The sequence below is a fragment of the Mustela putorius genome, unplaced genomic scaffold (assembly GCF_011764305.1).
Source record: "Mustela putorius furo isolate JIRA1106 unplaced genomic scaffold, ASM1176430v1.1 tig00003853_pilon_pilon_pilon, whole genome shotgun sequence".
NCBI classification, from domain to species: domain Eukaryota; kingdom Metazoa; phylum Chordata; class Mammalia; order Carnivora; family Mustelidae; genus Mustela; species Mustela putorius.
Window position 1 is genome coordinate 85547020 of NW_025422005.1, and position 288358 is coordinate 85835377.

The 288358-nt window shown below is 37.7% G+C and overlaps 3 protein-coding genes across 7 annotated transcripts; 1 reads left to right on the top strand and 2 right to left on the bottom strand.

Annotated features, from left to right (window-relative positions):
• Nucleotides 1-27079: 27079 nt before the first annotated feature.
• Nucleotides 27080-46686, bottom strand: EXTL2 (exostosin like glycosyltransferase 2). Of its 2 annotated transcripts, XM_004775174.3 has the most exons (5): nucleotides 46307-46686; nucleotides 43988-44066; nucleotides 32193-32620; nucleotides 31476-31546; nucleotides 27080-29125 (listed from the first exon to the last, which is right to left on the bottom strand). In XM_004775174.3, exons 2-5 carry the CDS (start codon nucleotides 43990-43992, stop codon nucleotides 28637-28639), a joined length of 993 nt encoding a protein of 330 aa, XP_004775231.1. In that variant the 5' UTR covers nucleotides 43993-44066; nucleotides 46307-46686; the 3' UTR covers nucleotides 27080-28636. The 2 variants fall into 2 exon arrangements, with proteins under 2 accessions (XP_004775231.1, XP_012902636.1); XM_013047182.2 differs by lacking the exon at nucleotides 43988-44066.
• Nucleotides 46687-47601: 915 nt separating this feature from the next.
• On the top strand, nucleotides 47602-132075 carry SLC30A7 (solute carrier family 30 member 7). Of its 3 annotated transcripts, XM_004775173.3 has the most exons (12): nucleotides 47605-47859; nucleotides 48078-48179; nucleotides 62594-62707; nucleotides 66824-66911; nucleotides 67592-67718; nucleotides 75782-75925; nucleotides 79601-79651; nucleotides 83279-83414; nucleotides 113594-113684; nucleotides 119892-120041; nucleotides 128392-128482; nucleotides 131851-132075. In XM_004775173.3, exons 1-11 carry the CDS (start codon nucleotides 47780-47782, stop codon nucleotides 128437-128439), a joined length of 1131 nt encoding a protein of 376 aa, XP_004775230.1. In that variant the 5' UTR covers nucleotides 47605-47779; the 3' UTR covers nucleotides 128440-128482; nucleotides 131851-132075. The 3 variants fall into 3 exon arrangements, with proteins under 3 accessions (XP_044920848.1, XP_004775230.1, XP_044920847.1); XM_045064912.1 differs by having other exon boundaries at nucleotides 47606-47859; nucleotides 128392-132075; XM_045064913.1 differs by lacking the exons at nucleotides 113594-113684; nucleotides 119892-120041; nucleotides 128392-128482; nucleotides 131851-132075 and adding an exon at nucleotides 94474-95279 and having other exon boundaries at nucleotides 47602-47859.
• Nucleotides 132076-147760: 15685 nt separating this feature from the next.
• DPH5 (diphthamide biosynthesis 5) lies at nucleotides 147761-183481 on the bottom strand. Of its 2 annotated transcripts, XM_004775170.2 has the most exons (8): nucleotides 183332-183481; nucleotides 182944-183101; nucleotides 175417-175541; nucleotides 167008-167116; nucleotides 155457-155577; nucleotides 152676-152715; nucleotides 150373-150476; nucleotides 147761-148114 (listed from the first exon to the last, which is right to left on the bottom strand). In XM_004775170.2, the coding sequence occupies exons 2-8, from the start codon at nucleotides 183076-183078 to the stop codon at nucleotides 147906-147908; spliced, it is 843 nt and encodes a 280-aa protein (XP_004775227.1). In that variant the 5' UTR covers nucleotides 183079-183101; nucleotides 183332-183481; the 3' UTR covers nucleotides 147761-147905. The 2 variants fall into 2 exon arrangements, with proteins under 2 accessions (XP_004775227.1, XP_012902634.1); XM_013047180.1 differs by lacking the exons at nucleotides 150373-150476; nucleotides 152676-152715.
• Between the last annotated feature and the right edge of the window lie 104877 nt (nucleotides 183482-288358).

Below are 288358 nucleotides of genomic sequence, written 5' to 3' on the forward strand. Positions count from 1 at the left end.
TGGCATTACTCTCCAGACTTTGTGGCATGTCCAGCAGAGAAGTATGCTTGACCAGAGGATATGTCTTCAGATATGGACAGACTTGATTATTCCAGTCTCCCATGTAAATGCTGGCTCACCCTCTCTCGATGATGGTGCATATATGGTACCTCATTTATAATGTATTCAAAGCAACTTTTCATTGAATTATGGTTACCTGGGAATAGCCTTACAGTTTTCTGTGTCAGATATGAGCTTGGTGTTTGGGCATAGGCATGGCCACTGCTCAGAATTTCCTAGGCGATGAAGGAGAAGGAAGAGAAAGGAGGATGAGGAGGAAGATGAGGAAGAGTTGAGGAGGAGGAGAGGTGGGCGAGGAGAAAATTTACATTTACTGTGCTTTTTCTAAGCATCAGGGACTACGCTTAAAATGTAACACTTATTATTTTGTAATGTTCTCTATAAGGCATGTATGCAGTTATATCCAGTTTACAGATGAGTAGGCAGAGGTTGGAGAGCTAAAGAAACCTGCTGAAGGTGACTCATGAATTATTATGGAACAGACTCAAACACAAGTAGCCGGATTCCAAAACCTGTTCTCTTGGACATTAATCTTTTCAATATTGAGAGTTAAAAAATTAAGTAAAAATGTAGGTTGATATAACAAATACTTATATGTCAGCAACCTAAAATGAACATGCGTTACTTCATTGCTTTTGGTAAATCTTAGACCACTCCTGCCTCAGACATTTTTGTGTGTCCCCTTGGCTTTGTCCTCCCTTTCTGGGTCTCCAGTTGCACGTATGTTATACCATATGCTTTGTTCATTTTCTAAAATCATTTTTGTCTGTCTTCCTTGGTTTAGATAATTTCTGTTAACTTATTCTTGCACAAAGTTATTTCACATCCAGTTGCATCTTAACTGCAACTCCTCAGAAAGTTTCCTCACACCACAATCTTCAAAAGCCACTCCCAATTCTCTTGGTTGGAATTTGAGATTAAATCCATTTGTCATCTCAGACACTTGTCTGCTAATTTTGACTACAACTCCGAACATTTCGGAGACGCTGAAGTCAATAGGTACCAAAAACTTCTCAAATTATGTTATATCAGAGAACCTGATTGTTTATTTGCACATGTCCAATCTTGTTGAAGGAATGTAAGCTATTAATAGAGTAGTAGTAAAAGCTCCTATTTATCAAAATTATGGATCAGGCACTCTACAAGCTTCTTTACTTATCTTAAAATTTATATAATCCTTATAATAATCTTGTTTTAGAATCATTACAACCACTTTTTACAGATTTCAGCTAACTTTTTTAAGGTCACCCAGACCTCAAATTTTAACTTCAGTCCATTTTAACTATCATGATGTTCTAGCTTCTGAAAACTTAGGATACATGGTGGTGATTTTCCACATCATTTCTTTAGGGCTTACACACTCTTCTTCCATCTGCCAGAACAATCAGTTACTGATGGCTTATAACTGTCTCTTTCTCTGGTACTGTGTTGCTCAGGGATCTGCCCTTCAAGGAGTGGCCAAAGGCCAATGACTACCCCCTTGCCTTAATTCACTACATCTCTGGAGTGTTATCCCAGCTCCATAGGTCCTCATAAATTTGGCTGAGGCCTCTGTTCAACTCCATTGCTGGTCATTTTTTTCCTTCTGCTGAGTCCTGACTCTTCTCTGCCTTGTAAGTATATCTCCAGTGAGCACTCCCCAAAAGGCCCTCTGCACATGTCTGTTACGGACTGAATGTTTGTGTACCTCCAAAATTCATACTTTAAGGTCTAACCCCCAATATGATGGTATCTGAAGATGGGACCTGGGAGATAATTAGAATTAGATGAGGTCATAAAGAGCGGGACCCTCATCATGGGATTAGTGCCTTATAAAGTGAGACCTAAAAAGCGTGCGTGCTGTTCTCTCTCTCTCTCTCTCTTTCTCTTTCACTCTCTTTTACTCTCTTTCCCCATGGGAGGACATAGTGGAAAAGCAACCAACTGAAAGCCAGGGAGAAAGCTCCCACCAGAACCCAATTATGCTTTCACCCTGATCTCAAACTTCCAGCCTCCAGAATTGTGAGATAATTCATTTATGTTGCTTAAACCAAAGTCTATGGTATTTTGGTATGGCAGCCCAAGATGACTAATAAAGGGTCTGTTTCCAGACAGTGCTGTCTAGGATATAGCCACTTGGTAATATAAGCTTGCTTTTCTAAATAGAATAAACTATTAAAAACAGTAACAAAAATAATTATACCTTATACAAAGTAAAATAGCAATTTAAAGGAACAATAAAAGTCTTCCTTAGCCATTTTATAATTGCATGGGTTAACTTTCTTGTTCCATACCCTGCCCTCTTGCTCTTTTTTAAATATATATATATATTTTAAGTATATATATACACAAACACATATATACATACACACACATATATATGTATATATATATTTTTGAAATTCATAAAAGTGGCATATCAAACTGTACAAGTCATTATCACCAGTATGTAGCTCCATGAGAAAAAGGACATTGGTCTGTTTTTCTCACTGGTATATCACAAGTAGCCACAACAGGGCCAGGCACAAGGTAGAAGCTCAACAAGTATTTATTGACTGAACAAACAACTGACTCTTCTGAATCATGTCTGTCCTTCTCTTCCTATCTGAAGCTTGACAGTTTAGTTCAGTTGTTGAATGGCTTGGGTGCTGCTTGTCAGATGTAAGTTTAGTAGCTTACTGTCCTCCCTCAATATAGATGTTTCAGTGGCCAGTGCATGACGTTAGCTGTTGTAAAGAAACCCATTTCAGTAAATGTGATTTTCTTCCTGCTTATCTCTCCCATTTCATTATAATTAGCCTGAGCCAGAAATAATTCTTCAGTGCAATGAATTTTGCCCTAGTCACTGAAGTTTTCAGGATAAGACAAAAATACGGGTTTCCTTCCTTCTGCTGCTAAATCTCAGATTCTCCTATGCAAGAAAACCTTTTTAACCCAACACCTCCGTGGTTCAGAGAGGTGACCAAATTTTAAAATTAAAAGGGTCTTGTAATATATATGCTGTATTTTGATGTGCCATCATTGGCATACTTTGTGCATCTTTTATGTAATGTACACTGCATAATTTCCTTGAGTCCCATTTTTACTTACACAGATATCTCTTTTTTGTTTGTTTGTTTATATGTATTTCCTATGTTTACTTTTCTTTATTTGTTTATTATACATTTAACTTTTCTTCCCTTTTACTGGCATGAAGCCTTTCCTGGAAGTTCTGTGTGATGAAACTTTCCACATAAGAAATGTTACCAACGTTTGCAACGGCATTTAACTCTAAAGACATTTGGATACCATGGAAAGTTGTTTCCTGAGAGAATTGTGCAGTGGAAGAGAAAGGCAGTTTCTTGATTATAGCAGGGTTTTTAGTTTTGTTGTTGTTGTTTTGGGTTTTTTTAACTGAAACAAGGGAAAGACTCTCTGGTGTTTTTGTAGTGTTGTCATGGACTTCTATTCACTGGTAAGGTATTTTAGTACACTGTGCTTTGCAAAACTGGAAATTCCCTGAGGAATCTCCAGGAAAGCTAAATGCCATCTAAAGGAGGGGGAAAAGCCCCTAAAACCAGGGGGCATAATACGTTGGAAAAGAACTTTGCAGAATAGAACTGTGCCATTTTCTAAAGGTCACATGCGTTTGAAATATATAACAATGTTAGTTCTTGGACATAAACATACATGTTGTTTGTTCTCAGTGTTGCTTTTTCTTAGTCTATAATCAATGAGCCAGTATCTGTTGAATACTCATATTCACTTAACACTGCTTGAGATACTGGGGTGTTATTCTAAAGAATAGTCAGTATAGGCACTGCCCTTCGAGAGCCTACAACTGAGTAGGAGGAATAAAATCAATACACTGAAGCCATAAAGGAAATCAAGAGAGTACTTAATTACTTTAAGTGCTAAATTATGAGGTACTGACTATTAGTACTGTTGAATTGGGTGGGCAGAGACACATGGGAGCAAGGGGCAGGCTCTCAGTATATTCCAGTATTTTCCAGTAATAGTCTCTTTCCCATCTGAGTGGTGATCTCCTGGGTGTTCTCTTTACAAGCATTTGTTAAACTGTACACATAAGTTTTATTTACTTTTGCTAGCCATTCACGATAAAAATGATAAAGGAGAGAAAGGGAAGGAGATGAATAGAGCCTGGAATCACTGGAACAAAAATTTGTGAAAGAAATAGGACTTAGGGTGGGCTTAAGAACAGAGGCCCACAAGACAGAGAAGATCATAGAAATGCAAATGTAGCATGGTTGTGGGTGGGTGGGTGCAGATACATGGCAGGAAGGGAGGGTGTCCACTGTAGAGGACCTGGAGTCTGGGGTGGGGAGTGGTTAGGAGACGCAGTGGCTAAAATAAAGCTGTACAGTGTGAGAGTAGGGGGGTAGAGGGTTAGAGAAAAGGAGGAGACAGAGGAGGTTAGCCTCTGGTGCAGCAGGACATCCATATGTCGTGGGTTTTAAATCAGGTGACAGACCGATGACAGAAGAATTCAAGACACACCTAGTATGGCTGTGGCTTGCCTTTTGGATGAAAATGGGATGGAAGCTGGAGTGAGGAAGGGAAGCAGAAGTTGAATCACACCAAGGGTGAGCGCCACCGGTCAGTCTCACTGGGGAGGCGGAAGTGGATGTGAGAAGCACAGCAGGGGAGGCATGGCCACGATTGGGCAGCTGACAGGATGAGGGGACGGGCAGGATAAGCAGACCTCGTATTTTACAAAGCCAGGGAAATGACGGTGCCAATGATAGGGTAGTTGGTAGAAGTAGCTGGTTAAGAAGAGAAGGTCATTTTAGGCTTTCATCGAACATAGAATCTGAGGTGAGAATGACAGCTAGGCAGTACGGATCTGGGGAGTATCTAGAGAAATTCTGGTGAGCATTTTCTAGTATAAGATACCACAACAACCAGAAATGAATCCACATCTTGTGTTATATAATCTATCACAAAGCACCTAAGAAATGCTTCTCTCGCATCGAAGCTGATTTCCCCTTCTTGACTATAATAGCCATGCCCACCAGTATTTCTGTCCTTTTCCATTTCTGACATTTCTATGACTAGTCCAAAAGCAAGACTTGTGTATTTTATTGGAGGAAAAAAAGTAGATATTCCAGCTGATGGTGATTTCTGTTATCAAAGAGGAACTGTTGTTACCACCTTCTGAATGTTTTTGATTATGTGTGTTTTGAACAAATTTGGAAAATTATACTATAGAAGTTCAAATCTACAAAACTCCGAAGGGCAGCTAGAAACAGAGGCAGATTTTGATTCAATTAAAAAAAAGCACTTTCTAAAAATGTGAACTACCCATAAAAGGAAAAAGCTAATTATATTCCCTCTTCTGGAAATATTTTAGCAAAAGCCGAACTCTTTAGAGATTCTATATATAGGATTCTTACTTTGAGTAAGATGATTGGACTAAAAGACCTCTACAACACTTCTTATACTTATTCCTTTCCTCTCATATATTGAGGATAGATGAGAAAAGTTTTAAATAATACCAATGAATTTGTTCACTTATTCATTTAAGCAGTTGCTGTACTCTTAGTATGGGCCAGGCACTAGGCTAGGCCCTAGGGATGCAACAGTGAAATAGACACTGAACAGGGCTTCAGTGAGTCGTCTGTTAAGGGATATGGCAAACAGAGTGTTAAATGCTACCTTAGAAATAATACTTGGAACTCTGGAAGTATAAAGTTTCCTCTTGATGCGTCAAAGAAGACTTTCGGACTAAATAACTAAAAAATTAAAAATATCAAATATTACACTGAACCAGATTGTTGAAAATGGAAGAGTCTTAAGTTCCTTTCCATGAGTATACTTGTCCAGTATGCACTATCTGGACACAAAAATTCTGCAGCTAAGTCTATTGTCAGAAATCAAAGCCTACTAGAAGATCTTTTCATATGAAAATGTAAACTACAGTCTCACACATGTGTTTTGGGTTCGCAGAAAACCTAAATCCAACGGAGACTGAAATACTTAAAAATCTAGATAAAATCCTTATTTGGGGGATGATGTTGTGTGGGATTAATTGTTTTTCCTCCATGTTACCTTCACCCTTCATCTCTTCTCTGCAGGCTGCTAGACCGGATTTTTCCACTGCCCCCAAAGAGAGGGGCAAGGAAGAAGGAAGGGGAGGGAGTTGTGGCACAACTAGAGAATAAGGACATCAAATTCTTGGCAGGCTAACTAGCAGAGGTGGTTGTCTAAATGGAGAAGAGCAGTTACAGCCTGAGATCGTCCTCCTAAGGGAATTTTTGCAACAGAAACGAAGTTGCTACAGGAAAATAAAATTATTTTCCTAAAATTTCAGATTTGTAATCTGAGAACTTCACACGTAGCCCTCAATATGTATGAGAAATTTGATGGTTAATGCCCCTAAATAATAATTTAAGTGAAAATTACAACCACCAATAAATTGCAGGTTTATTTTATTATAAAGTTCTGTATTTCATATACGCCCTCACCCACTCCTTAAAAGACGTTGGAGGATTCAAAACTACTTCGGTTCTTGTGGAAAATGAAAATTTGAAATCCTGTGAAAAAGATGTGGGATAACATCAATTAAGAATTTTATCTCCACCCCTTAGAGAAATAAATTACTACAGAAAAATATGAAATGAGGGAAATCAGTTTATGGAGGGAAAGAACTAATAGATTTTGATCACCCACTATGTGCCAAGCATAAATCAGTTTATGGAGGGAAGGACTAATAGATTTTGATCACCCACTATGTGCCAAGCATCCTAATAGGAACACAACATATAATCACCCTAACCCTCTCAACAACCCTGTAAAATAGATTAAATTATCCTCTTGTTGCCAATGAGCAAAAAAAGACTGAGATTCAGTGGCGGAGCCAAGATTTAAATTCAGGCGTATCTGATGACAGAGCCAAGATTTTCTTGTAAATGAAGATGAAAGATCCAAAGAATAATAGACATCTTGAGATCAAAGTTGCAGGATTACCAATGCCAAAAAGTTATTCACAATACGATAATAGTAAGAGCAGCTGTCAGAAAGAGACATGAAGCAAAGGACATGAAAGATAAGGAAGAAAAGAGAGAAAGCAAGGTGGTATTATTGATGTCTACTATGTGTCAGGAACTGATCTAGAGTCATAATATTCATCTAGCCCTCACAGCAGAAAGAATCTCATTGACCAGTTGCTCTGTGCAGATCATTCTGGAGTAACAGTTTTAGAAAATATGTATATGCAAAGTATTAAAAGGGAAGTGCTCTGCTTTGGCATATCTATTCTGAGTGATAACAGCTAAGACTAACTGAAAGCTTATTATGTGTTGGGTACTATCTTGAATACTTACACGTATGGATTCATTTAAATGAATCACAAAAATCCACAGTGAGGGGGATCTAATTATTATGCACAGTGAATGACTGAGAATCTGGGGCTCAGAGAGTTTTATCATTTGCTCAAAGTCACACAGCTAAGAAGTAATGGAGTCAGAATGTGACTGCAAGCAACTGGTTTCAGAGTCATGGGAACATTACTGATACCCTCAGCCCCTCTTACTATTCATCCAAGCATAATGTGACTACCGTATTCATTTGTCTGCATTATGCCCTCTGAGGCACAGAGAAAAGCACAAGATGTAGTCTCTACCCCAGCTTACAAATTAAACCATCTGGTTTAATCTACCTTTAAAGTGTGTGTGTGTGTGTGTGTGTGTAATTATTCTGATGTCTCAAAATATCATTACTGTGATTACCTAAGACCATCTTAGTGGTGTTCATGAAATAAGGCCAGTGAAGTTCCTAGCACAAGACTGAATAGATCAGTTATAGCAATAGAGATCCATTAAATTTATTTTGGAGCTATTTAATATGGTCTTCTAAAAAGAATTGTGTCAATCATAATAAATAGTTAAATTTATTTACCTATACTCAACCAAACGTGTTAGCAAAAAAAAGACACTTGAAAAATAATAACTATTTTCCAAATATTATAAAATAATAGCAAGTAAAATAATTGGAATGTAGTCAGTTTCACCAGTCTAGCTGCTCTAAATTATAATATATAAAGGGACTTTGTGTGCCTATTTTCTAATCCATTTAAAATGGGTTTTGAAGATTCACCAAGAACTGGGGATTATCCAGATGACTAAAAACACTAGGATAGCTTCCTAAAAAAGAAAGAAACACCTTTAGTAACTACTTTTCTTCTATGGATGATATTAGGGATATGTCATTTGAAACAACAAATACATGCAACTAACTGGGAATGAAAACAAACAATGTAAGAAAGATCTTTTTTTTTTTTTAAAGATTTTTTATTTATTTACTTGACAGTGTACCTCTCAGTACACTGAGAGGCAGGCAGAGAGAGAGAGAAGGAAGCAGGCTCCCCACTGAGCAGAGATCCCAATGCGGGACTCGATCCCAGGACCCCGAGATCATGACCTGAGCCGAAGGCAGCGGCCTAACCCACTGAGCCACCCAGGCGCCCCTCTTTTTTTTTTTTTTTTTTTTTTAAAGATTATTTATTTATTTGTTTGCGAGAGACAGGGAGAGGGGAGCAGAGGGAGAGGTAGAAATAGGACCCTCCGCCACCCCAAGTAGGGAAGCAGGCTCTATCCCAGGACCCCAGGATCATTACCTGAGCTTTAAGGCAGATGCCTAACAGACTGAGCCACCCACGTGCCCCAGAAGGTAAATCTTTTAAAGCACAGCTCTAATGATGGTCTAATGGCTTCAGTATTTTCTACGAAGAAGAAAGAGAATTTCTTTTCTGTTAGTGAATGGAGAAGAAATAAACTAAAGTCTTGAGCAGAAAAAATGAAGCTTCTAGACAGTTGCTGAAGAAGAAAGAGAAATACAGCTAACCTTAGTTCCAACAAGGAATAGTTTGGTAAGCAGTATGTAATGCCCAGCAAATTTTGAAAAACTAAAATTACAGAGGGATAATTGTATGATTGGGAAACTTTTTTTCTTTAGAATTTAGCTGACTGAATAGAATAGCAGCAAAAGTATTTTTTAGGGTTTCCAGCCTTGGGGCTTTCTCAGGTAGGGTGGGTCCCTGGCAAAGAGGCAGAAGAGTTGCATAAGTTATTAAGATAAGTTATAAATCATTAATGATAAAATCTAGGCTGAGTATGAAAGGTCAAGAGGTAATAGAATACAATGCAGGGAGTCTTAAAACCTGGAAGATTCCATGAAGTCAAACACAAATTCTCTTCCCTTTCATCCTTCCCACAGTTCGAACATAGAGGTCATGGAAGTTCCCTCTTGTACAAAAACCCAGCAATGATTTTTGATATCAAACCAAATTCCTACCACAAATTACTATAATTTGTGGAGGATGCCAAATGAGAATTTATTTATATAAAAGTATTTATTTATATAAAATTCAATGAAAAAACTTTGGTAGATCGATAGAGTGTCCAGCAAAATTGAAAAAATCATCTGGCTAAGGTCCCAATACAAAAATATTTAACCAAGAAAAATGAAACTATATGTAAGAAAGAAAGAAACTATTTTGTACTATCTGTACTGAATTTCTGTAACTATCAAGAAAAATGTCTCAGTCCACTACTTCTTTTTCCAAATCTGGCAGAAAAAGACTGATCTTTAAAGGCAGATATTTTGGGAACAGTGACCATGAACCAGTGTCTTTAATTCTCTAAGAGACAGGTTCATGCTTGCAGGGCACTTTGCCCAGTGCCTGTCCTATGTTAGGCTCAATAAATATTTCAGTAAATTCCTACATAAATCTGGCAAAAGAAACTTGATCATAGACTATTCTAGTGATTTTTTTTAAAAAAACACAGGTCATGTTCCAGAAGTAACAATTTCTTTTTATATTTTAAAATTAAATTGCAAAATAAAAGAATGGAGCAGATGTTGATTACCAAACTTAGTAATAAAATAATGCCTTTCAAAAGTTTCTTGTAGGGGCGTCTGGGTGGCTCAGTGGGTTAAAAGCCTCTCTGCCTTCGGCTCAGGTCATTATCTCAGGTGCCTGAGATCAAGCCCCCAATCGGGCTCTCTGCTTGGCAGGGAGCCTGCTTCCCTTCTCTCTCTCTGCCTGCCTCTCTGCCTACTTGTGATCTCTGTCTGTCAAATGAATAAATAAAATCTAAAAAAAAAAAAAAAAAGTTTCTTATAAAGTTTGTGTGAATTTGGATAGAAATCTCACAATAAGAGAAAATAAAGCTATATCCAGGGGCACACTTATGATATGAAACATGATGTTTTGAAGAACAAAACTCAGATGTGGGAGACTAATTTGCTTTCATTTTTAACTACTTCATTCTGCCAGGTGTTTCAAAACAAAACAAAACAAAACAAAAAACAGTTTAGCCAGAGCCAGGCAAATTTAGGAACTTTGGGTTTAAATTCAAACAACTTTTTTTTTTCTTTCCCAATTATTCCTTGGGATAACTTCAAATTTCCAAGAGACAATTTATAGGATATACCTGCTTTAATTAATTCTTCTGATGAATAACATCTAGAGTTTTTCTAAAGTTGTATCAGCCTTGCATTTCTTGAGATAATCTAACTTGATCATGATGTATCATGATTCTTACCCTGTATATTTCCAGTTTTAGTTTACTAATTTTGTGTAGGATTCTTCAATATACATTAAGTAGAATTAGCCTGTAATTTTCTTTTCTCATACAGTCCTTGTTTGGTTGTTATCAAGGTTATATGGAACTCACAGAATACAGTAGGGAATGTTCCTTCTTTTTTTATTTTCTCAAAGAGTTTGCAAAAGATAGAATAAATTTTGCCTTGAAAATCTGGTATAACATTCCAATAAAATCATCTGAGATTGCTGCTTTCTTTAGGGAGATGCACAATTATTTTGTTAGTGCTTCTAATGGTTATTGAACTATTGATAAAGGGTTATATATTTTTCTAAATTTTCAGCTTATTAGCATAAATCAACTGAAGTATCATTATCTTTAAAAAATTTTCCAGGATATGAATTTATCTTCATTTTCTGTTGCAAACCTTATTATGTATTTGTGCCAACTTTAGTTTCCTTTATCAATCTTTCTAGAGGTTTGTCTATTTTAATAGTTTCTTTAAGAACCAACTTTGACTTTGTAGATCCTAGTTACTATATCTTATGTTTTCTTTCTTTTTTTTTTTTAAGATTTTATTTATTTATTTGACAGAGCGATCACAAGTAGGCAGAGAGGCAGGCAGAGAGAGAGGAGGAAGCAAGCTCCCTGCCAAGCAGAGAGCCCGATGCGGGGCTCGATCCCAGGACCCTGGGATCATGACCTGAGCCAAAGGCAGAGGTTTTAACCCACTGAGCCACCCAGGCGCCCCTATCTTATGTTTTCTAAACCATACATTTTTTCCTTAGCTTTATTATATTCTTTCTTCAAATGTTTGTTTTTCTTCTGTTCTTCTTTTTCTTTTTAGGTTGTATGTACAGCTTGTTTATGCTTTCTTTTTTTTTTTTTTAAGATTTTATTTATTTATTTGACAGAGAAAGATCACAAGTAGGCAGAGAGGCAGGCAGAGAGAGAGGAAGGGAAGCAGGCTCCCTGCTGAGCAGAGAGCCCGATGCGGGACTCGATTCCAGGACCCTGAGATCATGACCTGAGCTGAAGGCAGCGGCTTAACCCACTGAGCCACCCAGGCGCCCTTGTTTATGCTATCTTAATGTGAGCATATAAAGCTGTATCTTTTTTTCTAAAAATTACTTTTTCTGGCCTCTTATATTCTGATATGGAATATTTTTATTATTTTTAGTTATAAATACTTTTGATACACATCTTAATTTCTCCTTTCCAAGTATATAAGAATTTTTTTGCTTGTCTTTTATGGTTGACTTTTTTTTCCCATTTTATTTTATTTTTAGTGTTCCAAAATTCATTGTTATGGTTGACTTTTAATTTAGTTAAGTTGTATCCAGTAAATATGTTTTGAAAATAATTTGAAATATGTCAACTTTTGCTTCAAGGCCTAGATAATAGTCAATTTTTGAAACTGATCATTGATAGATACTTAAATAGATATGTCTAGCAAATTCCAAATTACAAAAGTTACCTTACCTTCTAGCGAAGGAAGACAAGAGCTAGATAAAGAGATAGATAAAACATAGGGTATATCACCTAACAGTGTCCTAAGCAGAACCATGAAGCAGAATAAGGGGTAGCAGGAAGAGGATGGCCTCACTGGAAAGGAAACGTGAGCAGAGCCCTGAGCAGCTGGAAGATGCCCACCACACCAGTACCTGAGAGAAGAAGAGCCTTCCTAGGAGAAGCAACAGCCCAAGTCGGAGATGGCAGTCGGCTTTGCGTGTTCAAGGAATAGCCCAGAACCCATGTGGCTGAGGTAGGGTTAGTGGGACATGGGATGGTAGGTTATGAGGCGAGGCAGAGAGGGCAGGACCAGGTCATTGAGGGACTTATAAGACACCCAGAGGATTTTGCCTTTAATTCTTGAGTGAGTCAGAAAAACTTCTGGAAACTGTAAGAAGAATCGTGATATATATCTGATTTTAACATTTTTTAAAAGATTTTATTTATTTGAGAGAGAGAGTGCAAGAGAGTGTGGGCACACACAGAGGTAGAGGGAGAAGGAGGCACCTCGCTGAGCAGGGAGCCCAGTGCAGGACTCTCCCGCCCCAGGACCCTGGGATCATGACCTGAGCCGAACGCAGACATTTAAGCGACTGAGCTACCCAGGCATCCCCATCTGACTTAACATTTTTAAACTCCTTCTGTTGGGGCACCTGGGAGGCTCAGTCAGTTAAGTGTCAGACTCTTAATTTTGGCTCAGATCATGGTCTGAGGGTCATAGGCCATGTTGGGCTCCATGTGCTGGTCATGGAACCTGCTTAAATTTCTCTCTCTCCAGTAAGGAGGAAGTGTGAAATGATGAACACTGGGGTATTACATAAGACTGATGAATCACAGGCCTGTATCTCTGAAACCAAAATACATTATATGTTAATTAAAAAAAAAAAAAAAAGTTGCTCTCCCTCTCCCCCTGCCCCTACCTCTGCTTATGTTCTATGTCTTTCTAAAAAATAAGTAAATAAAGAAATAAAAATAAAATAGAAGCTCCCTCTGTTGAGATCATGGCTAGAGGCTTGATGAGAGAAAGGTGAGAGTGTGGCATTTCATTCAATTAGTTTTATTTATCTCATTTAGTACGTAATTAGTGGGTGTTAGGAACTATGCTAGTTACTTTGCTTTCATTATTTCCTTTAATTTTCAATGACAATTGAAGGAGATGATAATAATAATAACCATAATAGTAATAGCTAACGTTTATTGACCAGTTATAATATGCCTGCCACTGTTCTAGGCACTTTAATCATTTACTCCACCCCAGGACCAATGACATAGGTAAAATTATTGTCCCCTATCACGCATTTGGAGAGCTGAGGAATGGAGAGGTGAAATCACTCGCCCAGGGTCAGCTGGCTGGGAGTCCAGGCAGCCTAGCAGCAGAGCTTTACCTCGCAGACACTACACAATATTGCCTCCCTTGTGATAAGATTTACTTTGAAAATACAGGAATTTGGGCTCACTGAGGTTAACAAACTTGCCACCTTCACATCCTACTGAGTGCTGGATACGTAACTTTAACGCGGGTCTATCTGACTCCTGAACCCAGGTTCCCTGATGGTAAATGGTACCAGCCCATCGCCTCTCTGCAAAGCCCTGTTGGTCATGAAGCATCAGAGTGAGAAACGGTCAGTGGCATCACCTTAGGACAGAAAGGTTAGAACATTATGTAAGTTGTGTGTTTTTTCTTTTGGTTTCCCTCTATCCCTCTAGTAAAGCTCCCTGTACTCTGTCACACTTGATATTGTTGTCTTTTCCCATTCCTTAAGAACAGTATACATTTCTTCTCCTCTTTTGGATCTCAAACATATGACACAGTGCTAGGCAGAAGGGGGTTAACAAATTTTGTAGAATGGTACATGATTTCTTAAAGTCTTTCCTGGAGAAGAAAAACCAAATACATAGGGGCTTAACCTGCTGTGTGTAAAAGAGAGATGCTGTCTCACCAGTGTCAAATGCAGTGCCTGTCCTAGTCAACATATTTCATAATCACTGTGGTGAACATAGACAAATTACTCAAAACAAGGCTCAGAGAAAAAAACAAATAAGTTGCTCTTAAATGCTGAGAATTGCTGATCTTTCATACATGTTTTTTAAAGATTTACTTATTTATTTGAGAGAGAGAGAAAGAGAGTGTGGGCCCACACAAGTGTGGGAAGAGCAGAGGGAGAGAATCTTCAAGCAGAACTGGGTGTGAAGTCCCACACAGGGAGACCATGACCTAGGCTGAAATCAAGAGTCAGATAGATGTTTAACCAACTGAGCCATCCAGGAGCCTCGATCTTTCATTAAGTATTTAAACAAAGGTGTCAGGAAAGTTGGAAGGGTTTTTTGTTGTTGTTGCTGTTTGTTTGTTTTTAAATAGCTTTTTAATAATAGAGCAGCATTAGGTGATTAATGGCAAGTGGTAGGTAAATATTACTGAAACTGATCCAGAACAAACACAATTTTCCACGTGATATACAGTCGTATCAGCAATGCTGTATGGAAATTAATCAGATCTGGAGGTTGTCCAGTCCTTGTCCTCTTCTACGCAGTATCCTCACTAAAAAAGGACAGGAAACAGAAGAAAATCCACAGACCCTAAATTTTTTTTAATTGTTGGAGGGAGGACAGTCAAGAATATGGCTGACAGCTCTTTTAAATGACAGACCCTCAATGGAACGTTTTGCTGCAGTGGGTCCGACTCGAAGGAACTGTCACATTTGCATGTAGTCTGAAACTGGAAGTCCTGTTGTGAACCGCACTGCTGCCAAGAATGGTAGTGCGCGGCACGTGCGGTCAGGGTCAAATTACAAAGGGAAATCTGCATTCTTTTCAGATAATCTCTTGAGGTCCTCAATAAACTCTCAACCCTCACATCTCCTTTGCGACCAGAGTGGGAGGTGGGGGAAGTAGAATGTTACTTCTTGTTAGAAGTAATTTCGTCCCTTTTCAGAACTCCAGACTGTCCCACTGGGGGTTGGAGGCTGAGGCCAAATCACATGCTGTACCCTGTTCCCTTTCCAGTCTGTTTATCCCTCTGCAGGCCCTCCCTCGACCATTTGGATAAACAGGTAAAACTGGATTTAAGTAAGCCTCAAGGAGGATCTTGAAAGAGAAAAATCACAAACGAACAAATTATACCAGTCAATCTTATGCATTTTTAATGAACCTCAGGTGATTTTTTTCCCCTAACATTATCTCCATTAATCCCACAACTCTTCTGAGAATTGCTGACATCTTTGGCCTACTGAAAAGAATAGGGAAATTACAGAGCCCTGCACAGGACAGTGTTTTTCTGAGGAGGAGAGAAAACACTCGTTAAGGATATGAGCTTTGGAGTCCACTGACCCAGCTCTCTGAATATTGTCCTTTTATTGTGCGGCTTTGAAGAAATTACTTAATCTCTCTGAGTCCTAGTTTCTTTCTCAGTTAATTAAGGATAATAATGCCTATCATGTAAGGTTGTTTGAGAATAATAAAATATATATAAAGAGTGTTCTGTAAAAGATGATGCATGCTCTATTGTAAGTGGTCAAGAAATGGTAGCTGTTAATATTATTGTTACTGTGACATTTTATTCATTCAAGAGAAGTTATTAATTTTTAATCTAGAAGTTGTACTGACTGTACTCACTTTAAAATTTGTGACTGTGAATTTCAAGTGGTTCAAAACACTATTAGGCCATTCTAGCTCGTTTCCACGCTGACTTCTTACTCCCCTCCAAGTTAGCTGTTTCATAATATCCTCTCTTCTCACATCTCTAGTATCTAGTATCTCTCTCTATCTCTCTCTCACACACACACGCACAAACTCACACTCACACCCAACTGGCACTCATACCCTGACCTCAGTTCATAGCGATGACAGAGCAATCAGGTGGTAACTGCTTTCCTTTCCACTACGAAATCCACTTGCTTGCCTACATCTCTGTTCATGGACTTGCCTTCCCTCCTTTTTCAGTAGAAGAAATGCCCCTGCTCCTCAGGCCCCCCTCCCCTGAACTTGGCACACAACCTATCCGGCCTTCCTAAGGACCTCACACTTCCCTGTGTGTTGGCTCTGTCTCCTCTCACAGGATCCTAATCCCGCTGTGACCCATGGTTCCACCAGGCCCTTCTACTCTCTCTGTTTACATGATCCCCCTGGGTGATTTCGCCCAGCCGCATAGCTTTAAATATCACCTGTGCTTTGATGACTCATCCCCAGTGTTCCTCATCACAGTTCCTCATCACTCCCAAATCTAGGAGTTAACAAGTCCTGTACAGCTTACAGCAATCTCCAGATGCATCTTAATTTAAGGCTAACTAACTTCTCACAACCTCAATTGCTATCACCCAATCAAACCACCATCGTTTCTCTCTTTATCAGGGTTTCTTAACCTTGGCACTATCAACACGTTGACCAGATAATTCTTTGTCATGAGGGTATGTCCTGTGCGTGGAAGGATGTTTAATAGCATCCCTGACCTCTAGCCACTATATGCCCACTCCAAAGTTGTAACAACCGACTGTGCCAAATGTTCTCCAGGGGCCCAAGGGTGCAAAAGCACTCTTGATTGAGAACCACTGATCTAAGTCATGGCCAGCAATTTCTCCACAGGTCTCCCAGCTGCACCCTTGCCCTTTTAAAACCTGCACCCTAGAGCAATATTACTAAGGATACAAATCATAACGTCTCCAGCCCCAGCCTGAATTTTCAGTGGCTTCCTCTGCTCTTAGAACACAGTTCAAGCGTCTGACCTTCTGTCCTTCTACTCTCACCATCTGTCGCTGCCCTCTACACGCTCTGGCATTCTTCTTGTCTCTCGGACTTGCCAGGCTCATTCCCATTTCACAGCCTGTGCCTCTGATGTTTCCTTCTGCTTGAAGTTCTTCTCTTCCCATAGGTCACACATAGTTACATTTCCTCATTCAAGTAGCATCTCAAATGTCTCCTTCCAGCTTTCCCTGGACCCCCAGCCAAAGAAGTCCCCTAAAGCAGCTCCCCATCACTTACCTATTTTATTTTCTTCATCAGTACTAAATTTCTACTTTTATATTTTTGTTTGTTTGTTGTTTTTACCTATTTATTGTTTGCCTGCTAAAATGCCAACTCCATGAGAGGAGTTGTTCGTCTTGTTCACCACCATATCCTTCACTTGTTGAAAAGTCCCTGACCAGAATAAGCTTCTGGAAATTATTAACTAACAAATTGTGAACTGACTGATTGGTTGGTTAAATGCTGATATGATCCTCCTACTGGGTTTTGGGCTGCAGCTAGAAAAAATGAATACTGAGGTGTGTTCTGCCCTCAAGGTGCTGGGTGGGGGATGGGGGGGGCTTCAAGAAGTGAAAAAGTAATTACAATACAGAATGGTAAATGCTATCGTAGAGAAGCCTAGGGGCAGTAACAGTATTAATGGCAGAGGCCCTTAAGTCAGACCTGCGGTAGCCAGAGAAGACTTCCCAGAGTGGGGGGTACAAATGAATGAGTCAAGAGATGTAAATTGGAGTTAGCTGGGTGAGTGGGTGTTAGGGGCTGAATTGTGTCTTCTCCTTAGTTTATGGGGCACAGCCCCCTAACCTCCAGGACCTCAGAATGTGACTCTATTTGGAGTTAGGGCCTTTCAAGAGGTGTTTAAGTTAAAAATGAGGCCTTTAGGGTGGCCCTAATCCATTCTGTCTGGTGTTATATGAAAGAAGTTTGGACACACAGAGAGACAGCCCGGATGCGTTGCGCACAGAGAGACCATGTGAGGAGGATGCGGCCATCTGCAAGACAAGGAGAAAAGCCTCAGAAGGAACAACCCTGCTGACACCTTGAATTTCAGACTTCTAGCCTCCAGAACTGTGAGAAAGTCCGTTTCTGTTGTTTAAGACGCCCCGTGTGTACTTGGAGTACTTGTACTTGGTTGAGGCAGCCTGAGCAGACTGGTAGAGTTGGGTAGAAGAAGGAAGTGTGCTGAAGGAATGAAAAGCAGCCAGGTGTAGAGTGCGAGCTGGGTGGCAAGAGAGGAAGCTGGAGAGGTAAGCAGGGGTGAATTCAGGAAGCCCAGTGGAGGAGTCTCAGGAACACTGCAAAAGTACAGGCAGTCAGATTTGCCTGTGATTGAAAGAACTTCAGTGGTACCATAATGAATGGATTTCAGGAAGGCAATCCCAGAGACCTTGAGGGCAACAAGGAGGCTCACAGGTTTTGGAGTCCAATGGACCAACACTCTGATCCTGACTCTGCTACTTAAAAGCCCTATAACCTTGGGCTATTCTTTCCCTCCCTTTGCTACTATCTCCCCATTTGTTACTTTAGGCATAGTAGTTTTTACCCCAGGGGGTGATTTGAGGATTAAAAAAAACAGTGTATGTAAAACACTTGGCATAGTATTTGACACATCATAAGCAATGATTGATTGGTAGCTATCAAAATGTCTAAGGAGGTTATGGTAGACCTAGGAAAAAAATGAGCAAGCTTGAGAGATCTTAAAATAGATAATCTGGAAAATTTGGCATTTAATTTTATATCTGGGAGTAAGGGAAAAGATGAAATCAAAAAGTTTCCAGACTTTCGACCAGCTTTGCCTTACAGTGTCAATTCACCCAAACAGGGAACACAGGAAGGAGATGAGGGTGAGTTTAATTTTGGATGTATAGTGTTTGAGGGATGTCCTGGTACATTTAAGAAGAGTTGTGTCATAGATAGATGGATATAGGGTCTTAGGTTCAAGAAAGAGGTTTGTCCTAAAGATGTAGTCTAGATTGATGAGGGAGTATGCAGAGTGAGAAGAGGAGCAGAAGGTAGATAGGACCCCCAGGACATAGCCACAGGCCGGAGAGGAGATGGATAGGAGGGTTGAAAAAAAAAAAAAAAAAAAAAAACCCAAAGAGGTACAAGAAAAACAGAGTCAAGACAAAAGAGGAAAGAAGTTTTATAAGACTTAGTCAACAGTACAAAAGCCACAGAGAAATCAGACAAGGTGAGGATCAAGACATACCCGTGGGACTGTATTCTGTCTACACATCAGGCAAGAAACAGGAAAGGCTGGTTTCATGAAAAGACAGAGATAGAACCCTGCTGTGATGGGGCAAAGAGTAAATGAGAGGTGAGGAAGTGAGTACTGTGAACTTCACGAAGGAAAAGAGAAGACTACTAGTAGAAGGAAAATCCCTTTGCTCCTTCAGATTTCATAACTCCGAAATTTCTGCCATTTTAATTTCCTTTGATTCAGGGGTTCTTAACTTTTGGTCCATAGCCCCCCCCTCAAGTGGTTCATGAATAGAATTTAAGGGGTCTGTGCATTTAGAAGGGAGGAAGAAGTACAACTTTAATTTTGCTAGCCTGAAATTTAGCATTTTTATCAATTATAAATGTAGGCAAAACTGCAAAGGATTAGCAGTACCTCTGACTGTCAAAAACATATTTTCATATCATATTACAGTTGTCACAGATGTCTGAAAATATCATTTACACTCATCACTTTTATGAAAATATGGTAGTTATCAAACCTACTGCTAGATCTCATTAACAAATCATTTAAACATATTTTGAAAACTGTATTTAAATGTAATTAGTTTTCTTTGTAATCTTAGGTATTTTACTTTGTCTTTTAAAAGCATGTCTTTTAAAAAACATCAAGAAGGGCGCCTGGGTGGCTTAGTGGGTTAAAGCCTCTGCCATTGGCTTAGGTCATGATCCCAGGGTCCTGGGATCAAGCCTCACATCAGGCTCTCTGCTTAGCAGGGTGCCTGCTTCCTGCACTCTCTCTCTCTGCCTACTTGTGATCTCGATCTGTCAAATAAATAAATAAAATCTTTAAAAAAAAATCAAGAAGGTATCCTTAGGCTTGCCCAGATGTTAAAAGGGTCTTTGGCACAAAAAGGTTAAGACTTCTGCTGGTCCATTACATAGCCATGCACCAACTCCATTATCCCAAATTTTTTATTTCTATATGACACTGCTCTTATTTTGTTTGATAAGCTACAATTGTCCCAAATACTTCTCCAGGGAAAATAGCCATGTGTGTCTCTACACATTTTTGTTGATCTGACCACCTGTCAGCCCTCTCTTTTTTCACAGGGTCATCAAAAAACCACTCGTTTGGGAGAAGGTAGAATTGGTTCAAGCGTTGGCTCACGTCTTCACTTACACTGACAAACATTACTGAGCACAAGCTACTATGCTACGTACTTGAGGATGCAGCACAAGAACCTCCTAGGAATTTATAGTTTGAGGAGTGGCCAAAAAAGAAGACACAGACCTATGCATAAAGAGTTACTAGAGAATGTATCAGTTGCTTTATTTGGATACATAGAGATAATGGTATGTGATTTGCCAGGAGAAGGCTTCATGCTGGAGATGACACTGAAAGTGAAGGAAATACCATTAAAGGGCTGAGTGTGCCAAGACTGGATAAGCAATGTTCAAGAGCCACTACTCTGTTTTTTAAAAATCTTGGAACATTAACATAATGGAGTAAGAGATTTCCATCTTGGTATACAGATTTAATTGCCATATTTTATTAGAACAGAGAAAAAGATCGAATCTATAGGACATTTCCCTTCCTCTACGCATTTGTACAGAGAAACAGCATTCATAATCACCCCAGATAAAAATATTAGGGAAACATTAATCTGAAAAGCATCTCGATATGAAGACTTGTCAGTTTTTCCTAGATGAGTGCATGACACCTGCTGGCCAAATTATAAAATTTCCCTCTCCAAAGGAATGGTGAGTAATAGAGCTAATTTTATTAATTCTGTTTCTCTACCAAAGGAATTACATATTAGACCTGGGTTTTCCTTTAATGACCAGTGAGGGGCAGTTTTTTTTTTTCCAAATGGCAAATAGGATCCTTGTTTTGTTTTTCTAGCTTGAGAAGTTCAAGACGGTCAAAGAGTTCAAATATTTATTGCAATTTCTTTACCAGTGAGTTACCTAAGATTTGGAGAGAAGTCATGCTTCGCTCAAGGTCACAAGCAAGTGGGCTGGCCATTTGATATGAGAATCCTGGTTTCTGTCTCCTGCGTTTCCAGATTAGGCAAGATCTTCCAGGACAAATGTTTAATTTGTTAACTTCTCTTCTATCTCTTGTTATTGGACTCAACTTTTCATAAGTTTTTACTGCTAATGACATTGCTAATGTTTTATATGAGTCTTTTATTTCTTCTTCTTGACTAATTGCTGTGGTTAGGACTTCCAATATTATGTTGAATAAAAGTGGGGAGAGTGGGCATCCTTTTCTTATTTCTCATCTTAGAGGAAAAGCTTTAAACTTTTCACCACTGAGTATGATGTTAGCTGTGGCCTTGTCATCCATGGCCTGAGGTACATTCCCTCTATGTACACTTTGTTGAATTTTTATCATAAATGGATGTTGAATTTTGTCAAATGTCGTTTACTTAAAAAAAAAAAAAAAAAAAAAAGCCTGGTTTATTGAGGCAAAATTTACATGAAGTAAAGTTCACCAATTTTAAGGGTATGGTTTTATGAGGGTTTTTTCCTTAAAGAGTTTATCCATGTATTTGACACAGAGAGAGAAAGCACAAGCCCTTCTATAGTTTTGCCTTTTCCAGAAGGTCGTATACATGGAATCTTCTGTGACTGTCGTCTTTCACTTGGCTTAACTGATTTGAGATTCAGTCCTATGGTTGCGTGTATCAGTAGTCTGTTTGTTCCTTTTCATTGCTAAAAAGCATTCTAATGTATAGATAAACCAAATTATGTTTATCCTTTAACTAGTTATTGGAAATTTGAGTTCTTTTCTGCTTTTGATGGCTATGAATAAAGTTTCAGTAGACATTTGTCTGCAGGCCTTTGTGTGGATATAAATTTTCATATCTCTCAGGTAAATACCCAGGCATGGGATTGCGAGGTTATATGGAAAATACATACTTAACTTTACAAGAAACTGGCTTTTGCTTTTTAATAGTAATTTTACACATACTTCTTTATTCTATCCATATTTTAGACTAATTCTAATTGCGTCCCATATCATTGTTATAGAAGTCTTTTGGGCGAAATAAAGCTTTAACTCCAAGTGTGATGAGAAAGCAACAATTAAAGGCTATTTCACGAGCCTCTTTAAAATAAGCCCAATACTCTTACCTTCTGAGAGGTAAGAGTAGTGCATTAAGAGAAGAGTATAGCCTTGGAATCAACTGCAGTCTGTCATTTTGACTTGCTGTGCCACCTTTATTTATTAGGCAAATTACCTAACCTCCCTGAATGTCAATTACTAAATCCTCAAATGTGCGTGATCCTGGTATCTGCACTGCAGGCTTGTTACAAAAGGATCATGTCAGTGCGTGTTCCTCACATAATAGGTGCTGCTGGTACTGCATTGGATTAACAACTTTTGCTAAAAGCTAAAGTCTACATTCTCCAAAACAAATGCGATCACACTAGAGATATTTCAGGATTCATTAGGGATTAATGTGTTTCTTCAAAGGTTGTAAATATGTTTCATAGAGACAAATGAGTTTTGTTCGGCCCTAGTGTCTATGATGTGTGGGTTTTAAAAATACTGTTATTCTTACACTTTATCACAGATTAGCTTTTGTACTTAATTAAGATCATGTTTTTTATGGGTCATGGAGAAATGCTGTTGTTACATAAACTATGATGATAATAATACCATGTGTTACAATTTATGTAATACGATGTACCTAGACCAGGACCCACTTAGCTAAGTAACTTCTTGAAAGACCGATATTATCCTATAACTCCCCTGAAGAAGATATTCTTAATCAAAAACATTGACAGTTGGTTTTTTACTTTGCTATTTTAGGACTCTTTTTCACTCAGTTTACTGGCAGGTAATTGAGCTGCTAAAAATGTTCATTAGGTTGCACTGACATCTGCTGGCAACACAGTAAATTCCATAAAAGTAGTTTTATAAATTTCAATGGAATCACACAGTTCAGTCTTTCAAAAAATTTTTTTTTGTTTTCAAAACTTGTATTTGCATTCTGGTTTTATCAAATTAAGGGCTGTACCCGATTATTTCTGATTCAGAGTTCAATTTGATTCAAGTGGCTTGTTACCCTGTTGTGTATCTCTTTGGGATCTTCTCAAAGGCCAGGGCAACAGAAGCTTGGTTGAGTAGTAACACGCCTTTTAAGTAAATCATAATCTCTTCTAGTCGGCGTTTACCACTAACTGATGGCATCATCTTCTTCCTCATCGTTGTCACGTCATAATCATTATGTCTTTTGGTTCAAAAACAGTACAACGGTAATGATGTATATTGGTTGAATTCATATTAATTGAATTATTACTGAATTGGTATTCACTTTGAAAAAGTATTCCTGGGGAGATAGGCAGAGGGTGTAGGGAAGATACTAAGCTCCAACAGAGCTAAATTCTAAGGGATTATTTTTTCTTGTCAGAAAGTGTAACCTGGTTCTTTTACTTATTTATTAATTAAAAATTTATTTATTTGAGAGAGAGAGAGAGTACATGTAGCATGGAGGCCGGCTCAGGGCTTGATCCCACCACCCTGAGACGGTGACCTGAATGGAAACGAAGAGTTGGATACTTAACTGACTGAGCCACTCAATGCCCCTAACCTCATCCCTTTAAAACCTACCAATTCAACACTGATTTAGGGTCACCACATTTTATAGCTGTTAAGAAATTTACTTATCATTTAGTTCATTTCCCTCTTTTGTAGATGTGAAAACTGAGACCCAGTTAAATTTACATAACCTAAATCGTTACCTAGCTGATAGGAGAAAAATGTTTCCGAATTCTCCCATTGCATCATTCTTTCCTGTATAAATTGTCTTCCCCAGCTGTTTATTAAGTTTATTGCTTAAACCAAAAATACCTTAACACTCAAATATGATAATTTGAGAATTTATATTTAGCTTAGATTAAGTCAGTCGTCCTGACTTTCTCTAAATAGAGATGTGTTATTAAAATACACACTGTATTATGTAATATTGCTCAGTAGTGATTCAGAAATACGTATCTATCCTAGGTCCTTCCCAGAAACTGAAGCTCTATTTCTTCAGATGTGAAAATAAAGACATACAGATTTGGGGGCTGGGGAGAGAAAGAAAAAAAAAATTTAGGAATAAACCTTAACTAGAAAAATTTCTGACTCTCTGAACAGATTTGGTGTAACAGAATTATGCACCAGATTTCTTATCAGTAATATATATACATTCCCTGCCCCTTTAGTCTTCTGTCCCATATAATAGGAACTGTTATATGGGATAAAACTTCAGCAGTGCAACTTACATTGCGGTAAAGTATGTGCTATATAGATAAATTACCAACCATATATTCTATAATATAACGTCAAGCATGTTTTTCCTCAACTTCAGCACTAGTGACATTTTGGGATGCTTGTTTCTTTGTGTTGGGGGGCTGCTCTATTCTAAGCCAGTAGCATGCCCCCAATTGTAATAACCAAAATGTCTCCAGACCTTGCCGTGTGAACCCTGAGGGTAGAATCAGCCCAAGTTAAAAACCACTGCTGTAAATTAAAGCTGTTTCCTTCAGGTTTATTTTTGTAAACTACTTAAAATATTCTGACAGAGAATTTAATTCTTTTTCTTTTTAAATAAAATATTGACATATAAAAAGAGAAGAAGCCTTGAGTCATCTCTAGTTTAGATAAACACTTAATTTGAATATTCCGTTCTGAGCCAGAGTTAATAAAGTGGGTTCCTTAAATTGTTTTTAGTACTTGCATATTCATTCTTGCTTCTTTATGCTCCAAGGTATAATTTTGACACAGCTCCTAACTCACGACCAAGTTTCTTTAACTCTTGGCCAAGCTGCGCTTTCTTTATCTGTAATGGCTTTGAAAAAAACTGTGTGCTTTCCTGATGCTACAAAGTTCTCTCTACACATTATGCTCTTTGAAACGGAAAGCAACCAGGGAAGTTTTCAGGCAGCAGGTATTTTCATCCCCATTCTCCAGAGAAGGAAATTAAGTGGAGCCGGGACTCAGTGCATGTCTCCAATGTATGAAATGTTCTTTTTATTTCATCTAGAGTAAGTGTATTTTTGGGTCTTATATTGAGAGGACCTTCATGTAAGAAGAAAAGGAGGAATAGGAAGTGAGGAGGAAGGGAGTAGAGAGAGAGAGAGTGCAAAGTTGGGAGATCCCTAGCAGGACACTAAATACTGGTTTATGACATAGCATGGGGTAAGGGATGATCACATCTCACCACTGAAGCCCTAGCAGCCAGTGAGACTTGGCACCTCCCCAACCTTCCCCCATCATAGCATAGCCCTTCACTCCAACTCCTCCTCCTGACTTCTACTTCCTGTCCTCCCCTATATCCCATAGAGCATGTAAGCACACAAGAAGTAGGCACACCCATCTTTGAGTCAGTCTTGGGTCTTTCCAAGAGGAATGAATATGAACATTTTTTCCCCAGATCTATGTATTTATTGGGGGGTAGGGGTGCAGGGCAGAGGGAGAGAAGAAAGAATCCCAAGCAGGCTCTGCTGAGCATGGAGCCCCACAGGTGACTCAATCCCATAATCTATGAGATCATGACCTGAGTGGAAACCAAGAGTTGAACGCTTAACCGACTGAGCCAGCCAGGCGCCCCCTGCCCCCCAGTTTTGTTGTTGCTGGGACAAGCAAAGGGTCAGCAGTCCCTTGCCTATATTTCAAGCCTGGGAACAAAGAGTTTCTAGAAGCACTTCAAAAGCTTCCTAAAGCTTACAGGGCCTTTGAATCTTTTGACAGCTGGGCTTCCTGTTTTTCAGCCTTCTTAACAGAGTTCTCGACACAGCCAAAGTCCTTCCAGATCCTGCCACCTTTGCGAATTTTATACATGGTAAAAGGAAAGAAAACTTTAAATATACAATGTTGGGAAGTCCGATGGGAAACAGGTGCCCTCAGATGTGATACTAATAGTGCAGCTAAGGAATGCTTCTGGAGGCATATAGCAATATGTATCAAAAACTCTAAAAACACACATACTACTACATAGGTCCAGGTATTGAAGTTCTTGGTCTTACTATAAAGGAATCATTATAGATGTGCTCAAAGGCAAGGAAGGGCACTTACCCAAATGTCCTGATAGTAAGAAATCCAACAAAATGGTAGTAGGATTAACTATATAAATCAGAGTTTATCTATCCAATGAAATACCAAATAAATCATTCTATTGAAATATATGCCTTGGAAAGTCAGGAGGAATAGATACAGATGTGCTTAGCTATTATTAGTGTGGTGAGGTGCTTCTCATTTTTTCTTTATGCTGTTCTGAATAAGCCAAAATTGCTACGGTTTTAAGAATAAGAAGAGGGGCATTTGAAATAAAGAAAATGACCTGAAAATTGCCGTGGTTCTCTGCCCATTGTTATACAGGAATAATTTCTTGAATATCTCACCTGGTGGGCCTAGGGGCTTTCTAATACCTAGGTGCTGAGTTGTAGAATTGACTGCACTTATTAGCAAAACTTACCCCAAAGGCCTTAATTTATTGGCCATTAAAATGGGCAAGGCATTGTGCTACGTTGAAATAAGTTATTCCCTTTACTTCTTAAAGCAAACCCCTACATAGAGAGGACTCGCATTTTTTTGCAGATGAGGAAACCAATACTCCAAGAAGTTAAGTAAATGTGAGATCTAGGAAGGATTTGAGTCCAGATACTCCCCTGGCACACCTAGCCTCTAAGCTACATTGCTTTCCTTGTGCAGTTTCATACCTGAGCATCATCTCTTCTCCCAATCACTTGGAGCAAGAATAAGAGGCATGCAGAGGAAGATTTTCAGTAGAATCAAAGCCACAATGCAAAGTCCTCTATATCATAGAGTGAACTTCAATTTGTGATCATATTTGCTCTATGTCTGAAAACATGATATGATTAACTTTCGTGGTGCTTAAGACAAGTTTGAGAATACAAAATGGGAAATAAAATCCAGGAATATTTTCCCACTGGAGAATTTCCCCCTGGGGAATGTAGCCAATGCCTCTGCTTTACCCCGAGCAATAGATTATTTAAAAATTTTTAAAAATACGGACAACAAAAATGTGAGTCTGCTTAATTAAGAGAACATCTGCATGGTAGAAGTTTATTTTATTTATCTCCCAGGTGAATTCCAAGAGGCAAAAAATCACTACCAAGGTTGGCCAAAGCAGATAGTGAACATTATAGGTTTTTAGTGAGGTTCTGGGTTCTACTGGCTTTATCTGACTGCATTAAGACACATACACATGCCAACGTAAAGAAACAACATATACTACACTAACTGCACAGAGACCTCGAGACCTCATTGTTGGAACATTAACCATGATTATTATAATATTTTCACAGCTTTGCAAATGTGATAATACAATGACATTATAGGAGGACGAGAGGGAACAGGAAGAGGAGAAAGTAGAAGATGGGCTTAATTAAGTATTCCTTGCTACTGGTGTGAACAAGGACGAAACGCAGACACCATGTGCAACACAGATACTAATTCACAGAGTGAGCGAGTTAATTTACCGACACAGACTCCCTGTAAAATTCCTCTGTTACGATTCAGTTATTTCTTTCCTGTATGTAATCAAAATATCATCATGATGAATGCCTTGAGTCTTTTTGGGGGGGAAAAAAAAGCAGCAGTAGCTCTGAATACGAGAGATTACCTTTGTGTATAATACACATAACTCTTTAGTATCCATGAGGTAACCTATGCCTAACAATAAAGATCTTTTGATACTATGGATTGTAACTTTCGTCAGTTCCTAATAACCGTTCTTTTGGAAGATTTTAAGTTTCTTAAACAACACACAGTTTTTGTGAAATATAAGAATTAACGTACACTCTCATGGTCAGATTCAGGGACACAATGCACTACCTGAATCTGGAAACACATTTGCTCCTTGCTGCATAGAAGTTGCACATAAGAAACACAGGCTGCATTTTTTTGTGATCCATGCGGTAAATATTCACAAAAATCAAGCAAACAGCTAGACATCCTTCAGCTACTAAAATGAACTCTCCCAGTCACAATGGACTTATCAACGAAATCAAAGCCCTGATGGTTGCATCAAAACCATGCTGGCAGAGTTAGTGCTGAAAAGGGCTGCTTGCGAAGACCACAATGAAAGCACTGGGATTCATGGGTTTTCCACTTGTTTTTCTAAGAGATGGAGACTATTCTACCTTCACATGGCTTTTCTCTACACTGATGCATTTCAGGCTTCAAATGAAAACAATCATCCTTCAGGGGAAAGTGGAGAAATGCTTTTCTGGAGTTTCTGATCCTGGAGACAACTTGCTATGGGTCCTTAAGGCAAATGCCAGGAGTCAAAGAAATTGGAGAACAGTCTCAGAATGTAAACAATAAAATTGCTGACCAAGGAGTTCTATCCGGGGATGAAAATTCCTTGCAAAAAGATCTATCTTGAGAGTACCAGCTTCTTGGTTTTTGAAGTTCCTGGGAATTTTATGTCCTAGAAGCACGGTACATTTTTTTCCTTTGCAGAGACTTTCTGTAGTGGATAAAATTTCATGATGTTGCTTAAAACAAAACAAAACAAAACAACACCCCCCCCAACAAAACAAAACACCAATCCAGCAAAGAGAAGCTACTCAAATACTAAGCAGTTTGGAGGTTTGTTTAAGTTTCATATTTTACTTTTGTGGTTGGCATAGGGAAAACCAAACTGAGAAATCATGATGTTGGAGTATTTTAAGGGCATGCTGTCGTAGATACTAACAAGCTTATTTATACAGTAAGACCGCTGCAGAAAGTGCTCAGCTCGATGCCACATTCCAGGATAGCCACCGTTAGACTCTTTTTCTAAATTGCCCATGTTTACAGGTTTCACAAATACCCCTGAAGTCTTCCCGGTGTTCTTGGCAATGATAAAATTCATGGCAATATCATCACAGTTCTGGATTTCATCTATCAAGGCATGGACAGCAGCCGGTTGCCTCTGAAACAGGTCAAGGTATTTGCTATTGAAGAAGGAGGCTCCAATCAGCACCATAGAGTACTGGTCGCCATTTCCAAACCCTGGTGTTTGCAGTTCAAACCCTCCATAACTGTAGACACCTGATGATGTAGATACATGCTTTCTAGGAACAAATCCTACAATTTGATCAGGAAATTGCTGAAAAGGTGGAAAAAGAACAATTAAGGGTGGCATTTCTTGAGAGCAGACATGGTGAGAAAGGCAATGATTTATTACAGAGATAATTAAACTGACATACCAACTTTATTTTATTCTTGACTTCTACATCTCAATTTCATATAACTCTGGGGACTTCATAAACCTATGCCCTGATACATTTGCAGGTCAAAATTCCATCGCAACCCAAATTGCTAACAAAATTTCTAACCTTACAAATGTTCTCTAAATTCAAACGTTCTCTGACATTAATAAAATCTAGTCACCAAAGAGTCTGGTTCTTCTAAATTTGCTTCAAAAGAAGCTGACTGTATGAATGCTATTTAATATGGGAGATAAGAAGATAAATTATTTTGAAAAGCTGTTTCAATCTCTTAGGAGCATATAAAATTGTGACTCTACGGGTAGGGTTCTACTGTTTTTCCATGTTGATTTCAATATTCCTGAAAGTCACTGTTGATCTTAAACAACGTTATATTTTTCTCTCTTCTCAGCTTGGGTGTTTCCTTTTTAAAGATACCAGTAAAATATATATATATATATATACATATATATATATATATAATGACACATCAGAATCTTTGAAGAAAGGATAGTAGCAAAACCATAAAATTAAGATGAGAGTAACTAAAACTGAAACAAAACCCAGTAAACAAGAGAAAACCAGTGAATCACAGAAAAGAAGAATTTATAGAGTTAATTTAGTTCAATCTCATAAGTAATTTGTGTTTCACTCATTTCCTGAACAGACATTAAACTAGGGACACACACACACACACCAGGCTGGGTTAAATCCCTTTCCAAACAAGTCATCATCTGGGGAGGGTATGATCCAGCTGTGTGGATAAGGAATTCCATAGTGTGAGATGGTTGTATGCACAGTTGGGTGAGCCTGTTGGAAGCACTGAGGACAGGGTGACAGCTGTGTTGCTGGGAGGCAAAGGGAATGGGCAGGGAGTCAAGGATAAAGTGTGGGGGGCTTCAGAGAGGAAGTGCCATTGACATCATCTAGGAGGGTGAATCTGGTTCCACAGGTCCAAAGGAGGAAAAGTCATAGCACGATTCAGTGGTAACCAGTGAGCACAAAGCCACGCTAGATGTCCACTCCAGCCTTGCCTGCCTCTATTCCCTGAATCACTCCACTATGTCACGTACTGATGGGACTGAACTTTAGGAATCAGGTTACCTTGGGCAATGGATTGAAACTGTTCTTGTTTATTCTTCTATGAACCCCAAAATCATATTTATCCATATTACTTGGATTTTCTAATGAAACACAGTTCTTTTATTCCCCCACCCTGCCCATCCCTGACATTTAAGGTAAATTGATTTTTTTTTACCTGAAATAGAAATTTCACAGCTGGAATGTTATGTTAGAATTTTTTTGCTTAAGAAGCTTTATTTACAGGGCTGGAAATACTGCTGTTGGGGGAAAAAAAGGTTTTGATCTTGGCATAAAGTCAGAAACTGAAGTTTTGAGAGTGCTGATATCTGCTGAGTACCATGACCACTTACCATTAATATCTAACGTTCTTATATAGCATGTAACTAATTAAGGAGGGTTACTGTAGCGCAAATTAGACCATTTATTGGGTAGCACAGTGTTTAATTCTTTGACATATCTTCAGAAAACTGGTGTTCAGTCCTGGTTTCTGCAACTTGTAAAAGCCAACTACTATTAGACATAACAGTAGTTCGCTTTGAAGTAGTTTGGCACCTTGAAAACATACACATACTCAGTAGCAAAGAATTGTGTTCACAGAATAGTGAACAATTTATGCCTGTTTATCCTAGCTAGGATTTAGGGGGAAAAAACAAAATAAATAAATAAATAAATAAATAAAACTACCACCACAATGATGCATGTGGAATTATTACTATCACTAATTCCTAAAAAGTTGTCCCAGCAATAGGATTAAATTTTGTGGGTGTAATAAACGCTTTCATTTAAAGGAAGTTATATATAATATTAATACTTCTGTATAGAAATATACTTCTCATTTGAGACACAGATCTGTGGCCTTAAAGAAAAATATCTCTAGACTCTAGTCTTTGCTATACCAGATCATTTCCTCATTGTTCTCTGGAAGGTAGTTCTAGCTCTTCTCCCCCATATCAAATATAAATCGAATATAGATAAAAGATACCACAACTTGCAGGCTGGCTTAAATGAACACGAGACATGTTGATTACCATGCAACAAATGTATCTGTCTCTAAGATAAATCCTGTCTACACTGATTGAGATGACTCCCACAATAAACCACGCTGCCCGACTAAACCCTAGAGAAAACTTTATACTGATGAAGTCATAAAGGACAGAGCAACATTACCTGCCAAACTGAGAAAGCAAAGACAAGGTCTTGGGCACTAATTAGCGTGTCATCGTCTACCATTAACACCGCTGCAACAAAAGGAAAAAAAATTTATACACAACAGTTTGGAACTGAAAACAAAACTAGTAATGAACAACGGTGCCTAGATAGATTTATTCAAATGAATAATTTCCTGAACAAAATTGGTAAACAAGAAATGTATTTCTGGAGAGATTTGTCTAGCAGAAAAAGTGCTTATTTGAATTGTAATTGATATTAATAATTGTCTGAGGAGAAAACTATCATGCAACTCTCATCCATTACCCTAGAAACAAATGAACCTATAAACAAATAAAACTGAGCATCTTTTAAGCAAATTACCATGCTTCTGAAACTGCTCTAGATGGAAGGAAAAGGGAGGTAGCAAAAATAATACATGAAGTGTAAGCTGAATGGCATTTTACTACTTTCTGTGAAACAGTAATAATGTAATTAGATCTCATTCACATTAACCTCTTTGTCACCATTGCAAGACGTCTGTGATTTCTTCCCTATGAAACTGCTGCTTGGCACCTTGAAAACTGTCCCTTAAGTTTTCCAGAGTGCTTTCTTTTGATTTCCTCTCCCTGCTTTCTCCACATGGTCAGGACAAGCAGAAGGCCAGAAAGCCACACATCTGCCCCCCTGCTCTGGGGAGCACAGCCCAGGCTGGCTAGGACCCCAGCAGCAACTCACCAGTGGTCTCCAGTTCAGGAAAGACTTGGAGTCGATTTCTCATCCTGTTTGTTGTCTGCAGTTTGAAGATCACAGGGACAGGGTGAGGCCCTAGAGAGTTCCATAACTCATCTGGTCCCTTCTCCCCAACGTTGTTCCATACCACGATCACTTTATGCAGATATGGCACGGCCTGATAGTGATTTAAGAGTCTCAGCAAGAGATCTGTTCTGTTGTACGTCTGCATTATTAGAGTAAAGGAATCCGGGGCAGACTTGCCCTGGGATTTTATTTCCCTGCGCAACGTGAGCATCTTGTCTTCCTTGATATTTGGAAGTAAACTGGTCAAAGCCCCGGCTACAAGCAGCAGCACGAGGATGACGACCAAAGAGAAGCGAAGCACGCGAATGCCCATCACTCGCCCGGGAAGTTTGCAGATGTGGCAACACCTGGAATAGAAACCGCAATAAAATGCAGTATTAGTGCTCTCCCTAGTTACCACGTTTTTGGTTTTGCTTTTTCAAGGAGCATGGAGGTAAATCTTATTTGAGTTGATTTGAATTCAGTTCTCCCTGCCTCTTTGGTAGGGCGACTAGGCCTAAGGGAAAAATGAAAAGTGGCCGTGACTAGACCTGCCCTTCTGGGCCTGCTTGCTTTCGCGGTTGTGGACTGAAGCTCATCTACACACAAGCCAGAAGAATTGGCCGTGTATTTCTAAAATCTGCCCTCATTTTCGCATGAAGAATTTGGACTGAGGACAATCTTTTTAAATTGGGTTACCTTTCTCTTAGTACTGCACTAATCCTTTAAACTGCTTTACTATCAGTGATGTAAGAATGGTGTCTATTTAAAGTGTACAACCTGATGTTCTGATACACATCTACAGCAGGACTTTGAACAGCACAGGTTTGAACTGCATGGGCCCACTTAATATGTGGATTTTTTTCAGTAAATCAAGCCCAGGACCATCAGTGAATTTTTCTCTTATGATTTTCTTAACAACATTTCCACTTTTCTGACTTACTTTATTGTAAGAATATAGTATATAATACACATAGAAAATAAGTGTTCATCAACTATGTTATAGGTAAGGGTTCTGGTCAATGGTAGGCTATTAGTTGTTAAGTTTTGGGAGAGTCACAAGTTGTATGTGGATTTTCGACTGTGTGGGGCATTGGCCTCACATTGTTCAAAGGTCAGTTACACTCTAATGTGCAAAATTTAAAAGTACTTTTTGGTAGCAAACTTCTTCCCAAATGAAATCATAGGCAGAAGCCAAATGATAATAATGGTAGCAGCACCAGCAACAAACAATTATAGTGGGTTTACTACTTATCAGGCCGTCTACTATATGCTTCACATATCATGGTATGTACTTATTCACTCAGTAAAAGAAACAAATAGTTATGAGTGCTTACGGTACCAGGCACTGTTCTAGGATCTGTGAATTGAGCAATGAATAAGTTAAAGTCTCTGCTATTAGACCCAGAGGAAATAGTAGAGAGAGGCAGATGAAAAGTAAGCTCAAAGATAAGTTAGTGTAGTGGTAACAAAGAGAATACATCAGAGTAAGGGCCAGATGACCAGGGATCTTGTCAGCCAAATAGGGAGTATCGATTTTATTCTAATTGAGATGGGAAGCCATTAGAAGGTTTTGATCAGGGCAGGAACAGGATCTAGTTTATCTTTTACTACAGCCTGGATACTTGGGTTAACTATCTTATGAAGCCACTAAGAAATGGATCTGAACTCTATACCCAAGAAAATCTGCTGCCAGGGCCAGGCTGTTCCTCATTATGGGCTAAGGAATGTACTGCTTGATATAAATTCAGGCTGAATGGATGGAGGACTCTGGAGCTTCCGAATCACCCTCTCTCACAGTCCAGGAGGCTCAGAAGGTACTGTAAGCAGCTACATACTCTCCTATTCCTCACTATACCTAAAGGATCCACCTGCAAAGGTCACAGAACAGTAGGTGAACATCTGATGAACGTTGTCTGGACATTCACTGGTCACACGTTCCTGGCTGATCAGACCTCTCAGTCACGTATGTAAGAAAAGACAGAATCGACTAGGCGGTTTTACAGAGACCCAGAAGCTCTGATTCCCTAGCCTCCAACACAGTTTACTATCATCCCTGCTGCCTTCTTCTGAGCACTATCAACTTCCACTGTTACTCGGGTTTACTGCTATCATTACTATTCTGCTAGTTCTGCTTCTGATTTGACTTTACTTGCTCCTCCACAGGCCTCCATAAGCCTTCTAGGTGAGTCCTTATTGTGTATTTTGGCAGCTGAGCCTTCTTACACATCTCAGCATATATATCCTAGAGCTATTCAACTGTTCTGTTCAAGTACAAAAGCCAGAAATGAGGAGCAAGAATATTCAAAGATACCCATAAAAAGACAGAAAACAAAAATCATTTAGAAAAACCTTTAAGGGCACCTGGGTGGCTCAGTGGGTTAAAGCCTCTACCTCTTAAAAATAAACAAACAAACAAACAAACAAAAACCTCTAAGAAAAAAATAGATCTTAGAAGTGGAAAGAATGAAATACTATTCTTGATGACTTTAATGGATCCATCATTTACACTCTCTTATTTTTTTTAAAGATTTTATTTATTTATTTGACAGAAAGAGATCACAAGTAGGCAGAGAGGCAGGCAGAGAGAGAGGAAGGGAAGCAGGCTCCCCACTGAGCAGAGAGCCCAATGCCGGGCTCTATCCCAGGATCCTGGGATCATGAACTGAGCCGAAGGCAGAGGCTTTAACCCACTGAGTCACCCAGGCACCCTTCTCTTATTATTTTTAATACAATTTCTCTTCTTAGGGGGGCCTGGGTTAAGCAATTTAAGTCAGTTAAGCAACTGCCTTAGGCTCAGATCAGGATCCCAGGGTCCTGGGATCAAGCCCCCCATTGGGCTCCCTACTCAGTAGGGTATCTGCCTCTTCCTCTGCCTCTTCCCCAGCTTGTGCTCTCTCTCAAATAAATAAATTCTAAAAATCTTTAAAAATTTTCTCTTCTTAGATGATATAATAAAAGAATACTCTCATTTATTCCACAATGTAGACAAATGTGATAAAGCTGGAGGAAACTACTTACTGCTCCCTCCCAGCAGCGGTATGCCAATGGCACCAAGCCACCCTCTCTGTTTTGCATACCACTGCCTCTGTACAGTTTAGTTTTGGTTGTTGCCGTCTCCTTAGAAAAGGTCGTTGTGTGTGGATGCCTATGCTCTTGACTCCACATTCTGTCATTTAACTGGGCGCGTGCAGCCAGACCGCCGTACCGCAGCCAATCCTAAAACTGTAATCTAAATCTTCCCATCTCCAGATTAGATTCCCAGTGAAATCTCACTTTAATTTCCAAATGATGTTCAGCCAGCCTTTTGTTTTTCATGGAGGAGATTTAGCCGTGGTGGAATTCAAGTGACAATCCCACTCCCGTGATCATGTTTCATGTGGTAAGGAGTGTTTTGCAATTGTAGAAATGGTTTCTCCATATACAGTTCAGCAAGGACATAGAGAGACCATATGGACCATGCCTTTAACATCTCCATTTGAAGTGTATGAGAATGGGGAATGGAGAATTATGACAGGGCTAGGGGCATTGGCTCCAAGATTGGAGAGTGCATTGAGGCCTGTGCAAGCAAAGAAAAGCTTATGTATAAGATCAAGGGGATGGTCATTGTCATTCAGCAGCTCTCACTTGGCAATAGTCCAGATTTGGAAAGCAATGTTACCTTGTAGTAACCTTTTCAGAGTTTTCAAAGAATATTCTCCCCTGGACTTTCTCTGCGGCATGTTCTGTTAAGAAAAGCAATTTTATGTTTCTCCTTTTATCATGGCCTCACTCAAGATATGAATAAAATGAATTATATTTGAAGTAACCTCAGCTTATTATGATTATTTTTCAAGGACAGTAATTTAATGCTGTAGAATACTATGTTTTTCATTGCATATACCCTCTTACTAAAACAACACATACTGTTAATCTAATCAACCAAGGAAAACCCATTATGAATTAATAATCTTGGTTCAAAGGCCTTGAAAATTCTTCTAATATATTGAATCAAAAGCAGGTCTCATAAAACACATTTTTCAGTTCTGCATAAAAATGGCTAGCTATAAACACTCAGAGGAAAGAATCACCCAAAAATTGCATTAAAATATGCCCTGATTAAGATCTTTGTGTTCATTTTCTATAGCCGAGTAGGAATAGCCTATTGCAAAACTTACACCAAGGTGTTTCTAGTTTCTAAAGCAGATATGGGTAACTATCTGGCAACATTAGTGTAGAAAAAGTAATGAAATTAATTACTATAGTCTACTATAAATATAATTATGTAATTATATTTATATATAATTATGTAATTATATACCCTACTATAGCTATTGTTGAAGACACACACGAGTATTTTACTTTAACCTATACTTTTAAGTAGGATTTAGCCCCATGACCATCATAGAAATTTCCTCCTTCAGATAACTCCTAATCCCTGTTTTACCTGTATCAAAAAATGTGTTGGGAGATGTGAATAATTTATCTTTAGAAACACAGCATAAATATTTCTTATGGTATTTACTAAATAATGCAACCCAATACAATCATGTAAATTTTTAGTCTGTACAGAAAAGCAAGAAGAACAAGAATTTCAGAGACTGCAGGGCAAGCAGCAAGTCTATACTTTGAGAACAGGTGAAGTTTGGAACTCCACGGTAAGCCCTCTAGAAACAGTTTCAGATCAGTCTGGAGAATAACGATGACTCCACTGGCTATCTGGATTTCAGGTTCTAGCTTTCTTCTATTCTTTTTCCAGAGAAAGAACTTACCACCAAATTCACAGCTTTGAGCTTTGAACAGGAGATACAAGAAAGAACACATCTAGGATAGTCTACATCTTACATGGAAAGAACCAGAAGTAAATGGAGGCTCCTCCCAGTTCTTTTGCCCTCAACTCCTATGCCCTCTTCTTAAGACTTTTATTCTTTTTTTTTTTTTTGAGATTTTATTTATTTATTCACGAGAGACAGAGAGAGAGAGGGAGAAGCAGGCTCTCCACTGAGCAGGAAGCCCGATGCGGGACTCAAACCAGGACCCTGGGATCATGACCTCAGCAGAAGGCAGATGCTTAACCATCTGAGCCACCCAGGCATCCTTGGTTTGTTTGTTTGTTTGTTTTTAATGTCTGTATATATTTACTGACACCCTGTCTCATTCTAAAAAGGATCTGACAGCTTAACTAATCCTTCTCTGCCTTTCTCCAATCCATGACTACCATAGATTAAATGTGACTTTAATAAATACAGTAAATGGCAGCAAAACAAAACAAAATGTCTTCCTTCCTCTTCTCCTGATCATCTGAATCAAAGACCTCCCCAATGATATTTTTTGCATATACGTTAACTTACTAGTTCTTCATAGGTAGAGAGCATATCCTTTTAGTTATTTTCATATTGTTATTCTAGAATCTTCTACACCAGGAGTTTTCAATGGGGGGATGACTCTATCCTCTGGGTGACACATAGCAAAGACTGGAGCCAATTTCGATTGTCAGGACTGAAGTAGAGATGCTATTGAGTGGGCAGACATCAGAGTAGCTGCTAAAATCCTGCAATGGACAGGACACCCCTCCAAAGGGAAGAATTATCCAGCTTCACATGCTAGTAATGTTGAGGTTGAAAACCCTGCTCTACAACTACTTTACATAACACGATGTACCTGAACATGATCAGGGAAGGACTGCTAGCCAGGTGGCCTCTGAACACCTTACCACCCTGGTTCTACTCAAACAATAAGGGGTAAAGCCACTGATCCAAAACTGCCCCAGTATTTATACACTTTACTGTACAAACATATAAGCCAAAAGACAGCTCAGAGCTCTAAGTCACTTCCTTACTTCAGAAAGAACTCAAGGTCCAGGCATGAGAAACTAGCCTTGGCTCACACACCCAGCACACCAGCAGCAGACCCAGCACACCAGCAGCAGACCCAGCACAAGAATCCAGATCTCCTGATGGCATCGTCCAGAACTCTTCCCCCTGTGTTATGGTAAATTCTGCAATGGTGTAGCAAAGTATCACCACACAAGACTGTCACTATCTGTACAATAATATAAATATTTATGCTTGGTATGCTGGAGTGTTTTTTACAACTCTGTTAAGATTTATTTAATATACCCTAAATCTCACACACTTAAAGTACAGTTGACTCTTGAATAACACAGGTATTAGGGACACCAACTACTCTACTCGGCACAATCAAAACCCACATATAACTTTTAACTCCCCCAAGACTTAACTACTAGTAGCCTACTGTTGACCAGAAGCCTTAGTGTAACACAAAAATTGGATTAACACAGTTTGTATGTTATGCGTATTATAGACTGCATACTTACAATAAAGTAAGCAAGAGAAAAGGCAATGTTATTAAGAAAATCATAAGGAAAATAAAGTCCATTTATAGCACTGTACTGTATTTATTAAAAAATACCTGCACATAAGGGACATGCACAGTTCAAACCCATGTTGTTTGAGGGTCAACTAAACACTTCGATGGCTTTCACTGTATTCACGGGATTGTGCAACCAGCACCACACTCTAATTTTAACACATTTTCTACATCCCCAAGAGAAGCCTCAGACCCATTCATTAGCAGTCATTCCCCCCCACACCCTGTTCTCATCTCCCCCAACCTCGCCCTTCCCCACCACCAGGCAATTGCTAGTCTACTTCCTGTCTCCATAGATTTGCCTATTCTGAACATTGCATATAAATGGAATCAGATGTGTGGTTGTTGTGACCAGCTTTCTTCCCTTAGCAGAATGTCTTCAAGGTTCATCCATGTCCTCATATATATATGAAAGTACCTCGCTCATGTTTTTTTATTGCCACGTAGCATTCCATTCCCACATAGATAGAACACATTTTGTTTATCTATCAGTAGCTGGACATTTGGGTTGTTTCCCCATTTTGCTATTATGAGTAATGCTGCTTATGAACATTCATGGACAAGTTTTTTATGTGACCATGTTTTCATTTCTCTTAGGTATGTACTTGGGAGTGGAACTGTGGGGTCACCATGTCAGAAATTTTTTAACATCTGAGAGTTGAATAGCTTTTGGAAGAGCATTATTTGAGATGCTAAAAAAAATGTCTTAAATGTGGGTATAAAAGTAAGAAAGTAAATAATGCATAGTCTATAAAGTGACAGTTGCAATTCTCTAATGGGTGTCTCTAAATGGACCAAGCAATCTGAATTTTCAAAGACCCACTAGTCACTTATTTACTTACATCATCTATCCAAACTCCCTAGAAGGAAAGCTTTTGAATGAATAATCCTTTCCTCGGGGTTAGTACCTTCAGACTGAAAAAGCAACAATTATCCATACTGAAGCTGAAAACAAATATGCCAGAGCATAGTATGAACAAAGATTAGTTATGTCCTCTGACTCATAAAAGCAGAAAAGCAGCTAGCAGTCTGACGTCGTACATTGAGAAGCTGTCATTTTCATTTTGATGCCACAGATGGCAGAGGAACGATAACTATTCTGCCATTTCACTACTAGATTTGTCTCATGTCGTACAGATTGTTTTCTCCTCTGGTTCCTCCTGCAAAATATGTACTTGTTGAAAAACTGATGATTATAGAATAGAGATGCTCAGAAAAGGGCCTTCAGCTGCCAAGACGTAAAATCATCTCCGCAGTGGAATGCAGAGGCCAATTCAGAACCTGGGCTTTCCTTCTGTGAACGTGCACGAGTTGTAAGAGACAGCTATGCAACTAATGAGCAGTTTCTGACCAGGTTTATGGCATGCAGATGACACATACCACTCAATCCACAGCAAAGGGACACATGGTGCCAAATTCCAGGACTTGGCTCTTAACGATACCAACAGCCAGTGTGCCAGCCTAGGACTCCCATGTGCTGGTACATGTTATTTTCCCCACCTACAAAGCCCTTTCCTGTCCCCACCTGACGAACTCACACTCCCAGGTCCCTCCCAAGTCTCTTTCAAACATCCTCTCCCCTGCAAACACTGCTCACGCTCTCCATCCTCAGTGCTCCTGGGATCTCAGAACATGGTGCCACTAGGCTTTGTTCCCAGGTATCACAACCATTGACTATGCCCCTTTTTGAATCTGACTGTATCTGGAAGGCAGTTTCCATTAGTCTTTGTCATCCAGGACAGCACCAGGCCCATTTTTTGAGTGAGTGCTGTCAACTCTGTGGTTAAATGGGGTGAGGGACTCTGTTTAAACCATCTTCAACTCCACAATGGATAAGAAATGCTTGAAACTAACAGAAAAGACTTAAATTAAATGTGAATGAAGGCCCAGTTAAGACTAGGTAGTAACCAAGAAACCAACATCTATGCAAAAGACCTGAGTTATCCCCCATTTGGTGACTAGCCAGCCAGTCAGAAATGTGGTCTCAAGCACGAGCCATGTTTCTACTTTCAGTTTTGTGGCCAAGCTACTTGATAAATAAAAACCTCCCAGAACTCTCATTTTTTTTTAATCTTTTCAAAGATATTCTGCATTAAAATACCTTTGCACGTCCTTATTTTTATGGAAGCTCTTGGGAGAATGAGCTGATTTGCCTTGGGGGAAAATCATCACTTCCTAGATAATATTGTCCTTGTGAATTTCCCCAAACTTCAAGGAGCTAACAAAAATTAGAAGCTAGATGACTTAATCTGGCAGGCAGCATACAGGATTTAAACCAACAGAAAATAAAATATAACCTAGTTGAGAAATTTTAGATTGGGTCCAGACACTGACCAAAAAAACTCCTTAGACTTCAAGACAATTGGCAGAGAAAGAAAACTGAGAACACTGCTGCCAAATGTCATTCACTATTGCCCATAGTAAGCCTCTTCCATTAAAATTTCAAGCCACATACACTAAGAATTTACTTCCCGGCAAAACACAGAATGCCAGAAATAGCACATGAAAGGTCACTTTTCTTTACAAGTCTTTGCCAGGTGCTATCCAGCATTCTGAGAAGAGCTTTGCCTTTAGTATTTTCTACATATTCAAGAAATTCATTCTTTTCACTGTTATTTTAGAAGTGCCATGCCACTTTTCTCATCCTTTACCAACTGCTATCTTCTGCTTCCTAAATGATTTTTCCCTCACTCTTCCTCCTGGGGAACCCATCTGTTCTTACAAGGCTCTTCCTAACTCCCATCACTTTCTTCACAGGTCTAAACACATCAAAATAAGTTAACTGATTTTGTGTTACCAATAAATATTCTTTATTATTCGTATTTAGGAATAGGAAATTATTTAGGATAGGAAAACCAAGAGTAGGGACAGACTTACAGTAATAAATAATAATAGTGTCCATACTGTGGGATTCAACTTGTGATTTTGCTGTACTTAGGATCGATTGTATAGTGTTCAGAATGGATCATTTAGGTGACCACAATCTGGACCAAATGAGTCATGGATTGGCTGTTCGGATCAATACAATTCGTCTTTTCTGGTCACAGTAAAACTGGCTACATATATAAGATCACTGACAGCCAGTTTAAAGCCTGTCCTTTAGAAGGCTTAGTTCTGGCCCTCACTGCATTTTGAAATTGTAGTTCTGCAACAGTATTGCTAAAGCAGATGGATAAAGAGCTACATGTACTGCAATATCGCATTTGACTAGATAGATGCTGTGACAGGTCATTTCTCACTTCAGGCTGTAAGGAAAGAATTTCCGTACTGGGTACACGAAAGATCACGTTCTCCTGTTGGCAGCCAGGCAGAGTGAGCCATTCCTTTATAGGTAAATCAAGTCTGAATGAACACCAAGGGTAGCATTTAAAGCAGGGATAGCGGACAGTAAGTACCTGTGTTTCCACTTCTCTCTTCATTCCCACCCCTTGATTCATAGCAAAAGCTGCCCACAGTCCTGGCTTTTTTTTTTTTTTTTTTTTTTTTAAGCTCCTAAGCCTGTAAAAAGCATCAGATTCCTTTTCTATACTTTCTCAGACAGCTACTACCTATTAACTGGATTTGCTTCATTATCACTGATTTAAGAGGAAATAACACATAAGTATTATAAGGAACTTTTTTTTTTTAAGTACCTCCTCCTTTAATCCAGCCATTTGTTACTGAGAGAGACAGCAAGGTCCTCTCTACCCTCAAAGCGCCCAGCTTATGTTACATAAAACTATGCAAGATGAGAGTTCATTTTAGCCTTGGATCTTTCTCCTGGAATGGCCAATTAATTGCAGCTATGATGAAGATAATGGTGACGATGATGTTTGGAGAGGACCAATTCCAGGGACATGTATTAGGGCAGGAGTAGGAAAGGCCTTATTTCTAAGAGGAACATCCATGACTTGTAAGGATCCAAGGAGTCAATGCATCCTTAGAAGAAAGCCTAGAAATAGAAAAGCATTTTTAGCTCAGTACAGTGCCATGCAAAATTAGTTCCAGAAATGGGTCAAAAGAAACCAAGTACATCTGCAAATATATTACTTTTACCATTCTAGCATAATAGAGTTTTTCATCTGAACTTCTGTTTCAGTCACAGGAAAACGGAGAGAAGGCAAGATTGTTAGGCAATGGATCTCTGGAATATTCTATGGAAACTTCTCTTTTAGAAAACAGTGGTGTTCAGCAATAAACTCACATTCCAAAATTGCTAAGAGAAACAGATTTCATACGTATGAGTTATAATTTATAAATAGTTTCAGATATCATACCTACATCAAAGCAATCCTGGCTCATACAAGCTTTCTAACTATTAGAGGAAGGTCCGAATCCCCATGGCAAATATCCACCAGTCAACAAACATTTAGAGGTACTTACCCCGTGCCCAGCACTGTCAGGCACTAGGGATGGTGACGCAAAGAGAACCCAGTTCCTGCCCTCACAGAGCTTAGCAATAGTAATGAAAACTGTCAGACCTCTGCCACCTGTGTGTTATATAATATCTCAAATCATTAAGGTTTCAAATCTTAAGAGACAAGGAAATTAAAATATATCCACCCCATTTTAGAGATGGGATGGCGGAGATTGAGACTATGAAGTGATTCTCCCTGAGCCACAGAAAGAGTGGTTGGTCACACCAAACTCCACACTTTTGCCACTTTGTATTTTCAGTGTCTTGTGTAGTCTCTTATCTTCACCTTTGTTCTAGTCTACAAGAATATTTCAACTTTATGGGTATTGGCTTTATTCCATACGCTGAACTATTTCAATGGGTAAGACTAAAGGAGGCCTTAAAGAGTTTTCTAACAGACCCTGGCTCAAGTTTTCCAAGGACACAAGAGTATCTCTAGAGGAAATAATTTTTCTTAGAGAAAAATATTGGTAGTACACTCATGTGCACAGCAGCATTGTTCGCAAGAGCCAAAACATGGAAGCAATCCAATATCCATTAACAGAAGAATGGCTAAGCAAAGTGTGGTATATAAGTACAATGAAATAGTCTTTAGCCTTTAAAAGGAAGAAAATTCTACCACATGCTATACCATGGATGAACCTCGAGGCTATTATGCTAAGTGAAATAAACCAGTCACAAAAAGACAAACTGATATGAGGCATCTAGAGATTCACAAGAGACAAAAAGTAGAATGGTGGTTGCCAGGGGCTGGGGGGAGGGGGAAATGGTGAGTTGGTTGATGAGTGTAGCATTTCCGTTCTGCCAAATGAAAAAGTTCTGGAGAATGGCTGCTCAGCAATGTAAATATTCTGAATACTCTGAAACTACACACTTAAAAATGGTTAAGATAGCAAATACTATGTTATGTGTATTTTACCCCAATTTTTAAAAAACAAACAAACAAACAAAATCCCATACTGGTACTTACCTCATTATGATAAAGTTTTAACTTTTTAAAAAATTTTCTTAATGGCTTCTGTAATTGATAGGAACAGGATCTCTTGGTGCTATTAGGGGAAATCAAAGATTTTTCTGTGATGTTTTTGTCAACCATCAGGAAATTTTTAAAAATGCTTTCAATGCCATGGCCTATACGCTTCAGATTATTTTTAGAAATTAAAATGAGTTACTCTGTGTTCTAAAAATTACAGTTAGGCAGTGAGATAGGTAAAGTCTTCCTGTGAGCCTGGAGCTAACCTTGCTATGTTTTGTGTTCACCTCTGGGAAGTATACAGAAGCAGAATAAACTCATATCATCCCACCTGTCTGATGTGTTTTTACATTTGAAAACTATATGCCATATATATGTACCATGGAGGAAAACCTTGGAATGCATTAGCAATTTACCCTGACACTCGATTTCTAGATTTTTAAGAATCTGTAGTTTTATCCACCATCACAGCTTCTTTATTCAGTCAAGGTTCACAGGGCATTCAATTTGAAGCATCCAAAAAATCATGGGGTCTAAAATAGGGCTGCAGTTAAATACCAGGGTTGATTACTAAGGAATGACAGATGGCATCCTTCCTATTCCTTACTGATGACTGCCTGAAAGGAGCTGGAACCCTAACTGGAGATAAGCGTCTGCCCCTTCATCCGCTCTGCATTCATTTCTCACAGTCCTCAATCACATGTTTTAGAAGCTGGGTTTTTTTCCATCGTATAGTCTGCCTAGTTAATGTAATGCAGTTAACTAGTAGAAAATGATCTAAGCAAATATTTCAAAGTTCAGGGTAGAAATCCATTTATTAATTTTAAAATGTTTATTACAATATCTATTTTTATGACCTAAGAAACCCCTTTTAATCTTTTAAGACAAGAAAGAATTAAGAATTATGATTGGAATCTTTCAAAATCCTGCATCTGTGATGACCATCTGAATTGAGCTGAAGAATCCTTTTCGATTTTCCAAAATAATGTTCTTTCATGAAACAAGTTATCTGAAGGGGCAACAAGATGGCTGGGACAAAAGGCTTGGTATATTATCAAGACTCACTGAGTGACAGTTCTCTCCCTGTGATACACCAAGGGCTTACCTAGTGCACATCTGAAACATCACACAATTCTAAAATCCTAGACTGATTTGCCTGTCACCCCGTCTCCTCACATCAGCTGCTTCTTCCCATAAAATTCTTCCAGGGAAAGAATTTGGACTTAACTGGCTTTATAATTATTTTCCTCCTCCCACCCTGTACCAGCACAGAGCATAGCAGATAGTAGAAACTCATTAAATGACTCCTGAATGAAACAAACTAACTTTAACTTTGATATGACAATATATATATTGGTCAACATATATGGACGAAATATTTCAGAATGAAAAAAGAAGTGAAATGCAAACATTTCCCACTTGTAGAACTTTTCCTCACTAACTAGTGTTCAATTTGTTTCCAAAAAAATGCCTTTAGTATCAAAGTCACTAATTATGTCATCTAAGACTGAAAGATGTGAAGTGCCATCATCACTTTTTGAAAGGAGAAGACCCTCACGGGAATATCTATATCTCTGAGGGTGGGGTGTGGGGCAATTTGGGAGTCCCAGGAAACCAATATAACTGAAATTAAACTTCAATTTCTCCAACTTATTTCAAAAGTATTTGAAAGGAGTAATGGGGTAATGCAGATTTCTCCATAAACCAGCTGAGCAATTTCTCATTCATAGCAATATGGAATAAAATGCAGAATTCATTTTCAGAGGTGGAATGCAAAAATACAGGCTCAAACTGCAGCTGACCTTGATGAATTAAGAAAATACGGAAAATCAGTTACTGAAATTTGGCTATTTCTCTAGATCTCCCACCCCTCCCCAGTTACATCATATTGAAATAAAGCTGTTTTGGAGAAAAACCCAATTACCATGGAAATATTTATCTTTAACCTAGTTTGCACCTACTTAATATTTCCCCAGCAGTGCAGGAGAGTAAAATTCAAAGTCTATGGCTCATATAAAAGCCTCCTAAAAAAAAAATAAGTAAATTCTACTAATTGAAAATAGTTCTATGTTTAAAATAATAAAACCTAGGCCAAGAAAGGCAAAAATACTCTTCACAGAACTTAATTTCTGGAATCTAGCTGTTTTACACAGCAGTTTTCGTTAACATGAACACTGAAAAAAATTACATTTTCCCAAAAATAAAGACAACGAATCACTACCCCATTCACACAAAGTTCCAAGAACGAGAGTAAAACATGTATAGATCCTCACTGCAAAACATTTTTTAACACGAGGGCATTTGCTATATCCCTACCTCGAGTGCAGAAGATTGCAGCGGGGCCAGCCGATTTATTTGCTTGCAGCCTGGTGCTCATAGAACGGAAGGGGCGTCTCGCTCGCTCATTTTCTGTTTGTTTGTTTTTGTTGTTGTTGTTTGTTTGTTTTCTAAACCCAGCCGCGTGCAAACCGCCCTGCCTCACGCGCTGAGCGGTTAACCTGAAAAACACACCGCCCGCAAAGTGAGCGCCTGAAGCAGGGGACAGTCCCCCGGTGGCCGCCCCTCCCTCCCGGTGACGCTACACTTCCTGTTAGACTAAAAGGCAGTTCCCAAGAAGCTCGGTTTTGTAGTTTCCAGCCCACTTCCAAAAAAGCCAGTCCTCCTTCTCCCCCATTTCTTCCCCAAGGTAACAACTTTTAATCATTCACGTGACGGGCCACCTGACCTAATCCCAACAATTTTCCGGAAAGGCGCCCGCAGGAACGTTCCAACGACTGTGGGTTCCCGGGACAAGCCCGAGAGCTCGCCTCTCTGCGCCCCGCGCATCCTCGCGCCCCACCGGCGGGTCTGCTCCCTCAGCACCTCCCTCAAAGGCGCAGGGAGGGTCTGACAAGAATTACAGCCGCGGCTGCGGCCCCCGGGATGACCTGGAAGTGAAGGGGACCTGCACGAACTCGAGAGTTTTGAGGGGCTCGCGGATTGAGACTGTCCGGGAGGCGATGCCTTACCCAAACCTCAATTCCAACGCGGTCTCTCTGAGGGGTTTCCTTTAAAGGGCTTCTCCTGGATTCATTTAACATTGTTTCGGAAGGCATGTATTGATTGCCTCACACTTGGCCGTAAGGGAAGGCCAGGCTCTGTTTTCGGGGGACTGGCGTACCAGGACTTGGGTGCACCCCGAGTTCCCCCGGCAAAACCATCACTTGCGCTTCCTGCAGACTGGCGGCTGCAGTACAGGTTGCCGCCTGGGTTCTAAAGCATTGCCATCTCGGACCCCGGGATTTAAAAATGCCAATAGGGGGAAATGGCGAAAGGGCAGGCGCTGGACGCCCGCGCATCCGGGAATATCAGTGGTAGGCGGTCAGGGTGGGCGAGAGCGGGCCTTCAGCCTCCCAGCCATCCCAGTCTGTGGGCCGCCACCTTTGGATTTTATTCGTGTCTGCATCGCAGGGGGGGCTCACGAACTACCCAGCAGTTGCCACCTTTTTCTGCCCCGTTACCTCTTAGCAGCTCCCACCCCGCCCCCGCCGTAAGCCCCGCCTCCCCCGCCGCGCTGGCTCCGCCCCCGGCCCCGCCTCTCCCTTTCGCGTCCCAGGACGCGTTGCGCGGCCCGGGCCGGAAGTCGGCGAGTTCCCGGGTGTGTGTCTGTGTCTGTCTGTGTCTCGAAGCGGCGCGCGGCCCGGGACAAACGCTGGGGAATCCCGTCTGAGGCGTCACCACTGTCACTGCCATCACCCACGGATCCACTTCTAGAGGGGAGTAGACCCGGCCTTTCGCCGGGCGGAGAAGATGTTGCCCCTGTCCATCAAGGACGATGAATACAAACCACCCAAGTTCAATCTGTTCGGCAAGATTTCGGGCTGGTTTAGGTGCGGGGTGCTCTTTTTGCGGGAAGGGGGTATCCGGTCGAAGGGGAGAAGGCCCAGACCTAAGGATGGCCCGAGGTCCAGGGCGGGAGCGTCAGGGACAGCTTCCTTCGCTGTGAGGAAAGGAGCGTTTGGACTGGGAGGGTCTTGAAAGGGCACCCAACCTCCGGGTCCTGGCACCGCTTTGACTCCCGCCTCTTCTCCACTTTTATCACTCCCAGGTCTATCCTGTCGGACAAGACGTCCCGGAACCTGTTTTTCTTCCTGTGCCTGAACCTCTCTTTCGCTTTTGTTGAACTACTCTACGGCATCTGGAGCAACTGGTAACCAAAAGGGAAAAGCAGGGCGGAAGCAGGGGGTGGGGGAGACGAAGCCCTGTTTGCTTAGTGCCACGTAGCTCCTCACCAGGAGGTTCAGGTCTTGCCTTTGCCATTCAGCTCTGCTGCTGAGTGGCTTTCTCAATTCCACACCAATCTGGAAAGGCTACGTTGAAGATCCGGGGCCCATCGAGTGCAGTAGCATTAAGATTTGGGTCCCGCCCTCCCACCCCTCCCGTCAAACAGCAGTGACAAGTCTCCTTCATTTTGGCTGATAGTCCTCCTTGACTACAAACCTTAGCTTTGCTCACTTTCTTGAAATCGGGAGAAACCTGTTTCCTGCCTCTTTGGGGGTGGGAGTGTTCCTTGCTTCCCTCGTGGGGGAGTGGCATTTGGTTTTCACCCTTAAGATTCCGAGAGGGAATATCTGAGATGTTCAGCTTAATTTATTAGGTCTTGGGGTGGGAAAGGGCTTTATAAAGGGTATACCCAGAGAAATATGTTACAACTGTCTCGTGATTTTCCTCTTGATTTTGACTGCAGTAGAAAATCCCATATAGTTTTCTACAAACTTACATCTCTTGAATTGATGGGTTTGTATGTGCCATCTTTGGGTTTGTTTGGTTTTGAAACTTCTTTAGGAAGAGTAAAATTCAGGGATTCTGTAAGTGAAGCACTGTTTGGGTATTTGTTGTTGAATAACGTAGGGGCTTGTAAAATTCTTCAGCTAACAATAAGGTCATTACACTTCTAAGTGTGCTGAGTGCTCTTTAAATCTCACACTCATATGAGAATCTGATAAAAACCAACACTTAAAATTTTATATAAAATTTCAGGGTGATACTGTGTTCCTTGAAATACCTCTTGAACCGCAGCTTAAGAACCCATGCCATTTATGCTTTATTTTCTGTTAATTAGAGTTAGTCTTTTTTCCTTAGTCCATTTTCAGAGAGACTTTCTGTCCTTGATCTTAATCTCTATTAAGAATGAACAATGACATTAAATAAGATCACCATTTTTTGTGACATTTACATTTTTGTGTGGAAAAAGTGGACTTCTTTTCAGTTCAGATGTCAACTCAATTTTATAAAAAATACTCAGTACATTATGAAGGTTATTGATTTAGTCACCTCTTTAAAAGGCACATTGAAAGATAATAAAATCTTAGTATACATAATAACCACTTTAAATTTTTGGGGAAGCTGATATAGGTATCCTATAATAGGACTGTCCTTCGATATATTGTGTATAGTAAAAGCACTATGATGTATTGTAAATCAAACTTTATTATAAATATACAGTATTTATAATTTATTTTTCTCTTCTTAAATTATGCCAAATCGTGGCATATGTACTAACTGTATCAAGACTATAACTTGGTTTGCATATGTACACTTTAGCTACAGTTACTTTATATTATAATACACTGTGGCCTTCCATGCATAAATTACTGTGTGAAATGTCTTGATCAAGGAAATAATATTTGAAGTGCCTAAACCACTTGTTTCATGGAAAGTTAAGTGTAAAGTGAATTTTTTATCTGTAGAGGTCTATTGAGGAAATTATAGTTGACCTTTGAACAACATGGGGATTGGAGCATGAACCTTGTGCAGTCAGAAATCTGTGTATAATTTTTGACTCCCCCCAGAACTTAACTTCAAATAGCCTACTATCAGCCATAAGCCTTAGCGATAACATGAACAGTTGATTAATATGTATTTTGTATGTTATATGTATTATGCATTGTATTCTTAAAATAAAGTAGGCTAAAGAAATCTTATTAAGAAAATAATAAGGAAGAGAAAATACATTTATGGTACTATAATGTATGGAAAAATATCTGCGTACAAGTGGACTCCAGCAGTTCAAGCATGTGTTGTGCATAGATCAACTGTACTAAAAACCATTGTTTTCCAAGTCATTTGTCTACATGCATCGGTACACAAGAAAAACATCAGTGGTACATGACTTTTTCTTCTGCCCTTTAGTGGCTTGTTCTCCTGACCTTAGGATCTCTTTTCCTCCAGTTTACTCTCTCTGATTATGTTGTTTTATCTTCCACATTTGAAATCTAGCTCTGAACTAGTATTTGTCATACCTAAATCATTTAGTAGGTATTCATCATTATGTTAACTTCCATATCCATAACCACTTATTACCTAATACTAATTTTTTTTTAAGGATTTTATTTATTTGATAGACAGAGATCACAGGTATGCAGAGAGGCAGGCAGAGAGAGAGGAAGGGAAGCAGGCTGCCTGCTGAGCAGGGAGCCTGATGCAGGGCTCGATCCCAGGACCCTGGGATCACAACCTGAGCCCAAGACAGAGGCTTTAAACCACTGAGCCACCCAGGCGCCCCCTAATACTAATTTTTATCAGAGGATTGAGAGTCCAATACGTAGCTGTTGAAGCGTTGGCATATTTATAAATTGCTTGGGCCTTTTCATAATCTGGATTTCTATGTCTTATTCAGATATTACAGTTTTTAGTCCCTTCTGTTGACTAATCAACAGTTTCTTTATTTGACTAGATTATCTCTGTTCCTGAAGTTTCAATTACATTTTAAGTTACTTGAAAAACCTCACCAAAATTTATTTTATCGTAGTCATTTTTGTGTTCATTTTCATTCTATAAAAATTAAGCTTCAAGATGTGAACATGAAATGTCAGTTTTTTTCTATTATGGAATTAAAAGATGGATAAAACATGCTCTCTCTTCACAAATAAAGTTTTTAGAGACTTTTTTTTTTAATTATTTTTTTTCAGTGTTCCAAAATTCATTGTTTATGCACCACACCCAGTGCTCCATGTAATACGTGCCCTCCATAGTACCCACCACCAGTCTCACCGCACCCTCCACCCTGCCCCCTCCAAAACCCTCAGTTTGTTTCTGAGTCTACAGTCTCTTCTGGAGACTTTATTATTTAAAGGAAGAACTTAGGCCATTTGGTTAGGTGTCTCATTCAGTTAGGCGTCTGCCTTTGGCTCAGGTCCCCTGACCTCAGGGTCCTAGCATCAGGCTCCCTGTTCAGTGGGAAGTCTGCTTTTCTTTCTCCCTCTGTGTGCATGCGTTTTTTTTCCTCTCTCTCTCCCAAATAAATAAATTAATCTTAAAAAAAAAAAAAAGAAGAAGAAGAACTTATGGTTGGTTTATATTTTTGATGGTGGGAATGTGTCATCAGTGGAAGAATAGCTAAGCCCTTTGTGTATTTTTCCACCATTAAATATCCACTGCTTTTTATTTTTCCACTAGAATGTAAAATTTATTAAAGTATCGATCTTTTCTGTCTTACTCAGGCACCTCCGTACATGGCACATAGTGTGCTTAATACATATTTGCTGAATGAAGAAGGAGGGAATAATGAATATATGGAATTAATCTACCTACACTAAATATACTAACTAGCCCTAGTAGAGGGGAGAAATCATTAAACTCCTCTTTTCTCTTATTCTTTGAAGTTGGTAGGAAAATAGTAGGAGTACCATATGTGATTTTTTCATTCTGTAGAGTTCTCTTTCCTTCTAGCATTTTCATTGCTATTTATTGTTGAGTAACTACTAAATCTCAAATTAATATAGTATAAGTATGTTTTTTTTTTAATTTTATTTATTTGTTTTACAGAGAGAGTAAAATAGGGAGAGAGGGAATATAAGCAGGGGAAGTGGGAGAGGGAGAATCAGGCTTACTACTGAGCAGGGAGTACAGGGACTCTGGGATCATGACCTGAGCCAAAGGCAGATGCTTAACGACTGAGCCATCCAGGTGCCCCAAGTATGTGGTTTTGTACAAAGATTAAATTCTTTCTGAAATTACAGAAAAATCTCCAAATAATGATTTCTTAAATAAGACAAAACTTTATTTCCAGGATGGCTATTAGAGTTCCAGCCATTCCTAGCAGCAGATTGTTCAGAATGGAGAGAAAAACTGGTAAAAAGTGTATATAGTGTCTTTTAAGGTGATTTATCTGGACAGACGTAGAGCACTTTGACTTATATTTCAGTGGCTAAACCTTTATCAATTTGGTCATGCCTGGTTGCAAATGTCTTTGTTCCAGTCAAACAGGTATTCTGCTGAAAGTCAAAGATTCTTTGCTAGGAAAGATACTGTAGGCTCAGCAAGTGGGACTAGAAAGAGATAAGCTAGTTTGACTTCTTTTATAGATAGAAAACTGAGGCCCAGAGTTTTTTTCCCCTAGAGTAACAAGAGAGCCTAGAAGCACCTCTCATTGTTTTTGTTTTCATTTTTTTTTTTTTCCACTACACCACGATTTTTTTTTCTAGTATCTCAGTATAGTTTCCTTTGTTCTTACTCTGTTTTATTTTATGTGTACTTCACTGTCTGTTAGAAAATTTAATTTCAGTAATATTTTTTACCAAGGCTATTACAATCATTTTCCCTTTAGACATAAAGGGAAATCATACAACTCTAAAGATAAATGTCTTTGTATTACCAAAGTAAATATTTGTTCAGGAAATGTTTTAGGCCATACCGGACATAGATTTGTTCCTATTTCTGTATAATATGTTATAGCATATGCTTGTAAAGTAACTCCTCAGTAAAGAAAACACCATTAATTGCATTTTTCAATAGAATTAAAACATGTGTATCTTAATCTTCTATCAGCTTGTCTCTCAAAAAACAACATTGCTTCCCAGTCCATGGTCATGACTTTTATTTTCCTACAGTTTTACTTTTCATCTTAAAAATGCAGATAAATATTCCATTTTGCTGAGAATTTTTTTAAGTAAGGGATTATATAATGGAATGTAGTGGAGTTGAGGGTTTTTTGTTGTCACTGTCATTAGTTTAACAATTTATACAAATGTCAGGATTCTGATTTCTTGGTAATAAATTGAGAGTTAGGTGTTTCTTTTCTCCGTTCCATCTAAGGAAAATCTATCTTGATTATTCCCTATATTCAATTTTTAATTAATCTTTAACAACTACTGTAAATATACTGTAGCTTGGTTACCAATAGACCTTTTTTAAAATTTTTTAGTATGGAAAATTTTAAACATAAGTGAAAGTAGAGAGTTTAATGAACCTCATGTCCCTTCCCATCACCCAGATTTAACATTTGTCAATGTAACTTATTCCATTTCCTCTTGCCTTTACCTTCCTTATGCTTTTACGTGTCCTACCACTGGATTATTTTAACACAGGTACCAACTGTAATTTCTTTCAAAAGAAATACTAATGCTTCAGAATGAGTGTCTAAAAAATAAGAGCCCACCCCCTTTTTAAAAAATATTACTCAATGCCATTCTCATCTTTAAAAATTGGCAACATTAGGGTGCCTGGGTGGCTCAGTGGGTTAAGCCGCTGCCTTCGGCTCAGGTCATGATCTCAGGGTCCTTGGATCGAGTCCCGCATCGGGCTCTCTGCTCAGCGGGGAGCCTGCTTCCTCCTCTCTCTCTCTGCCTGCCTCTCTGCCTACTTGTGATCTCCCTCTGTCAAATAAATAAATAAAATCTTTAAAAAAAAATTGGCAACATTAAAAAATTAGCAATTTATTAATATCAGTTGTCTAGTTAAAAGTGTTCAGATGACCCTTATTATCTCATAATTTCTTTTTATAGTTGTTGTAATAAATCAGAATCCAAACATGATCTAATCCCAACAAGATCTATAGTATTTGGTGGATATGTGTCTTAAGTCTTAATTTATGGGCTTTTTTCTTCCTTCCCTTGTTTTTGCCTCTAGTAGACCTTAAAATCTTTTTCGAAAGTTTCTTTTGCTAAATGTTCTATTTACATTTATTATATTTTGCTTCAACGATCAGGTTTCTCTTTTGTATCCTAAGAAGTTTTCATTATTAAAATATCTTTAGAAAGTAGTCACCTTAAAAAAGTTAAAAAATCATAGAGAAACTGACAATTTTTAAAGATGAGCAGCACAAGAGTGCTGCTTTTAGCAACTAATTTTTCTTCATCAGGTTACATTTGGTATATATATCAGATACTGTGAAATACTCTCTGTGCTGTCTTCATTTATAAGGAAATTTATGCCATGTATTTTTTTTTTAAGATTTTTATTTATTTATATGACAGACAGAGATCACAAGTAGGCAGAGAGGCAGGCAGAGAGAGAGGAGGAAGCAGGATCCCTGCTGAGCAGAGAGCCCAATGCGGGACTCGATTCCAGGATCCTGGGATCATGACCTGAGCCGAAGGCAGAGGCTTTAACCCACTGAGCCACCCAGGTGCCCCTATGCCATGTAGTTTAAATTAAATGATAATTCAAAATAGGAAACATTTGCTAATCCTGAAGAGGAACAATTAAATTGACCTTCCTAAGGAGTAGTATTTTGATACATGATAGGTGAATAGAGAACTAGAAATATACTTTTTCATATGAGTTTGCCCACAGAGTTGCCGCTGAGTATTTTCAAATCATGATACCAGGTTTAAATAAAAAGACCATTTGCAATGCTTTAAGAACATGATATTCTTCCACTTTAGAAGAGAGAATGGTTTTTCAGGTAGACTCATATTTTACAGTATACTGAAAATGAAATAACATTTTAATGAAAATTAAAGTTACTTAAAATTTAAATAAAATTAAAATCTCATTTTGATGAGTATTAAAATTCCCAAGCTATATTTAAAACTCTTGAAAAGGGAACCTAATTGGTGTAGTATACAGAAGACATTCACCATCTTTCCCCTCTTAGGGCAATGTGTGATGTCCACTAAATATATTTAAAATAAATTTGTCATAAAAAAAGATAGTGTGTATTAATTTGCTAGGGCCACTGTAACAAAGTACCACAATTTCTGGTTCTGAAGACTCGAATTCTAAGATCAAGGAATTGGCCATGCTAGTTCCTTCTGAGGTCGGCCAGGAAGAATCTGTTTATGCTTTCTTTCCCTTAGCTTCAGTTGCTTTGCTGGCAATCTTTCACATTCCTTGGCTTGTAGAAGTTTCATCTGATACTTTATCTTGACTCAGTGGTCTCTGTGGGTGCTGTCTGTCTCCGGGTTTCCCCTTGTTCTAAGGACAATAGTCATTGGATCTGGGCCCACCTTACTGACCTAATCTTAATGAATTACGTCTGCAGTGACCCTGTTTCCAAACTGGCTCACATTCTTAGGTACTGGAGATGTAGGACTTAAAATTAAGAATTTGGAAGAGGACACAATTCAACCCATACCAGGTTTTACTAAATATATGCATACATTTGTATATCAGTAAATATTTTTTAATTTATATTTATTTAGAATGAATACCCTGAACCTTCTACAACTAATTTATGGCCATTTAAAATAGAAATCACATATATAATAAAATCCTTAAATTAAGAAAGAAAACTGTTAAGAACTATTTATAGGGTGAAAAAAATAAGCCTACTAAATATGTAAATTAAGGTAGTTACTAAAATTGACTTTTAAATCTAGTTGTAAAATTCCATAAAGTTAAGGGAGGATGGGTAAAAATTTTCATTGTCTGGTTTTACTACAAAACGACTACTTTGTTTTATCAGTATAGATCATTTTCTGAAACCAAATTTTGAAAGTAACTTACCATATTAGTCCTTTGTCACAGCATAGAAAAAAAAATCACAAGCAATGTCTTTACTAGTGGTTTTATAATACAGTACAGAGATATTCATCAAATGGGTCTTTCATATTTGAAAATATAATAAAGTTATTATTTTCAGTGTTACATGACTATTAAGGTTCAAGTATTATAAGGTTCAAGTAGTATTATAGAGATCCAATTATTCAAGGAAAGTTTTTTAAAATAACAGATCTGAGGGGCACCTGGATGGCTCAGTGTGTTAAAGCCTCTGCCTTTAGCTCAGGTCATGATCCCAGGGTCCTGGGGGCCTGCTTCCCTTCCTCTCTCTCTGCCTGCCTCTTTGAGTACTTGTGATCTCTATCTGTCAAATAAATAAATAAATAATCTTAAAAAAAATAATAATAAAATAACAGATCCGAGAGAATTGAACCTTTACTGTGTCCTCCTCAGGCATCAGTTTTCTTATTTAGTCTTTATTTATTCCTTTATTCTCATTCTGCTTTGAGTTGGGTATTAAATGAGTACAAACAGTGCTTAAACTGTATTATGCATCTATATTTGAATAAAGTATACAAAGTTTAAGATAAAATTTAAGACATTTTCCAAAATACTTCTTGATGACTTGAAAGAGATTTACAAGTTATTGTATTTTGGGGGGCATCTGGGTGGCTCAGTCAGTTAAGCCCCTGACCCTTGGTTTTGACTGAGGTCCTGATTTCAGGACCTAAGATTGAGCCCTGAGGTGGGGCTCCATGCTCAGTGTGGAGTCAGTTTGTCTCTGCCCCTCTGTTCCTCCCCGCTGCCTGCCCTCGCTCGCTCGCTCCTTGTGTCTCTCTAGAATAAATAAATCTTTTTAAAAAAAATATTGTATTTTTTAATGTATTGTATTGTTTTACTTCATTTTCTAATTTTATAATTATTCCAGATTATGAGAACATTTTAAAACTACTTTTTCTACTTAGGTGAGGAATGGTTTTCACTTTAGTTTGTAGCACTTATAACTGAAGGCTCTGGTGTCTGGCCAAATTGTCAAGAGCTATAGGTCATGGGGGGAACACTAGGTATTATGAGATATTAGTAATTAATATAGGCATTTAATAATAATGGTAATAATAGGAATATTAATATAGCTTAATTGTGGCAAGCACTGTGATAAATGTTTCACAGATACTAATTCAATCATTATAACATTTATGACATTTTTATTTTTTTTATTTTTATTTTTTTAAAGATTTTATTTATTTATTTGACAGACATTTTTATTATTATCCTGTTTAAGTGAGGGCAAAATTGAGGTGCAAAGTAGTTAAGCAATTTGAGATTGTCAGAACTAGTAAGTCGTGGAACTGGGATTTGAACCCAGGTACTCTGACTTCAGAAGTAGTGCTCCTAACCACTCTGATACACCTTAGTTTTAAATATTGAGCTGTTGATATGCTTGCTTTCAGAACATTTCTATTGAGCTATCTTCAAGTTCACTGAATTATTTCTTTAGCTGTGTCCAGTCTTCTCATAAACCAGTTGGAAGAATTATTCAGCACTGATACCTTGTTTTTTATTTCTCCCATTTCCATTTAATTTTCATTTTTTATTTTTCAAAATTTTTTTCTTATAAGTATTTTATTTGAGAGAGAATGTGTGCATGCATGCATGTGGAAGCAGGGGAAGGGGCAGAGGGAAAGAGAGAATCCCCAGCAGACTCCTCACTGAGCACAGAGCTCCTCATGGTGGCTGGATCCATGACCATGAGATCATGACCTGAGCTGAAATGAGGAGCTGGATACTCAAACAACTGGTGCCCTTCTATTTACTTTTTTTTAAAAAATATTTCATGGGCACCTGGGTGGCTCAGTGGGTTAAAGCCTCTGCCTTCGGCTCAGGTCATGATCCCAAGGTCCTCGGATCAAGCCCCGCATCTGGCTCTCTGCTCAGTAGGGAGCCTGCTTCCTCCTCTCTCTCTCTCTGCCTACTTGTGATCTGTCTGTCAAATAAATAAATAAAATCTAAAAAAAAAATTTTTTTTCAGGGTCTCCCGGATGACACAGTTGTTGAGCAGGAGACTCTTGGTTTTGGCTCAGGTCATGATCTCAAGGTTGTGAGATGGAGCCCCATGTCAGGCTCCCTGCTCAGCTTAGTGTCTGCTTGGAATTCTCTCCCACTCCCTCTGCCCATCCCATTCATGTTTTCTCTCTCTCTCTCTCTCTCTCTCTTGCATTAATAAATCTTTTTTTAAAAATCTCATATTTTTCTGCTGGAATTCCCCAGTAATTCATACATTTTGTTCACCTTTTCCCATAGATCCTTTAACATATTAATTATAGTGATGATAGTTCCAGTATCTGAGCCAGTATCTTGGTCTGGTTCTGGTGACTGCTTTATTCGCATTGAGTTCTTTCTCGTACTCTTTATCTTGAAATTTTTGATCAAAGGCTGGACATAGTGAATAAAAAGCTGTGGTTATTAAGATAATAGTATTTATAAACTAGAAATAGATATGCATCTTCTGTCAAGGCATTATTTGGTTAGGTTTTTGCATGTGTCACAGAAGCTTTCTCTTCATATTCATGGCATTCGCACCCTCCCTGTTAGCACTCCCCCCAAGCTGTAGGCTGCTGTTTCTTATTACTTAGAGCTAGGTTTTTAGCGACAGCAGGGAGCATTCATAATTTAACCCTGTCTCAGTCTTAGGCAGGCCCTGTGAACCTGGCCTTGGGAGTAAGTTTTGTGTTGTTTTCAACATTTTTGCCCCTCTTGTGAAAGCAAAACTCTGCTGTGTACATGTGGATAGTCTCTGGTGAGAGTGAGTTTCCTGCTCTTTTTTCAGTGGTAGCAGAACATCTGCTTTGTGTTGGTGCAGAATTCTGTGTCCCTCCTTTAGTGACTTTTTTTAGTGGTTGCTTTAGTGTGCATAATAGGGATTTTTAACTTCCCACAAGTATGTTTATCTTTTTTAAAAAACTTCTATTTTCTACTGTCCTAAGCGCTTATTGCCATTCATTTCACTTTTATGCGTTGAAACTCCATAATACAGTGCACCTGTGTTGCTTTATATCAGGAGTTAGCAAACTTTCTCTAAACAGCAGATGGTGAATATTTTAGGCTTCAAGGGCCATAAGGTCTCTCACAACTTCTCTATTCTACTGTTACAGCACAGAAGCAACGGTTGACAGTATATAAATGGATGAGTTTAACTGTGTTCCAGTAAAACTTTATTTACAAAAATAGGTGGTGATCTGGGCCATAGCTTGCTGATCTCTGCCTTAAATAGTTATCATTTTTTAAAAAGGGCTTTATTGAGATAATTCATATACCATACAATTCACTGATTAAGGTATATAATTAAATGGCTTTTAATATCCTGTAGCCATTGCCCTCTAATTCCCTTATCCCCTGATTTGCCCTAATTCTAGGCAACCACTAATCTACTTTCTGTCTGTATATATTAGCCTACTCTGGCCTTTCATATAAATGGAATCATAATGTATGGTCCTTTGTGACAGGTTTGTTGTACTTAGCATGATGTTTTCAAGGGTCATCCATATTCTGCATGTGTGAGCATTCATTTATTTTTATTGCCAAATAATATTCCAGCAGTGTGGGAGAATTCTGGTTTCTCTACATCCTCACCAACACTTCTTACTGATTTTTTTTTTTTTATTTAGTTATCAAAGTGTGGGTATGAAGGTGTTTCTCATTGTTTTGAATTGCAATTCCCTGAAAGGTAGTTAATGATGTTTAGTATCTTTTATGTGTTTATTGGCCATTTGTGGTTTTTTTTTGGAGAAATGTTTACTCAGGTTCTTTGTTCATTTAAAAAATAAGATGATTTATCTTGGGGCTTCTGGATGACATAGTTGTTTAAGTGACACCTTGGTTTTGGCTCAGGTTGTGATCTCAGGGTCATGAGATCTGGCACTGCATCAGGCTCCACACTCAGTGCAGAGACTGCTTAAGAGTCTCTCTCCTTCTACCCCTCCCTCTGGAGCTCGCTCGCTCTCTTTCAAATGAATACATGAATCTTTAAAAAAAAGAAAGGAAGAGAGAAATAAAATGGGTTATTTTTTTTTTTTTGAAGTGTTTTAAGAGTTTTTCCTCCCTAGCTCAGACGGTGGAGCCCGCAACTGTTTATCTTACGGTTGTGAGTTCGAGGCCCCTGTTGGGTGTAGAGATTACTTAAAAACATATTTTAAGGGGCACCTGGGTGGCTCAGCGGGTTAAAGCTTCTGCATTCGGCTCAGGTCATGATCTCAGGGTCCTGGGATCGAGCCCCGCATTGGGCTCTCTGCTTAGCAGGGAGATTGCTTCCTCCTCTCTCTCTGCCTGCCTCTCTGCCTGCTTGTGGTTTCTGTCTGTCAAATAAATAAATAAGATCTTAAAAAAATTTTTTTTTTTAAACAGAAAAAGAGTTCTTCCTATACTCTGGATACAAGCCCCTTGTTAAATATATGATTGGCAGATACTTCCTCACACACATGCATTATCTTTTAACTTAGTTATTATTGTCCTTGGAGGAATATAAATTTTAAAATTCCAGTGATGTCCAGTCTGTGTTTTCTGTTTTTGCTGTTACTTGTGCTTTTGATGTCTTATTTATATAAGAAACTGTTGCCCAATCCAACGTGGTGAATATTTTAGATTTTATGCGTAGGTCTTTGATCTATTTTGGGTCAATTTTTGTGTATGGTATGAAGTAAGGGCAAAAACCATTTTTTGCATGTGGGTATCCAGGTGTAACAGTGCATTTGTTGAAAACACTGTTCTTTGCATCTTGGCATCCTTGTCAGAAGTCAGTTGACCATAAATGTAAGGATTTGTTTCTAGATTCTAAATTCTGTTCCATTGCTCTATAGGTTTACTTTTGTGCCGGCACCACACTGTTTTGATTACTGTAACTCTGTAGTAAACTTTGAAATTGGGAAGTTTGAGTCCTCCACCTTTGCTTTTCTGTATGAATTTTAAGAATATCACTTTTTTCAAAGAAGTCAGCTGGGATTTTGATAGGAGTGAGTTGTATCTGTAGATCAATTGGGGAAGTATTGGCATTATAACAGTATTGTTTTCTGATCCATAAATATGGATGTCTTCCCATTTATTTAGGTCTTTTTAATTTTTTCATCAGTATTCTATAGTTTTAGAGTATAAATTTTATACTTTTTTGTTAAATGTGTATTTTTTTTATGCTATTGCAAGTGGAAATTTTATTTTATTTTTTATATCATTCCTATATAGGAATACAGTTCATTTTTGTATGTTGATAACTGTGTCCTGCACCCTTGCCAAACTTATTTATTTTAATAGGTTTTTAGTGGAGTCCTTAAGATTTTATATATATAAGATCCTGTCATCTGCAAATAGTGATAGTTTTATTCCTTCACTTCCAGTCTGGGTGTCGTTTATTTCCTCCTAACTTCCCTTGTTAGATCCTCCAGTATAATGTTAAATAGAAGTAGTGAGAGGGGACAGCCTTATCTTATACCTGATCTTAGGGGGAAACATTCAGTCATTAGCCATTAATTGTGCTGTGGGGTTTTCGTAGATGCCAGTTAAGAATTGAGGAAGTTCTTTCTATTCCAAGTGTGTTGAGTGTTTTTGTTATGAAGGGGAATGTTAAATTTTGTCCAACTCTTTTGGCACCTGTTGAGATGATCTTGTGGTTTTTGTCTTTTATCCTATTGATATAATGTGTTTGATTGATTGATTTTCATATATCGAACCAACCTTCCATTGTTGGGATTAATCCCACTTGGTCACGGTGTATACTTTTAAAAATATATATTCTTAGATTCCATTTGCTAGTATTTGTTGAAGATTTTTTATGTATATTTGAGAAAGATTAGTCTCTTTCATTTCTTGCAGTGTCTTTTGTCTCATTTTGGTATGCATTTTGGTCTGAGAGTAATACTGCTTTTATACAGTGAATTGGGAAGCATTTCTTCATGATCTGTTTTTTTGGAAGAGTTTGTAAGGGATTGGTATTTATTGTTCTTTAAATGTTTGGTAAAATTTATGTTTAAAAAAATAATAGGGACCAAGGTTAATAGTATTGATGCCCAGAAATGTGCACACCTATTACTTTGTCAGGCCATTAGTGTGGGGGTTTTGAGTCTCTGATCAATAGTTAACTAGCAACCAGCCACTGACTTCAGATTTTTTGAGTGGCTTCTGTTTAGGGTAGGGCTTGGGGTCCTGGAGGATTTTTTCAGTGTTCTTGCTCCACTCTCAGTTTTCAGCAAGCCCTGCACACCTTGCCCCAGGGGAGTCTGCCCTTGCTCAGCTCTCGCAGATAGATTGCTATTGTTTTGTACTCTAGTCAAGGCTTTGGTTGCAGGGGAGAGAGAATTTGGTTCTCGTGCTGGAGCCTTATTTTTAGGCAGTCCCTTCATACTTAGAGCCAGAGTGGGTATTATTAATGTTCCTGCCCCTTTTCCCACCTCTCCCCACAGCCTTTTATCAAAAGAAGAAACCGTTGTCTTACCCTCTTCCAACAGCAGCAGACCTTTGCTTTTTATCAATGTAAGATCTTGGCCCAATGTGGCTTCAGACTTTCCCCCAGCAGTAGATGGCTGGGTTTTTCTCTCTCTCTCTTTCAGTGGCAGCTGACCTCTACCAGTGACCAGGGGGTGGACAAATTCCTGCCCCTTCTCCAGTAGCAGCTAGCTTTGTTTTTACCCCTCTTTCAGTAGAAGCTGTTTTTTTTCCCCCTTGAGCAAGGGTAGTTAGGATTTCCTTCTTAGGTGTTTAAAATTTGTCCTTAATATTTTTCTATATATGGTATTTCAAGGTTGTCTTTTTAGAAGATTAGTTCCTGGTAAGCAGAAGGACATTGAGAGAATTTAGAGAAGGATGCTTACTATTTGGTTACTATTATAATATGCCAATATGTCTGTTCTTTTACAGCTTAGGCTTGATTTCCGACTCTTTTCACATGTTTTTCGATAGCACTGCCATTTTGGCTGGATTGGCAGCATCTGTTATTTCAAAATGGAGAGATAATGATGCTTTCTCTTATGGGTAAGACTTTTTAAAAACCTTTTAATTAAAGCATAAGAAATACATAAAAAATACAAATCTTAAGCACATGAATCTTCACAAATTGAACACATTTGTGTAACTTGAGCCCTTAACCCGCCTGCCCCCCATCGCCTCCTTCTGGGTCCTTCCTGTGCAGTACTCCCTAACTCAGTGGATTCGTTTCACCTGTTTTGGAACGGTGTTTAATTGGAATCTAGAGCATGTACTTTTTTTTTGCATCTAAATTCTTTTGCGTTCTTTTGCTTAGAGATAGGACATCTTGGTTTTACCAAAAATTTTTAAGTGAAATTTTTTGCTTAACCTATTTTGGGGGGATGGGGGAGAAGAAGAAACTTTCAGTATATAAAAATGGTCATGTTTCTTTTTTAGACGGATATTTTGTTACTGACTTATTTAAAGTTATCATTTCCTGATATGATTTTATATTATTTACCCTCTTCAAGCTATGCTTTTATGAAAAATGTTTCTTTTCGTACTCTTGCTCAATTTGGATAATTAGTCAAATATTGGAGAGTGTTTTTATGCTGGAGAGACTATATTGGAACATCTGGTCTCACTTCTGAGCCTAGTACTATTTAGAGGCAGAGTTTGCCTTTTGCCATCTCTGATTGGGAGAAGCAGTGGAGTGTCCAGTGTTTGATTGACTCTGCCTGAATGTTTTCTTTTTCAAGTTCATAGAGTATTTTGCAGTGTAATTATATTTATGTGTAAGCAGCACTTAGGGGTAATACCTTCCTTCTCTGTCTCTCCACCTTCTTTCTCTTTCCTGTTCCCCTCTCTCACCTCTTACTTGTTGACTCTTTCTCTTCTGTCCCCCTCCCTTGTGAGTGCTTTCTCACATTATCTCCTTTCTTCACTCTTACCTGTTTTCTCTTTCACTCTCATCCCATCCTCATCTTCTCTGCCATCTGTCCTGAACTCCCGCCTCCCTTCTCTTGTTTTTTTTTTCCAGTTCCTTGTGCCTCTGCTCATGATCTCTCCCTGTTCCTCGGCCTTTCACACCCCTTCCTCTCTTTCTCTCTCCCACACATCTTTTATCTTTCTTTTCTCCTGTTTTTTTTTTTTTTTCTCTCTCTCTCTACCCTCGGCCACTGTCTCTCTCAGGCTCTTATTCCTCCTCCCTCTTAACTTCTTAGCCCTAGTTCTTTCTTCTCTTCCTTCCCCAGTCTCTTTCCTTTTTTCACTAATCCTCCTTCCGGAAGGTTCCCTTTCCTTTATAGTGTCTCTCCTTCTGTCCTACCTGCTCACATCCACAGTCTTATGCACACTGTTTCCTGTTCTCTCTTTTACTCTTGTTCCCTCACTACTTCTTCTTTCTCTCCACCATCGCTTTTGTTCTCAAGCCAGAATGCATGCACTTTCTCTTTTATGTGCTCTTGTTCTCTTCAGATATTTATCGAGGGCCCATATGAGTCTGGCTCTTTGCTACTTTTAAAGATGAATAAAACATGGCTTCTGCCTTGGAGGAACTTGTGCTCTAATGAGGAAACAATGCTGTAAAAAATACCATAAAAACTGTACATTGTGACAAGTGCCAAAAGAAAGATAGATGAAAAAAAAAAGGAAAGATGAAATTCTGTGACAGAACTTGCTGATTTGGGGTATAACCAAAGTGATGTGGCTATTTGTAAGATTATTAAAGTGAGACAAAAAACACTAATATACTGTTTCTATTGAGTACAGTGAGGGATCTCTATATCTATAAATCCAAATAGCTCAGAAGAGAACATTTTCCATGGCATTATGCAATCAAAAGATTCCCAAGTGTATTTTGGATCATTAAAGAAAGATTGCATGTAAAGTTCTAATCCTATGTTGGAAAATTAGTAATTCATATGTACTATAAATAAAAAATCTGATTAGAATATTTTACTTAACAATTTTTCAGAAAAAAATTTTAAAAAGTATTCAGGATAAACAGTAGGTGACAATTAAAATTATCAGTACCTTAAATCTTAGGGTACTTGTTGTTTTCTATTTATAAAGCACAGTGTCCCATTCTAAGATGGTTTTTAGGAACAGCTTTGAATACCTCAGTATCATAGCTTTTAACTATTCAACTCTAGTTAATATAGGAGAGTGATATTCTTGCCACCTTTTTATTTCTTGTTTTGTCTTCTTGTTTGCTTTTTCTTTTGAGAAGGGAAAAATTAGTAAAATCTAATGCAGCATTTGAAACTATTAATAGTTGCTATAGTAGTGAGTAGCAGCAGTAGTAAAATGTAGGTACCAGTACATCAAAGTGACACCGAATAGGCTAAGCCTGGGGATGAATCCCTAACCGACCAGTTCAGTATGATCATGGCAGCAGACTGACTGGTAGAAGAGTAACAGGAGGAATATGAGAAGCAGAAGACTTTTCAGTATTTCTTTACAGAAAAGTCATCTTCCTGTCTGGTCACATTCCTGTTTTTGAAATAGCAATGCCAGCATAAAAGAATATATGTCTGAAAGGTAGATAAATGCACCTGTATATGTCTTTATATGTATGTACGTATCATTGAATCTTTTGTTGCCTTGGCTAAAGAATTCAGATACCGTCATACTTCATTAGGCAATAGCACTTTCATGAATGTGCTGTTTTCATTCCAAGACTCACTGTATTCAAGTAAATGTAGTCATTTGTAAAGGCAAGTATGTCTGGTTTTCACTTCAATCCTGCAACCAAGTTTAGCAAATATATTAAGCTTAATTAAGTCACTTTAGCCCAGCAGTTTATCAGAATTTATGGAGCACCTATTAAGCTAGGCTTTAGAGACAAAAAGACACCTGGATAACATTCCTACCTTTGATCTTGAAATTTAATGGAACTCAAGGACAAAAGGCTTTCCATCAGGTATTAGCTATGGGAGTAGAAGAGTGGGCTAAAAGAAAGTGCTTTTCATTTTGAGGTTAGTAACCCTGCTGATATATTAGATCAATTCCTCAGTGTTTACTATGAAAAGCCAGCTGAATTTAATGAAAGTTCTCCTGAAAAATAAAAAGGCATATGCTTTGACAAATATTATGTAAATTTAATTTATTCGTATGTGTTAGAAGGTAGAAGTATGCATTATTTCTGAGTGGAGAAATATGTACTATGGTGGAATGGACTGACAGAGCAAACTCCCAACAGGACTGAATAGAATGCTTTTTAAATAGTTTGTTCTCCTTTCTTTAAACATAGTTCTTATAGTAAAAATTGTATTACCTAGAAATTGACATAGAAAGCTAGAAGAAGCAGTGTTTCTGATTCTCCTATTATATTGTTTAAGGACCAGAGTGATTAACTGCTGTCAGCACCCTTTGAATAATGTTAGGACGTGTAAAACTGCCAAGTTAAAGTTGTTTCTGATGACTTTAACTAAGCCAAATAGTACCTTATGGAAAAAATAAAATCTTTCCCCAATGCTTCACGCAGGTAGGAAGCAGAAAGCTTCAGAAGCCCATGGAGAAAAAGACAGGTATTTTTAACATAGTTTAATTAGTATTATGTGAAGCTAGAATGATTCTAAAAATAGGTAATTGAAACGTTTTTGTTTAATATATTTATCTTAGAAAAGAGTGATAGAAATATAAATCTCAAGTTATCTCTGGGGTAATTCAGAAATAATTTTATTTTCCTCCAGATCAAAGCTCCATTTTCCAAATATTTGAGCAGAAAGTTAGAAAACAAAAAAATGTAAGGAATTCTTAGAAAAAAGCAACCAGTAAGTTAGAAAAACCCCTCTTTCAAGTCCTTTTCTTCTCCTTTTTATCTTTAGATCCTTCCTTTGCCAACTTGTCTAGTCTAGTTTTTCCTTCTCCAGGGGCAACTTGAGATTTACATTTCTGTGAAAGGTCTTTCTAAATCTGCTTATTCTAAGAAGGTCTTTATTGGCTTGTAGAAATGGATGTATTTTGCAGTATTGTGCTATTATACATAGTTCATTATAATTAAATTCATTTCCTCATTTCTACAATATATGTAGAATAAAACACATTCTACTATAATACTAGGACTTTGCTGGCTGCTTATAACCATATAAATATGGTTTAGAAGCTCTGAATATGTATAAATTTATTATTTAATTTTTAAGAAATAATAATTCAGTTGTTTGCTTTGCTCTTCTTTAGGTATGTTAGAGCGGAAGTTCTGGCTGGCTTTGTCAATGGCCTATTTTTGATCTTCACTGCTTTTTTTATTTTCTCAGAAGGAGTTGAGGTATTGTAAATAATGATTAGACTCACTAAATTACATTTCTATAATGAAAATGTTTATGAACTAAAAATACATGTTACAGAGCTCTTTCACGCTATTAAATATTGAGGACAGTCTCAGGTTAGGTAAAATATTATGTAAAAGGAGCTTATAAAATAGTTGAAAAAATTAAGTATATGTGAAACTACTTGAAATTGAAAACAACTAAATGATAGTGCTTTATAGGCTATGGATGAAGTGTTTACTCTATGAAAAATAAAAGCACAATCTGGGTAGTGAGGTCTGTTGGAAAGAGTTCTTAAAAAAAACCTGAGAGTTTTGCCGGTGAATCTTTAATATTTGGTACAATTAAAAAAAAGGAAAGAGAAAATTGAAAGATCAGTGAACTTAAAATGAATGACAATATTATTTAAGATACCAAAGAGAGATAGGTTTTAGACGAAATAGTCATGCTTTTAAATATCTGGGTTTTTTATTTATTTAAATATTATAATATTTAAAAATAGTAATTATTACCTTGTCTACAGTAAGTGAGCACTGTTGTTTTTGTTTTTGTTTTTTCTCTATAAACTGTCTTGATTAATTTTGAAAATAATAAATTTTTAAAGAATGCTTTTTGTTTTTACCAGTTGATTAATCAGAAATTATATCAATGCTCTTTGTTTGTATTATGTGTTTTCTAGAGAGCATTAGCCCCTCCCGATGTACACCATGAGAGACTGCTTCTTGTTTCAGTTCTTGGGTTTGTGGTAAACCTAGTAGGAATATTTGTTTTCAAGCATGGAGGTCATGGACATTCTCATGGCTCTGGTATGATGGTTAGAACACTACGCTTCTTCATTTTTCTCTTTTCCCTCATAATTGTCATTTTTGAAAATTGATAAATTTTAAAGTTAAAGCCTATGTTGATTTTTAATGAAAAAAAATGTTAATAGACTTTTATTAATGTCTTCCTGAACCATCACTCCCCCTTCTCCATGTTCTTTCCTCTGAGTGCCATCTCAAGATTACACATGTTCTCAGCTTGGTGTGGATTCTTCCAGAACCCTGCAGCTGATCTGTTTAGTATGACAACATTTATATGAAACAAACAAATAAACATAAAAACCACAAAACAAATCTAGTTCCTAAAAATTAGAGTGTATGTGGGTATGATTCATTATACCCTCTGTCTTTGAGATCTTTCTATTTGATATACATTAGTCTGCCTTCTCTTGTTAACATAAAACTCCATGGTGTGGGATACGATGGCTTTTTTAAACTGGTCTTCTGTATATAGACTTTAAAGTTCTTTCCACATGAAGCATATCCTTGTGAACATGTGCAAGTGTTTTTCGAAAGCTGTATTGACCCATTTGGTAGCCATTAGTCACATGTGGCTATTTAAATTTAAATTATGGTTAATTAAATTTAATAAAATTAAAAATTCATTTCTTCAATTAGGCTAGTGATGTTTCAAGTGCTCTGGAGCCACATAGGGCTATCATATTGGATAGCAGATGTGGAACAGGTCTATCACCACACAAAGTTCTTTGCATTGCAATGTGCTGGAATATACATAGAGTTGCTGGAACACAGGAAACACAGTTTTTTAGTTTCAATAGACAATGGCAAATTGCCCTCCAAAATGACTCATCCACATTTACCCCAGCAATGAATGCCAGTACTGATTTCATCCCATTCACATCAAAACTTACTATTATGGCTTTAACACTGTTTTGTTATCACTTTGATAAAAATGTTATCTCATTTTATTTATTATTTCCCTGATTAGTAGTGAGGTTGAAAATCTTTCTGTGTTTTTAGGCCACTCAAGTTTTTCTTCTCCTAGAATTGTCTGTTTATTTTTACTTGTTTTTCTATGGTCTTCCTGTTAATCCATTTATAATAATTTTTATATATTTTGTATACTAATCATTTGTTTTTTGTGTTGCAAACATCTTTTCCCAATCTATGGTTTATCTTTAAATTTTTATATAGGGTTTCTTAATTTGGATGTAGGCTTAGTGTTTCTGTCTTACTTTTTTTCTGGTATGTTTTCTACTTTGTTTGAGAAGTTTCCTATTCCCAAGTCATAAACATATACTCATATTTTAATACTGTTAAAATGTCAGGGTTTTTTTCTTCATCCATTTTGTTCCTTCATCTGTATGTAATTTGTTTTCATAATGGGGTGAGTTACGACTTAACTTTGTTTTTTTTTCAGTGTGAATAAGCAGTTTTCCAAGCACCAATTATTAACCTGCCTTTTACCCCATTGAGGTAAAAGAACACTTTTAGCCTATATTAAATTACCTTTCAAAGTTGTTTGGGCTTATCTTGCTCAACTAGTTTTTTCATCAGCTTGTCAAGTTGTATGAGAAATCTTTTGGGGATTTTGACTGGGAATGCATAAAAGAATTTTTATGTCTTTTACTAAATTGTCTTAGCTATTTCGATAAAGATCTTTGTATTTTTTGGTCAGTTCATTTTTAGGTAATTGAATGTTTTTATTGCTATTAGGAGTAAAAACTATTATTCCTGCTTGTCTTAATGCATAAGTAGGACCTCTAGCACAGTGTTGATTAGATATACTTGGTGTGTATCCTTGTGTCCCTGAATGATCACCCAAGTAATTTAAAAAAATGCTGATGCCCAGGTTTATCCCAAAACATTTTTGTTAGAATCTCTGGAGGATGCCCCAAACATCAGCATGTTTTAATGCTCTCCAGATGACTTTAATGTGCATTCTTCTTAAGTCAATGAAGAATGTTACTGACATTTTACCATTTGGTCTGATGTTTATGGTCTGTTTCTAATGAAACTATTTTATCAAGTTAAGGATATTACTTTTTCTTCCTGCATCTAAAGTAATCATTTTTTCTCTTTAGTTAATTTAAAATTTGTAATTACATTGATAGTTTTAAGAAACTATCCTTAAGTTTTATCGTTAAAATATATCCATTTAGGTCTGCATTTAAGTGTGTGATGCATTTTCAGTCACTTTTTATATATGGTGTGAGGTATGGGACCAATATCATTTTCTTATATATAGATTTCTGGTTGTCTCAGCACCATTTGTTAAAGATTATCCCTCCCCACCCCACTGAATTGTCTTGGCATTCTTGTCAACAATCAGTTGATCATGAATGTGAGAGTTTATTCCGAATTCTCAAGTCTATTTCATTGATCCTATATGTTTATCCTTATGCTAGTATTCTACTGTCTTGTTTATGTACCTTTGAGGTAGATTTCAAATTGGAACATAGGAGTTATCCAACTTTATTCTTCTAAGATAATTTTACCTATTCCTTACTAATTTAAGATTATTTTACTTACATATATTTCCATATAGGGGCTTTTGGATGGTGCATCTGGCTAAGCATCCAACTCTTGGTTTAGGCTCAGGTGATGATCTCAGTTGGGATCATGAGATCAAGCCCCGCGCTCTGCTCGGCACAGAGTCTGCTTAAATTTCTCTCTTCCTCTTCCTCCACTCACTCCCTCTGCTCATTCCCATGTGTGCATGTGTACTCTCTCTCTAAAGTAAATCTTTAAAAAATTGTTTTAAGATCAGCTTATCAATTTCTGCAAAAAAGGGCAGTTGGGATTTTGATAGAAATTGTATTGAATCTGTCAATCAATTTGGAAAGTACTGTGTCATGTTAGCAATTTTAAGTCTTTTTTTTTTTAAGTTATTTGTTTATTTATTTATTTGCCAGAGAGGGAGAAATCACAAGTAGGCAGAGAGGCAGGCAGAGAGAGGGGGAAACAGGCTCCCCATTGAGCAGAGAGCCCGATGTAGGGCTTGATCCCAGGACCCTGAGATCATGACCTGAGCTAAAGGCAGAGGCTTCACCCACTGGAGCCACCCAGGTGCCCCACAATTCTAAGTCTTCTGATCCATAAACATGGGATGATGCCTTCCCATTTACTATAGCTTCTTTATTTCCTTTCAACATGTTTTATTATGATTAGTGTACATGTTTCACACTTCTTAACTTTATAATTAGGCTTTTTATTGTTGTAGCTAATTGTAAATGTGATTGCTTTCTTAATTTCACTTTTTGATTCTTCTTTACTAATGTATAGGGTTACAGTTCATTTGTGGATATTGATCTTGCATCTTACCACTTTGCTAAAGTTGTTCAATATTCTAATACATTTTTAGTGGATTTTGTAGAATTTTTTGGTATCATGTCATCTGCAAATAGAGATAATTTTACTTCTTCCTTTTGCATCTGAATTTTTTTTCCTTGCTTAATTGCCCTGATGAGATGTTTCAGTACAATATTAAAGGTTTTTTTAATTTATTTGATAAAGAGAATGCACTCATGCCAGTGGGGGGAGGAGCAGAGGGAGAGGGAGAAAGAGAATGGGAGGGCTCCATCTCATTACCTTGAGATCATGACCTGAGCCGAAACCAAGTGTCCTACACTTAACCAACTAAGCCACCCAGGCGCTCTGCTTTGGTACATACATTCAGTACCGTACATTTCAGTAAATAGAAAGTGGTGAGAAAGGATATCCTTATTTTTTTTCTTGACTTTAGGATAAATAAATATCCTTATTTATTTTCTTCATTAAATATGATGTTAGCTATGTTAGCCCTGTATTTTTCAGAATTGCCCTTTATCAGATTGAGGAAGTTCATTTCTATTCCTAGTCTACTAGGTTTTTGGTTTTTTTTTATCATGAAAGGGAATTGGGTTTTGTCACAACTTTCTCCTTCATTTTTTGAGATGATCAATTTGTTTTTATTCTTTATTCTATTAAGACGACGTATTACATTGCTTGGTTTTGGGGTATTAAACCACCTTTTCACTCTTAGGATAAATTCCATTTGGCCATGGTTTATCTTTTTTATATATTGCTTCATTTGGTTTGCTAGTATTTTGTTGAAAACTTTCGTGTCTGTATTCTTAAGGAATTTGGGCCTGTAGTTTTCTTTTGTTGTCTTTGGTTGGTATTGGTATCAGGATAATACTGGTCTTATGTAATGAGTTGGGAAGTGTTCCCTTCTCTTCTGTTTATGTTTTTTAAGGGGGTGGGCAGGGAAGGGTGTGCAGTATTGGTATTTTTTAAAACTTTGGCAGAGTTCCAAATGAAGTCTTCTGGGCCTGGGCTTTCCTTTTTTGAAGTTTTTAAATTCTTCTTCTTTTTTTTTGCTTGTTATAATTCTATTCAGATTTGATTTCTAGGAATGTTCGTTTGTCCATTCCATCTAAATTATCTTATTTGTTTACTTTAGTATGTCTTTTTAAAAAGTTCATTTTATTTCCATAAAGTCAGTTGTGAAGTCCTCCTGTCCCCATTTTAGTAATTTGTACCTTCTGCCATTTTTTTATTGGCTAATTTAGTTAAAGGTTTATCCTTTTTTTTTTTTTTTTTTTTTTTTTTTTAGAATGCCCCTTTGGTCATAGGGAAATATTTTTCTAAGCACTGCTGAAATATAATTTTTAAGTTTGGTATGTCATGTTTTTTCATTTCATTTTTGCTCATCTCAAAGTATTTTTCAGTTTCCCTTGTAATTTCTTATTTAAGTTTGTCTTTCATTTTTCTTCTGTCATTGATATCTAATTTAATTCCATTGTGATCAGATGATACAATTTTAGGATTTCAGGCTCTTTTCAGTTTACTGTCTTATTTTATGACCTAGTGTTTGATCTGTATGGACAAATATATACTGGAGAAGAGTATGTATTCTGTGGTGTTCTGTAGGTGTCTGTTTAGGTCTAATTTGTCCATAGTTGTTCAATCTTCTAGTTTTTTGTCGCTCTTCTGCCTACTTATTTATTTATTATTAAAAGTAGGTATTGAAGTCTCCAGCTGTTACTATTGAATTGTATATTTTTTCGGTCAGTTATTTTAGGTTTTGGTTCATGCATTTTGGAGCTGTGTTGTTCAGTGCACTATGTTTATAATCGTCATATCTTCCGGATAGATTCAACATGTTATTATATATGTTCTTTTTTTCTTAAAGTAATTATTAACATACAGTTTATTTTGGGTGATATTATGATAACCATTCTAGCTCTTTTTTTTTTTTAACTGCTTGCATGGTGTATTTCTCTTTCTGTCTTTTTACTTTCAACCTGTTTATTATGTCTTTGACTCTAAAGTATGTCTCCTATAGACAAAATGTAACTGGATCATATTTTTTTAATCCATTCTGACAGTCTCTGTCTTTTGATTGGGCAATTTAAACAATTTACATCTCATGTAATTACTATTAAGGTAGGATTTACATCTGCCATTATAATATTTGTTTTCTTTATCTTCTGTCCTTTTGTTATTCTATTCCCTGATTCCTGTTTTTAAGTAGATACTTTTTAGTATACCTTTTAATTCTCTTGTTTCTTTTACTATATATTTTTGAATATTTTCCTAATTGTTGTCCTGGGGATTACAAGTATCATCTTAATTTAAATCAGTTTAGTTCAGATTAATAGTAATTTAGTAATATGCAAAATCTTTGCTCCAATATACTTCCCTATTCACCTCCCTTCTTTGTACTGTTATTATCATACAAATTGCGTGTTTTTATGATGTTCATCAGTACAGTTTTAAAATTATTACTTAATGCATTTGTCTCTCAAAATATACAGGAGAAGAAACAAGTCACAAATTTAAAAATACATTTATCTTCTGTCATAATTACCTTTACCAGTGCTCTTTATTTCTTTGTGTGGATTTTGGTTACTATTTAGTGTTCTTTCATTCCATTTGCAGGTAGTGTTTTCGTTTATGTGGTAATATCTTATTTCTCCTTTATTTTGAATGGAGAGAGTTGAATTTAGAATTCTTGGTTGAGTCTTTTTCTAACATTTTGATTTTGTCATCCCACTGGCTTTTGACCTCCATCGTTTTTATGGAGAAGTCACCAGTTAATCTTAGTCAAGTTCTGTTATATATGGTAAATTATTTTTATCTTGGTGTACAGTGTTCAGTGTCTCTTTGACATTCATCAGTTTGACTATGATGTTTCTAGGTATGGCTCTGTTTGAGTTTATTCTTCTTGATTTCCCTAAGTTCCTTGAATGTGTAGATTAGTATTTATTTTATTTTATTTTTTTATCAAAGTTGGGGAGTTTCTAGCCATTGTTCCTTCAGGTACTTTTTTCTGTCTCTGACTTCCTTTTGGTTTTTGGGGACTCCTTAATGCTTAATTTGGTATACTTGATTTTCCACAGGTCTCTAAGGCTATGCTTATTTTTCTTAATTTTCTTCTTTTCTGGTCCTCAGAGTGGATAGTCTCTATTGATCCATCTTTAGGTTTGCCTAACTGTAGCTCAGATCTGTTGTTGAGCACTTCTAATAAATATTTTATTTCAGTTATTATATTTCTTTAACTCCAGAATTTTTTGTTTGGTTTTTTAAAAATAATTTCTCTTTATTGATATGCTCTATTTGGTGAGTTATTGTTGTTATATTTTCATTCTTTAGACATGGGTTTCTTTATTTCTTTGAACGTATTTATAATGGCTGATTTAAATAAAGTCTTTGTCTAAAATCGGGGTCTCCTTTGGGAACGTTTTCTGTTGGTTGCTTTTCTTTTTCTGTGTATGTGGCATACTTTCATTTTTCTTTGCGTGTCTTATAATTTTTGTTGTTGAAAACTGGACATTTTATATCATAATGACACTGGTGTCATTACCCTCTCCCTTCAAAGTTTATTGTTGCTAATATTGCTGTTTTTCTTGTTGCATGACTGTCTTGGATTTATTGCTTTCCTGCAGTGTATGGCCACTGAATTTTTAGAGCTGACTAATATTCGCCACACTGAGAATAGAGGTTTTCCTAAGGAACTGCAAGTTTGAACAAAATACTTAACTGTGCTCTGGAGATGCTGCTTTTAACAGCTTCCAAAGAAGTCAGATCTCCACTGTATGCTGTGCTGCTGGCTTTTAGCTACTGTCAGTTGAGCTGGTACAGGAGGTGAAATCGGAATAGCCCCAAGTAAAAATAGCAAAAACTGTCTAGTCTTACGGTTTTGATAGTTTCTTTGATAGTTTCTTCTTAGATGGGTGCTTCTTAGTTTGTTTTCTGGTTTTGGTTAATTACCAGAGTTCTGAACTGGTTAATTTTTAGATGTGTTCCTTATATTTGTGTTGTTTTAGAGAGAGAGCTAATTTGCCAGTATCACCTCTCTGCCATTTTGGAGTTGATCTCCCCCTTATTAGTGATTTTCTGTATAACGCAATACTGGATTTGGTTTACTGGTATTTAGGATTTTTGTGAATATTAGTGATGTTTTTGAGTTGGGTAACATCTGATCTTTTTCTGTGCTTTGTAATATCTTATATAAGATGTTTCTTTGGTGGTTTAATACTTTTTAGGTCTGCTATGGACAGAGGATTCAGCATTATTTTGTTTTTGTTTTTTCTAAAGATTCTACCTGCTATAATGTAATTCTGCTGATCTTTTATCAAATACAGTAGCTTCCCTGCCTCTGCCTCAAAGTGACCGTATGCATACATTTTGTTTCATCTTCGATTGTATATATAGTAGTACTTCACAAAGTTTTAGCTAAGATTTTTATCTGTGGTCTTCACTGCTTTATCCCCAGTGCCTGGAACAGTACCTATAACATAGTATCTTCCAAATAAGTATTTTCTGAATGAATGAGTAACATTATCTAATCTCTAAATATTTCTGTGTACTTCTCACTTATTTTCATCTCTAGTAAAGTCTACCACTTCCCTCCATATTTCATTTCTTTCCCATATTCCATGGTAGGAACTCAGTCCGTTTTAATGAATCTGTAACACTTTTTACAAGTAAATATTTAATTGAATCTCTTTTTAAAGCTAGTTCTTTTCACTAATGTCAGTATTACTGTAACCATTTTCATAATATGTTTTTACATACTTTTTGTTCTAACTACTTTTTAGGCCATGGACACAGTCATTCCCTTTTTAATGGTGTTCTGGATCAGGCACATGGCCATGGGGATCATTGCCATAGTCACGAATTGAAACACGGTGCTGCACATAGTCATGATCATGCTCATGGGCATGGACACTTTCATTCTCATGGTGAGTACAGCCAAAATATTTTCAAATGGACAGCCTTCCAAATACACAGAACTTTTGTATAGATTACTCTCTTAGTTGAAAGAGTATCTTGAAAAGGTTTTGTAATCAACTGCCTTTCTAATGAATCAGACTAAATGGTTCCCAGGGCTAATTCATGTTTAGTATATAATGAAATTAACTCAGTATAATGCTGTGGATATAGTTTTTTTCAGTGACTACATTATACTTTGTGCCACTATTTTAAATGAGTGTCAATGAATGAGAAACAATTACATTTTAGCAAATGAATATTATAATTTTTTGAAGTATGATAAGGCCTTTTGTACTACATATAGGCTTATAAAAATACAATATGGGTTTTCAGTTTTGCACATTGTCATTGTCATTTTTGGTAAATATCGCCTGATACTTCCCTTCCACATCTTCTTTATCCATCTATGGATGGACACTTGGGTTGCTTCCACAATTTGGCTACCATAAATAATGATGCAATAAATAATGGTACATATGTCCCTTCATATTAGTGCTTTTGTATTTTTTGGGTAAATACGCAGTAGTGTGATTACTGGATTATATGGTAGTTCCATTTTTAACTTTTTGAGAAACTGTAAGAAACATACTGTAAAAAAGGCAAGAGTCAAATGCTTAAGCAACTGAGCTACCCAGGTGCCCCTAGAATGGAACTTCTCTGTTACTCTGGAATATATTCAGTGGACTCCAAATAACTTAGTGATTTGAGAACTACTCTCACCCATTCAAAAACTTACAGTTATAAATTTAACAACATCCTGTTTATCTTTGAATTTTTATTTTCATTCCAGCATTTTATAATAATGGATTATATTAGGTTAAGTTATTGATTAATCATGTGTTTTACTTCTTGGCAATAAAATGCATATATAAATTTAAATTTTTTATTTCCTAGAAACATAAGATTTAGCATTTAAACACTTCTTTTGGATGGAGTTATTGTAGTTCTTACTAAAAGTCAATTAAAGTAATTCTACTTGAAAAATGTTGATACATGTATAATCGTAAAAGGCAACATTTTCACTTAAAATACATATCTTAGTGAGATAATTTGAGCTCTTTTTTTCCTCAACTAGTGTATGGATAAATGACACTTATCAATATAAAAAGGTTTTGCCAATAATTCTGTTCCTATTTTCTAGCTTTATAATGTAAGTAATAAGAAACCTTAAATAGAAGAAATTGTGTTTATAGCAGTTCTAGTCAATTCTTTGAACACCTTCAGAATTACATTCCAAAAATTACACAGTGATCTGTTATCAAGAATTATTTTTGATGATCTATAGATTGACAGTTTCATTAGAATTCTATTAAAAACAATTGGAAACTGTATTGCTTACAAAGGGATTTTGCTGGTTGGTCAATAGAGTCATTACTTTTGTAGCATTACCACCAATATTTGCAATTGACCCCTTGTTTGTTGCCCTAGAATTTTTTTTATACCTTGAGTAATGCACTGCAGTAAGAATCTAAATAGGTGAAAGGTAGCTTTTTTTTAGCCAAGGGGGAGAAGGGTAAATGGCAAAGAAGAATTTACATGACCTCAGGGCACATGGAGATCACAGTGACTAGTAAAAGGAAATGCTAGGCTTCAAACACAAGGAAATCTGACTCCAGTGGTTTCTGGGTGCCTCAGTCGGTTAAGCATCTGCCTCCTAGTTTTTTATGTTGGTTGAGTGTCCCACTCTTAATTTTGACTCTGGTCATGATCTCAGGATCATAGGATTGAGCCCTGAATAGGGTTCCTTGCTCAGTGGGGTGTCTGCTGGAGATTCTTCCTCCATTTCTTTCCCCTCACCTTTACCCCCTGCATACTCTGTAAAATAAATAAATATTTAAAAAAAGAAAGAAAGAAAGAAAGAAAGAAAATCTGACTCCAGAATCTTCTCTTTACTGTTATTTCTGCCTCCACTGTTTATTAGCCAATCTGAGGATACACAAATAATAGGGCCATGATTCCATTTTGGGAGACATCATAGTCTCACTGAGAAATACTGTGAGCTTTATATTTATTGAAATGCTACACTGTCAGTTAAACTAGCTGGTTTTTTGTTTGCTTGGTTTAACTGCTCCTATCTCAGTGACCCAAACAGTAAAAGTATATATATTGCTCTTGGGTTAACAGGGTAAAGGCTGGTTGGTGTTTCTCATTCAATTCAGGGATCTAGGTTCCTTTCATCCCTGGGATTCTTGACCCTTGGAGTCCTTCACTGGATTCCCTGTATCTCTCCAGAGATAGGGTACATAGAATATCATGTGGGGCATTTTGATGAGCCTAGAAGTGGTTTACCTGTCATATATATTTTTAAATTTTATTTATTTATTGGACAGAGAGAGAGAGAGAGCACAAGCAGGGGGAGTGCCAGGCAGAGGGAGAGGGAGAAGCAGGCTCCCTGCAAACCAGATCCCAGGATCTGGGATCATGACCCGACACAAAGACAGACATGTAACTGACTGAGATACCCAGGCACCCTACCTGTCATATTTCTTTGCTTAACACTGTTAGATATATAACTTAAGAGGGCATGGGAAATGTAGTTTATTTGTTACCAAAGAAGAAGAAGAAATGGGTGATAAACAAGTAGCCAGTCTCTACCACAGATAACAGATTTTTTTTTTGTCCAGAAGGACTTTTCAGATTTTACATAGGTACATGGGAGTTAATGTTGTTTTATACAACCATTATATTAGTATAGCAGAATATACCTTTCCACATAATTATGTAAAAAATTACTGTCTTTATCTGGATCTACTACCTTTAGGCAAATCTCTTGCCTTGATCAGGAGCTGGATTTTTAGGACAGTTAACCCTTTTGACAATCAGCACGATTTTTTAAGGTGACTGCGTCTTTCTCCCCACCATATGCAGTGCCATATCACTGGGCAACGTCTTCTAGCATTGTTACCGTCTCTTATCAAAGCTGTAGTAAGACCATGTTAGCTCTTTGGTACTGTGGGCCAAGAACCATGACCCCAGGCAGGCTTTCTGTTAGATATGTTCAGAAAGTTTGTCAGACCTCCTGATGATCTCAATATTGCTGATCTTTTACATCGTTTACCTATGTTTTCTGCTTTGATGTTAAAGCTCATAGTATCTTCAGAGTCAGTATAGAAATTACAGTATTTTTAAATTTTTTCATCATAAAGGTAAAATGGAAAGTATTTTATCTCCTTTCTTTGAAAAGCTTGCCACATCCATCTAGAAGCTGTTGGAAAACTCTTGTTTGCCACAGTCTGGTTACCCTGGGTGCTAACCTGGCTTCATTTCTTGGACTTCTTGTAACTTTCAGCAGTAGTTTCGTTTTGTTTCAGTTTTCCAGTTGTAAAATTAATGTAGCAAACTGTAGTATAAGATATGTTATGAATAGCAGGAGACTTTTCACTATGTTCTTAATTTACCATTTTTTACCAGATTGCTTGATATAATAATTTCCTAAATATTATGTACCATTGATGCATTTTGAAGTTGCCCATGTCTATCTCCATTAAATTATTATATTAAATTTAAAAAATAATTTTGTAAGTCTGTTGTGGCTGTATATAGTCATGCATCCTTCATGATATATTTGAATGAAGTGTTCTCTGAATCAGAAAAATGGAGTTGGTAATTGAAGATATATTTTAAAATAACTTAACTCTCTACAGATGGTCCCTCCTTAAAAGAAACAGCAGGACCCAGCAGACAGATTTTACAAGGTATGACAAGCAATTTGTATATTTCTCAGTTTTATGAAACAAGTTTCATTGTGTTGAGCTATCTGAAATTTTCCTGTAAGAAAAATATGTAGAAGTATTTGTGTCTACAGTATTATCTTTCCTTGTGACTTTTAAAATATATACTATTAGGCGTATTAGCCTACATTCTTTGAACTATCACTTGGCTATTTTTATAGATTTAGTAAGATAACAGAGGTTAGAAACTATACTGCTTAACTATAAATAATAGTCATGCACATGACTATAGTAATATCATAGTATAATTATATTTGCCTCCATAGAATTACTAAATATTTTTTCCAAGTTCAGTATTTAGTATGTATTTACACTGTGGAAAGATTTAGAGGAAAAAATGAAATGCATTCAAACCTTCACAATGTATAAGACCAAGAGTGAACCCTAATATAGTTGGATTTGGGGTGATAATGACGCCAGTGTAGTTTTATCCCTTGTAACAAATCTACTACTCTGCTAGGAGATTTTGACAATTTGGAATCCCAGGACAGGGATATATGGGAAATCTCTCTACCTTCTGTTCAGTTTTGCTATGAATGGAAACTTGCTCTAAAAAATTGACTCTGTTATATTAATATTAACTTCTATATAAAATGCAAAGTGAAACCTTTGTCGTCATATCCACTGGCATCAAATGACGATGGCTAAGCAGAAGCTTACATGCCATGTAAAACAGTACATTACAAAATTTTATAAAGCAGAGAAAATCAGTTTTATCTGTGAATTATGACAGTTTTTCTTTTTGTGGTAGGAGCCGATCTTTGGCTCTGAATTTCTGTTTAGACTTCATCATCAAAGTTTCCTAATTCCCAGCTCCCCACCTTCCTGCTTTTAACTTTTGACTTCACTCTGACTCCCTCAGTAGCTTGTGATCCAATCCCTAGTGTGCCTATTTTTCTCCACTATTTCTTGATACAGCTCTAGCTTTTCTTTTTTTCCCCCCACTATGAATGTGCTCCTCCATACTGAGGAGTTTATTTCAGGAGGCTTAAATGTGTCTTCCAGTCACTAGTTTTCCATTTGCAAAATATATAGAATTGGTTTAGAATAGCATTTGCTGAAATAGCTTGTAATCATGCATATGTAATGTATCTATATCCAATGCTATAAATTAGCTTTGATAATATGAGTTTATTTTTAGTTTTGGAAATCATCACAAGTTGAGAGAAGGGAGGTTAGATTTGCCTTCCTAATTATCTTTTATATAACCTGTTATGAAAATTACTTTATGTTTTCTGAGTATCCATCAATTTATGGTGTCTGCAGCAGCCCAGTAGGTATCTCAAGGATAGGGAAAAGTGTCTGGCATTCAAAGTTTCCATGTGGATACTCATACATGAAAACTGAGATAAATGAGTTTTTCAGTTATTTGCAGCATCTTCAGTATGACCTCTGGCTAGAGGAAAGGATCAACAACAATAAAGCAAAGATTTAGAACCCCAGTGACACACATATTAAAATTACCAGATACGAAGTACAAAAAATTAAGAAAATATATATATGACCTCAGTCTAGAGTGTTCTTGGGCTGTGAAAATATCCATATGCTACCAAGTCCAGCTCTTAACTTTTCTATCAGTTAAACATATGGGTTTAAACTTTTTTCTTCAGTGATTTTTTCTTCTTGAAACAGTTACTAGAAAGTAAGTAGGGTTTAGGTAGTTAATAACACTTGCTAATAGAGCCAGTTTTCAGGTTGGGGACTTTTCAGTCAAAGAAAAATCAAGAACAAATGATTCTTTTCTCTTCCCTTTCAGTATTTAGAGCTGTTTTCATGTCTGATCCTACTAAAACACTGATTAAAGAATATAAAGACTTGAAATCACATGTCACTTAAGAGTTTTGAAGCTTAGATACCTTCAATCTACTTTGATGGGTATTTTTCTTCAGTTTTATTTTTTAAACTTAATGTGGCCTTGACACTTATTAGTCTGTTTAATTCTTTGCTATTTGAAATACCCTAGAAGAAGAGTTTTTTTGTCTCTAAGTAAGCTTCAGCATATTTTTGTTATAGGAAATGGAGCCATTTAGCTTTTTGAAGAATAGTTATAAAGGTCAATACTCCATATGAATGAAGAAATATATTAAGTACGGTGGGATGAATTATCTTTGGTATAATACTTGATATAAAATTACACAGTAGTCGACAAAGATAATTTCCTAGAGCTCATTAAGATTTGATTCAGTAATAGTCTGTTTTTAAATTATTAGAAAGTGTTTTCAAGTTTTAGCAAATCTGTTTTATACCTCAAAGATAAATGGTTTGCCTTTAATTGTCCAGTGAATAATAAAGTAGAATAAATACTTCTAAAGTAGACACATGCTTTTTATTTATTATTTCTTTTCAGATAGAATAAATACTATTTTAAAATGATCCATTTTTTGTAATATGATTTAAGTTTATTTCAAAGACAATGTTTTACTATACAGTAAATTTTACCTATTAAAGATCTAAATGTTGAATAATTTATTGTCTTAGTTAAGTCTGTTTAAGAAATAATGTATTTTAAACTTCTTGATCGTTTTAATGGTTTTCCATTCAATTATTAACTGTTAATATTTAATGGGTTCTGGTTCTGATCCCGCTTCTGACCACGAACTAATTCTGTGCCCAATTCCAGTGGGGGAGTGAAGAATGTATTCTCATACCAGCAAGCAGTTTTCTGATAACTGGAAGTCAGAGGGGCCTGGGACTGAAAGTTCCAACCCTCTAATCATATGATTGATTCTCCTGGCAGCCAGCTCCCATCCTTAGGTGGGGTCCAAAAGTATATTAACATTAACTGGAGAAACTTTGTCTCTGTCACTTAGGAAGTTCCAAGGGTTTTCCAGAAACCAGAATGAAGACCAAATACATATTTCTTATTATAATCACAATATCACAATATTATATAGGTTTCAAGACAGAATATCAGTATCCTACCTATTTAATATTTAAATAATAGCAAGTGTTAATTTAATTAACTTTTATTAGAAGTCTTTAAAATATTTTATATTTGCTTTTAATATTCATATTTCTAATTTCTTTCTTATCAGGTTTGAGATTAAGGTATAATTTTAGGTAACAAAACCTTCAGGATAATTAATAAGTATATCAGGATTTACAGTCACAGTCCATAGGAAATTTAGTTTCAAGTAGTAATAATGTTAGTTACCAGCAGAGGGCTCTGTGTACCCATGTATTTGTAATCATAAACGTGTTCTTGAACAATTCTTTCAGCCTAATACCATTTTCTTCTAACAAATTATTAATTAACTTGTGGAATTTTTTAACCAGAGCTGAATGTGCTTAAAATAAACTTATTTCTGTTATCCCTCATGTATGTTATATCAAATATTAAGGAACATTAAAAACAAGTATAATTTATGAATCAGATATTTTAACCCCTGCTGATATAAAAAAGGAAAGATTATTTAAATTTCTGGGAGTATTATTACTTCATTACTGATCAGTGAATCTAAATTCTCCCTGATTTTCAGATTGGTATTTAGTTTTTTAATATATAAAATCAAGAATACAGTTTTAAGAAATATTTGTATTTTTCATTGATCAGAAGATACTATTTTGATTCTGATTATGCTTTGTTCCCAGGTGTATTTTTACACATTCTGGCAGATACACTTGGGAGTATTGGTGTAATTGCCTCTGCCATCATGATGCAAAATTTTGGTCTAATGATAGCAGATCCTATTTGTTCAATCCTGATAGCCATGCTTATAGTTATAAGGTAAGTGTTGTATGTTACTTTCAGGTATTAAAATGAGAGGTGAGAAATGTGGTACTTAAATTACAGATCTACAGTACAAATTGTGATTGTGTTGGCTTTCTTTTGGCCTTTAACAAACTCCTATGTAGATTATTTCTCTCTGCATCTTCCTATTTTTTTCTTTTGCCATTTATTTCTTGTTTAGGTTTTAATGCTTCTTTTTGGTATTTAGCAATTAGACTTTTGGATTTGCAATCCAAATTAGTAGGATATTTTTTAATCCAACATTTATCTGTAGAGCAGAACACTGATAATATAAAATATATTAACTATAGTTAGAATCTTAATCTGTATCTTACAAATGCAAAAGAATGTTATAGTCTCTTCTATAACGATTTAATTTATTAGTTACATTATCATTGCAGAAGTCGTATAAAAATGCTTATTGAGGTATATAAGTGACTGTCTCTCTATCTAGTTTTATAAAATTCTTAAGGAAGGGTCTGTCTCTTAGTCTAGTTTATCTCTGTTGTAATGTGTATGCAAGGTGTGTGTGTCTGTGTGTGTGTATAAATTCTCGATAAATATTTGTTGAATTAGATTCAATAGTATTTCAAATTTATCACACTCTGAAATATATTTTATTATTGACTTAATTTTTATAAGAATAATGAAATAATAAGTGCCTTTCAGTATTGAATTATTCAGTCTTGAATTATTTCATGTGAATTATATATACATATCTATACATATGTCTTGATTTTACTGTTTTTATTTATCCATAATGATTTTACTGTCAGCAAAACTTGCTTTCTGATGATAACTAGAGGGCATATGATGATTTTTACAGCTTATGGTTGAATAGAATACATTTATTTAATTATGAGGAATTATAATCTTATCAGTTACTCATAAATACAGATTTTGAAGTTCTTTAAAAAATTTACACGTTTTAAACATGCAGATTATTTTTTAAGTTTCTTCAAATTATTTATACTAGAAAGCAATGCTACTATGTAAAAGTCTTAGAAAGTTTGAAAGTTTGGAAATCTTTGCTTTGTTTTGAGAGAGGGCATGTGAGTGGTGGGGAGAGGAAGAAAGAGAATGTTTTTTAAGATTTTATTTATTTATTTGAGAGAGAGTGAGAAAGTGTTTGTGTGCCCATGACGGGGCCAAAGAGAGAGGGAGAACCAGACTCCCCACTGAACGGGGAGACAGCTATGGTTGGACCCTGGGATCATGATCTGAGCCAAAGGCAGACACTTGACTGAGCCCACTGAGAGAGAGAATCTTAAGCAGGCTCCATCCTCAGCTTGGAGCCTAACGCAGGGCTCAAACTCATGACCCTGAGATCATGACCTGAGCTGAAATCAAGAGTCAGATGCATAACCACCTGAGCCATTCAGGCACCCCCATCTTTGGAAATCTTAACTATACTTTCTTGAAAGTTCAGCTAACATCTCAGAGAATTCTATAAAACTTAACTCCTGATGGATTTGGTAACTTTTATACCTCTGTATTTGCATGTCCCATGTTTATTTTGTTTTGTATTAGAAGTTTTAGTTGCTTCTAATACAGTAGGATCTTAATAATTGCTTTTTTTTTTTTTTTTTACTTTGGCTCTGCTCTTACTATCCTAATTCTTCTATCTGTTGTCACTTTGAAGAGATAGGCTTCTCTGTCCCTCTCTAAACTCTTCTTTACCATGTGGCCACAGTGATCTTTCTTAAGTGAAGATTATGGTAAATGGAGAAACATTACTTTGCTTTAAGTTCTTCAGTGGCACTTTCTTACCTTCATAAGAAGTCTAAATGGCTCAGTGGGGCATTATGATGTTACCCATTTACTTCTCAGTCTTTCTCTCACCCCTTCTCAATTTATATCTTCTCCAGTCACATTAAATTACTTTAAGTTTTCTGAAAATATGTTATGAGCTGCTTGGATTCTGGGCTTTGACCATATTTCCTTTGCCCAAGATACTCTTACACCCTGAGTGCCTGTCTCCCTCCTCCCACAAGTATGTCCATCATAACTGCTTATCCTTCAGATCAGATTGCAGTTTAAACAGCCCTTTCTTCAGGAAGCATTTCCGGATTGTCCACCTCTCAGGCTATATATATACCTATAGCACTTTTTACTATTCCTTTCATGGCATTTACTTACCAAATTGAAATAGCTTGTTTCTTCTCTTTTAAGCTCCATGAGGGCAAGTTGTTTTTTCATTGTTGTAAAGTCAGCACCGGAATCTGCCAGGCAAAAAGTGTGTATATTTTGGATTTGAATCAAAATAAATTAATGTGTTTTTAGCCTTGGAGAATTACTTTCTCTTTTCCCAAATAAGGAATTCTTATTTAGTTCTGTTCCCATTCAGTTAAAAAAAAATACATACTCACAACTTTTTTTTTTCATTTTTTTAATTTTATTTTTATTTATTTATTTATTTATTTATAAACATGTATTTTTATCCCCAGGGGTACAGGTCTGTGAATTGCCAGGTTTACACACTTCACAGCACTCACCAAAGCACATACCCTCCCCAATGTCCATAACCCCATCCCCCTTCTCCCAGCCCCCCTCCCCCCAGCAACCCTCAGTTTGTTTTGTGAGATTAAGAGTCACTTATGGTTTGGCTCCCTCCCAATCCCAACTTGTTCCATTTATTCTTCTCCTACCCACTTAAGCCCCCATGTTGCATCACCACTTCCTCATTACTCACAACTTTTTTACTGGAATATGACACATTTAAAAACTGTACAAATCATTTTCAGCAAATATTTATTAAATAGACCCTCTCACCAAAGTGGTGATATGATACTGTTTTAATCTTACATTACAGTAGGAGAGCGAGAGAAACAACAAACAATAAATAAATTATGCAAATATCAAATAGTTATTTGTAGCATGTAGAGAGTTAACATAGGATGTAGGATTGGGTTGCTACTTTAAATTGAGTGGTAAAGGAAGTCTTCTAAAGAGAGGACATTTAAACTGATATCAGAATGTCACCAGAGAGCCTGTCAGAGGAAGAGCATTCTGTAAGAAAGAGCTAGTATCAAAACCCTATAGTGAAAACAGTGTTGACCAATATGGCAGGAGTGTAGGGAGTAAGAGGAGAGTGGTTTGTGTTAAAATTGGAGAGACAGACCTGGGAAAATTAGCCAGGATTAGGGAAACACTGCAGTTTCCCAACTGCAGTGGAAAATCATAGGGAAGTGACATTATTTGGTTTGTATTTTTAAAAATTACTTTGGCTGGTATGTAGGTAATGGATTACAGGGGGCAAGAGTGCAAAAACGGCAGAGCAGCTAGAAACCTATTAGAGTCGATGAAATGAAAGGCCATGGTAGCTCATGTTACCCTTTTACTTCTCAGTCTCATCTAGGAGCTGGAAAGATACAGATAAAGTTAGAAAATGCTTCGGGCTTAGAGCTAATAAGATTTGCTTATGGATTAAGAATGTTTAGTACAGGGTTGAATGAAAGAGAAATCAAGGATAATTCTTAGAGCTTTTACATGAGCAGCCTAGTGCGTGAAGGGGTCCTTATGCAAGAGGAAAGACTAGAGGAAGAATGATGTTTGTTTCTTTTTGAAACATCAACTACAGTTAGCTTTCAAGATAAAACCTGTGTATCATCCCTATGTAAGTCTTTCGAGTATTTGTAAAATGTTTTCTCACTAGTTTACATAAATATATAGTCTCAAATTTATAAATTTGATTCTTTCTCATTATTGTTAAACTTTAATATTTTTATATGTTCTTTTCCATTGTTCTGATGACAAAAATAATACATTTAATTATAAAAAAAAACTCAAACATTAGTGAAATGTATAACTTATCTATTGAAGTGTTCTCATAATCTCACGTCTTGGAGATAAACCAGGAAACTTTAACATATCTTAAAAATCATGGGGCACCTGGGTGGCTCAGTCAGTTAAGCCTCTGCAGATCAAAAGGTCTGTTTTGGTTGTGACCAAGTTTGAGGTCTCTCACTAGATGTTTGTCTAGAGATCTCTCCTAGGCAGGGATGTACAAATGTGGAATTCTTGGGAGAACTCAGCTGAATACAAAGGATTGGAAATGGTACACATACAGATATAAAGTCACTGAGTGGCATTTATTTGGCATGAATCATAATTCACACTGCTTCCATTTTCCTGAAAAGCATCCTTCTATTCTGGAGAACCCAATTTAGCTTCAGGATTCCTTTCAGTATGATGTTTCACGTAGCCACAATCGGTCAACTACAGTTAGCTTTCAAGATAAAACCTGTGTATCATCCCTATGTAAGTCTTTCGAGTATTTGTAAAATGTTTTCTCACTAGTTTACATAAATATATAGTCTCAAATTTATAAATTTGATTCTTTCTCATTATTGTTAAACTTTAATATTTTTATATGTTCTTTTCCATTGTTCTGATGACAAAAATAATACATTTAATTATAAAAAAAAACTCAAACATTAGTGAAATGTATAACTTATCTATTGAAGTGTTCTCATAATCTCACGTCTTGGAGATAAACCAGGAAACTTTAACATATCTTAAAAATCATGGGGCACCTGGGTGGCTCAGTCAGTTAAGCCTCTGTCTTTGGCTTAGGTCATGATCCCAGGGTCCTTGGTTCAAGCCTCACGTGGGCTATCTGCTCAGTGGGGAGCCTGCTTCTCCTTCTCCCTCTCCCTCTGCCTGCTATTCTGCCTGCTTGTGCGCACGCTCTCTCTCTCTCTCTCTGTGTCAAATAAATAAATAAAATCTTTTAAAAAATAATTCAATAAATATTTTAGTGCATACTCTGTGCTAGACAGTAAATAACACAGGCAAATACCCAACCCCTACAGAGCTTATATTCTAATAGGTGTTACAGTGAATAAAGCAGATGAATGTACAGATAGATAACGTAATGTCTTAGGGGGGGTGAATGCTATGAAGCAGTGTAAGGGGGTGTTATTTTAGAAGGGCTTGGAAAGTACTCTGCATAAGGTGACAGAGCCCTTAATAGTAAAGGAGAAAGGCGGGCGACTGTTCAAAGGAAGATTATTCCTGGGAGAGGGAGCGTCAGGTAAACATACTCAGGTGGGAAGCTGCCTGACCTGTGTAAGATGCAGTGAGAAGGAAAGTACAGCTGAAGTGCAACATACAGGACAGAGTGTAGAGCGTCTAGAGTTCAGGGGGAAGGTTGGGGTGGAAGATAAACTCTGGTGTCATCTGCTTGTGTATGGTACTTAAAGCCATGAGATTGGATGAGTTTTCCCAGAGAGTGAGAGCTGGTAGAGAGGAGAAGAGGGCTGAGGACTGAACCCTGAAAGGCAGGGCACAGGCAGCAGCTCGAGCTAAGGAGAGTGGCAGTGAGATGGGAGGAGTCGGAAACGCACATTGTCTTAGGAGCTGTGTGAAGAAAGTGTCTCAGACGGAAGCAGTGATCGATGGATCACATGGATCGGTGGATCGGTGGATTGGTGGTCACGGAAGGATGACGGATAATTGGTAACTTAGCCAAGAGGTAATGAGAAGGAAAGGCTCTTCAGAGGAGCTTCAGGAGAGAATGGGAAGGAGCGAAATGGGGTTAGCAACTGTAGTCAACTCCTCTTTAAGGACTTTTGCTGTAAAAGGGAGCAGCAGGATTGCCTGCCAGCGCTGGGGGCCCACTCTGAGGTCTGTGGTCATGAATTTAAAGTGAAAACCACCAGCACCATTGTATGTTTTTCTCTAGTCTTCTCTGCTACTTGATGAAGGGTATGGAGTAGATAGATTCAGTCCGTTCGGGGTTGTCAGAGGAGTGCTGACAGAGTGAGAACAGAGCACAGCAGGGATTATAGCGGTGGGAAATAAAGATTTAAAGGTGGTAATAGATGCTGAAAAAGAGGAGAAAAGCAAGAGAGAGGGTTAGCAGGTCGGAACTCCGGCAGGAGGGTGAGTGCGGGTGAGTGCGGTTGAGTAGGGGAGGTTCAGGCTGTAAGAGGCTTGAACTTGGGATCTGCAGGTCTCTGGAGTGGCTGTAGGTGTGGGTCCAGGATAAATTCATCAGATCGAGGCCATGTGTGCTGGATGGGCTGCCCATATGGGTATTTAAACTAAGAGTCATGAGAAAAGTAGAGGGGGAAAGAGAATAAGCCCATGGCTACACTCTTTAGTGACAGAGGGGAGCTATCCAGAATCATAGCACTGGGAGTCAAGATGGGTAGAAGATGGAATAATCTGATGGCCTAGGTCTTAAAGGAACTGTTTTTTGGGGGTAAGTAGGTGGAGCAGAGATCTGGAAATAGTAGTGAGAACATTTACCTCATCACTAACGCCAGCAGTACTGGAGTGTGGGAGAGAAAACACTGCTGTAGGGACAACGGTGTCCTCAGGCAATAGCCAGGGTTTTTTTTTTCTTTTCTCCTGCTATTGAGAGAAGAGGCTGGGGATTTAATGAAAATTACACAGTTGGTTTTTGGGTTTTTTTTTTTGATTATGGAAATAAGTTTATTGATAGAGAAACTTGGTATAGAAGAGGATAAGGAAAAAAAATTCTCATACTTCCACCAGCCAAAAGGACCATGTTACTGTTTTTGTGGGTTTTATTTTGGCTTTTTTCTTTTATTCTGAGCCCCTTTTTTAAAAGAGTATTTCTGATTATAGCATGTATTTAAAATTACGTTGTTAAGAAAATTTTTTTAGTTTTTTTTTTTTTTTTATAATACATAGTCATTGTAGAAAACTTGGAAAATGATGTACAATAGAAAGTATAAAGAAAAATCAGTTGGGATCACAACACCTGAAGGTCACATTACCACTGTTAATAACATTTCTTTACAGTTATTTTTAGAGTGGTGTTTTGTTTTGTTTACATTGAGTTTCTACTATATATGCTGATTATTAAGCTTGGTCAGCATTAAAGCATTCAAAGTTTCTAGATGAAAAGTAAAAATACAATTATTATTTTAAGTCAGTAAAGTTTCATAATGATTTTTTAGGTAGCAAGTCTGTCATTCAATGATAAGTAAAATGAGGTACAGGGCAACACATAGAATGATTCATTATTAAATAAGAGTATATATGAAGTATATATGTATCAGGAAAATATCAGAGTGCATATATATACATATAACATTATTTGGGTCTCTCTGGGGGGTGCTATTTTATTTTACATTTATTTTGGGTGCGGTGATGCATTTCTAAAATTGTGCTTCTTTCCTAACGTCTTTAAGGCAAATTAACATTTCTGACTTTACCTCAAAAACATATTTTTTTAAATAGAAGGTAATAAAAAAAGTAATAGCTCTAGAGTACAAAAATAAAGACATTCCAGTTGTCTATTTTTATGTTAAGGGAGCAAACTTAATTTGCTTAAATATTCATATGATAATGAAATACTTGTAAGCAAATCACTCAGATGTTTTTCAAATTAAGTAAGAGTTTGCCTGGTTAGCCAAAACTGATTTTAGGAAATACATGAAAACTCTTAGCAACTTGACAAAATGATTATAAGAAGTAATTTTCCTTACCCTTAATTTTTATATATGTATTTGCAGTTCACCAAGAGCAAAAGAAATAATAGGGCTCTAGATGTTTTCTGGACCTAAATGTTTCTCGATTGAGAACATGCTATGAAAATAGGCATCTCTTCTTATAGGCTGGCCAGTGTTCTGTTTTCACTTTCACAGTGAAAGTGATTTCTTAGAAAAAGTTTTTCTTTCAACATTTTCTATCACAGGCAAAGGATGCTTTAAATTGCTTAGTAAAACTGAGTTGTGCTGTGATGAATTTTGTTTCTCAGTGAAAAGCAGCGATGCAGTTCAGCAGTGAGAATGTCATTTTTTATCTTCTGAAAATACATTTCTTTTAAGAGATTTCAGAGTCATTTTGCTCCTTTTCCCTTAAGTAGTTGAGTTGGAATGGCAATGAAATTCATAACTTAGCATGCAGAAATTTGAACAATTAGTTGTAGCTTTGAATCACACTGTGATTTATTTAAAAGTGATGCCTTTTACATAGATCTGTAGCTTGATTTTTGATTCACTTAAATAAAAGAGGTACCTATGTATGATGGGAAAAAAATACATAAACAGGATGCAGAAATGAGCTTTGTTTCTGGTGTGGTATCTTTGAAGCTGTGCTGGAATTTTTTTTTTCTTAATCGGTTTTCTACAACTCACCAGTTCCCATTTGTGGAAACTGGTTTACTTTTAATTGGTTAATTTTACGAATTATTTTTACCATAATCATTTGTAAATACAAAGAAAAACTTTTGAACAAAAGAAATTGTCTTTTGTTAGGTGTAAAAGTTCTTCAGGTAATTTAGTCTCATCATTTTGAAGAAAAAAATAGTTCAACTTGCAGAGGCAAACTGAAGTACAGACTTCAGAAATGACAGTTACAATCATAAATAGAAATATGAAATAGAAAGAGAATATACACTAGTGAAAACAAAATTATGTACTTGAAATTCTAAATCATGGATGATCATCATTGTTAATGAATACAGAATTTGGACCAGATACTGATTTTGATAAATCTTGTTGATTCTGTGGTTAAATAGATAATTATTTGTGATAATAGATAATTATTTTTTTAAAAGATTTTTATTTATTTATTTGACAGAGAGAGACAGAGAGAGAGGGAACATGAGCAGGGGGAGTGTGAAGGGAGAAGCAGGTTCCCCGCTGGGCAGGGATCCCAATGTAGGGCTCAATCCCAGGACCCTGGGATCATGACCTGAGCCGAAAGCAGATACTTAGCAACTGAGCCACCCAGGTGCCCCGATAATAGATAATTATTAACTTAATAGATATACAGATAATTATTAACTAAAAAGTAGCATTTTTAAAAACATTTAAGAAGCTGCCATATCTTCAAATAGTCATATACATAAGAAATTACGGCATTTTTTATCAAAAGTGGTTTTGCCTAATAATTTCCTTTGTGCCTCATCCTTCAAGTGGTTATAATTTATGAACTATACTTCTGGGGTAAGGTAAGCAGTTTCTTAATTTTTTTACTTATTTATATATGTGTCTAAATTATAAAACTGAATAAATAGGAACATCATTGTGTAATAACTATTTTTAAATCATACATAAAACCATCATAGTGAGAGCATTTATAAACACTAATTAGTCTAACAGCCTTTCTCAGCCAGCATTCTGGGAGAGAATCCCTAAGGAATTCATTTGTTCATAAGTATTAACCTCTCACCTATGCATCTAGAAAAGTACTGGTTATGTTACTATCCTTGGGGAAATTTGGAAGTAGTCAAATTATTTTGTGTGTTTGGTAGTTCACAGCATGAATCCTAGTTAAGAGGGTGGTGGACAGTCTTAGAAATATTGGAAAGAGTGCAACCTGGGTGGCTCAGAATGTTAAGCATCTTCTTCAGCTCTACTTCATGATTCTGCGTCAGGCTCCCTGCTTAGTGGAAAGTCTGCTTCTCCCTCTCCCTCTGCCCTCCCCCCAACTTCTCCTCCCTGGCTCGCTTGCACGCTCTCTCTCTCTCTCTCTCTAATAAATAAAATCTTAAAGATATATAACTATTGGAAAGAGCAGAGCAAATATGGTAATGTATTAGTGATCATTAGCCTATTGGACAAGAGAGTGTTTGAGACTACTTTAGACCAGAAAGTGTTTGAGACTTAAAAAATTTGAAAGAAGAGATTATTTTATGTAAAATCTATCATTTTATTTCTGTAAAACTCATGAAAATAATGGGAAAACTGGCAAGCATAATTTAGTACAGTTAAGGATATAAAATTGATGTACAAAATTAATACCCTTTATTTATAAGCAAAATTCAGTCTATAGATTAAATGTGCAAAACTTGTGTGAGGAAGAGTTTTTAAATATTTCTTTAAAAATACAAATGGACTTGAACAGAGTCTTTTTTGTTTTTGAAGAATCAGTATCATAAATATGTTAACTCTTACATTTATTTATAAACTTAAAACTATTCTAATAAAAATACCAGCAGGTTTTTTTTTTCCTGGAGGTTGGTAGTAAAAGTTGATTTTAAAGCTTTTAAGGAAAAACAAACAAGCAGGAGGGAATGCTCAAAAAAACCCTGAAAAATAAAATATAAAATGTAAAGAAAGCCTTTATACTTAAAATAGGGAGGTACCTGAAGAAGCAAATCTATCAGAGCAGATCAGAAAGTCCAGAAATAATTTTTTTTTAAAGATTTTATTTATTTATTTGACAGCACAAGCAGGGAGAGCAGGAGAGGGAGAAGCAGGCTCCCTGCTGAGCCCAGAGCCCAGCTCAGGGCTTGATCACAGGACACTGTGAAGGCAGATGCTTAACTGACTGAGCCACCCAGATGCCCCCACAAATAGATTTATGTGCAAATACAAACTTAATAAGGATGAAGGTGGCATTTCAACTCAGTGGGGGAAAGATAGGCTTTCTAATAACTGGACAGCTATTTGGAGAAAGATAAATTTGGAACTGTAGCTAATACTATGTATACTTGGACGAGTTCCAAACTTGATGAGAAAGTAAAACATTAGACCATGCTAATACTAGGAGAAAGCATGTCTGAATTATTTTCTAATAAGAGAGTATTAGGGGAATAACTATGGCTTGAAACCTAGAATCAGTAAGAAAAAAGATTGGTGAATTAAGTTACATGAAAAAACTTTGGCATAGAAAAGAAAGCATCGAAAGGGAAGTCAAGTTCTTTTCCTCAGCAGAGCCACAACGGTAGTGCTAGTCTCTCTCAGCTATCCAACTCGATTCTTTTTTTTTTTTTAAAGAATTTAAATATTTCCATAGGTACAACAAAATTAACAAGTAAAGCACTCCTACAGTAAATATTATCTAACTCCAGTCTTGTCACCACGGCGATACTTGCACTTTGCTGCCGCCATAACTGAGCAGATGATACTTGGTGACATCCTCAAGGGCCACAACAGCTGGGTGACCCAGATCACCACCACTCCCCAGTTCCTGGTCATGATACTCTCCATCTCTTGAGATAAGACCATCATCATGTGGAAGCTGACCAGGGATAAGACTGATCATGGCATCCCACAGCATGCCCTTTTGGGTCATTCCCACTTTGTTAGTGATGTGGTCGTTTCCTGAGGTGTCCACTTTGCCTTCTCAGGCTCCTGGGATGGACTCCTTCATCTCCGGGATCTCACAACAGGTACCACGGTACCACCACATGCGGATTTGTAGGCCACACCAAGGATGTGCTGAGTATGGCCTTCAACAACCAACAAGTTGTCAGTAGCCCCTGAGATAAAACCATCAAACTATGGATTGTATGCAAATATACTGTCCATTATGAGAGCCGTGCGGAGTGGATGTCTTGTGTCTGCTTTCCATCCAGTAGCAGCAATCCCATTATTATCTGCTGAGGCTGGGACAAGCTGGTCAAGGTACGGAAGCTGCCACACTGTAAGCTGAAGACTAATCACATTGGCCACATCAGCTATCTGAACTCTGTGACTGTCCCTCTGTGCTTCTGGAGACAAGAATGGCCAAGCCATGCTGTGGGATCTCAATGAAGGCAAACACCTTTATATGCTGGATGGTGGGGATATCATCAATGCCCTGTGCTTCAGTCCTAACCAATACTGTCTCTGCATTGCCACGGGCCCCAGCATCAAGATCTGGGACTTGGGAGGCAAGAACATTATCTTGTAGTAAGAAGTGAAGTAGGAAGTTATTGATACCAGCCGCAAGGTAGAGCCCCCTTGTATACCTCTCTGGCCTGGTCTGCTGATGGCCTCTGTTTGCCAGCCACATAGAAAACCTGGTGCCAAAGGTAGCAGGTGACCATGGGCACCCCCTAGAAATATATGGCAGAATTTTAGAAACGAAACATTGGTTTTCTGACGTTAAAAAACAAGCAAAGGCCACCTGGGTGGCTCAGTTGGGCAATTGCCTTTGGCTCAGGTCATGATCCTGGAGTCCTGGGATCGAGTCCTGAGTCAGGCTCCCTGCTCCATGGTGAGTCTGCTTCTCCCTCTGACCTCCCCTCATGCTCTGTCTCACTCTGTCTCTCTCTTTTCTTAGATGAATAAATAAAATATTTCTAAAAAATAAAAAACAAAATTAAAAGGGAAGTAAAAGACATAATAAACTGATAAATATTTGCTACTTAGAACATGAAAGACTAACCTCCCTAATATAGAGAAAGCTCCAAAAAGAAAAATTAAAAGACTTAATAGCCTGATAAATTGACAAAAATATAAGTTCATTTAGTTTACAGGAAAAGAAATAGAATTTACATTTAAACATATAAAAGTAGTTCAGCCTCACTTATAAAAAAGAAATACAAATTAAAATTACATTGAGACACCACCTCTCATCTATCAGGTGGATAAATATCCAAAAGTTTGCATAATTTTCTGTCAAGGCTCTAGGTAAAACAGGCAGAACATTGCCGACAGAAATGAGAATGATTCTATTTCTGCAGAACGAATGTTGACAGTATCTAGCGTAATTAATTGTGCATTTATCTTTGATTAAGGAGTCCTAGTTCTAGAAATATTTATATCCTGAAGATGAACTGGCAAAAATGTAAAAGAATATATCGATAAGGTCATTCTTTGTGGCTTTATTTGTTACAGCCAAAAATTGGAAAGATCACAAATGTCCATCAGAAAGGGAGTTCTGTGCAGTCCTAAAAAGAAGAAGTTGGGGGAAGAGAGGTGACATTAGGAAGATAGCAGAAAAGGAGGCCCTAAATTCTCTTTCCTTCACTAAGGACAGAACTTTAACACAGCAAACTGACAAAATAGATTTGCAGAAATCCTGAAACTAGTTCAGAGTTTCCTGCATTCCAGGCTAGTAGGAAGCCAACTATGTGGAGGCTTGGTAGGAAATGTTTGACACTTCATAACTCTATCATTAGAGCCACTCCCACCCCCACCCCTGCACAGGGTGGAATGTTTGGGAGGAAAACCCCAACTCCCACATTATCCTTAAAGAGGGAAAGGAGTTGAGCATACCACCAACAGACTTTTGGAAGGTACTGCCTGAGAGAGAGTGTCTTGCTTGCTTGTATCCAAGTACTGACAAACAGGATGCCTGGTTGGGCATCCCTGAGAACAACGTCCTGCATTAGAGTCTGCAGTACCCCCAACAGACACTAGATGGAACCCCAGGATTGGATTTACTACAGCCTAGCTTGCTGTACTATTCCAGACACATAAAAGCTCCTGAGTAGAAGCCAGGAAACCTCTCCAAACAGGACAGATTACTTGTAAAAAAAAAAAAAAAAAAAAAAAAAAAAGCACATAGAGGACACATACCAAGAAAAGATTTTTGAGGCCCCCAGAATCTCTAGCCAGGCTGAGTAGAGAAAGTCATTCTTGTATGAAACCAGACCATAAAGTCTCGAGAGTTGGTTGATTCTTCGGATGCCAAAATCCCAAAAACAAAAAATAAGACATGTGAAGAAACAGCCAACTGCAACACATTTAAAGAAGTAACTTAGATCTCTAGAAACCAAATCCTAAAAAGAAGGAGATATGAATTGCCAGATAAAGAATTAAAAATTACCATCATAAGGATACCTAATTAACTAAAAAGAAAGCATAGAGAGCGCCTGGGTGGCCCAGTGGGTTAAGCCGCTGCCTTAGACTCAGGTCATGGTCTCAGAGTCCTGGGATCGAGACCCGCATCAGGCTCTCTGCTCAGCAGGGAGCCTGCTTCCTGCTCTCTCTCTCTCTGCCTGCCTCTGTCTACTTGTGATCTCTGTCTGTCAAATAAACAAATAAAATCTTTTTTTTAAAAAAAAGAAAGCATAGATAGACAAATGGGCAAAATTAGGAATATGATGCATGAACAAAATGAGAATATGAACGAAGAGGTAGAAACTAGGAAGAAGAGCCAAGAAGAAATTATGAAACTGAAGAATAACAGTACTAAATTGAAAAATTACTGGTAGGACTTAGTGAATTTGACCAGACTGAAGATAGAGTCAGTGAACTTGAACACAGGACTTAACAAAAATTACTAAAGCAGATAAGCCAAAAATGAAAAGTGAAGAGAGCCAAAGGGATTGATGGACAAGAACAACAACCTACAGATATGGGAGTTTAGAAAGCAAAGAAAGAAAGGAGCAGAGAACCTGTTGAAGAAATAATGGCCAAAACATTCTCAACTTTGAGAAAAGAAATGGACATACAAATTCAGGAAACTTAATTAGGATAAATCTAAAGAGGCATACAATGAGACACATCATAATTAAACTGTCACATGTCACATATGACGTGAGAATCTTGAAAGTAAGAGGAAAGTAACTTGTCACATGCCATGATAACCACAAAGAAAATGTCTGTAGAATATACACAAAGGGAAATGAGAAGTGAATCAAAACATGTCACCACAGAAAAATCAATGAAACACAAAGCAAGAGAGGAAAAGAGGAACAAAAAGCTTTAAGACTGAAAACAATGAATAGGAATAGCAGTCCTTCATACCAGTAATTACTTTAAATGTAAACAGATTAAACATACCTATTAAAAGACAAAGGCTGACTGAGGGGATTAAAAAAATAGCATGGGGTAGCTGGGTGACTCAGTTGGTCAAATGTCTGACTCTTGATTGAGGCTCAGGTCATGATCTCAGAGTTGTGAGATTGAGGCCCACATCCAGCTCTGTGCTGGGTGTGGAGCCTGCTTAAGATTCTTTCCCTCTCCCTCTGCCCCTTGCCCCATTAAAAAAAAAAAAAAAGAGAGAGAGAGAGAACATGATCCAGTTTTGTTCTGCCTGTAAGAGATGGACTTTAGATCCAAATATACACAAACTAAAAGTGAAAAGGTGAGAAAAGATACTCTATATAAACAGGAATCTAGAGATTGAAGTGGCCATACTTACATCACACAAAATAGGTATGTCAAACAAAATAGACTTTAAGACAAAAACTGCCACAAGAGACAAAGAAGAATATTGTACCTTGTTTTCAGTTACAGATAGAGCAACCAAGTAGAGGTTCCATAAGAAAAGAATAGTCTTGAACAATACTGTAAACCAACTGGACTTTACAGAATATGTATACCACTCTATCCAAGAACAGCAGAATACACATTCTTCTCTAGCAAACATGGAACAATATGCCAGATAGACTACATGTTAGGTAACAACAAAAGTTCTAACAAATTTTAGAAGATTTAAATTATACAAAATATCTTCTCTGATCAAAATGGAATGAAATTGGAAATAAGTAGAACAACATGAAAATCTAAAATTATGTGGAACTTAACATATTCTTTAACAATCAGTGGGTCAAAGAAGAAATTAAAAAGGAATTTAGAAAATGTCTGGAGACAAATGAAAACAAAACACAACATATCAAAACTTAGAGGACATAGTGAAAGCAGTACTAAGAGGGAAGTTCATAGTGATAAATAACCTACATTTTTAAAATCTCAGGATGGTCACATGACTTTATTTTATCTCATTTTAATTTTGTGAAGCAAAAAAAAAAAAACCCTCAAATCAACAACCTGACTTTATACATTAAGGAACTTGAAAAAGAAAACTAAAAAACTAGAAAGTTAGCAGAAAGAAGGAAATAGTAAAGTTTGGAGCAGAGATAAATGACACCGAGAATAGAAAAACAATAGAAAACAACACAACCGAGACTTGATTCTCTTGAGAAGATCAACAACACTGATAAACCCTTAGCTAGATAAACTCTTAGGAAAAAAAGACTCAAATATCTAAAGTTAACAGTGAGAGAGGAGACTTACAACTGATATTGCAAAAATAAGAAATATAAGGAACTACAGTGAACAGTTATTTGCCAACAATTGGAAACTTAGAAGAAATAGATGTATTTCTAGAAACATCCAACCTACTAAGACTGAATCATGAAGAAGCAAAAAGCTCTGAACAAACCTATAGAGAGGAGCCGGTAATTAAAGAATTAAGGCACTAATTAAATACTTTTCAACAGCAACAACAACAAAAAAAGCACAGAACCAGATGAATTTACTGGTGAGTTCTACCGAACATTTAGAGAAGAATTGACACCAATTCTTTTTTCAAACTCTTCCAAAGAATTAAAGAGGAGAAAAGACTCCCAGTCATTCTATGAGGCAGGAGTGACCCAGGTACTGAAACCAGACAAAAACATGACAGGAAAAGAAAACAATAGACCAAGAAATACCTGGGTGGCTTAATCAGTTAAGCATCTGCCTTCGGCTCAAGTCATGATCCCAGGGACCTGGGATTGAGTCCTGCAAATGCGGTCCTTGCTCAGCAGGGACCCTGCTTCTCTCTCTGCCTGCTGCTTCCCCTACTTGTGCTCTCTCTCTGTCTCTAACAAGTAAATAAATAAAATCTTTAAGAAAAAAACCGCTATAGGGGCGCCTGGGTGGCTCAGTGGGTTAAGCCGCTGCCTTCGGCTCAGGTCATGATCTCAGGGTCCTGGGATCGAGTCCCGCATCGGGCTCTTTGCTCAGCAGGGAGCCTGCTTCCCTCTCTCTCTCTCTGCCTGCCTCTCCATCTACTTGTGATTTCTCTCTGTCAAATAAATAAATAAAATCTTTAAAAAAAAAAAAAAGAAAAAAACCGCTATAGACCAATATTCGTCTTGAATATTGACTAAAATTAAAGTCCTGAACAAAATATTAGGCAAAATGAATTCAACAGCACATTAAAAAGGGATCTTGCTTCATGACCAAGTGGAATTTACACTTGGAATGCAAGGATGGTTCAACATACAAAAATCAATTGATGTTATATGCCAAATGGAAAGTGAATGAAAAAATACATGATCATCTCAATCAACTCAGAAAAATCATGTGACAAAATTCAACAGCAATGAAATGGTAAAACACTTAACACACTAAGAAGGAAACTACCTCAATGTAGTAAAAGCCATATATGAAAACCCACAGTTAACATCATATTCAGTGGGGAAAGACTCAGAAGTTTTCTTCCAAGATCAAGAACAAAGCAGGCATGCCCAATTTCATCACCACTGTTAACCATAGTACTGAAAATCCTAACCAGAGCCATCAGACAAGAAAAAGAAAGGCATACAAATTGAAAAAGAAATTAAAGTTTCCTGTTCACACATAACATGTTCTTATATGTAGAAAACTCTAAAGATTCCATTAAATAGCTGTAGGACTAATAAAAGAACAAAGTTGCAAAATATAAAATCTACACTCAAAACTCCGTTGTGTTTCTATATACTAACAATGACTGATCTAAAATAAATTTAGAAAATAATCCCATTTACTACAGCACTGAAAATGATAAAATACTTAATAATATTAACTTCACCAAGGAAGTGAAAGACTTGTATACTGAAAACTATAAAACATTGCTAAAGGAAATCAAACAAGGTATGAAGAATAAAGGGAAAGATTTCTCTTGTTTATGGATCTTAGAACTTAATATTGTTTAAATGTACATTTGTGATCTACATTTGTGATCTACAGGTCCAATGCAATCACTATCAAAATCCCAATAACCTTTTTTTTGCATAAAAAAATTCCTAAAATTTGTATGGAATCTCAAAGGATGATGAATAGCCAATATAATCTTGAGAAAGAAGGAAGCCTCACACTTCCTGATTTCAAAACATACTACAAAGCAACAGCAATTCAGATAGTGTGGTCCTGGCATAAAAATAGGCCAATGGAACAAATAGCCTGGGAATAAACCATATGTATATAGCCAAATGATTTTTGACAAGAGTGCCAAGACTATACAATGGGGAAAATGCAGTCTGTCTTTACCAAATGGTTTTAAGAAAACTGGATACCTGTATGCAAAAGAATAAAGTTGGACCCTTACCTTATAACCACAAGCAAACATTAACTCAAAATGGATTAAAGACCTAAATATATTATCTAAAACTCTTAAACTTCTAGATGAAAACTTAAAGGGAAAGCTTCAGGACATTGGATTTAGCAGTTATTTCTTGGCTATGAACCCAAAGGACAGAGCACAAATTAAAAAATAGACAAATGAGACTTAAAAACTATTGGTGCCTCGTGAGAAACAACAGCAGAGTAAAATGGCATCCTGTGGAATGGGAGCAAATAATTATAAATTATATAATCTGATAGGGGTTAATATGCAGAATATATAAGGAAAATGTACAACTCAAGCAACAGTAACAACAAACAAATAATCTGATGATAAAGCAGGCAAAAGATTTGAATAGACATTTCTCCAAAGAATATATACAACTGACCAATAAGCATAAGAGGAGATGCTCAAATAGCACTAATCATTCGTGAAATCCAAATTACTCATTCTCATTCATCAGGATGGCCATTATCAAAAGAACAGATAATACATATTCATGAGGATGTGGAGCATTTGGAACTTTTGTGCAGTATTTGTAGGCATGGCATGGTACAACCATTATGGAAAATATGGATGTTCTTCACAAAGTAAAAAATAGATTTACCAGCAATCCCGCTTCTGGATATACATCTCAAAGAACTCAAAGCAGGATCTCAAAGAGATGTGCACATACCTGTATTCATTGTAGCATTTGCAAGAGATAAGAGGTGGAAGTAACCCAGATAGATGTCCATCAGCAGATGAATGGATTAACAGAAACGTATATACATACAGTGGAATATTAGGCAGTCTTTAAAAAGAAGGAAGTGCTGTCACATGATAAAACATAGGTGAATTGTAACATTTTGCTAAGCAAAATGAGCCAGTCCAAAAGAGACAAGTACTATATGATATGTCCATTCAGATGAAATAGATAAAGTAGTCGGAATTACAGAAACAGAAAGTAGAAAGGTGGTTGACAAGGGCCAGAGCAGAGAGGAGGAGAAATTAGTGTTTAATGGGTATGGAATTCCACTGTTACAGCACGAAAAAGTTCTAGAGATCTTTTGCACAACAGTGTTAATACTGCTGTTACTAAGAAACAGGTCAAGACAAACTTAACATTAAACTTAATGTTATCTATCATTTAAAAAAAATAATAATAGGGAAGACCTCTATATGGTAATATGTGATTGTCAAGATATATTTTTTTAAAAACACTTGAGGGATGCCAGGGTGGCTGAGTCAGTTGAGTATCTGACTCCTGGTCTCAGCTCATGTCTTGATCTTGGGGTCCTGAGTTCAAGCCCTGCTTTGGGCTTCACACTAGGCATGGAGCCTACTTAGAAAAGAAAAGAAAAAAAAAGCAACGCCTTGATAATGCACCACATGCCACCTTTTATAGAAGCAGGAGAAGAGATACATATATAACATGCATGTTTTCCTATAAATTTCCAAAAGAAACTCTAAAAGAATGAACCAAAAGTAAGTGTGTTTACCTCTTGGCAAAGGGATTAGAAGTGAAACTTCAAATATATACATATGTGTGTGTGTGTGTGTATTTTAATATACTTTTGGCTTTAGAATCATTGACATTTTTAGCCTTTAAAAAAAATAAAAGTAGGGAGGAGGATGGGTGAAAGAGGTAAAGGGGATTAAGAGTACACTTATCACCAGCACTGAATAATATATGGAATTTTCTAATCTCTATATTGTATACCTGGAACTGCTATAACACAGTATATTAATTAACTGGAATTAAAATACTTTTTTTTTAATACAATTAAAAGTGGGGACAGCTGGGTGGCTCAGTCAGTTACTCGGCTGCTTTTGGCTCAGGTCATGATCTCAGGGTCCTGGGATTGAGCCCCACTGAGCAGGAAGCCAGTTTCTCCCTCTCCCTCTGGCTGCTGCTTGCCCTGCTTGTGCGCGCATGCTGTCTCTCTTCTGACAAATAAATAAAAATCTTTAAAAAAAAATACAATTAAAAGTAAACATAAATCTTTAAAGGTGGAAATCATATTGTTTTTTCAACTCTGAATCACTTACTCATTCTTACTCTTTTTTTTTTCCTCCACTTCTTTTCACTTGGCTGCCAAAAGAAAAAATCACAGTCCCTCTTGGTTCTTCAGTTTTAATATTAATTGTTAAGTTGTGTGTAATTAATTTCAAACTCTCTTCCCACTAGCTATAGCCTGCACGTAAGTGACTCTGTTCTCTTGCTTAATTAATCCTTGGAAAACATGATCCCCCCCCCCCCATCTCAGCAACTAAGTATTTTCATGTAGTCATCCAGTGTAATGTAGCAATTAGTAATCTACCTTGAGATACTCAGTAAAAGGTCTGTTCTCAGAGTGGTATTTTAAAAGTTTGATTTGTATAAACAATTTAATAAGGGTCTTTTTGCCTTTGTTTTGTATTTCCATGTTTGGTTTACTTCTCACAAACAGTGACTTTGGAAGTTCTCTTTGAAGATGGGCCCATAATGGTAACTAGGGGTAGGAATTTGCTTCTATTCAGGTTTTGATAATACCAGTCAGCTCTCAGATGGTGGAAAACATTTACATTGTTATTACTGCTCCTCTTTTCCTGAGCTTTTAAATTTCTTTTTGTGGTCCAGGCTTCCTATTCACCCTGAGGGTCAGCTTTTCCTAAACGTCAGACCTCTCCTATAGGCAGAGGTGCTTTGTGAGAGCTAGCAAAGCCATGTTGATGACTTCATTGGAGGAAATACTGTAGTGTGGCTAAGAGCATTTGCTATGGAGTCCATCCAAGTGCCTGGGTTCAAGTTCTGTTCTCACCAGTTAGCTCTATGGTGCCTTAGCCTCTCTATGCCTTAGTTTTTCAGCTTTAGAGTGGGGTTAACAGTGATGCTTACCTCATAATTTGTTATGTATAGATTAAGTGGGTTAAGATATATAAAGTCTAGCACAAATTGGCAAAAAATTGGGAAGCATTGTGTGTTAATTGCTTGCCTCCCTTCTGTCCCAAAAGGAATGCTTTTGGAAAGCAGGCACCATTCACTTAAAAGGTTTCTCACATGCCCCTTTTTCTTCCCCCGTATTTAACTGCCTCATTCTTTCATTATCAAGTGAGGGAAAAGAGACAGAGAGAAAGGAGGGAAAGAATAAAGGAAATATATAAGAATAAAAGAAATATAGTATGTTGGTGACTGCTTCCATCATTTAAGAGGTAAGATGAGTTGCTGCATATTAACAGTGCCCTTTGCTACTTGTCTCTGCCCTCATTACTGGATAACAGGTTCTTCACAGGAACACACACATCTAGAGGCAAACCTCTTTTTCTATAGGGTGAGGAAATGTTATGGTTTGAATACCGCACAGAAATCGAATCAGTCACAAGTATACCATTTTTTAACTTTCACCAGACAGAGAGTTTAGCCCAAATTCCTAATAACCTTGTTGAACCTAGAGATTAATCAGCACTTTGGTTCCAGTCCTTTTGCATTTTTCTTGCTGACCTCAAGTCGTTTTTGTTCTGAGTTAAAATTTGTGATCACTGAACCTATGTGAATGATAATTAATTTGATTTTGATAATGGTGATAAATATTTCCTGCCGTCTTATCTGGTTTTTCTAAACAAGATCCTGTGTCTTCACTTCTAAACTGTTTGCAAAATGCAGATTTCCTTAAAGAACTTTATCTCCTGCTTTTGTCTATCCTCCAGCTGCTGCTTTCAAATGGGTTACTGAAGGAGTGGGGAGGTTCTTCCAGGTCTCATGATCTTTTCAATACAAATGTCACCATATGTAATACAAATAATGTGAATTTATTCCTGCCCCATCTTCTGAAAACTGTGTACTTTGTGGAGCTTTTTGCCCGTTTCCTTCATTGATCCCCTTGTCTCTTTCCAGTTCCCTGCCTCTTGACAGGGTATCAGTGTGAATTTGCATTCTTTTTTTTTTTTTTATCTACACCCTTGTTCTTTATGGATATATAATAAATGATTTAATAATTTTTTTCTTATATAGCTGGTCTGATTTTAGTTTCTATTCATGAGAATAAAGAAAGGAGCTTTTATTAAGATAATAAATTGCAAATCAAGAATTGGTAACAATGATTGCTCCTGCCTGAGTTTAATTCTTTCTCATCTGTACTTGAATAGAGGATAAGATACTTTTGCTTCTTTTTATTAGAAATTCTTTGGGGAGGGGCAGGTGGGTGGCTCAGTCAATTAAGCATCTGCCTCTAGCTCAGGTCATGATCCCAGTGTCCTGGAATCAAGTCTCGCATCTGGCTCCTGACTTGGTGGGAGCCTGCTTCTTCCCTCTCCCTTTGCCTGCTGCTCCTCCTGCTTCTGCTCTCTCTGTTTCTTGCTATCTCACAATCTCTCTCTCTGTCAAATAAATCTTCAACAAAAAATTATTTGGGGGTGTAACTAAATTGAGGGGACCCCTGTTGTTTTTCTATTTAGCTATTACTTTGAAGGGTTGAAAGTCACATCAAACAAGGACTATTCTATAATCTTAAAATCCTCCAGAGTGTTTGAAATTCTTAAATAGATTATATATTCAGCAGACATGTGCCAAGTGCTTATATATTCCAAGTACTATGCTGGGCACTGAGACTAAAAAGAACATGACACGATCTCTGACTCTGGAGGACTTAATCATGATGAGACGCTGTAGTGGAGAGAACTTTAGCATTGGAATCAGCACATCCAACTCTGCCTCTTCCTAGTATGTAACAAAGAGCAAGTTGTCTTGATGTCCCTAGAAGGTTTTCTCTTATGCACAATGAGGGAGCTGGCCTTAATATCTCTTAAAATCTTGCCTATATCTGACATTCTGTCATTTCGGAATGGAATGTTTCTCTTAAGGTTACTTAAGGCTGATGTGAGGATCAAATAAGAAAAAAATTATGAAAACACTTTAAACACTATTAAGTGTTGTCTAAACAAAGACATTACTAATTACTTACTAACATGACATTACTTACTAATGCTTTTGGTCCAAAGACCAGATTTATTAGGTGTTATAACTAAGTTCCAGAAGTTTAAAGAAAGGGTGACCTTTTCGTGACTTTGGCTCTGAGTTAGGGGTATTTTAGGGTATCCAGTTATCACCATTATTGACTAAAGTAGGTACTGTGTGCATTGATTTTAAACTGTAGGTTTTGAAACCTAGCATAATTATAAGGTAAACCACAGTTCCTGTGGTATGGAGTTATCTCTTCTGTATTAGCCCCACTTGGGGCTTGATCTCACAACTCTGAGATTATGACCTGAGCCAAAATCAAGAGTCAGAGGCTTAACCGAATGAACCACCCAGGCAGCCCTGCATTATGATTCTTGAAATTCTGTGTTAATAGGTGATTGTTCATCACTATGAAATAATCATATTTATGCAAATATGACTGCTTATTTACAGCTTGCCCTAGGACTACTGTGTCTAAATGTAAAGTATATTTCAACTTTGGGTCCGTTTTCTTTGGCTTTTTGTCCACTAAACATTTTCAAGTGAATGACATATACCAGACCTTCAAAGTTTATGGGTTCTTTAAAAAGTACACCTATATTTTTCTAGGTTCATAGATTGTAAGAACCCTTGATAATATGCAGAAGGACTGAGCCCATAAGCCAATTCAAAAAGTTGAATCAGTGATTATGTTTTAATTATTATTGTAGATGTTTATTCTCAGATCTAAGTAATAGTTTCAGCTCTGAAATTTTTTATTGCCTAGCATTACGATTATCACTAGTCTGTTCTTCAGAAGTTTTCATAATGTATCCCTTTTCTTTTGTTTGGCTTGTTTATCATTACTGCTAGATAATTTACAGTTGAAATGGTGAGACTCTTTCACTAAAAGCTGCTTCTCAAGTGAAATTTGAATATATTTTCATTTGCAAAGTTACTGGCAATAAAGAGTAGTAACTATTGCTTATTTAATCCGTTAGCATTTAAGCCTACATTAAGTTTATGTTTATGACTATATGATTATACATTTAATTTACCTTCAGCTTTTGAAGAATTAAACCATTACCCTGTTTTACTGGTAAACTCATATACCGAATGACTCATGCCTTTTATATATGCTAGGAAAATGGTGTTTCAATGTTAAAGTTAGAATTGAGTTAGTCAACCAGCAGTGAACCTCTAATTGTTTCCAAATGCTTACTTTTTGGGTTTGGATGCAGCTCTGAGTGTTAGCTAAGTCAGGAATTTGCTAAGCTTGCTTGTCTTTTCCCCCATATCCTTTCATTATGGGTAGATAGATGCATGCTAAAATCTGTTTTATGATTTCCCATTACGATAGTTAATCAGAAAAATATGGACACAAACTCCTGAGCTAAACACAATTTTAAAAGGCAAAAATAAAATTTCTGCAGGTTTCTTTTACATTTTATGATCTTTGAAATTGTTATAGAAATTGACCTTTGTTCTAAATTGCTATATCACCATGCGATTTAGCAAGCACCTTTCTTTTTCCACCACAGTTTCATGACCTACTTACAGATACAGCTGAAATCCTTAAATAATTTCAGAATTACTGTTGGACAAAATTAGTGTGACACATCAGTGTGCTTTGGTGAAATGCTGTTGAATGTAAACATTTTATTAAAATTCCACTGAAGCAGGCAACCATTTTGAATTTTATAATAACATCAAAAGCAGTAAATACCTCATTGACACTTACCTAAAAAAAAGTTATTATTAATTCCTTATATCAATTATGATAATTTTATTTAGTTATTTTAAAATTAATTTTATTGAAATGTTCATTTGCATTATGTTTTTTTGGTTTTTTTTGAGACAGAGCACATGTGCTTGCTCACACTAGGGGCGGGGGTAGGGGTAGAGGGAAAGAATCTTTTTTTTTTTTTTTTTTAAAGTTTTTTTATTTATTTGTTTGACAGAGAGAGATCCCAAGTAGGCAGAGAGGCGAGCAGAGAAAGAGGAAGGGAAGCAGGCTCCCTGCAGAGCAGGGAGCCCGATGTAGGACTAGATCCCAGGACCCTGAGATCATGACCTGAGCCAAAGACAGCGGCTTAACCCACTGAGCCACCCAGGCGCCCGAGGGAAAGAATCTTAAGCAGACTCCCTGTACTTGCTGAGCGTGGAGCCATAGACGAACTTGATCTCACCACCTTGAGATCATGACCTGAGCCAAAATCAAGAGTCAGAGGCTTAACCAACTAAGCCTATCAGGATTATGCATTATAGTTCTTGAACTGAGTGTTAAAATGAGTGATCTCTAAATTCCCTATTACTTTTAATAGTTTGTTATCTGTGGGGACGCCTGGGTGGCTCAGTTGGTTGGGCAGCTGCCTTCGGCTCAGGTCATGATCCCAGGGGCCTGGGATCGAGTCCCGCATCGGGCTCCTTGCTCGGCGGGGAGCCTGCTTCTCCCTCTGCCTCTGCCTGCCTCTTTGTCTGCCTGTGCTCACTTGCTCTCTCTCCCTCTGTCTCTTACAAATAAATAAATAAAAATATTTTAAAAAAATAGTTTGTTATCTGTGATCATGGAAATTCTTCATCAGTTCTACAATCTTCAAACTAAGGGCCACATGTGAAAACAAATTTTATGGAAAAAGAGAAAATATTAGGGTCTTTCTTTCTTTCTTTTTAACTGATGTGGTAGTTAGGAGCAGCTGGCTTTGGGAGGCAACATACATGAAATAGAGACTAAAAATTTGAACAAAGATTTGGATAAATTTGTAGATGGTTCTGGGTGACTTTTTTTTTTCCTGGGTGACTTATTAAAGACAGTATTAGAGGGGCGCCGGGTGGCTCAGGTCATGGTCTCAGGGACCTGGGATCGAGTTCCGGGGACTCTCTGCTTAGCAGGGACTCTCTGCTTCTCCCTCTCCCTCTGCCTGCCTCTCTGCCTACTTGTCATCTCTCTCTCTCTCTCTCTCTGCCAAATAAATAAATTAAATCTTTAAAAAAAAGAGAGAGAGAGTGTGTATTAGAGTGTACTTAACATTTGAAAGCCAATCTCTTCAGGGATTATTATAGCTTGGACTCAGTCGTCTCTTTATTGTGTTTTAAATCACACATAAATTAGAAAAATAAGACTATATGCCTAGGGTACTCTAAAACATCAAGTATTTTAAGATTGTTTGCAAAAAGATGTTTCACACCTGTTGCTTAGTATCATTGTTCATATTGTATGCCTTCTGCTATAGTAGAGCTGGGTTCTTTTCCAGTTTTCCCAACTCTTATTTATTTTTGTAGATTTAAAAGTAAGTTTACAACATAGTAATAAAGAAAACTGTCGCGAGAAGTTCATGGGAAATGAAAATGGGTAGAGGCATCGTGTCTAGTTGTTTGGCATTCATATGTGCGTTCTTCCAAATGGTAGGCCCTAAATAAGTGTTTGTTGCCTGATTTCCAGTCACCTGTCTATAGGCTTTTTCAAAACTTGTTAATCCTTTTGAAGTAGTTATTGCATATTATTTATCTTTTTATTTTCAGTGCCTAGCACGTGCTTGGCAAATGGTAGGCATATAATAAATGTTTGTTGACTTTAACTTTTCAAAATTGAAGTTAGAGCCAAAAGACTCGGTCTTATTATTCTGGCTCTCCTCACTAGCTGTGTCCTTAGGCAAGTTCCTTTGGTGTTCTAGACCTTCATTTGCAACTCAAGAGTTGGGTTCCATCTGGTTCTAGAAAATCTGATGCCAAGCAGAGTATACAGTAGTGCTTAATAATTGCTTATTCTTAGCAGTTGCTTAATAAAAATTCATTTATAGGATTACCTAATTAACGATGGAGTAAGTCAATTTGCCACGTATATCTCAAGTATCTCAAGTGGTTTCTAATCGAGTGCATTTTGCACCTCAGATATCTTTAGGCATTATTTGCAGTTCCTTGGGATAAAGATTGAAGAAAAAATGCTCAAACAAGTGAAATTTTTCTATGTGCCTTCTAGAGAAAGCATTAAAAAAAAAACTTTTTTATTCTCAAACTTTTTTCTTATTCTAGGAGGACCATTTTGGTGCCTTACTTTCTGAATAATAGTAAGGAAAGTGGGAAAACATAAAAATTATAAGGTATATAAAAATACTCCTGACTTTTTCCCTAAAAATGAAGGAGAGAGGAAAGAAAAATGTCATAATGGTTGAATTGTACCTTATCAGTCTACCATCTTGTTTTTCTTTGCCTTTTTTATAAACCCAGGGCATCCTCACCTGTATAATAATGGCACAGTAGGTAGAAACAGACACTGCTCTTCAGGTTAGTTGAAGGAATAACCATATTCTTTTACTGTCAAAATCCTTAACTCCACTTCAGTTGCTCTCTGTCTAACATTACCATAGGTATCAGATTTTGATTTTCTTTTTTCTTTTTTTTTTTTTTTTAAATAGGAGCACAGAGAGGACATTTCATACAGTTTGGAAAACAGTTTGGGATCAGGAAGTGTACACCCTAGAAGGGGTGACACTTGAGATTTTAAAGAAGGAATAGAAGCCAGACTACAGGGCAGTTTAGGGACATTCTAGACAGAGGTAACAACATGAGCAAAGGATGAAAGGAGGAACAGCCAAAAGTAAAGTCCAGGTATGTTTATTTAGAGGGCTGAAAATGTGAAGCAAGGACTGATAGAAGGTGAAGCTAGGTGGGGCAGATCTAAAAATATATCATGTTAAAGAGTTTACATTTAATCCCCAAGTCATGGAGGAGCTTTCAAGGGATTTTTTTTTTAATGGGGAAGGGACAGGATCAGGTAACTGATTTTAGATAAATTAATCTAATAGTTTTATAAAGAATGGTTGTATTAGTTATCTAAGGATGCATAACAAATTATACAAAAACCTAGTAGCTAAAATAACAGGCATTATCTTATAGTCTACTTTGCTTCAGGAACCTGGTCATACCCAGTGGGGCTGTCTGGCTCAGGGTCATTTACAAGGTGGCAGTCAAGGTGTCAACCAGGGCTACAGTTATTCCAAGGTTCATTTGGGGTAGAGTCTATTTCTAAGCTCCCTGAAGTGGTTGTTGAAAGTATTCAGTTCGTTCTATACTATTGGACTGAGGGTCTCCGTTCCTCTCCAGAGGCATCACTTGGTGCCCTGTCACTTGGGCCTCCCAATAGAACAGCTTACAGCATGACAGCCATGAGTGAAGAAGTGAGAGGGCAAGAGAGCAGGGGAACAAGACAGAAGGCGGAGTCTTTTCATCTAATTTTAGAAGTCCCATCTTGTCACTTTTGCTGTACTTTATTCATTAGCAACAAGTCACTAGGTCCAGCCCACACTTAAGAGAAGAGTAGGGGATTACACAAGAACATGAATATTAGGGAAACATGGACTGTTGGGATCCGTCTTCGAAGCCGACTATCACAGTGGACTTGAAATAAGACTAGAGATAAAAATGACCCACTTAGTGCTTGCTTCGGCAGCACATATACTAAAAAATGGCGCACTTAGGAGGCTATTATAATAATCCAAGTGAAGATATGGAGATTATTGTAGACATGTGTAGTAGAATGAAGGGGAGGGAATGGAGACAGGAAATATGTAGGGTGTTAAATCATGAGAACTTGGTGATTTAGAGCATGGAGGTTTTAAGGGAGAAGGAGGAATTAAGGGTGGTATCTAATTATTTTTAGCTCTTAATCTGACTAAAGAATATTTTCGCTTGAATATGACTTAACCTCCTCTCTACATTGATAATTTCATTTTCACTATTGCCATCCCCTCCATACATTTTGCCTTTTGGGCTTGTCCTTGATGTTGCTTTACTATTTCTTTACTATATCCAATTAGACACTGGTTGTTTCTCTCAGTATCTGTTTAATTTTCCTAGTTGTCTCTGTTCCTGTCTTACTCTCATTATCCAAGTACTTCTCACTGTGCACATAAAGTGTGGGAATGGACTTGTCAGTGCTTCCCTGTGGCTATTTCCTATCTTTAATCTAGATTCTAAAACATCTAATATTTATAAATCTGTCATTGATTTAACCAACCAGTTTTTACCGTGGGCCCACTTTGTGACCGGCATTTTACTAGGCATCCTTGGGAATATAATTATAAACAAGACAAACATTGTCTCTGTTCTCATTGTCTTTGTTCTTATAATGTCTTCTCTTCCTTTCCACCTCTCAGAAATATCACTAATTTGGGGGGTACCTGGCTGGCTCAGTTAGAGGAGCATGTGACTCTTGATCTTGGGGTCCTGGGTTAAAGCCCCATGTTGGGTGTGTGTTTGCTTAAATAAAAATAAAACTTAAAAAAGAAATATCACTAATTTTTAAGGTACGTCTCAACTTCTGCCTTTCTTAAAATGTATGTTTGTTCCTTTTATCTCTATCTCCTACAGCTCTAATTAGGAGGGTTTTTACTTCGGGAAGTTTGAGATTCTCCACGTTTGAAAGAGAACACTGGTTTAAGCTGTTAAGTGTAATGAAGCTGTCTGACCTCTCAGTCTGCTTCAAGCAGTAGAGCAGGGCATTGCCACCCTGATTCAGTGGAATCGTGTGGAGAGCTGTTTAAAAACAGATGCCTTGGCCTTCCCTCAGATATTTTATGTCAGAAATGAAAACAAATAAGACTGTACTAAGGTGAACCTGGTGTCTAGATAAGAGAACTATTGCACTGCGTCACCGTTATCATTATACGTTACTTGTTTCTGTGCACTTAATCATCCAAATAGCTTAAAATAGTAATTTCCAAATACTGGTGGAGGACTAGCTACACCAGTACAGATGGATGTTTGGGCCCCATCGCTAAAGGTGTTGATACACTAGATCTGTGGTTATATCCAGGCTTCTGTATTTTTTGAATAATGAAAGAAGACTGATACATAATTGGGCTGTAAAAATATTAGATGAATAGACTAATGTACCATATTAATTTTTTGTATATCCCTTTACAATATATATTTTGTATATATCCTGTTCAAATATATACGTGTAAATATATGATAAGCAATAAGGACCAGTCAGCCATGATGTACCTTATAGATTACTTTGGAAGCTTCTGGCCAATTGAAATTGTATTTTAAATAGTAGTTGAATGACTGCTGTGTTTAGATTTTTAGATGCTCCAATATTATTCAGTAGTATAGTTTAGTGTTTCATACATTGGTGTATTTTGGTCTAGCTATTTTATTTTATTTGAGATTTTATTTATTTATTTGACAGAGGGAGACACAGCAAGAGAGGGAACACAAGCAGGGGGAGTGGGAGGGTTAGAAGCAGGCTTCCCGCTGAGCAGGGAGCCTGATGCTGGGCCTGATCCCAGGACCTTGGGATCATGACCTGAGCAAAAGGCAGATGCTTAAATGACTGAGCCACCCAGGCACCCCTAGCTCTTTTATTTTAGATAATGACTTACTGATCATATGAAAAATTTATAACAACTAGATTCTTTTTCCTCATATTATTCTGATAAATCTTGTTATGTTCTATTATAGAAGCATTATATGACTACTTTCTTGCAGAATGGGACTATCAGAATGTGGCTTTAATAATTTTTTTTTTTTTACTTTTGTTTAGTGTTATTCCTCTTTTAAGAGAGTCTGTTGGAATATTAATGCAGAGAACTCCTCCGGTGTTGGAAAATACTCTGCCTCAGTGCTATCAGAGGGTAAGTTTCAAAGCTTCCAAACCATTAGATTTTATGTTGTTTTCAAGCTGTTAGGGTTTTTAACTTTTACAAATATGGGTAGCATATGCGTATAATTTAGTGTTTCTTCCAAGATTGAATGCTAACCATGAATGCCATTTGTACAAACCAGAATAAAATCATTGGAAAATACTGAACTTCAGTAAAGAAAATGTGGCAGAGATTGTCCTCATTTAGAATTTGAGCAGTTCTTCTAAAATACGGATATGAATAGCAGATAATGTAAGCATTTATTCAACATATTTTTTGAGCTCCTACTTAGTGCCAGGTATTCTAATAAGGTACTAAGTAAATAAGCGTAAACAAGACAAAAGAGTGTCTGTGTTCAAAAAGGTTGTGGTTTAGTGGGGAAAAACAGGCACTAAACAATAAATTGGTAAATAAGAAAATATCTTTGATAGTTACTATAAGAGAAATAAACAAAGTGATGTGGTAGACAGGGATGATCACATTAGGTTGACTAAGGAAGTTATACTCAAGGAAATTGAAACCCTGATGACAAGAAGGAGCCAGCCTTGTGAAAATCTGGAGAAGAGTGTTTCATGTTTCAGACCAAGGAACTCTTTAGGCTAATGTGGGAGTTCTACAACTGGAACTAGTTTAGAGTTGTGAAGACCAGAAGAAAAGGCCACTGTGGCTAAAGCATAGTCAATAAAGGGATGAGTGGCTGGAAAGACTGGAGAGAGTGGTAGGGCCCAGATCATTCAGAGATTTGGGTCTTATTTAGAGGTTTAGTTTTAATCTTAATCCAGGGGAAAGTATGACAAAGTTTTTAGGCGGGAAGAGTGTCATAAAACTTGTGTTTTTAAAAGATTATTCTGCTTGCTATTTGGAGAACAGATTCTAGAGAGAATGATAGCAAAGAAAACCAGTTATGAGGTTCTTGTCATCTAAGTGGGGAAAAATGGTGATTAGGACTACTGAGGGAACAGTGAAGATGGAGATAAGGACACATTTGGGATACATTTTTGGAGATGGATTCTGTTAGTGAAGGGGAGAAAAAGTGGTGACTCTCAAAGAGGTAGATGCTGGTACCATTTGTTAAGATTCAGGCTGTGTTGATACAGGTTTGAGGATGGAAGCTCTCTCCAGATCAAGAGTTCTATTCTGGATACGTTAAAATTGAAATGCCTTCTATACTCTTACAGGAAATGTCAGTGAAGTAGTTGAATATGCAAATCTGGTGTTTTAGGGGAAAGATTGGGACTAGGTAGAGTTTTGAGTCATTGATATATGAATAATATTTAAAATATTGGGGTTATGTGAGATTTCCTTGGGAGAATTCAGCTCTTTTTAGCTTTACCTTTAGCTCCAGGTTTACAGCACAGGTGGTGGAAAGCCAGGAAAGGGAGTGGTTAGGAAGGGAGCTGGAAACCGAAGAGGTGGTCTCTCAGAACTGAAGAAGGAAGCATTGATGCCCTTTCTGTGGGGCGAGCAAGGTAGGAAGAGAAGTGATCATTGATCGGCATCAAGAACAGCACTAATAACTTGATGAGACCAGTTTCAGAGGCGTTTGGAAAGGAGACCTTGATTTGAGTAGATTAGGTGAAAATGAGTTGGGGAAGTAGAGATAGTAGCTACAGACAACTCTTTTAAGAAGTATGGCTGTTAAAGGGAGCAAAAAAATGAGTTGACAGCCTGAGTATGGATATAGTATTATGGCAGGGGCTGTTTGTTTGTTTTTAAAATAGGATATGCTGGAATAGTGCTGTCCCATGGAACTTTCCCCAGTAATGGAAATATTATATAATCTGCAATGCCCAGTATGGAAATCACAAGCAAAATGTGGCTGCATACATAAGGTGTATGGGTAGCACAATTGATTTTTAATGTAGTTTCATTCTCCTGTATTTAGATAGCTACGGGTGTCTGGTGATTTCCGTATTACACAGTGCAGTTCTGGAGCATGTTTGTTGATAACGGGCCATCCTAGAGGAAGAAATCAATGATATGGTAGTGAAGGTGACCACTGCAGGAATGAAGTTCTTGAGAAGATGAAAAGTATTGAACCACGGGCACCTGCGTGGCTCAGTCAGTTAAGAGTCAGACTCTTGATTGGCTGAGGTCATGATCTCAGGGTGGTGGGCTCAAGCCCTGCATGGAGCCCTGTATTCTCTCTCTCTCTGTCTAAAGAAGAAAAAAAAGGTAGAACCAGAAACATTATGGAGGAATTCAGTGTAGAGGGGAGCCAGCGCTACCGTACCCCTAGAAGGGAGGCAGAAAGTGCTGACAGAGATGAGGGTCAAATGGTGGATTTGGTGGTACCAAGATAAGGGATTTTTATGTCCTTCTATTTTATCATTTATAAGGCAGTGTCATCAAACAGATTGGAATGCCAGAGGAGGGGCGCCTGGGTGGCTCAGTTGGTTAAGTGTCCACCTTCAGGCCAGGGCGTGATCCCAGGGTCCTGGGATTAAACCCTGTGTTAAGCTCTCAGTAGTGGGAAGCCTGCCTCTCCCTCTTGCTCTGCCTCTTCCCCTGCTTGTGCTCTCTCAGTCAAATAAATAAAATTTAAAAAAAAAAAAAAAAAAAAAGGTAGGGTGTGCCTGGGTGGCTCAGTCTTAAGTGTCTGCCTTTGGCTCAGGTCATGATCTTAGGGTCCTGTGATCAAGCCCTGCATAGGACTCCTTGCTTAGCAAGAAGCCTATTTCTCCTTCTTCCTCTCCCTCTGCCTGCTGCTCTGCCTGCTTATGTTCTGCCAAATAAATAAATCTTGAAAGAAGGAAAGGAAATGAAGGGGAAAGGGAAAGGGGAGGGAGAGAGAGAGAAAGAAAGAGGAAGAAGGAAAAAGAAAGTATGAAAGGTGTTTTTTTAGATATGGAAAATGAAGTGTTACTCATTTGACATTTGTGGTTATCATTTTAAGGGAGGGTAGGCATCATAACTGTGGAAGAGAAAGGGTCAGTTTATTGAATAATGCTTACTATAAGCTGGTCCCTGAACGAACTGTTCTACATATATGGTTTCTGGTTTTCACCATATTTATATAGGCTAAGTTTTATCTTCCTTTCCATAGATAAAATCGAGGTTAAGAGAATTTAAGTAACTTATCCAAGGTCACAAATGCTAGTGGCTGAGCCAGAATTCTAGTTCATATCTGTCTGATTCCCAAGCTCATGCCCTTTCTGTCATACCACACTGTCCAAGTAGGAAAAGCATCTGTGACTACGCTTTCCCCATATTATTTAACTTGAAGCAGAGTATATAGGAGCATTCCTCAGTCTTAGCTACAAGAGCACTTGCACTCTTAGAGGTAGAGGAGATCTATTCAGTCGGTTGTTTTATTCACAGTAGACCATCCCGTGAGGATGCCATTTGGAAACATGTAGAGTGATATCAGGTTCAAGCCACTGTGTCATCAGAGTCGTGAAAGAGGAAGAAAAAGTCCACCTTGACCACTTTTCCCAGTAAAAGCAGTTTTTAAAAAGGCCATTGTTAGTATTTTCTCAAATTTCCTACCAACTGTTTTGGAGTTTATAGAAAATAATGCCTACATTAATCAAATTCTGAAAAAAAAATAAATATTTTTGATAGCTCTAAAGTCAACTTGTTCTTAATTAACATCCCAAATAGGTTACTTAAAAATCAGAGAATCTCAGAATTGAAAAAGATCTTATCTTTTTGGTAATAGGCATCCTAACAGGTGTGAGATGGTATTTCATTGTGGTTTTTGATTTGCATTTCCCTGATGATTAGTGAGTTAAGCACGTTTTACTCTTGGCCATCTGTATGTCTTCTCTGGAAAAATGTCTGTTCCCATCCTCTGTCCATTTTTTAATCAGATTGGTTTTTTTGCTATTGAGTTGTATGAGTTCTTTTTATATTTTGGATATTAACCATTAACTTTTGAATTTTTTTTTTACCTCTTCAATTTTTAATGGTCCTTTCACATTTTCTATTTTTCTTATATTATGGCATTTCTTTTTTTTAAATTATAGCATTTTCTATATTTCCAGAAACATCCATTTTGTCTAGATTTTCAAAATTGTGTGTTTATTGTGTGTGTGTATCTTATACACATATACTGTCTCCTTAAAATTACCCTTCTTAAAAGTACTCTAAGGAGTGAGTTTCTAAGTCTTTAAACACACACAATCTACTAAGCACTTACTTGGGCCAGACACTGTTTTAGATGGTAAGGATACAAAACATTAAAAAATACACATAACCCTGCCTTTTTTAGCTTAAGTTCTGCTGGAGAGACAGACAGTAAAAAAATATAAATAATATAAATGAATAATACAGTGTGTGATATTATGCTCCAAAAAGTAAAACATGGCAAAGAAACATAAAAATGAAAACATTATTATTTTATATAGAGTAATAGAAGACCAAGAGTACAGGAGCTACAGTAGCTTACTGAGAAGATGACATCTGAGTAAAAACCCAGACAAAATGAACCCAGTAGAAATGTGGAAGGAAGGTACACTTCAGGCAAAGGGCATAGCAAGTTCCTTGCACCAGGAGTATGCGAAATTTTCCAGCCAATCGTGAGGAGGCTGATTTAGCTGAGAAAGAGAGAGCATGGGGATGCCTACTTGGAGAGGAGGTGATTAGGTAACAAGCGGGCCATGTGACATGGGCCCATATAAGTCATTGTGAAAGCTTTGATTTTAATTCAGAGTAAGGTGGGAAGCCATTGGAGGATTTTGAACAGAGGCAGGATCTGACCTAAGGTAATAGGATCGCACGTGGGATATAGTGATGAGAATAGGTGGAAAAGGTGCAAGGCCAGAAATAGACCAGTTATTATAATACTATATTCTTACACTTCTACTATTATAATAATTCACACTAGGGATAATGTCAGCTATGCTGATAACAGTAGAGACGGTGGGAGGTGTTTGGATTCCACTTAGTGGCAGCGCTCTGTATATTCACAAGCTACACATTCATCTTGTATTCCCTTTTATGGTTTTTAAAAGTGGTTGTAGTTTTATTTTTTCATTCTGCTTTTTCTGTTTTGGTTTTATTTTATTTTATTTTTTTAAGATTTTATTTACTTATTTGTTAGAGAGAGAGAGCGAGCACAGGCAGACAGAGTGGCAGGCAGAGGCAGAGGGAGAAGCAGGCTTTCCACAGAGCAAGGAGCCCGATATGGGACTTGATCCCAGGACACTGGGATCATGACCTGAGCCGAAGGCAGCCGCTTAACCGACTGGGCCACCCAGGCATCCCTCTGTTTTGTTTTTAAACCTCCATCAAAGTTTGTCTTGCCAGTGGTTGTCAGCCTTAGGCTGTGGAAACCTTAAGGAGCCATTGGAAAAACTGAGAGATGTCCTTCTTCTTTTTGTTGTAACACGATTCAGAGAAAAGTATATATTGGCATTTAGCTCCCTCGGGGCTTGGAGATACAAAGGGTCCCATAGTTTCTGACACAGGGAAGAACCGTCCTGTCCTAAATCTGCCTCTTTTGAGAAACACTGACTTCTCTATTTTCAGTAATCTTTCAAAGAACTAGTTTTTTGATATTGTGATTTCTAATAGTTCCTAAGTCTCTAGACCATTAATTTCTGTCCTTTATTTCCTTCCTTACTATTTCCTTGAATTTACTTTGTTCTTCTAGTTTCTAAATGCAAATGAGTTTATGCCTGTTTTCTGATCAATGTACTTGAAAGTCTAAATTTTTGTCTAGGTGCTCTCTCAGCTGTGCCCTGCAGATTTTGGCATGTGATCATTCACATTTCCCAAACACCTGCCATGGCACATAAAGAGTACTCAATAAGTATTTGTTAACTAATTCAAATAATCTCTGACTCCTCCTTTGAGCTAGAGAATAGAATCCATGTTTACTGATACGTCGTATAATAACAGTGTTACAGTTAATAATCTAAATAGCAGTTTACTGGGGCGCCTGGGTGACTCAGTGGGTTAAAACCTCCGCCTTCAGCTCAGGTCATGATCCCAGGGTCCTGGGATGGAGCCCCACGTGGGGCTCTCTGCTCGGCGGGGAGCCTGCTTCCTCCTTCCTCTCTCTCTGCCTGCCTCTCTGCCTACTTGTGATCTGTCTGTCAAATAAATAAATAAAATCTTTAAATAAATAGTTTACTGAACTGTTGACTAATAAAAATAATAAAACAATAAAATAATAATAAAACAGCATACCTAATAAAACAAGGGGGCCCTTATGTTTGATTACAGTGTTAATATCTGCCCTTTCTGTTCCAGGTGCAGCAGTTGCAAGGAGTTTACAGTTTACAAGAACAGCATTTCTGGACCTTATGTTCTGATGTTTATGTTGGAACCTTGAAATTAGTAGTAGCCCCTGATGCTGATGCCAGGTGGATTTTAAGCCAAACACATAATATTTTTACTCAGGTATGACTTTTTCACTAACTCTTAAAATTCTTTGAATTTATCTTATCTACTAGTTTAAGAAATATTTACTACTTAGCATGTTAAATATGTATGTATATAAATACACGTACACACACACACACCCCCAATACTATAAGGAAACGTAACAGTACTTTCTTTCAACCATATAGTCAAAATTGGGAGTTCTTATTTTAGCTAATACGCTTAAGGAAGATAGTCTCGTTCTGTCATTATACTGATTGGAATTCCTTTAAGAAAAAGTAGATTCGGGGTGCCTGGGTGGCTCAGTGGGTTAAGCCTCTGCCTTCGGCTCAGGTCATGATCTCAGGGTCCTGGGATGAAGCCCCACATTGGGCTCTCTGCTCAAGTGGGGAGCCTCCTTCCTCCTCTCTCTCTCTCTGCCTGCCTCTCTGCCTACTTGTGATCTCTGTCAAATAAATAAATAAAAATCTTAAAAAAAAAAAAAAGAAAGAAAGAAAGAAAAAGTAGATTCTCCTTTACTGTATGTATACTCCTTATGAGACATGTTAAATGCTGTTTAAAGCCAAGAACTAAAATAACATTTGGAATAAGAATAATGCCTTGTCAGTGGCTTTAGCTAAAAGTAGACTATGTTAACATTTTTGTGTGATAGCAAAGCCATAGTTTTGTGAGATTTAAAAGCTTAATATGCTATTGTATTTGGAATCATAAATTAGTGCATAGCTTGCAGCCAAATCACTTTACTTGATGCTATGCTGTCTGAAGTTGACATAGTCATGTGACTGATAATCAACTAGGTATCTGTTGGGAGAATAAGAACATCACGTCAACAACATCTAAGGAGAGAGTGAGAGAATACAAATTCTTTTTTCATTCTATTTTGCTGGAAATATTTGGTGAAAAATCTGGTTGTTGACACTGCTGCCAAAATTATCTAACACGTAGATCTAATGAGGAACTGTTTCCATGCCTTAAAAATGTGTTCTTAAAAACTGGCCTGTGCCTCTGGTGTGATGTAGTGAGTGTGTGGTACTTCTGCCAGAAATGGTTAATGTGAGTCTAATCAGTAGCAAACCACCAGAGAAACCCAGCTTGTAGAAACTTGTACGAGACTGTTAGCCTACAAAGGGGGGAAGAATAGTGGGAGGTTATGCTAGATTAGAGGAGACTTCACAATTAAATGCAGTGTTTTATCCTTAACTGAATCTTAGATTGGGGGAGGGGGGAACAGGCACAGAGGAAATTATTGGGTAATTGGGAAATTTAAATATGGACTGCATAATAGTTCATAATAATTTTGTAGGTGTTAGATTTCTTGGGTGTGATAATGGATTGTGGTTATCGAAGAATGTCCCCATTCTTACCAGATCCATGAAGGAGTTAGTGGCAAAGGATCAGGATGTCTAATTTCAATTATTCAACAGAAGTACAAAGATTATAAATAAATATAGAGAAATAAAGCAAATGTGGCAAAAATATTAAAGATAGTTGATTTTATTTTTTCAAAATAAGTTAAAAAAAACAAAAACTGGAGGTTTCTCATTGTCACCAGGATAAAACCCAAACTTTCTAGTATGACCCCATTAACTTTTCAAGCCTCCCACTATTCATTCCTATATACCTCATACCCCTGTAGACTGTTAACTTTTCTGTGTGGGACAAAGATCCTCTCCTCTAACTTAAAGGCCCAATTTAGTTGTTACTTTCTCTCTGAAGCCTAAAGACCCCTCTAAGCTGCATAACTTTATCTTGTGATACACATATTTATCTGCAGGTTTCTTCCGAACGTCATGATTTTCCATTCTCAATGCTTAAGAAAAATGTATGTGTATAAAAAATTTGTTAAATAAACAAATTCTTCAAACTGTATTTGACCAACACCATCTTTACATGTGCGAAGTATGAAAAAATATGGTTGGGTTCCCATTGGTCTGTTTAACCACAGCATGAAAGGTGGTAATGATATATAGAAATAGAGATACACACACACACACACACACACAAAGAGGGAAAGAAGGTGGGGAAAAGGATGAGAGGAAGAGAAACAGACACAATGTATCTTCAGACATGGAAAACAGAACATAATATGCAGTTTAAATTCAGGATCTTAGCATAAATTAAATGATCTCTCTTCTCTAATAATGAGAAATGTATGGTTATGTTCCTTTGGGGATAAATAATGAAATAATTTTATGTAGGCAAAGCAAGACTTACTCTACTGGGAAGCTGTATGCTGTACCGCTTACTCCAGAATTTCAAGAACTAGGTCTCTTTAACAGACACTTTGAAGTCTGTATGACTGTCATGTCGTAATGAGGCATGCAAGACCTGCACAGTATGTCTGAATCCTCACATCTCAAAACAGGAGGAGTTTTAGAGGCAAAAGGAGAATGTGGCTGCAATAACCTTGCTTTTTCACTGTCATTTCTACATCATCGCTCTCTCCTTTCCCCTGTCTCCTAGTCCTTCTGCCCTCGTTAGTGTGAGCTTCTGTTGACCTCTCGGACATGCTGCAGTACTCTCCCAAGACTTGGGCACTTAGTCACGGTTTTCCCTCTGAAAAGGAATGCTGTTTCTAGGTTTAGAAATGCGCAAGCAGCTGTGTCCGGGCTTAGGAACTGCTGAAGTCGCAACTGCAGTAGGTGGAGGAGGCTTCTTCTGGAAACCTTAGACATCTTGGCTTTTAAAATGGCTGAAGCTGAAAGTTTATTCAGCTGCTGCTTTGGTTTTGGAATCTGTATTGGGGTTTTGAAATTTTTAAGCTCTGAAGAATATTTTCAGCCCTTTCATCAACCAAGGTCAAGCCCACTCTATTTCATTCCTTGCAGAGCAGGGCCTTGCAGTGAAGATGGTTCAACACATTTTTTTCCAGAGGGGAGGAGGAATCACCCTACTAATGACTTATATTCCATACCTTTCTTTATTTTCAAATTGCTTAGTGATCATTATTTTAGTTCCAACATATGCAGAATTGAAGCTTCGAAAGACTAAAAGAAGGATTTACTCAGTAATAAGTTAATACTTTTTGGTTTTTGTTGTTGTTGCTGTTTTTTAAGATTTTACCTATCCATTTGACAGAGAGAGATCACAAGAAGGCAGAGAGGTAGGCAGAGAGATACAGGGAAGCGGGCTCCCTGCTCAGCAGGACTCGATCCCAGGACCCTGAGATCATGACCTGTTTGAGTAAAATCTCTGATTAACCATTCTCACTAAAGTGCAAATGACTGATATAATCTTTTTTTTTTTTCTTAAGATTTTATTTATTTATTTGACAGAGATCACAAATAGGCAGAGAGGCGGGCAGAGAGAGAGAGAGAGAGAGGAGGAGGCAGGCTCCCTGCTAAGCAGAGAGCCCGATGTGGGACTCGATCCCAGGACCCTGGGATCTTGACATGAGCTGAAGGCAGATGATTAACCAACTGAGCCACCCAGACACCCTTATAACTGATCTTAAATCAGAATTTAAATGATAGTTTTGGTTTAAAAAGTTGTCCTTGTTAAAATATCTGTGAAGACAACTTTAAACTGAAAAAACCAACATCAGTTTGAGAATTACAGCTTTCTTTTCTGTTGATAAAACTTTAAGCTGCATGATTATTTTAGAACTGAATATTAAGCATGGTTTTATTCTCATTAAGTCTTTAATGGCCAGCTAAAGCTGTGCATTACTAAAGAGTAAAATAAGTGACTGGGTGAACTTAGATTCCTTAAGGATTATTAGGTAAGGGATAATCCAGTTTTTAAACTACAAGATTTTCTGTTGACATAGAAAAAGTTCTCTCTTCCATTCTCCCCTGCACTAACTTTTTAAAAAGGAGTTATCCTTCAGGAATTGATGAAATAGGTATTTTTTGTATTTAATATATGAACCAGAAGATTAAGATTAAGATGGCAGTTTAACATTTTATGTGTCTTTTAAACTTACTGATACCATCTGTTAATTTTTTAATATACTATTTTGTTAGAAATAATGGTAGGAAAAAAATCTAGAATATGCTTGTACCCTCTTCAGTTCCACAAAGCACAGAAGACAAACCTACTTTGCTCCCTGATAGAACTTTTTTTTAAAAGATCTTATTTATTTATTTGAGTCAAAGAGAGAGTACAAGCAAGGGAAGCAGTAGAAGGAGAGGGAGAAAGAAGCAGGCTTCCCACCAAACAGGGAGCCTGATGCAGGGCTTGATCCCAGGACTCTGGGATCATGACCTGAGCCGAAGGCAGAGGCTTAACCATCTGAGCCATCCACGTGCCCCCCTGATAGAACTTCTATTGTGATTTCCTCATCTTTTCTCCTCTTCTGCATATTAAGTCCTGAACCCCCTGATTCCTGCTTCAGCTTTTGGTGCTGTAGCCTCTGGCCTCAAAATAGAAGTTCACACTGATACCCAGGAAGGAACCAGAAAACCTCCTCCTGTGCCCAGATGGGAGTTCCCCGAGTTTCAGGAGCCTCACCAGCCTCCATGCTCTTGATCCCTTCCGGCCTGACTGCTGACCCCGCCCAGAGAGTGGGAGAAGCTACTTACCCCTCTTCTGGGGGCTAGCTAGTCTTCCACCCTTTGTTTGTTTTCCTGTCTGTAGAAGGTTTTCATCTGTCCTAAGTGTCAGTTCTGCTTGCCAACTCTGCAACTTCTCCTTAGCCAGTTTTCCATTTTCTTCATCCTGTGTGCTTGATGCCCACCAGAACTTAACCTCCTGAGGAGGTTGGAGTAAATGGCCATGGGATGGGAGGCCAACAGGCCCCTGGGTTCGTTGTTTTTAATTAAGCCACAAGGTTTAAGCCCTCACTAGTTGGTTGGTAGAGAGCAGAAACAGCAGCAGCAACAGCAGCCGGGCCTTCAGTGAGAGCCCAGCATGCGCCAGGCGCTGCGACAGCTGCTTAACGCCTCGCCTCAGCCTCCTGCAGAACAGGTGCTGCTATTTGTAGTTTATAGAAAAAGGAAGCCAGGCCCAAGTTACTGCTCATGACTTACCGTTTCATCATACTCACTCACTGTTTCACTAATTCTGAGACGATTTAGGTTTCACACGGAGGACGAAGGCAGTTTTCAAGACTTCATTTTAAAGGGATAAAGATTACTGTTATATGTTCAGTCGAAAACTAAAGTATAAAGTATAAAGTTTCTGTGGAGTTGGTAGAGAATATAGACAAACCAATAATTTTCTGTAGCCATATTCCTGCGTGATATTTTTCTTCTCTTTCTTTCTTTTTTTTTTTTTAACTCCTGATTTGTTTCCTTTCCGCAACGATGAATATTGATCATGAGGGTATCCTAAGTCTATGGCACCAGGTTCACATTTATTGTGTTAAAAATGTCTTAATGATTCAAAAAGTATTGACTGAATCATGGTTTACATGACTCCCATGATATAAGACACAATCTTATATGGTTTTCACTTGGTAAAGACAAGGCTTTTAAAGACCAGGCTCCAGCTCCCAGTGCCATCCCAGCAGTAGTGTTTGCTGCAACTGAGCGGTGTTTTGATCTGCTAGAGTATTTGTCTTGTGTTTATGGTGTGGATAAACTATAGAAAACCTAGTTTGCATTCAGGGAGTAGGTGACTCACTATAGGATTCTTTGGAAATTCTGCTTTTCTTTCTAGTTTGAAGGAAATTGAGAAAGGAATATGGGAGGGTGGAAAACTTGAAGCCATCCCCCTCAGGACAGCTGGATGAAGCAAAATGCCTTTTTCTGTTAGACTGACTTTTTATGGAAAGCTGTAGCCCCTCAGGGGAAAGATACAAGCTTGAGTAATTAACTCATGATTATGCAAAGATCAATTTACCTAGCCTCTTTGTTTTTCCTCTTTTTTTTTAATTGCCTTGGGCTAACTTCATTTCTTATTACTGTCTTCACTGTGTTAGGCTGGGGCTGAGGGAAGTGGCTGGGATAGTAATGGGAAACCAACTTACTTTGCCCATTTTACTTTCATTAACAATTTTGTTAAAAGAGAAAAGGAGAAAAGGAACTAAGCCAATTTACTTGGGGCAGTAGTTTTTTTCTTAAGGTTAGATATAGAAGAATTTTGCAGAAGAGTTCCTTACTTATTTCAGAGACCGTCTCGGTTGAGTAAATCAGATATACGTACAACGAGTCATAATAGTTTATTTAAATAGCCTTTTCAGCATATGAAATCCTTTCTCATATATTCATATACAATCCTGGGATGTAACAAGGGTTTATTAAATACATGTCAAATATTAGATGAACAAAGAACAATCTTATGAGATAGGTAAACTTGGTATGAATCAATGCTTTTAAAATGAGAAAAACTGCGGGGCGCCTGGGTGGCTCAGTGGGTTAAGCCGCTGCCTTCGGCTCGGGTCATGATCCCAGCGTCCTGGGATCGAGTCCCACATCGGGCTCTCTGCTCAGCGGGGAGCCTGCTTCCTCCTCTCTCTCTGCCTGCCTCTCTGTCTACTTGTGATTTCTGTCTGTCAAATAAATAAAATCTTTAAAAAAAATAAAAAATAAATAAAATGAGAAAAACTGAGATTTGATTTTAAATCTTGGCTCAAAATCATGCAGATGTTGAGTTGTCTTTTTTCTGCCGTAAGCCTCTTTAAGGAAAGGCTGCTCTTAAATGTAGTTTCCATAAATTTGAATAACAAGCAATTTTGCAGAGCTTTAACTTGACCAAAGCAAGGATTTTTAAATTTTATTTCATTATTATTATTATGATGATTATTACTATCATTTTTTTTTTCATTTTTATTACTTTTTTTTAATGAGTCAAGAAAGCTAAAACCTCTTCTGTGCTGATAAGCTTCTAGGGTCTACTCAGCTTTTTATCCCATTTGAGTAGTTCCTGCTCCTCTCACACATTGATTCATGTTGTGCGCCCATTTGAATGCTAAGAAAAAAAGGCCATGCTAGAATTTACTGTAGTGTTAATCCCTGACTGATTTTTTTCTCTTTCCATTAATATTCTAATTTACCTTTTATTCTTTGATACTGGCAAGAAAATGCTTATTGTAACTACTTGTGCTTTAATTTTTAAAAGTTATTTTTGTTTGAAAGGAATTTAATAGAATTTCTGTTCATCCAGTAATCATTTATTGAGCAATTACTGTGGGCCAGGCACTATTTCAGGTACTAGGAATCAGCAATGGAAAAAAAAAAAAAAGACGGAATCCTTGTTATGTAGAGATTACGTTATAACGGGTGAGTGACAGTAAACATAGCAATGGAGGTGATGTAAAATGGTCAGGTTCTGGGATTGGGCTACTTTGAAAGTAAGGCAAACAGGTTTTCCTAATGGGTGTGAGAGAAAGAAAGGTCTTTAGGTTGTAACACCGAGGATGGCATTGAGCCATAGAATATACAAGATCACCAGACTTTCAGGGAGGAGGTCAGACATCTAGGTAGAACTGTGAAGTAGATGGCAGGTAGGTCCCAGTGGGGGGTGCAAGTGTGGGAGGTGTGAGCATGCAGATAGTACTAAAAGTCTGGATACTAGATGAGACCAACTAGGGAACAAATGGAGAAAAAGAAGGAATCTGTGAGGACTGAGCCTTTAAGTATTTCAGTGTTAAGTGCTCAAAGGTAGGAGGAAGAACCAGCAAAGGAGACTGAGGAAGACTGATAATTGAGGTAGAAGGTCACCAGTGAGTCTTCTCTGAAAGCCAAGCAAGAGGGAAGTGTTTCAGTAGGGAAGAGTATGTGCCTGTGTCCTTGCCTTTAAAGTAAATGTTTAGAGGATGGACAGGTGAGCACTGGTCCAAGCAACTTGGAGGTGACCTTGACCAACAGCTCTGCAAAGTGCTGGGTGGCAAAAGTTCAGTTGAAATGCGTTCAAGAGAGAACAGAGAAAAGGAATTGTAGGCAAAAATGTACAACAATTGATAATATAGGAGAGCTGGGAGCAATTTTGAGAGCAGTCCTTGAATAGCGGGTTCATATCCAAAATTGAAGAGAGGCGTTAGAATGTAATTAAATAACCAACAGATGGTCCTCCTTAAGTGTTTGCTCATCGTCTGTCATAGGAAGATTGAGACTGAATCAGTTTATGATTTTAGTAGCCAGTTAGGCAAGCACTGTGCTGTTTGCTAGCAGAGTACCAGTAGCTGGGTAACCTTACTGTTCTGGATTTCACTTGGACACTGTCTATAATGAAGAGCATGGCTTCTGTAGAGGTAAATGGAGGATCTTTCTGCAATTATGAATATAATTATTTCTAAGATAGAATGACTGGCCCTTTCTGATGAAGAATGGAGAATTATTTTCCAGAGACAGAAAAGAAAAATAATGCTTTCCTTTTTCAAAAAAATGAGATTTTGTTTTGTTTTGTTTTCTGTTACTTTTCTAAAATGTATAGGCTGCTATTGGTTGGTTCGATTTTCTGATTTTTTTTTTTTTTAACTTTTCAGGCTGGAGTGAGACAGCTTTATGTACAGATTGATTTTGCGGCCATGTAACAAATGAAAGAAGTTATCCTTCTTGGGGGACCTAATATTTCCGGTACTGTACAATTCAAAATGTTGTAGCTAGCTTTTTAAAACAGAAAACTCGTCACTACAATTCCCCAGCACCAAGTAGACCAGGTAGTGTCCGCAGTTGTGCTCGGCCAAGAGCGCACAGCTAAGGGAGCAAAATTAAGAGGATCTCTCTTGGACTTTTGGTCTTGTCTTTTGTGCTCTTCCCTCCAAACCATTTTGATTTCTGACGTTTGTAGTTTTGTCCCAGAATGTTGTTTTTTGTTTACTGGTTTTTTTTTTTCCATTTCAAAAATGCCCTCACTCCCAGTCATCATCCTAGCCAGTACAAATCCAGATGCTGGGCGTCGAGTCATCTGGAAAGTCTTCACTGAAGCTGCTGGAAACCACTGCTTTCATTTACACAAAACTAGTGTTATTTAAAAAAAAAAATGGAAATCGTTTTATATGTAATGTCACAATGGTTGACATTCTTCAGTATAATCATATGTTTGTAAAATTGTTTGTACCTTGCAAACTTATGAACCAAACCATATTGGGTTTTCAAAGTGCCTTTGTATCAGAAAATGTATTTGCCAGCATAAAAATGTACCATCAAAGGTCATGTGAATGGTTTTTTCCAATGGATAATTCTATAATCTGTACAAAGTGTAAGACTCTTCTAAGTGATGTATACTGATTGTCTTTGTGTGTACTTCCAGCCTAGGTTTAAATACATGAAAAGTTTTCTCTTACTACTCGGTCTCGTCAAAAAGTAGGTGTTGGGCGCCTGGGTGGCTCAGTGGGTTAAGCCTCTGCCTTCGGCTCAGGTCATGATCTCAGGGTCCTGGGATCGAGTCCCGCATCGGGCTCTCTGCTCAGCAGGGAGCCTGCTTCTCCCTCTCTCTCTGCCTGCCTCTCTGCCTACTTGTGATCTCTCTCTATGTCAGATAAATAAATAAAATCTTAAAAAAAAAAAAAAAGTAGGTGTTACTTTGCTTTTTAAATCAAATTCAGTTATCACATTATCCTATGGACTGTGTTTTCAGAACTCTGCAAACACATGTTATATAGATGATTGTTCTGACTTACTTAAAACATTTGCTAAATCCCAAATTTCTCTGAAAGCTACTGTGTCTGTGAAAACTTCCCTGTGTGTCTCCTTGCTATTTTTATGGATTTTTTTTTTTTTTAATTTTTTTCTAGTGGGGGGTGCAGAGGGAGAGGGAGAGAAAGAATCTTAAGCAGGCTCCACGCCCAGCATGGAGCCTGGCACCAGGCTTTATCATACAACCCTGAGACAGTGACCTGAGCCGAAATCAAGAGTCAGACGCTTAACCCACTGAGCCACCCAGGAGCCCCTATGGATTTTATTAACGAAAGGCAATGTAGAGGGAAGGCAGAAATGGTTGTGACAATGTTACTTTGTTTTTTCATTCTTCAAATGCCAAGTCATACAATTTGTTTTCCTGTGCAAGCATTGCACAAATAGAGTTGCTTTCAGAAATCCTAAAAGCAACATTTTATTGTTTGAACTATTGAAGATACAGATCAGTTGTGATAAAACAGGTGTCTTAGAAGTTAATAAGTTGATTTCTAGGTTTTTGTGTATTTGAAAAATAAAATTGTGATTTGAGATGCAGGTGCTTGAACACTCAAATATTCTCTGTGTTTTTGAAGAAATACTGATCTGGAAAGCTATTTACCCATTGTTCTTCATTTTATCACAATGTATGTTCCCTCTTAACTTTAAAAAAAAAAAAACGAGAATTCTTGGGGGGAAGAAACTCTGCAGGATGGAAATGTGATTGTTTAGAATGTAGGCCAGTAATAAGCACTTTTCACTGATGGGGCAGGAATTGCTGTTGATTTTGTGTAAGTTTTAGAATATCTTTCTCCTTATTTCTGATCTACAATTTATGAACTAAAGTGTATTAGGAGAACTGGACTACTTTCTTTATGCTTTCCCAAACTGCTGCAGATTGCTATGAGCTGTTGATAGTCCCCTTTTTGCAGATTAAGCAGTATTTTCAAAACATGTTTACTTGCTGCCAGGCAGTTCTAAAGCTAAGAATCCCTGCAGTGGAATGTGTTTAACTAAAACAGTTCTCGAGAGTTTGGGGAGGGAAAGTATAAAAAGAAATGTTCTGATAATGTACTGTTTTTTTCATTATATATGTAAATGGCCATTTGGAAGTTTGTATCCGCTACCAAGCCTGGGATATTCTGTGCATTTTGGCATATCGTGGAAAATGTCAGATGTAGATGAAGGTGGGAATTTGGGATGTGTGCCTTTAAAAGCTAGTATTATATCTGATTGTGCTGATTGTTCACATATGGAGACAGTATGTGCACTGGCCTGTATACCTGACAGTGCGTTCTGAAGGTCGAGTTCTGCCTTTCATCAGGCCCTCCATTCGATGTGAAAGTACGCATCATTTTAACTATACTCTGAATACACAAGTGCATGCATATGTGTTTTGTCTTTGATAAGGCATCGAGCATACAGATGATTAGACTGATATGGAACTCTAATTTTGCACCTTATTTAAGAGATTTCCAGCTCGTATCATTTGGCAGGTTGGCATTAACATTTATGCTTTGATTAAATGTCCTGAAACCTGTGTGTGCAGCAGTAACGAATCAGTGTGAGAAAAAGCAATTTTGTTCTCGTTCTAACAGATATTCTGTCTCACCTGTGTTTTTGGCACAGGTCTACTGCTAAAGTAGGTAATTTCACTGAGAAACTACCTGATTGTTGTAATAGATGGGAGATGTCTCTAAGGTTAGGCAGTGAGTCTCTGAGTATAAGTTTGCTGGTATTTTAAAAATCAGAATATTCCCTGGAGAACAAATTTGTTTTGCTCTGGGAAAGTTTACCTTGCTTAGTAAACATCCCCAAACAGAAATACACCTGTTTTAGTTTTGTGTTTTTAAAATCTAGATTATATTACTCAAAGGGCTTACCATATGTGTGGCTTTATTTTGCTGACTCCCTGTGCACTTTTGTGAAGGACAGTGTGTAGTTCAACTGTATCTCTGTATTCCTGTCATCGCCAAGCGGTTTTCTGCAGAGGCATAAGCAAGTAGCAGCAGACGTTTAGTGACATCGGAATGTCCCTTGTCTCCAGATGCTTCAGCATTCTTCAAAGCCTCCGTGTAGACACCAGTAACCAAAATACTGTGACTTGTGCACCTTATAAAACAGCCCAATTGGTGACTCCAAATGCAGTTGGTCAGAGTTCTATAATGTTTTTACCTATGGAATTATCAATTTTATAAAGATTACTAATATGGTGTCATCCTCATATAATGCTGGGATTTAAGAACAAAAATACGTCATTGCTGAACACAGAATTTTACATCTAAGGGACTGTCCTTAAAAGCAGTCTCGTTCTACCTCTCATTTTACAGATGAGAACATTGAAGCCCAGAAATGCTGTCATTTCCTCAAGGTCACAGAGATAATTAGTGGCAAAGCCAAGACTAGAATCCAGGTCTTCTGACTCCAAGTCAAGTTCTTTCTATTCTACTGTGCTGCCTCACCAGTGTAATATTTGCCTTTCTGTAAATGTGATGAAAAAGCATTTGTAAATAAAGGAAAGCTGACCTCCATTTTTGGTACATTAAGGCACTTTATAATGGAGTTTTATTGTCTTATTTTTCATAAATATGAAGTTCAGAATATTATTTCCATACTTCCATTATGAGGTTTAGAATATTCTTTATGGAAAATAATAATTTTTGTACTTTTACTTTTTTACTCTTATGAAACCAGTTCCTGATTTTTAAAATATGATGATTTCTGTACTTTGGATACTTTTAACTTGTGAGTGAATTTTTCTGTTAATTGCCCAAGGCTAAATCCAGTTTAAGGATTGCTAAGTTTCTTTATTCTGTTTATAGTCTGTGAGCTGGTACTTTCTAGAAACCAGGCTAATTCTCACAGGTCATATCATTTCGGTCTTGATACTTCCGTTTTCATTTACTGGGGAGGTTTTTGGATTTTTAACATTTATCCTCAGAACCACACAAAATTTGGCATTAAATGAAATAGAGAACAAAACAAGTCTTTTAATTCAGTAGGGTGAAATTTTGGTCTTACCAGAACCCCAAATGTTAAATTGCTTACTCTCAACGTAAAAGCATTACCTTGATAAAATTGAACTTTTTTCTTTCTGTTACCATCTTCAAAACAGAAATCATTTTCCAGTTCACAAGAACTTTGGCAAAAAAAAAAAAAAAAGAGAGAGAAATTTTATTTTTTGAGAACAGTCATTAAAAGTTTTATTAATAGAAGAAGATTGTCTCAAGACATGACCCACCAGCAGCCTTAGTGATCCATATCTCTACCATGGAGATAGACTTATTTACAGTGAAAATTTATGTATCAAAAAAGGTATCTGCTGAGAAGTATCATTATATTTAAAGGCCAAATGGATGTGAGTCTTTTTGATGAGGACATCTTTGGTTTGTATTTAACTATTTCCCAACTACAAATTATATGGAAAGGGTGGGATTCAACCTTCATTAAGTATTTCTGTGTCTTTGTATGGTCTTCTCCGTGTTGTCACATTTGAAAGCCTCACATTTCAATAAAGAAAGAAATTTTGCATGCTTTTTTGAGCATTTTCAAATTCCCTCCCTGGGGAAGGAATTCGTAACCATCACCGCATTTTACAGATGAGGAAGCTGTTGTGGGAGAATTTAAATGACTTGCCTAAGGGATAGCCAGTGGTAACGCACTGACTTTAAATCCAGAGCTTTTTTTGATGAGGGCTCCGTTTTATGTTTATCATTCTACAGTGGTAAAAAAATACAAGAGGTTGTAGCAGATTTGAACAGACTCTGCAATAAAATCAGTGAACAATTAGCATGACAAAACTGATTATGGGGTAGCAGTTGTTACATATACATTGCTTAAACTCATTCCTTCATTCAGTGCTCTCATGCTTATTTCCTACCTTTGCCATTGAATTTAAACTGTGCAGACTAAAAAGAATAATCAGAACTCCTTTAAGAATTTTTAAAACCTTTACAAAAGAAAGTTTTATTGATGCTCAAAGTTGCTTAAAAAAGGGACTGACTCAGAAGCGAGTCCTTGCCAGTCTGTAAGTAAAGAGAAACTGATTCCATCCTGGCTAAGAGAGGTTAACATGATTGTTGAGGGAATTATCTTCCAAGAATAATTTGTGCTGCTTGAGAGGGATCTGAGGATGTACAACATTACATTTTATAGATACCTTTCCAAGGAAGAAATCTATTTCATAATTAGTAGCAGTCTATGCTTAGTAATAGTATTGAATTTTGAACTCTTTCCGTGGCTTTGAAAATTTAGTACTTGGCAAATCTGATGATATTGGAAAGTTTGTAGAAAAGAATGTCTTTGTCTTGTCATCTATCTCATTATCCCCAAACTTAGTATGAACTTCCACTTACATGCTCAGTAAATGATTAACTAGTGAGTAAATATTGTAGGTAGTAGTGGATACAAAACTCATGGTTGGGGACAGATAGAATCAGTGATTTATTATTACAGAAGACACCTCACCTTTTCTTTGGCATTTTTGCACAAAAAAGTGACTTTGTATCCACTTTGGCCATTATTTTTCAAGGAGCCTTGTGAGCTGCTTCGCTATTTTAATCCAGGCACAGTAGACATAAAGAGATGTTATCCATGTTTTTGGATAGAAATTTGGCAGAACTGAGACTGGAAGCTGGGTCACTTGAATTTTTACATTATGTATTGCCAAATGAGAAACCACATCGCCTCCTTGGTTTCTATAGAAGACTGCCATACTGATATTACTTTAAGGATCTGTGTATGACATACCTTGTTTCATTTATCTCCAGATATATTATTATCCAAAACTCTTTCAGGGGTATAACCTGAAGGTGCTTCTAAAAAACAAACAAACAAACAAACAAAACACTACATATATTCATTTAGTGATTTAAATATTCCTAGAACAGTTTCTTTTTTTCTTTTTTCCCCTCTAAATACCAAATTTTAGTAGAGCTTCTCTATATTTCTTATTTTTCATCTTTTAATTGCTGCTGCCATGGCAAAATTTCCCCCTTTTTACTAGTAAAAAAAGAAAAAGCTTTATTTTGAATTTTAATATTGGAATTTTGTTTAAGGTACCACATACCATGTATCAGTTAGCCTCAGTGAAGATTCTGTTTTGAACTAGATGTATCCTGTCAGGAGTTTGCCAAATAATCACATTTTCCTCTAATAGCAAAAATTCTGTGATACTTCTTCCCAAGTGATATTTTGCCCCAACACTTGTGAGTTTGATCAATAAACAGAATTGATCTTTAATATCGGAAATACTGTGAATTAAAAATTGCCAAATCCCTTCTCGATATATTCCAAACACCCCTACAACACTTTACCTCCCTGTCTTTAGTGGTTTCTAATCATGTGGCCAAGTTTGACTTTGGATTTGATTTCTATATGAAGATTTTGGCACCAAGACATTTCTAAACAAACATTTGAATACAAGGCTAGATTGGAATGTCAGATTTCAAGGACTGTGTTGTAATTTGGTTTGGATGTGCTAAAGTGAGCAATTATGATTTGCCTAAATATACAATGAATCCATCATGTATATTTCATTTTTTTTTCTACTTGAAGATATTCATGTATATATTTTAACTTCAGGTGTATTTAAAAAGAATAAATAATTGTATCAAAATTCTTCCAATAAAATTTGTTTCAAAATCTTCACCTGATTTCTGTCTATCAGTTTGATCAGTTGAAAGGAATATTGTGAACCTAACAATTACTGGATTCAGAGCTAGAGGACTTGAGGAATGAAAGAGAAAGAATGGTGTTCAGGACCAGAAAATGGGAGAACTCACCAGAGGGAGGAGATACTAGGAAATTGGAAAGGTCTTACTATGTGAAGGTCCTCCTTGTGGTTCTTATCCGTTACTTTACTTTATAAAGACATTTGCAGTATTTATTTCCAGATATTTGCATTAACTCCAAATTCTTCTTTTACCTCATTCTCTATGCATGACCTCAATTTATAGGAAATAAAGACTAAAACCAACATGAGCCTCTGTTATCTTTCCAAAATTCTCCCCCTCTAATCAAAAGCAATAAAAAAGCTTTTTTTAATTTATTTTTTTTACCTCTCCACAAAACCCCAGATCCCATTTATCCCACCTTCTCAAACATACTGTTCTATCAAAGCAGCCTCTTTACTATCAATCTTTGCCACACAACAACAGCTTTATATTCAGTGTTTGTGCTGTTGAATACCTCATATGTGGTCTGAATGTGCTTCTAATGTGTCCTTTCTAACTATTTCCATAGCTCCTACTAATATGGCTTCAGTCCTCTTTATTTTGTAGAAGTTAATCAAAGGCCCTTAGTGGCTTCTTGCCACATCCATGGCAGAACTACTAACATCTCAACATCAGCAAAGAGAAAATAATTTATTTTTTCCACTCAAGTAGCTTCACAACCACCAATTTCTGTCAGAATCCCTTACTTAGTTCCTGGACATCTAAACATTGCCTTTCTCCCCTTCATTTCCTAGATTCCCTATTGTGAAGTCTTTCCCTTCATTCCTTTGAAATATTTTATATTCACCTTTTCATTCCCACTGCCTTATTCTAGGACATCACTGATGACTCCATGCAGTCACTGTGGAATGCCCGGCTTGAGCCATGTCCATGACACCCTCTCCTCCAACTGTCAGCACAAACAATTCTGGCCTTAGGCAAGAAGTATGAGGAATTTTTGCTGAATCAGACGTTTTACCCAGATACTCTGGAAACATTTCCTCTATGCTGGCTTCCTGATTACCTTCTGCTGGCCCTTCTGCACACTGGACTTTGACCTAGATCTAGAGCACCTATGAGGGACTCCCTGTCTTTCCCGTGTTCTCTGGAATTAGCCTCTCACCTAAGAGAACTCTGCAGTGGCCCATCACCACTCCCTCAGAGCAGCCTCTTCTGTTTACATGCTGGTATAAGCAAGTTATGTATTAGAACACCTCACTACCCAATCTTTATCTAGAGTTTTGTTTCCTTCCCCACAGAAGCCACCATATGTTGTACTGACACACTAGGTAAGCTTCTCAGTTTCCACTTTCAGTCCTCCAGCTCAGGAATCGAGCACCTTCCTAATGCTCATCAAATACAAATCCTCTGAACAACTTTAGAAACTGTAATGCTTTCCCTCTCCTCCTTATCCAATCTCATTACCTACAGTATGACAATAAACTTGTCATTAAACCACAGAAAGAGCAGACAGGCAGAGACCAACTGGTCCAATAGATGCAGATAGAAGGACAGCACTTTAATATTTTTCATTATGAAAAAAGGAAGGAAGGAAAGAAATGAAAGAAAAAGAAAACAGCATATCAATGGGATTCCAGTTCGTTCAAACAATCTATTAGCTCAATCAGCCCTATTTCAGGTTTAAAACAAAAACCAAAACAAAAAACTCTACCATAATGTTCGGGCTTAGCACATACTACTAACATTTAGATGTACAACTTAATCTGCTAAATTCCTATAACCAAGAGAAATAATAAAGTTAACAGATAATAATCAAATGCCTTGAGTCTGGCACACTTTAGGCAATCAAAATTTATTGGAAAAAGTAATGAATTTAATATGAAGATTAATTCCTCCTTAGAAAATCGTTCTGTATGCATTGTTAAAGAAAACTGCATTGTTTCTAAGACAGCAACTGCTAAAACAAAAAATATAAAAACAAAGGCATTCAAAAGAGTATCTCCTGAATATAGGTGGACAGTAGTAGTAGTAGTATTTTTAAAGGGTAACATTGTATAAATAAACATGAAATTCAGATTCACATCTAATCATAGTTTCGCAACAATTAAAACCCTTCCATTTGGCTTGGACTTTTGAAAATATAGTACCACTTCCAAAATGATAAGTAAAATAGTAACTGATGAGCCATCACTGTTTTCCCATCATAGGCATTAAGTTAGATCAAACTGCTGTTCAACTTTACAGGGGTTATCTGTCCTGTATGTGTCTCATACTACTTCCCCTTGAGCAATAATCTCTACGCAGATCATAGATTTCTACAGAACTTCGAAACAACACTAAGTTACTACATTTGTAGTTCTGTTAGTTGGAGCAAAGACTTCCTATTGGCGTCCAAAGACTTCTCCCCCAAGCAGTTCTGCAGTGGTGGCCAAAAATGATGAAATCCCATAAGAGGAGGGAATTTTTCTCTGTTTAGTGGACCTGTAGTTTCAAAAGTGTAGAACAAGTCCCTCTGCTTTTTTTCTTTCTGTCCCTCCACATGGGTTAGGATGTAGGCTAAGGATGAAGGTATGAGACAAAGCAACAATGTAGATTAACAAGAAACCCAAGTTTATGGCCAGAGGTTTGAGAAGGGGACCCTAGGAAACCAGGAAGCAGCAGAGATCATGGCATGGGAAGGACACAGCAAAGCAACCGCATAAAGTTGTTTATGAACCCTCAAGTCACTAATGCTTGGATATGACCCTATTCAGCATACCAGAACATCTTCAGAACTAAACTATCCAATCAGCTAGGCCCTAAATTGTCTAGGTCCTTTACAGAGGGGCACAAACCTGAAATAAATCCAAAGAAAAAAGCAATCCTTGAAAACTGAACTGATAGAGGAACCATAGCCCACAGAAGTTAATTAGCAATTACATTCTGAACCTAATCAGGTTGATTTCCTACTAGAACAAATTGCCATTCTCCATAGAATCTGAACAAGATCCAGAATTTCATAATACTCACAATGTCCCACTACAATAAAAAATTACTCCACAAAGTGCCATAAAAATTTCAACTAGTGGAAGAAAAAAAAAATCAACAGATGAGGCTGATATGATGTCAATATTGTAATTATCTGACAAAGACTCTAAAGCAGCCATTATAAAAATACTTGAACAAGCCATCAGAAATAATCTTGCAACAAATATTAAGACAGAAAATAGAAGTTATAGGGCGCCTGGGTGGCTCAGTGGGTTAAGCCGCTGCCTTCGGCTCAGGTCATGATCTCAGGGTCCTGGGATCGAGTCCCGCATCGGGCTCTCTGCTCAGCAGGGAGCCTGCTTCCTTCTCTCTCTCTCTGCCTGCCTCTCAGTGTACTTGTCATTTCTCTCTGTCAAATAAATAAATAAAAAATCTTTAAAAAAAAAAAAAAGAAAATAGAAGTTATAAAGAAACAAATGGAAATTTTATACCAGTAACAAAACAAAAACAAACAAAAACCCAAACCACACAGAATGGATTCAACAGAAAATGAAGATGGGAAAAGAGTCAATGAACTTGGAGATAGAGCAATAAAAGTTATCCACTCTGAATGGCAGAGAAAATAAACTGGAGTAAAAAAGAAAAAACAGATTTCAGGGACCTGTGGCATAAGAAGAAATGTCGAACATTTGTTATCAGACCCCTGGAAAGAAAAGACTCTGTATACCATCCTGAACTGGACAGTGCTGGAAAAATATTTGAAATAATGGCTGAAAACTTCCTAACCTGGCAAATAAACCTACAAAAGGCTATAAGAGGCTATAAGAAACTCCAAAAACGACAAATCCCAAAATACCCACACCTAAACACATCATAGTCAAATAATTTCAATCAAAATCTCACAAGCTTTATTATAGATAATAGTTCATTCTAACATTTATATGGAAAAGCAAAAGAATGAGAATAGATAAAACAATTTCAAAAAAAGAAGAATAAAATGAGAGGAATCACATTCCCTATTTTAAGATTTACCATAAACCCAAACTAGTCAAGATAATGTGGTATCACAGAGGGGAAACATAAATTAACAAAACATCAAAAAGATCCACACAAATATCGCCAACTATTTTTGACAGTGGTGCAAAAGCAGTTCAATAAAGAAAGGACAGTCTTAAAAAGCTAATGGTGAAAGCTAAAGAAATAAAAATAAAAACTAATGGTGTTGGAGCAATTGGACATCTGTGTGCAAATAAAACAATACTAAAACTCACACTTCATACAAAAATAAAATCTAAAACTAGACTTAAATGCAAAATGCAGGGGCACCTGGGTGGCTCAGTGGGTTAAAGCCTCTGCCTTCGGCTCAGGTCATGATCCCAGGGTCCTGGGATCGAGCCCCACATCGGGCTCTCTGCTCAGCAGGGAGCTTGCTTCCTCCTCTCTCTCTGCCTGTCTCTCTGCCTACTTGTGATCTCTCTCTGTTAAATAAATAAAATCTTTTTTAAAAATAAATAAATAAATAATAAATGCAAAATGCAAAACTATTAAGAATTTTACAAGAAAACATAGGACAAAATCTACATCTCTTTCAGTATGATGATGGGTTCTTAGATATGGTAACAAAATATAATCTACACAAGAAAAAAACTCATAATCTGTATTTCATCAAAATAAAGAACTTTTGCTTTACCAGACGGTTAAGGGAATAAAAGGACAAGCTGTGTGTTGGAAGAAAATATTTACAAATCACATATCTATCTGACAAAGAATTTGTATCCAGAATATGCAAAGAATGCTCAAAACTTAAGCATAAGAAAACAAAAGACATGAATGGATATAGGATATATAGGATATAAAAAATAGGATATAAAAATGATAAATAAGCATGTGAAAGATGTTACCATCATTGCACTAGCAAAGTGCAAATTAAAACTACCACAACACACTTATCAGAATAGCTAGAATAAAAAATACTCCCAATATGAAATACTGGCAAAGATACAGAGCAATGGAAATTATTTTACAATACTGGTGAGAATGCAAAATAATAGAGTCACTCTGCAAATCATCTCAGTGATTCCTTATAAATATACATTTGCCACATGACCCAGGAATCCCACTCCTGAGTATCTACTCTGCAAAAATAAAAACTCGTGTCACATAAAAACCTGAATGGTACCTGGGTGGCTCAGTTGGTTGAGCAACTGCCTTTGGCTCAGGTCATGATCTTAGAGTCCCGGGATCAAGTCCTGGGATAGAGCCCCACATTGGGCTCCCTGTTGGGCAGGGAGTCTGCTTCTCCCTCTGACCTCTCTCCTCTCATGTTCTCTTTCAAATAAATAAATAAAATCTTTTAAAAAGATGATTTAAAAAAAACATAATGGGAATCTTTTAACTCTATATATAGTCACTAAAAGGTGGGTGGGTAGAGGCTTGAATATAAAGGGATAGTGGGAAGAAGTATTTTTGGTGTTGAAACTCTGTGTGTCTAGATTATAGGGGTGGTTTCACTGTTTGAGAATTTACTATTGAAGAGCTAGAAACTACTAAACAAATAAATGTAGTATTCAGGTGTTTCTAATTTAACTATCAAACACTAGGATTTCAAGATAGTAGACCAAAGATAATAGTGTTCCTTTTCCTGATGCATAATGCACACTTTTCATTTTACAATTTCATTTATTTATTTAGAGAATGTGGGAGTAGTGGAGGGGCAGAAAGGGTGAGAGAATCTTTTTTTTTTTTTTACGATTTTATCCACTTGACAGAGATCACAAGCAGGCAGAGAGGCAGGCAGAGAGAGAGAGGAGGAAGCAGGCTTCCCCCGAGCAGAGAGCCCGATGTGGGGCTCGATCCCAGGACCCAGAGATCATGACCCAAGTTGAAGGCAGAGGCCTAACTCACTGAGCCACCCAGGCGCCCCAGGGTGAGAGAATCTTAAGCAAGCTCCATGCTCAACATAGAGTGGGGCTTGATCTCAAGACCCTGACTGAAAGGCGCCTGGGTGGCTCAGTGGGTTAAGCCTCTGCCTTTGGCTCAGATCATGATCTCAGGGTCTTGGGATCAAGTCCCACGTCGGGTTCTCTGCTCAGTGGGGAGCCTGCTTCCTCCTCTCTCTCTGCCTGCCTCTCTGCCTACTCGTGATCTCTCTCTCTGTCAAATAAATAAATAAAATCTTTAAAAAAAAAAAAAAAAAAAAGACCCTGACTGAGATCATGACCTGAGCTGAAATCGAGAATCAGATACTTAGCTGACTGGGTGACCCAGGTGCCACTATAATTTCATTTAAATTGAGGTTAAAGTACACACAGAACAGTGTCACAAGAATTAGCAAATAAAGGAGCCCCATTAAATTTCAGTTCAAAGGGACGCCTGGGTGGCTCAGTTGGTTAAGCAGCTGCCTTCGGCTCAGGTCATGATCCCAGCGTCCTGGGATCAAGTCCCACATCGGGCTCCTTGCTCAGCAGGGAGCCTGCTTCTCCCTCTGCCTCTGCCTGTGCTCACTCTCTCCCCCTCTCTCTCTGATAAATAAATAAAATCTTTAAAAAAAAAATTTCAGTTCAAATAAATAACCATTCTTTTAGCATAAATGTGTCCCAAATATGGAATGGGATATATATATTTATAATGAATATATATTCATTATTTACTTGTAATTCAATTTAACTGGGTACCCTATTGTATTTAACAATCCTTATACAGAAAAATACACAGATCCTAAATCTATATATTTGAATGAGTTTTGGTAAATGGTTATATCCATACAACCAACCCCCAATCAAGATACAGAACATTTCCATTACTTCAGATTCCCTTTTATCCCTTGACAATCTTCATTCTCTCCACAGGCAAACCCTGTTTTGATTATTTCTTCCTATTGATAAGCTTCATATAAATGGAATTATAAGTCTCTTTCGTGTCTGACTTCTTTCACTTGTATTTAAATTCATGTAGGAGGGATACCTGGATGGCTCAGTGGGTTAAAGCCTCTGCCTTGGGCTCAGGTCACAACCCCAGGGTCCTGGGATCGAGCCCCGCATCAGGCTCTCTGCTTAGCAGGGAGCCTGCTTCCCACCCCCTCTCTCTGCCTACCTCTCTGTCTGCTTGTGACCTCTGTCAAATAAATAAAATCTTTAAATTAAAAAATTTTTTTAAAATGATTAAATTCATGTAGAAGTCGATGGTTTGTTCTGTTTATTGCTAAGTAATATTCCATTGTAAAATACAGCAAAATTTTAAAATCCATTCTCCTATTGATGGACACATTGCTTGGTTGTAGTTTGGGGCTATGAATAAATATATGCAGTTATAAACATTCTTGTATAATTTTTGTCAATGTTTTCACTTCTTTTGGGTAAATACCTAGAACTGGTCTTGCCAGTTCACAGGATTTAATTTGTAAGAAACTAAAACCACCGGGTTGCCTGGGTGGCTCAGTGGGTTAAGCCTCTGCCTTTAGCTCAGGTCATGATCTCAGGGTCCTGGGATTGAGTCCTGCATCAGGCCCTCTGCTAGGCAACAAACCACTCTCTGCTAGGCAGAGAGCCTGCTTCTTCCTCCCTCTCTCTCTCTGCTTACTTGTGATCTCTCAAATAAATAAAATCTTAAAAAAAAAACAAAAAACTAAAACTACCTTCCAAAGTAGTTGTGTCATTTTATTTCTACCAACAGCAGGCAAATTTCAATTACTTCATATCCTTGTAACGTTTACTATTGATAGCCTTTAAAATTTTTGACATTCTATTGGCTTTGTTAATTTTGTTTTTTAAAAAGATTTTATTTATTTATTTGACAGACAGAAATCACAAGTAGACAGAGAGGCAGGCAGAGAGAGAGAGAGGGAAGCAGGCTCCCTGCTGAGCAGAGAGCCCAATGCGGGCCTCGATCCCAGGACCCTGAGATCATGACCTGAGCCAAAAGCAGAGGCTTTAAACCACTGAGCCACCCAGGCGCCCGGCTTTGTTAATTTTATTGTTCATTTTCTATTTCACTGATTTCTGCTGTGATATTCAGTATTTCCTTCTTTCTACTTACAGTTTTTAGATGCTTTTTCTAGTTAAAATGGAAACAGATCGTTGATTTTTAAAACATCCTTTGTTTCTAATATAGGCTTATTTTTTAAAGATTTTTTATTTGTTTATTTGACAGAAAGAGATCACAAGTAGGCAGGGGGCGCGGGAAAGCAGGCTGGGATGATGCTCGATCCCAAGACCCTGGGATCATGACCTGAGCTGAAGGCAGAGGCTTTAACCCACTGAGCCACACAGGCGCCCCTCTAATATAGGCTTCTAAAGCTATAAATTTCTAAGCACTGCTTCATCTACATCCCACAAATTTCCACATTTTATGATTTTGTTTTTATTCAGTAAAAATAATGTATTGTTTTATTTCCAAATATTTGAGACTTTTCTAGACCCCTTTTTGTTAGTGATTTTTAACTTAACTCCATTGTGGCTAATAGCCAAGCATCTAGTCTATTTTGATGAATGTTTCATACATACTTGAAAAATAATGTCTATTCTACCACAACTGCATGTGGTGATCTAACAATATCAATTTTGTCCAAATAATTTTTGTTCAAATCATCAATATTTTTGTCTATCAGTTGCTAAGAGGTTCGTTAAAATCCTCAACTGATTGTAGACTGGTCTGTACTTCCTCTCTTAGTTTTTGCCTTGTGTATTTTGAAGCTGGTATTTGATGAAGACACGTTTAGGATTGTATCTTCTTGAAGAACTACCCCTCTTCAATGAAAAGTCTATCTCCAGTGTACTCCTTTTAAAGTCTATTTTGTCTTATATTAATACAGCCACTTGTTTTCTTATGCTTACAGTTTGTATGTTCTATTTTTTCCCCCATTCTTTTACTTTCATCTTATGTCTTTGAAGTTTAATTCTTGTAGACAACATATAGTTGCGCTTTAAAAAAATGTATTAATTAGAGCGTTTGATTTACATAATTACATTTACATAATTACTAGTTTGGTTGAATTTAGGTCTACCATTTTGCTATTTGTCCTGTATATTTTTTTACCTATATTTCCTCCTTTCCCCTGTTGTTTTTTTTTTTTTTTGACAAATCGAACCTTTCACAATTCAATTTTAATTCCTTTTTTTTTTTTTAACTTCTGCCTTGTTTTTTTTTTATAGCAGTTACTAAGCGGTTTCAAAGCATAATATACATAACCTGATCAGTCTACAGTTAGTATGCCACCACTTTTTTTTTTTTAAAGGATTTTATTTATTTGACAGAGAGAGAGAAAGAGACAGCACAAGCAAAGGGAGCAGGAGGCAGAGGGAGAGCGAGAAGCAGACTCCCCGCTGAGCCAGGAGCCTGATGTGGGTGGGACTCAATCCCAGGACCCTGGGATCATGACCTGAGCCAAGGCAGCCGGTTAATGACTGAGCCACCCAGGCGTCCCAGTATTCCACCACTTTAAGTAAAATATAAGAATTGCCATGGTGTGATATACTTTAAACTCTGTAACTTGTATTACTGTTGAAATCTAACTATATGCCAGCATACCATGCTAAATTGTCAGTTATCTTTTAAAAAACATTAAGAAAAAATTGAGCCTTTTATTACTCATATACTTACTATTTCCTTCCATCTAACATCATTTACCTTCAGCCTAAAAATCCTCCCTCAGCTTTTCTTACAGGTCTGCTAGAGACAAATTCTATTTTTATGAAAATTGCTTTATTTTGCTTTCATTTTTGGAGGACATTTTTACAGGATATAGAACTCTGGATTGATAGTGTTTGGTTGGTTTTGCTTTTTAATTTCAGTACTTTAGAGATCCTTTTCTGTTGTCTCATGACTTCACTGTTTCTGAGGTGAAGCAGCCAACATGTATTGCTCCCTGGTGGGTAGTGGGTTCCCTACTACCACTCACAGCAGTTTTTAAGATTTTCTCTTATCTTTGGTTCTCTTCAGTTTAAACTGTGATGTTATTAGGTGTTTTCTCTGTATTTATTCTGCTTAGAGTTTACTGAGCTGGATCTATGTACTGATAGTTTCACCAAACTTGGGAAAATTTTTGACCTTTATTTACTCTTTTTTCTGCCCTATTTTCTCTCCTCCTTCTGGAAATCCAATTACACATCCATTGAATTGCTGAATATCACCCAACATGGCTTTGAGGCTCTGTGCTTTTTTTTCTTCCCTTTTTTTATTCTTTATTCCTCAGACAGGATAATTTCTATCCATCTGCCATCTACACTCTGCTGTTAAGTCCAACCATTTGGGTTTTTGTTTCCATTTCTCTGAGAGCACCCATCTATATACATTCATTACAACCATTTTTCCTTTTCATCTTTGAGCACAGTTCTACCAACTGCTTTAAAATCCCCATCTGCTAATTCTAAGATCTGGATTGTGTTAGGATCTCTTTTTACTGTTTTTTTTTTTTTCCTTTCCCTCCTGGTTTTGACCAAAAATCACATCTTCCTGTTTTTTTTTTTTTTTAATGTGTTATATTATGTTCTAGTCATTGTTGATATGCTAAAGAGATTCATTTTGTTATCATGCCCTGGAAGTGTTTTGTTCCAGCAGGCAGTTAAATCATTGACTATTCACCTTGATTTTATGGAGGATGGGTTTCACATTACGTTCAAGGTTTTGTCTTTAGTTTCAGTGCAATCCTTAGTCCTGTGCACAGTCTTTTCTAGTACACAGCCATTTTAGGGATTTGACAGAAACCCTAAGATGCTTACCAAGCCTTCCAACTTGTCAGGATTCAAACTCGAAATTCTGTTTCCTCTTGCAATACAGAGCAACAAGATCTGCTCTGATTTTTCAGCCTTCTAGCTTTGGCTTTCATCAACAGGTTCATGGAGACTTCCCCGTACCAGCACAATTCAGGAGTTGGCCAAAGAGTTAAGAGATCTACATGCAGATTGGAAGGCTGGCTCCTCCTTCAGTGCCACCTTCATTTCTAGAATTTCCTCCTCAATATATAGGTCCTCTAGCAGCCCCCAATTTCTTTGACCCCTCTAGCCACTAAGACTGCAACATTCTCTTTTGAGTACTAGCATCCCTTACCAGCAATCTGGGGAATGTCCTGAGGGAAAAACCTATATACAAGCATAATTCTCAGCCTGCTTTTGGTCATTCCCCAGTGTATTTCAACAGTTATATTTATATTTTGTCCAGCATTTATTAATTGGGAGGCCTTGAACATTACAAGCTATTCCACCAAGACCAAAGGCAGAAGTCTTTCCTTTTATAATTACTGAATGCTTGCTGTAATGTTTCAGAAAAAAACAGAGAATTAGCACTTAAATGTCCTTGGCTCTCACCTCTTTTGTGTAACAGACTAAATATGGAATATTTCATATATATAAAATATCTTTTATCTCAAATGAATTAAGTTGGGGCGCCTGGCTGAGTGTTCGACTCTTAATTTCAACTCAGTTCTTGACCTCAAGGTCATTAGTTCAAGCCCTGTGTTAGGCTTCATGCTGGGCATGGAGAACACTTAAAAAAAAAAAAAAAAAAAGAAAGAAAGAAAGAAAAGAAAAAAGCCAAAATGTCTTGTTAATCAATGCTCCCAGGAAGTAGGAAAAGTGTATATTCAACTTCTAATGAATTTAATGAAATTTAAGCTATGGTTGATTAAGCCATGGAAATATTTAAAGTTAGACCAACTAAACTAGCATATAGCAAAGCTATTTCTGTTATGAACTAAGTACAAGACTCTACAGTCAGGGAATATGATAAATAGGTGCTATTTCCAACTGGGAGAAAGAATATGACTACCCGCATAGATACAGTGGTGTGTCAACTGAGGTAAGTGATATGACAAATCTTAACTAATCCACTGCTTCCAAACTTAAATTTTTTAAAACTGTATTTTGTAGTCAGTAAGTTTTCCATTTGTCAACTTGAATGTGAAAGATGCTATTTAAAACCAAACAGCAACTGTACATGGCTGGCTGAACATTTATAATTCAGCAATTACATAACCTCCAAAATACAGCAGAATATGAACCACATAATTAGGATGTCAGCTAAACAAGACAAGGCAATTCAGAAGGATGTCATTTTGTGGCATGTGCTCTGCTGATCTTTAAGTAAGTAGGACTGATGGGTGGGACTTATTCTTCCCACCTCTGCTTATATGCTCTAATACCACCTGTTATCAGGACAACTCATTTTATGGTCTTAACAGCTGACTTTTTAAGAAACAAGAAAGTTCTATGTTGTATAAACTCATTTCATAAGTAAAAACTGCTTTTATTATTTTTTTAAAAGATTTTATTTATTTATTTGACAGGCAGAGATCACAAGTAAGCAGAGAGGCAGGCAGAGAGGCAGGCAGAGAGAGAAGGGGAAGCAGGCTCCCTGCTGAGCTGAGAACCTGATGCGGGGCTCGATCCCAGGACCCTGAGATCATGACCTGAGCCGAAGGCAGAGGCTTTAACCCACTGAGCCACCTGGTGCCCCAAAACTGCTTTTAAACAACTCTGTTTAGGAATGTCTCTGCAAGTTTTCAGGCTTGGTCTGCTCCAGGTGTGTACATACTGAAAAACTGCCAAAATAGCAACAACTAATGATGTCATAGGGAAAAAAAAAATCATTGCCACAGGAAACCAAGTATTTTTGAATCAGTATCTTTTTTTCTTGCTCATTTGCTTTACAATTATTAGGTAATCCAAAAGAACTGTTCATTATACAAATATGTATATATGCATATATGAATGAAATTAGTATCTAACAATAGAAAATGTTCATGTAGTTCATCAACAGGATTCTGAGCTATTTTCTGGTATGGAAAACAGACTTAGCATCTCCATCTCCAGTGGATGCATGTTGTCTCCTGTGATAATTAAGGAGTGCAATGGTCCTCCCAAGTCCACAGTACACATTTGCTGCAAAGTGCCTGCTGCAACTTTCTGGTCTTCAGCTCCAACCCTGGCTAAGCCAACACAGAGTGTCTTCTCAGTGACTGCTATTAAGAGAAAAAAAAAATATTGCCATTCAATTCAATAAATGCATTATCCTGTCCAACACTTAAACTAAAATTACTACCAGAAGTACATTTCTTAAAAAAGCCCTAAATATCCTAAATCTCCTCATTCACTCATTACAGATCAATTATCTATTGATTTATCTAATGCTTTTCCAAATTATATAAACTACCTGACATATAAAGTGATATTTCCTAACTCTACTCTTTCAGAATTCCAAAGGCTTGCCCTAGTTTAAGTTTTTAGGATTCAGTAAACAATTATGTATATCCATATTTTTTACAACTGCATAGCATTTGTCTTTCAATAGCTTCTGAGTGAACAATGTTTATTACTTGCCTATATTTTTAGTAGGTTGCTTGAGATATGTTCACACTGACCAAGATATACAAGGGGATTACAAGAAAAACAAGGGGATTATGAGATAAATCCACAGATTTGATTTTTTGCTTGGCCACCTAATCAGCTATGTCAAACTTTAGTTTTTTCATTTTTAAAAAGCAGAATACTACTTTTCTTAAATAGTGGTTGTAAGGGATAAGATAACAGACATTAAGTATTTAGTAAACTACGGAGCCTTGAACAAATAACAAGCATTATGACATTACTTATGCTTTTAAGTGCTGACCTTCACTTCTTTTTTTAAAGACTTTATTTATTCATTTGACACAGAGAGAGAGAGAGATCACAAGTAGGCAGAGAGGCAGGCAGAGAGAGAGAAGGGGAAGCAGGCTCCCTGCTGAGAAAAGAGCCCAATGTGGGGCTCGATCCCAGGACCCTGAGATCATGACCTGAGCCAAAGGTAGAGGCTTAACCCACTGAGCCACTCAGGCCCCCCTGACCTTCACTTTTAAGTGCTGACCTTTTCTTTACTTGGGAAAGCTGTCCCAATTGAATATGATCAAAATGGGGCAAATGATATCTACAAGGGCAAGCAGGCATGCAAATTTAGGCTTAAGTGTACAAAATTATGGATATGGAAAACTCTTGCAAATTATCTGTTTCATGTTTAACAAGGCCTATTAATGAAAAAACAGTAAGCAACATCTCTTCATGTATCTTATGCCATCAAGACAGATACTCAAAGCACCTCAAAACATATAATGATCTCATATAATGATGCTCTTTCAATGAAGATGTTCTGATGACCACCACTTCACTATATACCACACGCAGTCCAGTAAGGGAAACAGATGTAGCATCTCTATCTCCAGTGCATGCATGCAGTCTCCTGTGATAATTAAGGAGTGCAATGGTCCTCCCCAGTCCACAGTACACATGTGCGACAAAGTGTTAAGAATGTAAGGATAAATTCTCTTGTTTTTATCCCGAAGAAAACTATCCCTGGGCTCAGTGTTGTTAAAGAGAAAAAGCAGAATAAGTTCATTTTTTTGCAGGAAAGATTTCACCATACATAGATTTTTTTTTTTTTTTTAAAGATTTTTATTTATTTATTTGACAGAGAGAAATCACAAGTAGACGGAGAGGCAGGCAGAGAGAGAGACAGGGAAGCAGGCTCCCTGCCGAGCAGAGAGCCCGATGCGGGACTCGATCCCAGGACCCTGAGATCATGACCTGAGCCGAAGGCAGCGGCTTAACCCACTGAGCCACCCAGGCGCCCCTCACCATACATAGATTTAAGCTAAAAAGGGAGTTCTGCATTTTACCTAAATATTTGTATATTAACATATTCACATAAAATCTGATTTAGAGTTAATTTGTGAAAAATCCTCACTTTCTGGAATGGTAGTAATTTTCCTAGGATGAACTCCATTATTTTTCCTTCAGTACACCTTTCAGCCTATGAAATACAAGTTAGAATTGATTTAAAAAATGACAAGAAAGGGGCACCTGGGTGGCTCAGTCGGTTAAGCCTCTGCCTTAAGCTCAGGTCATGATCTCAGGGTCCTGGGATCAAGTCCCGCATCAGGCTCTCTACCTGGCAGGGAGCCTGCTTCCCACCTGCCCTCTCTGCCTGCCTCTCTGCCTAATTGTGATCTCTCTCTCTCTCTCCCTCTCTCTCTCTTTCTCTCTGTCAAATAAATAAATAAATAAATCTAAAAAAAAAAAAAAGAAAAAAAAAAAAGGACAAGAAAAAGCACAGTGCAAACACACTGACCCTTGCTTCAGTGATGATAGCAGAGGTGGTGGAGCGTGAGTGTGTATGTGAAGTTATATCATGTACATATCTCAGTGCAGCAGTAGAGGAATAAAAGAACCCTTTTAGGGCCTTGAGTACCTGGGTCTTCTCCTCGTATTAGCTGATTCTGAACAATCTCCAAGAGTTGCTGGGCTGCTTGGTTTACACTCATATACCGAGGAGGTTCATAGATCTTCCTTCCTCTGTAAGTATAAAACTAGATGCCACTGTTCTTAGCCATGAAATCACATAATACATTTTTAATGCAATTATCCCCCCAGGTAGAGTCAAGTACCACAGTCCATATTCTGTTTAAAGCACTCGCACAATACTCACTTTAAGCATACTAAAGCATGAATACCATAATTTTTTAAGCTTAAGCTTTTTTCATTGTTCTACTTTTACAGTCCTCTGATCTCACTGAAATGTCGGCAGAAGTAAAAGTCCAACAACTTAATGACAAATGTTCAAATCAAAGTTATTTTTATTTAAAGTGATACCCTAGGCAAAGATAGTTTAAGTGGCATTTTGTTCTAGATCCTTGCTTTATCAGGTTCTATGGTGTTCACTTTTAAAATATGTGTTTAAACCACATATTCCTCTTTTCACTTCTTTCTCTAAGAAAAGTAAACTAAAGTGATAAATATCTGAAAATCTTGAGGGGTTGGATGTGTTTATTTCTGATGGCTTAAAGCCTACCATGTCTGTCCAATAAGCATAATAAAAATACTGCTTTTGTAAACTTACAAAACAGTTCATATATTTTACTGACTCTCAAAACAATTCTCTAAGTCAGCATTATTGAAGAGAAATATAATGCAGACCACAAACATAATTTTAAATTTTCTAGTAGCCATATTTAAAAAAGTGAAAAAAGGCAAAATTAACTTTAATATTATTTTACCCAATATATCCAAAATATTATTTATTTCAACATTTACTCCTATAAAAATTATTTTTTTCCTGTAAGAATTCTTAAAGAGATTGTTTCTGTACTAAGTTTTTGACATCTGCTATTTCATACTGATAGCACATAATTCAAGTATTAAATTTTCATTAGAAATACCTAATCTGGGCACCTGGGTAGCTCAGTGGGTCAAGGCTCTGCCTTTGGCTCAGGTCATGATCTCAAGGTCCTGGGATCAAGTTCCGCATCAGGCTCTCTGCTTGGCAGGGAGCATGCTTCCTCCTCTCTCTCTCTCTGCCTGCCTCTCTGCCTACTTGTGATCTCGTTCTGTCAAATCAATAAATAAAATCTTAAAAAAAAAAAACCTAATTTGCATATAAATGTCATAAAATTCATGGTTATAAAAGTAGATTTACATATTGAAGTTATTCTAAATACACTTTTCCAGTAACTATGTTGAATATTATTTTTATTAATTAAAATTAAATTATAGGGACACCTGGGTGACCTAGTCAGTTAAAGCATCTGCCTTCAGCTCAGGTCATGATCCCAGGGTCCTGGAATTGAGTCCTGCATCGGGCTCCCTGCTCAGTGGGGAGCTTGCTTTTCCCTCTGCCTGCTACTCCCCCTGCTTGTGCTCTTTCTGACAAATAAATAAATAAAATCATTTTTTTTTTAGATTTATTTATTTATTTATTAGGCAGACAGAGATCACAAGTAGGCAGAGAGGCAGGCAGAGAAAGAGGAGGAAGCAGGCTCCCCGCTGAGCAGAGAGCCCGATGCGGGCCTCGATCCCAGGACCCTGGAATCATGACCTGAGCCGAAGGCAGAGGCTTTAACCCACTGAGCCACCCAGGTGCCCCAATAAATAAAATCTTTAAAAAAAATAAGTTAAATTATAAATTCAGTTCCTCAGTTACATTAGCCATATTTCAAGTGCTCATCAGTCAAATGTGGGTAGTAGCTACTATATTATTGCACATTGCCCCGAAAGCCAAAAAAAGGATTATAATTCTCATTATATACATATGAGAAAAATATGCTCGGAAACCAAAGTAACTTGCCTAAGGGCACATAAAACCAGAGAGACTCAGAACTCAAATCCATGTCTCTGACTTCCAACTCATTAATTCATTCCATAAATACGAGTGCTTATTAGGTGCCAACCACCATTCTCAGTACTGAATCTGTGAGGTCTACTGCTGTTTCTAACCTATCACACTGCTTTCTCATTTCATAAGATTAAGTATTTAATTTTTAACTGTTAATAAAAGTTTTCTTTTTTTTTTTTTTTAAATTTTATTTATTTATTTGAGCTGAGCTGAAGGCAGACGCTTTAACTGACTGAGCCAAAGGCAAACATTTAACTGACTAAGCCATCCAGGTATCCCTGAAAGCTGATTTTCAATAATCTTTAGAACTCCTGTTGTTGAAATAGAATTTATTGTCCAAGGAATTAAATATAGATGTAAACATTCTCTGAATAAGAACTTACTTGATTAGATTTTCCAAAGATTGCTCCTTTACTTTGATGTCTGTAGGAAGTGAAAAACAGTTCTCTTTTAATTAACTATCCAAAACCCTATGTGTAAACTTCAGCTGAGTCACCTAAATTTTTGGGAAACATTCTTCTCAAGTCTCCCAAATGCTCATATGAGAGCTTATGACAATCTTCCCTCCCACTTGTTATCTAGCCACTTTTTTAATGGAAAAAGTGAAGAGAAGAATGGAAGCTTGTGGTGTGTAAAGATCATTAGTTAGAAAACAAACATGAGGTTGGCCCTCAGACCATCCTGAAAGGACCCAATTTCCTGCTGGAAAAGAAGACACAGGAAAGAGTTAGATAAATATTGGCATATGCACTACCTAACAGCTAATCAAAATCACTGTGTTCATTTCTACTAGCTGGTAACCGCAGAGACTCAACTGAGAAGTCTTGTTATATTCCTATTCTTTACCTATTTTTCAGGCATAGGATGTAAACTTTAATATATGTAACATAACAGAAGAAAATTCTCACGACATTTTGAAAAGAAACCTTTGCTTTCCTGTGAACAGGTAAGACAGGACTAATAACTTATAAATAAGCACTTTAATATCATTCATACTTTCAGCAGGGCTTTCCTAAGCACTGACTGTCAGGGACACACATAATCTCTGCTCCCCTAAAGCTTGAAATGCAAGTATCACAAATATTTGATTCTTTACACTTGTTAATCATTGATGCTCAGCCGAACAATATGGTAGAAGGTAAAAGAGCACAAGCACTCTACATCCTCACAGGAACTCAGTATACAACAGCAAGAGCAACAGCTGCTTCCTGTTCTACATGCTAAAAACAAACGGTTCAGCCAAAGTTTGCTTTTGCAAAAATAAATACGGTGCAACTGAAGGGTCTCTTTGATAGACTTCTATAGCTTTCCTAAGTGACTATCAAAGTTGTTCTTATAAAGGAGACTAAAAGAGCTTCCTAGGAAAATACAGAAGAGGTTAATCCCTTAGAAGTATCCATAAATGTTCTTGGAACCAGAAGTCAATGTACTTTTCAGGTTCAAGTATTAAATTTAATACTTGCACTTGTCTAGCACATAGAAGAAAAAAATGCATACTGGTTACTGAAAATGGCCTACAGTACAATTAACAGTGCATGTCAACCTTAGACTGCCTTTACATGGTATCTGTTTTGATTTTTTAAAATTTAAAACATTTATTATTCATCTTGAGGTTCTTAAATGTGAAGTTTTTAGTTTTAATGTTAGTAAAGTTTTTAGTTTAATATTTTAACTTTTTAAGTAACATGTTCTATGGAACCTGGTTTTAAAAACGAAGAGTGTTGGGGAGAATTTTTATAGGCAAATGCTTTTTGATCGAACTGCATTTAGACTGCATTATTGAATATTTAATCTTAAGACAGACCAGTCTTAATATTTTTCCCTTGTATTCACACAGGTCACAATTATTCTTTCTACTTCTACTTGCTGGAAGGTAAGCATCTCCTATTCATCTTAGAAGCACCCAGAATAATGCAAAATACCCAGCAGACACTCTATAAAGGTCTACTCAATAAATTTATTCATGTGGCTCTACTACCACCCACCCACAAGCCCATCTTAAGCTACCCCTTAAGTAGCATACATCCTAACTCCTTCATAAAACTACGTTAACTTCCCCTCAAAAGCTCTTTGTTCTCTGAAATACCTACATAGTTATTACTATATTTTGTTAATCTCTAACTATATCATACATATCTTGTCTTTCCAAGTACATTTAAATTCCCTGTAGTTTCCTAATATGGTATATTCTCACTAAACTCTATAGGGTCTGGGCCATAATAGGCATCCAATAATATATACTAATTTAAATGATGAGAATTCCAGATGATTAAATGATGAGATCTATGGTTTGAGGATCTGGAATCATGGTATCTTATACTTCACACCTTGTTCCTGCTTTTGTTCATGGAGCAAGGAAGATATATTGTTTAACCTTGTTTGCCTTTTCCCAGGAAAGCCGAGAAAAGGGGCAGCTCTTAGAGAATTCAAGAGCCAAAGTTCTGGTTTGTCCTTCCTGCCTGTCCATATAACAGAACTTAATTGTTCTTTAAACTTTCATGGACTTAGCAACAAGATTTCACAACCCTTAGGGCAGGACCCATGTCTAATACTTCCTTAGTGTTCCAAAAAAACCTAACTCTCCAAAGGACATAAAGTACAGCAAGATACAGTAAACAACTATGAATGACAGGCTATCTTGATTTTACCAATTCTGCCACCAATAAAATAGGGTAACACAGTGGGAAAACAATTTAATATCTCTGGGACTCAACTACATCTATAAAATGGGCTTCAGTAAGATGATCTCCAGAGTCTCTTTTACATCTGTAATTCTGATAGCATCAATACTAGAGTATTCAAAGAACATCTCTAGGAAGATACAGGACGGCCCTTGGTAAGAATAAATGCTTACTATAGGTCTGCTGAACTGCAGTCAACTGACAACAGGGTCCTGATGGGTAAATGGGTAAGATACAGAATGCTAGAGAGGGTCCATTAGGGCATTAGAGGAGAGGAGCGTGAACTATGGTACACATGCATGCAGGAATAGCCATGTGGTGTCTGGAGCAGAAAATGCATTATCTCCCAGAGAGTATGAATAAGTTGTAGTGTGCAGAGTGGCTAGGCTGGGTCCTTTCTTAGCTCCAGCTAGTGAGCAGCAGAACAAAATGAGAAAATGACAACTCCATATTGTGACTTTAAGGGAACTCCCGAACCCTTACCTAGTAAGCACAATGTGTGCATGCCATTTTGTCTGTTCTTCTTTATTTTGTCAAAGAAGCTTTCTGGTCTCCAAGTATCTGTCCAAAAAACAATAGAAACCGTCTCTCCAAACTTATACAACTAGAAAAGATAAAAGCATGAATTAATGATGGAACAATTCACTACTTACTATTTCAAAGATAACCACCAAAACAAAAAGTGAGAACCAGACTTGAGATGGGCTGGGGATCAAATCTGTCACAAAGGTAATAAATGTTCTCTTCTGTCTCTGGCAGGTGATATCTGTCTCTCTGGTGCCCTTCCAGTAGTGCTTCCAGTGTTTCTCCATTCAGTATAGCAATGTTTGTAACCACTTTATGATTCAGCCATGTAGCTGCTAAAAATATTGACACAGAAGGAACACAGAAGGAAATAAACAAAGATTTCTGAGCAGCCAGAGCTGGGTTCACTAGTGAGGTGATTATTACTATTAATTATTATGCTCACTTTACAGATGAGATCACCAAGGCTCAGAAAGATCAAGCTGATTTGTCTAGGGTTGCACAGCTAGTGAATAATGGAAAAGACTCAAACCCAGGACTGAGAAGTTCTCCTTTCCACCTTGCCAGCTCAGTAAAATTCACATATTGGACACTCATTGCAGCTAGTTCTCAAAATCTACCCCCTTACTTTACCCACTATTTGCTTCCTCCATAGAAAGCTCAATGAAAGGGGCCTTTGTCCCTTTCCCAAGTGGCCCACCCATCCCACTTGACCATCCCACAACCAAGAGGCTTGCTTGGTTCCAGCTGGCTTCCAGTCTGGCTGTACAATTCACTTAAGTAAGTGCAACTCCAACCTATGCTAAGAAAATTCAGTCTTGCATCCTGGTTCTGCAACTTGTTAGCTGTGTGACAATGCTCTAAGTCTCAATCTACAAAACAGGAATAGTAAAAACACACTGTCCTTTCCTACACCTGAGGTTGTGAACATGGAAAAATTTTTCAGAAGTAATATGCGACTGAAGCTGTTACATAAAGATTTAATTACCCAATTTAAACAGTGCTTGAAAGAATTTATAACTGAGCTGGAAAGCACTAGGTATGGGGAATCAAATCTAGTCCTCTGCCACAAACTGTGATTGGAATAGCTGTGTGACTGCAGGACATCACTGAACTTTTCTAAGCCTGAGGAAGGGATTATCATCCTAAGGCTTCTCAAACCATTTTAAGAAGCTGTTGTAAGAGGTAAGGGGAAGGCAGAAAGAAAGGAAACAGAAAAGCTGGGGCATTCAGGGTCCTCCATTTTTCATTCCTAGAAAAGCTCAACTTTTCTCATTTTTTGTACACTAAGGTCCTATAAACTGTAATCAATACTCTTTTTTTTTTTTTTTTTAAAGATTTTATTTATTTATTTGACAGAGAGAAATCACGAGTAGATGGAGAGGCAGGCAGAGAGAGAGAGAGGGAAGCAGGCTCCCTGCTGAGCAGAGAGCCCGATGCGGGACTCGATCCCAGGACCTGAGATCATGACCCGAGCCGAAGGCAGCGGCTTACACCACTGAGCCACCCAGGCGCCCTGTAATCAATACTCTTAATGGTGACTTTGAGTTCCTAAGAGAAAGCTCATCATGTCCCTTACACAGCCACAACTTCCAACTTACCTACCAATGAGCTTTATTCCCAAAGTCCACTTGAAAACTGTCTAAAAAGTCTATGGAATCCACGCCATCCAGTGGCAGTCGAATTCTCAGACCAGTGTGGAAAGACCCATGTAACTGCAAGAATGTCAAGTCTTGAATCTTCTTGCCACATATAACGTTTCTCTGTGAAAAATGCATCCAACTGATGAGTTCCAATGTGTTCCAATGTGGGATTCCTGGAATACATTCACCCAAGCTACAAGGACTAGACCTAGTCTTACTGGAGGGTTCCACTATTATTACTGTTCTACGAGAGGCAAATTTATCTAAAAATATTTATTACAGATCCTCCACTATGTGCCAGGCATTATGCTGTGCATAGGTATAAAAGTGAGAAGCAAATCAAAGCTCTGGCCTTCGTGGAGAATGTAGTCTTGCTTATTCCTCACAGAGCAGGCAAAAGCCTGGAGTCATGGCTCTGGTTCTTACCATCCCGGTGATCCCTGACAAGGAACCTTACTGACTTCCAAGAGACACTCCCCTGTGAAATGTGTGTAAGTATAAACCTAATAATGTGCTTTTTAAAAAAGGATTAAATGACATAAAGTGTGTAGAGTACCTAATACATTGCACAGAGTAAAAACAATAAACGTTAGGGATTTGATAATATAATAACCATTATATTCATAATGATGATATGAAAATTTTCTAAAATGTTGTGTCTTGCCATAATCCAATTGCTCTCCTTACTGGAGTGAACTCAAAAATATTACCAAATATTTGAAATGACATAGTTGTTGTTGATGTTTATTGTTGTTGTATGATTTGATTCTGACAAGTTCAACTGTTTACATTCTAAAAAGGACTTTTGGCATCTCTGATTAGACTTTGAAATATTATTATTACTCTGGAAAAAAGAAAACTACTGAGGTTAAAGAAAATATTATATGCAACCATATATAAACCCTTTAAATAGATCTCCAATATTTTAAATGCCATAGAAATATACTCATGAAGGCAAATTCCTCATTCAGAGAGAAAAGGGATAGAAGGTTTAAGAGAGAATTGGGATGCTAGTCACATATAAACACTAGCTGCAGCATGCAGTGGAAAAGCTGCTTGGAACTGTCTAATTTGGGGATTAAAGAAAGCCTCACATAAGCACTGCTTTCTAGGACCCTGATTTATAGACTGTAACCATTCTCATAGCTGTGCTGCAAACTTCTTCAATGAATTCTGAAACATTATGCAAACGGTTTCACCATTTAAGATGTCAGTCCCTCAAAGAACAGAAAGATCAGTCCTTTGTGTTTCACAATCCAAGGACTTACCAGTAAACCATAAAAGAAACTGAAGTAAAATCATACAGTGATGAGAATGAGGCTGCAGAAGTCTTGGCACTGTCTCATAAATATCAGCCTTTGTGCTCTGATCATTTTCCCCCAAAACATTACTGACGCAAATATAAATTTAGAGACCACAAAAAGAGCTGCTTTTTAAGAACAGTAGATAAACACAGGGTCTTTTTTTGGTTTTAATCTGAAGTTATAAAGAAAGTACTTTATCTAACTTGATATTGGATTATGTTTTCATCTATTGAAGATAAAAACTCAAAATGACCCATTTAATTAGAGATAAGGCAATCGCTAAAGTGAGAAGATGCACAAGACAAATATTAGGTAGTAAATAATAATCATAAAAAATGAGATATAGGCTGTACTGAAAGAGTTGAGCATTACTCCTACTTGGAAAGCACCTGAATATGACTTCTAAAGACTGGATATAAGCTCGAACTTAAGGGTGAATAAGATGGGGGAAGTTAATCATGGGGAAAGAGCAAGATGGTATGAACAACCTACCAGAGGTGGGAACCCTTAGGCAATATTTAGCATGGCATTGAGCAATTATCTAGAAATAGCCATTGCCTGACTCGTTTTTAGCAAGTATCTAATTCCTGACAGCTTACTATGTGACAATTCCTGTCAATTCCAGCTTTATAACTTACCTAGAACTGACTTCATTTCTTTTACCTCTATTTTATAGCTTGAGTTCTCATTGCCTGACCTTAATAATCTTCTAATTTATCTCACTGCCACAATACTTCCTTTCAAAAGCACAGAAATTTTATAAAATTCATTTTATACTTAGGTTTTAATGCTTTCATCATTTATATTCAAATTAAAATAATTTACAATTTTTAAGTTAAAAAACATCTTGGGACACCTGGGTGGCTCAGTTGGTTAAGCATCCAACTCTTGGTTTTGGCTCAGGTCATGATCTCAGGGTCCTGGGATTGAGCCTTGCTTCAGATTCTGTGCTCAGTAGGAAGTCTGCTTGAGGATTCTCTCCCTGTTCCTCTGCTCCTCTCCACCACTTGTGCATTCTCTAATATAAAATCAATCTTAAAAAAAAAATCTTCTGGGACACCTGGGTGGCTCAGTGGGTTAAGCCTCTGCCTTCAGCTCACGTCATGATCTCAGGGTCCTGGGATCGAGCCCCACATCGGGGTCTCTGCTCGGCAGGGAGCCTGCTTCCCCCTCTCTCTCTGCCTGCCTCTCTGCCTGCCTCTCTGCCAACTTGTGATCTCTGTCAAATAAATACATAAAATCTTGAAAAAAAAAAAACCTTTATGTACAGGAAAGTTAGAAAATTTAACTTGCTAATAAGAACTCTGTGAAGCCTTACATGTTACCTTTTACATATAAACATAAATCCTAAATCAGATCAGTTAAATCTGTGAAGTAAAGGAAAGCTGACCCAGCAGAGTTGTCAAAAAACATACCACAAAACCACATGTTCAAGAGTTACTGGTTTCCTATACAAAATATTGGTCTTGGAGTTGTTTTTTTTTTAAATTTGCACATGCATTTTTCTTAACACTGATGTAACAATGATTTTACTGACGCTTAGAAAGATTATGCACATGGCCACATAGTATGTACACAGATAAAGCTGAAGATAAAAGAGCCACAAAATTTATATTATCACATATGAGAGAATTCACACATGAATTAAATGAAAGAATTTTCATTTAAAGCATGTAATTCTAAAGATGAATCCACTTGGGATGGGGTGGGTACAATGGAAGATAGGAAAACGAGTAAACCAAGAAGTTAGTATGCCCGACACATTAACATAGAAAGTAACTGAATACTGTGCACAGGAGAAGAATTGCGGGAGTAGAAGAATGGTACAATCACACCTGTGATTTTAAAAAGAAAACTATTAAGTGGAAGAGAATGATGGTAATGATAGTTGAGGGGCTTCTGGTGGCTCCACTGGTTAAGCATCTGACCTTGGCTCAGGTCATGATCTCAGGGTCCTGGGATTGGGCTCTGCTTAGCAGAGCAGGCTCCCTGCTCAGCAGGCAGTCAGCTTCCCCCTCCCCCTAAGCCCCTTCCCCACTCATGCACACACATTCTCTCTCAAATGAATAAAATCTAAAAAAACAAAAAACAAAACAGAGTGGAAATGGAAAGAAAAAACATTTTTAATATGCCCATGATTCAGCAGGTGGTCAAAATATTTCCGAGGTGACTAAGAACAGGGAGCTTACTTAGATGAGTTCTTCTAAGGTTATTTTGCAATGTAGAGCGTGTATCTCCTCATTACCTAGTTTAATGTTCTCTGGACTAGGTTAGACTTTATCATTTCTACATCAGTTCCTGGACAATGAAATCAAGTCAATGCTTTTGAAAACTACCAGCAAGAACTACTACAAGGCCAAAACAATGCTGTTTATCGCAGTGAGTGTAGTATTATGAAAAAAAGGAAGGAAATGAGTTGTTGCTTTTTAAAAGTAATATACATTTTTCCCAAAGTAAAAATGTATTATATAAACAGAGGAACATATGGCAATAATTAAGGTCACTCACGCAACAGAGAAAGTGGAAGCATTTCATAATGAGAAAATTATACAACCTTTCCCTGAAGTCAGCTGCAACTGATAATGCAGTTTTTAATGAAGAAATCATTGCTACCTGGTTTCCCTGAACTGTATCACTTATCTATTCTTTAAAACGTCTCAAACACAATTTTAGTGACCACATTTCAGTCTCCATATTTTTAGTCACCACATTTTATAAAAAGAATCTGTTCTATCACACAAATGATAACAAGAAATGATAAATACTGCACAATGAAAATATGCTAGAATTTGTCATTTCTGCTTTATTAAGCTTGTCACCTTTAGGCCAATGTATACTGGTAAGAGTTGAAGACTAAAAATTAACATACCAAACTAGGAACTAACTTTGGTTACTTCCAGGTAGTAGGACTATAGATGCTTGCTTGCATGTACGTCTTTATACTTATTGCATTTTCCCAATTTTCTATGAGTATATAAGACACTCATTATCAAGGAAAACAAAGTTACTTTTTGAAACAATTCTTTTAAAGAGGAAATAATGGGAAAACAATTCTGATTCTACATGATTAGGGTGCTAAATGCTTAATTTGAAGAATTTGAGAAAAGAACTTTGTTCTCGCCTTTTGTATACTGACAAAAACCCCCAATTTTTCATTATTGGGAATGCCTAAATACAACCAACTTGCCTGGCTCTTCACAAATAGATGGATTTTTTTTTACTAGAGAAATCCTCAAAATACAAATTACACAAGTGTTAGAAATATCTGTTATTTAGGAATTTCAAAAAACATGATTTTAAATTACACGTGTTTAAAACTAATATTTAAATTGTAAAAAATCCAAAGATATACTTAATGAAAATTTGAGTATCTAATGTATCTTGACCAAGGTCTTTTGCCTCAAGTTAGAAAACAGCCCAGCTTTTGGTTTCTAAATCTAGAGGACATTAAAGTTTATGCAGTTTAGTATTCCTCATACTTCTTAGTGCCAGATCTTTTTTCCAAATCAATTCTTTTTTTTTTTTTTATTTTTTATTTTATTTTATTTTTTTTTTTTTAAAGATTTATTTATTTATTTGACAGACAGAGATCACAAGTAGGCAGAGAGGCAGACAGAGAGAGAGGAGGAAGCAGGCTCCCTGCTGAGCAGAGACCCTGGGATCACGACCCGAGCCGAAAGCAGAGGCTTTAACCCACTGAGCCACCCAGGCGCCCCATTTCCAAATCAATTCTTAAACAGAACATCAATAGGGGTAAAGATAAAGATTGGGCTCCTGGGGATTTATTTTTTGCTATTTGGTCACAAGTACTTCATTTTCTGCAGAATTGCTGAAGCAAACCACTGATCTTGTCTGGCATTCCTCCCCATCCCCATCTCACTATCTTACAGTTAGGAAACCTGACTATCCAGATCCAGAAAAGTTAGAAGAATCCTTAGTTAACTGCTTGAGCAAAATCAAGAGCCCCCCCAATATATATATATATTTTTTTTTGGCCCGAGCAAAACCTAGACCTTTTAATTTGCAGTTAAACTCTAAACCTTTCCCATTATTACTTTTCCTTTGCCATTTCTATCCAATTTATATACTCAGTTTTTATCCAACATATATATTTGCAATCTTGTGTTAACTAATCTCTAGGGAGCTAAGGGTCTGTGGTACATATGTATGTATTCTCTGGGGGTGTGTGTGTTTCTGTAATACTTCACAGATTCCCCAAAGTGCTCCCATGACTCTCTTCTTTAACTGAACATTTCTCTCTGCTGGGAATGCATTTCCTTTATTGTTCATTGAGCAAATCTCTTGTAATTCATTTTTTAAACCACTTTATTGATATAATTTACATACCTCAACATTCACCCATTTTAAGTGACATCCAATGATATTTAGTACATTTACCAAATTGTGCAACCACTACCACACATAATTTTAGAAAATTTTTATCACTCCAATCAGATCCCTTATTTTCAATTAATAAGTAATATCTGTTCTCACCTCCAGCCCCAGCCAACAACTAATCACTGTCCTCATAAATTTGCTTTCTCTGGACATTTCATATAAACAAAGTCCTACAACCTATGGTCTCCTGGGTCATGTTTCTTTCACTTAACATACATGTACTTAATATCTGTGATAGAACTACTAATTCTTCATAAGACAAAAGGAGAGACTTCAGTGTCTGGAAATAAATTAAACCTAATCATACTTTTCTACATGATCAATTCAGTTAAGAATAAAATTCAAATGCTTGACATTGGATTAGAGAGCCGATCTACCTATCCATCTGACCTCAGATTGCTTTTTTCCTGCCTACTAGCCTCTTACAAGTCTTTTTCTGGTTCCTTGGAGGAGCCAAGGTCATTTCCATCTTTAGAGTCTTTGCATAAACCATTCCATGTGACTAGAATATGCTAGATTTTTCTTGATTCTTATCTAATCTTAAATAACACCACCTTAGTGAGACCTCTCTTGACCACCCAACTACAACAGTGAAGCCAACTCTCTAACATCTATCAGTGTATGCGAATTTCTTATACCTCCCACTACCTGACATTTATCTGTTGTTGCTGTTATTGCCTTTCCTTCCTACTAGAATATAAGCTCTTTGAGAGCAGGGACTTTCTTGGACAGGTTTATCAGTTTATCCAAAGGCACTCAATAGGAAAACAATAAGTAAGCAAACAATATTGTTGAATATATGGATCGCTATTCCTCTTAATGATGTCTAACTTGGTAGTCACTAACATACATTCCATTTAACAAGGAAAATTTTCATAGGAATATGGGGTTTGCAATAAAAAATTCTATTTTATGGCATGCCTATAACAATGCGTATCAATTGGTTTTGTGTGTTTAGAAGTGTTACTTACCTTCATTAATACTGATTATAAGGCATCTTTTGCTAGTTTAATAAATTATAAAATGAATGAAAAATACTTAACAGTAAATTCTGAGCTCTCTATGCTGCTTTAGCAAACAACAATAAGATAATTTAGAAGGGCTAACAAATTGATAAATTTAATTCAGAAAGGCTAACAAATTGATGTTTTAAAAAAAAGCTGTATCAATTTCCAGGTTAGGAATTTCAAAACTACTACTCTTTAACTTAATATAAAAATATTGCGGGGTGCCTGGATGCCTCAGTCGGTTAAGCATCTGCCTTCAGTTCAAGTCATGATCTCAGAGTCCTGGAATCGAGCCCTGCATTGGGATCCCTGCTCAGTGGGGAGTCTGCTTCTCCTTCTTCCTCTGCACCCCTTCACCCCTGCTCATGCTCATTCTCTCTCCACCTCATAAATAAATAAAATCTTTTTAAAAATGTTGCAAAGCATGTACCGTTTAGGTCTGTCACAGCACCCAAAATAGCACTTCTGTTCAATAACTTGATGGCTGTTTTCCCAATAACTCATGGGAAAGTGTTCACAGAGATGACAGAATGTCTTTCGAAAGTGGTGCCCACTTCCCTTTTAAAAAATTGAGAAAGAGAACATGGCAAGGTAATATATTCTACATTTAGCAAGTGTATTTCTGGGAACTACAGTCTACTTTTCCAGTTCTGCCATGCTGAAAAAAAGTACAGTTATTTAACTTTCTAAGAAATTTTTTATCTGCCTAGGTTGGTGGTTCTCAAAGTGGGTACCTATACTAGCTTCAGCATCACCCGAGAATTTGCTAGCAATGCAAATTCTCAAGCTACCACCCCAGATCTACTATATCTGAAAACTAAAGGGGAAGACCAGCCATCTGTTTTATAAACTCTCTAAGTAATTCTAATGAATACTAAAATCTGAGAACCACTGATGTAGGTTATTGTTTTTCCCATGAATGCTGATCCAAATACTGAAGAGAAAAAGAGCAGCCATTATCAGGAAGGGGACTTTGCCAAAGTTTATGTATTATGCTGGGTATCCATACATTTGTTTTAAAAATTTAAAAGTGCCATGAATTATCATGACTGTATTTTTAATGCCTTTAATCTTAGAAGACTGTGTAAAAGGTATCAATAATTACCTCTTTCTCCTGGAATATAAATAGCTTGAGTGGCACAAAAAATATACTTTCATAGCAATTTCATCAGATACATAAGACAGAACCTAAAAAGGTACTTCCTGTTTTTCACATAAGTAGTAAGTCATTTTCATACCCAGATTAGAGAATAGAACCCAGATGGGGAAACAATGCTTTGTGGCTGCCTAGAAAAATCCTATATGAGACTGACAAGAAAGCTAAAATTTTTTTTTTGAAGATTTTATTTATTAATTTGACAGAGAGAGAGATCACAAATAGGCAGAGCAGCATCGGGGGTGGGGCGGGGGGGGAGCAGGCTCCCTGCTGAGCAGAGAGCCTGCTGCGGGGCTCAATCCCAGGACCCTGAGATCATGATCTGAGCCGAAGGCTCAGTGGGTTAAGCCACCCAGGTGCCCAGAAAGCTAAATTAAAAAAAAAAAAGAAAAAAATAAAAAAAATCTATGTATCATGTGGATAGGGCTTATATGGAGACTGTCAATTCTCGCAGTATACTTCCTCTCAAATACCTTCATCTATTTTAAACATGAAAACAATAACAATGCACCCCTCTACCAGTCTAGAGAATCAGGACAGGTTCACCATAGTTTAGTTCTTGTCAGTCTGAATGATAGATATACACACGATGAAGACAAGGATCTTTTAAAAAATGTTATGCTTAAAAAGAAGCAAATGCCTCTAAATGATAAGTTATGATAATTTAGACCAAAATATGATGGAAATGGGCTAGGTTAACTTTCCCTACCAGAAATAAAAATAAAACCAATATGAAAGAAAATATATAACCCATTAGCTTAAGGATTATTATACACCCTTGTCTATCACAAGATTAATTCATTCCTTTTTCCTTTTTCATGGCAATCATCAGTTCTTGAAAAGTACACTGTCTACAAAAAAGAATACTAGACTGAGAATCAAGAAACTCCATTTACTTACTCCAATACAGAAATGTTCAGAAGGGCTTTAAAGTGTAAAGCAGTTGAATTGGCAAGGTTTTTTAAAGTATGCATTTTATCAAAAGACAAAAGACAAAAGAGATAGCAAAATTTTTTGCCCATTTCAATGTAATAACTAAGAGCAAGTGATGAATACTAAAAGGTGAATCATTTATACCTTTTCTCTGATTCTTCAGAACCAAAGGCAGTATTTCTGAGATGACTGGCCAGGATGTCAATTACTGTGTTACTCTTCCTAGGTAACACAGAAAATACAGAAACCTCTAAAGCTGTAGAGACAGCACTGGTGTCCGATGCTAATATATCTTCTTGCTATAAATATCTATTTTAAATTATGCATTCCAGGAAGACATATTGAGAAATACCTCATTTCATAGATTCTAGGATGCACATTTTTTTGTATTATGATATATCTGAAATAGGAAGGTGTCCAACAAACCAGTGTTGGCCATGGGCAGTCAAGAGTTGTCACAGATCATATATAGACCAACATCAGAACACAAATACCAAATTTGAAAAGCGAGTATCAGCAGCTTGGAAGAAAACCCTGGAAACTCTTTCAGCCCCCTGGAATCAAGACTGCTGGATTAAAATTAACCAACTTCACATAGCAATAATTACAAAGGTGGTTTAAAAGCCTAATACGACTGGCTTTTGGTTCTCCTACAGATTCTTTTAAGAAATGCTGTGTCACAAAGCTGTTGCCAGCACAGAAAATAACAATTGTGTTATAATACATGCTTCAGAAATGCAGAATAAGTTATTTGGAAGAATGTGAAAAGGTTTTAGGAAAACTTAGCCAATTTAATTAAATTTCCCTGTTTTTGTAGGCAGAAGTTGGATATAATATTAAAATTTTTCTGCAGCTAAATTTCAGTGGTCCATTCCAATCAGGAGAAAAAAGTTATAGGAAAATAGTATAAAAAACTCAGTATTAAAAAATTTTGTACCCACTAATGTATTATATAAAATGATAACATCTTAAAATTCATGATATGTAACAAAATCTATCTGCAGTTTATAGTTTTCCAAAACATTTTTGCTAACTACTATTAAAAAAACACCTTCTTTGTAGTATTACCTGTAAACCACAGCAGCCTACAGCATTCATTATGGAAGCATTGTGAATAACTCGGTAGGAGATTCCCAGTTTTGTTGCTCTCAGAATAAGATCACTGTGTGTGGTAGCCCTGTAGTGAGAAAAGATCAAGTTGGATGAAAGTAACCAACACTGACTTTTTAAGATGGTAAAAGTGTAATATTTCATGAGTTCTAGTTGATCAAAGGGTTATGGGGGCTGCTTTTCCTCAATTTTCGGGCTTTTTGACAAGAAAAGCGTTAAGTCTCCACATGCCCATCATAAAGCTGAACTGCACTTGTTACACTCCTAAAAGCAGCCTTGGCAGCTATAGAGAAAGGGAAGTTTCACTTGCTCTTTTGTCCCGTTAATAACTGCAAAGACATCTGTGGAATGTAAGCTCAGCAACTGAACTGAGCAGCAATTCTCAAACTTCTTAGCTTTAGGTCTCCTTTAAACTCTTAAAATGACTGCTCTGAGTTCTAAATTATGGCACAATTAGACCTACTCTATTTTGAAGTTTTCTCTTTTGTGTTTTGAAATACAACAAAGCAGATGGTACAGAACATTTCTGTAGCCTGTCATTCTTTGCCTTTATATTAGGGTTCCCTCTGATATAATCGTAGTTGGACTTTACATCTGTCTACCAGTGATTTTATTTATAACTGTTTTCAGTCTGGTTACTGTATATATAATTAGTGCGTGTGCATGTGTACATGTGTGCGTATCCTGCCTATTGCCTTTCCTTTTTTGAGATAAATCTAATGGTTATAATTAGATAAGACTGTGAGGATAGAGAATATACATTAATATAAATATGGATACTGTGAAATGTAACCCCACATCAATTTAGAACTGCATTATTAAAGGCTTTTCCCCTTCATGAAAACTCCAGGCCCTGCTGGGGAAAACAACATTAGCATGTTTGAGAAACTACATCTAAACCACCAGAACCTGTCAACTGGTCAATGCATACCAAGTAGGAAGATCAAGGGCTCTCACCCCATGAGGCAGTCAGGAACAGATTAGCAAACGCCCACCAGGGAAGTCTGTTTTTAATCACACATAAAATAAAAACTAGTATGAAAAACAATCATTAATTTGATTTAGAGTAAGCTTTTAAAAAATAATATAAACACCAATTATAAAGAATGTTTTTAATATCATCTTCAGACTTTTACTACTTAACATTAAGGAAAACTGAATTAGTTACTTGCTGAGTTATCTGAATAGATGAGCAGAAAGAAAATCTGGTTTAAAATTGTATCTCTCTTTATCACAACTTCATTTAAAATGACCAGATGTGGCTGGTATACTATGGAGATTTAATGACCTGGCGAAGTGATTTGATTTTGTGAAGCTGCCATAAATGTGATTAAGTAAGCCCCTCAGATTTCTGCTATGAAAAACTGGTATTTTGTCACCATGATTACCCAAATTATATTGCTTCATGAAAAGAAAAAATTGGTTTGAACACAGGCTTACACCATTACACTGGGCATTTCTTCTAGTCCGGCTTCATGAAAACGCTTCAGTTAATGGTGACTGGAAAAGTACATGTGTGTAAAGACAGACTTATTACTATTTCTGGGCGCTTGGCTCTAGTCAAAATCGTGTGTATTTATGTATGTGTGTGTGTATACAGGCCCAGAGTGGAGCTCACTTAAAAATAAACAAACTTTATCTTATAATAACATTAGTTTGTAGATAAAGTATTGCCTTGACAGTGCTACAGCTTATGATCTGAAAATTCACTAGTATTTGCAATAATATGGTGAAAGGGATGTTCTCACAGACCACCAGAAGCACTGAAATTGCTAGTCCTTTTTTTTTTTTTTTTAAAGATTTTGTTCATTTATTTGAAGACAGAGAGGGGTGGGGTGGAGCAGAGGGAGAGGCACAGAGTCCCTGCTGAGCATGCAGCCCAATGCAGGGCTTGATCCTGGGACCCTGAGATCATGACCTGAGCTGAAGTCAGATGTTTAACCAACTGAGTCACTTAGGCACCCTGGTACAGTCCTTTTGAAAAGTAATTAAACAATATATGCTTGAAAATACCCAAATTCAAAACTTCTGATTTTCTGGGTATTATAAACTGATTTTGGAGAAAAAAAAAAAAAATCCAAAATGTGGGGAAGGGAGAATGGAAGGAGGGAAAAAGGATCATATATATTAATCTAAACATGGAAGCTTTACTTATACTGGAGAAATAAATGGACTAATAAGTAATAATGTTGACATTTATTGGATAATTACTAGATACCAAGTAGTGTTCAAATGCATTACATGGAATGGAAATAATCAAATCCCTACATAACAGCACAAAGAAGACAAGTGAATAAAGATGTTTTTATGAATGAATGTGTATGCCATGAAGGAAAAGGTACACAACATTATGGATAAAAAATTATGTGTTCAATGATTATAAAATACATATAGTTACAGAGCATTTTTAAAAAAATTATTTATTATTTGACAGAAAGAGACATAACCAGAGAGGGAACACAAGCAGGGGAAGTGGGAAAGGGAGAAGCAGGCTTCCCGCTGAGCAGGGAGCCCAGTAAGGGGCTTGATCCCAGGACCCTGGGATCATGACCTGAGCTGAAGGCAGATGCTTAACGACTGAGCCACCCAGGTGCCCTGTTACAGAGCATTTTAAAATAAGGAATTTAATAACAAAATGGAACCATCATTAAAATTTGTTTCATGATGATCCTGTTCAACTATTCTTTATGGGGACAGAAAGCTTAAGACTGTCATTTCTCACATGACTGGGTTGGATCTATCGATGTACTGTTTTTTTTAAAAGTCATTTATATTCTTTATGTGATTAATGTCCACATTTCTATCAATAACCTGGACAAAAGGGAAAAAGAACTTCATCAACTGACTTAACTGACTTTCAATTACCTTCTTCAGGAATTTAAGAGTGGATAATGATGATGGTTACACTACTTAATGCCACTGAATTGCACAATTAAAAAGGACTAAATGGTAAATATGTTATATAAACTACAATTTAAGAAATATGAGAATAAGGAATTTAAGTAATTTTCTCTTCTTTTTAAAGTTTTTATTTGGATACGTGGAAAGGGGCTTAAAAGTAAACAAATAATTTTTTATTGTTATATGTAAGGAGGAATTTCAGTGCTTTGTGCATTCTGTATTCTCTTCCTGGTTTATCCATTTAAGGCATCAATTAAAATGTACATATTCCCTACCATACCGTTTATCCATTTAAGGTTTATCCATTTAAGGCATCAGTTAAAATGTACATATTCCCTACCATACCGTTTATCCATTTAAGGTTTATCCATTTAAGGCATCAATTAAAATGTACATATTCCCTACCATACTGTCTCCCAAGCACTGTATCCAAACAACTGTTTCTCAATAGTAATCCAGTGAGAAAATGAAAAATAATTGTAGGACAATAATTACTACACAACTCTGAATACAAGATTTTACATGATTAGTCAATGACATAGAGCAAATTAATTGTCTAAGAGTTTAAAAAAAAGAAAAAAAAGAAAGGCACTCGCTTCTGAATAAATAATGGAGGATTCATGGAAGAGGTAGCATCTGAACAGGGTCTTAATCTATTTTACTGAGTAGAAACTGGGGAGATTAGAGTTAACATGTTGTACGGTATACTTGAAAGTTAAGAGAGTGGATCCTAAGATTGCTCATGACAAGAAAAAAAAAGTTTCTTTCTTTCTTTCTTTTTAAATTTTGTTTATTTACTTGACAGATCACAAGTAGGCAGAGAGTCAGGCAGAGGGTGGGGGGGAAGCAGGCTCCCCGCTGAGCGGAGAGCCCGATGTGGGGCTCTATCCCAGGACCCTGGGATCATGACCTGAGTCAAAGGCAGAGGCTTTAACCCACTGAGCCACCCAGGCACCCCTCTTTTTTTGTATGATGGATGTTATAAATCATAAACTTACTGAGGTAATCAATGATTTGATGTAAGTCAAATCAGACGAGATCGGGCGCGTACAGGGACTATGGAAAGAACCTAGATGTCCATCAACAGAAGATGTGGTATATATACACAATGGAATACTATGCAGCCATCAAAAGAAATGACGTAAGTCAAATCATTTTGTTGTGTACCTTAAACTTACACAGTGCTTTACATCAATTAAATCTCAATGAAATTGGGAATAAAAGAAACAAACTGGTAAGAAAAGTCTATTTTAAGAAAAAAGTAGAGCAAGGACATGGAGGATGAATACTGCAAAAACATTTATGAAATGGCAAAGAAGTAAACTGGGTTCTAACATATTTAAAAAGAAGAGTAGCCGAAGGAGAAAGGAGATAGACTGTTAAAAGATTTAGGCCATGGAAAGTCACTTAAGGTTTTGGAGCAGAGTAGTAACATCACTAAGGTACTTCTGGTAGGCCTCATTTCTTCATTTATCCCCCTCTCACCCCGTTGACCTCCTCTACAATTTCCACCTACAGAATTCTACCCAGACCCAGCTCAAGCACCAACTCCCCCATAAAGCCACCAATGAAAAACTCCAAACTCTATGCCTTTAAATTTATACTTTTCTATCCTCATCCTTGACCCAACCTTTCAGCAGTGTATGAGTTAATCATTCCTTCCTCTCTAAAGTCTTCTCTTTTCTTGGTTTCTGTGATAACACATTCTCTTGATTTTCTTCCTCCTCTGGCTCTTGACAGACCACAAAATGCAAGTCTCCTAAGGATTGATCACCTTCTCTTCCCTTTGTTCTTTCCTACTGATTTCATTCATTTCTCTGGCTTTAAACACCCTATCTCTCCTTCTCCCCGATATATACTCATAACTTCAAAAACCACATATCCCAGGTAACACCTCCCTTGAGCTCTAGCAGCAGATATCAAATTGTCTGCAAGACATCTCAAATTTAAAACATTTCCAGAACCAATTCTTATCTTCTGCAATTATTTTCCCTACAAGTTTTCATCATTTCAAGAACTGGCACCAACAACTATCAGTTCCTAAAGCTGGAATTCTGGAAAATTTGCTTCTTTCCTCTTCCTCACCTATCACATACACACTGGGATTCTTCCTTCTCAACTTTTCCACTTAGCCTTTTTCTCTCCTCTACCAAAGCCACCCTGCCTCCCTAAAATGCACTCAGTGAAAGCAGTCAGAGTGATCATTTAAGAATGTCTATCAGATTGTGATTTTTTCCTGCTTAAAATCCTTCAAAGATTGACCAGAGTACTTCACTTTTTTTTTTAATATTTTATTTTTTTGCAGAGTGCACACACATAAGCAGAAAGAGGGGCAGGCAGAGGGAGAAGCAGGCTCCCCTCTGAGCAAGGAGCCCGACTTGATCTCAAGACCCTGGGGTCATGACCAGAGCCAAAGGTAGACACTTAACCGACTAGAGCCACCCAGGTGTCCCTACCAGAGTACTTCAAACAAAATTCCTACCCCCTCCAAGGTCTTACATGATCTGGGTCCCACCTACCTCTTGAACTCCTCACTCCCTCTCCCAGCCCTACTCCCTGTGCTCTTCCAGATCCTCGAATACAGTCTTGTAGTTCCCTCTGCTTACAGTGCTCTTCTCTTCTGCGATGCCTTTTATTTTTCAGATACCTAGTTAAATTACCCCAACAAAAAGGATTTCCCATATGACCCCACAGAAATTAGCCTATTCCTGTTAGTCCTTATTTTTTCCCTTACAGGCCTACCAAAATTTTAAATTTGTTATTTTCTCTTTGATTGATGTGGATCTCCTCTACTAAACTATAAACCCCATGTTTTATCATCTAACATACATCCAGCACGTCAGAGTTCTTGCCATGAGATAGATGTTTCAAAGATATTTGTTGAATGGACAATGTCAGTCTAAGATATGCCTGGTCTTCTCTTGTGACCCCTAAGCAAAATATTAGACAACTCTTTACCTTATTATTTAATTGGTATCTACTATATTGTAAAGTAAGCTAGAGATAGGAGTGTGAAGGACAGCCTACAAACCTAAAGAGTAGATTTTTCTTTTTATTAAAAAAAAACAACAACATTGTGAAGCAATGTATGAAAACACATGAAGTGTCAGCAGTTAGGAAGAGATAGAACTTCTGATCTGGGTAAAAAATGACTGCATCACTGAGAATGTGGTATTTGAGTTAGGCTTCAAAAGATGGCTGGACTTCTGACAATCAGATATAGAGCAAAGGGCACTACAGATGAAGGATAGAGTTTGAACAGATGTATAGAATGAGAAAGCAGATGATCAGGGAAGGGAAGCTGGTTGGCATGAGTGTGAGCTTTAGGACAAGAAGGACAGGCAGAAGGGAAAGTTGGACAGTATTTTTCATATCTGGCCAATGGATGGAGGTAGTAACTCTCATTCTGAGCTCAAATAAGATTTCCAAATTGTAGTTTCATAAATATAAATTTAACCACAACATGGGTCTACATCGGGACCAGGCAATACGTTACTGTACTGAACTGGGAATAAAACGATATAAATATTGGGTTAATAATTAGTCATGTCAACATGATGAAGCCTCCGTAAAAATCCTTGAACTATGGCATTCAAAGAGCATCTGGGTTGGTGAACACATCTATGTGCCGGGAGGATGGCCCATTCCAACTCCAGGACAGAAGCTCCCATGCTTGGGACTCTTCTCTCTTCATGTACCTCTTCATCTGGTTGTTCCTCTATAGCCTTTATCATATCCCTTATTATATAACAAACCAATAATTGTAAGAAAAAAAAAAGGAAACTCAAAAGCAGTGCTTCTCATACTAGTGAAAAGCTAATACTTTCTAAGTTTTAAATTGTCATGGAAAAATAGTTCTGCAAAATGCAATCAAAATTAGTGATTAGAAAAATAAAATATGGGGCACCTGGATGGCTCAGTGGGTTAAAGCCTCTGCCTTCAGCTCAGGTCATGATCTCAGAGCCCTGGGATCGAGCCACAAATTGGGCTCTCTGCTCAGCAGGGAGCCTGCTTCCCCCTCTCTCTGCCAGCCTTTCTGCCTACTTGTGATCTCTCTCTCTGTCAAATAAGTAAATAAAAAATATTTGGAAAAAAAAAATATGGGATTTTGGCTGGAATCCAGTGCAATAAGAAAATCCTAAGAGTTTCAAGACATTTAATATATAGGTTTTTTTCATTACCTTTTACTATTTTGTGGCTTAGAAAAAGAAAAAAAAAGAAAAGAAAAAAGCACTCCTGGGTGGCTCAGTGGGTTAAGCATCTGACTTCAACTCGGATCATGATCCCAGGGTTCTAGGATGGAGCCCCACACTGGGTTGTATGCTCAGTGGGGAGCCTGCTTCTCCTTCTCCCTCTGCTTGTTGCTCTCCCTGCTTGTGCTCTTTCTGCCTGTCAAATAAATAAATAAAAATCTTGAAAAGAAAAAAAAAAGGAAAATAGGTACTGCTAATTTGGAGAAAGACTTACTTTTACAGAAAACAATTTGGACATTTTAAAATATGTGATTGCACAATGTCCTTTGCAACCAAGTATAATAATGAAACACAGGGAGAGGGTGGTGGGGTTATGGACATTGTGGGGGGGGTGTGGTGTGCTGTGGTGAGTGCTGTGAAGTGTGTAAACCTGGCGATTCACAGACCTGTACCCCTGGGGCTAAAAATACATTATATGTTTATAAAAAAATTAAGGAAAAAAAATTATGTAACACAATCTCTGGTATACCACATTGATGTAAACTACTTTTTTTTGACAGACACATGCACATGTAACTCCATTCCTTTGAAAAACATCCTTGGTGGTGAATTCATAGTGACTTAATTGTCCTTATGTTCCTTAAATCTGTGACATAAATCTTGGGTCACCAGCTGGAAACAAAGAACTCCTATGTTTGGCTTGACATTAGAGATTGATGATGCTTAACAAGACAAGTAGAAACCTACCTTTTTAGTAACAGGGAAGAAAAGAGCTCCCAACAGATATAAGAAGTTGAAATTTGAAGCTGGACAGATTTTAAATTCAAGGCAAGTGACAATACTGCTAAATATGAGGTGATTAAAAAGGGGGGGGAGTCTAAGAAAAAAGAAGTAGAAGATGTTTGTGATTTACCTGCAAAATAAATGGTATGTATGACTCTTGATAATATAATAAACTTATTAATAATAATATAGTAAAGTTATTTGATGCCCTAAGTTACCTTCTAAAAGAACAGCAGGAACAATGATACAAACTTTAGAACTGACACTAACTAACCAATGCAAGTGATACATATGATGACATCCTTATCAAGCAGATTTTCTTCATTAAGCTCAAAGATAATTAAAGTTAATGAAATTTTAGAACCTAGAGAAACATAGTCCTTTATTAGGACCTGGCAAGTAAAAGGTTTTAAATATAACAGAGTAATTCTTATTGATTTTTTTTAAAAAAGCAAATAAATTAAAACTCAAAATACCTGCTTTTACTTACCCAAATGGATCACCAACCACAAGGAATGCAACATCACTGATATCGGCATCCTTTAAAATATTATCAGCTTCTTGTTCCACTTCTTCTCTATCAGCAAGAATCAATTTTCTTCCATAAAACTCTTCCTACAGATTTAAGTTCAATATCAAAATGAGAGAGCAGGTGACCATTTCAACACATGTACGTGTACACACACACACACACACACACACACACACACTATCAATCTTTGTCTGGGGCTGGTGCAAATCTTGGCAACCATCCAAACACAGATCATTGAATAGGACTCCTCAGTGAGCTAGCACTCTATATCATGTTGCAATTAAACTCTGTCTTTGGGGCTATCTTAATATCCCAAGAGGAGGTAGACCTAACATCTGAGGCTTTCTGCATTTTAAATTTACCTCTAAATTTGAGTCTAACAGATCAGGCAGAACATTGTAGAATGAACAGAGAACAAGCATGCATGAGCTTTATTTCAGAAACAGAATAATACAGACTATGTTAAATAATAATTATAAACACACATGGTAATTTAGGTTTTATTAAATTTTCCATTGGAAAACCTACAGGACCCTGGCTAAAATAAAAGGTAAATTCAATAAGAAAAAAACCAGAAAATTAAGATTTAGTTACCTACAAAAGCAGCAAATATTGCTATATAATTGCAGGAAACATTAATTTAAAACTGTCAGATCCTGCTAAAAAGGCAGACTTGCAGAGAAAAGAAAAAAAATTCTAATTATAAAGGAAGGCTCTAGGATAAAGTGCTTTGTGAACCAATCCCCTGAAGTTCAACTCTAAAAAATAAACCTAGGAGGCTGACCTTAACTGGAGTGGCAGCATGTAAGTAGAGAGAGTGAACTAGTGTGCTAATGGTCATGTGGTAGTGGTTACAAATGATTATGCAAGGTCATGAATCTTATTAACTGATTTCCTGTGGAGTATTATGTAATTCAAATATAGTAAAAGTGAATGCATAGACAAATAATATTTCTTACATGCTGATAAGTCTGTTTGAATTATTAAGGATTATATCAGATGTCAAATATTACAAGGATTGCTGTACTCAATAATACCTGTCAAGCAAAAGAGTAAATAAACAAATAACTAAGCATTTGAAGATAAAGGTCATAGTACCAATTCTGATAATTATTGCCTAATACTTAACTAGAATCGGTCCCTAAAATGTGAAAAAAGATCCTTTCCCTTTTTCTGCATATCTTCTCAGAGATAATGCTCTAGAAGTTCCCAATGACAACAATGTTTGATGAAAAATATTCTCCTTATTTTCACTTTTACCATGTTATTTTTTCTTAATCATGAATTTGTATATAACTTACTTCAATTTCATGAGCCCAGAAAACTTATTAGTGGCAGAACATTTATATTCACATATATCTAAGACACATATGATTACTGAAAATTGAAGGAAATGATTATTTTTTCCTGAACAAACACTTAAGATCAAAAGGCACATGCTACTAGCTTAATGTTAGCAGTAATCCTAAATCCTATCCAATATTTTATAAATGATTTAACAAAAAACCCCACTCTCAAGACTTCTATCATATATCTCTCCATATTTATCACTTATCCTACCTAAGAAACATTTCATCATTTAATTGAAACACGTTTATTTTGGGGCGCCTGGGTGGCTCAGTGGGTTAAGCCACTGCCTTCGGCTCAGGTCATGATCTCAGGGTCCTGGGATCGAGTCCCGCATCGGGCTCTCTGCTCAGCAGGGAGCCTGCTTCCCTATCTCTCTCTGCCTGCCTCTCCAACTACTTGTGATTTCTCTCTGTCAAATAAATAAATAAAATCTTTAAAAAAAAAAAAGAAAGAAACACGTTTATTTTAAAAAAATTATCCACATATGCACACCTGTGCACACATACCCAAACACTCCAGTATAACCAAATGGCTGATCCTCCTAGGGAGGGGGGAAGTTAAAAAGAAAAGAAAGCACAACCAGTAAGAAACCTGGTATTACATTCTTTTTAATTTATCTACCTGGTTATTTATTCATTCACTCACTCAAAGAAGATTTCTTGTGCACAACCTCCACACCAAATTCTAGGCCTGATGTTGGGAAACAGTGGTGAATAAGACATATGTGGCCCCTGTCCTGTGGCTTATAACGTTTAGTAGGGAGTTACCTACCACATCATTAAGTGTTTTAAGAGCACGGAACCTAGTAAGAGTCAGGGAAGGGGGGTGGTTAAAAAAGGGTAGTATTACTTAACAAATAGTTTTACATTTATATATTATTCAATGACTGATGAGACAGTTTTTGTACAGTATCACCCCTAATCTTCTCCACTCATGAAAATCAAGGCAAAACTCAAAATTCATTCCTGCTTTAGGGTGACAGGTTTTGTAAGGAGGACAGGGTAAAAATTCAAAATTAAAATTGCTTTTGGGTATTTCTGGAAGGATACGTAAGCAATTAGCAATAAGTGCTTCCTGGAAGGGGAACCAGGATAGAAATCTTTCAATACTAAATATACCATTTAGTATCTTTTAAATTTTATGCCATTTAAAGTATTAACTTTAGTTTGAAAAAGTATTAATTTAGTTTGAAAAAAAAATAGAAAAGTAGAGGCTAGAAGTAGGATACCTAAACAAGAAAACAAAACCCAAAGAAAACCCCAAACACTCTAACACTGAAAGAAGGAACAGAGAAGTAAGCGCTTACGAAAGGGACTGAAAAAAATTGGAAAAGTACAAGTAAAACCAAGAGAAAGTAATGTCATGAAAGCCAATTTCAAACAGTGATTAACTATGTCAGAAGTAAAACAAGAAGTGAAAACTATCCTGTGGCATTCTCAGCTACTAAATAATTGTTCAACAAACAGAAATATTTCAGAGGAATGGAAGTAAACTTGCAGGAGTCTGAGACATGAGTGAAGTAGGGACAAGAAAAGTATACCACTTCTTCAAAGGGCTTTGGATAAAGAGACAGAAACAATAATAACTATGGAGAAGAGATGTTGAAAAGGGGAGAGATTTCAGAATGAACAAAATCTGAATATGGTCTCAAGATGAGGGGGGAAGGATGTTAATATATATCAAACATAACAAAGAAAGAATAATTGATGGGAATAAGGTTTCAGAGGAAGGAAGAGGTTTGGAAAAAACACACCTAGTAGAGTTGTCTTCAACACACTGAGAACCTCATCTAACAAGTCATTTTCTAAGACTTGGGGTAAGACAGATTCAGATTTAAGGGAAGGACAAATGGGAAGTTAATAAAGGTCACAGATGATTGCCTCAGTTTTCTCAGTGGCAAGTCTGTCTCTCCACTATCAAGCCACAGCAGCTGGATAGGAGGACAAGGACAGAGTGAGCTGGTATCCAGATGAAGTAGATTAGGAAGAAAAGAGAGGGAAATGACACACTGGAAGAAAAGGAAATTATTTTTGTGATGCCCAAGAACAAGTATAGCAAATTATTATGGTTATCTCCTCCATGCTTTTGCTCACAATTATTTTTTCTTTAGTAAGGAATACTCTTTTTCTTCCCTTTACCAAGTCTTATCTATACTAACAAAATTGTAATACGTCTACATTAGATCACTCTGGGTCAGGCATAGTTCTAAGAACTTATGCATATGAATTCATTTAATCTTCACCACAATCTATGAGACAGTCCCTATTTTTATCTCTGTTTAAGAAATGAAAAAAAAGAACACAAAGTTAAGTGATTGCCCAAGGTCACAGAACCTTGGTTGACTGCAAAACTTTACATGTACTACAGATTAGACAGAGGGGTGGCTGGCTGGCTCAATTGGTAGAGCATGCAACTCTTGATCTCAGAGTCATGGGGCTTGTGAGTTCAAGCCCCACGTTGGATGTGGAGCCTACTTAAAAAAAAAAAAAAACAAAAGACAGGGGTGCCTGGGTGGCTCAGTGGGTTAAGCCTCTGCCTTTAGCTCAGGTCATGATCTGAGGGTTCTGGGATTGAGCCCCGCATCAGGCTCTCTGCTCAGCAAAGAGCCTGCTTCCCCACACCCCCTGCCTGCCTCTCTGCCTACTTATGATCTCTGTCAAATAAATAAATAAAATCTTAAAAAAAAAAGGCAAAAGACCAAAAAACCAAATGAGGAACTGACAGAGCTTAGTGATTGCCTCTGCTTTCTGCATGATAGCTACAGCCCCAAGGTTAGCCCCCTTTGGCCAAAGCGGCTTCATCTATTTACCCTACCGAGCTGTATAAATATTAGCATTTTCTATCTAGACCATGAAAACGAAAAACAAAACAAAAAGACTGGGATGCATTATTTTAAGAGACAGCTCAAATACCATCTATTCTATAGTATTCTCTGACCACCACGACCTAAGGTGATCTTCTTATATGTATTTCAATTGGAATTAATAGCCGGTAATTACTTAATATCTGAGACAGCTTCTACTATTTAATTCATGAAAACAACACTGGCTTAAATAAGATCATCTAAGTTCTTCCCAGCAATATAATTTTACAGTTTCTTCTTCCCACTGTTGTCATGAATTGTATTTAAATCTCCCATTATTAAGTTTTCCTGAGTATAATACAGATGAATCATGAACTACTTGAGAACAAAGACCATAGCTTATGCCTCTTTGTATAAGGCACTACAGGTATATTACACCAAATGGCACATAAAATTATAATTTATTCACAGAAAGTGCCCCAAAATTCAAAGTGTATACACTAAACCTCTTTCCTGGATTCAAAGTCTCTAGTTTAATTAACTTTTGAATAATACAGAACATATATATAATACTACCTATTTGGCAATTTGAAAACAACAGCTTTCAGTGTAAAAAAAAGATAAATTACAGACTTTTAAAAAAAGATTTACTTAATTATTTGAGGGTGCCTAGATGGCTCAGTCAGTTAAGCATCTGTCTTTGGCTTGGGTCATGATCTCAGGGTCCTAGGATTAAGTCTCACATCATGGGGCTCCCTGCTCAGCAGGGAGTCTGCTCTTCCTTCTCTCCCTCTGCCCCTCCCCTGGTTGTGCTCTCTCTTGCTCAGTCTCTCTCTCAAATAAAATCTTTTTAAAAAACCATAAAAAATAAAGATTTATTTATTTATTTGAGAGAGAGAAAGAGATATAGCACAGGAGGGTTGGAAGGGGGCAGAGGGAGAGAATCTTCAAGCAGACTCTCCATGGAGTGCAAAGCATGACTGGGGTTCCATCTCAGGACCTATGAGATCATGACCTGAGCTAAAACCGAGTCTGATGCTTAACCAACTGAGCCACCCAGGTACCCAAAATTCAAGATTTCTTCAGCAACATCCATGTATGCCATTTATAAAATACTATTTTGTGTCATTATTGATAAAAGCAAGCACATATTCATGAGGAAAATAGACTTTTCCAATCTTTTTTATCTGCTACACAATAATTATCTAGTTATTGAAACCAGATTATAAATATAGGTATGAACACATAACAATTTTTCTAAAAATCAATTTCTTTTTAAAAAAAGGTAAAAATGAAAGGAAATAGAGTCACTGAAGAGAAAGTGGCTCTGAGATTTTACTAGGCAATATAAGGCATGAATTTATTTATACCTTACTTTATTCCAGAAAAGAGTCATGAAAGGTGGCTGATGTTGCACAGCCAGTTGCTCAGGGAAAAATATGAACTAAGGACCTGGAGGAGGTTATGAAGAGCAGACCAATGGAACTTTGTGATACACAAAGCATTTTGCTTGAATCCTACCTTCTCTTGGGACATTTTCTGAAATCATTATTTTGTAAAGCTATTATCCATCCTGGAGTATAGACAGACATTCTATGGTATAAATGTTAAAACTGGGGCTTCTCAACTCAGGACTGTCTTGGCTTATATTCTGTCGCTATCACTTATTGTCTGTATGACCTTGGGCAAGTTTCTCTGTGCCTATAAAATGTGAGTAGTAGTTACAGAGCGGTAATCCTGTTCTACATATAAAACACTTAGAACAGTACATAGTAAGCCTTCTATAAATATTAGCACTTATTATTGTGAAGGAACAGACAGTCCAGCACCTTAACAAAGTACACGTAAGTTACCTGTAGGTGAGGCTGGGCCTAGCCCCAACAATATGTTTTGGGGAAAAAAAAAAACTTGTAAAAATTATAGCAACCAAAATTACCATTTAGCTAGCACTTAAAGTTTATAAAGCACTTTCAAATACATCATCTTAATAAAATCCTATATAACCCTCCAATTGGTTATTGTCTCCATTTTCACAAATGAAGCTACTGAGGTTTAAAGAAATCTGGAAATGTCCATTAACAACTACCATTTCTCAACATTTCTGCTACAGGTACTATGTTAAGAACCTATGAGGTAGGCATTATTATCCCCATTTCACAAAGTAAAAAAACTAAGGCTAAAGGACTTGTCCAAGGTTGACATGGTAACATGTAACAGAGAAGACAAAGTCAGGTCCAACTTTCCTCTATGCCATGCCGTGATACCTTATCCTATAGAAACGCTGACTTATTATCTGTCTCTATTCTCTTGGATGAATTTAAGTTCATTCTAGTTTTCCTTGATCACTGGTAAGAGAGGAATATTTATTATCTTGAACTGAGATATTTTGGTTCCAACCCAACAAATGAGAGTCAACAAATCAAAGCTGGCCATTAGACACAACTTCCACATCAGTGCATGGCCAATTCAAGTAGCAGTCTTTAATTCCTTAAGATTTTTTTTTTTTTTAAATATTCCTTAAGATTTTTGAAGTAACTTGGGAGAGGAGAATTCTCTGGGCTTGTGAATCGGAGAGAATAGAAGAAATTCTCTAGGTCACGTTTTTGTTCAGAAGCCTTGATAGACCAGCTAAAATCCTCTCTCTCCTCCTATAACATATCCATCACTCTCTTCATCTTAATTTACATTCTATTTGGAGTTTGACAATGAACCTGAACTACTTAACCCCTCCTCCAAAATGTAGAGCCCTTAACAAGAGCAAGCTAAATGTATGATACATTAACAAATCCTAAGGTATTTATTAAGTTCCAGGCTCACTCTCTCTCTCTCTCGTAGAGAGTCTCATAGGAGACTATGTATATTAGCCTTACAGGCAGTCTTCTTAAAGTTAAGACCTCTCTGGATAGGGTACTGACAGAAAGGCGATTACCATTCCCTATGGAAATACTTCAAAGGCAGAAGCTTTCAGCTTGGTTTCTGAATATATAACCAACTCATTAAGGCTATGTCAGTACCTCATTAGCGCTCAACTCAGAAAAAAATTTGGCTATCTCAAGAAGTAAGGGATTTTGATAACTATCCCCAGGAGTGTAAAATAACTTTCCTATTTACTAGCGAAAGCCACAAAATTAGACTTGTAAAGTAAGACAAAGCACCCTTTCATTTTCCAAGTCACTTCGTTGTTGTATTATTCCCATTCCTGTGATCCTTAATGAGCAGGGATGTATTTTAAAGGATTTAAACAAGTAGACCTGAAAATTGGGTTCAGCTTAGCGTAATGAAAATCAGCTGTTAGCTTTCTTCGGAGGAACTGAAGAACCTTAACCACCTACCAGGACTTCCTTCCCTACAGTCAGGATTGAAGTATAGGCTTCTAGATACACTCGACTGCAGCGTCTTACAACTTCCAGGCCCTTGACTGTGATGTCCTTGGCATCGCCCAGGCCCAAGCCGATCAAATAAAGCATTTCAAAGTCCAGGGGGATGAAGACTGCAGGACGAAGTGAACAAGAAAAACAAGCGTCAGCTACACGGAAGATACGTAAAATCTGGCGATGAACACGAAAATGAAAACCAAGATAGCACAAGAAGGAACGGCAAGTCACAAGCGAGGTCTGAGGACCTTACTTCACGCCTCTTAAATATGGATTCTGGGATGAGTTTTTAAAGAACCCCATCTCCCTTTTTTCTCGTTACACCAAACTAAGAGCAGTCAGTTACCCTCTAAAAACTGCAGTTGGGTCCCCAAACTGCTAAGTGCAGCCTTTCCGAAATACCAGCTACCGAACGGGCGGATTCGCGCAGAGCGAATACGCACGCCGCCGGCCTCACCTACGGTGCCGCAAAATGATGGCGCCTTTACTGCACTTTACGACTAGCTGGTGGGGCGGGCAAGCCGGCCTCTTCTGGGGGGCGGGGATTAGGGAGAACTGGACCAGAAGCGGCTGGCCCGCTGCTGGGGCGGGGAGGGAGAGGTGAGTTGGCCAAGGGAGTCCATCCAGAGCCCCCCAGCATGACCGCTGGTAAAGGACGGGGAGTACCCGCGGTCCCCTTAGCCCGTGGCTTTACACACCCCCATCCTAGGACAGGGTAAGTGCAGGAGCTCTTCGTCCGGGAGGAGCTGGCCCCGAGGTTGGCCGCGCAGCCCCTCGGCGTGCGCCTTTCCTCTTCCAGTCACACGAATGGGTGGCGGGTGGGAGGGACTTTTCTAATTTGCCCGGGTTTGCCCGAGTGCAGAGATTTCCAACCTCGCCTTTGCATTCTGCTGTTGTTTAACCAGCTGCCTCCCTGGTGAGGTATCAGTTTGGCGAATCTGGCCATCAGTGTGATCCTGATTTCCCAGCGGGGCGATGATGCTTGGGGTTTGCCCCCAACCCCAAGACCTCATTCCGGAGTGCCCCGAGGGGTGTGACTGGGATATGCCTCAGTCTTCCTCATTGTCGGGAAGCCCAGACATTCCCCCCGCCCCGGCCATGCCCCTGTGCCTAGAAAAGTGACATTTAAGAGTGCTCAGGAATTTCAAACTTCATTTGCTTCCACTGGGGGAATTCCTATCAAGTGGTTGGTTAGATGTAGTTCCGATATCGGAATGGTTTGTTTTGACTGTAAATGCTCTTGGTAAGGTCACTGGTGACCTCATCCAAGTTAAAAAGACAATTTCCATTGTTTATCTTAGTAGGCAGTGTTGATTATTCAGAATTTTCCTGCTACTTTTCAGACAATGCCTTGAGTCTTTTTTTTTTTTTTTTTTGCCCAGCTCCTGTTTCTTAAGCCTTTATTTTGATTTTTTTCCCTAGTTTCCATCTACCCTTTGCATCTCTCATTTAATACAGTTTTCATGGCTAAGCCTATCCAGTATCATTACATCCATCCATCCTTCATACCAAAACCAAAAAATAATTCAAAATGGATCATGGATGTAAATGGAAAACATAAAACCATAAAACTTCGTAGAGAAAAAATACATGTGATTTTACTTGGGCAAAGACTTTTCAGGTGCAACACCGAAAGCATGATGTAGGAAAGAAACAATTAAATTGAAGTTCAGTGAGATTAAACGTATGTCCTTCAAAAGGCACTGTTGAAGACACGCAAGGGAAGAAAATATTTGGTAAAGGACTTGTATCAAGAATACATAAATAGGGGCGCCTGGGTGGCTCAGTGGGTTAAGCCGCTGCCTTCGGCTCAGGTCATGATCTCGGGGTCCTGGGATCGAGTCCCACATCGGGCTCTCTGCTCAGAGGGAGCCTGCTTCCCTCTCTCTCTCTCTCTGCCTGCCTCTCTGTCTACTTGTGATTTCTCTCTGTCAGATGGATAAATAAAATCTTTAAAAAAAAAAAAAAAAAAAAGAATACATAAATAACACTCAAAAGGCAAAAATAAGAAAACACCTTAAATTTTTAAAGAGGCAAAGAATTTGAACAAGAATCTCAGAGAGAATAAGATAAATCCCCAAAGGAGATACACTAATCTCAAAGAAGCTTTGAAAAGATGCTAAACATCATTAGACATTAGGGAAATAAGGAATAAAACCATAGTGAAAAACTAGTGCATACCTGTTGGAAAGACTGAAATTGAAAGCAATAACAAAATAAAACTCTGAATATGTAATTTTGACTATCTTTAGTATTTTGCTGACTCACATTTTAGCCTCCCATTCAGACCTCCCCTTCAGCCTCCTGTATTTAACTTTCTGCTGGAAATCACCTAGATAACCCAGAGGCATATCACATTTAACACATCCAAAGCCAAACCCATTATCTTCCCTTTCAGCTTGGCTTTTCCTTCTATATTACCTTCTTCAGATGGAAGGCATTATCATCTTTAGCCAGACACTTGGAAGTTACCCCGCATCAAATCTAACATATCTGCCTCTCTTAATATAAACCATGCCTACTATCACAGTGTTTCCTTAGGTCCTCATGTCACTCCCACAGCTGGTCACCATGTCTCCATCACATTCATACTTCTTTCACGGTCCAAAAAGACCTCACTAAGATGCAGTCTGAAAATGTCATTCTCTTCTAAAAAAGTCTTTCTGAAGCCAAGAGAAAGTCCAGGTTCTTTATCGTATCCCACAGGATCATCCCTGGAGTAACTACTGCCTACCTCTCTCTAGCCTCATGTCTCTCCACTCTGAATCATGAGCTTCTTCCCTAGCAGTACTCTTCTGTGCTCACAGCATTCTCCTTTGTGATGACTTTAGTCAGACTGCCATATCAGCAGAGAATACTCACTCTCTCCCATTCTCTCCTACCTAGATCACTGCTACTCATTCTCTAAAACTAAGGTTAGGGGTGCCTGGATGGCTTAAGTCAGTTAAGCCTCTCATTCTGGCTCAGGTTATGATCTTGGGGTCCTGGGATCGAGCCCCATGTCTGAGCCCCATGGACTCTGTGCTCAGCGGGGAGGCTGCTTCTCCCTTTCCCTCTGCCCTTACCCCTGCCCCAACCCCGCTCATGCACACAGGTGAGCTCTCTCTCAAATAAAATCTTAAAAAAAAAAAAAAAAAGACTAAGTTTAGGAAGCCTTTCCAGAGATCCATGTGCTAGGTTAGGTATCTGCTTTCAGTTAGGGTAATACTGTGCATATACTTATCAATCACTTAAGTGCTTTGTAATTGTCTGTGTATCTTCCTTACCAAACCATCAATTTCATAGTTAGGTCCTGCCTAAGGTTTAGCACAGTGTCTGGCACATAGTATTCAGTAAATGTTTGTTAAACAGATCATTATGTATATACACTGGTAGCTTAGCAATTTCTTTGAGTTATGATGTACTTTTTTCTATCTTTATGAGATGCAGGGTATAGTATGTTTTAGATGACTACCAAAAGTCATTGACAGAATGTCAAACAAAAGCATGCCTTGTTCATGCCACTTCAGAAAGTTATTTATGTTAAAAGATTTATGACACAGTTCACATATACCTCATATGCATTCTGTCAAGTAGGTAAATTTTCCAACACACTGTTCCTTTTTTATGTGTTTTTGTCAGATTTGCTTTGAGTAAGTTCAGGTAGATTTACAGGGAAAGGACAGTGCCAAAAGGAGTAATTAATCGAAAAGAAGGTGTAGTTTATGTTCTTTCAGGAAATCTGTATTGAAAATGAAGTTATCCTCAGTAGGTAAGGTAATATTCTCTTTAGATACTGAAGGGATTTCAGATTTTGCTCTTCAGAATTCAGTCAAAGAAACTACTTTCCCTATAGAGTTCTCAAACCTTTTTGCCTGCCTCCATTTCTCAATAAAAGTGTAAATTTGGGGGACTTTTCTGGAGATAGAGAAAGGTGTTATGGAAATCTTCCCCCTCAATCCCCCGCAATTCATTAAATATAATCAGCAAAATCTTGCATAGTCTTTTTTGCAGAATTATTCTTTGTGATATGGACATTCTCCCATACCATTTAAAACAGTTTCAAATGTAATTGCATTTTCCCCAATCATTTATTATTAAAAATTTCAAAAACATATAGAAAAGTTGAAACAGTTTTACAGTAAACATTCATCTAGTCACCTCTTAAGTTCTGTAGTTGTTAACATTGTTCTGTATTTGCTTTACCACATGTTTATCCATTCACCCAGCCATCAACCCCATCTTATTTTTTGATGCATTTCCAAGAGAGTTGCAGACATACATAGACATATTGATTGCATTTTGCATGAAAGATAAACCCCTCATCTAGGTAACAGATTAACAAAACATAGCTAAGTATGTAGCTGATTAAATGATATCATTTCTTCACCTAATTTAGGCAGAGCTTTGAGAATTCTCCTTAAAACAGTTTCAGTTTTTAATCAATATGGTAGCATTATTTTGATGATAATGAAAGCAGTTAGAATACATATTTATAATGTCATAGCAAATTTGAATCTCACATCTAGCAGAAGAGAGGGGGATGATTATAAAGAAATGCAATTCTAGAGCAAAAAAAAAAAAAAAAAAGAAGGATGCAGTGAAAGCCTTTTTATTTTAAAGAATAACAAAGAGAAATGAAGCCTAAAGAGTTTTCTTCTTTATATTCCTGCTTGCAGATAGGAGAGTACCAAATTGTCCCTGAGGGTGAATATTTATGCTTTTCCTGAAAGATCTTTAAGATGTTTTCATAACTTTTGTCAGTAACTCACTTTTAGTACCCACACTGTCAGAAATTCTTCCTTATATCTAATCTATGACTTTCAGGCAATAGTCATAAAATGTGAAAGATGTAGAGAGTAATAAGAAGTTAATACTGATGGCTTTTCCATTCCATTGTCATCAACACATCATATAGTAGTTATATTTTAAAGTGATAACAGTTGAGACACTGCTATATTATGAACAACTGTAATTAACTTACATCTAAAAGAAGTCATCCTTCAATTTTCTTATTTCAGTTCATTGTTTGTCTATTGAAAAGAAGACATCAGGGCTACTGAGTAAACTCCATCTGACCTCATTGTGAATAGAGAATATTATTTTACTCTGAAGCTGGCCTTTCAACCTACATGTTCCCAGAGATTGCCTCATTGTTAGAGGAAATCTTGATTAATATTCTTGGAGCTTAGAGACCTCAATTGATTGATAGTCATTATTTTATATCAGTTCACAAATAGTGATAATTAAAGATAGCATTGCTTTAGGAGAAGTTATATTTGATGATTCCTTCCTCCAAAGTCTATTGTTAAAAAGGTAGAATTGGGGGTACATAGTTTCACTCTTCTTATATTTAAATAATTAAAATGTGCCCTTTTAAGATATATTCAGGGAAGCATATGGCACCTAGCCAAGATTTAGTTGGAGAAGGAGGGTGGTTTCCCCTTCACTCAAAGGCAATAATTTTAAAAAGGACCTACCAGGCTGTATATTAGCCAGATGCTCCCACTCACTGTACCTCTGTCCTGCTTCTCTGAACTCACCTCCTGCTACAAAAACTATAAAACTGTACATATCCAGAGTTGAGTTTTCCTGGGGTTCATGGAAAAAATAAAGAAACAAAGAACTATGCACTTCCAGTTACTTCATCTGTTCTTTTCCTCCATAGCACTGTTCACCTTCAAACATAGCTGGGTGATCTACTTATTTATTGTGTCCATTTTTATTGTCAGTTCCTTCTACTAGAATATAAACACCATAAAGGCAGGATTTTATTTTTTATCCATTTGGTTTACTAATGTGAACAGTGTTTTGGCATATGCTCAGTGTACATATGTAAATAAATTACAAATAAAATTTTTATTTATAAGGGAATGACTCTGCAGGGGAAAGTTTGCTTAATGGTTAAAAATTAAGATTTTAGGGGTGCCTGGGTGGCTTAGTCAGTTAAGCATCCTACTCTTGATTTCAACTCAGGTCATGATTTCAGGATTGTGATCAAGCCCCACATAGAGCTCCAGGCTTAATGGGAAGTCTGCTTGAGATTCTCTCCTTTTTCCTCTGTCCTGCCCTCCTCCTTCCCTCTCAAAAAAAAAAAAAAAAAAAAAAATTAAGATTTTAGTGTCATTGAGACCTTGGCTTAAGTCCAGGAGTTTCCACTCAGTAGTTTCCTTATTGCCTTTCTAAATCTCAAGTTGCTTCATCTATGAAATAGACATAATAGTACCACGTCTCATAGGATTGTTGTGAGGATTGAATGAAAGAATACATATAAAGGGCTTAGCATAAGTGGCTGACAATTGGTAAAGACTCAATAAATGTTGACTAATAATAGAGTTTGAAATTTATTTTATCATTATCTACAGAGTCCATCAGACTATGAGAATTAGCCTTCTCTATCCCACTTGGACCAGTTCTTATTCTTTTTTCCCTATTCACAATAGTTCTATGATATAATTACATGAGTTCATTACTTTTAAGATCAATCCATTAGATACCATATTTTATTGATTCACAAAAGGTCATCTTAAACATTGTTATACTCTGAAGTGCTCTTTCTGAGAAAACCTGTCTTTGGTTTTATCATTCTGTTACAGAGTTCAGCACTGTAGACCTGGTCAGCGCCAAATAAGTGTTGCCTGGCAATTTGTTAATATTTAAAGTGTAAGAAGGCTAATATGCAAATAGTATTTTAGTACATGAAATGTAGCGAGCGAAGATGTTCATTTGGGATCTAAAAATTAAATTTAGTCTTCTTATAAAAACTTTTAGATGCCCAACAAAAATAAAAAGGATAGTTGTGGTACATTAGTACATTCATACAGTACTCTGCAATAAAGAGAAAGAATGTACTACTATTAGCACAAAACAACATGGATAAATCTCATAGAAAGTTGAGCAAAAGAGTGCTGTGGAGATGGGAGATACCTTACATTTAGTAAAGTCCTCAAAATTTTAAGTGTAAAATTGGATGAATTCTTACATTTGTGTACAACCATGTACCCATCACCCAGTTCAAGATAGGGAACATTTCCAGCATCCCAGAAGGTTCCCTTTGTCCCCCTCCCAGGAAATGCTTCCCCCTGCTAAGGTAACCACTAGTTGGCTTCTAATTGCATAAATCAGTTTGTCTCTTCTTATGAACGGAATCATCTATTATGCCGTCTTTGGTGTCTGGCTTCTTTGGCTTACCTTTATTTCTATGAGATCCATGTTGTTTGGTGTTGCATAGTTCATCCTTTTTCTTTGCTGAATAGATTTATGAACATATCGCTATCTATTTGTATTGTTGATGGGACATTTAAGCAGTTTTAATTTGGGGCCAATAAGAATAAATCCATGAATATCATATTTGTCTTTTGTTGGACTTTACAAACACTCATTGCTCTTCAGACATTATGCAGGAATTGGAATTGCTAGGTTATAGGATATGTGTTTTTACTTTAATGGATAGTGCCAGACAAGTTTCCAGAGAACGTGTATAATTTATGTTTCTGCCAGCTGTTGACGATTCTAATTTCTCCATGTCCTTGCCAACACTTGGTATTGTGAGTTTTTTTAATTTTGGTGGGTGTGTAGTGATATCTCATGGTTTTAATTTGCAGTTCTGATGAAAAAAGTTAGTATTAATTGAGAACATTTCTAAGTAAATTTATTTTATTTTTTAAAAAAGATTTTATTTATTTATTTGACAGAGAGAGAGATCACAAGTAGGCAGAGAGACAGGCAGAGAGAGGGAGGGAAGCAGGCTCCCCTCTGAGCAGAGCGCCCGATGTGGGGCTCGATCCCAGTACCCTGAGATCATGACCTGAGCTGAAGGCAGAGGCTTATCCCACTGAGCCTCCCAGGTGCCCCTAAGTAAATTTATTTTTTAAAAGGAGAAGTATTTATGTCCTGCACCACAATGTTACTTAACTGCTGAATCTGTACCTTAATTTAAACCCATTTTCTAAATGGGCCTTAATATGCGTGCAACAATGACCATGTGCTTAAAGAATATAGTTACCCACAAAGAGAATGCCTATGATCAGGTTGCCCACTTCTTCTGGTCTGTTACCAGTAACTGTAAATAGAACTGGTTTTGCTATCAGTAAAATGAATGCTTTAAGCACAATGGCTTCTAACACATCTTATAAGATTCAGAACTTCCTTCTGTGGATTCTAGCTTAGGAATCAACCTGGGCTCTTTGCACTTTTGTGGCATTTGCTTTGCTTGTTCTAAACTCCAACAGTAAGTCTCTTCCTCTTCATTCTCCTTCCCTACTTTCCCTCTTTTAAAAGATTTGATATGAGAGGGAGCAATATAATAATTCCTTAAGCCTGGAAATTAACATAACCAGAATATATTTTTTAAACCATGTAAGTTGTGATTAAATTTGTATACTAATAAACTGTATAGACCTTGAGTTATTAAAATTTAGCAGTATGTCACTTATCATACTTATAGAGAGTGATTTTTTCCCCCACAATAAATCTAAAAATATTTTCAACCAAAATTAAACCCTTGTCTATGTGAAATTGCAGAATTTCCACAAATTTAATTTTCTTGGAGTGGATTTGGTTTGCATTTTTGAAATCCTAGGCAGGCATAGGATATGATTTACCCTAAACTTACTTCTTTGGATTTTTACTTGATTTTATTTGGTTTTGGTTTGTTTGTAATAATGTTTTCTGTTTTTCCTTTGAATAGCATTGTGTCTTTTTAGCATTTTTTTTTTTTAACTCACTGTCAGGACTCATTACATTTTCTGAAAATAGGGGTGCCTGGGGGGTCAGTTGGTTAAGTGACTGCCTTTGGCTCCAGCCTCACATCAGGCTCCCAGCTCAGCAGCGAGTCTGCATCTCCCTCTGTCCCTCTCCCAGGTCCTCCTCCCTCTCCCTCTCTCTCAAATAAACAAAATCCTTTATAAAAAAAATACAAAAAATTTTTTCTGAAAATAATGGTTTATGGGAATCCAGGCTCATATAGAATCAGTTTTAGTCATATCTTTTCTTCTGACTATTATTCCTCTCGTGGTATTCATTAAATAATATTTGATGGGATTCCAACAGTAGTATCAAAAATATTGTTTATTCCTAGTATACCAATTGCAGAAGCAGTAAAAAGCTGTGGTCAGGAGCCTGGGCTTTGGGGTCAGACTATAGGACTTGAGTTCTGGCTTCTCTTACTAGCACTAGTGACCTTAGGAAAGTTCCCAAATTTTCAGTTACATTATGTGTAAAATGTAGATAATAAAGGTTCTTATCTCATAGGACTGTCATGTGGATTAAATGAGGAAATAGTCCATATTAAGTATTTTTTTTTAAAGATTTTATTTATTTATTTGACAGCGAGAGATCACAAGTAGGCAGAGAGGCAGGCAGAGAGAGAGGAAGGGAAGCAGGCTCCCTGCTGAGCAGAGAGCCCGATGTGGGGCTCGATCCCAGGACCCTGAGATCATGACCTGAGCCGAAGGCAGCGGCTTAACCCACTGAGCCACCCAGGCGCCCCGATATTAAGTATTTTTAACAGTGTCTTGTACTTAGTAGTCAGTAAATGTTAGCTGCCATTATAAATATTACTGTCTTTAGGTTTTTGTGAGGATTAAATATAATAACATGAGTAAAGTGTATGTCAAAAGGCCTGCAATTTAGTAACCAGTTAATACTGGTTAACGTTAGTACCGAACAAAGATTTTCTCTGGTCAGTTGGTTTTACACAGTTTCTATGTCTTCAGGTAAAATTGCACTTCAAGACCATTCCCCATCCCCATAAAAAAAGTGAATTTGCAATTAGAATATTTGAAACTCAAATAACATGGATTTCCAAGATAATGCTTGAAGGTCTTAAAAATTATAATGTGACTGAAATGTTATTTGTAATGAAAGAAGAAAGTGGTGTTAATAACTTAAAAAATGTAGTTTTGAACATTTTTTTCTTGAATAATGATGACATTTTTCAGTTTCTAATAATCTTGTTTGTGGCCAGTTAAACTCCATTGGTAGATTGGCGGTTTGGGGGCATGGCTTCGTAATATGCTGGGGCCAGAGAAATTATACTCGGAATCATACTAATCTTGATACTGGCATCACTCAACATTTTTATTCATTTTCTGTTCATCTCTGTTTTGTCTGGCCTCCCTGTGTTTCTCATTAATCAAGTTCCTTATCTTGTACCTAGTTCATCACTACATGCAGCTCTGCCTTGTTATTTCAGGAGATAAACCATACAACTGATTTCAGTCTTCTGAGAGAGACTTGATTTCTTGCCCTCGGCTCCATCTCACCTTAAATGACTTCCTTTTGCGAAGCAAGACCTCCCCAAACCCTAAGTACTTATCTATCTGAAACTGTCAGGATCAGTGAGTACTTTTGAACAGGTTGGGCACCTTTAGGAAGTGCCATTCACAGGGACTACATACAACTGCTCAGCTGATCATGATGGCCCGGTGACCAACTGCCTGTTTCTTAAACTTTTTCACCTGCTGTGTTTCTGCTTTGATAGATACCCTGGATCTGGGGCTACTTGACTTTTTGTTTGTTCGTTTTCAGGGATACATGCCCTATCATTATGTGATGAAATAGCACTTGAAAGAGTGGTCTTCAGTAGACAACATGGGCTGAGATTCCTGTCCCGATGTTTAATAGTCTTCTTGAATTATTTGATACCATCCCTTAGCATTAGTGGCTGCCCACTGTTCAGTGTTGTTGCCGTCACCTGGAATATTCCTTTCCTACTTAATCCCTCAGGAATCTCACTCTTTTTAAATTGTAGTTTAGAAGCTCTTCATCTATAGTATCTTCACACCTCACCTAAGCTGCAAATTTTTTCCTTCCTCCTTTGATTTCTTTTATTATCTTTGGTTATTTCTCTCATTGGGCTGTAGAATTTAAGGGAAAGGGGCAGTGTTTTGTCTTTACGTTTTCTGTAACACCTGGGTCAGTGCTTCGCTCATAATAGACGCTGAGTACTTGTAGAATGTCTTGTTGAAAGTGCTGCTTCACAGGAGCACTCCAGGAATGATGTGCTTACTGGAATCAAGAGGAGAGAGGCTGGCAACAAGGAAGCGTACCGACATATATCGGAGGGGGTAATCAGTCTTGAATGGACTCAATGGCAAAGTAAGTTGAGATGTGTTGATTATATAAATCAATGTAGAGGACCATGAGCCCAATTAAATGGGAAAGAGGAGAGCAGGGATTGATTAGAGCCTGACATCAATCCAAACTGGAACCAGTTACTTACATTTAGAAGTTTTGTCAAATGTCAGAAAAATAGAAATAAATTCAGCTATATATTAATAACACTCTACATTCAGTTTGATGCTTAAAACCATGAAGAAATAGGTCCTAGGAGAGCTCTCATCTGGACTTTCTGGGCTGTCATCACATTGGATTATTACAAAATTAATAACAAAAACCCCATCTTATGGTGAGATTTCAACAGAACTAGAATGAGTTGGGGATTTTCCTCCCTTCTTGTAACCAGTTGGACACAGGAATGAATAAGCATGGAAGGAACTGAGGTTTTTACACATTTCTGCAGATCTTTGGGCAATATTTTTATACCCCTCCCCCAGAAAGCCTCCTGAGAGCTAGACTGACTTATTGCTGGAGGATCACATTTTTGACAGATTCCTGCACACTCATGAGTGTTCATCACATGCAAAGATTTAGCTTAAGTCCTTCTACAACTAATTTGAAGCCCTATAATTGGCCATAATTGTGCCTGCTTCGATACAAAAAATATTGATGTGCCTCTCATGCATAAGGCTCTATGTTCTGTACTTTCAGGGATACAGAGGAGTGAAAGTTACTATCTTGACCCTCTAGAGGTTATACTCAAGTTGGGGAAAACAGGGTAAACAGCTGTGCTCCATAGGGACAAGTTGATAATACACAGTGATACGTTACGATCACAGGCACAAGTAGTGCAGCGAGAGAACGGGGTGGGGGAGACTAATTATACTGGTTACTGCTCTAATAGATTGGTCTAATGCTGTTCTTTTTACATATTTAAGTAACACATGGAAGCTCTTTCTGGATGTTTGACTGCTAACCAGATGACCACAGTTTATTTATGTCACAGTCTGGGGTGATTGTTTTGATGGGGTATTGTCCAGGGATCCTAGCTTGTTGCAGATGGAACAACACTGCCGGTGCACTTCAGTCCTTACAGACTAGAGTTTCCAGGTTACCCAGAATGCCAGCTTCTTAGCAATACACTAACAGTAAGAATGCCCTCTCTTATCCCCTAATTAATTTTTCTTCATGTCCTGTTAGTTTTAGCTCCTAAGTAACTCGTAAATCTTTCCAGTACTCTCCATGTCGACTGCTCAAGCTTTAATCCTAGCTTTTGTCCTTTCTCACAGGCACTTGGAGTAGCCTCCTAACTGGTCTCCCTATCTCAAGTACTGTTCCGAACCATCGTTTACACTGCAATAGTGTGCATAGTGCATAGTAATTTCTCTAAAATTCCTCAGTCCTTCTGCCATATCTACATATAAAAGTCCAAATTCCTTAGAATAAGTCACAGAATTTCTAATTTAGATTTTTCCTATTTTAGGAATCCTATACCTTTACTGCAGCCTTGCTAAACCCACTTTCTAGAACTCAGGTTTTTCTTGCTGTTGCCATTTTGCTGCTGTACCCACTCTCTTGAGAACCCCTACAGCCATCCTCCAGGTAGACTCCTCTTCATTGTCAAGAGTCAGTTTATATATTCGGTGTTCCAGGAAACCTTTCTTATCTTCAGCCTGAAGCACTGCCTTTTTCATGTTCTTATTCCTACACGTAGTAGCATATACCTTCTTCCAGTAGTTCATTGTTTTCAGGTCCACCGATAGAGTCTGTACTCCTGGAAGGCAGAGGCTGTGTTCTCTTCATTTTTGCAACTGGGACATAGTTATTATTATTTTTTTTATTAAATGAATGAAATAGATACTTGATATTTTGGATTTGATTTTCTAAATTGCAAGCAATCTTGAGGGTCCATCACATGAAGTAATTTTACTTTGCAGAGGCATAAATGTGAATCAGGTGCCCAGTGAGGTTGGTATGCAGGAATGAGTCACTCAACTTGAGAGGATTCTAGCGTAGTACTTAACATCATCACTTCAATGTGGCTTTTTTTTTTTTTTTTATGCAAACTGCCAAAGTTCTATTGTAAAATTTTAGTTAGAGGATGAATTCAGTCAATTTTTGTGGGTAGTTTTAATAAAACTGTTTTCATAGAAAAATGAACGGTAATTACTAGTTTAAAATGCTGTAAATACCCCTCTGCAGTATGGTCATGCTTTCTGGGTACTCAGCAGAAACAGGAATCTCCACTTAGGAAATTCCTTTTCCTGAGGAAAAGGAAACATGGCATGGAAATACTTCTTATTCTTTGGCCCTGATATTTTGTATGGTATTCCTCTGTAGAGAATGTACATAAATTGTTACTTGTGTATCATTTTCAAAGAGTATCAGGTTAATTAGTTGGAATTCTATAGTCCCTGAATTCTCTGTCCTATAAATAATTTATCTTTGAGTGTAACTTAAATTTTCTCTTTGTAGTGCTTTCCCTACCATTGTTTCTTTCTCCCCTACTCAGAATAAAGTATTCCTCATCTTGTTTGATAAACATATATTCCTTTACCCTTTGCCTGAATTTCTTTGAATCTCTTCTCCCACGTTCACAGAGACGCTGCTTCATCTATTATCCTTTCTCATAATTTCAGCTTTTCTCTCCCTGCTTGCTTTTTCCCTTTAGCGTATGAGAATGTATACATCTTAAGAATAATCAGAACAGCTTTCCTCTGATTGTCGCCCCCATCTTGCTATTTCCCTGTACTTTTCCTTCCTTTCACACACAGGCGTATTGAAAATATTACCAGAGGGCATCTCAGATTCCTTGTCCCCTCTATTTTCTTAATCCATTTTGCCTGACTTCCATCCCTGTTTCAGTGAAGCTACTCTTGCCACGGTCGCTAACGACCTGCATGTTACTAAACTGGGGAACAATCTGCTACTAGATGCAGAAACGATTTTCTCTTGAATTCCTCTGTATCCTAATTCCATCTACTCTTCAGATATTGGTGTTCTCAGGATTCCTTTCTTAGTCTTAACTCTTTCTTTACAGACTCCTACTTAATGATCTTATTTGCTCCTGTGGCTCCAAAATCACTTTTAAAGTTATGACTCTCATATCTGTATTTTCACTTGCAATTTCTCTTCCAGGCTACCTTCTCCTCCATTCAACTGCATGTCTGCTATACTTAGTTGATCTACAGCATCTCAAAATGTGCAAAATTGAACTCTACTCTTTCCCACCATAGATGCATTTCTTCCAGAATTCCCTTTAGTAAAAAGAAGCACCATTGAAACCAAACCCTGATGTCTCCCCAATGCTTATGCCTTCAAATTCATTTGAATCCAATACAATTTTATCTTCTTATGTCTCTTGGTTCTAATTCCTTTTTTTCTATCCTAATTCCAAGGCCTTACTGTTTTCCTCCAGAATTACTTCATCACTTCTCAAGACTGATTCCAGTCTCATCTGACATATAATCCATTCATAACACTGCTCCAAATTTTTTTTTTCTGAAACACATCTCTTATGAATTTATCCTTCTGCTTGAAATTCTTCTATGCTTCCCCTCCAAATTCAAGATAAAATCCAAACTTCTTTGCACAGTGTACATGAGCGTCTTATGTACTAGTCCTGTGTTTCTCTCTAACCACAACTCTTACTGCCTATACACAGTTTGGCTTTGTCTCAGCCCCAGGGAGCATGCCACTCTCCACCTTCCATGCTTCCCTCTTTTCCCCTTCCAGTTTTTTTCTCCTAGCTATTCCCTGCTCAGCTTTCACACTTAAGTCTTGAGGTCACTTCTTCCAAGCTTTTTTTTTTTTTTTTTTTAAAGATTTTATTTATTTATTTATTTGTCAGAGAGAGAGAGAGAGAGGAGCGAGAGTGAGCACAAGCAGACAGAGTGGTAGGCAGAGGCAGAGGGAGAAGCAGGCTCCCGGCTGAGCAAGGAGCCCTATGCGGGACTCGATCCCAGGACGCTGGGATCATGACCTGAGCTGAAGGCAGCCGCTCAACCAGCTGAGCCACCCAGGCGTCCCTCTTCCAAGCTTCTTGCTTCTCTTTTTAATCTACTCATTTGATATGCTGTATTTATTATTTCTTGTTTCTTTTATAGCACTGATTAATTCTACTATAGTGGTTTATCTGAGTTATCCCTAGACTGTAAGCTCCCTGGCAGCAGAAATTATATATTTTATCTTCGTATCCTCCTAACTAGAATGTACCTGTGGAATATATTTAATAAAAATTTGTTGGATAAAAATATGTCTGATTTATGATTACTTCAGAATATTCAGAATATTCACTATTGGGGCACTTGGGTGGCTCAGTCATGATCACAGTCATGATCTCCGGTCATGAATCCAGGATCCTGGGATTGAGCCCCACTTCAGGTTCCCTCCTCAGCAGGAGGCCTGCTTCTCCCCCTCCGACTCCCCCACTTCCCTCTCTCACTGTGTCTCTTTCTGTCAAATAAATAAACACAATTTTTTTTAAAAAAGAAATATTCACTACCATTACAATGCTTTTAAAGAAATTGTATAATCCAAAATAGGCTTACTTTTTAAAAATGATCACAACTCCTATGTGAACCAAAAAACTTAAAGACAGAAAGTAGCTCAGGAATATATGTGCCAGTAAATATAGAAAAGCCAGCCTTTGTAGTGCAACTAATTTCTGATACTAGCTATCTAGATAGAATTAGGCCAGACTTCATGGGTTAAGGGTACAGTGCTTCACAAGACTACCCTCATTTCAGATACCAGCTGCAAACTTGAGAATTCCTATGGCTACCCTCACTTTTGACCAACCGGTTACAAATTTGGGAGGTTCTCATGACTCCCTAGGACTTGATCATCCACTAGAACAACTCACAGAACTCAGGAAAGCACTATATTTAGATTATAGTTTTATTTTATCTAAAAAGATACACGGCAGAACCAGCCAAAAGAAGATACACTTAGAGTGAAGTCTGGGAAGGCCCCAAATAAGAAGTTTCCATGTCCTCTCCCCATGTAGTCAGAATTTTCTCCCCCAACCCCCATACTTTGATATATGACTGTGCATATAGAATATTGCTAACCAGGGGAGCTCATCTGTGCTTCAGTGTCCAGAATTTTCACTGGGGAGTCACTACATAAGCATGATTGAATCATTGTCCATGAGGTTCAATTCATTCTCTGTCCCTACTCTCCTTCAAGAGATGATATTGATCTCTTGGTTGAGCTGATATTATGTGGCTCAAAAGTCCCAACCCTCTAATCACATGATTGGTCTTTCTGGCTTGTCCAGCCCTTATCCTGATTCATCTCATTAACAGAAACTCTCTTGGAGCCCACCATGACTAACAAAGACACTTCTATCACTGGGGAAATTCCAGGTATTTAAAGGGTAGCTAGCTCACAGTACAGAGACAAATGTCAGCCACATTCTTAATCCAACAACCTTAGGCCATCTAAAATAAAATAAGCCTGGCTACCAAAACTGACGTGTGTATAAAACCTGAACTATGTTGTTAGTCCAGAATTTGTTTTAATCATATCAAGAAAGGGCCATGGTCCAAAGGAAATGAAGCAGGATATTGAAGAGGTATTTGTCCTTCTATGTCATTGCAGCATTATTTCCAGAAGCCAAGATATGGAAACAACCCAAGTGTCCATCAATGGATAAATGGATAAAGAAGATGTGATATATACACACACATATGTAGTGGAATGTTATTCAGCCACAGGAAGGAAGGAAATTCTGCCATTTACAACAACATGGATAGAGCTTGAGGACATTGTATTAAGTGAAAGAAGCTAGACAGAAAGACACATACTGCATGTGTTCAATAGAAAAAAAGAAAGCTCATAGAAACACTAAAATAGTGGTTGCCAGGGGCTGACAGGGGATTGGGGTGACTAACAGAGAGTCCATAAAAGGGTACAAACTTGAAAGTTTAAGATTGAGTCTAGGGATCTAATATACAGCATGGTGACCATAGTTAAAAATACTGAATTGTATAATTGAAATTTGCTAAGACAATAAACTTTAATGTTCTCACCAAAAAAGGAGGGGGGCAAGGAATTTGGAATTCACATACAGATTGAATGACACTTAAAAACTGAATTGGCAGCATAAATTTTCATTTGTCAAGATCTGTTATTTTATGAGAATCTGGATATACTTCTGAATTAGGTATACCAACTTCATTTAGAGAATATGTTTCAGCAATTGCACTAATGTGGACAGTTCAGAGCATATAAACAATGAAACTTGAGTAATCCTTATAAAACTGATGGCCCCTGAAATCTCATGAGGGTCTTACACTTTTTAAGTTAGATTGACTAGACAAAGTAATCTACATTACTTAGAAATGTTATTTTTCCATTTGGTTGGTATGCCTTACTGATTTAACTTAAAATTCTATTTGCCACTTAATAATAAATAAATAAAATTCTATTTACCACTTAATAATAGATCCAGGATTTGTTTATAAACTGTAATTAAATTTTGGTTAAAGTTTCTAACTACATTTACAGGTACCAAATATTGTCGAACAATATTACATTTATTGTACCAATATTGACACTCTTATTAAGGGATGCTAGCCTGGAGTGAAGTATAACTCCTAAGAAGAAATCTAAAAGTCTCCCTAGGACTTTAGCCTCCAAAACTTTAAAAAAATTATAAAGTAAGGAAAGAGGGTAAAATGACACAGTGCTTTTAGCCAGTGTGAATAAAAATGATTTGTAATTAGAGGATCTCTGTTTCTGCAGAAGCAAAATCTTCTATCCCTCCTATTCAAAACTGCAATCAATGATGGGTAAAATGTTTAACTGAGCTGGCAAGAAATTTTAAAAATTCAGAGGTCAAAAGTAATGTAAATCCAGATCCAGAGAGAACAAGTAGCACTCAAGCTGCCTTTTGCCCTAGGGATTTGTGCGAAAGCATTCGGACCCTGAGCCCCATTTCCACAATGCAGGGTACCAAGGGTGGGAGACAGACTTCAGCCTACCAAAGCTGGCCAGCCTAAGAGACTGTTGTAAAGAGATCTCTACTCAAAAGGTGAACTACATGCAAACCTGTTCTACAAAGGGGGACAGCAAGGAATATTAACAATTAGACATTCCCTTGACTAGGGGGTCAATAAACTACATACCTAAATCTGCCTGCTGCCTGTTTTGCACAGCCTGTGAGCTAAGAATGGTTTTCACATTTTTAAATGGTTGAAAAAAGTCAAGAGAAGGACAATATTGAATGAACTGAAGAGGGTATGTGAAATTCGACTTTTAGTGTCCCAAAGCGAAGTTTTATTGGCATATGGCCATGCTTATTCGTTTACATATAGTCTGTGGTTTTCAGCACGGCTGAATTGTGTCATTGCGATAGAGACCATGCATGACCTGTGAAACATCAAGTATTTACTATCTGGCTCCTTATGGAGAAAATTTCAGGATTCATAATGGCTAGAAATCATTGGAGTTTTCTTCAAGTGTACCTCATATCTCAAACCCAAGTGGGACAGCACAGTCTTTTGTTAGAATGGTAGGTTTGAAATAATTGATAAGACAGTAATTTAAAGGCAAAAGAAGGAGCCTGTGGCTGGCTCACTCAGAGGAGTGTGCAACTCTTGAACTCAGGGTTGTGATTTTGCACCCCATCCTGGGTGTAGAGATTACTTAAATGAATAAGTATTTTAAAATAAGTAAAATCGAGGCAAAAAAATAGAACTTAAATTCCTTCAGTTCTGACAATCTATGTGACCACTCTGAATTTGTGTGTGTGTTTTTATTTATTTATTTGACAGAGACAGAGCAAGAGAGGGAACACAAATGGGGGGAGTAGGAAAGGGAGAAGCAGGTTTCCTACTGAACAGGGACCCCCATGGGGGGCTCGATCCCAGGACTGAAATCATGACCTGAGCCGAAGGCAGACACATAATGACTGAGCCATGCAGGAGCCCCATGAATTTGTGTTTAAATCCTAAAACAATGGAACAGTGCAAACTGTAAGAGACAATATTTTACTGAACTTTACTATCTTTAAAATTGAAATATATTGTTCATTAACAGTTAACTTTTTGAAACTGAAGAATCAAGAAAATATATTTTTTTAAGATTTTATTTATTTATTTGACAGAGAGAGATCACAAGTAGGCAGAGACACAGGCAGAGAGAGAGAGAGGAGGAAGCAGGCTCCCCGCTGAGCAGAGAGCCCGATGCGGGACTCGATCAAGAAAATATTTTTAAAGAAAATAATTATAAAAGACACAAAGAATATTTTAAAAGCAATTTAAAAATTGAAATTACATCATAATCTAAAGTTCTGCTGGTCATAGACATCATTAAGAAAACTCAAGTTACATTGGGACGCCTGGGTGGCTCAGTTGGTTAAGCAGCTGCCTTCTGCTCAGGTCATGATCCCAGCGTCCTGGGATCAAGTCCCACATCGGGCTCCTTGCTCGGCAAGGAGCCTGCTTCTCCCTCTGCCTCTGCCTACAATTCTGTCTGCCTGTGCTTGCTCTCTCTCCCCCCCCCTCTCTCTCTGATAAATAAATAAAATCTTAAAAAAAATTTTTTTAAAGAAAACTCAAGTTACAAATTGAGAGAAAATATTCAAAATTGCCTTGTATCTGAATAAATAATTAAATCTTTCTTTTAAGGCAAACTGCTTATTTCTCCTTTACTCTTGCACTGCTATCACCCTATTTCAGACATCAGATGTGTGGGGTTTTCCCATAGGAACCAGTTCTCCCAATAGCAGCTGAGTGTCCTACAATTCAGCTCAGTTCTGACACTAACCAGAGTTAGCACAAATTCCACAGGTTAAGGGCTCAGTCCCACAAGACTGCCCCCCATTTTAAAGGCCATTCACAAGTAGTAGGTCCCCAGGTATGGTGTATGTTTTTCCCCACACCAAGCAGTTCTCCAGTTCTCAGTGGATATCCACCGACTGTCCTATAATTTAACTCTGTTCTGACACTATCTACCTGGAAATGGTGTCAGATCTCACAGATTAAGGGCTCAGTCTCAAAAGACTGTCCCCAGCTCACCTGCCAATTCCAAGTCCAGGTTATTACCTGTGCTTCTGATCAACTAACTGTAGGTAGGTTCCCACCACCTTGTATTTGGGTTCTATTGCTTTGCTAGAGCAGCTTACAGAACTCAGAAAAACATTTTACTTACTAGATTGTTGGTTTATTATAAAAGATAATAGTTCAGGAATGGCCAGATGGAAGTGATTCATAGGGCACCATCCAAGGGTAGGGACATAGAGCTTCCACACTGTCTGGGCTTTTACCTCTTATCATCTCCAGGTATTCACCAACCTGGGAACTCTCTGAAGCATCTACTTTGGGGTTTTTATGTAGGCTCCGTTACATAGTCATGATTGATGAAATCACTGGTCACTATGACTGATTCAACCTCCAGCCCCTCTTCTGGAGATAGGAAGCTCCCCCTGGCAAGAGATCCTGGCCCTCATCCTTTGGGATTTACAAAGTTAGCTCTTAAACATGAACTCTGGTGTGGTTGGAAGGGGCTTGTGAATGACAGGACGATCCTTTTACCTTTATGTCTTTAGAGCGTGAATTTCAGGAACTGATGACTAAAGCGCAAGTCGTATAACAAAAGATGATCCCTTGGTCTTATACAGTAGTTCCCTGACACCGCCCCCCATCAGGAGGGGAAATGTTCCAATACCCTGAATGTATGCCTGAAACTGCAGATAGTACCGAACCTTATATGTAGTATGTTTTTTCCTATACATGCATAACTGTGGTAAAGTTTGATTTATAAATGAGGCACAGTAAGAGACTAACAACAGCAATAGAACAATTATAACAATATACTGTAATATAAGTTATGTGAATGTGGTCTGTCTCTCAAGATGTTTTATTGTACTGTGCTCACCCTTCTTCTTGTGTAAAATGCCTGGGTTATGAGATGAAGTGAGGTGAATGACATAGGCCTGTGATGTAGCATTGGGCTACTGTTGACCTGACAGCATGTCAGAAGATGGATCATCTGCTTCCAGACAGAGGTCTGGATACGGATTAAAAAAAAGAAAGAAAAACCATGGATGAGAGGGGACTACTGTATAGGAAGTTACAAGGTTTTAGGAGCTATATGCCAGGAAAAGTGGATGAAGACCAAATATATTTCTTGTTAAATCATAATATCATACCAGGTTACTCACAACTTCTGCCCAGTTTAGCTACAACTTCCTTGGATTCAGTCATCTGCTAGAACAGCTCACAGAATCCAGTGCCAGAACATCTATTCCTGTGGAACTAGGGTGTGCTACTCTCCTGGCACATAGATGAGTTCACCAACCTGAAAACTCCCCAGAGCTTGAACTGTTGGAATTTCTATGCAAGCTTCCTCACATAGACATGATTGGTTATTAACTCCATTTTCAGCCCCTGTCTCCTCTCCAGACCTGGGCGGAGGGGTAGGACTGAATGTTCCAAGCTTCTAATCATGGCTATCTTTCTGGTGACTAGCCCCCATCCAGGAGTCCACCAAGTGTCACCTCATTAGAACAAAAGATGTTCCCATCACTCATGAAATTCCAAGGGATTTAGGATCTCGGTGTTAGATGCCCCTGTCATTCAAGAAACTCTGAAGGTCTTAGGAGGTCCGTGTCAGGAAACCAGGTCAAACATTTGGGATGAAGCCAGGAAGCCAGGTCAAACATTTAACTAAATGTTAAAACAAAATACTCTTCTAGCATCCCTATTTTATAAGAGTTTTAGGAGCTCTGTGTCAGGAATTGGGGCCAGTAACCAACATATATATTTCTCATTATTTCACACTATTACTCAAAAAGAAGAAAACTCAATAAAAAATGCCTTGAATGACTCTTCACACAAATTTATTAATGGCTAGTAAACACAGGAAGTTACAAAATGTCATTAGAGAAATGAAAACTCATGTTAATAGTGAGATTCCACTTTATCCCTATTAGAATGGCTCGAAGTAAAAAATGTTGGCAAATATTGGCAACAATGTGGAGCGTCTGGATGCTCTTAGGTTGCCAGTAGAGTGTGAAGTGGTGAGGGGACTTTGGAGGCCTGTTTGTGGGTTAAATGTGCACATATGCTATGACCCACCCATTCGGCTCCTAGTATTTATCCAAGAGAAATGAATGCATATGCCCACAAAAGGACTCGTACAAGAATTTTTGAAGCAGTTCTATCCATCAAAGCCTCATACTGGAAAGAGCCCTAGTGCCCATCAAAAGGAGAATGAATTTTTATAATTGTGTTACAGTCATACAATGGAATACTACACTATAAGCAATTCAAAAATGAACTGCTGGTACATACAGTGAGATAGGTGAGTATCAGAAACATTGACCAAAAGAAGCTAGACACAAAGGAATACATACCGCTTGATTCCGTTCATTTGGAATTTTAAAAGAGGCAAAATAAATCTGTGGGAACTGTCATAGGTGATACGAGACTATGAGGGTTGGACTGGAAATGTGCTCTAGGGAAACTTCTGGGGTGGTATCTTAATTGGTTGTTGGCTACCTGGGTGTATATATTTGTCAAAACCTATTTAATTTGACATGTAAAATCTGAGTATTTCACTGTATATAAATTTACTAAACAAAACAAAAACCTAACACACCCATAATTTACAATGAAAACATCCCTAGAACTAACCCAAGCAATTTTTTTATTTAACACTTCAATTACTAATACCTCTGTATATATATTATGCATTATTTTTCAAAGTGACTTTTTTTTAAGAAAGATTTTACTTATTTATTTGACAGAGATCACAAGTAGGCAGAGAAGCAGGCAGAGAGAGAGAGGAGGAAGCAGGCTCCCTGCTGAGCAGAGATTCCCGATTCGGGGCTCAATCCCAGGACCCTGGGATCATTACCTGAGCCAAAGGCAGAGGCTTTAACCCACTGAGCCACCCAGGTGCCCCTAAAGTGACATTTTTTGTTTTGTGGTGGGACCTATATATAATTTCTTTTCTTAATGGAAAGGCACTTATCTAAAAATAACTTATCAGTAACCCAGTCATAGTCTGTCCAATATACCTTCATCATAAATAAAATACCTTTCTTTAGTGTGTAATAAAAAAGAAAGAATAGCAGATTAGATAGAAAAAAAGATCAGCATCTAACTATCTAGTCAAAATCTTTCTAGGAACTTGCTGTGAGTTATGTTTTATGTTCATTGTATCAGCTACCTCTGGCCACAATCCCAGTGATAGGGATAAGGCCCATTTTATAGAAGAGTGTGTTAATATTTAGTAAGGTCAGGGACCTTAATCAAAGACACAAAGGTAGAAAGTAGTGGAAACCAAAACTGAAATTAGTTCAACAGACTCCAAGATCTAAGCTTCTTCCATGGCCCCCACTGCTTCAGAGGTTATCGAGAAAGGGACGGTGAGCAGCATGGTTAAGATTTTCAGTCTAGGGGCGCCTGGGTGGCTCAGTGGGTTAAAGCCTCTGCCTTCGGCTCAGGTCATGATCCCAGGGTCCTGGGATCGAGCCCCACATTGGGCTCTCTGCTCAGCAGGGTGCCTGCTACCTCCTCTCTCTCTGCCTGCCTCTCTGCCTGCTTGTGATCTCTGTCAAATAAATAAATAAAATCTTTTTTAAAAAAGATTTTCAGTTTAAAATATACTAGTCCGGGGTGCCTGGGTGGCCCAGTGGGTTAAGCCTCTGCTTTCAGCTCAGGTCATGATCTCAGGGTCCTGGGACCGAGTCCCGCATCAGGCTCTCTGCTCTGCAGGAAGCCTGCTTCCTCCTCTCTCTCTCTGCCTGCCTCTCTACCTACTTGTGATCTCTGTGTGTCAAATAAATAAATAAAATATTAAAAAAAATAAAATATACTAGTCCAGTGGATGGGTCACTCCAGTAGAGGCCCAACATCCTGACTATGTGGCCACCCCTTCAGGTTTCTCTTCTTCTAGGCCTCTGAGTAATCTCTAGCTCATGTGGCCCCTGTGAATGCTATGAAAGCCAAGGGCTGGCCATTAATCAGTAGTTCAGTAATAGTTCTAACAGTGTGAATCATCAATACTGACATGGAGAAGGGCCAAGGGGAAGAGGGAAGGTTAGTGTAATGCAGTCCTCAAAAGCAGGGCAGCGTACTATGTCCCTGTATTGTAGTAAAGTACAGCAGAGGAGAGAAGCAGAGAAAGGCCAAAAGAGGAAGTAAATCAAAGGCAACTAACTGAAAGCATATTGAAACAGGTGTACTTTCCTATAAAGTTTAGCTTCAAAAAATTAAAAAAAAAACACCCTATATTATAGTGAAAAGCAAAAGAATCATGATTGTGCAGTTCTTGAAAAAGCAGTAAAGAAAATTGTGGCATGTTAATTAGTAAAAGTAGTGTCATCTGATTAAAATTTTCGAATGCTTCGACTATTGTAACATATGTGAACACTTAGCACACCTTCTGGAAATGCTTAGTTCTCAGAGTAAAGTCTGGTTCTCACAGTCAAGTCATTCTGGGGTTTAGTCCTAATTTGGTCACTAGTTTTAGACATAGCAGATCTTCTTAGTCACTTTAGATAGTCTTTTGGGGTCTCAGGGTTTTTATCTATTAAATCAGAGATTTAGATTATATATTTTAATAATAATCACTATCTTTTAAAATTCTTCTGCCATATCCTAGGAATCATACAAGATGCTTTGAAATAAGTTTTCTCATGTAATTGAGATATATTCAATACGGCCAATCTTATAAATGAGGAAAACAAAATTTAGAATGTTTAGATCTGGTTTTGGAGGCTGCCAATTCCCAATTTAAAGCTTGATTCCAAAGCTTTAAACCACAGTGTTATCTACGGGTCCTCAACTTCAATATGCTAAGACTATTCCCTTGTATTAGATCAACAAACAGACGTTAAGTTAGGTGTGAATCCTTGAAAGTCAGAGGACTTGATGAATGTCTTAATTTTCTCTTTAACTTCCAATACCAAGTGCATTTTAAGCCTTGTTGAATTCAAGCAAAAGGAACAAAAATAAATTAAAATATCTTAAGGAGAAGAAGTGTATTTTAGTTTTTCACCCTGGTAAACCACTCTTCCCTCTTTCCACCGTATGTATCATGGTATTTTGCACATGATACACATTCAGTAATATGTGACCCACTACAGGTAGAAAAGATTAAAAAATAATAGTCAATTCTGCTTGGTAAAAAAAAAAGTGTTTTTTTGATGTTTTTTTTTTTTTTTTAATGTGTGTGTGTGTATGTGTGTCCATACACACACTAAAAGCTTTCATATAAACACATCTGTTTAATGTGGAGGAACTGATAATAACTGAGAATTTGGGGTTAAGACTGAGTCTGCAGAGGACAAGGAGAAGAACGGGAGGAAGAACAGTTCATGTTCCCTGCCCATGCATGGGCCTGCAGTAAAAACAAATTGTACATTCCTCTCTCGAGGTCAAGTCTTAGTTTCTATGATAGTGAAATCTTTAGGCACTTTTAGCTATGATTAAGAAGCCCTTCCTAAGGGGCACTTGAGTGGCTCAATTGGTTAAGCAACTCTTTTTTTTTTTTTTATAAACATATAATGTATTATCAGCCCCAGGGGTACAGGTCTGTGAATCGCTAGGTTTACACACTTCACAGCACTCACCATAGCACTTAACCTCCCCAGTGTCCATAACTCCACCACCCGCTCCCTACCCCCCTCCCCCCAGCCCCCCTCAGTTTGTTTTGTGACATTAAGAGTCTCTTATGAGCAACTGACTCTTGATCTGAGCTCAGCACTTGAACTCATGACCCTGAGATCAAGAGTTGGTCACTGATCTCAACTCAAGTCTTGATCTCAGGGTTGTGAGTTCAAGTCTCACATTGGGCTCCACACTGGGCATAGAGCCTACTTTTAAAAAGTGGGGGGATGCCGGGGTAACTCAGTCAGTTAAGCATCTGCCTTTAGCTCAGGTCATGATCCCAGAGTCCTGGGATTGAGCCTCACATTGAGCCTCCCGCCCTGTGGGGAGCCTGTTTTTCCCCCTCCTTCTGCCTGCCACCCCCCTACTTATGCTGTCTCTCTCTCTGTCAAGTAAATAAATAAAATCTTTAAAAACAAAAAAAGAAGTCCTTCCTGTGTCAGATATTTGCACCTGACATATCCCATAAAGAATTAGTATTCAAAATAAATAAAGAACTGATACAACACCGAAAAAAACCAAATAATCCAATTAAAAAATGGACAGAAGATATGAATAGACATTTTTCCAAAGAAGACATACAGATGACTGATAGACACATGAAAAGATGCTCAACATCAGTCATCATCAGGGAAATACAAATCAAAACTACAATGAGATATCATCTCACTCTTGTCGGAATGGCTAAAATCAAAATACAGGAGACAAAAAATTTTGGCAAGGTTTTGGAGAACTATGAACTCTTGCACTATTGGCAGGAATGTAAACTGGTGCAGCCACTCTGGAAAACGATATGGAGGATCCTCAAAAAGTTAAAAATAGAACTACCTTATTAGGTGCCTGTGTGTCTCAGTCAGTTGGGCATCTGATATGATTTTGGTTCAGGTTGTGATCTCAGGGTCATGGGATCAAACCCTGCATCAGACTTTATGCTCAGCACAGAGTCTGCTTGTCCCTCTCCCTCTGCTCCCCCCCTTGCACTTGCTCTCTCTCTCTAACATAAATAAATAAATAAAATCTTAAAAAAAAAAAACAAAAGAATTACCTTATGACCCAGCAATTGTTCTGCTGGATATTTACCCCCAAAATACAAAAACACTAATTCAAAGGAATACATGCACCCTGCCTATTGCTTATTTACCACAGCTGAAATATGGAAACAGCCCAAGTGTCCATTGATAGATAAATGAAAAAAGAAAATGTGACACAACACACACACACACAGAGGAATATTACTCAGCCATAAAAAAGTGAAATCTTGCCATTTGCAATGACATGGATGGAATTAGAGAGTATAATGCTAAGTAAAATAAGTCAGTCTGATAAAGACAAATACCATATGATATCACTAATATGTGAAATTTAAGAAACAAAGGAAACAACCAAAGGGAAAAGAGACCAAGAAACAGATTCTTAACTATAGAGAACAAACTGATGGTTAGCAGAGGGTGGGGGTGGGTAATGGGTGAAATGGATGACAGAGATTAAGGAGTGCACTGGTTGGAATGAGCACTGGGTGATAAATGGAATTTAAAATTTTATAATAAAATTTGTTTTGAATAATGAAAAAAAAACCCTTCCTATGTCATCTTTCCAACTTTTCACTTGTGTGGTGTCCTGTTCTTTATTACAGGGGCACTTGCCTTGTCCTTTGTTGTGCTTCTGGATAATTTGTTTTTACTGTCGCCTTTAAAAAATATTTCTCTTCTTTTTCCAGTAATTTTATTTTATTTAGCCTTTTATCTTTTTACTTTTAAATGGGAAATAGGAGAGGCAGCTCATGTATCAAAGTTTTTGAATGTATTGGGTCTGTAGAATATTAATGAATTAGGTAAAGTCTTCATTAACAATAAAACTATGTATCATGATTAGTCTATAAATTAAGTATAGGACCTCTACTCCAATACCAGTGTTAAAAAAGAAATATTTTGTAGAATTTTGATTTTAATTCGTAGATCCAATGGTCTTTCTCCTGAATGCTGAATGCTGAGAAGCTCTTCAGAGAGTGGTTTTAGCCTTGAGGAGGCCCAGATAATTTGTATATATATTTTTGGTTAAGAAACATACATTAAGATTATTATTTTATCTTGGGGCACCTGGGTGGCTCAGTGGGTTAAGCTGCTGTCTTCGGCTCAGGTCATGTCTCAGGGTCCTCAGGGTCCCTGCATCGGGCTCTCTGCTCAGCGGGGAGCCTGCTTCCTCCTCTCTATTTGCCTGTCTCTCTGCCTACTTGTAATCTCTGTCAAATAAATAAATAAAATCTTTTTAAAAAAGATTATTATTTTATCAAATAAGTATTATGATTATATGTCAAATAAATTTCTACCAATTGTAAAATTCAAATATTTTAGAAGGCCTTTTCATTTCAAGTAATACCTTTCCTTGACTTTATTTGAGACAGACTAAGACTTAACCCAGATAAATATCAACCTAAGTTCTACTTAACTATCATGATGAAATGATTCTACGCACCCATTTCTTATAAATACCCTTTTTATTAAGTGTCCTTGTCTGTAGTCACCTAAACTTCAAGTATGACCACTTAATAAAACTGGACATGTAACAGTTGCTGGAATCTCTTCTGATACCAGAAAATTATATATATTACTCATGATTTTTTAAAGTAATATTTATTAGTGAATATATTTGCATTTCTTTCCACAAAAAAAAAAAGAAATTAGAACTTTTTAGGGATTCTCTTATGTCTCTTAAAAATATTATCAGTACTTCCATTGTGATGTCTACTTTGTCATCCGTGACATGAAGCTAATTTCCATAATGCTTGGCATCTAAACAGCCATGACTGCACCTGTTGCTGGGGTGGTCCCTCAGGGACTAGTTCTAGTCTTGGGGAAGACCCAAATAATTTGGTGGTGGGGAGGCCCCAGCTGAAGAAAGGGAAAATGCTTTTTGCAACATTGTAATTATTATTCCTACTAATATGTTGCAATGAAGCTTTTACTTCCTCAACTCCCTTTCACTTTTCAATCCGCTGCAATCTTCTCCCCTTCCCCCAAACTCCATCGAAATAGATGTCATTGGGTCACAATTAACTACCAAGTGTTAAAGTTGAGGAACAGATTTCAGCTGTTATCTCATGTGACTCCTGCATAGTGCTTGACACTTTTGATCATCTTCTTGATTATCTTTTATTTTTGGTTTCTGTGATCCCTGTCTTCAAGTTCTCTACCTCTCTAACTACTTGTCATTATACTTTCATTTTCCCATCGATTGTTGTGTGCTGTCTTCACTCCTGTGATGGTTTGTTGTATGTGTGAACTTGGCTAGGCTATAGTATCCAGTTACTTAATCAAGCACTAATACAAAGTATTTACTAGATGTTGTTTAACACGGACAATCAGTTCACTTTAAGAAGATAAGGTGGGCAGGCCTCATCCAATGTTGGAAGACCTTAAGAACAAAAACAGGTTTTCTGGAGAAAAAGAAAATCTGCCTCAAGACTGTCTCATCCACCTCTGCCTGAGTTTCTGCGTTTCTAGCCTGCTGGTCAGCCCATCCTAAGAATTTCAGACTTATGTGCCCTTTAGATTTCAGAATGACAAGCCCCCATAATCATGTGAGCCAATCCTTGAAATAAATCTCTTTAAACATGCACACAGACACACAGACACATATCTCCTATTTGGTTTCTCTGTGGAACTCTGATGGATTACATATCCCTTTGCTATTTATTCATCATGCTTTGAATAATTCATTCATTTCATTTCTTCATCTGTACCTGTAATATATCTTTGATTCCAGAATATTTACCCCATCTCTTTTCTGAACTCTTCATTGTGTTCTAGCTGCTAGACATCTCTATATTGACACCTGAATCTAATTTTAAACCCGTCATGTCCAAATGGGATTTTTTTCTCCTCACCTCAATTCCCTTCTCTTATTTCCTGTCTCATTTGATGGCTTCTCTATACCCAATCACCTATTTAGCTCAGACTTGTCTTTGATTCCCCTCTCTCTGTCATCTTGTGTGTCTAATTAGCCCCTTACTTGGATAGTTTTTCTCATTGGTCACCCTTGAATCTATTCCTTTCTGCTCATTGAGAAAGATTATTTCCACTGTGTTAGGTTACAGTCTCTTCAATCATCTCCTGCATGGATTTTTTTAACCTAATTAAAATGATTTTTAAAATCTGATCTTGTTCAACACCATCCTTTTATATTATTCTCCACAGATCCACGAAGGCTATTGTTCTTGTCATAACCATGGCATTTTTTTTTGCTGATATAAATTTTTAATATTTTAGTTTTTTATAAACATATATTTTTATCCCCAGGGATACAGGTCTGTGAATTACCAGGTTTACACACTTCACAGCACTCACCATAGCACATGCGCTCCCCAATGTCCATAACCACTCCCCCACTTCTCCCAACCCCCCTCCGCCCAGCAACCCTCAGTTTGTTTTGTGAGATTGAGTATCACGTATGGTTTGTCTCCTTCCCAATCCCATCTTGTTTCATTTATTCTTCTCCTACCCCCTTAACCCCACCATGTTGCATCTCCACTTCCTCATATCAGGGAGATCATATGATAGTTGTCTTTCTCCGCCTGACTTATTTCGCTAAGCATGATACCCTCTAGTTCCGTCGTCGCAAATGGCAAGATTTCATTTCTTTTGATGGCTGCATAGTATTCCATTGTGTATATATACCACCTCTTCTTTATCCATTCATCTGTTGATGGACATCTAGATTCTTTCCATAGTTTGGATATTGTAGACATTGCTGCTATAAACATTCAGGTGCACGTGCCCCTTCAGATCACAACATTTGTATCTTTAGGGTAAATACCCAGTAGTGCAATTGCTGGGTCATAGGGTACCTCTATTTTCAACATCTTGAGGAACCTCCATGCTGTTTTCCAGAGTGGTTGCACCAGCTTGCATTCCCACCAACAGTGTAGGAGGGTTCCCCTTTCTCCATATCCTCGCCAGCATCTGTCATTTCCTGACTTGTTGATTTTAGCCATTCTGACTGGTGTGAAGTGATATATCATTGTGGTTTTGATTTGTATTTCCCTGATGCCGAGTGGTATGGAGCACTTTTTCATGTGTTCGTTGGCCATATGGATGTCTTCTTTGCAGAAATGTCTGTTCATGTCTTCTGCCCACTTCTTGATTGGATTATTTGTTCTTTGGGTGTTGAGTATGCTAAGTTCTTTATATAGATTTTGGACACTAGGCCTTTATCTGATATGTCGTTTGCAAATATCTTCTCCCATTCTGTCAGTTGTTTTTTGGCTTTGTTAACCGTTTCCTTTGCTGGGCAAAAGCTTTTGATCTTGATAAAAACCCAATAGTTCATTTTTTCCCTTGCTTCCCTTGCCTTTGGTGATGTTCCTAGGAAGATGTTGCTGTGGCTGAGGTCAAAGAGGTTGCCGCCTGTGTTCTCTTCAAGGATTCTGATGGATTATTTTCTCACATTGAGGTCCTTCATCCATTTTGAGTCTATTTTTGTGTGCAGTGTAAGGAACTGGTCCAATTTCATTTTTCTGCATGTGGCTGTCCAATTTTCCCAACACCATTTATTGAAGAGGCTGTCTTTTTTCCACTGGACATTCTTTCCTGCTTTGTCGAAGATTAGTTGACCATAGAGTTGAGGGTCTATTTCTGGGCTCTCTATTCTGTTCCATTGATCTATGTGTCTGTTTTTGTGCCAGTACCATGCTATCTTGATGATGTCAGCTTTATAATAGAGCTTGAAGTCCGGAATTGTGATGCCACCAACTTTGGCTTTCTTTTTCAATATTCCTTTGGCTATTTGAGGTCTTCTCTGGTTCCCTATAAATTTTAGGATTATTTGTTCGATTTCTTTGAAAAAAATGGATGGTATTTTGATAGGAATTGCATTAAATGTGTAGATTGCTTTAGGTAGCATAGACATTTTCACGATATTTATTCTTTCAATCCAGGAGCATGGAACATTTTTCCATTTCGTTGATTCTTCCTCAATTTCTTTCATGAGTACTTTACAGTTTTCTGAGTATAGATTCCGTGCCTCTTTGGCTAGGTTTATTCCTAGGTATCTTATGGTTTTGGGTGCAATTGTAAATGGGATTGACTCCTTAATTTCTCTTTCTTCTGTCTTGTTGTTAATGTAGAGAAATGCAACTGATTTCTGTGCATTGATTTTATATCCTGACATTTTACTGGATTCCTGTACATGTTCTAGCAGTTTTGGAGTGGAGTGTTTTGGGTTTTCCACATATAGTATCATATCATCCGCGAAGAGTGATAGTTTGACTTCTTTGCCAATTTGGATGCCTTTAATTTCCTTTTGTTGTCTGATTGCTGAGGCTAGGACTTCTAGTACTATGTTGAATAACGGTGGTGATAATAAACATCCCTGCTGTGTTCCTGACCTTAGTGGAAAAGCTTTCAGTTTTTCTCCATTGAGAATGAAATTTGTGGCAGGTTTTTCATAGATGGCTTTGATGATATTGAGGTATGTGCCCTCTATCCCTACACTTTGAAGAGTTTTGTTCAGGAAGGGATGCTGTACGTTGTCAAATGCTTTTTCAGCATCTATTGAGAGTATCATATGGTTCTTGTTCTTTCACATTGATTGATTTGCAGATGTTGAACCAACATTGCAGCCCAGGAATAAATCCCACTTGGTCATGGTGAATAATCCTTTTAATGTACTGTTGAATCCTACTGGCTAGTATTTTGGTGAGAATTTTCGCATCTGTGTTCATCAAGGATATTGGACTGTAGTTCTCTTTTTTGATGGGATCCTTGTCTGGTTTGGGGATCAAGGTGATGCTGGCCTCATAAAATGAGTTTGGAAGTTTTCCTTCCATTTCTATTTTTTGGAACAGTTTCAGGAGAATAGGAATTAGTTCTTCTTTAAATGTTTGGTAGAATTCCCCTGGGAAGCCGTCTGGCCCTGGGCTTTTGTTTGTTTGGAGATTTTTGATGACTGTTTCAATCTCCTTACTGGTTATGGGTCCTGTTCAGGCTTTCTATTTCTTCCTGGTTCAGTCGTGGTAGTTTATAGGTCTCTAGGAATGCTTCCATTTCTTCCAGATTGTCAAATTTGTTGGCGTAGAGTTGCTCATAGTATGTTCTTACAATTGTATTTCTTTGGTGTTGTGATCTCTCCTCTTTCATTCATGATTTTATTTATTTGGGTCCTTTCTCTTTTCTTTTTGATAAGTCTGGCCAGGGGTTTATCAATTTTATTAATTCTTTCAAAGAACCAGCTCCTAGTTTCGTTGATTTGCTCTATTGTTTTTTTGGTTTCTATTTCATTGATTTCTGCTCTGATCTTTTTGATTTCTCTTCTCCTGCTGGGCTTAGGGTTTCTTTCTTGTTCTTTCTCCAGCTCCTTTAGGTGTAGGGTTAGGTTGTGTACCTGAGATGTTGATTTTGTTATTAATTGGTTTATATAGTTGGCTGCTCCCATGTTGGGGGCATAGATATTGAAAACTGTTAGATCTTCTTGTTGGACAGACCCTTTGAGTATGATATAGTGTCCTTCCTCATCTCTTATTACAGTCTTTCGCTTAAAATCTAATTGATCTGATATAAGAATTACCACTCCTGCTTTCTTCTGATGTCCCCTAACATGGTAAATTTTTTTCCACCCCCTCACTTTAAATCTGGAGGTGTCTTTGGGCTTAAAATGAGTTTCTTGGAGGCAACATATAGATGGGTTTTGTTTTTTTATCCATTCGGATACCCTGTGTCTTTTGACAGGGGCATTTAGCCCATTAACATTCAGGGTAACTATTAAGAGATATGAATTTAGTGCCATTGTATTGCCTGTAAGGTGACTGCTACTGTATATTGTCTCTGTTCCTTACTGATCTACCACTTGTAGGCTCTCTCTTTGCTTAGAGGACCCCTTTCAATATTTCCTGTAGAGCTGGTTTGGTGTTTGCAAATTCTTTCAGTTTTTGTTCGTCCTGGAAGCTTTTAATCTCTCCTTCTATTTTCAATGATAGCCTAGCTGGATATAGTATTCTTGGCTGCATGTTTTTCTCGTTTAGTGCTCTGAAAATATCATGCCAGCTCTTTCTGGCCTGCCAGGTCTCTGTGGATAAGTCAGCTGCCAATCTAATATTTTTACCATTGTATGTTACAGACTTCTTTACCCAGGCTGCTTTCAGGATTTTCTCTTTGTCACTAAGACTTGTAAATTTTACTATTAGATGATGGGGTGTGGGCCTATTCTTATTGATCTTGAGGGGTGTTCTCTGAACCTCCTGAATTTTGATGCTCATTCCCTTTGCCATATTGGGGAAATTCTCCCCAATAATTCTCTCCAGTATACCTTCTACTCCCCTCTCTCTTTCTTCTTCTTCTGGAATCCCAATTATTCCTATGTTGTTTCATCTTATGGTGTCACTTATCTCTTGAATTCTCCCCTCGTGGTCCAGTAGCTGTTTGTCCCTCTTTTGCTCAGCTTCTTTATTCTCTGTCACTTGGTTTTCTATATCACTAATTCTTTCTTCTGCCTCATTTATCCTAGCAGTGTGAGCCTCCATTTTTTATTGCACCTCATTTATAGCTTTTTTGATTTCAGCTTGGTTAGATTTTAGTTCTTTTATTTCTCCAGAGAGGGCTTTTATATCTCCCGAGAGGGTTTCTCTAATATCTTCCATGCCTTTTTCGAGCCCGGCTAGAACCTTGAGAATTGTCATTCTGAACTCTAGATCTGATATATTACCAATGTCTGTATTGATTAGGTCCATAGCCTTCGGTACTGCCTCTTGTTCTTTTTTTTGTGGTGAATTTTTCCACTTTGTCATTTTGTCCAGCTAAGAGTATATGAAGGAGCAAGTAAAATATTAAAAGGGTGGCAACAACCCCAGGAAAATATGCTTTAACCAAATCAGAAGAGATCCCAAATCATGAGGGGGGAGAAAGGGGATAAAAAGAGGTTCAAAAAGAAAGAAAGAAAAAGAAGAAAAAAAATAAAAGAAAAGAATTTAAAAAAAGAAAACGAATAAAGAAAAAAATAAAAAAGAAAAAATATATATATTAGATAAACTAGTTTAAAAACGTTAAAAACGAAAAGGGTAAAAGTTAAAAAAATTTTAGCAGAAGAAGAGAAAAAAATGAAAAAGAAAAAAATTAAATTAACTGCAAGACGAAAAAAATCACAGGGAGAAAGCCATGAGTTCTGTGCGTTGCTTTCTCCTCCTCTGGAATTCTGCTGCTCTCCTTGGTATTGAAACCGCACTCCTTGGTAGGTGAACTTGGTCTCGGCTGGATTTCTTGTTGATCTTCTGGGGGAGGGGCCTGGTGTAGTGATTCTCAAGTGTCTTTGCCCCAGGCGGATTGCGCCCTTACCAGGGGCCGGGCTGAGTAATCCGCTTGGGTTTGCTTTCAGAAGCTTTTGTTCCCTGAGCGGTCTCCGTAGATTTCCGGAGGAAGGGAATACAAATGGCGGCCTCCTGGTCTCCAGCCCAGAGGAGCCGAGAGCCCGGGGCCCCACTACTCAGTATGCCCTCAGAGAACAGCGCCCAGTCAGTCTGGTCCGCCTGACCTCCGGCCACGCTCCAAGCTCACCGAGTCTGCGACCGGTTCAAGGTAACACCGAGCTGGGAGCTCACTGTCGGCTCTGTCTCTGTAGCTGGCTTTCCCATTCCAATACCCGCAAGGTCTGTGACATTCAGACACCCCCGATCCTTCTGTGACCCTGGGGGACCTGAGACCATGCTGACCCCGCGTGGGCTTCGCCCCGGTTTAGCCTCTGGAGCCATGTCCCTCAGCGGAAGAGACTTTTAAAAGTCCTGATTTTGTGCGCCGTTGCTCCGCCGCTTGCCGGGAGCCGGCCCCTTCCCCCGGGGTCTATCTTCCCGTCGCTTTGGATTCACTTCTCCGCCGGTTCTACCTTTCAGAAAGTGGTTGTTTTTCTGTTTCCAGAATTGCTGTTCTTCTTCTCTTCGATCTGCCGATGGATTTTCAGGTGTTTGCAATCTTTAGATAAGCTATCTAGCTGATCTCCTACTAGCTGAAGTAGTCTCAGCCTGCTACTTCTCCGCCATCTTGACTCCTCTGTTTGTCCCTCTTTTGCTCAGCTTCTTTATTCTCTGTCATTTGGTCTTCTATATCGCTAATTCTTTCTTCTGCCTCATTTATCCTAGCAGTGAGAGCCTCCATTTTTGATTGCACCTTATTAATGGCTTTTTTGATTTCAACTTGGTTAGATTTTAGTTCTTTTATTTCTCCAGAGAGGGCTTTTATATCTCCCGAGAGGGTTTCTCTAATATCTTCCATGCCTTTTTCGAGTCCGCTAGAACCTTGAGAAACGTCATTCTGAACTCTAGATCTGACATATTACCAATGTCTGTATTGATTAGGTCCCTAGCCTTCGGTACTGCCTCTTGTTCTTTTTTTTGTGGTGAATTTTTCCACTTTGTCATTTTGTCCAGCTAAGAGTATATGAAGGAGCAAGTAAAATATTAAAAGGGTGGCAACAACCCCAGGAAAATATGCTTTAACCAAATCAGAAGAGATCCCAAATCATGTGGGGGAGAAAGGGGATAAAAAGAGGTTTCAGAAAAAAAAAAAACCAATTAAAAAAAAAGAAAATGAATAAGGAAAAAAATAAAAAAGAAGAAATATATATATTAGATAAGCTAGTTAAAAAACGTTAAAAAGGGGGGTAAAAGTTAAAAAAAATTTAGCATAAGAAGAAAAAATTAAATTAAAATTAATTTAATTAATTAATTAAAAAAAATTAAATTATCTGCAAGACTACAGAATCATGGGGAGAAAGCCATGAGTTCCGTGCTTTGCTTTCTCCTCCTCTGGAATTCTGCTGCTCTCCTTGGTATTGAAACCGCACTCCTTGGTAGGTGAACTTGGTCTCGGCTGGATTTCTTGTTGATCTTTTGGGGGAGGGGTCTGTTGTAGTGATACTCAAGTGTCTTTGCCCGAGGCGGAATTGCACCGCCCTTACCAGGGGCCGGGCTGAGTAATCCGCTTGGATTTGCTTTCAGGAGTTTTTGTTCCCTGAGCGCTTTCCGTAGAGTTCCAGAGGACGGGAATACAAATGGCGGCCTCCTGGTCTCCGGCCCGGAGGAGCCGAGACCCCGGGCCCCACTCCTCAGTGCGCCCTCAGAGAACAGCGCCCAGCAACTCCCGTCTGCCTGACCTCCAGCCCCGCTCCGAGCTCACCGAGCCTGCGATTGGTTCAAGGTAACCCCGAGCTGCGAGCTTACTGTCGGCTCTATCTCTGTAGCCGGCTTTCCCGTTCCAATACCTGCAAGCTCTGCGACACTCAGACACCCCCATCCTTCTGTGACCCTGCGGGACCTGAGGCCATGCTGATCCCGCGTGGGCTTTGCCCCGGTTTAGCCTCTGGAGCGATGTCCCTCAGCGGAAGAGACTTTTAAAAGTCCTGATTTTGTGCGCCGTTGCTCCGCCGCTTGCCGGGAGCCAGCCCCTCCCCCCGGGGTCTATCTTCCCGTCCCTTTGGATTCACTTCTCTGCTGGTCCTACCTTTCAGAAGGTGGTTGTTTTTCTGCTTCTAGAATTGCTGTTCTGCTTCTCTTCGATCTCCCATTGGATTTGGAGGTGTTTGCAATCTTTAGATAAGCTATCTAGCTGGTCTCCTGCTACCTGATGTAGTCTCAGCCTGCTACTTCTCCACCAGCTTGACTCCTCCCATAACCATGGCGTTTTATTGTAATTATTTGTTTGCACGTTTTTGTCTTTTAGACTGGGAGTCATTCATTAATAAGCATGATGTTCACCATTTTCTTTATGATAAGGATCTACTAATTTGCTGTTTCCTAGGGGATCAAATTAATGAACCAAATTAAACTGTTGAATCCAGTTATTTTTTCTTATTCCTAGTATGTTTGTGATAATTCAGTTTTTTCCAATACAGGTGTTCTTAGCTTGAGATCCATAAGTGGACTTCTGTTTTTTTTTTTTTTTTAAGATTTTATTTATTTATTTGACAGAGAGAGTGAGCATAGGCAGAAAGAGTGGCAGGCAGAGGCAGAGGGAGAAGCACGCTCCATGCTGAGCAAGGAGCCTGATGTGGGACTCGATCCCAGGACACTGGGATCATGACCTGAGCTGAAGGCAGCTGCTTAACCATCTGAGCCACCCAGGCGTCCCAGTGGACTTCTTTTTTTATTTTATTTTATTTTATTTTATTTTAAGATTTTATATATTTATTTGACAGAGAGAGACAAAGCAAGAGAGGGAACACAAGCAGGGGGAGTAGGAGAGGGAGAAGCGGGCATCCTTATGAGCAGAGAGCCCAGTTTGGGGCTCAATCCCAGAACTCTGGGATCATGACCTGAGCCGAAGGCAGATGCTCAACGACCGAGCGACCCAGGCACCCATTTTTTTTTTTTTTTTTTTTAAGAGAGAGAGCAAGTGGTGGGGGGAGAGGCAGAGGGAGAAGGAGAGAGAGAATCTCAAGCAGGCTCCACACTCAAAACGGAGCCTGATATGGGGCTTTATCTCAAAACCCTGAGGTCAGGATCCAAGCCAAAATCAACCAACTGAGGCACCCAGGAGCCCCCCATAAGTGGACTTCTAAGAGATGCTTGAACTCTCTAAAATTTTATGGGAAACAATTTTCCATTGGAGAATGAGTACAGTTTTCAGCAAATTCTCAAAGAAGTCCAAGTTGCCTGGATGCTTAAGAGTCACTGCCTGGTGTGAATTGTGTAGGTCTCTACCCCAGCTCCACAACTTACTGCAGGGCCTTGGACAAGTTATATAACCACTCAGTGCCTCATACAGCTCTCTCATCTCAATGATAGCAATGACTACTATAAGTGTATAATAATAGTAATGGCTTCATTAGGTTGTTGTGAATATTAGCAAGTTAATCTATGTAAAGTGCTTAGCACATATAACTGGCTATGCACTTTTACTAGAACACTGCCTGTAAAAAACAAAATAAAACAAAGTACAGAATTTAAAAATCACCGTTGTTGAAAACATAGGATTTAAAGCTCTAAAGATAGGTCAGAGTTGAAGATTTTGGTTTGGAAGCACCTATATTGATGCAGTAGTTGAAATCATGAGAGCAGGAGTGGCCTAGAGAAGAAGGAATGAAAAGGACAGAGTTTTGGAGAAAGCCCGCAAAAAGATAAAAAAGGAGAGAAAGGAGCTCATGAGGATGATAATGAGCTTTTAAATAGTGAAGGAATTTTACTATAAAAGGTACAGCTAAGCCTTCCTTAAACCAAGGGAAATGAGGAATAGGAAGGGACAATTGGATTTTGCGATTAGGAGGGTGTATTAGTTTCCGAGTAACAACATTCCACAAACTGGATGGCTCAACTTAAGAGAAACTTAATTGGTCACTGTTTTGTAGGACGGAAGCCCAAAATCAAGGTGTCAGCAGAGCTGTGCTCCCTTCTGAGGCTCTAAGGAAGAAGGCTTCCTTGCCTCTTCTAGTTTCTGGTGGTTACTGGCAGAACTTGACATTCCTTCACTTACAACTGCATCATTTTAATTTCTGACTCCTTTGTGTCTCTGTGTTCAAATTTCCCTCTTCTTATGAAGACATCAGCCATTGGATTAAGATCCACTCTATTCTAGTATGGAAACTTGGTTACATCCTAACTTGGTTACATCTGCAAAGACCCATTTTCGAATACAGTTCCACTGGCAGGTTCTAGGGGGGCATAAATTTGAGGGGGAAGGGATACTATTCAACCCACTATAAAGGATTTTAGTTCCCTGAGAGATGTAGTGAGAAGGAAGCTACACGGCAAGGCCCTGAGAAATGAGTTAGTGAGCACTTAATGTGGAAACAGCTTTTTTCCCTCCCTGGAAATTTTTTAGTAAAAGAAAAATAGGAGTGCAATTTGAGGCAAAAACTGCCTTGAGAAAGATAGATGTGGTGATATATTACAGAGAAACAGAGGTAGAATTGGAAATGAAGATACAGACACAGATACAGATATAGCTCTAAAGCTTCAGTGCAGTTTTTAGGGAAGGTCATCAATACAGTGGTGGGGGGTTAGCTGGAAGGGAGACAGGACGACTGTTCCTCTAAGATAAGAGGACAGACTATTTTGCAGTTGCAGTAACAGACTGAGAAACAAATGACTGTTATTAATCATACATTCTTTAAAATAGTATCCACTGTGTTACATTGTTTTTTGTTCTGTCTGATTTCACATTGAAGATGTCAGTTACATATTTCTCAAAGAGATTCTTTTTTGTTTTCCAAGAAAATCCTAAAAGAATCGCCTATAATTAAAATTGAATGTTACCAACAAGTTTGAATTCAAATTGTGTTTTCTAGTTTTCTAACAGAGATTCTCTTTTTAGGTACGCCAGAATTGGAACCTTATAATAAGAGTAAGCACCCTAAAAAAACCTGGTTATTTTAATAACGGTGTCCATGGGGTTCGATCCTGGCCAAGAACGAGAGGTGTATGTCTGTGATGGCACGTGGAGTTCAAAGCTTTGATGATGTTAAAGTGTTATTTTGGGTTTTTCTTCTACATGGTTGGATTCAATGTGACATCACCTTTTGGGGGAATCCTCTAAAAGAGGGGGAGAGCTTAAATAAATGAAGTTTCCTGATATTAAAAAGACTGTGAATCTTGATTTGGTTTTATTCCTTTCTGCAAATCAATGAATAAATAAACATCTTTAGAGACTAAATGTATTCACAGTGTGCATTTATTTGTAGAAATTTCCTTTCTAACTTCTTATTGTACAAAATTTTCCAGCTTTTTGTTTTGTTTTCTTTTTTTGGGGGGACTAGAATTGAATAAAACACTATTTCTCATTAGAATATTTTTACACTGTTTACACTATTGGATTTTGTTAAATAACAATAGATTTAAATAAAAATTTAACAGAATACAATATCTTGAGATAACATATGGCTTATACTTAATTGTATTATGGCTCATAAACATTGGTATTTAGAGTTGTGGGGACCTTTAAGGCCATCTGTTTGTGGTTTTATCAGATAAAGAAATGACCGCTCAGGAGAGAGCAGCAGGTTACCCAGATCCTTTATAGCAGGCTCTTTTCTAAAAAGATTACATGTTGGGGTGCCTGGGTGGCTCAGTTGTTAAGCCTCTGTCTTCAGCTCTGTCCCAGAATCCTGGGATCGAGTCCCATATTAGGCTTCTCGCTGGGAGAAGAGCCTGCTTCTCCCTCTGCCTCTGCTCCCACTGCTGTGCTTTCTCTCTCTCTCTCAAATACATAAAAAAAAAAATCTTTAAAAAAATAAAAAGAGGGGTGCCTGGGTGGCCAGGTGGGTTAAACCTCTACCTTCAGCTCAGGTCATGATCTCAGGGTCCTGGGATCAAGCTCCGCATCGGGCTTTCTGCTCAGCAGGTACTTCTCCCTCTCTCTCTGCCTGCTGCTCTGCCTACTTGTGATCTCTCTGTCATATAAATAAATAAAATATTTTAAAAAATAAATAAAAAGATTACATGCATTTTTGTGTATTAGCCTATAATAATTTTTAAATTTCAGCTTTATTGAGGTATCATAGACTTATAAAATTGTAAGATATTTAAAATGTGCATTGTGGTGATTTGGCGTACATATACATTGTGAAGTGATTTCACCATCTAGGTAATTAACACATCCATCACATCAAGCATTTCTCTTTTAGATATTTTTTTGGTGAGAAAATTTAAGTTCCCCTTTCTTAGGAAATTTCAGTTTTGTTATACAGTGTTATCAACTACAGTCACCATGTTATATATTTGATCCTCAGACTTCATTTATCTTACAGCTAAAAGTGAGTTCCATTTTCCAGCCTCTACCTATTTCCCCCAGCCTCTATCCCCAGCAACCACTTTTCTATCTCTACTTAGATGACTTTGACTTTTTTTCCATAAGATTCCACATGTAAGTGAAACTATGCAGTATTTGTATTCCTCTCTCTTGTTCACATAGCATAACGCCCTCATGGTGTATCCATGCTGTCTCAAATGGCAGGAATCTCTTTTTTTCTTACGACTGAATAATACTCCATTGTACATACATACCATATCTTCTTTATCTATTCATCTATGGATGGAGACTCAGGCTGTTTCCATATCTTGGTTCTTGGAATTAATGCTGCAATGAACATGATAGTGCAGATATCTCTTTGGGATCCTTTTTTCATTTCCTTTGCATATACACCCGGAAATAGGAATGTTGGATTTTATTTTTAGGGTTTTTTTCCCATGTTGTTTTCCATAGTGGCTGCACCAATTTACATTCCCACCAAAAATGCAAAAGGGTTTCTTTTTCTCCACTTTCTCTTTTTTTAGTGTAGTTGACACACTATGTTATATTAGTTTCAGGTGTACAACACAGTGATTCAACATTTCTATACCTTATGCTATGTTCACCACAAGTGTAGTTACCATCCGTCACCATACGCTATTACAGTATCATTGACTGTATTCTCTATGCTATGCCTTTGTTTCTGATGACTTATTTGTTCCATAACTGGAAGCCTGTATCTTCCACTCCCCTTTGCCCACTTGCCCATTCCCCTACCCACCTCCCCTCTGACTTTTTCTCCACAGTCTTGCCAACACTTGCTATCTCTTCTTTTTTGATGACAGCCACTCTAACAGGTGTGAGATGATGGCTCACTGTGGTTTTGATTTGCATTTCCCTGATGATTAGTGATTTTGAGAACCTTTTCGTATACTTAGCAGCTATTTGTATGTCTTCTTTGGAAAAAATGTCTGTTCAATTCCTCTGCCCATTCTTAGATCATATTGTTTGCTATTGAGTTGTACAAGTTCTTTATACAGATTGTATATTAACTCCTTAGAAGATATATGATTTGCAAATATTTTTCCCCATCTGTAGGTTGCCTTCTCATTTTGGTTGATGGTTTCCTTTGCTGTGCAGAAATTTTTAGTTTGATATAGCCCTACTCATCTATTTTTGTTTTCTTTGTCTTTGCTTTTTGTGTCAAATCTAAAAAATAATTGCCGAGACCAGTGTCAAGAGGCATGTTTTCTTCTTGAAGGACTGTTTTACAAAGTTTCAGGTCTTACAGGCAAGTCGTTAATGCATTTTGAGTTGATTTTTGAGTATGGTGTAATATAGGTGTACAGTTGCTACTGTTCCTTCGTACTGGTTTTATTATAGCTTTATAGCTTCTGTTATTAACAGCCCAAAGTAATAGATGCCTTAGAAATAAGTATAAGGTACAGAATAGGAAACATAATGTACTCCTTTACTTGCCTTGGCTTTCACAATCTCATAGTTATCTTTCAAGGTGTCTACAATTTCAGTACATCAAAAAGGGGTACATTGAAAATATATTTCATGAAATTTCTTCTCTGAGACACAAAGACTAGAAATGCATTGATATTGGCCTCCCCTACTTGGCAACAGAGAATTGCTGCTCTAGATTTCCCTGTAAGTGCTCTCACCTTGCTCCCCCTTACTTCTGTTCCAACAGTTACCTCCTCCTGGAGCACTCTTTCCTCACCAGTGTCTAAATCATAGATATTCTCCACTGCTTAGTTCATGTCACCTCACCCTCCAAGCTTTGCTTAGCACATCTTTCCACCACTCAAGGTCTTGGTCTGTGCTTCAAGCAGATCATTTCCCAAATCTTGATTCCCCAAGACCTATTCTCCCTTCTATGAATTCCATGTTTTTTGTTTTTATTTGAATTATAGTTAGTTAACATACAGTGAAATACCAGTTTCAGGAGTAGAATTCAGATTCATCCCATACATACAACACCCAGTGCTCATCACAGCAAATGCTCTCCTAATACCCATCACTCATCTAGCTCATTCCCCACCCACTTCCCACCATCAACACTCAGTTTTTTCCTCTATTGTTGAGTCTCTTATGGTTGGTTTCCCTCTCTCTCTCGGTTTTCCCTTTTTCCTCCATTCCCATATGTTTATCTGTTTTGTTTCTTAGTACCGCATGTGAGGCAGTATGAAATTATATGATATTTGTCTTTCTCTAATTTATTTTGCTAACATAATACACTGTAGCTCCATCCATGTTGTTGCAAATGGCAAGAGTTTATTCTTCTTGATGGCTGAGTAATATTCCATCACACACACACACACACACACCCATACCTTCTTTATCCATTCATCAATGAACATTTGGGCTCTCTCCATAGTTTAAGTATTGCTCAAAATGCTGCTACAAACATCAGATGCATATATTCCTTCAAATCTGTATTTTTGTAACCTTTGGTAAATACCTAGTAGTACAATTGCTGGATGGTAAGGTAGTTCTATTTTTAACTTTTTTGAGGAACTTCCATACTGTTCTCCAGAGTGGTTGCACCAGTTTGTCTTCCCACCAATAGTGTAAGAGGGTTCCCCTTTCTCCATATTACCAACAATATTCGTTTCCTGTGTTGTAAATTTTAGCCATTCTGACAGATATGAGGTGGTATCGTGGTGGTTTTGATTTGTATTTCCCTTATGATGAGTGATGTTGAGCATCTTTTCATGTGTCTGTTAGTCATCTGGATGTCTTCTCTGGAAAAGTGTATATTCATGTCTTCTAGCCATTTCTTAATGGATTATTTATTTTTTGTATAGGTGTCAAGTTTTATTCTTTTACATGTGACTGTCTGGTTTTCATTTATTGAAAAGACTATCCCTTCCCCATTGTATACCCTTAACTCTTTTGTAGTTAATTAATTGGCCCTCTACACATGAGTTCACTTCTGAAGTTTCTATTCTGTTCCATTAATCTATGTGTCTGCTTTTATGGTAATACCATACTGCTTTGATTATGATGGCTTTGTAAAACAGTTTGAAATCTGGAAGTGTGATGTTTCCAGCTTTGTTCTTCTTTCTCTAGATTGGTTTGGCTATTTGGCATCCTTTGTGGTTCCATATGAATTTTAGGATTGTTTGTTCTATTTCTGTAAAAAATTGAAATTTTGATAGGGATTGCATTGAATATGTAGATTACTTTGAGTGGTATGGACATTTTAATGATATTAATTTTTTTCAGCCATGAGCACAGAACATCTTTCATTTATTTGTGTTTTTTTCATTCCTTTTCATCAAGTCTTATAGTTCTCAGAATATAGGTCTTTTACCTCTTTGGATAAATTTATTTATAGGTATTTTATTCATCGTAATGCCATTATAAATATGATTGTTTCCTTAATTTCTCTTTCTGATAGTTCATTATTTTTGTATAGAAACAAAACTTATTTTTTGTATGGATTATATTTTCTGCAATTTTTCTTTATTTGTTTATAAGTTTTAACAGCTTTTGGTGGAGTCATTAGGGTTTTCTATATATAATATCATGTCACCTGCAAATAGAGACAATTTTACATCTTCCTTTCTGATTTGAATGCTTTTTATTTCTTTTTCTTGTCTAGTTGCTCTGGCTAAGACTTCCAGTACTGTGCTGAATAAAAGTGGTGGGAATAGGCATCCTTGTCTTATTCCTAATCTCAGAGGAAAAGCTTCCAACATTAAGTGCGATGTTAGCTATAAACTTGTCATATATGGCCTTTATTATGTTGAGATAAGCTCCCTCTATAACCACTTTGTTGAGATTTATTTTTTATCATGAATGGATGTTTGATTTTGTCAAATAGTTGTTCTATATCTACTGAATAGAATCATATGAATGATCATATGAATGATCAAAAGCCAGTCTGACATCTATATTAGTGTTTAGATCATTACCTTTAATGTAATTATTAATGCTACTTAGTTTATATCTACCATCTTACTATTTATTTTGTATTTATCCTATCTAATTTTCCTTCTTTTTCTTTTTTCTTTTTTTTTTTTTGCTTTTAAAAAATTATTAATTCTTTAACCTCCACTAATTGGTCTTTATCCTCCATTTTGTTAATGTGGTGTATCACATTGATAGATTTGAGAATGTTGAAGCTTCCTTGCATCCCTGGAATAAAACCCACTTGATTATGGTATAGGATCCTTTTAATATGTTCTTTAATTCAGTTTGCTAATGTTCTATTGAGGATTTTTACCCTTATCTTTATCAGGTATATTGGCCTAGAATTTTCTTTTCTTGTATCATTGTCTGATTTGGGTATCAGGGTCATGCTGGGCTGGTAAAATGAGTTTGGGAGTCTTCCTTCCTCTTCAGTTTTAGGGAGGAATTTGAGAAAGATTGGTATTAATTATTCTATAAATGGTTGATAGAGTTCACAAGTAAAGCCATCTGGTTCTGGAATTTTCTTTGTTGAGAGTTTTTTTTTTTTTTTAGATTTTATTTATTTATTTGACAGACAGAGATCACAAGCAGGCAGAGAGAGAGGAGGAAGCAGGCTCCTGCTGAGCAGAGAGCCCGATGTGGGGCTTGATCCCAGGGCCCTGGGATCATGACCTAAGCTGAAAGCAGAGGCTTTAACCCACTGAGCCACCCAGGTGCCCCTGTTGAGAGCTTTTTGATTACTGATTCAATGTCCTTACTAGTAATGTAGCTCTTACACCTTTCTTTTGAGTAGTATTTTCAGAGTATATATTTTTCCATCCTTTTACTTTTAGCCTACCTCTATCTCTATTTCTATCTATATATTTATTTATTTATTTATTTTTTTTTTTTATTATTTATTTGACAGAGAGAAAATCACAAGTAGATGGAGAGGCAGGCAGAGAGAGAGAGAGGGAAGCAGGCTCCCTGCTGAGCAGAGAGCCCAATGCGGGACTCGATCCCAGGACCCTGAGATCATGACCTGAGCCGAAGGCAGCGGCTTAACCCACTGAGCCACCCAGGCGCCCTCTATCTATATATTTAAAGTGAATTTCTTATAGACAGCACATAACTAGATCCTTTAAAAAAAAAAAGCCAGTCTGACATCTATATTAGTGTTTAGATCATTACCTTTAATGTAATTATTAATGCTACTTAGTTTATATCTACCATCTTACTATTTATTTTGTATTTATCCTATCTAATTTTCCTTCTTTTTCTTTTTCTTTTTTTTTTTTGCTTTTAAAAAATTATTAATTCTTTAACCTCCACTAATTGGCTGGTTTCATTTGATTTTTTTAGTTGTTCTTTTAAGTTTTTTAGTATATATCTTTAACTTACCACAGTCTACCTCCAAATAATACAATAACATTCCTCCCTATCTTTTATACCCTTATTGTCATACATTTTAATTCTATATGTCTTATAAACTTTATTATATTGCTATAAATATAAGCAAACAATTACCTTTTGAAGAGATTAAAAGTGAGTTAAATTGTCTTTTATATTTGTCCACATATTTGCCATTTCTGGCACTCATCATTTCATGATGTAGTTCCAAATTTCTATCTGTTATCATTTTTCTCTATCTGAAGACCTTCCTTACAATTAGTTTTGTACCGGCCTACTAGTGATTAATTCTCTCTGTTTTTGTTCACTTAAAAAAAAATGTTTCATTTTTAAAATATGTTTTTGCTGGGTTTAGAATTATATGTTGACAGTCTCTTTCATACTTTAAATTGGTCTTTCCATTGTCTTCTGGTTTGAATGGCTTCTGATAAGAAATTTACTCTCTTTGTCCCTCTGAATACAATGTGTCCTTTTCTGCTGAGCATTTAAGATTTTCTTTTTAACACTGGTTTTCAGCAATTTGACTGTGATGTACCTTAGTTTGATTTTCTTTATGTTTCTTTTACTTGAACTTACTGAGATTCTTGGATCTATTGGCTTATAGTTTCATCAAATTTGGGCACATTTCAGTCATTATTTCTTCAAATATTTTTGTGTCCCACACCTTCCTTCTAAGCTTATGATTATATACTACTTATATTGCTTGATATTGTCCCACAGGTTACTGATACTCTGTTTATTTGTTTAGATTTAATTGTGTTTCTGAAATGGATTTTACTTTTTAAAGGTTTTTTTTTTAGTTGTTTTTTTTTTTTTAAGATTTTATTCATTTATTTGAGTGACAGAGATCACAAGTAGGCAGAGAATCAGACAGGGGAGAGGGGGGAAGCAGGTTCCCTGTTGAGCAGTGAGCCTGATACAGGGCTTGATCCCAGGACCCTGGGATCATGACCTGAGCTGAGGACATGGGCTTTAACCCACTGAGCCACCCAGGTGCCCCTGGATTTTACTTTTTAAAGCAGTTTTAGATTCACAGCAAAACTGAGTGGAAGGTAGAGAGATTTCCCACATACCTCATGTCCCCCACACATGGATAGCCTCCCCATTAGCAACATCCCCCACTAAAGTGGTACATTTTTCATAATCAGTGAGCCTGCACTGGCACATCATTATTACTCAGAGTCCATAGTTTACATTAAGGTACATTCTTGGGGTTATACATTGTTTAGGTTTGGACAAATGTATAATGACATGTATCACCATTAAGGGTGGATTCTGTGCTCTGCCTATTCATGCCTCCCTAAACCCTAACTCCTGGCAACTATGTTTTTACCATCTCCATAGTTTTGCCTTTCTGGGAGGTCATATAGTTGGAATCATGCAGTACATAGTTTCAGATTGGTTTCTTTCACTGAGTAATTGGCATCTTTCCATATTTTTTCATGGATTGATTGCTCATATCTTTTAAGGGCTGAAAAATTCATTCTATTGTCTGGGTGTATCACAGTTTGTTTATCCATTCACCTACTGAAGCACTCCTTGGTTGCTTCCAAGTTTTGGTAATTATGAATAAATCTGTAATAATCATTTGTGGGCAGGATTTCTTTGTAGATGTAAGTTTTCATTCCATTGGGTAAAATACCAAGAAGCACAACTGCTGATCATATGTTAAGAGTACATTTAGTTTTGTAAGAAAACTTCAAATTGTCTTTCAGAGTGGCTATATCATTTTGTGTTTCTACCAGCAATGAATGAGAGTTCCTGTTGCTCCACTTTCTTACCAACATTTGATGTTGTCAGTGTTCTGTGTTTCAGCCATTCTCATTCTCATAGGTATATAGTGGTATCTCATTGTTTTAATTTGCATTTTCCTGATAACATATCATGTGGAACATCTTTTCACATGTTTATTTGAAATCTATTTTGTTTAACAAGGTATCTATTTAGATGTTTAGCCAATTTTAAAATTGGATTGTTTGTGTTCTTATTGTTGGGTTTTAAGAGTTCTTTGTACATTTTGGATAATGGTCTTCCATCTGATTTGTTTTTTGTAAATATTTTCTTCTGTGGCTATGTTTCTGGTATGTTTATAACTGATTAATTTTTCTGCTGATTATGGGTAATAATCTCTCACTCCTTTGCATGCCTAATACTTTTAAAGATGCTAGCCCTTGTCAGTTTTACTGTTGAGTACTGGATTTTATGGTCGGCTACTGGATTTTGTTGCATTTCTTTAGAGACTATTGGACTTGTTACAGTGTGTAGTTAAGTACATTGGCTTTATCCTTTCAAGGCTTGCCTTTAAACCTCGTTTTTATAGGCATCTATTCTGGAAATAGCTTAGCCCTACTACTAATTCATGATCCTCCTTTCAGAGATCACAATTCTGCACTGCCTTTTGTGCAGCATTTGAAAGCCACATTTCTCATATTCTGTCCCATTTTTTTTTAGTTGGCTGCAGTGGGAAGGCATAATCTTCCATGATTAGAATTAGAAGTCCTACTTTTTATTATTGTTAGAAGAAGAGTTTTTTTTTTTTAAGTTTACAACTCCCTGTTAAATTTGGTATGAATAATGTTCTTCTAAAATTTTTAAAGATTTATTTTATTTATTTATTTGTTCAGGGGGACATGGAGGGAGAGGATCTCAAGCAGGCCCAGCACTGAGCCCAGTGCAGGGCTCAATCCCACAGCTCTGAGATCATGATCTGAACTGAAATTAAGAGTCAGACACTTAACAGACTGAGCCACGTAGGCACCCTCATTCTTCTAAATTTTTAATATTGTTGTCTAATTTGAGAAAACTTCTCTCAAGTGTCTTTTGGACTTAGCTACATACTCCCAGTACCAGGCATCATATGAAACATTCATACCATAAGATGACCTCTGGACTCATTATATGTTATGCTTAGGAATGAATCAGTTCACAGAGTGATGGAGTATTGTTAGAACCCAGTCTTGAACTTTCTTGGATAGTTTTAATCTATTTATACATAAAACCCTGTAGCCCATATGAGCCTATCTCACTAAATCGAAGCTACATATATTCCTAAGCCAATAGCCTCTTAGCTGGATCCCAAGTTGCATGTGGCCACTCTGACACACCTAACATGAGGAAAGGTGCCGAAGAAGTCATTAATGAAAAGAAACATCAGTCCTAACAAATTGTAATTCATATATTTTACTTCAAAAATTGTATAAAGGTATATGATCATTAAATTCATTGTTGGAGTCTGTCTTGATGCCTTGGAAGGGGACTGTGCAAAAGATCCTTGGAGTTTGTGCTTCCTTAGCTTCATAGTAACTCAGTCTCTCATTTTACTACCAGTGTTTTAAGTGCATGATCATTCTATATCATAGATAAATTATGAACTTCTGGAAGTATTCACTCAGAACTATAATCTTGAACTGGAAAACATATACCTTTTTTTAGGTACTAAAAATGGGAATCAGGAAACACATATTGGTATGACTCCACCTCATAGTTACCTGATGCTGCCAAAAGTCAATTATATAAACTAAGTTTCCCCAGACCCAGAGAAAAAAAATGGATTTGCTAAAGATTTGGGTTGAGGGGAAAAAATCCAGCCTTTTGTAATACTGAATATTGATGATTATGAAACAAAAATATGTAAGCAAAAGATTCAAAAGGTAGAAAGTATTATTTTTACTTTTATACTTAGTAAGTGGTATAATTCTACTATGTTTGTTGTCTCATCTGTTTCCCTCAGTTGATCACTTAGAAATAATGAGGCTATAAATGTGACTTTAACAACTAGGTTTATTGCAATGTAGCTCCTCCACAGTAATTGGACTTTTATTATGTTTTATTGCAAATATTCCATTTTTAACAGCATTGATACAAAATGTATAATAATATTTTTCTCTTTTAGAAAATGCTGAGAATGTCTTTTCACAAGGAAATGATTTCTTCGTTTTTAAAACAACCTTATCAAGATACTGAGTCTCCATGTTTCAGATGTGGTAAAGCTAAGTTCCTCATAAAGGAGGAAAGGAATTCTTTTGTACACTAAATAGCAACACCCAGACTATAGTAATGTCTGGCTGCTGTTAGGAAGTTTAGAATTCTTTTCCTGTTTTGAATGTTCATTCCTGTTTTGAATTGTTGATTAAAAGAACAGATTTATTGACAGACTTTTTCTTCTGGATTTCAAGTAACCAGAGTTGATTGGTTGTCTATTGTAAGCGTAAGAGTGAAAGGTACAAATGAGCTAGTGACACCTTTGAGAATAATAAGAATCAAATACATGAAAATATAAAATGCCGGAGTAGAGTTCAGAAAAGGGAGAGGTCCCTAAGACCTCAATTAAAGATTCTAGAACTTAAATTGGACTTTGACAGTTGAATAGAATTTGAGGGACATTCCATGAGGCAAGCAAAAACATCCAATAAGAGTAAAGGTGACATGTGGGAATGTGCTCTCATTTAATTTTACCTAATTTAACCACATTTATCAAAAGTTTATTCTTTTCTGAGTATTTTGCTAATTAAAGGATACAAAGATAAATGAGGACTAATCTTTACCCTCATAGAATTTAACAATCCAGAAAGCAGAGATTAACATGGACACAACTGCTATAAGAAAATGGATTTCTATGAATAAAATTTATATTATAACTTTTATTCAAATGCCTAAGCAGCAGACCTGGGGACAGAAAGATCTAAGTTTAAATTTTAGCTGTGCCTCTTCCTAGCTATTTAACCCTTGCTCATTTGAGTCTTAATTTCATCCATGTCTGTATTCCATTGATTTGGCAGATACAATTGGAAGTTCTCCAATAGCAAACTCATTCCTAGCAGGTCAGGGAGCATTTCACTACCATCAATATTACCAGATTATCAGAGCCTAGGCTAGCTTTCCTACACAGGCTTTGTATTTTATGTTCCGTAAATACCATGAGGTCACACTAACCCAACACCAGATTATTAGATTCCAGTTCTTGCTGTCTGTCCACAGGCCTCACTATTCCTGCCTCACCAACTGAAGTAGATTCCATTGGCCTGACTCTTCTCACAGCCACATCCACACTTACTATTCCTTTCGAAGTAGCTTACTGGACTGCACTAACTCCTGTCAGTTCAGTTTCCTTCAGCTTGTCATCCATGAGGGTGACCAGCTGTCTTGGCTTGCCTAGGACTGAGGGGATTACTGAGACATGGGAACCTCAGTGCCAGACTAGGAAAATCCCAACTAGAGCAGAATGAATTGGTCATCCTACCACTGTCTCAGTCCAGACCTCTCTCCTGTACCTCTAGCCCTCGTTGCTGAAGGCTCAACATATCTGCTGTTAACCTAATCCAAGTTTAATGGTCTCAATATTTTCAGCTGTGATGTATGTGAGAGCTGAGTTCCTGAAGTGTATTAATGAGTACTGAGGGAGAATGCCAGGCCAGTTTCAAATTAAAAGCAATACTAGATGGCAAAGTAAAACACTCTGCCACTTAAAAAATATTCGGGGACTAGGAAAGAAAGCCAAATAGCTTGAGTGAAATGTTGTATGATGTCATAGGTAAAGCTGAAAAGTAGGGTCTGACTAAGATTTCTTTCTGTGTGTACATGTGTACATGCATATGTATACATACATGTCTGTGTATGTTTGCTTAAGAGGCTAAAGTGCTATGAAAAATTTTTAGAGAAATCAGTAGAACTAAGGTAGTAACTGGATAATAATACGTAAGGGATAGCTTAATAACTGTTAGGAGAATTACTTAATAGAATATTCCCAATTATATTTATCATAAGTTTGAAGTAGGCCCTTTATGCTTTTTATTACACCTCTGGAAGAATCTACTATAAGATAATATCTGCTATAAACCCAAATCATATAATTGGTTACTTTTAACTAAATACATTAATATTTTACAGGGAAATTTACAGGCATTAGATAATTATCAGAGATAAGGAAAGAAAGGTAATTATGTGATTTTATTTAGAACACGTGGACAGTTGACTTTTTAAATGCATCTTCAATGTCTTAGAAAGTTTGATATTTTTTTTCTTGACAGCTTGATGATGATTAATCTTTTCTTGCATTTGATGACTTTGACTAAACACACTACAACTACTGATTCATTTCCATAAATGGTTTTATAATGGGAAAAGATCCCTCAGTAGTCAATGAAATTAGTTTCCTAATTTAAAGCTTTTTCTTTCCACTTAGGAATAATTAGATATGCTTGAAACTTTCTTATAAGAATTTTGCAGTAGAGAAAATGGTACTTTCAATTTGGGATACCCAATTAGATTAAAACTACTTTATGGGAGGGTTGACATCCCTACTTCCATCCCCATTTTCATATAGAGAGGTAGGAAATGATTATCAGTCTGTTGGTGTTCACGATACTGGGTTTTCCAGTGTAGTGATTTTGAGGCAAGAAGATCTGGGGGGCAAAAACTCAGCAGTACCATTGTGCTAGGTATGTTTGGGCATCTGAATCAGTTTCAGGGTGCATATCAGATCAAAACAGTAAATTCTAGGGCGCCTGGGTGGCTCAGTGGGTTAAGCCTCTGCCTTCGGCTCAGGTCATGATCTCAGGGTCCTGGGATCGAGTCCCGCATCGGGCTCTCTGCTCAGCAGGGAGCCTGCTTCCCTTCATCTCTCTCTCTCTGCCTGCCTCTCTGCCTACTTGTGATCTCTCTCTGTCAAATAAATAAATAAAATCTTAAAAAAAAACCCAGTAAATTCTAAAATCCACAAATTCAGGAGGTTTCTCTTACCATATTTGTAGTCCACAGTTATTAACACAGTACAATGTAGGGAGTTAACCAGTTTTGATAGGTTAATCAAATCCGTTCATCCAATAAATATTTATAGGCTATCATCTATGTGTAAGGCATATTGCTAATCACTAAGGCTATAGTCAAAATGCCTAGCTTTGTAGTGTTTACATTTTTAAAAAAGATTTTATTTATTTATTGGACAGACAGAGATCACAAGTAGGCAGAGAGACGGGAAGAGAGAGGAGGAAGCAGGCTTCCCAACAAGCTGAGAGCCCGATGTAGGGCTTGATCTCAGGACCCTGGGATCATGACCTGAACTGAAGGCAGAGGCTTGAACCCACTGAGCCACCCAGGCGCCCCTGTAGTGTTTACATTTCACTAAGGAAGACTGACCAAAAGAAAAAAAGGAGTAAATACATAGTATGTTATGTGGTGGTAAATATTATGAAGAAATTAAAGCAGAGTAAGGGGACTAGGGAGTGCTTGGGAGTGCAGAGAGGGTAGGCCTGTTGTTTGAGAAGTGATGTCAAGGAAAGCCCTACTGAAAAAGTGACATTTGAGCAAAAACCTGCAGGAAGGAAGTGAGATTTCAAGGTATGTGAGGAAAAGCTTTCCAGACAGTGGAGAAGCAAGTGCCAAGTTGCTGAGAAAAAATAGCTTGGATATTAAGGAACACAAGGAGTTAATTTGGTAGGAGCATGTGGATAAGGGGGAGTGGTAGGAGATGAGGTTGGAGGGGGGGCTGGGTGCTAGATCTTAAAGGGCCTTAGAGGTTAAAGTAGGGATTTGGGGCATTTACTACCAATGAGATGCCTGTGGAAACAAATTGCTGAATTTTTTAATTCAAATACCCTCAAACCAAATTGCCACAAGACTTATGTCATCTAATTAAGAGAACAAATTCTATCTTGAATTATTTTTTGAACTTAGGTGGATCATCTTATAAGCTTATTAAGTCAATCTTGGGAAAGATTTGCCTGGTAATATGGCAAGATCTTGAGTTGCCCAACTTCTTAGAGCAGTTTTTCCATTTTTCAGATTTTCATCTTTCACTTCTCTAAAACGATTGGCTGAAGATTTTAGCAAATCAGGACCAATACTTTTATAAACCTATGGTATGTTACTGTTGGTTGTCAAGTAGAAGAAAGCATGTTTCTTATTTGTTTATTTGACACAGAGAGAGAGACATCAAGTAGGCAGAGAGGCAGGCAAAGAATGGGGGGGGGGGAGCAGGCTCCCCGCTGAGCAGAGAGCCCAACCTGGGGCTTGATCCCAGGACCCTGGGATCATGACCCGAGCCAAAGGCAGAGGTCCCAACCCACTGAGCCACCCAGGTGCCCCAACAAAGCATGTTTTATTAGCTAGAATATTTTAGTTTACTTTAGTCATTTATTCAATAAAATATTTACCTTTTTTCTATGGTGTTCCAAAAATCATGCTAGGTATTGGGAGTACAAAAATATGTAAAAGCTCTTTTCTCAAAGAGCTCATAGTTAAATAGGCGAAGTAGATTTGCAAATAAACAATTGCAATATGATACAGCAAGTGTCTAGAATGAGTACTTAGTAAGTGTTCTTAGATACTTGTTAATGGCTGATGTTAACTCTGTCTGAAGTTAGGGAAGGATGACCAATTCAGATTCAACCATCAGCTCCATGAGGAAGGGGCATTGTCTTGTTCTCTCCAGCATCTAGCATATAGTAGTTTTTCAGTAAAAAATTACTGGATGAATGAATGAGGAGATGGTTGAGGAGAGTCTGAGTAAGGAATAAGATTTGTATGGGAGGCAGATGCACATTGCTGGCCAAAAGAACAATGTGTGCAAAAGGTACGGAGTTATGGAAAATCATGAACCCATGTCAGTAATAATTTTAGATTTTCATTTAAGGTATTCTTCCAAGTCTACACTTGAGACACAATTATTGATACAAATGTTTCTTTTCACTGTATTTCTTATGAGTTTGTATGCACCTAGAAATTCCCTAAAACATTATTGGTATATATTTGTATTAGAAACTTCCTTGTTGCCCAACTTCTTTTTTTTTTTAAGTGTATTCGTAAGAAAGAACAACTCTGAAGTTGGAACAGATGGTAGTATCCTATCAATAAAAAGATTAATTCACCTGGGCAGAGTTGGTGGGAAAAAAAGTACAGATTTTGATATACAATAAGATGTACTATATTGTCCATCCGTTGTGCAGTTAAACCGTCATCAAGGTATAACAAGCCCTGGAAGTGATTTCAGCCAAATGACAAAAGAAATAAAATAAAATTCATTCAAAACTGGTTCACACCAGCTCTCCTGCATGTACTATTAACTGCTAAGATCAAGTCACAAAACATTATTTTGAGGAGAAAGGGTTTAGTGAACCCTAGAAATTGGGTTTGATTTATGCCAGAAAATCTGCCTTTTCACTGCTTGAGATTCTATGGAAGAAAGCCACAGTCTTTTACCAAATGGTTTCTAAGGAAACCCCTTATAGCACAGCATCTGAAAACAATTTGGCTGTTAATGAGAAATGGTTCTCACGATGGTGGGAAAGTGTTGACTGAAAGAAAAGACTTGTAGATTTGGCAGTCAGTCTGTAGCAAGTGTTTACTGTTCTGCAGCTACGTTCCTGAAATTTCTACATAGATCAAACATTTGCAGGTCCTACTTCACAGTTATCCTTGCTTTGTAAATATATTTTTTAAAGAAGCAATAGAAAATGTTTGTGCCAAAAAAATAGATGCTTGTACTTGTGAATATATTCAAACAAGTCTCCTCCCAGAATTTGCAGTCCATTGAGTTTCCCAATCTGTTTTGGAATTCCAATATGCTAGAATTCATATATTATTAACATTGAATCATAGCTATATAAAATTAATTGCAAAAAATTTCTATAAATCCTAAAATACAGTAGGGTGTTTCTTTATTCTTTAAATGTGTTTTTAAAATGTATTCTGAAAGGTCTCATAAGTTGTATTTATTTTATTTCTTTTAAGTTTTCAAAAGAAAGTAACTAATTGGAACATTCTAACTGTAATCCTTTTATAATAATTTCAGGATTAAATATTAATATCTAATAAAGCACTAGAACCTTGTAGTTAAAAAATAAATGTTAGAGATACACTAATTCCTCTAAATGGACCTTTTGAAATCAGATTCCAAAATAACCACACCTATATTTTCTCCATAATCCCTAAGTAATGAAATTAAAAGGAGAAATTAATGCCATAATTATAAATAAGTTTTCATCTGTAGCACAATTCAGAAGCATGAATGAATGAATATATTACGGGGACCCGAAAAGTGGCCACCAGAAGCTCAGAGGAGGATATTTTGAAATATTTCTTGCCCTGGGAACATTAAAAGTTTGCAAGTCCATGCGAAATACAATTTTCAGTTGTCACTTGAAAGCCTATGGGTTCATCACTTTGCCCACCGCTGCCACCAGTCCATCTGTCCCCCGTATGTTTTCTGTTTTAGACTTTTGTACGAGGCAGAGCTGCCAAGAATCTTCTTGCTGTCCTCAGTTCTTTTCCTCATTTGGCCCTCACCTCCTTTCTCTTTCTTGTCTGGTCTTTGAACTTCCTCCACTTTGGGCAGCTGCTTTCATTTGCAGCTCTGCTTTGGGCAAGGAAAAAAGTTCTGCCAGTGAAAACGAACAGGAAGAAAACAAGGAGGGTTTCCAAGTGCTGTGCCTGTGTCTCGGCTCTCTGGCGGCCCACGGTGGGATCTTTCCATTCCTTGAGGAGGAATGAGAGCTGAGAAGGGATCTGCTGTTGTTGGAGACCAACAGGAAGTGATCAGAGATGATCCAAAAGATAATCTCATTTTCTCATCTCAGAACCAACAAAATGCAAAAGTTGTGTTGAGGGAGGCTGGAGGGTGTTCTATTTTATTCTATTTAATTATTTATTTATTTTGTTTGTTTTTAAAGATTTTATTTATTTATTTGAGAGAGAGATCACAAGTAGGCAGAGAGAGAGGAGGAAGCCGGCTCCCTGCCGAGCAGAGAGCCCGATACGGGACTCGATCCCAGGACCCTGGGATCATGACCTGAGCCGAAGGTAGAGGCCTTAACCCACTGAGCCACCCAGGCACCCCTTTTGTTTTTTGTTTTTAAAGATTTTATTCATGTATTTGACAGAGATCACAAACAGGCAGAGAGGCAGGCAGAGAGAGAGGAAGGGAAGCAGGCTCCCTGCTGAGCAAAGAGCCCGATGAGGGACTCGATCCCAAGACCCTGGGATCATGACCTGAGCCGAAGGCAGAGGCTTTATCCACTGAGCCACCCAGGTGCCCAAAGGTGTTCTATTTTAATGTTTCCTTACCCACTCTGTGCTTGGAGGGCATATATTCTCCATTCAGTTCACTGGGATCGGAACTACTGTCCATTTTCCCTGGTTACCACAAACATTTATTTATAATTATTTTGGGTTATGACATTTTAGAGGAAGGAGTATGACCTTTTCTACTCTCCCTTATGCCCTGCAATACAAAAACTCAGAGGGCAGAAACTCCTCTTTCTAGGGGCCATTGATGACAGATAAGCATGTCTACGAGAGCATTTCATAAACATCAGTTCACAAAGAGATTGAGAAAAAAAACCCAAAAAACCATCTTTTCTAAAACAAAAGAACCCCAAATACTTTCTAGTTGTTGTTTTGCCAATGTGCTTGATTTTTGCAGTATAATGAATGCTTTTTTGAGTGGCTGGAAACAGAAGACATGTCCTTCTTGTCTCTGTTGATAAAACACCAGGAGGGTAAGATTGATGGTGGGATATGCCCAAAATAGAATTTAGTTTCTGCCTCAGCACATTCAATTTGTTTCTACTTCTTTTCTTCCTCCCTTTCCCACAGTATCCACCACAGGATGGCTCCCCACATAAGGCAGCAATCTTGTTAGGCTGCTGGAGAGTTCTGTGTTAGACTCAGAAAGGAGTGTTTGCCTTCACTTACATAAACACTCTGCAGCTCACAATGACAAAAATGCAGCTGCGTGAAGAAATTGCCCAAGTGAAATACTTCCTCCCTTTGCCCTTGTCTGAGTGCCATTAATTGTTATTATCAGAGCTGAACGTGTAAAAAGCAGGAACCACCCAAGAGCCGTAAACAAGCACATGTGAAAACAGGAGTAACCGTCTTTGCTGAGTCAAGATCCGAGTAAAGGAGGGGATCACATTTCCCCATGTTGGAAGAACTTCGGAAAATAGTTACCATCTCCAGATCAGTTCAATTCAGGATATTCCAAGTGCCTATTACACGCTAGAATCTTATCCAGTGACTTCAAGTTCACGGTGAACTCAAAGACAAATGAGATACCCTCATCACGGAGGAGTTCACAGACCGAGCTTGTGACAACCTCCTTTCACTGACTCTGGAGGGTTTCAGTTAGTTTCTCCAGATTTATGTCGTACCGAGCAGTGGTACCCTTGTTCATGTGACAAACTTGTAAGGAAAGGGACATGTCAAAGAGAAATTATAAGGCAATTTTTATGCAAATGAGAAAATAATATTCTCTCTGGAACCCCCCATTTCTGAAATTGGTAGAGCTCACCGTTTAAATGAAAACACATGTAAAATGCATAGTATGGTACCTGGCTGATTGAAAGCACTCAAAAAATGTTAACTATCTTCTTTATCATTATTGCGTTTACCTTTTCTATTTCAGTATTCTTATGCCAATGTTGAGCACCAAGCTAGCCCTTCCATATACTAACGAGAGTCAGTATATTTTCGAGGAGAAACCAACAGCTGATGTGCAAGCATGCCCTTGTCATTCATGTTCATCCCCGGTTCCCAGAAATCACCTGTAGGGAGAAACACAAAACTGTATGAAAAACTGCCCACTAGCTGAGAGAAAGTAGAAGCCATTTCATTCTACTCCCACATTACCATCCATTTCAGCAGCTTTACTTTTTTCAGAAAACGAGTAGTGAATTGTAGAATGAGACCGTTTAATGAAACAAGGTAGGGTTTAATGGGGTCTGCTCTGGATGATCGATGCTATTGCGAATAGTCAGTAAAGTTTTACGTCAGGGATTCTTAACCTTAGCACTATTGACATTGTGAGCCGGATAATTCTTTGTTGTGGGGGGCTGTCCTGAGCCCAGTAGGATATTTGGCAGCATCTCTGCCCTCTGCCCTCCAGATAACACCATCCCCACAGTTGTGACAGTCAAAAATGGCTCTACACATGGCCAGTTGTCTTCTGGGGGAAACATCTACCCTAATGGAGAACCACAGCTTTTGATCATCTGGCCTTTGATTTCAGCCTATGGGACAGTGCCATTTGAGTACAGTAGGGCCTTTCTTCCTGTAGGTGCAGGTCTTCAGTTGGCGGTGTTCCTCCATTTAATCGTTACCCAGTTTGTATGAGGTACTGGCAAAACCAGGATGAGTAAGTTAGACTTTGCCCTGAAATAACTCATAGTGTAATAATTTGTAAATTAAGTTGATTCTTCAGGTTTTGTAAGTATGCCAGGTCATTCTTAGTAACACTTTGGAGCCATGCCTTGGACTAAGCTAGGTATAATGAATATCTCGATTTGGTATTATTATGTGGTATCAAAATGCCTCCAAAGCAGTGGACAATCCCCCATACTTTTTGGTGAACTTTTCATTGACTATTTCTTGATGCTTGTGAATGGAATAAATTGAAGCTTGTTGCTTTTACTACTCTCTCCGTCTTATCTCTTTTTTTGTTTATTATGTCTTTTTCCTCCAAAATTTTTTTTTAATAAACCCAACACTTGTGTTAAGGATTTGGGGGATAAAAACAGCAACTGTCCTGATACATAGAGTTCTTATTGTTTGAACAGCTGTCTTCATTCTGGACATTTGTACTTCCACATTCAATTTTAAAAGAATAGTTGTGTGATGAAAAAGATCTTGTAATTGTGTAACTAAAGCTAACTAAGTGCTCAGCTCACTGTCCAGTAGAGAAAAACATAAAAAGTAACAAATGACCCCAAATTTTGTACTAAGTAAATCAAGTGTACAACAACATACAAGGTAGCATTTCACATCACTACACATCCAACAATAAGAGGTTGGACAACATAGTTAAATATAGTTAAAATATTTATAAAGTAATATAAGAATTATTCTCCAATACTAATTAATATTTTGATTAATTAATATGAACCCTGATTGATTAATTGATATGAACCAAAATAGCCTGATCTCCATAGGGATGGAGATGGCTCTATCCACTTACATCCCTAAGCTGCTCTGAAATGATCCTGGTTCACACAGGGCATCGTTCAAACAGAATTCACCCTCAGCTTTGCAGGTTGGTGGCCTGGGATATGTCCCATGATAAGTCCTTGTTAGTGCCCCTTTTCAGAGATTCTGCTTTAGGTTCTGCCTGCACAATATAGGGTCCTGAGGGCAGAGCCTGAGCAGTTGTGCTTCTGGTTCATCTAAGAGGAGCTGAAGTGAGCCAGAGAATGCTCTTCTGTATGTCAGGTTCCTGTTATGTGTGCATGGGGTAAAGCGGCTGCATAATCTCATTAATTTTATTGCCTTTACAAAGGAAAATCAAATTACTCGAGGTTTAAGTGTATGTATCTGTGAAATGAAACCATGTCTCTCCAGATCATATCTCTGTATAGGTTTCTCTGATGGTGTAGTAAAGTCTGTTCCTCTTTGGTGAAGTCCACAGGCACATCATTGAAGGTCACTGAATTCTCAACTATCACATACGTGCTGGCCTTAATAAAGTAACATTTTCATCAATCTTCACTGGGGAATGAAGATAGAAGACCCAGTGGCAACAGAGGGATTCAAAGTCTCTCTTCATTTTCACCAAAGGACAATATTCCTTGAGTGAACTAGACTAATGCACCATCTTGGACAAATTCTCCTGCTTTTGTTTTTGTTCTTAAGATTTCATTTGAGAAAGCGTGTGTATCAGCATTTGGAAGGGGAACAGTAGGGGAGAAGCAGACTCCCTGCTGAGCGGGGATTCCCAATGCAGGGCTTGATCCCAGGATCCTGAGATCATGACTTGAGCTGAAGGCAGACGCCCAACCTACTGAGCCACCAGATAGCCATTGGACAAATCCTCCTTGAGGACCATTCTGTGACTTCAGCTCTTCTCGATCACAGCAATCCCCAAAATACTTCCCCTTTGTTTAACCACACCCTTAAGTATGCCCTCAGTGCACAATGTCCTTGACCTGCCCTGGATATATGACTGTGGCACGCATCTGTTCTGAAATATTCTCCTCTTGTGTGGTACCCCAGTATATACTCCCAGCCTCTAGGTCTATAACACATAACACATCTTAAGGGTCATGGGGTTGTGGAAACCTTTTTGTCTCATGGCTACCCAAGGCACACTTCTGTCTGTGAGTTCCCTTAATAAACTATTTCTCATCCAAAAAAATTATTCTCTATTAGTACAGCATCTCCCTGGCATTTAACTAGTCCTTTGTATATGCCCAAGTGATATAATGCTTAATTCATAAAGCTATATTAAGAATTTGATTTTTATGGGTTTTTTTTTAGTATGCTACTAGAAAAGAATCCTCAAAGATATGTAGTGGTTTTTACTTTTAATATTTCTTTTATCAGGGAAAGCTTTTCTGTGAGGCTTTTTATTTTGTAAATCTAACATTACTATACATATGCATGTGCTTATGAAATGCCAGTAGCCATGCAAAGTACTTTACACACAAAAATGCATTTAATCTAAGAACCTCATGTAGAACCCGAATCTGAACCCAAAGCTGTCTGGCACCAGTGTTCTTGTTCCTTAACTATTCCACCACATGGTTTCATTCAGTATTGTATGGGCACTAAAAGAAATGTATATTTAGTGCAAAAGAATGAAATTGGACCTTTTACAAAAATCAGCTTAATATGGATGAAAACTTACCTGTAACACCTGAAGCCATAAAACATAGGGAAAACTAGAAGAAAACACAGGGAAAAAGTTTGTTGGCGTTGGTCTGGATGATGATTTTTTTTTTTATATATATGACACAGAAAGCACAACAACAAAGTAAAAATAAACAATTGAGACTACATCAAAATAAAAAGCTTCTATAAAGCAAATAATCAAAAAACGAAAAAGGCAACCTATAAAAATGGGAAAAAATATTTGCAATTCATATATCTAATAAAGGGTGAATATTCAAAATACTGAAGGAACTCATACAACTCTCTATAGCAAAAAAACAAAAACAAAAACAAAACAAAAACAAAAAACTGAAAAACTCAATTTAAAAGTGGGCAAAAGACCTGAGTAGACATTTTCCCAAAGGAGACATACAAATGACTAACAGGTATGTGAAAAGTTGCTTAATATCACTAATCATGAGGGTAAAACAAATCAAAACCATGATGAGATAGCCCCTCACAGGTGTCAGGATAGCTATTATCAAAAGGACAAGAGATGAGTATTGGTAAGGATGTGGAAAAAAGGGAGCCCTGTGCGCTGTTCATGGAGACAGTAAGTTGGTGCAGCCATTATGGAAAATAGCTTGGATCTTCCTCAAAAAATTAAAAATAGAACAACCATATGATCCACAATTCCACATCTAGGTTTAAATCAAAAGGAAATGAAATCGGTTTGTCAAAGTGATATCTACACTATCATGTTCACTGCAACATTATTCACAATAACCAAGATATGGAAACAACTTAAGTGTCCATCAACAAATAAATGGATAAAGAAAATATAATATATAAAATACATATATGCATAGACACATACATATATTACAAATATACTATATATTGAAATATTATTTGGCCATATTGCAAAAACATGGATAAGCCTCGAGGGCATTATGCTAAACGAGATAAACCAGGTGCAGAAAAACAAATGCTGTACTCACTTATACATGGAGTCTAAAAAAAGTCGAACTTGCAGAACCAGAGAATAGAATGGTGGTTGCCAGGGACTGGGGGAATTGGGGAGATGTTGGCCAAAGGTATAAACTTCCAGTTATAGGATGAGTTAGTTCTGGGGATCAGTTATACATCATGGTGTCGCGGCCAGCACGACAAATCGACCAGGAAACGTGAGGGTAAGAGGATGGTGAAAAGAAATTAAGAGACAAAGAGATGGGGGCAGGAGGAGCACTGAGGATGATGTCCAACAGTGCCGATTTTATTCCACATCTTACAAGCATTTATAAGGCAGACCACAATAGAAAGAGTAATACATCAGTACCTAGTCAGATGACCGCAAGTTTCTAAAACAAGTTTACATCAACTACAAGCAAACCTCGTCATGCCAGGTAGTCTGGCTAAAGCCATTAGCAAGACAATCAACAGAGGAGTGGGTTATGGGAGGTACAGGAACAACAAGGACCAACTAAGAACTCACGACCCTGACCACATTGTTCCCTTCTGTAGGGAGAGGGTGTGGGAAGTCACGTAGGCGAGCGCACGACACACAGCACAGACCCTTCCTCAGTGCTACTCAACTTTCCCGTCCTTAACCCCTTGTCAAGGTGTCCGGACTTTAAAGGAGACACAGGTCAGGGCCTGGTTTGGTCCTCGACTCCAACCATGCTGTGGCCTCTAACATCATGGCGAATATAGTCATGATACCATGTTATATACTTGATTTGCTGAGAAAGTAGATCTTAAAGCATTCTCGCTGCACATACCACAAAGGCGACTATGTGAGGTGATAGATGTTAAGTGTCATGATTACCACAACTCTTTCACAATGTATATTATATGAAATCATCACATTGTTTACCTTAAAAGAATCATGTTGTGGGTGCCTGGGTGGCTCAGTGGGTTAAAGCCTCTGCCTTCAGCTCAGGTCATGATCCCAGGGTCCTGGGATCGAGCCCCGCATCGGGCTCTCTGCTCTGCAGGGAGCCTGCTTCCTCCCCTCTCTCTCTCTGCCTGCCTCTCTGTCTACTTGTGATTTCTCTCTCTCTGTCAAATAAATAAAATCTTTAAAAAAAAAAAAAAAAGAATCATGTTGTACAACCCAAATATATACGATTTTTATTTATCGATCATACCTCAGTAAAGCTGGAGAAAAGAAGGAAGTGTGCGCTTGTCTCAGCTATCTGCTGATGAGATGACAATTTAGACATTTTGGTCTTCTTTTTTTAAGATTTTAATTTATTTATTTGAGAGAGAGAGAGATAGCAAGAGAGAGCATGAGCAGGGAGGAGGGGGAGAGGCAGGCTCCTTGCTGAGCAGGGAGCCCCACGCGGGGCTCCAATCTAGGACGCTAGGATCATGACCTGAGCTGAAGGCAGACGCTTAACTGACTGAGCCACATTTTGGTGTTTGCAATTCAAAAACACTAGGAGACTTTTGATTTGTTTGAGCTAGATTCCAATGACCCATCCTAATATATTATGGGGAAAGGAGTAAAGGGAAGCTTCTCTGATTTCCAAACTTACTTGAAAAATTTTCCTATTGCATCAGCCTACTCCCAGTCTTCTAAATAGGTGTAAAGACAGAATGGGTGTACAAAATATAGCAGTATTTAAATGAGAATCATATCAGTGCTCCGAAGTAACCATGCATTAGATGGTTCAACATAATTAGCCTCCATGTTGTTACAATTTATATAAGCCACTTGGCTATGTTAGTGTTAATAGAAAATTAGAGTAGGGAGGTATTTTAAAAGAATATATTTTTAGGGGCGCCTGGGTGGTTCAGTGGGTTAAGCCTCTGCCTTCAGCTCGGGTCATGATCTCAGGGTCCTGGGATCGAGCCTGGCATCGGGCACCCTGCTCAGCAGGGACCTTGCTTCCCCTTCTCTCTCTGCCTGCCTCTCTGCCTACTTGTGATCTCTCTCTCTCTCTGTCAAATAAATAAATAGAATCTTAAAAATATATATATATATATATTTTATAATGAAAACTATCTTGATATATTTCCTTATTCAGTACTATAGAGTAATAATCTTTAGTTGTTTCCTGACAAAATAGTATTTTAACTTTAATTAAAATTGTGGGCATGTATTACAGTTTCTTCATTTCTGAAGGGGATTTATGTAGCATGTGTGTGTGTGTGTGAGAGAGAGAGAGAGAAAGAGAGAGCAGAAAAATGAATCATATTCTATGAAAAATCTATAAATATTTAAACCTTAAAAGTAGGAAGGAAGTCAGTAGTTCATTTATTGAGGAACTTAGGAGACGCTGGGGTACAAAGTACATAGTGCTTTTATGAGCATCCCTGTTTTACAGATGAGGAACCTGAAGCACAGAGAGGTTTGTTCAGCACTGCATCTCAGACTTTTTTTTTGTTTTTTTTTACAGATTTGTTTGTTTTAGTGAGAGAGGGTGAGCAAGGGGAGGGACCAAAGGAGGGTGAGAGAGAATCCTCAAGCAGACTCCCCATTGAGCACGGAGCACAGCTCAGACCTGACTCAGGGCTCAATCCCAGGACCCTGTTGATCATGACCTGAGCTGAAATCAGGAGTCACTGCTTGACTGACTGAGCCACCAGGTGCTCCCTGCATCTCAGACTCTTATGCTTTGTGTGAAAAGAGTGGTTCTCTATGAAGTTCCACATGTCTGGGAGAGTGTTACATTGCCAGACTCTCAGGATGTGGCCACTTCAGGCAGATGCTGGGAACACAAGATGCCTTATTAATTTAAGATGCCCTTTCTCTCCCATACTTTTGTTGTGGGCATCCCAGTACCATTACTCCATTGCTAGACTAGTGCCTAGAATGCTCTAAATGTCTCAACGTCTCTCAATGTCTGTTGTAGAATGGATGAGTTTAAAAGTTTTATTTTGGGCATACATCTGACATTAGGCTCAAAGTGGAAAGTGCAATTTGCTTTAAAGAAACACATTTTATAAATGACTTGTCTGTAACAATCGTTTCATGGATATTCTAAAAGGCACCTGTGGCCTGGTCAAGGGATCACCACGTTTTGAAAAGTAAATCATTTATTTTCACATCACAGGCCAGAGCAAATGTGTTATCATCATGCCTCTAATACAGATATGGCCCCTGAATTATGGGTACATGTGAGTTGCTGCCTTAAGGCTTGGTCCCTTAGGAGCCCTGTCCCCTGAGAACAGGGAGTACAGGGAGAACCATCTGCAATGGAATCAGCTTGCCCTGAGCCTGAGTCTTAGATTGGAGGCGTATTAGGTGCATGGCCACAGGCATACCATGCAATTCTTGAGGTGACTGACCTGAAGATGAGAATAATTATGGTCACCGTGAGATTGTTTTGTCAGTCAAAGAAAATGTATATATACTAACATAATACAGACTGTATTAGCACACTTAGTTGCAGCCAAAAAGGAAAAGGAAGGGAAGAATGGAGAGAGAGGGAGGGAGGGAAAAATAAAGGGAGGAATGGGGGGAGAAAAAGAAGAAAAAGAAAAAAAAAAGAAAATTGGTTAGAATTTTAAAAAGCAGAATTTTAAAAATTTGGTTTCATTACTAAAATATTATGCATTCAACTCTAGTCTTGGGCTTGTTCTCCCTGCCTTTCTCTGGTTTGCTTTTCTTGATACTTGTTTTATTATGAAAGTTCTTTCTCAATGCCAACTCCTACCAACTCTATAATTTACATCTTGTAGGTTTCCAGCCTAACAGAACAAAAAAGATCAGTTCTACTCAGAAACACCCCAAAATGTCCCAGCCTCACTTTGATTAAACCAACTCTGGCATATTTCCATCCCTGAAAAAATCGTAGTCCAGGGAAATTCAGTATTCTGATTGTCCAGACCTAGATCACACACCCAACTCTTGAGTCAGGGACAACTTCAGCGGCATTCAAAGCGCAAGGACCAAAAGCACAGGAAGCATGGTTCCCCAGAGGAAAATATAGGGAGTGTTATCAGGAGAAAGGAGAATGGACGTTGGATGGCAAAATCAGAAAAACATCCACTACAGTGGCATTTAACTAAATGGCAGTTGTTACTGTTGTTGTATGTATTTTTAGGCCACTTACAGAATCCTATAAGCCCACTATATTTTTATTTTTATTTTTTTAAAGATTTTTATTTATTTATTTGACAGAGAGAGATCACAAGTAGCAGAGAGGCTGTCAGAGAGAGGGGAGGAAGAAGGCCTCCTGCCGAGCAGAGAGCCCGATGCGGGACTCGATCCCAGGACCCTGAGATCATGACCTGAGCCGAAGGCAGCGGCTTAACCCACTGAGCCACCCAGGCGCCCCTTTCATTTAGTTTTTTTTTTTAAAGATTTTATTTATTTATTTGACAGATAGAGATCACAAGTAGGCAGAGCAGCAGGCGGTTGGGGGGGTAGGTGGGGGAAGCAGGCTCCCGCTGAGCAGAGAGCCCAATGTGGGGCTCGATCCCAGGACCCTGGGATCATGACCTGAGCCGAAGGCAGAGGCTTAACCCACTGAGCCACGCAGGCGCCCAAGCCTACTATATTTTTAAAATCACTCTATTTAACAACTTTCCTCAGAAGATCTATTCAGACTTCCAGTCTGGGATATTGCAATCCCTCCCCTTCCATTACTTCAGGGTAGGCATAACGAGCAATTCCATGATATATCTATGTGGAATTCTCATTTAGTTTTTTTTTTTTTAAAGATTTTATTTATTTATTTGACAGATAGAGATCACAAGTAGGCAGAGCAGCAGGGGGGGGGGGGGAGGTGGGGGAAGCAGGCTCCCGCTGAGCAGAGAGCCCAATGTGGGGCTTGATCCCAGGACCCTGGGATCATGACCTGAGCTGAAGGCAGAGGCTTTAACCCACTGAGCCACCCAGGCGCCCCTTTCATTTAGTTTTTATGAACCTCAGTTCCCTTGTCACTTTCTAGAGAGTAACCCAACCAATTTTCCTTACTTTTGACCTACATATCTGCTCCCTGCAGAATATAATTGATATAATAGATTGTTACTTTTCTTCCTTCCTGTTGTACCAGAATTAAGGACCAGTTACTTTTTTTTCTTTTTTAAGGTTTTTTGAGTTATTTTCAGTTCCCATTCCATTCCATTTCTGGCTTCTCTTTTTTTATCTTGACTCTAGAGGGAAAGATGAGGGACACACAAATAATAATTGTGGGCCTCTGGGATGTCCTAGGAACCGAAGTAAAGTGTATGAACATCTTGGGTGTTGTAACTATGGGGTAAGTTATCCTAGACCTTTGCAAATAGAGGAGGGATTGAGAAAGATAAGAGGGATCTATCTCTCCAACAGATGGAACATGGTATTAAGGAATCCTGAATGCATAGGTAATGATGCTTAAGAGCAGGAAGTCTGCAAATGACACTCAGAGGCCAAATCAGCACCTCTTTCTGTACAAGTTTTATTAGAACACAGCCCCGACCCATTTATTCAGGTGTTATCTGTGTGCTTCAATGGCAGACTGAGTGCTTGTGACAGAGGACGTCTGGCTCTCAAAGCACAGGATATTTACTGCCCGGCCCTTGTTAGAAAAAGTTTGTCTTCTGCAGCTCTGGAGTATGGAGGATATCAATTTGGGTTCTAAAAGAATTGCTCATTGGACTAGGATTTAGAATACACGGCCCAGACTCCGGAATCATAAACCAGAGAAACGATGGTTAAGAATTAGGAAAATCGGGCGCCTGGGTGGCTCAGTGGGTTAAGCCGCTGCCTTCAGCTCAGGTCATGATCTCAGGGTCCTGGGATCGAGTCCCGCATCGGGCTCTCTGCTCAGGAGAGCCTGCTTCCCTCTCTCTCTCTCTCTCTGCCTGCCTCTCCATCTACTTGTGATTTCTCTCTGTCAAATAAATAAATAAAATCTTTAAAAAAAAGAAAAGAGCTCCATCCAGGGCAGAATCGCAGTCCTGCAGGGCTGGTGTAGAAGGGAAGGGCGGGAGGCAGAGTTTATACCGATATCCAGGACTCATCTTGGATGCGATGGATAAACTCAGTCTGGTTGGGGGATAACTTTGTGGTTAGAATTTGTGCTGAGAGAGCACATTTAAGATCTGAGAAACTTGATTTATTTACCTCCCCTTCAAAGGCGTGGGAATCATAAATTCAGATTTTCTCCTTGGTGAGGTAACTCAGGCCTAGGGAGCAGCCTTGGTGGGGAAATAGGGCCATGGATTGCAAAAATTCCTTCCAACCCAGGGTTAGGGTTAGAGAGGAGAGAGAAGCACTTTGTTGGGGAGAAAGAAGTTCTGACACTATAGACCTTGGCTTAGACCTGTGCCTAAGTGAGGTCGAGAGGAGGAAAGCAGTAAAACCTCCCAAGTGCCTACAAGCCTGGAGAATCCTTTTCCTTTGGTCTATTACTTTACATGTTAAAGAACCATAGCTCCTGCAAAAGAATACTTCTCTTCTTCCTATCCGTGGCTTGCAAGAGGATGTTTGAGTCTCTCAACAGCCTGATCTGTTTGGCTAATCCCATAGCACAAGTTAGCAGTTCTTTTCTTTGTATTCTTATTTTAATTTAGCAGAATAGTCAAGATGCCTTCCCTGTATTGCAATTATATATGTCTGCATAAATTCTTCTCCTCAGACAAGGCATTCCTTGAGAGCAAAGACTTAGCTGTACACGTACATATCCCCTGAATTCTTATTTAGGGAATGCTTATTGACTTACATAGAGTTTAGTTAAATGAGGTTTTTTTATACCCTGCTGGGGCTATGGTAGATATTGATACAAATGTGACTCTTGTGTTATAACCCATTTTTCCCTGTGATGCGTATGCCAAATTGCCTGCTACACCTGCAGTCTCCTCTGACTTAATTTGGCTTGTTCAAGTCCCTAACTGACGGAGGCTAATTAGATTCCCCTGAGAGAAATCAGCCATGGAAGATCTTTCAGTTCTTAAAAAACAAAAACAAAAACAGAAAAGTGCGTAAGAAACAGAGACCCCCTTTAAAACCTAGAACTACTAGAGTAGCTCACTGATTTGAAGGTATCTCTGAACAAGCCAGCTTGTTCAGGGACAATTCTGAGGACTCCAGATCGGGAGCTCAGGAACACTTCGCCCCAGGCACCTCCACTCAAGATTCAAAATCCAAAGAATATGTTTAAACCAACTTGATTGAAGAGTCCAATCGTGTAGTTAGGAAACAGTTTCTTTGTTTTGTTATGTTTTGTTTTAAATTCAGAAATTGGAAATTAAGAGCCATAGGAAGAGAGACAAACAGAACAAAACCAAGTGTTACTATAGGGATCTTTCCAAGGGCAGACTAAGATACCAAGCTTCTCTCTCAAGAATGTGAATTTTGAGACAAAACACCCCAGACAAATGGATGAGTGATTTGGGGCTTAAAAGTCATATAGACCAAGACTGGAGCCTTGCTGAGGAAGCAGGAAAAACCAAAGGCACTGACAGAGAAAAGCAAAGATGAGGCCAAGCCTGGCCTGTGGTCTCTGAGGAATGAACAAGGTTGGGCTTCATTTCCTGCTGGGTTCTTCTCCTTGTCTTTGGTCTACCGATACGTGATTATTTTCCTTGCAGCCACTGTGTTCTAATATAGCCCCCCAGTTCATAAACAGGAAGATTAGTAATGACCTTGTATTTTGGAATGTTCAGCTACAGAATAATTGAAATTAGAATTTCACACCAAAGAGAATAGAAAATCAAAGATAATCTCAGGCCATGAGACATAAATCCCATTTGCCTATCCCGCCCTTTGGTGATAATGAGGATGGTAGTGATTTAAGATCTGTTTAGCACTTCTTAAGTTCCCTGCTCTGCCTGAAGCATTTACCCATATAGTCTTCTTTAATCCTCACCATGGCTCTGAGAGGTAGGTAGAGTTATTAGTTCCATTTACACAGGGGAAAACTAAAATATAGAGAGTTTAAGTTATGGAACCAAGATTAAAATTCCCTCATTTAATGTGAAAGCCTAACTTCTTTTTTTTTTTTTAATTTAATTTTATTTTTCCAGTGTTTTAAGATTCATTGTTTATGCACCACACCCAGTGCTCCATGCAATACGTGCCCTCCTTAATACCTACCACCAGGCCCTCCCAACCCCCCACTCCCTTCCTCTCCAGAACCCTCAGTTGGTTTCTCAGAGTCCACAGTCTCTCATGGTTCATCTTCCCCTCTGATTTCCCCCAACTCACTTCTCCTCTCCTTCACCCATGTCCTATGTGTTATTCCTTATGTTCCACAAGTAAGTGAAACCATGTGATAATTGACTTTCTCTGCCCGACTTATTTTACTCAGCATAATCTTCTCCAGTCCTGTCCATGTTGGTAGAAAAGTTGGATATTCATCCTTTCTAATGGAGGAATAATACTCCATTGTATATATGGACCACATCTTCTTTATCCGTTCGTCCGTTGAAGGGCATCTTGATTCTTTCCACAATTTGGCGACCGTGGCCATTGCTGCTATAAACATTGGGGTACAGATGGCCCTTCTTTTCACGATATCTATATCTTTGGGGTAAATACCCAGTAGTGCAATTGCAGGGTCATAGGGTAGCTCTGTTTTTAATTTCTTAAGGAATCTCCACACTGTTTTCCAAAGTGAAAGCCTAACTTCTTAAAAGTGCTTATCTCTTCAGAAACTTCAGGATTTATAGAAACTACAGAAAACCTGAGTCTTGGGGTGCTTCAAAACCTTATAAATACCTCTGGATCAAAAATTTCTCTTTTTTTTCCAGATCCTGCTTTTTTTTTTTTTTTTTTTTTTTGACAGAGAGAGATCACAAATAGGCAGAGAGGCAGGCAGAGAGAGAGGAGGAAGCAGGCTCCCCGCGGAGCAGAGAGCCTGATGCAGGGCTTGATCCCAGGACCCTGGGATCATGACCTGAGCCGAAGGCAGAGGCTTAACCCACTGAGCCACCCAGGCGTCCCCCCCCAGATCCTGCTTAAACTTAGAATTCCTGTTTAGCCGCTAGTATCTCCATGAATAGGTGTTTCTAGCTGGACCAAGAAATGAAGCTTCACATGAAGAGCTTCTATAACAGCAATAATAACAGTGACCATTTGCTGAGCAGTTATAAGGCACCGGGAATATGGCTTATGAGCCCTTCATACTTATTATCCCACTTTATCTTCCCCACAACCTAGTAAGATCCATAGTATTGTTATTTCCACTGTAATCATGTAATATTGTTATATAATAAAATGTTTAGAGTACCTGCAGAGCCATTACACAATATTTTGCTAATAAAAATGCAGCTCGGGATAGGTGGTAACTTAAATATTTGCTTAATGAAACTATGAAAGGATTATTTAGTAATTATCTCTCTGCTGCTTTTAACCCTTGAAGAGTGTGTATCTTCTTTTGCAGAGGAGCTGTCTTGTCCTTATCAGGGTTTACGTCAGAGATGATATCACTCGACTTAGATGTTTTTCTCTCTCAGAATGATCAGTCTCAGGATTGTTCTTTAATCATGAATATCTCCGTTAAGAAGAGTTTCTCACAAGTGCTTCCCAAGGATGTGATGTGAAGGAGCGTTATAGTGCCCCCGATGCTCCGGGCGGTGTGGAGGAGACGGGTTCCTTGGCCAACCCCTGGATGCAGCCCTCCGTCTCGCCCCAGTCTGCATTGGCAGAAATGCAGGCTAAAGTGCGAGCTGATGCCAAGAACCCGTGTTCTTTCTACCTCGTTACTCCCCTTTCATTGGGCTTCTGTGTGTCCTTTTGTAGGCCAAACCACAGATTACTTTGAGAAGGAGAGATCTGCCCTTGGGCCAACCAAAGAATAAATTAATTCCCTTGCTAAGATAGGGAAAAGTACTAGTGAACCTTTAAATATTGATCTCATGGGTCAAATAACTGGAAGTGACTTTCTCTCATATGAAAATCTTTGGACCGTGTTGTTGTTCTAAAACCAGAGCATTGGACTACAGTTTACTTCTCTGTTACTTTGCCAGCTGTGAACTTGGCAGAAGGTGGTTCTGTGGTTTAAACAGGGAAAAAAAAAAGGTAAATTGACAAAATGGATACATTTTTTAAAAATGAGACTTTCAATTTGATACTATATTGTTGCTGACAGTTATTTGACTCTTTACAGTCCAGTCATAATGAGACAGGATACTGCATAAGCCAAAGACCACACAAAGGGTGGATGGTAAGTATCAAGAGGGTGTGGAGGAAGTGGGTTACAACCTCTTACTCTCCCAACTGTAGAGTCTCATCTTGCCTTCAAAAAAAAAAAAAAAAAATCAGTTCAAAAAAAAATACATGCGTGCAGCTCTGATGTATTCAGGAACAATAGTAACCACACACACACAAAAAAAAGGTTTTTGGAAAGATGCATGACTTTTTCACCACTAGGACTCACTCTCCCCACCAGACTCTTTCTTTCTTTTTTTTCTTTTCTCTCAAATGTTATTATTTCATGTCATTGTGTCAAGCTTAATCTATTGGAAATTCCTACGTCCTCTGTAATTTAGGTTTTAAGCAACATATGATTTACCCTGTTATTAAAACAGAAAATTTAGCTATCTTCCCTGAATGGAAGACTGTCTGGCATCGTTAATATTCTTCTGTAGAAATCATGATGATAAAACAGAAACCTGAGTACATCCACTGTGTGGAACTCCTTTAAAATGTGGGGACCTTGTCAATGCGTTAAAAAATAAAGTTGGTTTTCTTCTAAATAACCTTGCTGAGACCCATCACGCATAAAAAGGGGCCACAGCCCATTTGCGAGGCCTCTGAATGAACTCCATTCATTCTGTACTTGGAAATGTCTCTTCAGCCACAGAGAAACAATAGTTATAACTAATTTCTTTGGCGCCAATATCAGCAGAGGAAAAACCAAGAGACCATTATGAAAACTCTAGCAACTTCTCTTGGCGATTATGTAATTCTGTATTCATTGATCATATTTGGGTATTTAAATAAGCATTTCTTAAAAAGATTATAAAGTGGTTTGGGAATGCTATAATATCATATTTCACATATTGAACAATATTTTAGAAATATAGGGCTCCGAAGTTATTTGCTTATTATGGTTACTAAAGTTTATAAAAGCACACTAACATGCAACTTGAGGCTTTAAGAGGAAAGCCTTTCTGTTTAATAACTGTATGTTAATATCTGATGTAATTTAAAACTACGGTTTTGTTAGGTAAATCCATTAATCAGTTTCCACATTTACCTATCAAACATGTTGCTCTACATCAGTGGAACATGTATATTTGGAAGTAGCGGCGATGGTCTCATGTGTGTCAATACCATTTCCAGTGGTGTCTTGGGTAAATTTTTAAGTAGGCTTTACACATGGAGCCCAATGTGGGGCTCGAACTCACAACCCTGGCTGGGATCAAGACCAGAGCTGAGATCACGAGTCAGATGCTCAGCTCACCGAGCCCCTCCGGTGCTCCTACAGTGAGTTTTCTTTCTTTCTTTTTTTTTAAAAATTTTTAATAAACATATAATGTATTATTAGCCCCAGGGGTACAGGTCTGTGAATCGCCAGGTTTACACACTTCACAGCACTACAGTGAGTTTTCTTAAGTGCAACTAGATCTGAGCCTGTCACTCCTTGCTCACAACCCTTCACAGTTTCCCACTGCCTTCTTCAGTGGGCCTGTCCCCCTTTCTTCCATGATACAGTTTCTGCCTGTTGCTGCCAAATACTCTCCACCTCCCAACCCTGTGCCCCCACCCCTTCATCTGACCAACATTTACTTACTCTTGAAGTCTTAAGCTAAAGGTTACCTTTTCAGGCAGGCTTTTAGTTGTATTAACTCCTGGTTTCAAATCTAGGGTATTTGGGGCGAATTGTATGGGGATTCGTTGTTGAAGGATGATTAGGCATAGATTGTGAAGGAGTTTCTAAACTGTGTTTTCAAGGTTTTGAATAGGAAGGTGATGTCAGTTCATTGTTTTAAAAGTTTGGAGGATGGATGGATTGAGCCTTAAAAGAATGTTTAACATACCCAACTGATTCATCATCAGTGAACTAGGAAACACCACACTAATTCTTCTGATGATTCCTTCTTCACTCTGCCCCAAGCACCGTGAAAAATCACTTGGCTCTCTGATTGCATTCTCAGAGACCCAGCAAGTTCATAATTGAAAAATACCAGCTGCCAGTATTTGGCTTTATGTTGTCATTTACTTGTTTAGTAAATATGATATTAGCTGAATATTAGTTTGCTAAATATGATATTAGCTGAATAGCATATATAAATAGTATGTATTTAATTTAATGAAATAAGTGTAAGAGTAGGCTCTATGGAGATGTGGTTTAAAATTCTTACTCTACCAGTTACCAACTGTATGAATATGGGCAAACTGTGTTGGCAACTTAGCAAAATAAACTCCAGCTGAGGGGTGCAGAGATTGGGACAAGGAATGCAGACCCTAAAGCAGCTTGCCAAGCATGACATTTTTCTGATTTTGAGAGTGTCTAAAAATCCATGTGGATCTTGTATTCCTGTCCACAATGTATTTCTAAGATAAAAAATTCTTTTAAGTTGGGGAATGGGATTAAGTTGGTTGGTGGTTTATTGTCTTACATTTTCTGTACAATTATTTCTCCAAAAAGACACACTGTGTTTATCCTGTTACTCGAAGCAATACCCCCTCCCCCAGTACCAAAGCTTATGAAGTGACTAAGGGAATTACCAGAAATGTAAATATAAAATCTCATTAGAGCAGAAATTCTACATTAACCTTCAGCCATTGATCACAGTGTACACCCTAAAAATAGTTCATTCTAGATGATTTTTTAAAAGAAATCTAGCTCAATAATTTTACAAAATTAACTCATCACTTTCCTCCCCTCACTATCCCTAAAGCCAGATTATCCCAACTTTCCTGGATTCACCATGTTTCCAGTTATTCTCACAGAAACCTCAGGAAGCACACTGGCTTATCTCTTTTCCTTGTCTCCTCTAAATATTTTAGTTAAATATTTTAATCTTTCACCACACAATCCACCTTAAACAGATAATTCTTTCTATCACCATGGTTTTCTTTTCCATCTATTTCTTCCAGTCAGCAGCTCAGTTGTTTATTATTTCTTGCCTGGACTATCACTGAGATCATGAACAAGTTTCCTACTCACTTTCCCCTTTCACTTAGCCTGTGAACCATACTCCTTCCTTATCTGTTTATCAACTATGAAATTAAGTATTGATTTTTAAGTCAGGTCTTCCCCTACCATATTAAGTTGACCTTCCTTTCCAGCCTAATATTTCCTACTCTCTTAGGTGACTCACACTCTACAAAATGAACTGCCCACTCTTCTCTGAGCACCCACTCTCTCGTTCCAAGCCTCAACACCAACTCTTTCCACTGCGTCTCCCTGTGTGTCAAAGTCTATCTCGCAAACCTCCTTCCCCATATATCTTTCCTTGATCATCTCAGCTGGGTTTCTAGAGCCTCTTTCTCCTTTCATTTATTTGTATGGAACAAATATTTATGCCAAACATGTATCAAATGATAAACTAGCACTGGGGATTTAACCATGGCTAAGACAGAATTGCCCCCTGCCAATGCAGAGGCTATAATTTAACAAAAAAGAAGACTTGATAGCTAATTTCACTTGTGGGTTTAAACAAGGATTTGTACAACATGTTTAAAAGGGTACAACTTAGGCTGGGAATCAAACATGGCTTTTCTGATGCAGAGCATAGACAGAGATCTGGAGAATGAGGCGGTCTTAGCTAGGTGAAGTGTAGCAGGGGTTAAAGGAATTTGGGGACAAGAAAGAGTGCTTTAGACATAGGGAACAATATATGCAATGGCCCTGAGGTGGAAATGAACATAGGCCATATGAAGAACGGAGAGAAAACCAGTATGGGCAGCCAGATGGGATGTAACATGAACAATGGGACAGGGGAAGTTGAAATATTAACAAAACATGGACTGATAATCCAGAGGATCTAAAATGGATTGGAACTGAATAGAGTAAGAAATGAAGATAGACAAAAATGGTGGGGGCTGGGGGGGAATATTGAAGAAACAGTGCCTGGGGACTCTAATTAGTTTGAAGAAAAAGGATGATAATAGGAGTTCAAGGGGAGAACCTTTTGTTTGGTGAGTCCCATATCTCATTTCCCATTAAACCTTGTAATACATTCTCACTTCCTATATTTTATAGTTATTTATATAATTGTCTTACTGTTATACACTGAATTATAGGTAGCCTGGATACTAGTTAATAATTATATTATTATTAATGATATGGGCCAATACTTACAAGGTAAGTATACTTATGAGTAAAGAAGTCTTTGCTGCTGTATTTATTTCTTCTTTGATCATTAAATGGGTTTTTTTTCCCCTCCATCTTTTTCCTGAATTCATCTTGTATGTCATTTGGCAAATACTGATTGCCACAGTTTAGAAAGCACGAAGACAGGCATCTAAGAATTATTACATGGTTCAAAATAGATGTTTTAATTAACAAATGAAGCCATTTTCTGGAGTCCCCTCTCAAAACAGGAAGTGTTCGTGTATCTAGGCTCATTCATAGGATTGGAAAAGGAATGAGAACTAAAGACAGCCCAGAAAATTAAGACTCAGTAAGTAGGTCATATTTCCAGCTTACCACTCTTGCTGGTTACTGAACTTTTCTTCATTTTTTTTTTCTGGTAGGATTGTTTCATACTTGGGAGAATGAACACACATGCCCTAAGCCATTTTCAGAAATGAGTCATTAAGACTATTATAACCTAAACAAATGAGCTAATTTTTGCTTAAAGTGTTCCTTTTTAATGCACCTGTATATTTCTCCTACGTTGGCCTCATTGGGCAAGAAATATATTTTCTTTATATGTTTATTCTACATAGATACAGGCAGGATGTCTCTGTTTCTTCAGTTAGATGTTAGATAAACTCACCATTCATTTTCAATCTCATATTGTTTTAAGAAGTTTTAATTACACAAAAAGTCATCCACACTTGATATTAGGGACCCAAATTTTGTGGAAAATAATATTAAAAGCACACCCCTTCTAAAATGCTGGTGATTATTCTCTTCCTCTTTTTTAGTTCTCCTACGTTCTTCCTAAGGGTGGTTAGTCCGATGAAGCCACAGTATATGCACTGAAAGAAGGCAGTGCTCATCACATTGGCACAGCCAAAAGGTATAGGAGAAGCCATCAAGGACAGTGCCATGAAACATAAGGATCCCTGGGTGACCATGGCTTTGCAGGTACTCTATAGTTCTGTCTCAGGTCTTGTAGATGACCTGGAGTAGGTCGGACATTAAGTATGCTTTGGAGATATAGTCAATCACTATCATTTTTTTAAGGAATTCAATCATTGTTTTTTTTAAATATCTTGAGGAATTAAATAATTTGTATGTGGTATGAATCTGAGCATGGCAGATGGTAAAAAAAAATAGTTTTATGTTTTTAAAAAAATAGAATATAGGTGAGGTTCAATAGGGTAGAGTCCAGAGCTGATGACCAAGAAAGAATTCTTGAGACATCTTTGGTGCAAAATGGTAGTTTATTAAAGCAAAGTGGGACAGGACCTGTGGGCAGAAAGAGCTGCTGCTCTGGGGTTGTGAAGAGTGGTCCGTTTTATACTTGCAAGTTGGGAGGGGGTCAGGGATAGCGTAAGTCTCTAAGGAATTTTGGAAGCAAGGTTTCCAGGATCTTAGGGGCTAGCTGTTGTTGGGAAAGGTCATTATTACTGTTTGATAAAACCTTAGCATGAGATGTATATCAGTGGACCATATTCTTGGGGATGACTGCCAGCACATATCTTGGAGGGTTTAGAGCTATAGGAAGTTTCCAAAGGAATTTTTATATGTCAAAGTAGACTCTCAGGATCCCAGCTGAGGGTGGGAGAGACGGTCAGGCTAGGATTGCCTTTTGTCCTTCGAAGAGTATTAAGGTGGAGGCAGTGGAGCCCCTAGGGAATGTCACTCTGCCTGTTTCAAGGACTTGTCAGTGGGCTCTAGGTAGTAAGGGAATTGAATAACTTCTTCTGCCTTTGTTTCCCACATCAGGTATGCTTTGGAGATATCTTCAGTCACTATCATTATTATTATTTTTTTTTTTTAGAATTCAATCATTTTTCTTTATACCTTGAGAAATTAAATAATTTTGTATGTGGTGTGAATCTGAGCATTGCAGATGGTAAAAGAAATAGTTGTATGTTTTAAAAATTATTTTTATTTACATATAATATATTATTTGCCCGGGGTACAGGTCTGTGAATCATCAGGCTTACACATGTCACAGCACTTACCAGCGCACATACCCTTCCTAATGTTCATCACTCAACCACCCTCTCCGCCAGCAACCCTCAGTTTGTTTTGTGAGATTAAGAGTCTCTTATGGTTTGTCTCCCTCCTGACCCCATCTTGTTTCATTTTTTCCTTCCCTACCTCCCACAACCTCCCGCCCTGCCTCTCAAATTCTTCATATCAGAGAGATCATACGATAATTGTCTTTCTCTGATTGACTAATTGTATGTTTTTAAAGAAATTGAATTTTGTTATGTTTTGAAATCCCTCTAGACGCTTTCTTACGAAACTCCCAATGACCTAGTTACAAAGTCAATGGTCTCAGATTTCATGTCTGAGCTCTTGCTAATCTTTTAATGAATTTGTCTGTTCTTTTATAATCTTGTGATTCACGTCTGTCTGTACATGTCCATTTGTCTTTATGTCTCTGTAAGTCATGTTTACTTCAGCTACTTCACATAAGCTAAAATTAGAACTCCCTGCATTCTGTAGAATGAAAAGCAATCACTGTTTCATCTTCCCACCCCTGATTGAGAGAAATCCTAATTCACAGAGCAATGGCTAAGCTGTGCCTTGCAGATGGTTCTAGCCATTGGAGCTGTCCAACTCCCATGTGACCTGCTAGAGGGAACGTACATGCATGAGTTAGGTCTAGTTCTTAGCTGTACAGGTTAAGAAACTTAGCTGATTCACTAACTAAATTGTACTTATTAACCCAAATGCTATGATCTATGCATTTATAAAAATGTGAATTTATCTTGTTATTTTGAACAAATAATACAGCAAAAAGACTTCATCATATTAACATATCAGAGATAACATACAGAATTATAGCAGAGAATTCTAAGGCCCCGATGAGTACAGTAGACAGAAAAAACAGTGGATTAGAAATAAGGAGGCCAAACGTTCTTATTTCAGAATGCTATTATCTACGCGCACCTGAGGATAATTGTTTAATGTACCTTCAGTCAGAGCTTAGCCACTTTGTCACATGTAGCTGGAAAGTAGCCTGGAATATGTGGTCTGTACCCATAACCTGCAGGATTGTATCACTAAAGGAACTGGACTCTTGAAGGACAACCAGCCGATGTTGCCATTGTCCCCTTTTATCTGGAAAGCAAATGCCCTCTCAGCACTGTCCTTCCTCTCTCACTTCACCTGCATTTCTGCTTAGCCCGGAATTGGGTCACATGACCACCTTTTGGATGTAAGGAAGCTAGGGAAGCAGGAAACAGGATTGAAAAAAACATGATTGGCTTTGACCAAAGGATCCCAGACTTTCTCCGTACACAGCTCCCTTGGGGTCTCAGTAATTTTCTCATGGTGCCAAAAGAAATAAATGAAGTTTCCATTTACAACTTAATGGTCATTTTAACAGATTAGACACATCAATAGAAATAAATAAATAAATAAATAACCACATGTTACAATGGGATAGATACACCTGTCAGGCATTCTGCAACTTCGTTAACATTGGAATCACATTGGAAGGTGCTATTTGTTGTTCTCCATGCTTTTTATGGCCCTATGTGTTTGTTAGTTTTTTAAATCACAGCAACCACTGAAAATCCAGCTTTGCAATGAAATGGCATAGTCTAAAGGAATGTAGTGGTTGAATATCCTAAGCTAGTAGTTTGTACGCTGTCCAACAGATGTTGAGTTGCACTGCTTCTCTTGACAATTAAACTAGCCGAGGCCCCCCAGTGAGTTTACTTTGTTACTCTTGGAGACGAGACACACGTTTTGGGAATCACGGGCTTAGACGAATTGTGATCCATTGTCTGGAACTGGACATATTGCTCCGCAGACAAGAATCGGGTTTCTTTTAAAGCGGAAGAAGGGAGAATGGAAATTGTGTGGGAAACTAACCACGTCTGTCTCTGTCTTCCCCATACAGACTATGTACTCTTTCAGAGCAGAGGTTGTGTCTGTTTTTACAACTATCTTATGTAGAACAGGTTTTGGTACTTAGAGGGAGCTCCCTACATATTTATTAAATGGAGAAATGAAGATACATGGTTAAGAATGTACAGTTAATTCCGTTAACGGCAGAATGCCAAATTATAAGAAATTTGTTACCTATACAGTAAGCTTCTGTGTGAATTCAAAGGCCTGGACTATGCCTTCCTTACCTCTTATTGCCCACGGTGCAGCAATTAGTTGGCACATTCTAGATGACAGAAAAGTGTTGTTGGGATGAATGACTGGATGTCTCAGTGAGAGATAGTTCTGTCTCCAAGCACCGTTACAAAGGAGCTTCATTACGTGGATAATGAAAATGCTTATTAGTGAACTCTCAGAGTGAATGTCCATGCTGACTGTCAAGAAAAATAACCACTCTATCTTATCACTGTGGATCTAAGGCTTTCCTTTGTTACCACAGTCACCACTAGAAAAACTGACAAAAAGAGAAAAGCAGAACTTATTTGAGATATGAGAAGGACTTTTTCCATAATGGTTTACATGGTCAGCAGCTCAATTATCTCATAGTTCAGGATCATTCCGTAAAACCTGGATGGTGACTTTCTAAAAAGTTGCCACTGAATTTTCTAAGTATGATAGATATTTGAGCAAAGTGTGTCCTTCTCCTTTTTACAGAAAATTCAGAAGATACAGAAAAATTTTACAGAAAATACAGAAAAATTCATTTTTCTGTATTTTTTGCATTTTTGCAACAAGAGAAGCCACTTAAGCTCTTGGCCATGGTTTCTTTCCATGATGGTAAAGTGTATGGCTCTGTGCCAGCCTATGAAACCATGTGCAGGAGCTAGAATGTTAGAATTATGTGTAGATCTAAAAATTACCTATGGCCCTCTGCCTTCAGTTCAGGTCATAATCCCAGGGTCCTGGGATCGAGTCCCACATCTGGCTCCTTGTTCAGCAGGAATTCTCCCTCTGCCTGCTGCTCCCCCTGCTTGTGCACTCTTTCTCTCTGAATCAAATAAATAAATAAAATCTTCAAAAAAATTTAAAAATAATAAAAATTACCTGTGGTTATTTAACTTTTTTAATAGTTTATTTCAAAACTTTTTTTAATAGTTTATTTCAAAACAATTTTATTTCAAAATAAAATCTTCAAAAAAATTTAAAAATAATAAAAATTACCTGTGGTTATTTGATTTTTTAATAGTTTATTTCAAAACTTATTTATAGGTCTGTCTCCACCACTAATTCAAAAATATTTTCAAGGCAGAATCTATGTCCTTTTCATTTTGGAATCCGCAGAGCATCGCACAAGACCTGCTACAAAATAGGTATCCAATATATATTTGTTGAGTTGGTAAACTCTTTCTTATCAATATTTTTCCAAAAGCATGGTGTTTTATTCATAATGAATTCTCAACATCTGTATTTGCATTTGTGAGAGCCAAAATCATCTTTACTTTAGTTCCTTCAGTATTCCTGAAAACTAGGGAAAATCAGGATTTATTCTCCCTGTCCTGTAAATGGGAAAATATAATTATCTTTAATGATAGATACCAAATTTTGAACTTGTACTATTTTTTTTTAAAGATTTTATTTATTTATTTGACAGACAGAGATCACAAGTAGGCAGAGAGGCAGGCAGAGAGAGAGAGAGGAGTTAGCAGGCTCCCTGCAGAGCAGAGAGCCCCATGCGGGGCTCGATCCCAGGACCCTGGGATCATGACCTGAGCCGAAGGCAGAGGCTTTAACCCACTGAGCCACCCAGGCACCCCTGGGATCATGACCTGAGCCGAAGGCAGAGGCTTTAACCCACTGAGCCACCCAGGCGCCCCTGAACTTGTACTATTAAATAAATAAACTGGTTAATATATTTCAAAACATTCTTTGTTTTACTGGAGAATATTTTATGTATGTGTATATTATGTGTTAATATGTTTTTCTACCAATGTGATTAAAGATTTCGCTGAGAATTTACTGGATCTTCATCAATGTCTGAATGCCAGACTGATGTTGCAGTCAGTTTCGTGTTGCTAATTTTGTTTTAAATGTATTTTTTTAAAAGATTTTTTAAACTTTTTTATTTATTTGTCAGAGGGAGAAAGAGAGAGGAGAGGGCATGAGCGGGGGGAGCAGCAAGCAGAGGGAGAAGCAGGCTCCCCATTGAGCAGGGAGCCCAGCAGGACTCCATCTCAGGACCCTGGGATCATGACCTGAGCTGAAGGCAGCCGCTTAATGACTGAGCCACCCAGGTGTCCTATAATTTTTTATGGATCTGCTTACATGTAATAATATTCTGGGTGAGACCTTTTAAATGAAATTGAATCATACAACTCATACTATTTTGCATTTTCTTTTTTTTCCACTTTATAGTGTATCTAAACTTTTAAGTTATTAAAGAGCTTTCAACTAATAAATTCTCCAGTTCTAAAAAAAAAAAAAAAAACAAAAAAACTCCAGTTCTGTTTAATTGCTAGATCTTACTTTAAGATGTTCACAGTACCCTATACTCCTACTTTGAATTACTTATCACACTTTCAATTTAAGTTAGTATTTGGAAAATTATAGGTCTTATTTCTGTTTTCCTAAATAAATTGTAAATTCCATGAATAACACGCACTACCTGAAACATACTCCGGTAACAGCAGTAGATGCTGTGAATGAATGAGTCAATGAATGGGAGGCTTCTGTTCCAAGACTTTTTTTTGCCCAGAGGAACCCATGTTCCAGTTGATCTTTCTTACTAGCAGAACCTCCTTGTGTACTTTTTTGAGCGTGTAGGATGCCCCCCAGGCCGCCTTCATCTGTTGGTCCCATGCAGTGCTCTGTCTCCAATAAAGTATGCTCCTTTTTTTTTTTTTTTTTTTTCTGTGAAGCCTGTGTTCCTGCCATGTTTTCATACTGCCTCCCCTTGGGGGTTCCTTTATCTGCTTTACATGCTAGGGGACTCATTATTTATGATTATATTATTTTTAGGTTTTGGGTTCTTTTTCTTAGGTTTTATTTATTTATTTATTAAAAGGATTTTATTTATTTGACAGACAGAGACCATAAGCAGGCAGAGAGGCAGGCAGAGAGGTAGGAGGAAGCAGGCTCCCTGCTGAGCAGAGAGCCCGATGTGCGGCTCAATCTCAGGACCCTGAGATCATGACCGGAGCCGAAGGCAGAGGCTTTAACCCAGGTGCCCCAGATTATATTTATTTATTTGAGAGCGCATAGCAGGGTGAAAGGCAGAGGGAGAAGCAGGCTCCCAGCTGAGCAGAGAGCCCAATGTGGGACTCGATCCTGGGACTCCGACACCATGACCTGAGCCGAAGTCAGACGCTCAACTGACTGAGCCACCCAGGTGCCCCATTATTTTTAGCTTTGTGTAGTATAGTTTAGGTCAATGTGAAGTCAGAGAAATGAGCATTTAATATATTTGTAAGTACAGGCATAGTAATCACATAATGATAAAAATAGCCAGCATTTTAAATCTTTTATGTTGTTGGAGCTTACTAATTTTCAGCATTAAAAAGATAACGATATACAACCCCAAAGTGGCTTTACTTCACTTTTTTGACATATTTTTCTCTCCACTCTCTTTCTAAACTAAAACATTAAATAAAATGATAAATGTCAGAGATAGCTAGTTAACTCTCATAGTTATTCCCATGGTGGTAGGATCTTAGATCTGTGACCATTCACCATGGATACTCTTATTTCCAACTTGCAACCAGACATCGTCAAGAGCATGCGAACGGAAGTGTCTTTTTTTTTTTTTTTTTTTTTTTTTTTTTTAATTTTTTATTTTTGATAAACATATATTTTTATCCCCAGGGGTACAGGTCTGTGAATCAACAGGTTTACACACTTCACAGCACTCACCAAATCACATACCCTCCCCAATGTCCATAATCCCACCCCCTTCTCCCAAACCCCCTGCCCCCGGCAACCCTCAGTTTGTTTTGTGAGATTAAGAGTCACTTATGGTTTGTCTCCCTCCCAATCCCATCTTGTTTCATTTATTCTTCTTCTACCCACTTAAGCCTCCATGTTGTATCACCACTTCCTCATATCAGGGAGATCATATGATAGTTGTCTTTCTCTGCTTGACTTATTTCGCTAAGCATGATACGCTCTAGTTCCATCCATGTTGTCGCAAATGGCAAGATTTCATTTCTTTTGATGGCTGCATAGTATTCCATTGTGTATATATACCACATCTTCTTGATCCATTCATCTGTTGATGGACATCTAGGTTCTTTCCATAGTTTGGCTATTGTGGACATTGCTGCTATAAACATTCGGGTGCATGTGCCCCTTTGGATCACTACATTTGTATCTTTAGGGTAAATACCCAATAGTGCAATTGCTGGGTCATAGGGCAGTTCTATTTTCAACATTTTGAGGAACCGCCATGCTGTTTTCCAGAGTGGCTGCACCAGCTTGCATTCCCACCAACAGTGTAGGAGGGTTCCCCTTTCTCCGCATCCTCGCCAGCATCTGTCATTTCCTGACTTGTTGATTTTAGCCATTCTGACTGGTGTGAGGTGATATCGCATTGTGGTTTTGATTTGTATTTCCCTGATGCCGAGTGATATGGAGCACTTTTTCATGTGTCTGTTGGCCATCTGGATGTCTTCTTTGCAGAAATGTCTGTTCATGTCCTCTGCCCATTTCTTGATTGGATTATTTGTTCTTTGGGTGTTGAGTTTGCTAAGTTCTTTATAGATTCTGGACACTAGTCCTTTATCTGATATGTCGTTTGCAAATATCTTCTCCCATTCTGTCAGTTGTCTTTTGATTTTGTTAACTGTTTCCTTTGCTGTGCAAAAGCTTTTGATCTTGATGAAATCCCAGTAGTTCATTTTTTTCCCTTGCTTCCCTTGCCTTTGGCGTTGTTCCTAGGAAGATGTTGCTGCGGCAGAGGTCGAAGAGGTTGCTGCCCGTGTTCTCAAGGATTTTGATGGATTCCTTTCGTACATTGAGGTCCTTCATCCATTTTGAGTCTATTTTTGTGTGTGGTGTAAGGAAATGGTCCAATTTCATTTTTCTGCATGTGGCTGTCCAATTTTCCCAGCACCATTTATTGAAAAGGCTGTCTTTTTTCCATTGGACATTCTTTCCTGCTTTGTCGAAGATTAGTTGACCATAGATTTGAGGGTCTATTTCTGGGCTCTCTATTCTGTTCCATTGATCTATGTGTCTGTTTTTGTGCCAGTACCATGCTGTCTTGATGATGACAGCTTTGTAATAGAGCTTGAAGTCCGGAATTGTGATGCCACCAACGTTGGCTTTCTTTTTCAATATCCCTTTGGCTATTCGAGGTCTTTTCTGGTTCCATATAAATTTTAGAATTATTTGTTCCATTTCTTTGAAAAAGATGGATGGTACTTTGATAGGAATTGCATTAAATGTGTAGATTGCTTTAGGTAGCATAGACATTTTCACAATATTTATTCTTCCAATCCAGGAGCATGGAACGTTTTTTCCATTTCTTTGTGTCTTCCTCAATTTCTTTCATGAGTACTTTATAGTTTTTCTGAGTATAGATTCTGTGTCTCTTTGGTTAGGTTTATTCCTAGGTATCTTATGGTTTTGGATGCAATTGTAAATGGGATTGACTCCTTAATATCTCTTTCTTCTGTCTTGCTGTTGGTGTAGAGAAATGCAACTGATTTCTGTGCATTGATTTTATATCCTGACACTTTACTGAATTCCTGTATAAGTTCTAGCAGTTTTGGAGTGGAGTCTTTTGGGTTTTCCACATATAGTATCATATCATCTGCGAAGAGTGATAATTTGACTTCTTCTTTGCCGATTTGGATGCCTTTAATTTCCTTTTGTTGTCTGATTGCTGAGGCTAGGACCTCTAGTACGATGTTGAATAGCAGTGGTGATAATGGACATCCCTGCCGTGTTCCTGACCTTAGCGGAAAAGCTTTCAGTTTTTCTCCATTGAGAATGATATTTGCGGTGGGTTTTTCATAGATGGCTTTGATGATATTGAGGTATGTGCCCTCTATCCCTACACTTTGAAGAGTTTTGATCAGGAAGGGATGTTGTACTTTGTCAAATGCTTTTTCAGCATCTATTGAGAGTATCATATGGTTCTTGTTCTTACTTTTATTGATGTGTTGTATCACATTGACTGATTTGCGGATGTTGAACCAACCTTGCAGCCCTGGAATAAATCCCACTTGGTCGTGGTGAATAATCTTTTTAATGTACTGTTGAATCCTATTGGCTAGTATTTTGTTGAGTATTTTCGCATCTGTGTTCATCAAGGATATCGGTCTATAGCTCTCTTTTTTGGTGGGATCCTTGTCTGGTTTTGGGATCAAGGTGATGCTGGCCTCATAAAATGAGTTTGGAAGTTTTCCTTCCATTTCTATTTTTTGGAACAGTTTCAGGAGAATAGGAATTAGTTCTTCTTTAAATGTTTGGTAGAATTCCCCCGGGAAGCCGTCTGGCCCTGGGCTTTTGTTTGTTTGGAGATTTTTAATGACTGTTTCAATCTCCTTACTGGTTATGGGTCTGTTCAGGCTTTCTATTTCTTCCTGGTTCAGTTGTGGTAGTTTATATGTTTCTAGGAATGCATCCATTTCTTCCAGATTGTCAAATTTATTGCCGTAGAGTTGCTCATAGTATGTTCTTATAATAGTTTGTATTTCTTTGGTGTTAGTTGTGATCTCTCCTCTTTCATTCATGATTTTATTTATTTGGGTCCTTTCTCTTTTCTTTTTGATAAGTCGGGCCAAGGGGTTTATCAATTTTATTAATTCTTTCAAAGAACCAGCTCCTAGTTTCGTTGATTTGTTCTATTGTTTTTTTTGCTTTCTATTTCATTGATTTCTGCTCTGATCTTTATGATTTCTCTTCTCCTGCTGGGCTTAGGGTTTCTTTCTTGTTCTTTCTCCAGCTCCTTTAGGTGTAGGGTTAGGTTGTGTACCTGAGACCTTTCTTGTTTCTTGAGAAAGGCTTGTACCGCTATATATTTTCCTCTCAGGACTGCCTTTGTTGTGTCCCACAGATTTTGAACCGTTGTGTTTTCATTATCATTTGTTTCCATGATTTTTTTCAATTCTTCTTTAATTTCCCGGTTGACCCATTCATTCTTTAGAAGGATACTGTTTAGTCTCCATGTATTTGGGTTCTTTCCAAACTTCCTTTTGTGGTTGAGTTCTAGCTTTAGAGCATTGTGGTCTGAAAATATGCAGGGAATGATCCCAATCTTTTGATACCGGTTTGAGTCCTGATTTAGGACCGAGGATGTGATCTATTCTGGAGAATGTTCCATGTGCACTAGAGAAGAATGTGTATTCTGTTGCTTTGGGATGAAATATTCTGAATATATCTGTGATGTCCATCTGGTCCAATGTGTCATTTAAGGCCTTTATATCCTTGCTGATCTTTTGCTTGGATGACCTGTCCATTTTAGTGAGGGGAGTGTTAAAGTCCCCTACTATCATTGTATTATTGTTGATGTGTTTCTTTGATTTTGTTATTAACTGGTTTATATAGTTGGCTGCTCCCACATTGGGGGCATAGATATTTAAAATTGTTAAATCTTCTTGTTGGACAGACCCTTTGAGTATGATATTTATAGTGTCCTTCCTCATCTCTTATTATAGTCTTTGGCTTAAAATCTAATTGATCTGATATAAGGATTGCCACTCCTGCTTTCTTCTGATGTCCATTAGCATGGTAAATTCTTTTCCACCCCCTCACTTTAAATCTGGAGGTGTCTTCGGGCTTAAAATGTGTTTCTTGGAGGCAACATATAGATGGGTTTTTGTTTTTTTTATCCATTCTGATACCCTGTGTCTTTTGACAGGGGCATTTAGCCCATTCACATTCAGGGTAACTATTGAGAGATATGAATTTAGTGCCATTGTATTGCCTGTAAGGTGACTGTTACTGTATATGGTCTCTGTTCCTTTCTGATCTACCACTTGTAGGCTCTCTCTTTGCTTAGAGGACCCCTTTCAAGATTTCCTGTAGAGCTGGTTTGGTATTTGCAAATTCTTTCAGTTGTTGTTTGTCCTGGAAGCTTTTAATCTCTCCTTCTATTTTCAATGATAGCCTAGCTGGATATAGTATTCTTGGCTGCATGTTTTTCTCGTTTAGTGCTCTGAAAATATCATGCCAGCTCTTTCTGGCCTGCCAGGTCTCTGTGGATAAGTCAGCTGCCAATCTAATATTTTTACCATTGTATGTTACAGACTTCTTTTCCCGGGCTGCTTTCAGGATTTTCTCTTTGTCATTGAGACTTGTAAATTTTACTATTAGGTGACGGGGTGTGGGCCTATTCTTATTGATTTTGAGGGGCATTCTCTGAACCTCCTGAATTTTGATGCTCTTTCCCTTTGCCATATTGGGGAAATTCTCCCCAATAATTCTCTCCAGTATACCTTCTGCTCCCCCTCTCACTTTCTTCTTCTTCTGGAATCCCAATTATTCTAATGTTGTTTCGTCTTATGGTGTCACTTATCTCTCGAATTCTCCCCTCGTGGTCCAGTAGCTGTTTGTCCCTCTTTTGCTCAGCTTCTTTATTCTCTGTCATTTGGTCTTCTATATCACTAATTCTTTCTTCTGCCTCATTTATCCTAGCAGTGAGAGCCTCCATTTTTGATTGCACCTCATTAATAGCTTTTTTGATTTCACCTTGGTTAGATTTTAGTTCTTTTATTTCTCCAGAAAGGGCTTTTATATCTCTCGAGAGGGTTTCTCTAATATCTTCCATGCCTTTTTCGAGCCCGGCTAGAACCTTGAGAATTGTCATTCTGAACTCTAGATCTGACATATTACCGATGTCTGTATTGATTAGGTCCCTAGCCTTCGGTACTGCCTCTTTTTCTTTTTTTTGTGTTGAATTTTTACGTCTTGTCATTTTGTCCAGATAAGAGTAAATGAAGGGGGCAAGTAAAATACTAAAAGGGTGGCAACAACCCCAGGAAAATATGCTTTAACCAAATTAGAAGAGATCCAAAATCGTGAGTGGGGAGAAAGGGGATAAAAAGAGGTTCAAAAAGGAAAGAGAGAAAAAGAAAGAAAAAAAAAAAAAAAAAAAAAAGAAAAGAAAAAAAAAAGAATTTTAAAAAAAGAAAACACCTAAGAAAAATGTAAAAAAAAATATATATATATATATATATTAGATAAACTAGTAAAAAATCGTTTAAAAAAGAAAAAGGTAACAGTTAAAAAAAAAAAAAAATTTACCCGAAGGCGAGAAAAAAAAAAAAATGAAAAAGAAAAAATTAAATTAACTGCAAGACTAAAAAAAATCACAGGAAAAAAGCCATGAGTTCCGTGCTTGGCTTTCTCCTCCTCTGGAATTCTGCTGCTCTCCTTGGTATTGAAACCGCACTCCTTGGTAGGTGAACTTGGTCTCGGCTGGATTTCTTGTTGATCTTCTGGGGGAGGGGCCTGTTGTAGTGATTCTCAAGTGTCTTTGCCCCAGGCGGAATTACACCGCCCTTACCCGGGGCCGGGGTGAGTAATCCGCTCGGGTTTGCTTTCAGGAGCTTTTGTTCCCTGAGCGCTTTCCGTAGAGTTCCGGAGGACGGGAATACAAATGGCGGCCTCCTGGTCTCCGGCCCGGAGGAGCCGAGAGCCCAGGGCCCCACTCCTCAGTGCGCCCTCAGAGCACAGCGCCCAGTTACTCCCGTCTGCCTGACCTCCGGCCGCGCTCCGAGCTCACCGAGCCTGCGACCGACCGGTTCAAGGTAACACGGAGCTGCGAGCTTACTGTCGGCTCTGTCTCTGCAGCCGGCTTTCCCGTTCCAATACCCGCAAGCTCTGCGACACTCAGACACCCCCGATCCTTCTGTGACCCTGCGGGACCTGAGGCCACGCTGACCCCCCGCGTGGGCTTCGCCCCGGTTTAGCCTCTGGAGCGATGTCCCTCAGCGGAACAGACTTTTAAAAGTCCTGATTTTGTGCGCGGTTGCTCCGCCGCTTGCCGGGAGCCGGCCCCTCCCCCCGGGGTCTATCTTCCCGTCGCTTTGGATTCACTTCTCCGCCGGTCCTACCTTTCAGAAAGTGGCTGATTTTCTGTTTCCAGAATTGCTGTTCTTCTTCTCTTCGATCTGCCGATGGATTTTCAGGTGTTTGCAATCTTTAGATAAGCTATCTAGCTGATCTCCGGCTAGCTGAAGCAGTCTCAGCTTGCTACTTCTCCGCCATCTTGACTCCTCCCCCGCGAACGGAAGTGTCTTGCGGCAGTTTTCACGAGTGTTTCTCAGGAGACAGCAGGTTGTATGCCCTCTCACTCCGGCTTTCTCTCCTTCTCCCTGTTCTGCTCCTCTGGAATGTAGTGCTGCCATCTTGGACTGTGAGCTTGAAGCCTGATAGGACAAAACAGGGAGATGAATGGGTGCTGGGTTTTGGGGCAGCATGGGTTACCTCGTAAGTCATGAACTGCCTCCTGGACACTTCTATGAGACAAAAAATAGGATTTCATTCTTTATTAAGCTATTGTTTCTTTCACTTGATGCCACACCTAATTTAGTTAATAGAGATAATGAATCTGAAATTTTATTTTATTTATTTTATTTTTATTAAAGATTTTATTTGACAGAGAGAGGGAGAGAGATCACAAGTAGGCAGAGAGGCAGACAGAGAGAGAGGGGGAAGCAGGCTTCCTGCTGAGCAGAGAGCCCAATGCGGGGCTCGATCCCAGAACCCTGAGATCATGACCTGAGCTGAAGGCAGAGGCTTAACCCACTGAGCCACCCAGGCACCCCTGAATCTGAAATTTTAAAAAAGTCCCTGTAAGCTTACTTGCCACAATTAACTAGCCCCTACCAATAGCATTTTACCAAAGAAACTATATGTAGCATTACAACTTACTTATAGATAAAAAGGGTCAGTGTATTTTCAATTCAGATTCTAGGTCAGCGCTTTTCTTGAGACTTTTTTTTACTGTTAATGACATGTAGTAAGATAGAATAATAATAGCCTGCTTTTCTATACAGTTCTGTGTTTGTTTTAAGATATTAACCTCATCTAGCTTCTCACAACCACTTTTAAAGTAGGTTCATAAATGGCAAAACTGAAGCTAATTTTTAAGACAGTGTCATCTGTACCTGGTAATAAAACTAGCCCGTGGACTAATTTCCTGGGTTCTTCTTCTTTATGCTTTTTATCATGTTGTTCTCTAACCTCTTTAAGCCTCATCATATAGTCACATACATTTTATTAATCAAATTTGATAAATTGTTTTTCCATCTTCATTGTAGACACATATTCATCTGTACAAGTGGGAGAAGAGCACGAGCCCTGAAGAAGTCTTTATTGTTTATGAATAAATTAATGTTTCTCTCTCCCTCTGGGAAGGAGGAGATATTGGAAAGAAAAGTGGACAAAAGGGGCGCCTGGGTGGCTCAGTGGGTTAAGCCTCTGCTTTTGGCTCAGGTCATGATCCTGGGGTCCTGGGATTGAGCCCCACATCGGACTCTCTGCTCAGTGGGGAGCCTGCTTCCTCCTCTCTCTCTCTCTGCCTGACTCTCTGCCTACTTGTGATCTCGTTCTGTCAAATAAATAAATAAAATCTTAAAAAAAAAAGAAAAGTGGACAAAGAATACATGCAACTTCAAACATGCTGGGTTCAAGGAAACAATAGTACTAATTGTTACCTATACTCTTGATCTAGCCTTTGGATAATAATGTATTATTTCCAGTCCTCAAAAAAATCAAGCATCTGTTCATTGACCGAAACAGTATAAACCTAATTGAAAAATTCACACACAGGAAAAAGCCCGATTCCTGATTTAAGTGTTCTAATTTAATTAAAAATTAACTGAATTAATTAATTTCAAAAACTAATTTTAAAATTTCAAGCTTGAAAATTTTAGTATGCAATTTGCATTTGTGGTCATGCTCCAGTGCTCAAATTTCAATATTATTCAGTTTCCTGAGGGACCCAGATATGGACAGCCTTAGAAAACAATATTCTCCTCTGCTACCTTTGATTGTTTTGGTTGCTGCTCCATACTGCTGTTGCTGTAGTCTTAATCAGGACAACCTTGACCTTTTTCTCTAACCCACTTTAAAAAGAAACCATTTTGGGGAGTCTCTGATAGCTTCTCTTTTAATTTGTCTGCTTTCTTTACTGTGTATTTTGTTCCTTTTTGCTTGTGTGGATTAGGGACAGAATATTGATGACTGAAAGTTTGGGTTTTTTCCAGGCATTTATTTTGGGACAAGCTCTCAGTCTGTTGGCACTGGTACCTACCCACTGCCCTTCCTCCCCTCCCCTCAGGATGACAGACTCTTTTTCCTCCATATAGTGGGAAGAGTGGGAGTTCTTTTAAGAACCTCTGTAAATTTTAGTGTTTACAAGAGGATTTCTGAGAAAACATTAAATAAGGCCCAGGGAGCTCATTAAAGATAATAAAATTAGTTGCTCTGACTTTTTTTAAAGGAAATAATCTTAAACCACTTCCTTGCAGTTCCATCATTAAAGTTGTCTCTAACTTGACCTTTCCTGAATAGCTAATTCTCGTGCAACTTCCTTTCCCCTTCTACAGCATGAAGTATTTTATTTAGATGATCTTTCCCGGTACAGACATTTGCGTTTTAAGGAATTGGGAGATGTTGACTCACTATAGTCCCCTGCTCTTTTTCCACATCCCACTATTCAATTGAGAGTCCCGATTCTTGGTGTTTTGTTTTCATATTTCCATGCCATGAGAACCTGAATATGGTGAAGCTTTGAAATAAAAGTCAAAGTCAAAGATAGTTTTGACCAATGACCTTTATGTTTCTTACTAGTAAGGTGTATATACAATAATGAGGAATCAGCTATCCATGCATTTGTTTGGGTTTGTCTAACTAAAGTCAAGGAAGCAATAATTAATTATTAGTAATTAACAAAAAAAGGATTACAAAGGAAGGGTTTCTCATAATTTAATTGGCTTGGATTAAAGAAAAAGAACAGTTTTTTTTTTTTTTTTTCCCAAACATTATCACATGATTTGTTTTAAAAAACTAGCAACCTGGGGTGTCTGGGTGGCTTAGTGGGTTAAGCCTCTGTCTTCAGCTCAGGTCATGATCTCAGGGTTCTGGGATCGAGCCCCGCATTGGGCTCTCTGCTCAGCAGGAAGCCTGCTTCCCCCTCTCTCTATGCCTGCCTCTCTGCCTACTTGTGATCTCTCTTTCAAATAAATAAATAAAATCTCTCTCTTTTTTTTAAACATTTTATTTATTTATTTGAGATACAGCTTGAGGGGGAGAAGGTCATAGGGAGAAGCAGACCCCTCATGGAGCCAGGAGCCCAATATGGGACTTGACCCCAAGACTCTGGGATCATGACCTGAGCCGAAGGCAGTCGCCTACCTAACTGAGCCACGCAGGTGCCCAATAAATAAAATCTTAAAAAAAAAAAAAAAAAAAAAGGACTAGCAACCTTCATTGAGGAATGTAAGATAGTTCTTCGTATTTCCATAATTATAGTGATTTTCCAGCAGTCCCAAGAAAGTAAGTAAAATAACATCATAACTATATTTATTTTGTCAAAACCAAAAGTAAAGTACCCTCTTTCATGGCTTCTTGATTCTTTCACTCCCTTGCAGACCAAATTTCAGTTCCACATTAGACATAAAAATTCCTTCATTTCATATCTCAACAATTTCATATCTACCTTCTCTGGACTGTTATATATTTCTTTTCTTTTTTTTTGAACTATTATGTATTTCTTATATACCTTTCACATTCACTCTAATCCTTACATACATTGTTACTGTTCTCTAGAATTTCTTGAAAAGCCTTCCATCTTCTAAACCATAATTTAAGTTTGCTGGAAAACAAGGATCACATGGTCCACTTACTCCCAGTTTTATCTACTATCACAGAATAAATCTTAACAAATAAATCATGACAACTTGCTCCATAGTTCCTTGGCATTGGAATGTATAAAAATAATTGCTGGGGCAATTAATATTTACTCTACACAAGTAATTAAGAAGCAGTTAGTTTTGATCGGTTTCTCAAAATTATATATTATTTCCTTCAAAAACAAACTGTCTCAATAAGTATAACATCCCGTGTAATCCATTGTAGTGTAAAACATCTTTTAGTTATGGGGAGGGAAGGAAAAATTAAAGTTTTGCAATCACAATACTTTCCATTTTACAGCATTTTATATTTTTCAAAACTGCTTTCATGTGCCTTGTAGACACAAAACATACTTTAATATAACACTACACCATTTAAAATAAATGCTAGGTTTTACCTGAAATACTTAGAACAGTGGAAGTATTAGAATCAAAGTGCTTGGGTCTGAATCCTGGCCTCACTACTTACAAGTTGTGAACTTTGGCAAGTTACTTAACCTCTCTATACCTCATTTTCTTCATCTGTAAAATAGACATGATTTTAACAATTGGTTATAATAATTAAATAAATGAATACATGTAAGGCACTTTGAATCATGCCCAGAACTTAATTAGCACTGAACAAATGTCTGCTTTTGTTACTATTTGGAAAAAATTTCAATGTATTGTGATTTCTAGATGAATTTTATTACCACAAAATTTGTATTAAAAAAATGGACCAATTGCAGTGTATAATTTTCCTAACCACAATGTGAGAAACGTAGATATAACCACAGTGTCTTAAATTTTTCTACAAACTATCCCTTACCAGGTACATAGGATAATTTTTTCATTATGTGCTTAAAAAAATACCTGATTGTTATCCATTAACTGATAATTAACTTTCTACAGCTGGATAAATATTTACTGGAGCATGTCCATATTTGGTCTCATTGTTTTGCTTTCTCCAATTGTCCTGGACAAACTTTCTTGTCTTTTTTTTTTTTTTTTTGGCTATTTGAAACATGCATAGAAGTAAATATATATATATATAAAATCAAAGATATTTTAGAAAAGTTGTGAAAGTTCTCCAATGCCACTCCATTCCTCCCATAAACATCCTTATAATTATAATCCTATTCTTATAATCCTATTCTCCAGAGGTTTGCTACATATCCTCCTTGTTCTATTTATGTACTATAGAAGCATAGTCCTTAAATATGCATACATACTACTTTTTCCCCATAAAATTGGGTTTATGCCACTCATAATGGTCTTTATGGTCTATTGTATTTTTTCTTAATATATTATATAAATTTTACTAGATTAATTAATATAGTTTTATCCTCATTCATTCCTTTTCATTTTTTGTGAGAATTCAGATACATGTAAAAACATGTCCAACTATGTATGTATATAAATATATGCATAGTGCACATCCCTACGTTTACTACTTGGGTTTAGAAAAAGAACATTGTCAATACATTGGAAAACCTGTCTGTCAGTTCTTTTTTTTTTTTTTTAAGATGCTGCAATGATTTTATGTATATACCTTTATTTTTCAATTTATCAGTAGATATTTAAGTTGTTCCTAAATTTTTCATGTTACTGATAATACTATAATGACCATCCTCTATTTTATTTTTACATTATCGTGTAACAATTGTCTATAGGATGGATTCCTGGAAGTGAAATTACTTGGTAATAGGATATGAACTTTTCAGATTTTAGTAGGAAAACTACATTATTCTCCAAAAGTTTATATAAATTTATATTTCCACCAACAGTATAAAAAAGAGCTTATTTCTCCATGTTCCTCACCTGTCCAGCAGTTGCTGATATCAATCTTTCACATTTTTCTAATTTGAGTAGAAAAAATATATTTATTTTAACTGATCTGTTGTAGCTGGTGAAGCTCAGCATCTTTTCATACGTTTATTATGTATTTATACTTCTTTGGTGAATTGTCTGTTCATACCCCAAACCCATTGTTCTATTATTGACTTCTGCTTCTTTATTATTTTGCAGGAATTCTTTATAAAACATATATAACTTTCTTGTCTGTTATGAGTCATAAAGATTTTCTTTTGAGTATGATTTTAAAGTTTCTTATGCATCATTGAACACATGAAGGCATAGATGCCTTGAAGTTCAAGAATGTATATTTAATAAACCACACTTCCATTTTTCACACTTCCATTTTCTCACAATATTTTAACCTTTCACAGCAAAGGTTATTTAAAGAACATGGTTTACTGAATCTAAAATTGTATTTGTCATTTTTGTTTCCTTTCCTCGATATACACATACAATACTAAGTCATTTGCACTTAATTCTTCCCGTTCTCATAGACAGAGGGAATTTATTACCATACCAAAATAAATTACTATATAGAAACTACATATTCCTCAGTAAAGGGGCAATTATATTAGTTTAGAGTTAAGAGTCAAGACTTCAAATCATTTTTTTTTAAGTGTTCTAATATGTACCTCTAACCATCTCTTTGTATTTTCTGATTTCTGAATTATTTTCTTAAAGAAAAAATTTTGGACATGATAGAGGGGTGATAAAGACCCTAGAAAAACTATTGAACACTTTATATAGTACCAATATAAATGAACAATTACTCTTATCAGAGAGGAAGCTGCTTCATTCTATTCTTACAAAAATAAAAAACAAAGGACGACTGGCTGGCTCAGTCGGTTAAGCCACGCCTTCAGCTCAGGTCATGATCCCTGGGTCCTGGGATAAAGTCCTGTATGGGGGTCCTTGCTTGGCAGGGAGCCTGCTTCTCTCTCTGCCTCTGCCTGCCACTCTGCCTGCTTGTGTGCTCTCTCTTCCTCTCTCTGACAAATAAGTAAATAAGATCTTTAAAAATAATAATAATAATAAAATAAAAAACAAAAAGGACACACCCACGTACTTTTGCAAGAGGTATTGAGTTAGAACCATAGAGAATTTTCTTTCCTTTTCCTTTTAAGTTTATGGGTTATATCTCTTAGAAGCAGGGAATATGTCTTATCAGTAGCCTATAGACAGAGAAGATACTCTGTCACTTGAATTTCTAAAAATTTAAGTTTCCCAATTTTATTAAAAATTTTTGTGTATTATCTGTAGAAAACAGAATAACATATTTTAAGAAATAAGAAAATCTGATCTAGAATTTCTTAAGACTATAATATGCTTCATGGAAATTTCCTTTTAAATGCCTTAATGTATTTAATGTGATTTTAACATCTTTAATATGTTAGAAAATAAGTGTATTCTTTATTTTTTCATCCTCTGCTAATTGTGTTCTGTTTGTTGTTTAGTTCATATGCATGGAATAACTAAACTCTGGCAAGAGTTTTTAGCTGGACTCAGCTTGTAATAAGCCAAAAGATTTTGAAAGAAGAGATGGGCATTCTTTAGCTTCCAAAATGTTGACTCTGGATTCAGCAGCCACCAAGTAATAATAGACTACCCACTGACTTAAAGGTCAGAATCATAGAATGATTAGAACATCATGATTATGTGAAGAAAAAAAACATTACATCATCTTGTGCCAAGTTTGAATTGGATTGTGTTCTCTGACCTACTTTCCTTAGATTGGTTTGGTCTCTATGGTCAGAACTTGTACAAGAATTCTCTGGAGACTATGGTTATTACTTAAAACTTGCAGATTTTTAAAAAAGGGTTTTATTTATTTATTTGAAAGAGAGAGCTCTAGTGGAAGGGCAGAAGGAAAGGGAGATGGAGAAGCAGACTCCCTGCTCAATTGTGAGATCATGGCCTGAGCCAAAGGCAGTTGCTTAACCAACTGAGCCGCCCTAGGCACCCCATAAATTCTGAAGATTTTAAAGAAGTCATATATTAGTGATTCTTATCTTCTCAGCAATATTATTCATGTGATTAATTTGTTAACAATTATGTGCTATAATGAACCTAACAGTGTACAAAAACCAAGTCAAGCAATCTTAATGGAAGCCTTGGTTTAGGCTAATATTATAAACTTCACTGATACAGGTCACTATATATATCAGTATATATGTAACATATATTTAAGCGTATAGATATACTTAAAACATACATGTATATGTTTTAAGTAACTATTATATATAGTGTACATGCATACAATTCATCCTTTTAACATGTACAGTTTGGTAGGTTTCAGTAAATTCACAGAGTTATACAACCATCACCAGTATTTAATTTCAAAACACTATCATCAACCCAGAAGGAAATCCTACGCTATTATCAGTCATTCCCCAAAGCTGGTTCTTTGGGATAAGCTTCTGACTAGACTGACCAAGAAAAAAAGAAAGAAGACACAAATAACAAATGGAGGTTTCTAAAGAGATAAGAAAAGGCTATCATTAATATTATTAAGCACCTTCAGCAACAAACTTGAAAATTTAGATGGAATGAACAAATGCCTAGGAAAACACAATTTACTAAAAGTAAAGAGAAAAAATAGAAAAATTTAAAGAGTCATAACTCTTACAGAAAAATGAATCCATATTCAAATCTTTTCCACAAAGAAAAGTCCAGGTCCAGATAACTTAACCAATGAATTCTATCAAAAATTTAAGGAAGAGATAGATCTATTCCAACAGGAACTGTGTCAAAGGATAGAAAGTGAGTTGCTTGTTTCACGAGGCCAAATAACAGTGTGACCAAAATCCAATGGTATTATGGGAAATGAAAATCATGAGGAAAAAAGAAAAATTATGAGAAAAAACATGATTATCTCAACAGATGCAAAAAAAGCATTTGATAAATTTATTATCGTTTTATGATTGAAGAAATCTTAGCTAACTAGGAGTAGAAAGGATCTTCAATAATCTGATAAGGAGCTCTACAAAGAAACAATTAATAATTATACTTAACAATAAAGATAAAGATAAACTTAAAGATAAAGCTTAGAAGCTTTATCTTTGAGATCTGGAATAAGGCAAGGATGATCAGCATCACCCCTTGTACTCAACCTTCTTCTGGAGGTTTGAGCATGGTCAGTAAGGATTAGAGAAGAATTAATGAAATTGCCATTATTTATAAATAGTGATTGTGTTGAGGGAAACTTCAAAAGCATCTTCAGAGAAGTGATTGGAAAATAACAAGGCTGATGTGTAGAAAATCAGTATTAGGCACCCAACTATCAACCCGAGATCGCTATGCAGGTGTCTCTTCCGATGTTAACACAGCCCAAACGCTTGATTTTTTTTTTTTCCTCTAAAATGTGTCTCACCTCAATCCTAGCGCCCTCATTTCTGTCCGTGGCAATACTATTTTACCTAGTTACCCAAGCCAGAATTAAAGGGTAGGACTGCTTCTAGTCTTTGTGAAAATCAGAAAAAAGCACCCCTCACACACGCATGTAGACCATGGCAGAGGACAGGACTTTGTGAGCTGGCTATGTGCTGGATTTACAGCTCCAGGGGCTGTAAATGGGTCAGCTAGGCACTCTTACCCCCTGAAAATCCCTCACAAACGTCCGCAGCAGCACTGTTCTGATCTTTCCTCTTTTTTCGGTTTTCCCAAACACAATCAATTCATGCCTATTGCCAAATCTATCTCCAAAATACATCTTGAAACCACTCTCTTCTCTTCTTTTCCTTCCTTGCATCTCAATCCGGGCCATCACCCTCTCCCATCCCGATGTACAACACCCTCCTGGCCTGTCACTCTGTCTCTCCTCTTGTTTGGCTCCAATCTGCTCTCCACACAGCAGGTGAAGTGATCATCTTAAAACATAAATGCAGTAACACCAGTCTCCTGCTTAACTTCATCAGTGGCTTCCTGCGTCACTCAGAAACAACAACAGAAAATACAAAACTCTTTACTATGAACTGCAAGGCCCTGCACGTTCTGCCCCGTCTCTGTTTTCAGCCTCAATCTCATGCCACTGGCCTCTGTCCACTCTGCTGTAGCTTCTAGAATGTTCTTTCAGTATAATTAATTTGCCAAAGGTCTTAACTGCCTCAGGCTTTGCACCTGCTGCTCCCTCTTTTTGAATGGTAAGAATGACTCTATGACATGCCACGTGTGCCAGGCACGGTTCTCAGTGCCCTCGGTATATCCATACACTTAATCCTCACAGCAGGAGGATGGGCTATCTACTACCATGCTCCACATTTTATAGATAAGGAACCAAAAACACAGAAAGGTTAAGCAAATTGCCCAAAGTCCCACAGTTTGTAGTTGATAAAACCAGGATGCACTTCTCTACACTTTGTACAGCAGCTTCCTCTCATCCTCTGGGTGTAACCCATCCTTGGGGAGGCCTTCCCAGGCCACTATACCTGAAATGGTCCCACTGTTGGTCGCCATCTCAGCTCCTAGCCTGTCTTTCTCTTCCCAGCTCTCTCATGAGACTAGAAGGAACTTACTGTATAAACATTGGTGTTAATTGCTTTAAAATACAAAATGGTGATGGGCACATGGGTGCCCAGGACTTGCTGGGAAGATCTAACAACCGTTTGGGTCCACTTTGTTTAAGTCTCTTTCCGCAAGTTTATTCTATTTCTTCTCTGCTATTCCAAGAGACCGTACCCCCGCATCAGCTTTTTACCCCTGGACCATGCCTCAGAGTTGGCCCTCATGGTCTACGTTGCTTTTGGGGGTTGGCCTACAGATAGAGGGGGGCATTTTAAACAATGCCACAATGAATATCAGCCTAATTTCCAGGAAAAGAGAAATGAAAAGAAATGAAACTCTTCTTTTGTCAAACCGACAATTTGATTGTTAAACCGACAAATTGTCAAACCCGACAATTTGATCTGGTAACTTCTGTTTGTCTTAAAGCCCACTTTTCATAGCCTTGTGAGCAGGTACAACATGTGTGCACTCATGCAAGCATCCTCCTGTTCACCTTTGCGCACCTACTGAGCTTGATCACTATGCTAGGCTCTGCGATAAAGAGATTTTAGAACAAAGACATTTTCCCTGCTCTTCCGATTGCTCATAATCTGGGAAGGAGAGATGGTTCCGTGAAAGACAATTATAAAATATAGAACAAATGTGTCAAAATAAAGGGGCATCTGGCTGACTCATTTGGGAGAGGATGTGACTCGATCTCAGGGTCATGAGGTTGAACTCTGCATTGGGTGTAGAGAGATTACTTAAATAAATAAAACTTTAAAAAATGTCAAAATAAACATGCACAGGTCTAATGGTAACAGAGGAGAGGGTGTACAATCTTAAAGGTGACACCTTGAGCCTGACAGAATCCCAAAATGCTAAATATTTCATGCAAAGTTTTCCAGAACCTGCCCTACTCTTTGAACCTTCTTTGTTTCTTTCTTTTCTTATTTCTTTATACAGTTACCTCTCTGAACTCCAACCAGGATGTCACACTACTGCAGAAGATGTTCATCAGGAATTTTAGTTTTTATCTCATTTTTTTTTAAATTCAAAGTTTGTGAAGGAAGGCTGGTTTATTGGGGGGACGAAATTTGATAGAATAGCTTTGTCTTAAATATAGTCAACCTCCTACCAGCATTATATATCGTCCCAAATGGTAAATAATCTTAGCTTCACAGATAATCTTTAAAAATCATGTGCTGTTAGATTTAGAATTTTTTTTTTCTTGCCTGCTCTGTCATCTCACCTAGGATATGTACCTTCCAGGCTTTCCCCTTTTCAGGCTGTCAGCAACTAGAATTTAAAAATTAACATGCCTTTTCTAACCACACGCCAATGTTGATAAGTTTCTGATGGATGATGAGGAAGGAAACTGTCTGACGACTCAAATTTGTCTTGCACAATCCCCAAACGAATATATGTTTAAGGGGCTGTTTTCATTGTTCTCCTATGTGCGTCTGTGTATGTGAAGTCGAGATATGAACAACTTGCAGAAAAATAGTCTAACTCCTAGACCGGAGAGGTCTATGAAACATGCAATAGCAGTGTTCACAGAGTGTATTTTTGAAACAACCTTTGGGTGGAGTTCTCTTACCGCCAACGGATTTAGTTGTTGTGGTTTATTCTAACACTTACTGTCACTTTGAACAATTAGGTTTGTTTGATCCAGCGTTAGAAGACCGCACATCATGAGAACCAAACATCTACTCTAGGTGTCTGGGCCAGCAGTGTGCGTCACACCATAGACAGCCTGCCCAGCCACTTCTTTCCGGTTCCTGTTTTTGTCTGAAAAATGGCAACGTTGGGAATTAAAAATTTGTTGTAAAAGCCCCCAAAGTGATTCGTTGTAGTCAGATGTAAAGGTAAAAGGTAAAAAAAAAAAAAAAAAAAAAATACTTGGTTTTGAAATCAAATATAAACGTGCATAGAGTATTCATTCCTTTTTCTTTTCTAAATAATTTTTTTAGATGTTATTTGTTTATTTGAGAGAGAGAAAGTGAGTGAGAGAGAGAGAGAGAGAGCACGAGCAGGGGGAGGAGCAGACTTCCTGCTGAGCAGGGAGCCAGACAGCAGGGCCCTTCGGGGATCCTGGGATCATGACCTGAGCTGAAGGTAGACGCTTAACCAACTGAGCCATGCAAGTTCCCCAGTATTAATGCTTTTTTGAAGGAAATTTAAATATGTGTGATGAAATAGCTCAGTTACTCCCCCTTCCTTTTGTGTTTTTGACCTTTATCAGAATGCTGGTTCTCCAGCCTTTGATTACAAATAAAAACAAATTTTCAAAACAAAACAAAACAAAACAAAAACAAAATTTCCCTTTGCCTGACACACTTTCCCTGGTGACTAACCGCAGGTAAGTTACCCCCCTTGTAATCTCATGCTTCCACCAAATGCAGTCTGACCCTGCTCTCAAGAAACTGCTTCATCAGAACTGGCCCGTCCCCCTACCCCACTTGCCACTCTGAGGTCATCATTTGATCCACTTTTTTCCCAAAGCCTTCTGCACCAACGACCTCTTCTCCTGATAGCTCTCAGATTATCTTTCCATCCTCTTCTTCCCTCTCTGCCTCTAAAATTCTATCTGTGCTTTGTGCATTTCTCAGATTCCTGTCTTTGGCCCTTTGCTTTCCTTCTTCTGTACTCTCACTTAACAACCTTATTTCTTTCCTACAATTGTGTTTTTTCCTGCAATTTTTTAACCCTAAAAAGAACTATCAAAAAAAAAAAAAAAAAAAGAATGTCCATTGTAACAATATAAAGAATACAATAGGCTATCCAGTAAAAATTTAGCTGTCTTTCCCTCCTCTCATACATTTATTCTCTATGTATATATGTGTGTGTTTATATTTACGTATATGTGCATATAGTAATATATTTATACATGTATGTATTTACATATATATTTTGTTATAAAAGTCGGATCATGTTATATATTGTCCTACAACTGGTATTTTCTTTTTATAACAAATCATGAGTATCTTTCCTAATTGATGTTTATGGAACTAGCTAGTCTTTTAAAGGGCTGCATAGTATTCCATTGCATGGACGCACCCGACTTCTAAACTCCTTATGGACATATCCATATGTTTATCCCACCAGCTAATCAAAGTCAACCATCAAAAGCCCAAAATTATAATTTGCATTCCAGGTTATGGAATGTTGTGTATCTCTACCTGTCTTCCGTGTCTCAATTAATAATGTCACCATTAGTTGATGTGTGAAATGTGAATGTGAGTGCTAACATTTCTCTCAAGTTGTGGACATAAATTTGACTGTCCATTAGAAACCTGCCTCTGCATATGCCATGGATGCTTCCAAATCTGTCTATCCCAAATCTACCTATCTTTATTGGGTGGCACAGCTTTCAACTTAAGTAATTCAATCAAAACACCTGGGTCTTGATTGTTTCACATCCCATGTCATTGAACCTGTGCAGTTTTATCAGTTAATATCTCTTTATTTTCTTTGATTTAGTCTTTCTCTTTTATTGTCTTAGTAGGATCTCATTCTCTTTCGTCTGGCCTGTTGCAGCAATCTCTTTACCATTACCGTTCTGTCTGCTCCCCACCTCTCCTGTGGCCCATCTACTCATCAAGCTTTCATGAACCTGCTTCTCACCTAAAGGGTAGATAAATCTACCAGTTACTATGCAGCCGAAAGACCTTCACTGACTCCCATCCACACACACAATGAAGTTCACACTCTTTAGCTTGCAATACAGAGCTTTTTATCCCCTACCTAGCTCTCTGTCCTCATTCTCATTTCCTCTTAATTCCCAGTTCTTGCCTCTTGCAGTTTATGCTTTTTGTAATTCCAAAACACGTACACGCACAAAGACTTCTAAGACCTCTACGTACTTA

Bases quoted from the DNA above. Each gene is read 5' to 3' on its own strand.
- EXTL2 (XM_004775174.3), bottom strand. The intron at 31,547-32,192 runs GTGAGTTGCTGC...CTTTTGTTGCAG, and splicing joins TCCTGAACTGGAGACCACTG to CGGTGTTAATGGTAGACGAT. The intron at 29,126-31,475 runs GTAATGTTGCTC...CCACCTTTTCAG, and splicing joins TTGCTTTCTCAGTTTGGCAG to CAATTTCCTGATCAAATTGT.
- DPH5 (XM_004775170.2), bottom strand. From the start codon at position 183,078: ATGCTTTATTTGATCGGCTTGGGCCTGGGCGATGCCAAGGACATCACA. The intron at 150,477-152,675 runs GTAAGTTCTTAT...TTATACTTACAG, and splicing joins TCTTTGGAAAATCTAATCAA to AGGAAGGAAGATCTATGAAC. The intron at 148,115-150,372 runs GTACTCAAGGCC...TTCTCTTAATAG, and splicing joins AATACGAGGAGAAGACCCAG to CAGTCACTGAGAAGACACTC.
- SLC30A7 (XM_004775173.3), top strand. From the start codon at position 47,780: ATGTTGCCCCTGTCCATCAAGGACGATGAATACAAACCACCCAAGTTC. The intron at 47,860-48,077 runs GTGCGGGGTGCT...TATCACTCCCAG, and splicing joins AAGATTTCGGGCTGGTTTAG to GTCTATCCTGTCGGACAAGA. The intron at 79,652-83,278 runs GTATGACAAGCA...CTTTGTTCCCAG, and splicing joins CAGCAGACAGATTTTACAAG to GTGTATTTTTACACATTCTG.